The 277,733-nt window shown below is 45.9% G+C and overlaps 6 protein-coding genes and 2 long non-coding RNA genes across 13 annotated transcripts; 3 read left to right on the top strand and 5 right to left on the bottom strand.

Annotated features, from left to right (window-relative positions):
• Positions 1-14,662: 14,662 nt before the first annotated feature.
• H3-3A (H3.3 histone A) lies at positions 14,663-21,842 on the top strand. Its single transcript, XM_068940149.1, has 4 exons — positions 14,663-14,858; positions 16,295-16,452; positions 17,844-17,997; positions 21,206-21,842. The coding sequence occupies exons 2-4, from the start codon at positions 16,325-16,327 to the stop codon at positions 21,332-21,334; spliced, it is 411 nt and encodes a 136-aa protein (XP_068796250.1). The 5' UTR covers positions 14,663-14,858; positions 16,295-16,324; the 3' UTR covers positions 21,335-21,842.
• A 20,844-nt stretch (positions 21,843-42,686) lies between these two features.
• ACBD3 (acyl-CoA binding domain containing 3) lies at positions 42,687-61,294 on the bottom strand. Its single transcript, XM_068940148.1, has 8 exons — positions 61,005-61,294; positions 53,538-53,679; positions 52,485-52,625; positions 51,556-51,714; positions 49,399-49,573; positions 46,784-46,976; positions 45,666-45,950; positions 42,687-44,776 (listed from the first exon to the last, which is right to left on the bottom strand). The coding sequence occupies exons 1-8, from the start codon at positions 61,261-61,263 to the stop codon at positions 44,565-44,567; spliced, it is 1,566 nt and encodes a 521-aa protein (XP_068796249.1). The 5' UTR covers positions 61,264-61,294; the 3' UTR covers positions 42,687-44,564.
• Positions 61,295-79,266: 17,972 nt separating this feature from the next.
• On the bottom strand, positions 79,267-89,057 carry LOC104151533 (uncharacterized). 2 transcript variants are annotated; one of them, XR_011140491.1, is made up of 5 exons: positions 88,991-89,057; positions 87,103-87,210; positions 86,804-86,890; positions 84,158-86,048; positions 79,267-82,442 (listed from the first exon to the last, which is right to left on the bottom strand). It is a non-coding gene; the product is annotated as an uncharacterized lncRNA (long non-coding RNA). The 2 variants fall into 2 exon arrangements; XR_011140490.1 differs by lacking the exon at positions 88,991-89,057 and having other exon boundaries at positions 87,103-87,404.
• MIXL1 (Mix paired-like homeobox) lies at positions 87,800-88,710 on the top strand. The gene is given in 3 exon segments (XM_068936365.1): positions 87,800-87,880; positions 87,972-88,178; positions 88,267-88,710. Coding segments are annotated over 3 exon segments (612 nt in total). The 3' UTR covers positions 88,591-88,710.
• Positions 89,058-91,400: 2,343 nt separating the features above from the next.
• On the bottom strand, positions 91,401-130,712 carry LIN9 (lin-9 DREAM MuvB core complex component). 3 transcript variants are annotated; one of them, XM_068940145.1, is made up of 15 exons: positions 130,619-130,712; positions 119,226-119,258; positions 118,094-118,188; positions 114,289-114,393; positions 112,186-112,319; positions 108,975-109,100; positions 104,607-104,764; positions 103,402-103,535; positions 102,098-102,217; positions 101,816-101,917; positions 97,916-97,996; positions 94,847-94,972; positions 94,311-94,493; positions 94,100-94,197; positions 91,401-92,781 (listed from the first exon to the last, which is right to left on the bottom strand). In XM_068940145.1, exons 1-15 carry the CDS (start codon positions 130,695-130,697, stop codon positions 92,676-92,678), a joined length of 1,680 nt encoding a protein of 559 aa, XP_068796246.1. In that variant the 5' UTR covers positions 130,698-130,712; the 3' UTR covers positions 91,401-92,675. The 3 variants fall into 3 exon arrangements, with proteins under 3 accessions (XP_068796246.1, XP_068796247.1, XP_068796248.1); XM_068940146.1 differs by lacking the exon at positions 114,289-114,393; XM_068940147.1 differs by lacking the exons at positions 114,289-114,393; positions 118,094-118,188; positions 119,226-119,258 and having other exon boundaries at positions 130,619-130,680.
• Positions 130,713-137,220: 6,508 nt separating this feature from the next.
• PARP1 (poly(ADP-ribose) polymerase 1) lies at positions 137,221-171,136 on the bottom strand. Its single transcript, XM_068940143.1, has 23 exons — positions 170,822-171,136; positions 168,414-168,576; positions 167,408-167,526; positions 166,010-166,224; positions 160,397-160,493; positions 158,654-158,770; positions 157,668-157,844; positions 157,102-157,243; positions 155,204-155,344; positions 154,231-154,473; positions 153,136-153,204; positions 152,215-152,347; positions 150,735-150,930; positions 149,059-149,187; positions 145,911-145,994; positions 144,841-144,963; positions 143,380-143,508; positions 142,544-142,642; positions 141,843-141,995; positions 141,423-141,550; positions 140,958-141,019; positions 139,458-139,572; positions 137,221-137,772 (listed from the first exon to the last, which is right to left on the bottom strand). The coding sequence occupies exons 1-23, from the start codon at positions 170,939-170,941 to the stop codon at positions 137,691-137,693; spliced, it is 3,036 nt and encodes a 1,011-aa protein (XP_068796244.1). The 5' UTR covers positions 170,942-171,136; the 3' UTR covers positions 137,221-137,690.
• A 1,217-nt stretch (positions 171,137-172,353) lies between these two features.
• On the bottom strand, positions 172,354-254,476 carry LOC138066874 (uncharacterized). Its single transcript, XR_011140489.1, has 3 exons — positions 254,317-254,476; positions 188,284-188,519; positions 172,354-177,682 (listed from the first exon to the last, which is right to left on the bottom strand). It is a non-coding gene; the product is annotated as an uncharacterized lncRNA (long non-coding RNA).
• On the top strand, positions 227,473-273,527 carry STUM (stum, mechanosensory transduction mediator homolog). 3 transcript variants are annotated; one of them, XR_011140487.1, is made up of 4 exons: positions 227,484-227,785; positions 260,082-260,261; positions 268,514-269,351; positions 272,176-273,527. XR_011140487.1 is itself a non-coding variant. In XM_068940141.1 (3 exons), the coding sequence occupies exons 1-3, from the start codon at positions 227,584-227,586 to the stop codon at positions 265,754-265,756; spliced, it is 465 nt and encodes a 154-aa protein (XP_068796242.1). In that variant the 5' UTR covers positions 227,473-227,583; the 3' UTR covers positions 265,757-266,043. The 3 variants fall into 3 exon arrangements, 2 of the variants coding, with proteins under 2 accessions (XP_068796242.1, XP_068796243.1); XM_068940141.1 differs by lacking the exons at positions 268,514-269,351; positions 272,176-273,527 and adding an exon at positions 265,674-266,043 and having other exon boundaries at positions 227,473-227,785; XM_068940142.1 differs by lacking the exons at positions 268,514-269,351; positions 272,176-273,527 and adding an exon at positions 268,316-268,481.
• Positions 273,528-277,733: the final 4,206 nt, after the last annotated feature.

Genomic DNA, 277,733 nt, shown 5'->3' with positions numbered 1-277,733 from the left:
TAGATCTGAGGGATTTCAGTTACATTCCAAGGGCATGATTCATTTCCTTCTCTGAAACTCCAGCTATTGGCATTGAGGGTGTGGAGCTTGCCAGTACAGGCTGAGGAATAGGCGGAGTTGTCCAGGAAGGAGCTGGGCCACAGGACTGTCCAGTAGATGTGCTGAATCAGTGTAACTGATCATTTGATCCACTTCTCTTCTGACTGTTTCAAACTACTCATATCTATCTGGACTGACGAATTCAAGGCCCTGGTGTGCTCCGACTGAATTATAATTCCCCGCAAAGACTGCCTTAGCTAACACAGCTGCCATCACAGGCAGAAGAGGACCAAAAAAGGGGACCCGCTGCACCCAGCGAGGAGGTCTGGTCAATGAACCCTGCCTGCAGCTGTCATTCAGGGCTCTTGGACCTCTCAGTTCTGCCTAGAGGTAAATGCTGTAAGTCTGATACACCAGCGAGCATTAGAACCGACAATAATAGAGTCACACTGATACAAACTTTCAAACTCTTGGAAGGAAGATCAGGCCCTGTATAGATCATAGGTTGTCACTATACAAATAATTTTGGTCTATTAGTGCCATGCAGTCTCTCCAGTTCTGGGTGGCTATAGCTAGGCAACGTGTGCCGAGCCTTGCGCATAGTCAGGGTACGAGCAAGTGATGTCTAATCGGCAGAGGAGTGGTAGTTCTCTGTCCACTTGGTCGTACAGCAGTGCTGGATAGATGGTCCACATTCTCATGATTTATGCAATGCCATTTAGCTAGTGCCCCATTGAAGCCAGTGGGAGAGCTGAGCAAGTGTTTCCCTATCTCATGTTCTTGATCATACTTCTGTTCCTAGAACTCATCAAAAACCTATTGCTTCTCCCCCACCCCCCGAAAAGGTCTAAATAAGTCACAAAAGCTGTTACTGTAATATCCATTTTGAAATGTATTGTATTAGAAATGTTATTCTCTTGATGAAACAATGATCACTCTCTGATTCTACGGTGATGTTTTAGACTTAATTAATAAATCATGCTTACCACTTTTCATTTAGAAAGGATTTTACAGACATAATTAATTAAACCTGACAGTATCCTTATGGGATAAGTAAGTATTCCAACTTTTTAAATAGTGAACTCAGACAAATTGGTTATCTTACTTTCTCAAGCCAGTGGAAAGACTTTTAAATTAGAATTTCAAACTTCCTTCTATGTTGACGTGTACTTAAGAGATGAGACTATCCATCCTTGTCTTATTTCATTTTGATACCCATACCTGTGATGCCCAAATTATTGGGTGTGGTTCTGTGGCCTATAATATACAGCGTGCTAGAGTAGGCTCTTTTTTTTACTTAAAATGTATTACTCCATTTAACATGAAATGGAGTTTTTTTCAATATCTGTCTGGAGCCATCAGCTATGTAATCCTCATGCCATTCATTCCTTCATTCACCCTTACTATTTCCTCTAGTATTTTCCATTTTAGTAGTAGCAATAGTACTTCATAATGCTTGGTAAGGACCTCAGTCAAGACTAGGGTCACGTTATGCAAGGCTCTTGTCCAGAAGGAAGGTGCAAGACACTCATTGGCCTTTGACTTGTAATTCACACGCGGAAGATGTCTGCGGGAGGGAAGAACACAAAGATGTTGTTTGCAAGGTACCCAAATGGATGAAGGATGGGTCAGAAGATGTTCTAATAAGAATTCAGTTTGTTTCTCGCTTCCAAAAGTGTTCCTGGACGTAATAAGGAGAAAGGATACCATTTAAAAAAACGAAACTGATGTACATTCTTTTTACAATATTCTAAATGTGCAGAGACCTTAACAAAGGTAAATTTTGCGCACTGAAGTAATTTCAAGAATTTGAAAACATATCTTTTAAGAATGAGTTTTCTATTTGCTAAACAACTGGTCAAGTACTACAGTATATATGGCTCAGCTGAATATCCCGATATATTTTCTTCTACATGTTAATGGTATCCCAAAGATACCATTGCAGATGGTATATTTGCAAGCTTTAAATCTGTTACACACTTTCATATTACTTTTGCGTGGAGGATCAGGATAGCATGAAAAGAAACCTTTGCGTGTGCGCTCTCAGGACAATAACTAAGGTGCTGTATGATGTGAGGGAACAGTTTTCACTCCAGATACTACGACATCATGCCATTTGACAAAAATGTAATAACTGTAATGAATCTAAGTTGATATCTGCAAAGGCAGCTTCCTGCCAAATGTCAGTAGTCATCTGCTGCAGTTTCTATGTCATCGGCACAATGGGGAGAGACAATGTGTTATAATACCTGATACTGGGTTGGGAACAGTTGGTGGGGAGACGCAAATATTACATACCTTTGTTTTAATGCAATAACTACTGTTAAATCTACTCAGCACCTCACAGTGAGTGCCTAGATATCAATCTTTTAACAAAACTGTGGTGAATAACTATATTTTATTGTTCTTGTACACCGTGGTAAGTAGTAATGCAGATATTTTGACATAATCTAGATTTTAAAATAACTGTAAAACGTTTTGCCCTCATATTACCTTTTCATGTGTAATATCTTTGTCTCCATCCTCTCAAAGGATGCGTAAACCTTAAGCTCTTTCAGGGAAGGAACATCTACTGCTCTCTGCATATACTGAATATGAGGAACTAAGGTCCCTTTGTTTTCAACATAGATATTATCACCATCAGCATTGCTCGTATTGTTAATAACAGTGACATCTGGCAACAATATTTTGAAGTGAACTGCTTAATTAGACACCTAAGTAATACCCAGAAGTTAATACTTCTCTGCTAGTCAGGTTCTAGGATTTCCTTAACTTTGGGTTTCCTCTTATATGCTAGTCTTCTTAGTGCTTAGGTTTGGCTCTTCTGATTAATTTAAACTGACTATGGCTGGAGAGCAGCGAATGGGTTAGTTGTAGCATAGAGTAAATTTTATAGAGAAGCAGTATAAAACCAAGTCTCTGCCTCTTTACTTCTCCTCTCCCTATAATGAAGCTCACTGCTTTTAATTATAGCCTGCAGAGACACTGTGCTGAATTACTTAATCTCTGTATAAGGACAGGATTTTAGTTTCTTAATTGGCATCTGAACGTTTGGCAACACTGCAAAAATCCAAGGCTAAGAGTGAACATATGGTATGAGATGTATACCATGTACAATGTATTTCTGTTATCTCTCAGATCCCTATGCCTTAAAAGTTTTTGAGAAATAGGAGAGAGTGAGCGTCGCATGCCCTTGCAATGTGAGATTTTCATCCAATCGTGACACAGTTTGCAATAACATGAAGCTCCCACACCAAAACAAGTTGTACTGTTCTTGAAGTGATCAGCCAAAGGAAAGAAAAAAGACCAGGTATCGTCATTGTTTTTCAACTGAGATGAAACTTGATTTGGAAATGTTCCTAACTAAAACTGAAGTTGCTTTTCCGGTAGTTGGGAGGAGCTCCCAAATTACAGTACCCCACCCATATCTGCTTGCTTTTGGTTTACCTGGGGAGAGACTACAAGGAAGCTAAAGCAGAAAAGGAGGACAGCAAGAAAAGGAAAGGAGAGCACAGAGGGCAGGCCTAAAACGACAAAAGTTTAAAGCAGACTTCCTCCAGCAGGTACAGCCTCGTTTTGAGTTATGTTCAGCAGAGGTCACAGTTAGCAGTCAGTGTTACTGGTCACGGCACATTGCGGGTGTTCGTAAATCCTGTTTAAAGCAGACCATACCACTGATTGGTTCATCCCGTGATAAAATGTTATGAGTCAGATCCTCAGCTGGTGTAAATGGTCAAAGCTCTATTGACTTAAAGAAGAAAAGTCTAAGTTAAGGATCCAGTCTATAGTGTAGAGAGAACTCATTCTTTGGATGCGGAATTTAGCATGGCTTCCCTTCAACTGGATCATCATAAGCCCCATTTATATTTAGACAACATTCTTGAAACAGTAACATTTATTTCCTTGCTTAGACAATATTCTTCTAGCTTAAGGGGGACCTGCAAATGAATAGCAATGGGCACAGGTTTTTTGTTTGTTGATTTCTTAAAGAAACAAAAATATTTTTGGAGGAAAATGCTTGTTTTTCCTTCCTTGCTTGTTTTTACATGATAAATTGAAATCTGGAGAATACCGACCTTATGACATTATAGGCATCGTTTGCCATTTTGTTTATAAAAACATCTTTTTGCGCTCTGCATTTGAAATTAAATTGTTAGTATGGTGTTTAAGGAATGTCACTGGTGTATTGTGGGCTCCCTTCTAGTGTTTCTTCTAATCCTTTCCAAAAGGGAGGTAATTATGTGTCATCTATGAGGAATTTGTAATATAGCATCATGCCGCTTGAGGGTCTTTCTTAAGTCATATGTATATGAGGCCTGGAAAAATCACGTCCTCACATGGTTCTATTAGAGTATTAGCAACACGACAGTAATACAGCTGTGCATCTGCTCCTTCGTGTTCCTGTCTGACTTGGGCTGTGGCCTAGGAGTGATGTTGATATCAGAATATGTCAGAACTGCTAGATTCACAAAGCAAGGCTATGAAGAAGTCTTGCCAGTGTGTAAAAGTTACTACTGAAAAAGCTTGTTGATGCAGGTCATTTTTTTCCCCGTTGTCCTTTTCGAGGAGGAAGTTGCAGGAACAGTTTTTCAGGAGAAGCCCTTCATGCCCCTAGACCCATGTCTCAGGTCTACAGAAGTGGGCATGGCACAGAAGTGTGTTCACTGTACAACAGTACAGATGCCCCTTTATCTGTAAAGACTCTACAAGTGATCTTGTTGGTCTCGTAGCCAAGAATCCTGAATATTGCGGATGAGGAGTGGCTAACCTTCCTGGCCGTCTGAGCCCCATACCAAAATCTAGCGCTGCCAGGCAGCTAGCTAATACTTCGGTGAACTGCGGGAGACGGGAGCTGTGTGGTGCTTGCAGTGGGAAGTGACAGCGGCTCCCAGGAATGCTAGCCGTCCGTTGTGGGTCAGGGGTAGGCAGAAGGGTGTAACTTCAAGGTACAACGAAGTGTGTAACGTCAACTTCAGTAGCATCTGCTGAATTACTCCCTCTCACAGGGAGGTTTTATCACATGTAAGCACAGCCCCGCTGTTGGATGTGGGACACAGTCCCAGGATGGGAACTGTGCTTGAGAACCATGTAGCCCAAAGGAGATAAGTTGGCAACCTCTCCTTGCTGGAGAGGAGTCCTTTGTTACTAAGGTTTCAAATGGTGCTTCTTCTCTGGCTCTGTCTTGAGACCTGCGCTCTGTGCTCAGCAGTCACAGTCCATGGTAAACCCAGTTGATGGACTCCACTCTAGTTGCCTAGATTGTGGCATGCATTTTAACAAATCACTTCAACGCGTTAGGTAGTATTGCCAGGACTTAATGTACCAAAATTGGAGCCAGTCCCCACAGAACATAAGATTTGCTGAAATCATGCAATGTCAACATATGATAAATTTTGCAGTTCTCGTTTACCTGCTGTTCCGTGTTTGCATGTTTCGATGGATTTTGAACTGTTAGGGGATCAGATTTGTCCCTGCAAGCACAACTGCCTGACGTTTTCTTTAGAATTCAAAAACAAAAGAGGAAATGTTGATGTTATCATCTGTCTGCAGGAATCTGGGGCTTTTACTAAAACTCCCAAAACCTGCTGTAAAACTTAAAAGGGAATATTGTCGGCAATGGGCTAAGATACACCAAGTCAGGTAGGAGGTCTGGTGTTGTCTGACAGATTCTTCTCGTGCACGAAAGAACGTTGGACTCTTTCAAGTAGCTCTGCAGTGCCCTCAAAGAGAACAAGGCTTAGCAGGCACAGTTTGATCAAGAGGAACTGCGTATTGCTACATCATTCCTTTGCATCCCTACTTCCGGCTCACGTGTCTGTGAGAAGAGATGTGTGGTCAGAGCCTGTCTAGGAGCCAGGACCTTCTAATTCTGCCTCTAACACTGACTTCTTCCTGATGTGACCTGGCTGGGCTAACTAGTCAGTCTAACACTGACTTCTTCTGACCTGATGTGAAAGCAGGTATATGGGCATTTTTAAAGCATTTTTTTAAAGCAGTCTCTCTTTTGGGGTACCCAAATTCAGGTATACTAGGCCTGATTTTCAGAATACCTGCAAATCCTTTTATTCTCAGCTGCAATTGAGGATACTCAGCAGTGTGTGATCAGGGCAAGTTAGTTATTCTTTGGAAGGCTTGAACTTGAATAATATCAGATCTAAGTCTCTAAGCATTAACAAACTCTGTAGCGTGTGTGTACGTATGCCCATGTAGGAGAGCGTGAGCAGCGCTAGTATGAAGCACTAATCTTAAAAGCAATTGCAGTTTTCACACTGCGATGCCTCATGAGATATGTATTTGAGGAGGAGAAATGAAGAAAAATGAACTAAAAATGTGGCACAGTAGTGTACAATCTACAAGCATGTGATTTACAAAGAATGTGAGGAAAAAGGAAGCTTTCATTTCTATAAAAAAACACCCAAACTCTGTAGCCTCATCAGACTGAAAAGAACTTAATTAAGCGTTCTTTGCTGTCATTTTAAAATACACTGTCTGCCACTCCATCTTCTCTTTCCCTTTTCTGCTGTCTCTCAGGAGACTGGTTTTCCTGAAAGTGGATTTAGAGATTTGGGAGTACTTTTTAGGAGAGAGGGGATGTGGCAGAACACCTCACAACTGTATTAGGGTCAGACCTCAGAATAATGTAATTTCGTTTCTGAGAACCTGCCTCAGCTGACTTTCCGAAATTAGGCTTGTGAAGCATCAATGCTATTTCAAGACAATCTCACTCTTCAATGAAGAAGCAAACCGATTTTGAAAATAGCAAATCTACAGAATATTGCTGTTCCAAATAAGTTACGATGTTTGAGATCATACTTGATTGTTTTGGCCTGCTGTTTGTTGTTTGAGCGTAAGCATTGTGATCTCTGCTGTTTGCATTGTGCTACAGTACGGCTGAGTTTCACTCTGCCTGCTATCCCCAGGGCCTTCATGAAGAAAAGATTCATATCTCCTGAGATTACCCCACTGAGCAAAGAAATGAAATAAATAATACGACTGTTTTAGTTCTCTCAAATACAGTAGCTCTCAGAAAGAGCCTTTCAAGGCGGTGTCAGCATGGGCTAGGTACAGCATCAGTGCAAAAGAAGACATCCTTTACAAGAACAGCACTGCAAAATGAGGCCAATGTGAGCCTAACGGGTGGAAAACAGTAAGCCCTTTTTTCTTCTTCCCTAATGCAAGCCTTCGGGGGTTTATTTGCCAGTGCGTGTGAATCTTGGGGCAAATCAGCCTGCTGCAATTCTGCTAGAACTGGAGCTCAAAATAAATCATTGTAGTAGTAGGGATCTTGTTTGGCAACCAATTAGAGTTTGTCCTGGTTGTTTCTGCTTGGCAGCTTTAATGAATCTATCAACACAGAAGTACTAGGAAATAAAAGAATTTACAGTAGTCTCTATTAGGATGAAGCCCGTGGGCTACCCAGTTCCTTCCAGTGTTTCAAAAAGATGGAAAAGGTTGTTACGATAACTTAGTCATGTGTGAAGGACCAGGAGAGCTAAAATGAGTTTAATAATTTTGTGGTGCTGTAACTTGAGGAAGTAATGTTTTCCAGAATAATTGCTCTTCCTTATATGGCAGAAAACCTTGCAAAAGCCCACGTTAAATGTGTTTAGCAGTACAAACTAACTCAACCAGGTATGGTAAATTTCAAAATCTTACAGAGGGTAACCCCCTTTTTCTGTTTACTTGTCCATCAGTCCTTTCACACAGGGTCCTAGATGTATTTCTATAATTCACGTTAACAGCATATCTCTGAAATATGTTATGGCAAGTAAAATGAGTAGAAGATTAAGTGGCCATTTGGGGCAGTGGAAGACAGCCTTACCTTGTTTCCTACGTATTTGATCGTACTCTTTGCCATATCACATAATTTCTAATCTTTGGCCAGGCTGTACAGTAACCTCACAATTATCTGTTGTACGCTATTCTGTATCTCTTCCTAGGACTCCATTTCTATTTCAGTTAAGCCCCTAATGCATTGTGAAGTGATATTGTCTGTTTAAGAAAAATAGCATGCGCTATGCTGAGAGAAGGAAGAAGAAAAGATGTAAGCTCAGAGAAGTCAGTAAGAAATGGAAATTCTTTCGACAAGGGTAGGTCCATGGCTGTGTAAATATGTAGTGCTATTTTTATTTGTATCACTGTCCTTTATCATCCCATACATTGAAACAAGTGAGAATACAATTATGTACGAGTAAGCCTGCGAGCCATACAAAACTAAAACATAATATAAAACAAAGTACAGCTGTTTAAAAAGTGACTCAGGTTTCTATTTAGGATTTTTAGGAATACTGCTGCTTTGGTTTAATTATATTCCAAGTCTTGTTTCCACCTTAAGATAATGAACTGTTGTGTACAAGCCTTTCAAAGCTGGTAAGTAAAAATGGAGACAACGGTTGGAGTTACAATTCATCTTACATACCTGGAACTCTGTTGTTAGCTATACATCAGGCAGTTAAAGACTTAACCTCTAGTTAAACCTGTAGTTAAACCTGTAGTTTAACCGCTAGTTAAACCTCAGTTTAACCTCTAGTCTTTAAAAGGGAATGGACTTGATTTTTAAGGGTTTTATGATATTAAGGGTATGTAAAAGGATATTACATACCCATACATAAAATAGGCAAACAAGGTAGGAGTAGGAATGTAATATAGGGATGTTATTATTGGGTGGTCTTACAGTTTTTCTGTGTGATGCTTTTTCCTCCAGAGGAAACTCACTAGACCATAGAAAAGAAAGAACTAGCGCTGTTTTGTGTAATGTTATACTCTTTCATGTTCTGCAGGACCTCATTAGAAGGATGGGAGCTGATTTCCAGCAGCGCATGTATGTTAATAATAGGCAATACAAATTAGATTATAAGAAGAGAATCCTGGATGATACACAGGATATTAGAGGCAGGAAACTGTATATATAAGTAGGCCTATACTCAGTGAAACAATGCACTTGGTAAGTCTTTGCAGGAGAGGGACCGCAAAGGTGGAGGCTGAGTCATGCTCGTGGAACCTCCTAAAAATTAGTGATAATTCAAAAAGGGAAACAAAATCCAGGAGTCCTGAATCTGTGCTATCTCAGCTCTCTTGGGACTTTGTCCTTGAAATTCCTTTTGGAAGAAACTTTTTATTCTTGGTCTCAGTGAAATAAGATAAATCCAAAAAAAGTTGAAAAAAAAATCAGATTTACTGTTTTTGGGTTGTGAGATATTAGAAAAATTCAGCTCGTCTCCACGGGAAACCTCTGCACGTTTCACTCTGCTCAGTGAGTGGAAAGAAATCGTAAGACTGAAAATTCTGCATTTTAAAGTAGCTGTCTCTTTTAAGCTTTCCTAAAGAAGCCAGGAAGTCCAAGGAAATCTTAATGTGGTCCATGTATTCATTCTTTATTATTTGTAGAGCAGGACCTTCCTCAGTGTTCAGTCTTCAGGAAGACACTTGAGCATGGGTGTAAATTTAAGTGCATTTATCTTCCCTTGAAGTCAATGGGGCTTAAGGAGGTACTTAAAAGTATGTGTGTGTTTAAATGCTTTCTTTAAATAGCAGGGCTGAATTGTCTAATATATGGGAAGTATTTTAGAGAACAGTGAAAGGCAAAATCCATGATTCAAAGACCCAATGAAAACAGAAGAAAATGAGAGAACAAGCAGTACATTCTGCTGTTATGCAGCTTCTTATCTGTATTTCCAGTAGGTGCAAATTAGATACACCTGCTTTACACCTGCTAGTTTTGCCCTGTGTATTTTTTGCGTCTGTATTGAAGAGAGTATAAATAGTGCAAATTATAGATACGTGCACTGTCTGGTATAGTAGATGATTCAACGTACCAAAGAACTTTGCACTATTGCCATTATTACCATGCTGTATGGTCTGTAGTTTACAAGTTCATGACATAGAACATTTCAAAGCATAATAAAATTGTTTACACAGAGACAAAATTATTGTTACTCATTTTGAAATTTTAAATTTGTACTTTCCTTCATAAGTGCCAATGATTTCTCCACTGAGTAACTTCCTGGTAAAAACACTGGCAACAGTGTGTTTATATCTCTTATCTAGATGATTATTTAGGAAAACAAATTAACCCCCTATCAAAATGTACTGTTAATATAAAGTTAGGTTTACAGAAGTGTTCATTGTGCCAAAATATATAGTAAGAGGAAGATACGTTCAAAAACTTTCTAGGGTTTTGTACTTATATTTTACTTAAATTTCTAGGACAACTCAGAAGTGTACAGCTGCTGCAACCACAGAAACCGGATGGGAGGCGAGCCGGGACTGGAGCTGGGACGAAGGAACACGGGACTGGAATTTAAGGATGAGGATTGGAATTGGCCAGGAAAGGCTGTCAAGTTTGGGAGCTGCGGAAGGAAACAGGAAACACAGCAAGTATGGGGAAAGACTGGGACTGGACGAAAAGCTAAGCAAAGAGGGGAATGGTTTGGCATGAAAATCAATAGGATGGAAGGACGGGATAGGGACAAGGTGAGAAAAAAAGTGAAGCGGCAAATGCATTACATTAAGGAGGATGTGTAGGGAATATGAAATCATAAGATGGTCAACAAGCTTAGAGCTGAGACAAGGAATAGGAGTGAGGACGCAAAAGGTGAGTAGAAAAGGTGCTTGGAGGTTTGAGGAGCAAGAGGAAAGAGACAGATCTGAAGGAGAACGGGAAGGGAGAATTGGGTGTGGGAGGAGATGTGTGGAAATCTGAGTCGAGCTGAGTGTGTTGTAGATAAATAAAGCTAGTCTTTTATACTTCTGCCCTCACTGATATCTGAGTGTCTTTTGCATAACATTAATAGCAACCCTAACTTCTCCTGGGTAATAGGAGGGGAGTTTTCTCTCTTTATTAAAAGAGTTGGAACTACTGAGTGGTTTGGATTTTTGGTTTGTGCTATTGGGAAGGGGGGGACAGGGAAGAAAAACTTATTTAATCACGGAAGAAATTGCCTGGCAATATAGCAAATTGTGAATGCCTCTTGTAGTGGAAAATCTTTTTCACGTGTTTTTGAAAGATATCTGCAGTGTTACTTAGTAATGATCATACTCTGGATTCGCTTGTTCTCCTTTGGCCAGATAACCTCAAAAAGGCACACTTCATCTTCTGCTCTGCCGTATTTTGTTTTGGGGCTTGTAATCTGTGCCGTTGCAAAGGAAAAGCAGCTGCTGCAGCTGTTTGTGGAAACTCGCACTGTCTTTAATGTTCCTGGGGTTGATCTGTAAGCTGCTTTGCCAGTTAGGGCCAAAACCTTATACTGGCATTTGAAGCTGACTTGGAGCTATTGGAAGGACTTGAGCTTGAAGCTTTTGCTGGAAGTATTACTAGGGATAGTGTGGCCTTCAGATACAGTTCTGAAAGAGTATTTTCAGCTTGATACAACGAGTTACAATTCATCCAGCCTGTTGTGACAAATACGTGTCTTACTGTGTCCAGGGGCTCCTCGGCAAGATGAGAAAGTTTCCCAATAAGGTAAAGGTGAAGGATGGTATTCTGGAAAATTTGTGCTACTTGGACAGCCAAAATTAACATGTGCTCTGAAAGCGTGACTTTCTTTGCTGGACGGGGGCTGTGCATTTCTTGTGAACGGTGCAAAAACGTTTCAGACAACTCTCCATTTGACTGTTTCTCTTTTCTGTCCAGTGTCACTTCAGCCGTCTTTGGCTCCAATCTGGACCAGCTGTTTTCCCTCCTAATTTAATTTTCTGAAGCAATTTGGACACGTTAGTAGTGGCAGTGGTTACCTTAGTTGAGGATGAAATACTGTAGTAGTCTGTGGCATGTTATTGTCAGTTCAACCCGTGGAATCTTATTAGGTTAGACATCTTCGTGGTCTCTTAACAGACATTGGGGTGTAGTATCTATGATAAAGGCCTTCAGAAAGGAGGAGCAAACGCCTGACACTGGTCTCTGCAAGTGAAGAGTGTTTGGAGTCATTGTAATATTGGCTCATCTGTTTCTGCACTGGCACATTGGAACAAAAATAGTACTTTGTCGTCTAACGTGATAAAGTTTAAAGGGCTGCCCAAGTGTTAGAGGGAGTGTTCCTATGTCCATATCCTGGAGAACCTGCTTTTTAATGGCATTAACCAGAAAAGACGAAATGAGAAGGCAGAAGTTGATGAAAAGTTTAGAACAGTTTTTCCTTGTGAATACTTACGTGGGATTTTCATTGGCTTCAGCGGATGTGATTAACCATTAGAACACCTTAGTCCTGGCAGCATTATTTTTTTAAAGTTTTAACTCAATAGGCGCTATTAGCAGCAGAGCAGAGAGCAGCTGTTGAGTCCTTGGGGAAAGATAAAGACTTGTTTGATCTCCTCTTTTTCCCTTTCTCCGCGTTGGGCTTGCAAGAGATACTTCCGTCCGCTGTCTCGGTAACTGTTTTGGACGCGGGAGAGGGGAAGGGAGCGGTGCGGCGCGGTGCAGCGCGGTGGGCTGCGCCGCCCCAGCCCGCAGCAGCGGCCGGGGCCAGCACCGGGAGCAGCCCGCGCCGGGGCGGCCGCTTCTCCCCCCCCCCCCCCCCCCCCCCCGTGACGCCATGGGATTCCAGGGCACGGCGGCCAATGGCGGAGCTCGGAGTGGGGCCGGCAGCCGCGGGCGTCGCGCCAGGAAATGGCGCGCTCGCTCGAGGTACGCGGGCCTTGGGGTTGCTAGCCCATACTCATGTCGCACTTAATGGCCTGTTGGGAGCGGAGGGCGGCTTTTCCGCTGTCCCCTACGCAGTCATGCGCGGGCTCAGTCTTGCCAGGAGGCGCCTCAGTGAATTGGTGAGGATGGGCGGGTCATCTCCTAACTAGAAAGGGACTCACGGAGTAATCAGAACTACGTAGCTGCGACAGCGTAGTTGCTTCCTTGTCACATCTGAGCATTTTTAGAATTAAAGCTAAAAGTAGTAATGTCTAAATTGGGTAGTTTCTTGCAGGTGGTGACTAGTGCTACCGGCTTTTAGCTTTTCCCGCTGCTCTTTAACGTGTGTGTGTGTTAAGCTGGGAAGTAATGTTAATTTTGGTGCCTGGCTTTGAGAGTTTGCAAGATATTTGCAAATATTCTATTGTATGATATTAAACAGCTTTGAGTTCTCTCTCTGGCCGTCCGCTGAACAGCTGCTCTCTCATAGAATAGTACCAATAGATCAATTAATCCGCTAATCCTTCTGTAAGTATAACTAAAGTGCTTTGTAGCTTTTTTCCTGCCTGCCACCTCTTCAAACTCACCCTAAGGTCAGAGGGTATGTCTACACCAGTCTGTGCAGCACAGCCCCTTGCGTATAGTTGAGTACCAAAGCAGTATAACTATTTTAGTAGGGTGCTCTGCCCAGGATAATACTCTCTTTTCCTCGGCAGGTTTGATTAGGCTCAAGTGACTTCCTTGGCTCGCATGGCTAAACTGCTTCTGATACTTAAGTTAGCTTGGATGTCTCTGCTCAGAACTGCATTGCATCATCACTGATAATAAAGATTTTGCCAATCAAATACAGCTCCTCCTCAGGCCTAAACAACCTTGATGGTAGCACCAGTCGGTGTGAGTACAGAATTGGACCCTGTAGTTGAAATGCAGTTAACAGAATTGCAAGCGACTATTCAGTCAAAGTAGAGTACAGGTTAGTTTCCCATAGGGCATTTAGCTTCTGACATGAACAGAAAATAAAGTAAGAGTGAATTTTCTCATGAAACAACATGGCAGCTGATATAACTGAATGGGATCTGCTGAAGATGAGAGTGCTAAACTTACAGTCACTTTTCTAATAACTGCGTTTCAAACTGGAAACAGTTTGAAAGTACCAGTATGGTGAACGAGAGGCCTCTTCCTTGCCAGAGCTCAGGTTTTCCATATTACCCCCTAGGCGTGGAGTTGGTTTCCAAGTTAGACGTGACCCCAGCGGTCCCCTCCTGCTGCTGTGCGCTCAGCTCTGATTTTGCTGAACGGAGATGCCGTTTTCAAGGCAGATCCTTGCTAGGTTAGCTCCGAGTGGCCTGTTCACCCTGAGAAAATTGTGTGTTGCATCTGTTTAAAAACACGGGCAGGATGGGCTGCAGAGAACTGAATGCCTCGTGAACGCGTGGATGAACGAGACCTGGCTCGCTTTGCGGCGCTGGCCCACCTCCGAACTGGACGGCGGAACGCCCCTCGCCCCCGCTTACCCGCCGCCCGCCCGGCGCTGTGCTGCCGCTTGGTTTTTAGGGTTCCCCCCCGGGGCAGCTGCGACGCGGGGCGAGGCCAGCGGCGGCGGCCGCTGGCACCGCGTGCCCCTCTCAGGCGGCGAGGCGGGTCGCCGCACCCTCCCGCCGGGCGCGAGGGCAGCCCCGACGCGCGGGGCTGTCTGTCACCTGCGGGGGTCCCTGCCCACCCCCTCGCTGACCTCGCCTCGGGCGCCAGGCCAGCGGCCGGCTGCGGCGGCCGTCGTTGACCGTTGGCCGCGGCGGTGCTCGCGCGCGGCCGTTGGCCTCGCGCGCCCCGCGGGCCGGGGGAGGGGAGGGGGGAATCCCCCCGGCGAGCGCGCGCGCGCGCGCGCGGCGTGTCTTTTGTGTTTGTACACACTGAGGCGGGGGGGGGGGGAGTGGAGAGGCCGGGCCGGGCCGGGCGGGGGCGGGGCCGCGCCTTCCCTCCATTGTGCGCCATTGGCCGGCGGGCGGGCGGCGGGGCGGGGAGTGGGCGGGGCGGAGCGAGGGGCCGGCCCTCCCGAGTCAGCCATCTTTCAATTGTGCTCCGAGCCGCCGCCAGCAGCAGCCGCCGCCGCAGCTCCGGCTCCTCCTCGCGTCCGCCCTCCCTCCCTCCTTCTTTCCCTCCCTCCTCCCGCACGGCAGCCGCGCTCGCCCAGGCGGACGGGGTAAGTCTCGCGTCGCGACCCCCCCCCCTCCCCGCCGCCGCCGCCGCCCCCCCCCCACCCTCCCCACAAACTTTTGGGGGCTCGGCCGGCGGCGGCAACCCGCCTGCCCGGCCCCGCTCCGCCCGAGCGGCGCCCTCCGCCGCCGGCCCCCCCCCCGGCCCCGCTTCGCGCGGCCGTTGCCCCCCTCGGCCCCCTTCGCCCCCGCTCCCAACCCCCACCAGCGCCCTCCCCAACCCCTTAGCTGCCTCCTCAGCCCCAACAGCCCCCGGATCGGGCCAGGGGAGCAGCCGCGAAGCGGAGCCGCTTGCCAGCCCAGCGTAACTCTCCTGCCTTCCTTCCCTCGCTCCCCACAGTTGTTGCTCAGCTTCACCATCTTGTCTCTTTTCTCTGGTCACCGACCATATTTTTTTTTTTCCCCTCCTATTGCACTAAAAAAAACAATAAAAAGGGAAAGAAATTCGCCGAAGGAACGACCCAAACCCAACGCAATTTTTCGGTTTTTCGAGTGCAAACTTTTCGCCGCCTCCCCCCTCGTCTGCACCCACATGGTTTGGAGTTTCTTGTGCTTTTTCTGCGCTATTTTTTTCGCAATTTATTTTTTTCCTCCTTTGCTGAAGGACTAGGGCTGCATTTCGTGATTGTTTCCATTTTGTTCTGGGTCTGGGAGATGAGTTTGCCTGTGAGAGGCGCTTGGGAGCGAGGCAGCTTTTGGGAAGCAGTTACACGGAAAGACAGCACCCAAAACAGCTTTCCCACTCCCCCCTCCACCCCCCTCAAAAAAAAAAAAAAAAGTTTGTTGCCTTCTCGCACTGAAGTCGAGCTCTTCCCTTTTCGCACGGTAAACGCCGACTCGCATGTATTCCCTCTCTCATGCGCAAGGTGACGGCCAGGGGCAGCCCGCCCTGCCGGCAGCCCGCCGCGGCCGCCCGCCTGCTTTCACCCGCGCCGCTGCTGGGGGCGTTTGGGGGGGGGGCTCGGTGGAAACGGCGGAATCCGACGCGAGCCCCCCCCCCCCCCCGATGTTGGTTGTTGTGTTTTTTTTTTTGGACGATATTTGCAGCACTCCTCGGGCGGGCGGCCGGAGGAGGAGGCGATGACCGGTCTCCCCCCTGCGCGTTGTTCGAGACGACTTCCTTGGGTTTGGTTGCCGCCACCTCGCTATTGAATTGGCGGACAAAGCTGTTATTATTATGATTTAAAAAAAACCAATATATATATATATATTTTATACATATATATATTCGGAGATCTGCAGGCGCTTAATTTCCCTTCCCGTTCAGCGCGCCGGGGGCTCAGGGGCCGGCGGCCGAGGCGGGAGGCCGCCTTTGCGCGGCAGGCGGCTACCTGCCCCCGCTGCGGGGCCGTCGGGGGGACGGGGGGGGAGTCTGGGGTTGGGGGCGGCGAGTGAGGCGCGGCGGTCTGTCCTCCGGCGGCAGGTGTAAGGCAGCAGCGAAGTTGGCAGGAGCATGGCCCGCACCAAGCAGACGGCCCGCAAGTCCACCGGCGGCAAGGCGCCCCGCAAGCAGCTCGCCACCAAAGCGGCGCGCAAGAGCGCGCCCTCTACTGGCGGGGTGAAGAAGCCGCACCGCTACAGGTAACACCCCCCCCCCTTATCCGTTACGGACACTAATCCCATGTCTTCCCTTTTTTCTTTCCTTTATTTTATTTTTTATTTTTTTAATATAACCTAATTGAGCTTTTCGCTTGCATGTCAGCACATAAAATCTCTTTCTCCCCCCCCCCCCCCAAAAAAAAAAAAAAACCACATCAGCGCGGGCTTGGGAGTCGGTTTCCCCTGATGTAAATATTACCGGCGGATTGTGCCGCCCCCAACTTTGTCGTGACCGGCGTATCGTAAAGGGCTTAAACCGGTGCGATTTTCATCCGTCCGCGTTGCTCTTTTCGCCGATCGTATGCTGGTTGTGCAGTGGAGGTGAGCTACCACGAGAGGGAGCGAAACGCCTACCTATAAACGCAGCCTCCCGCGAGGAGTTTTACACTCGGCTATCCCAAAATAGGCACTCGTGCATGGGAGGAAATAGGTTAGAGTGAGAGCTAGGTCTTTTCGGCGATCCTCTAGTAATGTGGTTCTCCACCTGGGGAAGTCCCTTCTCAATCCAGAAGGGGAACAGTCATCCTTGTCCGCGATCGTCCTGCAAGTCAAAGGTGTTACGTTTTACTTGGGGAAAAAGTCTGTGGGGAGTAGAAGCAGGTTTGAAATAACAAACATGAACTTAAAGTCCACTGATGTAGATGTGAGACCAGAACTAATAATCCGGGAGAAAGGAAGTGAAGCTAGAATTAGAAAATACAAAGCTTTCCACCGGAAGAAATGTGATATTAATTTCGTGAATGAACTTGGTGACTTCCAAAGTATATGCTGTAAGTCAGAATTTTTAGTTCTGATGTAGAAACTGGCACGAGGAAATAACCTAGGTAGAGGCTTCGTATTGATATGGTTATGCAGAATATAAATTCTATTCGTTTCTCACTCTGAGCAATTTGACTGCGTCCTTCTGAGATTTATGTCAGTAGGGAAAAAGAGCAGTATCTCCCTAGATTGTGTTGTCTGGTCAGTGTAAACCCTAGGAGGGAGCCTATGGTATAGTTTAACCAGCTAACTCACGGCAGTGCCGCAGTTTGCCCTGTCTGCACTAAGACTCCTAATGCGTGTTAGCGTAAGTGAGCTAACACGTGTTACGCCTCTTCTCGTAGTGAACTCATGGCCTTGAGGGCCTGTTCTTGTCACTGACCTGAGCGCGAGATGCCTTTTGAAGCCAGTGGAAGTTCTGTAGAGATCCATGGTGAGAAAATAGTGGCTGTTTGTCAGGGAAGCTGGTTTTGTTTTGTAAATACTGGGATGCTTCTAGTGGAAACAGCATGTGCGGAGTTTTTAGTTTAGATTATGGACCTGTGTTTTTAAGGTGATGTTGAATATGTTTTAAACACTTAACTTTTTTTTTCTTCTTAATTTAACTTTAAAAGGCCGGGTACTGTGGCTCTCCGTGAAATCAGGCGCTATCAAAAGTCTACCGAACTTTTGATCCGCAAGCTTCCCTTCCAGCGTCTGGTGCGTGAAATTGCTCAGGACTTCAAAACAGATCTGCGCTTCCAGAGCGCTGCTATCGGTGCTTTGCAGGTAAGCCTTACTGACGGGGGCAGCTTGCTCCGAGGCGTAGCTCAGAGTCATCTTCTATCGGTGGCAGTTTGCGCGGGTTCTGGTGGCAGGTTAAGGCAGCTGTCTGTTCTCAGAAAGTTGCAAGATCTTCCTTTATGCTCATTAGTGCTTAAGTTTTTGAGTTTTACCTGAGTAATAGGTGCTTTCTCTAGCAACTGCGTAAGAGCGTTCGCTGTGCCTTATTAAGGAAGCGGCCCTGACGGCAGCCCGTGTCCTGGGTGCCAGGCTGGAGCCTGTGTGGGCATTAGAAGAGGTGTCCAGAGAGCCGGAACTGTACTGGTACAACCACTGTTACCACAAACGTTGTGAGAGAGTACCAATATCCCCCTGAAAATGAGAGAGAACCAGGGATTTTTTGGGTAAATAGGGGAGGTGGCCTGGGAGGGGTGAGAGGCTCCGCCCACTGCTGCCATTGGGTGGCCTGTTTCTATGGTTAGCCTGAGCGCCACCTGATTGGTGGGCTGCCAAGGGGGGGCGTGGCCCTGCTGTGGGGTGGGGGCGTGAGAGCATGTGCCCCCCCCCCCCCCAGCCGCCTCTTGCTCAGAGTTGGCCTGGGGGTGCCCCCTCTCTCTTATCGCAGGCTAAAATAATGCAACAGCAGGTCAGCAGCTCCTTTCAGAGGCTAAAAATATGTTTTAAAGTTGGAAATAGCTTCCCCCCTGCTGCCCCAAGTTGTTGCATTCTACAGAGCAGTGCGTTTAATAAGACACTACGATAAATCTATTTTCGCAGTCCTCAAGCTTTGTTACAGGCTTCGCCTTTGAAAGCAAAGTAGTCTGAGAGTGAAGTGTTGTCATGTAGAGCTTGTTCTAGTCTGTCCAAATTAAGATCTTGATATACTCAAAAGCTCTTTAAAGAAACAGTCTGATAGGCCACGTGGAAGCACGGTTAGGAAATTAAGTGTTTTTTTCCATAATGTAGTTAACACAAATTTTTGTTTAAAGCATATTATTTAAATGTCTTATGTAGAATATGTTAGGGTGAAGTATTGATTGTTCTTTCTGACCCAAATTCCTCACGGTGTAACTTACAATCTAATATAACCTGCTTAGAACTAGATATACATATTGAAGTGATCTTGCACTGTTCTGAAGACCAATCTCTAATTGCGTAGCTGCTGTTTCCAAATAAAATTCCTGCAAACTTGAGGCTGTGATTTGCATCTAAGCTAGGTCTCTTCCAAGGCTGCATTCCTAGCATGGGAATTACATGCTTCATTCACCTCTCAGGATAGAAATATGCTCCTGGTTAAAAATAGGTCTTTGCTGCCCTTTTACCTCTTGAAAGATTGCTATAGTACCTGTCTGTAGTTGGAGAATATTTGATATCCAGACTAAACTTGTAATAAACTTGTGTCTATGTATTGTTATGGCAACAACATCGCCATATTGCTCTTTTCTGATTATTTCTACTTGGTGAGGGCGAAAACGTGTGTCGTGTGATCCTGCAAAAACTTGAACAGGTGCTTAGCTTCAGAAGGTGACTGTGTGCATCTAGAAAATCACTGCCTTTGCTTTTAATTGTTGTTTTAACCTCATTGCAGTGAGTGAGTGGTGTAGCTCTTAAATCCTGAGGCTTGCCTATGTGTGTTTCATCAAGAATTGTTTGTAAACTTAGTCAATGGCTAACGCATCTTCAGAATGCTACTTTGAATGTTCCTGTTTCGCGTAAAGCTATTGTTTGTATGAGACTTCTTAATATACTGTTACTAGTGCCTTCCTACTTGCATCCTGTAAAATAACCTTTTCACCCATCTAGTTCCATGTTGTTTGTGCCAACATGTCTCCTTTAGTAAAAGTATCTTAACAGTTCATGTAGTGAATTAGCAAAGCTGTGTTGGGATAACTGGGCTTTTTTAAATTAATACTATAGTTCTGATCTGCTGCAGTAAATCTTTTTTCTTTCTTCAAATTAAATGTTTTATGTTTTCAAATGGGAGCTTTGAATAGCCTATTAGGTTGATATTGCAGTTCCTGGCAATGGAAAAGGTTCATGCAAGCTCATATTCTGTATGTATTCTAAAAGGGTGGACCTCAACCTTCTTTCTATAACTGAGCCTCACCGCTACTGCCTCCTTGCCCCAACCGTGTTGTGCCTCCTGGCCGTGTCCTGGGCTGCTTGCCTCCCTGCGCTTCACATCCAGTGTTGGTGTGCCTAGATGCTTCCTAGGAGATGGTTAGGCATTGGGATTCTGAATTTAACTCTACAATGTGTAAACGGTTACAAGTTCTGTGTTGAGCTAAGCAGTGGCTAACTTCCATGAGCCAGAGGAATAATTAGGTCCAACTGAGCATCCGTCTAAGCGAGAATCCTGCCTCCAGTAGTTTAGTAACAGGGAAAACACTGTAATCAGGAATGTAGTTTTCCCAGGCTAGGGCTTTTCCTTTGCACTCCCAGGTGCTGATCCTGTGATTCTCACATCTGTGAAAATGTTCTGGGTTTTACAACCGTAGTGGAAGGGCTGGGCTGTCTGTGCCCCAAACAGACAGCAGATGCTTGGAGTGGTGGGGGGAGTACAGCCAACAGGACAAGCGTATAATGGCAATCCTTGAGATCGCTTTCCAGCTTTGGGTAATTTGTAGCTTAAGGAGTTCCTGAGTTAAGGGTGATGCCTTCTATCTAATAATCCTTGATTTGAGTGTGGTTTTTTTTTTTTTTTTTTTTTGGTAATTACATAACCTCTTCAGAATCCACAGTGTCCTATGGCAGGAGGCTCTATGGCTTAGCTATGTGTTATGAAGGAATACCTGCTCTTGTTTCTCTTGGCACCTGCCAATTTCACCTGATGCTCAATAGCTCTTACACTGGAAGAGGCAACAGATAAGTCACTCAAATGGTGTAACCCAGCCTTTAGAAAGAGAAGTTCTTCATCAAACTAACCTTTTGATAAGAGAACCCCTTACCTTGTGAGAGTCCTGTCAGAGTATCTTTTTCTGTTGTGTTCCAGAGGATGTCTTCACCAAAAGACAGTAGCGTGCAACTTTGGTATAGAATATTGCTTGGTGGTTTGCAAGAAAGCAGAGACTTTATTTTTTGAGAATCCAAAACTCCTGACATGTATTAATAAAAGAGAGAAGCCTAAACTTAATGCCATGTCATGCTGTACTTTGAATTTTTTTCCTAGTGCTCAGAGAGTGAAAGTGCTCTTAACTCTTTTCTTCCACACTAGGAGGCAAGTGAAGCCTACTTGGTTGGCCTGTTTGAAGATACCAACCTGTGTGCTATCCATGCCAAACGTGTCACAATCATGCCAAAAGATATCCAGCTAGCACGCCGCATACGTGGAGAGCGTGCCTAAACTTCACTCTGATGGGTTTGTCATTCTCGAAGCAAAATCTTCTTCCTGTTATTGGTAGTAATGAACGTTAGATATTTTTTCCATGGGGTTAAAAGGTACCTAAGTATATGGTTGCAAATGGAAAAATAGGGGACAGAATTGGGTATTGGCAAGTTTTTTTTTCCATTTTCATTTGTGTGTGGATTTTTAATATAAATGAGGGGACATAAAGCATTAATGCGGTCAAAAAATGTTTCGGTGAACAAGTTTAAACAATTCAACTTTATAAAAATTATAAATAAACCTGTCAAATTTTTCTGGACAATGCCAGCATTTGGATTTTTTTAAACAAGTAAATTTCTTATCAATGGCAACTAAATGGTGTTTGTAGCATTTTTATCATACAGTAGATTCCATCCATTCACTATACTTTTCTAACTGAGTTGTCCTACATGCAAGTACATGTTTTTAATGTTGTCTGTCTTCTGTGCTGTTCCTGTAAGTTTGCTATTAAAATACATTAAATGATGCTTGCTTTTAGTCTTGATTTTTAAATATTTCATGTGGGTTATATTTGAGTTCAAACATAATCAACCTCTATACAGGTTGTTAGATAAACCTTCTTTCCCCTTCCCTTTTCCTCTTCAGTATGAGGCCTAAATACTTACAGCGATTTATGAAACAAACACTGAGGGTACTGCCTTGGCTGAAGTAGCATGTATGAGCGTCTTTTGCAAACATAAAATGTCTCTCCTCTCCAATGAAAGCAAATTTGATAAGCTTATATAAACAGATAAGAAGTCAGGAGGTGCACTGAGCTCTCTTACATTGCTATACTTCTTAGCAAAAGCAGTTTTGTGGCAGTGTATTGTTCTCTTACTCAAGTTAATGCTGAATTTGGAAGCGTTGCTAATTTTCATGATTCATTAGACTGTGCTATATAAGGTTGGTTTTTTTTTTTTTTCTAACTCTTTACTACCCTCCTACTTTGTTAGTAGGTGTTTACTCTTGACTGACTACCTTTCTGTTTCAGTAATATCCTCTAGTGTAGTACTTGAGAGCTTAGTCCAAGTACACCCCAATCAAAAAGACACTTTTGTAACCATTTTTCTGTTAGCTACCTACTTCATGGAAGCAGTACTTACAGAGCAACACAGGTTTGGAACTTTTTTTAAATGTCCTCTTTGCTGATTGAAAGGTCCCATACAGAAATGTACTGCTGAAATTATTCTGCAAAAACTTGGGTTTAACTTTTCACTTGGAACTTGGTTAAGGATTCTGATGGACAATCCAGAAGTTGTGGTGTATTTCTCAATTGCTCCTCTAGATGAGTTACAGAGAAGAAATTACCCAGGCAACGTACAGATTTCACCTTTATGCCAAGACTTCCACGAAGCTTATTTGCTGCTGACCTCTTTCAAGAGGTTCTGAGCAAGCTCTAAACACAAGTGTGAATTTGAAGATAGTCAAAGAGAATTAACAGAGCTATATTATCTGCTTTGGTCTCTTGAATAGAGAGCCAAAACTTACAGAATAAATCACGTTATTCGTAACTTGCTCAGCTCTAGTAGAGAGTGCTGTCTTCCGGGTTTGTGCCAAGTAAAGTCTATTTTAATGGAGCGGCTTGTCACAGGGAAAACTAACGCTAGGCAAAATGTGATCATGCTCTGTTGATGCCAAGCAGCTCATAGCTATGAACTAAATATCAAGGAAAACTTCTCGTAGAGCATCTAGAACAATAGAAACGTAAAAGGCGAGCAACCGAGAATTAACTGACTTGAGGTGTCGTTGCTGTTAACTTGACAACTGACCTATTAAACTTCATGTAAATGTATTTCAATATCGCATGTCTTCAGATATTAACTACTTATGTCCTGTACTTCAGAATTGTTTCATGCATCTATCAACAACACTGCAGCCACCTACAGACAAAGGTAATTAGGCTGATTATTTTTTAATAACATGGAATTGAGGAAGGAAAAGAAAATTGATCAAGGAGGAATTTAAATTCTTCTTTCTTATTCATATTAGAAAAACAAATCTAAATTCTGGTAGTCACATGAAATACTAATAAATTCTTTCTCTTAAAAGAGAATTGCGGTCAGGGATACATGGACAGTGCAATTAAACTATTCCAAGCAGAAGAATTCATAATGGAAGACCGAAGGTTTAGGAGTTGTGTGGAGTTTACAGTCAGCGTTTAAATGTGCAGTGCTACATCTACAATTTAGGGATAAACTCCACCTCTTTGAGAGTGTTGATTATGACTATTACACTAGAGATGCTATGTGAATCCTGTTACTGATTAGCTGTCCATGCCTGTATTGATATCAGGCGTCAGTTGCTGTGTTTTTCTTCCTATGGAATTTTAGCATCCCACCTCTCTGCTCCTAGTTTGTGACTTTGATACTGTTTAGATCACGTTATTGGAGGGTGGGAAGTACGAAAGGTGACACCTCAAAAAAATTTTTTTATTTGAAATGCTGAGAGTTTAGTTATTTGGGATTGCATTTTTTTTTTTTTTTTTTTTTGTATAACTTCCTGAGAGTCGTGGTGACAGTTCCCTTGCCAGGCTTGGGATTCTCTCGAAGGCAGGCTCTGCAACACAAAGCAAGACAAAAAGATAAGAGTTGATGTTAAATACAAAAGCTGCGGGGGGAGACGGAACAAAACCTTCTACAGTTCCTGTTTAATGAACTTTTTTGTTGTATAGTAGCATTCCTACAAAAAGGCTTTTGGAACGTGGTGGAGAAACGAGGACTACGTAGTGCTCAAGATCCGCAGGTAGGGCATACGTGGATCGCTAGAGAAGGTATGATACAGCATGTTATTTAGAGCTCAGTTTTAAGCTGCTGATGTTAAGAAAGCACCAGCATCATCACACTTCAGTCACTCTAGGATTACGGGCTTCTGCTTGCTGGGAGAAGAGGAGGGGCTGACAGAGTAGTTCTAAGCCAGTTACAAGCAGTGGTACGTTTTAAAAATGACTGAAGAATTGTGCTTTGATCAGTGCAGTTCCCCCTTTTCACACAGCCGCATGGGCAGCATGCAGTTTGGACCGAGCAGTTTGACAGTGGCCCTGTTAGCTGTCTGTATCTGCAGCTTTGGATATCACTTATAAAGAAAATCAGACTGCAGTCAAAAGGCTGCATGCATTTATCAAACAGGTATTACAGCTTGTCTTTTTACACTCTGTTACCTGGGCTGCTTCCTCTGTAGCCGACAAGTGAGGAAATGAGTCACTTGGAATTAGCTAACCTAAACTTTCTTTTCATAAAATAAGTGATGGTCCTGTTGGGACTGTAAAAGCCTCCTTGTTGGGTGAGATTACCAAAAGTAAGCCAAAGAAAGTTAATGACAAAGAAATACCCATTTATTTAAAATAACTTCATTTCTTTGGAGAAGTAAGGTTTTTTTTTTGTTTGTTTGTTTTTTTTTTAATCTACAGATACGGGACTTAAACTTGGAGATGTTGCTTTGGCCAGTTTAGCCAGCACTATTTAGAATCTTACAAAAATCCTGAATATCTACACTTATCTTTTATCTGCAGCATATTGAGGAATCTGTAATATTTAAAACCACAAATTTTTACCCAACTTCTGGTATTTGGAGGTAAGGGGAAAGCAAATACCGTCATTCTTAAATATTGCCTAATTTAACAGTGTCAAAAAAGAAATCTGAAGTCGCCTGCACTGCGCTATCTGTCGAAAGAAGTTATGGCTTAAGCGCAGTAAAAGCGAGAGAGACGTAATACTGATTAAAGCATTCTCATGCCTGAGGAAGAAATGACTTCATGTTCCTCTTTCACTTCTGAGAAAAACAGACTGAATTTTACTTTCCAAAAGTTTGCCTTTTTTTTCCCCCATAGTAATTCCATTATTTCTTGAACAGTTCGATTACTGCTGAAATCCTGAATACTAGAAACGACTTGTCGTGTGGACATATTCGCGGGAGGAGTTTAACTCTACTGCTTGGAGGGACAGAAGTGACGTGGCTGGCTACTTGTTTGTGACAAACGTATTCAAAGATTGAACAGTTGTTTAAGGGATATCATTGCATGTATGTCTACATGAAATTTTCTAAATTATTTTATAAAATGCTTTATAACTTGTGCGTGTGAAAAGCTATCTTCTAGGTCTTTATGTTAACAGCTGTATTTAGTTGCCACTTTTTTCAAGAGTAAACACAAAATCTTGTTTTTTTTTCTTAAGTTGGACACTTTGTCTTGAACAAGACCCTTTTTTGTGTTGCTACCAGAAACAAAATTAGATGTACAATAACTGCAGACAAGAGTTGGTCTCCCTTGTGTGGCTGTATCAAATTTAACTGATAGTTCTTGAAAGCATGACTAAAATAGAGTTTAAAGGCAACATTTCACATTTTATTTAGAAAAATAACTTTTTTGAATATAAATTAATATTAGTGTACATATGTTTATTTTCTTAAGTGATTTATAGCTGAGTTAGATCATGGATCCATCCAGCCCTTTATCCTGTCTGACAGTATCCATTAGGTGATGCTTTGGGAAGGACATGAGCAACATGGTATGTACAGAATGGTTCTCTGCATATTCCTGCTTCCAGCAGTCTTTTTGAACTGGAAGCTGCCACCCAGTTGATGCCTTCAAAGTGAAGGCTTTCTCTCTCACTGGCCGTCAGAACCTTAACTCGCAGCATCAGCTAGTGCAGCGTTGGCTAGTGCAAGAGAAATGCCAAGCTGTTTGGCAAAATTCACTAAGCAAATAAAGTACAAAAAGTAAGCCAAAACGAGAAACAGTGGAGAAGTTAACTCGGTGTAATAGGCTGTACCGCAGTTTTGTAGAGCGGCAAGGAGTAAGGACTGTAAATCTGAAGGCAGTTACTACCTTGGTTCAGCTGCTAAAATTCTGGAAGGATGGTAACTGGTCGTTTGGTGTGCAGGAGAGCATTAGTGTGCACTCTCTTTCTCCCCCCCCCCCCCCCCCCGGCCTTTTTAATAGCTATTTAGTGAGTATCGCTGTGAATAGCTGATCTGACACAACTATTAACAACAGTTATTCACTCCCCTGGTCAAAAATACATCCTAGATTATGAATGCAGTATGGGGTGGCGATAACGGTTTAGCAGTTCAACCTGTTACACGTTATTGCTAATTATATGTTCAAGGGTGGCAGTGGTTTGTGCGATGTATTCAGTAGCCAACTGAACATGAGGCAGTGGTGTTTCTGGAAGATGTGGGAGCCTAGTCCTATTGGATATGAAAAGCAAGACTGAGTGTGTACGTATGGAATTCTGGGAGCAAAACAGATCTGAAAATACAGCCCAATCAGGTGAATTTTTGGGGGGGAAAACTTTCTGACAACACTGTCTGGTAGGGCCGGTATGAAGAGCTAACTGCTTAATGCACGTCTTAGCTGATGTAGCTGTCAATTCAGACGTAAATATTCTTCCGGAGATGCATGCTATCTGCAAATATGTGGTCACTGGCGTTTGGTACACAAGCACCTGCAGAGAATACTAACCATTGCATGGTAGGAGAATCTAGGGGGAAAGTCGGGCAGATGGAGAAAACTGGAAAGGATTCACAAGGGTGTTAAGAATACTGTTGTAGTACTAAGGATTCTCAAGGGATGTCAAAATGAAGTGAAAGATTAGAATGTGGCTATTTTATTTGGAAATACATTGAGGTGTTCAGTCTAACTTCAGTGTAAGTATTTTCTGTCTATTGGATGTGTTCTGCTGGGGAGGATGTTACTGTTAGTCTGAAAATACTCAGTGCCTTCCTAAAAGCAGAGGAAGCAAGTCTGTGTGAGGTGAGGCCAGGCAAACAAATGACTTCCCTTGCCCTTCTCCCCCCCCCTGCCCAAAGACCCAAAACCTGCAGTGGGATTTGGAATTTAAGTACTGAAGGGTTTGCTGCATAGGGCCAGATTTATTAATGGATGTCCTAGGACTGGTTGTAGCACCTATTTTAAATTAGCAGTGTCATCTTGTTCAGGAAGGAGAGTAAGTGCAACTATTCCTGTTTTCTTGTTTACAGTATCTGCCCACAAATATAGTCTCTTACACTGGTGAAATTTTGGGATGCATTTTTTTTCCAGGATGTGGTTTGTAATTTGGAGTTACTAACCCAAGTTGTGTATTCTTGTCCTCCAGCTTGCATGGGGTTTTGTGACCACTCAGTGATTTGAATCCATTTTTTTGATCTGACTGAAAGTATTATTGTGCACATACCACCTGCCTTACTGTTTTTCGGTCTAGTTTAGCCAAAGAATTTGACACAGCATAGCTGCTTCATCTGAAACAAGGAAGAAGGCAGACAGGGGGGCAGGACTATGTTTCATTAGCAATTTATAGCTAGGGTGCAGTTTCACAGTACACTCCATTCAGATTTATACCTTTGCTACCATTCTCACATTAGCTTTTCCTGCCACACTTGTCTCTAGCGAGACTGAGTGAGTTATTTCAGTTTGTCTTTGGGACCTTGATTTTAACCTCAAGTTTTAATGAAGTACAGGTAGTGTTCAGATCCGAGATGCTGATTGCACTGTTTACTGCAATTACTTTTCTTGCTATAGTGAGCAGATGGATGCAGCTTTTCAGTCATCCTAATGAATAAGGGATTAAAAACGTTTTTCATAAAATTTTTAACTTCAAAGGCTTGAGTTCAGAGGAGGAGTTCTAGTATTGGGAAAGTATTTCCCTAATCTGAATCACCTTGTTGATATTGATGAGTTGTCTGGTCAGCCTTTACTTGTATATTATTGCAATCACCATGTATAATGAATCATCCTCAGTGATGAGGTTTTTTTTGCACTAAGTGAATGTTGAAGATGTGTTTATGGCAGGTTTGCCCACAAACAAGCAAGTGTTTTGTTTAACAAAGCGCAACTCTCTTTATATTTTTATTATCTGGGGAGGCTTTGTTATCTTCTGACCTGGATAACATGATATGAAAAAGTAGGTCAGTTTGCGAAAAACAGTACATCTGTTGATTGTAGAATTAAAAAGGAGCCATTATGACTGCACAGGCCGACCTGCTTAATGTAAGCTATTGAATTTCAACAGGTGATAGCTAATCCAGTTCATAATGTTTGAATTAAAAACGTATGGTGCTTAGCTCATCTACCGGAGTCTAAAGCTCATCTAGCAAACTCTAAAGACTTTCTATAAAAGGTAGCATGTGCACCAAAATCATCTGCAGGGAATGCAAAAGGCTTGGTATCTCTTCCATAGAGGTACTATCGCCTAGTTGATTAGGGCAAAAATGTGTCTATCTTCCCTCACCCCCCAAAATTCTGAAGAGAAAACTGTAAAAATCCATTGTTTGTTACATATGTTTAGAAAAGGTGCTTCAGCATAGCACAAGTGCTCTTTAGAGGGTTGTTTGAAGCAGTAGTTCCCTGGTTGGGGGAGCAGACCCCCTTTATTGCCATTTCTCATAACATTGGATACATATTACTCAGAATGCGTCTCCCATCCCACTGTGAGAACAAAATAAGCTGAGAAGTTCTTCTGATGTTCTGCCAGATGTTGACTCCATGTTGAGAGGAACTGGTGTCATTGCAGAGGCTATGAATGGAGAAGTAGGATTGAGGAGAGAGACAGGAAGGACATGTCTTTCTCCTGTTGCCCTTGTTGCTAGCTTTACCTCACTTACTGTCCAGAAGCTGGGACCTATTTCAGAAGGATGTTCTGCACAGGGATGAGGTGTTGCCCCAGAAGCAGCTGTTATGTCTGTTTTTAAAGGCATACCACCCATTCCTGCCTCCCTGGCCCGTGCTTGGGGGTGGGAGGGGAGAAGAAGAAAAAGGGGGGGGGGGAAGTGTTGGGGGGCGCAGCACTTACATCCTTGCAGGAGGTAGGTACTGCTTTTTCCTTTATTCAAGAACTGTCTCCCTGGCAGTGCAGTTAATCTCATGTTGTAAGATAGGTGTATGATTTGGAGGTTTGGTCTTGCTGAGCTGTGTAGTGGGGGAAAGGCTGCAAATGGACTACGCTGGGATCTATAGGTGATGGTGTTTCCTCCTAGATGACCCCGACAGAAGTGATGCATAAGATCTTCGGGGCCCAGAACAGAGAAGGGAGCCCCTTGCCTTTAGTTAAAAACTAAGTGCAGCTTGGTTCCATGTTGTCTGTGTTTAAAGCTGGCCCTGACTCTAGGTAATAGCATACTTCTGAGTATATGGGAAGGGTGGTGTGAATTGTTGCTGCAAGTTTGGGGCTGTTTTGCAGCGCTTCCTGTCTGTCATCCCAGGAGATGCTACCTGTTACATGCTCACAACTAAATAAATAGACAGTAAACAATTATTTCAAATGAAGAACGTCATATAATCATGAGGAAATGGCTGCAACATTCTGAGGCTTAGCAATTCTCTCTGTTGCAACCTGCCTAGACAGAAGCTTTATATATATATAAATTTTTTTTTTTCTTGATGCTGATGCTCTCTGTCCCTTTGCAGCTGTAATGCTGGAAATCCAGACACTTGGGTAAAATTCCACAGAAAACTGAGTCTGGGATCAAAACCAGGTGTAGCGTGTGTGCTCCAAGTCAGCATCACATTCATTCTTGAGTGGCAAATAAGCCTATGCTTCTGTCCACCTCTCTTGGTAATGCATTTGTAGGCTGATACATAGCTGGCGGTTTGAAACGTGTGCGCATGCTCTCTTCTGTATTGTCCCTTGCCAACAGCATCTCCCTCACCTCCTGGTGTAAGCAGGCCATTACACACAGCATGATCTCTAGCACAGCAGGAGTGTTTTGTGTTACTAGAAGCTCTTGTGAAGTCAGAGGGTTTAAAAAAAAAAAAAAAAAACACCACCCTGATGGAATGAAAAGAAAAAGCATATCCCTACAGATCAGAAAACCATTTGTGTCTACTACCAGTGTTATGAGTGTGGATTCTCTTCTCCCTCCGTAGACAAGAGTATATCTTCACTTTCTCGGAGAATAATGTTTGCATTTGCATCTCTGCTGTTTCATGAAAGTGTTCCAAGTGAAAACCAAGAGGAAAATGTCTTCTGTGTGAACACCCTGCAGCAACTGCAAGCTAATGCCACTTCCGTCAGTAATAAATGTAATGGAGGTTTTGCCCCTCCACCTTTTGCTCATGAATAATTCGCATACTAGGTTTGCTAGAGATTGTGCAAGTTCAAGTATCTTTGAATTTTCCTTAGCATCTGTTGAAGCTGATGGGCAGACTAAATAACACATTTAATGATTGCTCTTTACTGTGTGGACTGTTGCAAGAAGAGAGGACAGACTGAGAGTACATAGCAGCAGTCATCAGGTAAGAGATGCTCCAGTCTTTTGCCTGTACTGGAGGAGGAAGGCAGGAGAAATGCTATTTAGGGTCCCGTTCAGGTCTCCTATCTCAGTGCATCATTGCCTGGCAGCTGAGACCTTGTCAAACAGCTTGTGAGTGGGGACGTTGCCAGATGAACACATGGGCACAGACGCAGGCAGCTACCCTGCTGCCTCGTGGTGTGCGTGAGCACACGTTCTGGATGGCGGCATGGGAGCCCCAGCTGGGTGCATCCCCGGGACTGCTTATGGCAAAGGAGCTGTTGTGTCAGTTCATCGAGAGGCTGGAGCAACTTCAGACAATTTCCATGCCTGCTAATTCAGGGCACGGGAGAGTTGCCAGGCTGAGGCACGCGCAGCCTTAAAGACTTCAGGCTTCTGCTTAGCCACGAAGCAGGTACAGAGTTGGCAGCAGCAAGCAAGCGCGAGCTTTCTTGTGCTGACTTGCCAACGCGGTTTCCCCAGAGGGGCTGTCTCCAAGGGCGAGCAGGCGATGGGTTGTTCTTTGTGCCTCGTTTCATCAGGACTCTGCTGAGCATGGGTGAGCGTAGGTGCACCGAGGAGGGGAGCAGTGCTGGCCTGGGGGTGTGGGCAGGCATATGGAGCACAGGGATGCCAGACGCCTGCCCTGCTCTCCCAGAAGGGCAAGGGGGAAGCTGGGACTTTGCCAGCCACATATGAATGAATGACGGGGGAAAGTCCAGGGTGTTAGCTTTCAACGATGCTGCCATGGATGCGCGTCCTGTCTTGCAGGCAATAACTGGTGAAGGTGGGCTCTGGTCGGCAGGGCTTTGCAGCTTTCCCAGAGCCTGAGCCGAGCCGCAGGTCAGCAGCGCAGTCGTAGTCGTAACTGAATTGACACCAGGTTCTGCCTTATTGCTGACCTGAGTTCAGATTGAACTAGATAGGGGGTTCATGTGTTTCACGTGATGTGTAGCAACAACCAAGGGGAGGTTTTGAATGATGTGTACGCTTGCAAGACTTGTTTTCTGCTCCCTCCTGCCACCCCCTCCGCTCACTACACACTTCAGATCTACGTACGCAGTAATGCAGTAGTGCTAGAAGTGAGCAGTGGGATTTTTCTTCTCCAGGGCTGGGGAGGAAGGGGGAGCTCATTTTCTTCTAGTGAGTTTGGAATAGGTTTTTGGTGGTGCCGCTCCCTTCCTGGTGACAAAGGAGTCCTTCCTGCTCTCCCATTCCTTGATATGTGAAATGCTTTAAATTGATAGGTCCTTCCACTCGTTTTGATGATCTTGGACTTGCACTTTGATATAACAGCCAGCTACACTGCGCAGCTCAGACTTAGTGAAGTTGTCAGCTAAGAGATGTTTTCTCTGTCTAGTGTCAGCCTGAAGCCTAACGGGCACCGAATCCCGCTAGAGGAGGGCACATCTGTTCAGGAATCCGATCTCATTTCTGTCTTACCGGTTCTCCAACTAAATGAACCGTTTGCTTTCATGAGCATAATTGCTTTGAATGCTGTGGAGGAAGAAGCCAAAGCCTCAGACGGTATCTAACCTCGCTAGTGTTTATTCGATGAATTAATAAAATGAATGCTACCCTGTTTGTGCCTAAGTTTGCAATAGTGAAATAATCTATTTTTAAGCCGCCTTGGCTGTAGCTAGCACAGAACATCACACAGCAGTCACAATTTTTTAATGTAGAAAATGTGGCTACTCATGCAGATATCAGTTATACCGCACCCATGAGCGTAACGGAGCCCAGGCGTAACAGCTCCATAGAAACACATCTGCTCCTCCGCGCTGACGAGAAGCAGGTCTGGTCCCGCTGGCTGCTTGTGGTGCTGCGTTTGACTGTCCCCCTGGTCTCCGTTACCTGAACGGCAGGACATCCTTTAAAATGTCTCTAACAGGAGAGAGTCGTTGACCTTGCCCCCCTGCTTCCCAAAGCTGCTGCGCCCTTCCTGCCCAGCTGCTGTGCTGGGGAGGAACGCCGTCTCTGGATAGAAAGCAGCAAGCTTGTCGTCCCCCAATCCAGGGAAGCTTGGGTCAGGCAAACTGTCCTGTCGCCGTGACTTGTGCGCTCTCTCTTGCCCCAAATAAGCAAGCTAGGTGCAATTACCTTCTTGCTAGAAGGCTTCTTCCCTCCCCTGCTACTCACCCGTGCAGTCACCCTGCCTCCCTCTTTGCCACATCTTTAGCCTTTCTGCCCCGTTTCCACCGTAAAGCAGAAATACGGCTGCGTGCCCTATCTGAAATGAGCAGCTGTTCATCTTTCCTCGTGCGCAGGCTTCCTTGTCTCCCTCTCCTGCTGCCGGCAAATCCAGCTAGTCCTTGGCCTTTCATGTGGCAGGCGAGATACGCCTTACTTCAGCGGGTTACCACCACCACCACCACTCCTGCTGCAGCAACTTCTGTGGCCAAGGCCGTTTCCTCTGCAGCTAGCAACATCACTTTGCCGTAGTACTTGATTTCCACCCCCGCCGCGGGATTCCAGTGTGAGGTTGGACAGATGCTTTTATATACATATAACTCCCCCACCACCCCCCCCCCCAATCTGGAGGGCAGGTGAGGGTAGGTTGCCTTAGATTTACTTGTTATTATTGCCTCTTCCCTTTACTTTTTCTGCCCTTAAAAAAGGCCTTTTTTTTTTTTTTTAACATAAGTATAGCTGTGAAAAACAACAGCGCTAACAAGGCTTTCAAGCTTATTGTTATTGCCTAGGCTACAACCACCAAGGGCTAACCCAGGCCCTTTTTTTAACAGGTGTGACACGCTGCGGAGCGGGGAATTATGATTTCTCTGCCTCTTGAGCGTGTGCACGCTCTTACTTTCTGTTCTGCCCTTTTTCTGGCCCCTCCTCACCTGCTTGAGAGAGCTGGGTTTGCAGTTCTGGGGCAGGCACAACACGGTCCCTGTGATGACCTCTTTCTCAGGTATCTTTCATCAGATACTAAAGAGCTCGTTTAGTTTCTCTAATAGCCCACCAGGCTACTGTCATATTGAGATTTGAGCATATATTTTACCACCACCTCAGAGTCAAGATATGTGCCTCAGGTGCCAGTTTACAAAGACTGTGCAGAAATGAGGCGAGGGATGGGGTACAGCGAAGCCAGGGACAGAGCAAACGTCCCATTTCAGGAGCCTTCTGTGTTTTTCTTTTTGACAGAAAAAAACTCTTGTGCAAAGAGGCAGTAACTCCTAGTTCCAGCAGAGATTTTCTTGAGTGTTTTTTTTTTTACTACCAGACGAATGAAGATGGATCCAGCCTGGGACTAGGAGAACTACTTGTGCTCTCTTCCTCCAGCTTGAGGAATACGGATGTCCACCCCTAGGCTGGAATTTGTTCAGGTAGATGTCATTTCTCCCTCTGAATCTACGTCGGTGCCCAAGACACGTGAGAGGAAGCTGGTGCAGAGAAAGAAAGAAAAGAAAGTTAGCCCTGTTAGCCCTGTTGCATGAAAAATGATTATATGTTTGGGGTTTCCAGAAAAGCGTAACACAAGATTAAAATGACCTTCCCAATACTTGACCAGCAGAAGAACCTGGTCCACAGTCACCCTGGCTGATAGGTGCTAAGCTGGTACCAGTGAAACCTGTAAATTGCCCTTGATGCTTGTAGTTGTGGGGAATTGCAGTTGAAGGTCTTCCTGCACCACCTTTGCTGCCTTGCTGGCTGCTTGTCGCTGTTGCGTTTTGCTCCACGACTAAGCGGTCGTGGCAAGAGGTACGGCTAATCCTCCTGTGCGGATTTGCGGAGCGCCGCTTCGGTGAGCAGGACGCAGCAAGCCCATGGGGGCTGACAAGGCAGGACACCTCCAAAGTTCACCCGTGGCGCGAATGTGGCAGGAGCGTGACTGGCAGTAAGCGTGTGTGCGCCGAAGCCCAGCACCCTCCTGGAGCAGCTTTGTAACTGTCCCTCTGGCCAGCGGGTGGAGGCAGCGGCCTGGCGGGCACCTCACCCGTGCAACGACCGCAAGCCTGCTCTCAGCTTGTGCTGCGTCAAAATGCCACTGACGAACGTGACAGGACAGAGGTACCGGGACATCGCTGTGGGATGGACGGTGCAGGCTGCGTTTGTGATTCCTGAGCCCTGAAATCCTGTTTTGCATCAGCATTTCATCACTAACTTTCCTTATGCTTCTCTCCCTGCCGCATCCATGCTGCTTGCCCTTCTTCCTGAGAGCAGCTTATGCTGGCTCTGCCAGACAGCAGGGAGGTTGGACAAAGTCTGGAGCTTGCTTTTAGGAAGGAAAACAGCGAGCAGGCAAGGTACGCAGTAAGCTGTTTGGCATCGTGTGGAACTGCCTTTATTTAGCACCGTGGTACTCCTGTCATCCTCAGGATGTAGCCTGGCACTGAACACTTCTCCAGTTGGTTTAATTATGATATGTTGCTTCTGAGATGCTGCTGCTTTGATATCAGTATTGTGAAAGACTCGTATGGCACCCATCACTAGATCCCATGGGTGCTGAAGCTGCTGGACCAAGGTGCCAAATCTCAGCTCCGGAGTAAAGCTTAGTAAGATGCTGAGCTGCTTCTCCGGGGGTAAAGGCAGGAAGAAAAAAAAAAAAAAGTTTAGCTATTAGTACTCACACAATGCCACAATTGTTTGGTGCTCCGCAGATTGATAAGGAACCTTTTGGAAAGGTTTTTGTATCAAGTACAAACGGAACCAAATATAACGAACCACAGGGTGGAGCAAGTGTGGCAAAACGGCAGAAAAGCACAGCGTGAAAACGGTGTGGGAGAGCTGTTTTGACGTGTGGTCAGCCCAGGGTAGAGACACCTGAACTTGCCCCGTGAGTCCAGGAGCAGGGCTCCCCTTCCTTATCTTGCCCTTGACAATGACTTTCTCGGTAGACTTGGGCAAGTTGCATCCCTTCTGCGCTTCCCTTTTCTCATCTAAAAATGAGGCTGATGCTTCTCCTTTGCAGTGGTGCTGAGAAGATTGCTACTGCCCGTTGGTGAAGCACACCAAAGAACCACCAGCTGATACACGAAACTTATCCTGCCCTTTATTAGATGTCCTGTAAAAGCTGGAACAGATGTGCCGCTGTTTGCAAAGCAGGAGTTTTGGTAGGAATGAGCGGGAGGTCTCGCTTGGACATCTGAGGCAGGAGCGTGGCCTTCGCATACCCGCTCTGAATCCAGCGCCTGAAATCAGCGCTGCTCTCTGGCTGCCCAGTTAGTTTTGCTTCGCCACGTTACTTGCCTTTATCACAAAGGTTGAGGGAGCCAGAAGAAACTGTGGTTCCTAAGACGGTCTTAGTGCAATGTGAAGTACGACCTACTGACGGAAATCTGCTTTAAGCAACATCACTGAATTCCCTGCTGCTTTAAATATTAGGGTAGCTTTTAATAACATCATTACTTACCTTTCTGAATGGATTCGAACAGCAGGAAACACCTTATTTAAAGGCAGCTAAATAGCATATTTTTATTTACCAAAATACCATAGTGCTCCTTTGGCTCTTAGACCTGTCCTTGGGGTCAACAGCAGGGTCCTGTGTCCCTGGTGGGCAAGTGGCTGCGGATTGCTGATGTCAGCAGATGAAATGGATTTTTAAATGAGAAGCAGCGATATCTTCGGCTGAGGGTTTTGGCTCCGCTTTGGGACTCTGCAATCAGCCAGCGCTCATTCAAGATTATTGCATTAAAAATATATTTTTTTAACTACAGCTAATTGATCCTCCTGGGAAATTAGCATGCAATGAACCCCGTACCGTCTATTTATCATCGCACGTTGCTAAATGAAAGCAGCGCTCTTAGGCCGCGTGTTACCGCCTCTTCGCGGCGATCTGTGAACCTCCTCTCACCGCCGCGGTGTCGGGCGGCGCGTTTGGAAGGCAGGATCTAAACTCCCCGTCTCCTGCCGTGGGGCGGCTCCAGCTCCAGTTCGGTGTCGTTCCACCAGTGGGGCAGCCGGCCCCCTGCCTCCGGGGACGCGACCGGAGGACAAACGCTGCAGAAGGCTTTCGGTTATTTTGGGGCCGCCGAGTAATGCCCTGCTTCTCCATATTCCTTACTGCTGCTCCCCCCTTGCCTGCCGCTCAGCCGGTGAAGCCAGAGCCACGTGCAGCCCTCTGGGGCGTGTATCAAAAGGAGACTTTCCTTGACGGTGGCTCTGGGCTGGCTCTGCTCTGGACAACAAGAGGCGCGTGCCCCTGCTTGACTGATGAGTTAAGCAGCTGTTTAGGGCCTAGCTCCCGTTTCTGGCCGGCAGGAAAAGAGGGGGAAGGCAAAGGAAGAGGATGATTTTTCTCTCCTCCTTAACAGCCGCTAACGCCTGTGCGGGCCGCCCGGCTCTGCAACAGCAGCCTGCCGAGTTAGCCTCCGCAGCTGCTCTTGAGACGCTGGCTGCGCGGCAGGAAGGACACCTGCCCGGCAGGAAGGACGCCTGCCCGGACGGCTGAGCGTGCGCGAGGAAAGGGGCTGCAAGGCTGCGTTCGAGCCAGCAAAGAAACGCCAGCGCAGGAATATGCTGGACGCTTGGGGGGTCATCTGGCTCTGTCCCACCTCGGCTGACCGGTTGGACCCTCCTCAGCGCCGTTCTGCTTTCTGTTTATTTCTCACAGGAGGAGCTTGGTTTTCTTCCTAGCTGCCCTGGGTGATGGGCTTGTTGTTAGCTGTCGTCACCATCGCGCGCCAAGGCTACGCGCCATCTCTGCGACAGGGCTACAACCGCAGGAACGAGCTGAGCAAGCTCGGCTCGTGGGTGCCTTTCGCGCTCATGGCGGCAGCTTTGCCCTCGCGCACCGACGGCGGCGGGGGGAAGGCGTGCCGTGGGCAGAGGGATTTAATAAGCTCCGTGGATGTAACAGGGATTCCTAGGCACAAAGGCAGAGCCAGCCCGTGTGTAAGCGCCCTCTAGTTAAGGGGAACAGCCTTCAGGTGGCCTTCAGCTGGGAGGCTTTTGGGTAAATGCTTCAGCCTCCCGCCCTAACCGAAAAGGTTTCTCTTCTCCAGGGTGTTTAGCAGATACTGGAGGGCGAGACGTGGCACGCTCGACGGGGGTCTTGCCGCCGGCGTGACTGTACGTACGGGCACGTAGCGTCGCTGCGCGTAGGGCGCTGAATTCAGACCCCGGCGAGGAGGGTAGCGGCCCTCGCAAAGTCGGGCTGTTCCTGGATCTCTGCTTTGGGGAAAGAATAAACATCTTTAGGGGTTGAGAAAGAAAAGAAAAGGAAAAAAAAAAAAAGTGCCTCTTTGTCAACTACTCTGCTAACTAAACCTGCTCGTACGGATGATGCAGTCCGTCCGGGAGCAGTGTGCTTGAGGGAGGCGGTTAGGTCGGCGGCGTTGCGGGCACGGGGGCCGTGTTGGCGGTCCTCTGCTCTTCTGGCAATAAGACAAAAAGGAATTGGGGGGGGGGGGAGGACTCAAGTGGGAGGAAATCTGCCCAGGGCGGGGACGCAGCTGAGAGAGACAACGGGGCCCTTGTGCACCGAACGAAGTGATTTCGTAGCGCGCAGCCGCGTTTCCCGGCCGACTGCCGAAACCCGAGAGCTGGGGGGCGGTTTTCGGACGAGCTCGTCCTTCTGGCCAGCCCGGTGGAGGGCTGCCTCCGGTAAGGGGACCGCGAGGCCCAGCACCTCGTGGGTGAGACCATGACGGCAGCTTGATCACGGCGTAGGTTCGGTTGCTCACCTGGAGAAACCGGCAGCTGGGGCCGAAGAGGAGGAGATGAAGGCCCAGGACAGGTGATTTCGGGTAGGGTGGCAGAAGCTGCAGGTGTCGGCTCGGCGGGGACGACTTGCCAAAGCTGCCCAGCGCGGTGAAACCTGGATCCCTTCCTCCTCCTGAGCCTGTCTCAGAAATGACAGCAGAAAGGTCCGAGGCGGAGGTTTCTGCTTGGTGTGTCCGAAACAAATCCAAGGAAACGCTAGTTGGCTGGTCCGAGTCTTTCATGTGGGATCGGGGCCGAGGTGAAGACGCTTTGCCACCTCTCTCCTTCCCCACCCCTCATGTAGCAGCGCTTGAGTATCTACAAGGGCCGTGTTTTGGGGGTGAGCAAGTGACCTTTCGTTTGCCTCCACCCGTGTCTGCTCGCCCGGGGCTCGGCCTGACTTGCGAAGGTAGCGGGTTGCGGCAGCGCCTGTCATCTCCCCAGCCCCGTAATCTCCTTCCTTTGCCATTTGGCTTCCCCTGGGCCTTTCCCGATCCCGCACACTGCGAACCCCCCCTCCTGTTTGGAGCGCTTGCGCTGACGCGAAGGCTGACGTGGGAAGGTGTTGGCCAGGCAAGGGCGATGCCGTTGGTTTGTGAAAAGCACTCGGAGCAGAGCGCTGAGCTGGGCAGCTGCTCTGCTGCCCAGGACCTGGTGGGACGCAGCCGGGTCCCGTGATGCAGCCGGGTCCCCGCGCCGTGGGGTGCAGCCGGGTCCCCGCGCTGCCAGCTTTGATGCAGAAATGCACACAGGGCTGAGGAAAGCATCTCTCCGTGGACGAGCGCGCAGCGGAGCAGCTACAGCTCCGGCGTGAGCTGAGCCCAGCAGAAAGAAGCATTACAGTGGCTAGTTTAGGGTGGGTTTTTTTTGTTTTGTTTTGTTTTTTTTTGTGCTGTTGCTCCACCAGACACATCCCTGCGGTTTCGTCACAGTTGGGTCACGGGCCTGACAAATCAATGCCTGGGGGGGGGGGGTGAATAAAAAGAAGAAGAAGAGGGGAAAGAAGGGGAAAAAATAAAAAATAGGTTTAAAGTAGCTTTTGGCCCCCCCCCCGGCCCCCCCCAGGGCCCAGGCGCAACACAGCGGGGCCGTAGCCACAAACAGGCGGCTGTGGCTGACGTTTTCTGATCACGACCAGCCTGGGGCTGCAGGCACCGCGTGCGAGGAAATGGGCAGAAGGAAACCACACCAAACCAGAAAGAAAAAAAAAAAAGAAAACCACCAACAAAAAACAATAACAAAAAAACCCCAACTTTTTCCCTGCCAGGGGACAGCAGGGCGCTGCTGTATAAAGTGAAACGCGGCCTTTGTGCTACAGCTGCAGCTCTTCCGGTTTCCTTGGCCCATTGCAAAAAACAAAAAAAACAAAAAAACAAAAAAAGGCCTTAACAATAATATTTTAGGGTTGCGTTTTTTTTTTTTTTTTTTCCTTCCTTTTTCTTTCTTTTTTTTTTTTTTTTTTCTTTCCCTTTAGCAGGATGTTTCGATGCGCTGCATCAAGAGCTACCACCGTCAAGGGCAGGAGCCGTCCCCGACTGCTTCTTAGCGCTGTGCTGACGTTGTTTCGGAGCTCCTGCAGCAGGTTCCCCCCCCCCCCCGGCCCCGGGCTGAGGAGCAGCAGCCCCTCCAGGAGCAGTTGCTTCGCGCTGCTGGAGGCGAAGGAGGGACGCGACCGGCTCTGGGCTTTGCGCTGGCGGCCGGCGGGGGCCGGGGCCGCTGCCGTGCGCGCGCCCTGTGCCCCACGTCGCCCTGAAGCGTGTGGGTCACAAATCCCAACCCTGCACCCGCGGCCCCAGCTGGGGCGGCTGGGGGGGGTGTCTGCAAATGGGGGGGGGGGGTCCGCTGCTGCACATGAACCCGCTTCCTTGCTGGCTTATTAATGTATTATTATCATTTTTTTCAGAACTGCATTTCCACCTATCATCTGCTGGCCGCGCCAAGTGAAAGCCTCCTGCAGGGAGCCTTTGCACAGGACAAATGTCTCAGCAAGGCTCTAGAGCCAAAAAAAAAAAAAAAAAAAGAGGGGGTGTTCGTCGCTCCAGCTGAGGGGGAAAAAATAGTTGAGCTGGGCGCCCTAAAAACAAACAAACGAAATAGCCCACAACACCCTTTTCCCCTGCGCCGGCGGGCAGCGCTGGGTCACACCCCACATGCAGAGGGTGCCCCCCCCCCCCGGCCAACCTCATTCCTTCTGCTTTGCTTTATTTATTTATTTATTTTTTTAAGAAAGCAAACCAGCACTTTTGCAGGTGCAATACCACTCGCCTAAATGGTCTACCATACCGTCTCCAACCAACTCGCCGCTCGCGGTGACCCACGCTCGCCTTCGACAGGCTTTCCACGGGCGGCCGGCCGCAAACAAACAAACAGCAGGAGCTGCGTGCGTTAATTAGACTTTATTTCTATTTATTTATTTATTTATTTATTTTAAAGCAGAAATAGCTGAGAAGCAGCAGGTTGCAGGCGGGACCGATACAGTTTTCATCCTGCCAGGAGGGCCGTGCCTTTTAGCCCAACGCCGGCCCCAGCGGGTCGCTTGGAGCCGCGCGGTGCCCGCGAGCTTGAGGAAGCGCCGGCGCTGCGGGGCTCCTACCCGGCGGCCGGGGGCGTCCTTCCAGGAGGCGCTGCGGGGGCTCCTCCCCGCGCCCCTTGCAGTCGGGGCAGGACGGGGATGGCAGGGCCCCCTGCGCGGAGGAGCTCGGCCTCGGGCTCTCGGAGAGCAGCTGGCACCTCGCTATTTTCAGAGCAATAAGGCCAACAACTGCAGCGAGCGGTTTGCCGAGTTTAGGGACGCGCGTGGTGGAGGGCTACTTTGCGCTTCAACAGACCCACACGGCCCACTCATAAGTAACGCCCAGAGCCACTGCATAAGCAGGACGGGGTTAAAGGGCTACACCGGCCCTTGGACCACCCTTGCCAGCAGGCAGCTGCTGGCCCTCGGCGCCACAGCTGCCTCCAGGGCTCCGCGCGACGGCGCTAAATCACACCTTCAAGGGCTGATGTACAAAGCACGGTGTGAGGCAGAAAGGGGTGGGGGAGGACAGGCAAATCGGGCAAGGAGAATATCACCCCGCAGCCCCAAAGCTGTTTCGGTGACACAGCTGCTCCTCGTCCGGCAGCAGAATCAGGAAAAGCTCACTGCAGCTGTCCCGCGTGCAACGGGGTCGAGCAGGAGCAGGCAGCACGGGCAGTGCCCACCCGGCCGCCCCAGCGGCGCTCGCGCGCACGCTTGCCCTCTCTAGCGCCTGGCTTTGCGTGCCCAGTTTGTCCCTCAGCTTAGCTACTTTTCCTCGAAGGAGCGGCAGAGCTGGGAGCCACGAGGTTTCTGTCGCGTCGTCTAGCGTCACTTCAGAAAGGGTTGGAGAAAACTCTAGCGGAAGAGCGCTGCCTGAAGCGAGCTGCGAGGAGCACAGCACTTCGCTTTTAACCGCAGAAAGGGGAAGGGATACGTGCACGAGAGAGGTAAAAGTAGGTCTCCTGAGGTGGGCTTGCCGCTGCCATTACTCTCGCTGCGCACGGAAGGCGCCAGCGCCTCGGAAAGCAGATGGCAGCACACCTAGACTACGCGGTAAGTTGAACTCACCTGCCAGCATCTCCCTTCAACACGCTTGGCTTTGCCTGAGGGAAGAGGCTGCTGCTGCTGCTGCCGCCCAGGTGGGATCCTGAACCTCATAGTCCTGGGGGTAGAGGGGGCCAGCGAGACCCCGCACACCAACTGAACTATGCAAAATCCACCCCAGCTTCTGGGCAAGTGATTTATTAGTACAAGATAGGCAACAGAGGGTGATTTCGGCCAAGTACAGGCAGAGACCCTTTGCATAACTTGACTTGTTGCCTCTAGGTTTTCCTTTCTGGTCTAAAACATGCACGTTCCTGCTTGTCTCTTGCCCCTTCGGGCCCAGGGCTGCCCCGGGGGCCTGGACCATGAGCTGCCACAATTCCCATGGCTAAAGTACCCGTTACCTGAACGGGTAAGTCCTGTATCAGTCAATGACTGATTAGCAGGTCCCATTTAAAAAGTATACACAGACAAAACTGTACGAAATGAGCCCGATATACAGCTGCTGCCAGCAGGACTCGGCTGAGCAGCCTAGAGCCTCCTCACGGCCACTCAGGGTCGGGCTCCCCGGACACCGCTGCTGCTCGGGGCCGAGGCAGGCCCCTTTCTCCGAGGCCGAAAAGGCGCACGGCTCTCGGCTGCCCACCTTCCTCCCTTTCCGCTATGGGAGATCACTTTATAAGCAAAAGGATTATGCTGTTCAAGCTGGACTCTAGGCGTTGATAGACGGCCTCTTACCGTGAGCTCAGGACGGAGGCTTTGGTGCAAACGACTACGCTGTTAAAACTGCAAAGCTAGCTCAGTACTCGATTTTTGAAAGTGAACGGGAAGATGACAAATGGACAGTTGAAGAGCCACACACAGCAATGCCAAGGTTTCCAAGTTAATAAAAAGCCAACAGCATTACAGATAAATGTATTTTAATTAGGATTAAATACTATCTCAAGGTATTCTGAAATCGCACTTGTACTGTACTAATCAACAGCCAGAGGCAATAAAAAAAGTCTGGAAACGCAAAAGTTCTAACATCCAACACATGACAGTAAGTGCTGCCATTTAAAGCGACAAACACCACTCCCAAGAACAGTTATTTTTAGAGGAAAAAGTCGTAACATTTTTGTGTGGACAAAAATCTAAACTGAAGACTGGAAGAAATATATTAGTGCCTGCCTTTTTAAAAGTTTTTTTTTTTTTTTTTACATTAAATACAGTTTTCTTTAAAAGCAAGGTACTTTCTAAATTCATGGTTTATATACTGTATGTACACAAGAGCAGAACATTGTACAGTGTTTTTGGATAAAGCAGCACTAACTAGCTATAAGCTGGTATGGTGTTGCTGAACCAAATGCAAGATGACAAGTTAAGCACTCTAGGAGAAATATCTCCACGGTTGGTATGAGAAAAGTAAAGTATAATGTATGTACAAACGGATTATTCAAACAAGTCCCCCAAACGCAACATCATTTGCTGTGGAACTGCACATGCTGCAGCTAATCAATGGAAATCTTACTGCAAGAACCCACCAGACAGACCCAAAGCAACCAGTTTATTTCAGTAACAAAGTGTGCTACCCATGCAGACAGCACTTACACAAGTCATCATTTGCAATCATCACCCCTTGGGCGCAGGGCTCCAAGGACAGTGGACTATTACTGCATCTATGAGCCAAGTAACCCTCTGCATTTTTCCACTACACAAAATATAGGAAAATGCCCCATCCATATGAAATTGAGAATTAAAGCTACATTATTAAATACCTGCATGTGCATTCTGGCTTTCTGCCTCAAGTTACAAATTAAAGCAGAAAGTTTGCACTGAAGAACCACCAGCTGAGACTAAAATGGACTGGCAGTGATTTCCATAATTAGTGCAACATTAATTCCTACACTTTACCAAAGTGATTTACTATTCTTCAGATGCACAATGTGTTCACTCAGGTTTACAAAAAACAGACACACCAGGAAGTTGTGCAGAAAACTAATTTCAGTTTTAAAGTCTACCCCATTAAAAAAAAATTCTGTGCCCTGGTTCAAAGTCAACTCCTTCCAAAAAAGGATTTTTTTTTCTTTTTTAAATTCTAGGGTTAGCAGCAGGGCAGAGTGATCAAGGTTCTACTTGTTACATACACTTTTAGCTGTTGTTCAGTTCAAGTCTTCAGAAGTAAGAGGTTATTTACTGTACTTTCAGGATACTGTTCATCCTCATCTTAGTCACTACATGGTTCAAGGAACTGAATGTTTCTTCTTCAGTGAAGACAGAAGCGAGACAACTTGTTTCTAAATCACATCAACTTAAAGTTTCAAGTTTTAATGGTGTAAAAATCTGACATTCAATTACAGTTAAGAGAAACTTGCTACACAGCAAACTGCATCCAAATCTACCAGTTATTGATGGGACCTTTAAATTAACTGTTAACAAGTTATTCAAAGCATCCAGACCTGGAAACATCAGATCACCCAGCTAGTGAACCAGCAATACCCTCCCCCATTTACACGGAGGCTTTACAGATGCAACTGGTGTGACTTTAGCACTGGAGCCAATGACTTCCATTGGCTAACTCCAGCACCCAAACAGCCTAGGGAGATCCTGTGTTAAGCCCAATGCAATATGCATTAGTGTCATGGAGCAGGAAGATCCCAGTGTCTACTTGTTAAAGTTCACACAAACCATACAGATACAGACAGGATAAAACACAGACTCAAAAGGATCCATTATGCTTGAAGAAAATTCCAAATAAAATGACATCTTCTGCACTGCCCAGCATCAGAAACAGCCACACCTTTATCTGGTATAATAAACTCTGTAGTAAACTGTTTTTGACCTCCATAGAGAGTAGGAGTTGTCAAATTTAAGGAGATAAACTCCCCTCCCTGGGTACTGGTGGCTGCCAGCATACACTTCTTCATGACAGTCTCGTCTGTACACAGGCACTATTTCATCTAGCTGAGGCTTGTTGGCATTCTTTTTGGCTTTTTCTTCACTGCTAGCATTTTCTGCAAGGGGAAAAAAAAAGTCAGTTAAGAGGTGCATACTTCACAAGTGAAAGTCAGATCTTAGTTTTTGGAGGCCTAACCTGTAGTGGACAGGGCAATCTACCTCATTAGTCTAGGAGTCAGATTTTGGGGAGGGAAAGGGAGATGACGGGGGAGGAAGAGTTCCTATCAAGGCAGCAGGCAAAGCATTCAAAAAAAAAAAATCAGGAGCAACAGTAAGCACACATTTCTGAGTTTTACTCCACCACTATACTCAGAAGGGTAGCAGTTGCACTTTCTTTTTAAGGGAGCAACCTATCCACCTTCCCTTGCAAAACTGCATTCAATGAAAGGCAAGTTTGCCTTTGGTTCAACGTGGACACTGCTTTATCATGAATTTTGGCTTAGTATTAAAACAAACGATCTGCCCTCTCCACCACAGCTGGGCCATTTTTCAGAGATGCCAAGCACCCAGTTTTCATTAAGCTGTTCCACAGGTTGACTGATTGCGACTCATCTTCTGATGTACTTACTACTGCTAACTACTTAGCCAGAAGGCCGCCGCTTCCTATACCAGAGCGGCTCTGCAAGTACAGCGTTGGAATCAGTCTAGCCTATGGAAGAGTCGGATTGGACAAAGCACAGGAAGGCATGCTAAGGAGTAAGCGAAATACAGGAAAAGGATTTTTTCCTCCCTTTGCCTGCTTTAACCTATCAGTGATCAAATGAAAGAACGTCTGAAGTTACTTTCAGAATTTTAATTTCAATTTGAAACTGAAGAGATTCCAGCTAGACGGAAGCCACACACTGCAGAGTTGGGGAACCAGGAGATTACACAAGACAGAATCAACTGTTTTTTCCACACGGCAAGTTTTGAGAGACTGGAAGTTCATATAAATCAGCATCTTACCTTCTTCTTCATCCTCATCATCACTGGATTCACTGACATGCACACTGACTGCAGTGTTAGGGGAGTCTGTCCATTCAAAATACACCCCAAAACCAATGTCATAATTGTCTGTAGCAAACTCCCAAAAGAGATAAGACCCCTCTTCGTGAGTTGGTACTCTAACTGTAACCACTTCTCCGCGGCCCACTGTGATCACAGAGTCTGCATCCTGCCGAATCTTTTCCTTGAAGTCTTTTATCTGGGGTCGCGTCCACATCGATGGAGCAGCTATCACTGGAAGAGAATCTAGAGGAGGGTGGGAAATAGCCCAGTTAAGTATTTGTCTCGGAGTTATTTATGTTGCATGCTGAAGTGTGTTTTAGGGGCATTTAGGGCCCACAAGCAGACCTGCTTCTAAGCAGTTATCTTTTCTTACTGAAGAAATGCATCTTTTAACAGGGCTCAAACTCGTATGAAATGCAGTGCAAGCTTGCATAACACTGCACACCTAAAACCCACCCGCTTACCCATTCACCACGTTTACACTGACAGTGCTTATGCAAAAATGACGCGCAAGACAGAGGCACCGCTAATGGCACTGAGGCTACATTACACCGAACCTTTCTTTGCAAGGATGCATAAGTGCGATAGAACGAGAGGTTAACAGCTTGTCCAGAAACTGTCAAATACTGACCAAAATATAACTGTATCCCTCACTAGACAGGGATCATGTTAGTGGTGGTTCCTTACTAGGATCCAAGCAAGTCTTCCGAGGGCTGCTGATTCTGGATCAAACTAAGGAGATACACCCAGCGATAAGAGGGATGGGAGAGCTGCTCGGAGACTGCTCTTCCCGCTCCCACTTTCACAGCTCAGCCAAGAGTGAAAGGAAGTTCTGGATCTCATCTACATCTTTGCTTGAAATACTTTCACTGCTTCATTTTCCCTCCCTCAAAAAGCTGGGTTTTATCTGCGCAATATAGTCTGCCTTGAGAGAAACCGGACTGAGAAATCAAATCTAGCTCTTGCACAGCCCAGCGAAGCCGAGCAAAGAGCCACAGTGATCACACCCAAGACAGATCTGCGTCCTAACGAAGGCTTTCGCAGTTTATTAACTAAAGGAATCTAGTTCATCCTACCTTTTGGTCCATTCTCTAATGCTTCTTCCAAAGCCTCTGGATCCAGCTCTTTTTCAGAGCTGTCTGCATGTGCACTGGCCTGCCCGTTAATAGATGGGATGTCCCCCGGGGCAGGTGCGTTCACCATTGATGCGGTAGTCAGAGGCGTCCCTGCTGCTGCCACTACTGCCTCCTGCTGTTTTTGTAAGGCTGCCTAAAACGAGAGAAGTTAAGTCAAGTAAACACAGTGGTCTTGAGACATCTCCCTCTTCTAGCAAAAGGTATGATGGCAATTTAATAAGTCTCCCTTCCACCCCGCGAGGAAGGTGGATGAGAAAGCCAGAGCAGCACATGTTACACAGCAGAGTTACATGTGCTCAGTATCACAGAAGTCTAGTCACTCTGTTCCAGCCTGCTGGATACAACGTGAACCGCAGGGCTCGACTTGAAAGGTAACTACAGCATGCACAGTAAGCTGTAAAAACCTAACTATGAAAGCTGGGCATCTCAGTAACTCCTATAACATTTTTTTTTTAAAAACAAAAGCAATTATTTGTTTGCTGTTTTTTACTTGGGAGCTGAGAGCATTATGGCCTGGGATCATTCAGCTTAATAGCACCCCCTCCCCCCCCCCTTTTTTTTTTTTTTTTAAAAAAAAGAAGTACTTTGGCAATTGGTAGGTTACCTTACTCAAAAGAGCTCTCTATCAAATCTATGGAGCCTGAGAAAGGCAGTTATTTAATTTGAAAGCAGGCAACATAAGAGCCAAAAGGACTGCAAGTAAGCTGGGAAAAGGGTTATTAAAGCAGAGGTGCTCTATTAGAAGATGACTTACGCACATGGAAACGCTTTAGATAGAATTTATCATGCTGTCCCTTTGCAAAGGATTAAACATACCTAAGACAAGATTATACCAGGTAACACCCATTCTTTTGGATTTTGGCAGGATGCCTTACCCTTTTAGCTTCAAGGCTTATTTTTCCGCAGTTACCAGTAAGAAACTACATTTGCTTTCTTGTTGGGATAGGGCAGAAGGTATAACTGACAGTACTGTTCTTTAAAGAAGAGCCTAACAAGCATATGATTTTGGTGAATGAATACAATGTAGACATTCTGAAAGAGTAAGACAACAATATAGTCAGGGACGTTTCAAGCTTGACCAGTTGTACAGATGCTGCCCAGATCCACCTTCGTTACAGAAGGTTCCAGGCAGTGGTTCAGGGCAAAGTGGTGAGAACTCCTCCAGAAAACTATCCCATACAGCCTTTCCAAAATTAATCATATCAAAACCTGATCTAGAAGCAACCTTGACAGAACAGCACTGGATCCTAACAGATCCTGAAGGTGACCTGAAGGTTCCAGTAGCATTAGGGAGGCTACCTGTGCCTCAAGGAACGTATCAAAAGTAGAGTTAGATAATCTCAGCGCTGTTACAAGCAGATAGCCATGAGTGAAATGAGCAGCATTGCTAGCATTGAAGAAAACGGGCAGGGTCTTTGACACCTCAGTCTCAAGGGAGTAGTATCAATTACAGAAGGCTTTGAGCGTAAGGCTGATGAGGCTGTAGCTTTCGCTTACCACTATGATGCCAAAGCACTGGTACCAAGATGGTGTTAAGCTTCAGCAGTAACAGGGCAGGAAGCGTCTAGCTTTCCTATACCTCTGTTCCTTCCTTGGACAAGCTCTTTGCTGAGGACATCAGTCGCTTCAAACTATGAATGACTTCACAGAAAATTAGTTAGTGAATGTTAAGCCTTTAACTCAAGAAAGGTAGACCTCAAACTGGCAGATACAGGCCACTTAAGAATCAGGTCCTCCATACAGAGCTCAGATGTTAGCAACACAAAGTCTGCTTTACCATCCGTTTAAGACGCCTACAAAGATATCTTTGAACTTTAAAATAGTTTGAGATGTGAATAAAGCATGTTTGCCAGAGACGCAAGACTCCCTTAAGCAGAGAAGTAGTAAACTTTCAAGTCCAGGCACAAAATCCTTGTGCAGAAGTCAAGTACTACTGCCACCTGTTGCTACTGAAAATACAAATGTCTGTCCTCCCACCCAGGCCCTTAGCAGTCTACTGCAGGCAAGCAAACAACTGTATTAATCACTAATGTCAGATAAGAGACATAAGAGGGGAGAGAAATCGGTACTGTGAGAAGCGGACTGGAAGGCACGACCTCAAACCCAAGAGTGGCGAGGCAGTGCTGCATGCACGTTCAGCCGGAAACACACAGCCAAAGGTTCCTGCTCTCCACAGACTCTTGAGTGGGACGCATATAGGGACAATTACTTGAATAGGCTTATGTCTCCGCTCAGATGCACGTGTAATGTACCCGTTACTCGCACACAGATGCCACAGCAGAGAGCTTAGCATTTGGCCTTCAAGAAACGTAAGAGAGTGATTAGTAAAGGCTGTTTAGAATATTCTCGGTTAACAGATGCTTCAGAAACCTACTGGAAGAGATTAAGAAAGGGGCTTCAGTATTTGAATCTGAAGCAACATTAGTCATGCTCTTTTTACCTCTCCTCGCAACAATTATCTTTTAAAGGGCATAAGGGTAGACAAGTTAACATCTTCCAAAGACAGCCTGGAACACCAAACACAGAATCTAAGTTTCTCAGGTGGTCTGTCATACCTGTTGTTGCGCAAGCTGGACTTGATACAACTGCTGCATGTATTGTTGATAATGCTGTTCTTGGAGCTGTCGAATTAGGATCTGCTGCTGTTCATAGTTGCCTGGATACTGCTGGGCTGCATATTGCTGGAACTGAATGGCCGTCTGGGAGTTCAGTGCTGCCATTATCTGTTGCCTAGATTGGCGAGAGGAAGGTATGAAGATTACAAGCAGCTGAGGGTGTTGGCGAAATCCCTGTATTTAAGTGGCCTCAAAGGCAGCTAATTCAATTCTTGCACAAACCAGTTAAAACAAATCTACATAATGGAACAGAGCCCAGAGATTATGCAAATGGAACTTTCATCTAAAACTATGCTGAAAATGTAAACAAAGTGGCAACAATTTCCACCTAATGTTTGAAGATTCCAGTGTTGCTCTTGCATAAGTCTTGGTCCGTACTTTGATAAAGTTAAAAAGGAAACACCAGAAAAAACACGCTACCAAACTTCTCAGACAGAAGCAAGGTGGAGAACCCACACACTCGGGTGCTCAGGAAAACATGCAGAAACTATCCTAGTAGTCCTACAAACAGTGGTACTGCATGTCAGTGCTTTCTGGTAAAACTAAGGAGAGCACATTACGTTACTACATTAGTTTCCCAGGACAATATGCAACCAGATATGCAAAGCAGGATTGACTCTGGCCCAATTCAAGAACAGGAAAAGACGCTGCAAAATAGGATGGCTGTACCTTCAGACTGCACTGCTGATGATTCAGGAGGAACACACGGGTTAACTATGCAGGGACTCAATTTTCCTCCTTCCTCCAAAGGGCTAACGAATTATATTCAAAACTACTTAGACCCAGAGCCCATTTTGTTCTACATTTTATGTCCATCAGTGAGCAGCTACTGATGCTTCAGAGGAAGAAAAAAGAGTATCATACAAATAGAAGAGCAATTCTTTCTCACCCTTCTTCCCTCCCCAAAACTCAATCCTCTAGCAAGCTCCATTATTACACTCATTTGTGTCCTAAAGGGAAAGGCCAACTACCCTTCAGCAAACTAACCACCCTGAATACGCTTGGCCTGTATATGCATATCCAAATCCCTTTTCTGTCTAAATTCTTTACCTCTGTAACTTCCTACAACCACTTATTATGCAACTGCTTGTCACGTTAAAAAGCTTCTTCATCTCAAGGCATATCACACCTCCTGTTCCTTAACTGTACACAACTTTGATTGTATTGCCTGTTCATTTATGTTTGTATTCTGCACTCCTCCGGCCCTCACCACGTTAAACAAACAATAAAGCAGCAAGACTTGTGGATTAATTATTTGCTCCCTCTTCAAAATCATTACATAGCAAACATGAGAGGCACCCCCTGCAACGAGATTATTACGGGAAAATGTTACTTGTAGGTAAGGAGCAGCTTTGGTGATCTATTATTCTCTTAAATATTAATGTGCAATGTGGGATCCCTGTTATCAGCTTCTGGATATTTATGAGAACAACAGAATATAACTAGAGCTCTATATTCTAAATAACTAGATTAACAGGCGCCATAGACAGAGCTTAAGCACGCTTGAAAGTGAATTCTGAACTCCTTCTATAAAGGTGTAAGATCCAATGACTGCCAATGTACAAATGAGATCTGCAGACACTTCATATTTTCTAGAAAGGGAGCACCTTGAAGGAGGCAGTGTTAAGGCTCCCAAGATAGATGATTTCAGTCCATCTATGGAAAAAACGAGAGCTACAGCTACCCTTTAATAAGGTCTTGTATTCTGCAAAGGGACAGAAACTTTCAAGTCACAGTTCAAATAACATTTCCAGTCGGATGCTTGCACTCTGCTCAGTTGAATGCAATACTAATCATCTAAGAAGCAGAGCCAGAAGTTTTCAGGAAGCGCAGCCCACGGGCCTATAGATCCCCAAATAGAGCTTCACTTCAGACATAGCTTCTCCGGCAGCTTAGCACCCGGTAACGTGCCAAGACAGTTACTCTTTGCAAACTGCATCCCTCCTAGCTTAGGACTGCAAAAGTCACTGCCAGACTCGAGCGCTCTGAACGTCAGCTATTCAATTCTAGAATAACTGCTCAAACAGAGTTAGAGACAATCGTCTCCAATGCAAGACAGTTAGTTTCTTTGAAGTCTTGTTTATTGCAGCTACTCACTTCTGTTGTTCCATCCGAAGCCGCTCCTCCTCTATTCTCCTCCTTTCCTCTTCTTCCCGTCTCAGTCTTTCTTCCTCCTCTCGCCTACGTTTTTCTTCTTCCTTTTGTAAACGCTCACGCTCCTCTTCTTCACGACGCCTTCGTTCTTCTTCTTCTCTTCTGCAACATCCACCCAATAAGCTATTTCAGCATTCCTACAGTCCTAGGATGAGTTATTTTAAACATGCTGCAACTTGCCTTTCACCTGCCCAATAAGGCTTTCTGTTGGGCATCATCTCCTTCTACTTCAATTTGACTAGAGAAGTGCCTTCGCTGCGCTCAGGAAGAAAACCTATTACTGTTTGATTTTACTGCACTGTGCAATATGACAAGTCTAAATTCTGTATTGTAATTTAATGTTCCTTCTAACCTATTACCATACCACCTGTAGCAGACAACAGTAGGGAAAATATAAAGTCTTGAAATTTTAAGCTTTAACATCTCTTCCAGGTTTCAATATGTAGCCACTAATTACAGGTGCTACTTGATATCACATAATTGGTAAAACATAGTACAAGATAGCTTTGTCAAGTGCCTAACCCAAACAAGACGAGTTTTAAACACCTGATGATTTCATGTTCTGTAGCTGTTCAGGCAATTGACTGAACAGCTGAGCACTGAGTGAAGTGTATGTTTCTTAAAAACAGACTACCGTTATCAGCAGAACTTAAAAAGTTCCTTTAAGATAGCCTAGGTACGTCTTCGCTGCAGAATCATTAGTTACTGACAAAGAAAGAAGTCTTAAATAAGCAAACGGTACCATAGCCACCTGAACTTGAAGCATCTCTTTTCCCAAAAAAGGCTTCAACTGAAGTCGGCTGTTGCACTGCCTACAGGTCAAGATTTATACGCTCAACATACTCCCCCACATCAAGAAATTCAAATATTACCTCTTCTTTTCTTGTTCTTCTTTCTCTATCTTATGCGACGTGACATATGTTGAGAACAAGTGGCAGCACCTATTCAGGAGTTTAACAAATTCTGTCATAGCTTCTTGCTTTGACATGTTTCCCAGGGCAGCCCATTCCTTCCTGAGAGGGAGAGAAATCATCAGCTGAGAAAACAGAAGACTCAGTTCTTTAAGTCAGTAGTGAACCCCTAGTCCAGCACAGGAAAAAAAAAAAAAGTTAAGAGACCAGGGACCAAACTGCATCATATGTTGTTTCAGAGAACCAACAGCTTTTTCCCATTTCAAGCAAGACCTTAAAACTGTAGATCTCATTACTCTCCCAGAACAAGTTTCAGACAGACATAAGTTGAGTGCTTAAAGAAAATCTAATACATCTAAACAGTTTGGTTCTTCCTCTACAGAAAGGTTAGCTCCACTTGGGAAAAAAAAAAAAGCAGTGCACAGAGTCCAGCCGAGATGCCTATGCTGTGCTGCACATCGCCTTTACAAGCAGAAATAGCATCAAAAAACAAGAAAAAAATGCAGCCTGAACTGCCAGGAGTACAGGAGACATGCCTGAGACTGCCCTCATCTCACCAAAATTTACTCGGGGTCTGATTCCAAGAGGTATCTGATTTCAGAAGCTACCCCCGATATCAACAGAAAGGCTGTGGCAAATATTTCTACAACAGGCCAAGCCTTTCGCCAGCAGTAACTCCAGTGCAAGGCAGAGTTAGAAGCAGGAAACACGGGCTTGCCCTTCAACGAAGATCTAATTACGTGTTCAACTGCTATCAGAAACTAGACAGTCAGCACAGCAGCTTTTGCCAAGGTGCTTCAGCTAAGTTAAAAACCAAATGTTCTTCTGTTACTTCTTTTACCATACCGTAGCTCAGATTAAGATATATCAGAACAGGCCCCTCTCACTTTCCACCACCATACATACCTACTGAGGCAAACCACATACTTGTTTTACTACTGCTGAACTCTGGAGGACGTTTGCTTCAGACACAAAAAGCAGAGTAAACATCAACAAGAGCAACAGTCTTTTTACCTTCTATCATTCCCCAGCACATCAAAGAATCCAACTTCAGGGCAAGTGTCAGGATTGTAAGGTCCCAACAGAACCTGCTTGTGCAGTGCGACAAGTTTGAGTTTTTCTTCGTACGTTGGATGAAAGGCTTTGCCATCTTTTTCTGTAGAGGAGAAAAAGAAAATTTCACTATTATAATTAAGGGATTAAGCATAAAACAGTGAGTGCGCTCTGTACAGCTGTTACTATGACTTCCTCTATTTTTCCTGATGAATTTTTACAGAGTCACAAAAGGCTAGCCAAGTTCAGTCAGTTTCATTCAAACAGAGATTTGCCTGGAAGAAACACATTAACTTTAGATGGTATGAACAAAACACTTTAAGCTTCAGCAGCTAGAGCGAATTGTAGCGAGCAAGAGACTGCATAAATATTTATGTTAATTAGATGAACACCATACCATACGGATCTATACCTATGAAATATTTAAAAAGCTTCTGAACTTGAACTCAGACGTGTCTGCCAAGTCTATTGTTAAGGTGAGTGGGAAGGATTTCCCATGAAAAAAGGCATGATAACTTTTAGATTGCTTTTCTCACGTGCTCTCCACATCGTGCAAGGGCATAAAGAGCAAGTTAAAGGCAAGGAAAATTGCAGAAAGAGAAAAGCTGAAATTAAGGTGAAGACTTCCTTGAGGGAATTTGAGTACTGCATTTTGCAAAGGCAGCTGGAATAATCCTCCATGATAAAAAGGTTTTGAGGTGACTCAGCCAGTGCCAATGCTTTGCTGCTTCTTTTGCAAAGACAGCTTTGGCCATGAGACAGGCAGCATAAAAACCAAAGGCATATCAAAATCCCAACGGCTCCGTACCACAGCTTCCTAAGGCAGTCCTGGTTAGATCGCATCGTGGATTTATTGCTAAGGAAAGACTTTCCAACATCATCTTAAATGCATTAGTTAATGCGTTAGTCAACCAGGACTTACCTCAGCACGTTTAACAAACCATCAAAACCAATCAAAGAAGAGGTGCCACTCTGTGCCACTCTAATTACACTGCTCGATAAAAGAGACCTTTTCCTTGAAGAGGAAACCAAATAAGCATCATCTGGAAGGACTGAAATGAGGAAGCTCTTATTGGAGGTAAACAACAGGCAGTTCATGTGACTGTACTTCATAATACTCTGCACGGAGTCATGAATCACAGGCAGAGCTGCCACTCGTTTCCAGCTCTCCTTTTACCATAAAGGTCACTTGAGAGTAAGTTGTTTAGGGACCCAAACTGAACCGTTCAATTCATATTCACACTTTAGGGTGGACACCTGGCAGATTACAACATTTTTCAGCTGAAGTTTGTTAGAGTTATTAACGGGAAAAGAAACAACACTCAGAGAAAGAAGGAGGGAAACACTTGTACTATGGCTTACTGAGAAACCCAGACGGGACATTTCCAAAACCTGAGAATCGGACAGAAGCCCAGTGGGAAAGTGTTTGCAGGTCACAGCAAGAAGCTATGTTTTTGACAGATTAAATCTAGCACGTTATTGAACTTAATCAGTTAAATCACCACAAGGAACCACTCACTACGTGCATGCCATTAGTTGTGAAGCCAGAATCAAAGAACTGGGAGGGTAAACATTTATTCATCTGTTAGCCGTTCCTAAAGGTCCACTTCACTCTTTTTTGGAGGTCCAAGTATTTACTCTTCTCCCAATGTCGTGGGCACTTACAGCAAACACCTACTCCCGCTTCAAAAAAAAAAAGAGACAGACCTTTGTCCACAATAACATCCATTCCTAAAAATATCTGATAGGGTAGAAGGGGGGACGTAAAGGATCACCATGCCCTGCAACTTCACCTCTGAGGATACAGCACTTTCTGCAATGAAGCCAATTGAAGCTCTGTGCCTGTGTCTCAGGGCTCCTGCACCTGTTCCCCCCCCAAAAAAAAAAAAACATTCCATTGGCTTTTTTTGCATTTCTTCACACTCGCATTTAACTCAGAACTTGCTTACTGGAAGTGCTTGGTACCCAGTAAGTAACATACACTTTGAAAACACACTTAGCATGCTGGGGTACGTGCTCAAAAATTGTGTCAGTTGACAAGGGTACTACACTGATATTTTGCAAGGCTCTTGCGTGAAGAAGTATCCTTCTCAAGAGGGTCGCTATGGCATAGTTTACCCTGCATAACCTGTACACCTACAGCTGTCTGCCAAGAAATATAGCTGTTTGCTGTACTAGATCACTGCCTAAGCTAGCTAACAACCAGGTATTTGAACCCATTTCTGAACAGGATTTAGGGGGGAGGGGGGGAAAAAAAAAAGGTTTTCCTCAGCAGCTAGGAGCAGCAGGTCTGCATTTTCCATAGAATAGAGAAGTCCAACCTCAAGCCCTAAACACCAAAGGAAGCCAAAAATCTGCATTTACAAAGAATGGTGGCCCGAGGAAAGAAAAAGCAAAATAAGAAAACGGAGACAGATAAGAGGGAGAAAAATGAGAGCTAGACATTCAGTGACTTGTACGTAATGCAGATTAGAAGAAAGCTCTCAGCAAAGCATTTGGAGCCAGTCAAGGGAAAAGTCGTATACTAGCTATTTTTCAGCTGAATTCTTCAGCATGAACTGTGCTTATAATTACCCCAAAGATTTGGGAATGTTGCTCTTAAACTGACCTACAGCAGCTGAAGCCAACTGCAGTTAACTACACCAAGAGCGAGCATTAGTGAATCCAGGCAAGTAGAAGTGCCAAGTTTATCAAGTATCCATGAACACACCATTCAAGTAGGTATTACCTACCCACCAAAATGGATAGCTTATTTGATTTTTAAAATGCAGTTGACAGGAAGCTGAAGAACTCGAAACAGCTCTAAGGAACACACGTGAGCCATCTTCAGGATGCACAAAGCAACGGTCCAGCAACTCTCCAAGGCTCCCAACACCATCGGTATTCCTGACTGGGCAGGCATCCCTCCAAGGCCACAGGAACGGCTAGCTTCCTTACAGATTCTTAGATTTCTTTTCTGACACCCCTTCAAACCATCACTCACTGCCGATGGCAATTTCTCAAATCTCAAGCTCTACACTTAAACAGCAGCCATTAACAGACCAGACAAACTCAACTAGCAATTAAGGGTACGGTTATATGAAGGCAGGCTACGGACCTATGTTGCTTCAGGCATTCTGCAGTAACTGCCCATATGTATGTACTTCACTGAGGACATGAACAGTTTACCCAAGATGCAGAGAAACAGGCTGCCCCCCACTTACTGCATGCTCAGACCTCGTGGACATGCGCTGTGAAACTACTGTGTTGTCACACCTGAAGTGAAAGTCTCTGCACACCTAGTATTACCGGTCTGAACTACAGCTCTCCTTGACAGTTGCTGCTTTGTTTGGACACTAACAAGAGATCCACCGGGAGTGATTCAATTGAGTACTTCACAAGACAGCACTTAAGACACAAACAACCTTACTTGCAGTATAGATAATTAACAGTGAGCTTCAAGCATACTGTTAAAGTTGCATACAAATACAACCAAGATAAGGCTATTCCAATAGCCTAGTACTGGAAAGCAGATAGCAATGTAACTCTCCATTACATGGCACCGTACTATGAACTGGTATGAAATCACAAATTCAGACTCAAGGGAGTTTAACAAACATGCTGAAGATGACTGTGCCATGCAAGATATCATCACTTCTTTGTAACTTCAGAAATTTTTCCATCTGTAAGAAATGCGGCACAATTTGTTGCAACATCCACTCCAACTTCACCTACTGCACCCTCTCTATATGGGTAATTCCCATAGGATTGCGCTCAGTCCAAGAGGTCTAGAAAAAACAGGAAAGTTTGCAGTGTTATTCTTCATCTATTGCTTTTGAACGCTGAAGTCGCACACGTTAATGCTATTCATTTGCAAGGTTTTAAAGTGTGAAAACTGAATCACTGCCTGCAGTTCCCAGTACACATCACCTTACGCTCCTTCTTCTAAAGATTTTCTGTATCAGCAAAAGTTATCCCCCGTCCTTCCACTTAAATATGATTGAAGCTTAACATCATATCAAGTCTAGATTGTAACACAGGGTTTTCCAGATTCTTGAAAACAAAAGTCTACTTAACTAGTGAATTACAATCACGCTATCAAATTAGCACATCCTAAAAAAGATGAAGTTAAACAACAAACTTGGAATGATCTATTGCTAAGCTCCATGATACCTCCTTGCTGGGTTAAGAGGAAATAACTTGGAGCAGTGAAACAAAATTAGAGTATTCAGGGTACCAGAAGAGCTTTTAGATAACAAGATGATATGGTTTGTATACTGTGATACGGTTTGTATACTGTCTACCCAGACGTGCTGCACTGCAAATCACTGTAGACAGTGCACGAACATCTCGGGGACTGTCGTATATCAAAGGCTGGGTAGAAAGATATTCCAAGCACACAATATGGAAAACCGTAAAGCCAAGTTGATACTAGCAGAGATTTGCTGGTACAGCTATGCAAACCACCCCCTTCTACCGCAGGACACAGCTTAAACTTAAGCAAATTACCTTCACTGACACAGCTTGTATCAGTTCAGCAAGCACAATAAGCTGCCAGCCAGGACACTTCTACCCTGGGGCACATACAATTACAGACAGCCCCTACCCACTTCAGTAACATTACTATATAGGCAGTGTTTTCTCCTGTAAGCCTGATTCAACACAATTTTTTTTTTATTATTGGCCAGAACGCTAGTCATTTTGAACTAGGCTAGACAGAGCAGTAGGAAGAAAGTGAGTATTATAAGGAAGGCTCTTATTTCAGATAGAAAAAAAAACATGGACTAGAACATTACTAACCATCTCTCATTTCTATGCTTCTATTACTCTGAAAAGCAGTCTTCATAAACCATTACAGATGCTAGAAAACCTAGCATGCTTTCTGCACAGCCTCAGGCCTGAGGGTTGAGGTGACCTAGAGTCAAGCCTTTTAGATTTGCTTCCGCCTTTACCAGAGACGGAATGGAACAGCTTTTGAGTCTCTTCAATCTCCTAGCGTACGTTCAGTCTCATCACTTTGTGTTTACACACACTCCCACCCTGTCTTTACTTTGAAAAATTTATGTTGTTACATGCAATATGCCATCACAGACAAGCATTAGCTGTCTCATTGTGATAAGCAAGTCTAAAGCATTTTGATAGAAATAAAGTATTCTAGGAAGAAGCTACAACTAGACAACTCAAGTCTACACACAGAGGCAAAAAAGTGACTTCACTAGTTATCACTACCCACCCTTTGACACCCTCCAGTGACTTCCTCAGTATCGCCCCCTAAGCTCTCTCCGTTCCAATAGCCACAGTTAATCCTGATACCATCTTTCTCCCAAACAAGCGCTGCCCTTAGTCACTTGCTTGTTTCATGCTAGTCATGTGGGCAGTTAACATGTGTTAAAGCACTGATATCAAATAGGTTTAAGAAAGACGAAGTTTTTCAAAGACTCCCCCACTTCCAAAGTGGGACAGATTTCAGAGAAATGATCAGGAGCAAGCATTTGTTTCAGCATTTACCTGTTAACATATCTGCTGCTCCCTGAAGTAAAGGATCTGTATTTGTTCCTTGGCATCTACCAGACTGCTAAAGAAGCATGCCCACTCCCACAGTTGTTTGGACAGTGGATATCTCAAAACCATTTGAAAACAAGAGCAACTCTTTTCACAGCCATCCAGATATAGAACAAGCTAACAGAATCAGTAATCTGAGTATTACAAGCTGCAGTAACTCACCATCACATCTATAAATAAGAACCTTCATGTTATAACACACTCGGCAAAAAATTGCAGGTGAAAATGAACAACGACTTCATGAGCTCTTTACTCTATCTAGCCATAGGGACAGAGGAACCAGGTCTTCATTTGGAAAGCCTGACACTGTATAAACTGGAAAGTTCCTCATGAGCAAACAATGCATTACAAGAAATTGCTGATAACTCAAGCGAACTCAAGTAATAAATTGAAACCTCTTGAAATTGAGCTTTTAATAAAAAGAAAGACCATGAAGAAAGAAAGTTGAGACAACACAACACAATAAACTGGAATCTAGGGACAAATAATACTTCATTGACTTTTCACCATCCAAAAGGAGAGAAATACAGAGCATAAAGTTCATTAATAGATGAGACATAAAAGACAGAGGTTTGCAACAACACATAAGCTCATTTATAATCTATAATTTTACACTGCCAATACCTACTTCAACAGCATACTAAATCGAAGTCAAAAATGAGGCCACGGTTGACTGAGACAGAGTTTGCTATTGCAGAGACATCTCCTTCTACACTGAGTTTTAAAACAAGTGCTCATTAAGCCACACTACAGCTCTTTCATGCTTGCTTTTCAGAAAGGGGAAAAAAAGAGACAAATTATAACGCTTCCAAAACTGGCACCTGGTTGCAGCAGCTTCTGAAACAGATAAAGGCTCCTATGATTCAGAGATTCTTGCAGCCAAGTGGTATTTTATAAAACTGAATATGTATCTCAATACGTGTTATAGTTCTTACAGAATATAGACGTTTTGTGAAAACGTATCAACACAGGGTCAGAGAACCTGGGCTCAGAACAACTGCTCCAGTCTTATACACTCCTAACAAGCATCAGGGTGCTAAGTCAACCAAGGTGACGAAAACAGACAACAGTTTTGGTCTTCTAGCATAGCAGAGTTTTCCACCTGCCGATACTTACCCTTGGACAAGGCAGCTTTCCTGGGGGTCAGCTAGCAGTCGACCACCACAACACTGACTGAAGTACAGCATTACGCCCTCTCTGTTGCACGCACATGGCTAGACTCCCTACTCCCTGCCCTTTGCTAAGCAGCAGCAGCCTGAAAGTCAGCGCAGTGGCCCGTTGCTGCGAGGTGCTCAGCTGGCGTAGCGCAACGTAACGCAACAGCGAACCCGGTTCTTCCGAGAAGCGCGCGCTCGATTTCCCCTTGTTAAAGCAGGAGCGTGGCAAGACGCCTTCTGCTTCCTGCGGGGGCGAACCTGGCTACAGGGGGTCCCAACACAGACACCCAACGCTCTGCACCCACGCGGACGTTTCACGGCACGCGTGCACAGCTGCCAGCTGGAGTCACGACGGCACAGGACGCAGCCAAGCCCGGCTCGAAGTTAGCGTCCTCGGGAGACGGCAACTCCTCTCGCGCAAACCAGCGGCACCCTCGACGACACTTCAAGAGCGCCCGTCACCTACACATCCCACCCCGCGACACGCTGCGAGCAAGGATGCTTTGCTCCCTTTTCAGGCGGGGCGGTGCAAACCCCCCACGGCGCTCCCCCGACCCCACGCGCGGAGCCGCACCCCCCCCACGGGGGCCACGGAAACCCCGCCGCTGCCTCCGACCCACGGCCCAGCCCCCGCGGCGAGGCGGCGGCGGCGGCTCCCGCTGCACCAGGCCCGGGAAGGGGGACGGCGCTGGGGTTGGGGGGGGGGGTTGCCCAGGCCCCGCGGCCTCACCTTTGAAGAAGCGCAGCGCCAGGCCGTAGAGCTCCTCCAGCGCGAAGCCCCAGCGCCGCTCCGGGCTCAGCGCCGCCGCCGCCTCCCCGCCGGCCTCCGCCTCGCCCGCCGAGCCGGGGGCCGCTCGGCTCCGCCCCGCCGCCGCCGCGGGGTCCCCCGGGCCCGGCCGCGCCTCGCACGGCGGCTCCTCGGCGTTGGGGCTCAGCGTCAGCCCGTCCACGGACACCTCGAGCCGGTCCGAGCTCAGCGCCGCCGCCATCGTCCTCCGCCGCCGCCGCCGCCGCCTCCCTCCCGCTCCGCTGCGGCGGCCACGTCCCGACTTCCTGTTCCCTCCGACCCGGAACTTCCGGCCACGCCCAGCCGCCGCTCCGCGCCTTGCGGCTCCACCCCTCCGCCCAGGCCACGCCCCCTCCGCGCCTACACCACGCCCCCTCGCCGACGGCCGCCCCCTGAGGCCCCGCCCCCTCGCCAACGGTTCCCCCCCCGAGGCCCCGCCCCCTCGCCAACGGCTACCGCCTCCCCGCCCGCAAAGGGAGTTAGTTAGTTATCCGTAGGCTCCCTGAGGCCCGTCGTCAGGGCTGGGCTGCGGGGGGGGGGGGGGGCGGCAGCTCCCAAAAAGGAGCCCCTGCCTCTGCCAGAAAGAGGCAGTCTGCCCCAAGCCGCAGGCCCGCCTCCAGGGCAGCCCCCGAAACCCAGGACACTGCAGTTCAGGAGGGCGCCCGGAGATGCTGCTGCTGGAAACTGGCTGGGTGCTCTTTGGTTGCTCTAGCAAAGGAAATGGTGATTTTTTTTTCTTCCCCCCCAACAGCTTAATGTCAGACATTAAAAGCCCTCTGCTCCAGCTCTGAGGTAGCGTGAGGTCTGCGCCTGACCTCTCTTCCTCATCTTTCAGAAAACAGGCTTCAGACCTCGCAGAAGGGAGGCAGGAAAGGCAAGGGATGAGCTAGGGAAAGAAAAAGAGTACAAGGCAATTATTCCTCCCAGAGTTATATCTGCAATTAGCTTGTTCCCTTGTGACCATGAAGCGCTCTCCACGATAACACGATTCTCATACGCTATTCAAGGGGAGAGAGCGAGAACGTGATTTTACAGTCCTGTGCACAGCCAAGCGAGTCTATTCCCAGGGTAAGCCATCCTTGTCACGGAAAGAATAGGCGTCAAGTGCTTTTGGTCACATCTCTCACCAAAAGCAAGAGGCAGAACGCACACCTTGGGAGCTCAGCGTTCCTCTCGGGTGGTTAATGAAGCCAATACAAAGAAACCGCAGCCTACAACTCTGTACTTCCTCCGGAAACGCCGGAGTACGTTGAGGAGTCCCCAGTTCTTTACTTGCTCCTTCCACTGATTTCCCGGGTTGTCCTGTGAAGCCACTCACTCTGTCTAGGAGTTTATCTGCCACGCAAGGTGGTATATGTCCATGTGCTGCTCTCTAAGGATAGCTGAGGAGATGTTATTAAGCCATATTTACAAAGTACGTTGAAGTCTTTGGATGAAAGGGAGAAGAACTGTAAAAGCTTTAAATTTAAAGCACTTCCTTTCCAGTTCGTATTTCTTGAAAGAGCGAATGCCGCATGGGACACTGTTTACTATAAACGTGGACAGACAGGGGCAGAATTTGATTCAGGTGATGATTCATCTAAGCTGTAAAAAAGTTTTACAACTGCTTGGAAATCCTCTGTAGCGTCTTCACTGCCGCTGTTTGTTTTCAACTGCGGATCGAATGTAATACTCTAAACTTTGCTTTTTCCTGACTCAGATTGCAAAACGAAGGTGCGTCACCCTCTCCTGACAGGTCCCGCTTTCAAGGGTGTGCTGTTCACAGTACTGACTATTTGGTGCTATCTCTTGTACCACATCAACAGCAGAACAGATAATTGTATCTCCTTCTACACGCCTGCACTCTGCTTTACAAGTCTGACGTTTTAGCATCAGATCCGGCTTCACTTAAAGAATTGTTAGTTCATCTATAAAATTACTTCTATTAAAACCTGTGTTTTTCAGAGTTTTCATCTGACACATTTCACACTTGGTTTACAGAGTTCGTGCTTCATAAATATTTCATTATAGCATTAATTCCATTCCACTGTTTAAACCATAGCAAGATTAAGCTTAGTGTCTACTTTAAGAAACTCTGAATTGCGTATTTGAGAATCCTCATAGGAAAAGAAACGGAAGTTCTGACTGATCCCTATTAGGGTTTTCTATGCTTCATGTTAGTGGAAAGAAATACTTATTTCATTTTATATCCTAGGAAAAACAGAGGCATTTCTGTTACATGTTAGGAGATTATCCCTGAACCAGACAGCCGTAAATTTGCCTCAGTGCTGGGAGGTCAAAGTAAATCCAAGACGCTCCACAGTCTTTGCCTTTATGGGCTAATTTTTAGTAGAATTACGGAAAACTGATTTCCCTCATAGTAGGATGTCACCGGTAGCTAATGTTTGGTGCGCTTAGCAAATGTGAGACTATTCCTCTCTTCTTGTGCCAGCTTTGCTATTCCACGGCAGAGCACGTGAGCTGGCGCCAGCTGAGCAGGTTTCTCCACAGAGTGCAACGTGGTATCTTGGAGAGGTACCAGCTGGAGGCTTGAAAGCGGGATGTCTCTGTTAGTGCTACACCTAGCCAAGGTGTAGCTGAGGCCCAGCCCTGCACTGGCACAGCTCTGCAGCGTGGTTTCCGTTAGTCTGGGGTCTCTGCGCTGAGAGCCACTGGCAAGTGCAGATTTGCTTTTAGTGGCTCTGCTTGCATCCCCTGTAGCAGGAGAATGTGAAGAATGGACCGGTCACGGTTCTCCACGTCTCTGTGGAGAACGGACCTGTCGTGTTGTACTGACTCCTTTGTTTCACACTGCTTCCAAACTGTAGTTCTAAACACAGTAAGAAACCGTTAGTGCTACACTATTGCATCAGTGAATGCTGGAGGAGTGATATGCAAGCCGGGGACAATCTGAGTGCCTGATCAGGTATAGGAAGAGGAGTATCTGTGAGACAATATATTAGAAAACGGAGGTTCCCATTATGAGAGAGGACTCAGGAAAACCTGGTCTAGGGAAGAAGTTTATTGGCAATAGCAAAAGACAAAATATTTTTCCAGAAGCAAACTTGGAATTGGTAGAGATGGCTATTTGAACTAGAGAGTGGAATCCAAGACGTAGTCATCAAGTAAAAAATATAAATCTACCTGGAGCTACCTGTCCAGGCAACCACAGGGCCCTGAGCGCATCCTTGCCCTCCTGGCGGTTTGGCTGCAGGGGTTCAGGGCCTGCTCAGTGATGGTGCAGCCGAGGGCGGCTCCCTTCCCATGGCGACCGTGGGCAGCGCTCCCGGGCAGCGTGGCAGGGAGGTCAACGCCAGCGCCCAGCCCCAGCCCGCGGGAGCTGCTTTCCGCCGAGGCTCCCGCCCTCGGCCCCTGCCTGCGCTATGGCCCCCGCTGCGTTGCAGCCAGGCCTGTGCTGGGCCCTCAGATCCGCACCTGCAGCCCGACCCGTGGGCTTGCACCCTTGAAGCCGCGTTGGCCCTCTCGGCTCCCAGCTCCCCGTTCCTGCAGGGAACAGCTGGCCCTCACAGGCAGCCAGTATGACTTACATCTCATATTTCTAACACTTTAAATAATTGCTCACAAATTCTATAAATCAAGCAGTATTTTCCAAATGATTATGACAAAGAGTTCCCAATAGTTTATGCGTTTGAGAAAAACACTAGCTTAATTCACAGATAGGATGAAGATGCTAAGTTCAGCTATTAAATTATTCATTTATTTCTTGTAACAACTGATTCTGCATAGCAAAGAAAACACAGAAGAGATTCAAGTCCCAAAGAGGCAGCCTCGACCCAGCAACAATGGTCTTCACTAGGCAATGTAGTCCTAGAAACTTTTTGTATGACAAATCAATTATTTAAATCAAGCTAGTGAATGTTTAACGGCATAAAGCACCAACCCACTCATTGCTATTGTACAGTAAACCATTAAAATGTTCATAGAAGGTTAATTAGTCCCACTTAAGCAAATAAGCTATTTTACTCTCCTGGCATTCGTAGGTAAAAGACTGTAGGTCCTTCCTCCCTAGGTACTGCTGAGTGAAACACGGGAGCTTCCTCCAGCCTGTACTGTCTTTGGAAAGAGTTTCCATTTACCTAGTAGCTGCCAGCAGAGGAAGGAGCCCTGCTTTATAAGATGTGGCCTAATGTATTGTTTGCTAGAGCCAGGTTGCTAAATATTTTATTATCTCAGATGAACATATCTGAACAGCTAGGCCTGGCACTGTATTGTGGGCTCAGAAATGTAAGTCATTCACTATGGAAATATCGTTATCGGCTTCCCAGGAATGGCTACGTTCAATAAAACAGGCGTGAGCAACCTTCCTGACCCTCACGGGAGCGTACCAGCCCACAGGTCCCCCGGCTGAGGAACTGCGCTTCTCAGGCTTTTCACTGGGAGAGGGGAAAGTGCAATGACTGAAAGGAAAGGCTACGTGTATCTTTGGGAAGGTCATCAGAGTAATGCAAGGCTTAAGTTCCCCAAGGTCTGGCAGTTAAACTGCATTTGTGAGTAGTAACTGGATTTATCTTTTCCAGAACATGACAGTTCGATTCCTTCCTTTGCTGTCTTCATTTTACATTCATGAGAGTTTACTGGATGGAGCAGCCTAGGATCAGAAGTAAGACAGCAGTCAAGTGCTTTTACTTTAAATTACAGGCTCGCTCTTTGTCTCTCTAGATTTACGCTGCCTTTCCTTAAAGAGTGGATACAAGCAGTTTCGTTAGGAGGGGATTCTGTGCTGTGAAACCAGCTGCAGAGGCACTGTTACATCATGGTGGACTCCCAGCACTGCTGATAACACAAAGGAAAAAAAAAATGTGTTTTGTGCCTATGTCTCTACATTGCTCTGGCTGATATAGGCTGGAGTAAAGAGTATATAAAAATGTATTTTTTTCTCCCCTCTTAGTTCTGTTGATCCCTGTCTTTTTAAAGAAATTGAAATTTTTTCATTTTGGAAGACTGGGTTGGAAAACATCTCTGTCACAAGGAGCACAGTATACTTGCCAGCGCTTTGCCAATGATCCACCACCAAGTTGCTTCACGTGGTGGCCTATTGGTCTTCTTGAAATCTTGCAGCTCAGAGTGACCCTACTGCACGTGACAAAGAGCAGATCTTCTCAGTAGCTCTTCAGATGTTCAGAGCGCATCAGCCTCAAAGATCATGCACCAACCCCTTGTGCATGTGCAAGAAATTGTTTTTGGACCTGCTGATACTGGCAGCTCTGGGATAACAAATTGTATAATGTCACCACAGGACTCATTGAGAGCAATTTCTATTAAGTCATTTAAATCTACCTTTTTTTATTGGTAGATGTTAACTCACATGTCCTACAAATCCTGGGGAGAGGAATAAGCCCAAACAAGATTTTATGCTTCTACTTTTCAGTTCAGGCAGAGAGCACTTTGAATTCACTTCTGTAAGACCTCTACCACAGGCTCCCCCAGATTTAATAGCTTCAGTTTTTCTACTAAGTAACAAAAGCAAAAAAATGGAGGAAAAAAAGAAAGAGAAAGGTAACCTCTCAGGTAGCAACTAGTATGCAATTTGGGTAGGTACCTGAAAATAGCCGCAATCCAAACTTATTTTTCCTCCAAGGTCTCCTTTAAAACTTGGTCTAATCTTGCCTTGCACACAGGAACAAACAGTGCTGTGTTTCACATCCTGTTGGACAGCTCTGAAAGACTGCAGTTGCAGTCCTGAGAATGTGTCTCAGTCCCTCCTGGGACCTCTCTCCAGCAGGGTGGATAATTTCAACTAGTTGTCATTGCTTTGCAGGTAGCCCTGTTCACAATGGTGATGCCTTGCAATTTATGTAGTAATTTATGGTGACATTTACACTGACTCCTCTAAATTAGTACAAGAGCTGCAGGCTGACAGTTAATCGGCTGTAGGGTCTGGAAATACCTTTTCAGCAGTGTCAGTAAACACAGCCGAAACCAGGTTTACTGACAGAGTGCTAGAGCGAGTCCTGAGGACTAATACACATGTCCACAATACACGAGTCCATATTCACTTAATATTCCCATTCTGAGAGACAGCAAACGTCCCTTAGCACAGATACAGTTAGACCAGATACGAGTGATCATAAAAGAACAGTTCGGTTCAGTATAATAAAACAAGCTATAACACTTTCATATATCTTACGCTGATACGATTGCATCTGTAGCCGTATAACTCTGTAAACAACCACGCCTTTTACAGGCACGTGAGCTGAAAGAAGCAGTACAGCACTGCCAGCAAGAAGTCTTTGCTAAGTAAGATACGGCCGGGAATTTGAGCACTTCCTGAATTTAACCAGCTCCTCTAATACGCTGATTTTACAGAAGAGAGGACATGGAAATTGATGCAATTAGCAATTGCATCTTTGGCTATCTGCCCAGAAAAAACCTGTGAACCAACAGCCAGAGCGATGATTTCTGCCCGCGAGGTGCTGAGCAGCCAGCGCCGCTGTTCAAACACCCCTCGCGCGCAGAGGTGCGGTGCCTCGGCAGGGGTCGGCCCCCGCTTGCACACGCGTCCCCCCGAGAGCCCCGCGGAGCAGCGGGCCTGAGCACCCTTATGCCGCCGGGCTTGGCGTCCCCTGTGCTTTGCTATACACCAGCTTCTTCCTCCTGCCTCGTTTCCTCTCGGGTTTATTTTAAAATGAACTGTATCTGCCCGTGTGCCTTCCAGGGGCCCAGTAAATAATGGGCTGAGAGGTGATTTCATTGCAAAGCTGTTTACTTACCACCCCCCTGCAGTCTCTTGGGAAGAGCAGGGCTGTGTGTGCAAGACGTGGTGCTATTCATGTCCCCCCTTCTGCTCAGCCAACAGGATAACCTACCTTTCAGAAGTAGGCATGAAACCTGCCTTTCTTCATCCAAATATCAGATGCATGCTTTTCAGTGGAGAAAGCCCAGCTGGTTCCCAGCTGCTCAGCTGTGGCTCTCTTAGTGATGGTGGTGGTTGTTTTTTTTTCTAGCTTTGGGTTAAATCGAGAGTGAGGTTTCATGAACTGGCCGCTGTTGGAAGGAGCCGCCCCATCTCCTCCTGGCCACACCACTCCCCGCGCAGTCCCACCTACACCTCTGGGCCAGCTCCGGTGCTTGCCCGGCCTCTCAGCCGTCCCTTTCCTTGTGTTAAACAGGCAGAAAGTTATTCACTGCCAGCTTTCTGCCGGCTTCGAGAGCAGGCCTGGTTCAGCGAGGGGCCAGGCAAGCGCTGGTGGCAGCAGGGACGGAGGACGGGGCAGGTTGGCCTTTGGGGGGCAGCTTGCCGTTGGGGCTGCGAGCTGAGGCCAAAGAGGCATGCTTGCACTCCCCCTCTCCGCGCCCAGCTGCGCTCTCTGCCCTTTTCCGTGTGCCGAATCTGGTGATGGAGTGGCTTCAGGGTGAGCCGATTCAGCTGGCTGACCTGGCAGAAAACTATTCGTTTTTACGGCACGGTTAGTTTTCCGCCTTATCAGCCAGATGAACAGATTGGCCCTGCGGCCACACAGCCACGAGACGCAATGTAAGGAAAGCAGTGTGAATGGGAGGCAAGGACAGCAACTGGCTGTGGATCAGCGCAGCCGTAATACCAAACTGCACCCTAGAAGCAGCTACGCCAATCCGGCTGCCCTGCTCTTACTGGGACAGGGAGATCCCTAGATAGTTTGCTTTCCTCCTCCTTATCTGCTCCAATGAACGTATCTTCTGTGCAGGAAGTGTATTTTTATCTCCCTTATTCTGTGCTAGAAGTGAACTTTAGAAATGCACTACAGCAGGCAATTTCAACCTCCTCGGATCTGTGGGTGGCTAGAGGAGAGGCAGATCCCGCACGGAGGGAGGGACGACATCCATTCCCTTCCATTCCCTTAGGGCTTTTCTGGGCCTCGGTAGTTGTTCACCGAGGCAACAACCACAGATTGAAATCAAGTGCACAGAAGAACTGCTGGGAATCACACGAATCCCATCAACTGGCAATAGCGTCTGACATAATTTTCTCCTCTTGTTTTTTTTTCTCTCTCATCAAGACAATATAATCAGAGTAGATTGTGGGCAGCAAGGCTGGTGAACAGAGATGGAAGCTTTTGAGTTAAAGCTTCCGCACTCCAGTTTCTTAATGGTCAGCCCTGGACAAATTCCTGAGACAGGACTTCCCATTCCCTCTATCTGTGAGTAGGATATCCTCAAGGGAGATGAGCAATAACATCTTTTCTGACAAAAGCCGCGCCAGGTCTTTTGTTGCGAGGCAGCGTTACAAATCTAGGGTTGCGTACAGGCTGCGTTAGTTACTGTGCTTTTTCTTGCCTTGCCGATGTCCCTCTGAGAGGCTGTGGCTCCTCTTCCCAAAATACAGAAGGCTGTATTTTGATAAGATGGGGTTTCAGTGGCCATACTGGCTTTTAGTGAGAATACAGCCTCCCTCCTTTTTCCCACTCTTTTCTTTCTTTCTTTCTTTTTTTTTTTTTTGACTGGCTCTATTCCCAGATCCGGTTCACAGCCCAGCCCCATAAACAACGGAGACAGTGCAACTGCCAGGGTGAAGGGCTGCACAGAGGGGAGTGTGAATGAGTGAAATGGCAAAGGAAGTGGCAGACAGCCTCTCCGGAAAATGCCAAACTCTCATTTTTCACCAAGCCAGAGCCTGAGACTAGCACATCTAGTACAGTTGTAATCTGAACCAGCACCTCTGGCTCAAAATTTATTTTCATACCTTCTGGTCCATGTCTTGCTCATGCTTGAGAGGAGTCACTGCTGAACAGTTCATCTATATTTCCTCTTAAATATAGAGAGACGTTAATCCTCTTTTCCTGTCATATACTTTTCCGCAGGATAATGAAATCTTTGAAGGAGGAGGGGAAGGACATACTAACGTATAATTTCATGTAGTCATGGAGCCGTCCACTGGGGATCTCATCATGGAGCGCAAGTAAAACCAGGGGCTGGGCTTGCTGGCGTATGAGGGAGTTTCATCAGGGAAAAATGGCAAGAAGTAGATGAGAAGTTCTCAAAGGAGAAGCTTAACCAAGGTGATTACATCTCACTACCCAGATATCTGCCCTGTATTCCCAGAAGAGAAGTAGCTGAAAGCCTCACTCAGTGGTGACACACAGCTACATAACAGTCCTAAAATAGCAGAGGTTAACAATAATCAAAATGTCAGCATTAGGCCACGGAGATAAAACACTGTCATGATGAAAGGAGCAATTCTCTCGTTTCCTTCTGTCTGCAGCATCTGTATTAGCTGGCCTACACTTAAAGAGCCTTATTAGTGTAATTATGTCAGTTAAGAGCTGGACGTTTTGCTGACAAGGTTATGCTGATAAAAGCCCTCGTGTAGATGCAGTTGTACTGACACAGGCAGGAAGATTGCATCTCTTTAACCTCACTGAGATACCCCAAGCAAGAAATTCTTCCTGTTACAGACAAGCCCTTATGCTCAACAACAAGCAAATGTCAAATCTCCTTTTGTGTGTTGCTTTTACTGCAAGATTAGTAGAGTGCCCGTCATTGTAATAGCTGAGTAGCCTTTATATAACAGCAAAACAATGTTATTTTTCAGTGAAAGAACATGCTCTGAGACTGGCAACAGGACTGGAAATTTCTTCCCAGAACAAACCCGGATGAGGAAAGCCTTTGCCAGATGGAGTCCAAAACATTAGTCTGCGCTCAGCACCTCCAAGTAACCTGCTAGCCAGGACAGACAGACAGACAGATGGCTCTTGCCAATCCTCTCTATTCAAAAAGAGGGCAGTAGCATTCTTTGCTGGTTGAACCTTATCACTGTGGTGTGAAATGCCCCGTTGAGGTCAGGTCGGTGGGTATTCCCTCCTCATGACAATTTGCATGTGAAATGTAATTATCTCACTGCTCATCATTATAACAGAATAACCCGGTGCCCAGGCTTTACTGATCACATCAGCAAGGTTCTGGGCCTGATTAGGACTCCCAAGTCCCACAGGAATAAATAAGAGTATCCACTATGATGGATTTGATGAAAAGAATATCATACGCTTAGAGGCAAGTAATTAACGCACAACTAAATATGTAATCATTTTGATCTTTCAGCAGTCATCTAGGAGTCGAGAGAAAAAAAAAATGAGGAGGACTGAAAAGTCTTGACGGTCCAGAGAAGAAATTTTCTCTAGCGCCAATGGAGAGAAAGAAGATGTCAGCTTCAGCAATACATTATTTGCAAAAAGAGCCAAGTTTTCAAAGAATTTTCCTTTTTTTAAAAGAAAAGCTTGTTTTCCTAAACTGGTAAAGCATATTAATGGAAAAGCATCTGCTTTGGAAAAAAAACATTTTTTTTTCCCAGTGGCACATTGCAAGAACTTGCCTTCTAAGGCCTTGAGGGAGTTGGTCTGACACCTTAAAGCTCCAGGACCCTACACAGCAGCAGTGACAGATTAAATAAATTACTTGGTCACTGTGGAAAACCATAGCCATGGAATCGGAATACCAGGAGCCTAAGGTTTCTAGGTCTGTTGTGTGAGACAGCTTCATCTTGTCACTAGTGTAGAATTGCAGAATCACTTTCTTTTCTTCTCTGAACAAATGGGCTCGTAGCCAATGGTTTACTGCTCTGACTTCTAGAAGTGTAGAAGCCACTTATTTGTCACGAAGGCTCAGACAGAGGTAGACAAAAGCTTTGCAAAAACAGCTTCAGCCATCCCTATTTAGAAAGGAGACTAAAGAACTTAGTTATCACAGCATAAAGTAAACTCCTAAATAATCTGTAGATGATTCGAGGATGAATAGAGGTGCTGGCTGGGAAGTTATTAAATGGTCAGGGATTGCCAGCATCCTGTCTCCTAGGTGCTATTAAAAAACCCACAACCTTAAATTCCACAGCAACTCAGCTCCCGCTGTGATACCATTATATATACATGGCTGGACACAAGAAATGTGCCAGTTCTTATCTGACAGCACGTTGTTACAGTCTGTTGACACAACTCACTCTTCTTGAGCATGAGTTTGTTTAAATAACTGTATAGTGTGTTTGCATGTGTATTTGTACATACAAGAAACTAGTTCCCTCAGTTGGCCCCTGATTCTGCTCATCTTACACTGAGCAGCTGCTCCAGGCGCAGTTTGTTTCCACGCCGAGACCCAGGGGGCTGACTCCCACGAGGTTCACTAGCATGTGTCGTGCCTTCAGGTTGGGTCTTGTTGGTCTCTAGGAATTTATCTGCGATCTGAGCCTGGGATGAGTTTGCAACACGGACAGCTGATTTAAAAAAAAAAAACCCCAAAAACAAAAACCCAACCTATTGCTGCCTCTCTACTTGTAGGAGAAGCATGTCTGATTTTGGTGCACTGGGAGAAAGGGATAGTCACTTTTTTGGCTGAGCAGTTTCCAGAGCAAAGCAACTGAAGGATCATGGCATCTCACAGTGCTACCTGCCTGCTCACACAAGTGAGGTACAAGGCACCACTCATACTTGTGGACTAGTGACAAGCATGCCTGTATGCGAGGAACCCAAGATTTTTTTAACAGAGCTGGGCAGGAAGGACGGGCCTGTGCCCCAGCACCGTGCCTGCCAGCGCAGGCGAGGTGCCCCCACGTCAGCGCACGGCCACGCTGGCAGGCACAGCTCAACAAGCCCGGCCAAAGCACCGAGATGCAAACTAGTCTGTCCTGCCGCGTGCTTGTTTCCATCCCAGCGGCTTTGTCTCACGCAAAATCATCCCTCGCGTTGCCTAACTGCCCTGGCACCTTCGGTAACAGCGGCGGTTGGCAGTCGACCGTTTCCTATGTGACTGGCGCACTCCCGCCACTTAAACCCCTGTCAAAAAAGTTTACATGTCACTTAGAAACAGGCAGGTCCTCACCCACACTACAAAGGCCCCATCTGCACTACAAAACACACAGAACCAGCCTAGACACAGCAGTGTTGTCCCTTTGCGCGGCTTCGTCTTGCCAGATCGCCCCAGGATGCAGGAGGGCCCTGGAGGTCGCACCAACCCCCCCCCGGGGAAGGTGAGGTAGGAGACCGCTTCCCATCAGCCTGAGCAGCAGCATCTTACTGGCCGCGTTAATGAAAACGCAGCCTGGCACGGCTCACCGAACCGGGAGGAAATTCCCTTCTTCTCGTGCTGCTGGAGCGTGAATCCCATTTATAAAGGAGAGACCTGATGAATGCCTGTCTGAGAGAGAAACTGAGAGCACACAGAGTTGGAAAGGCGCTTCAACCCCCCACGCGGTACGGCTGGAGGGCAGAGCACCTCTGCGTGTATCTTGAGATGTGAGCCAGTCTGCTGGGGCCCACATTAGACACAGTGCAGCAGCTCTGACTTCCCAGCTCCAAGGTTATCTCCTGGAGGTGCTTAGCCTCTTCAAAACACACACAGCAAAGCTCAGGGAAGGAGGGAGACAAGACAGCGAGCAAAGCATTTGCCTGTTTCATGCTGCTGATAAATCTCTGCTCCTGCCTCCAGGAACCACTTCTGGGACCTGCACTGGTGCCCCGCGGCCACGTGACAGACCCTGCTGAGTCCGTGCTCAGCCCAGCAGGACTTTGAGCCGCTGCCACAGCAAACTGGGCACTTCCTGATAGGGAAATTCAAAGCAGGTCATCAGCTCTCATGCAACTTTTCAAACCCTTTTCCTCGTCCTGTTGCTTGCTGAACACACATTGTTTCAGCTCTCTTTTGATTACAACCAGTTTAACCGCATGGCCTGCTAGTGACCTGGCAACGTCAGCTCACCAGGCAGCGGGCCCAGGGAGTACTGGGAAGGGAAGAGCGAAAGGAGAGCCAGGACAGCCAGGCTCTGGTTCTTCCTCTGCCGCTCGCTGACTTGTGCCTAACTGTGGGCAGGTCACTTAACCTTCCTGCATTTCAGTAAAGCAGAGACGCTCACCCTGGGAAAAGGTATCAAGGTCCTCAACAAAAGCAAGCCCACAAGGTGAAAGGCAAGCATTAATACTAAATGTGTATTGTTCAGCTTCAATAAAAGCGTCGACTTTACTATAGCATCTGCCTAGAGATGCTCTGCTTAATCAGAGACCTGGCCAAGACCACGTCTCCAGCTACCGCTGTGGAACGTGTTTACCAGCACAGTTCCACATTCATTAACCTTGGCTGTTCACTGTAGCTTAACAGATCCTGTTTTCTGAATCAATTCCTCCGCTTTTAGGGGAAGTCTGGGCCCGGTTAGTGTGCCTTCAAACATACGTGGCCATGTCCAGTTAAGGACAAAAATATGTTTTACATATGAGGTAATATATTGTTGGACTTCTCCCGTGCAGTACAGCCAAGAGCTCAGTTTATAACTGTGTGTTAATAACATCTAGCAAAACTGTCCAAAGGAAACATTTGTTGGTCTGTCACCATTATGTAGGAATTGCTAATACCATGCAGTCAGGTGGCAGGTAACAATCAGGCTATATCGTACATCTGGATAAAATTACCTTTTTGGTTAACAAACTGTGTAAAATTACCCAGTTTGGTTAACCTTGAATTCCTCCTAGTCTCTGGAGAGTTTATGTCCCCAATTCCTTGAACTATATAAGAAGATGATTGCTATAGTATTTTATTTTGGTTGTGCGCACATGAAACAGGGCGAACTGGTAATACACCAGAGACTGTGCAGAGCAGCAGCTGTTACACTTTCAGAGAGCGTTACTGAGCTTTTTATAGTTGGCTGCAGTTGACATCATGGCTAAATAGAGTCTCGCTTTAAAACACATTCCACCCAGACTATGCAGCCCTGAAGTCATGCATTGCTGGGAGGAAGGAGGCTCACAGGAAACCACGCAACGCCAGAGCGGCAGTAAAAGCACGGGAACGTGTCCCTTGCCCCGCATCCATTCTGAGGAGCGCTGCTGAAAGGCTTCTTCAGGAAGACCAACAGCCTCGGGAGAATAACGACAGGAGTGAAACTATTCATCTCTGGACCCAGCCTTCAAACCTGGTTCAGGTCAGCAGTGAGTGACGGCTGGTGTGGCCTAGCAAGCGGGCAGCTTCGCTAGCTCCTCACGGATGAGTGTCCAGACCACATGAGGCTAAAAACCACAGTTGCTGCCTTCCACTGTTACCGCTGCTGCAGCTGTGACGCTGCTCGAAGCCGGGGACAAGCGCAACGCCTGCCTGTTCCTCGCCACCTCCACAACCTCTGTAGCTAACAGAGGAGCTTTGGGGACAGAGGAATGAATTTGGGCCAGCATAGCCCAAACTGCAACGGTCCACAGACTCACTCAGGTTACTATAGCATGTAAAAAGCTACATAATTCATCAGCCTGCTACAGCGAGATAATTTGCTTCTTCCCTATGCCTGCTTGGCATCTCCGTCCAGCTAGCAATAACGCCAGCCTGTGGCGCTGAAGTATTGCATCCTAATTGAGTATCTTTCCTCCAAGTAGCCAAATTCCTTCCAGATTCCCTCTTCTCTTTCCATCATCACATCTGTTGGCTGACAACAGATGTGATGAAATAAGAATAGGACCAACCGCTGTGACTACTTTATGTAACTGAATCTCTTCCATGTGGCTTATTTCAAGGACATTTTTCGTTCAGTTTCGTTCAAGGATGTTGCTCATGGGACTTCCTGTGTGAAACAAGATACGCAAATTAGGGTATGACAGAATAGCATTGGCCCAAACACTGCTGAAGAAAGGTTTAGTGCAGCAATTTCACCAATGCTGTCTGGAAGAGGTCTAGCCCTAAAACCTCCTAAATCCATCCTGTGCCTGCATGTCTCTGAATGACTGTATTAATACATTGCTGGACAAACTCTGTGCGAATGGCCTGGATTTCCTGAGGCACCTTCCACAGTTTAACATGCATTGCACCTCCCGTTTGACTCTGACTGAAGACAGTTGGGCTTTTGGCTATGTTTCTTCTGAGATCCTAACACACCTCTCTCTTCCCCTGCTCTGTTTCGTATTGCAGGGACCCACGGTCTTGACAAGACTTGCAGTCAAAAGGCTGGCGAACGTTAGCCCGTGTTCGCCATGAAAGCCTGCGGAGGCCGAGGAGACGGTGCATCACCGCAGTCTGAGAGCCTTCCTTGCGCGTGGGTTACACGGTGTGCCAAAAACGGCATGGGCAAGAGTTCCTGGTACAGTCCCAGCCCTCTTTACAATCCGTCACTGTTTACTGGTCTCAAAGGGTGTTAAGATTTGACCGTCAGAGAAAACTGCAGGAAGCATAAGCCTCATCTTTGCTAGAAAATGCACCGTAGCCAAGCGAGTCGGCCCCGGGCCAGCAAGGCAGGCAGGAGCGGTCGGCGCTGCGTTGCCCCCTCCCACGTCCAAGGAGTTGCTGCCTCAACGCGTGACACGGAGAAACGCCGACGTGCACTGCGGCCTCTCCCCGGTGCCGGTGCTGCCCTCCTGATGTGGTGCTCCGGCCTGGGGGCCTATAGCCCCGCTCTTATAGCGTCAGCTATAAGGGACCTGGGATCCTGTTGCAGGCGCCTATAGGCCTGCTCTTACAGCACCAGCGTGGGCTGCTGCTGCAAGGGCTTCCCCCTCCACCCTGCGCTGGGGGCCTAGGACCAAATCTTCACTAGGATCTTCTGTCAGCCCAGCAGGGCAGTACAGCAGCAACGTCTCTAGTTTCACAAGCATAGCTCATATCCACACTAGGATTTGGACGTTGCTAACGTAGCGCACCGCTAAACAGGCCTAACGGAGGCACAATTTCACAGAAAAGAAAGGTGCCAGCCAAAGCACCCTTTGGCATGTCCCTTGTTTATTCCTGCTGAGCGTACGGGAGACGCTGCTGGCAAAGGCGTTTTCCAGTGAGCCTCCCCTTGCGATTCATGCCACGCTGAGGCGTCAATTCCAAAAGGGCCCCAAGACGTCACTGAGCAAGAAGAGTTGCAAATATCTGAAGTACGGTTGTTCTGCGAGCGCTCCACAGAGCAGACAGCGACTCCTTTTTGCGCGACTCCTAATTTTTATGTGCCAGCATGAAGGAGCAACGGCAACTTGGATCCACCGAAAAAGAGAGACATTTACAGAAGTTTCTCTCCCTTTTTGTGCAGAAAAAGTGAATAATTTTTTCCACCGGTGTGTTTCAGTCCATGGCTTCTTCTGCACCTGCGGGAAAATGCTGGCAAGAGTTTGCGTGGATCCTGGGAAACGCAGCCAGGGAAAAGAGAGCTCAGGCAGACCTGCAGCGCCCTTGTCTTCGGCAGCAATTCGTGCGTAGCCATATTACATGATCCTAAATCAAATTCACAGCAGAAGTCAGCCTTCCCCCCAAGCCCCGGGGCTAACCGAAGGAAGCTGGGAAAGCGGCAGCGCCTCCACCCTTCCTCACGAGGCTGGGGCAAGCGGGAGCAGGCACCGATCCTGCTCGGGGACACAGGGTGCCTGCTCCGACCCCCAGCGCCTCTGCCAGCGCTCCCCGCGCCGTCCCGTCAGCAACCGGCACGCAGGCATTCACGGGGGCACGTGGCGATCGCTGTTAAGGACAAACTTCTGCTGTGGAGAGCTTGAACACAAACACCTTTTTTGCAACGCATGTGGCCAGTGCTCACAGACGTGCCGGACCCTTGGTGAGGGGGAGAAAAGAGCGCAGCCTGCCCTGTGGGTGGCTCGCGCGGGTGCCTCGCATCTCGCGGCTAGCGTTTGCCCCGGTCTCTCGGGCAGGAGCCGGCGCCGTGCAGCCACCATTAGCCTGAAAAGCTGCAAAGACGAGCTCTTTAGGCAGGAAGGCTCAAGCTTCAGGAAATGAGGATTTTCACAGCCAGCAGGTTTCTCCTGCACTGCGCTGTACCTGCCACGATTCCTGCTGCCATATCCGATAAGGAACACACCACATGAAGGAAGGACAGCTCGACAAAGAGAGAGTCATCTAAGGACGTTCCTTATGTTCTCACTTCTGCCTTTTGAAGACCTCGAGTATTTCCATCTTGGCAAGGTTTGTGAGAAACACAGCCTTTCTGAAATGCTATAAAAGCAGTACCGTGAACACTGCCCTGTTGGCTCTGAGCAAGACACGCATGATGCCAAAGAGCCAGGTGCTGCTGCGATTCAGGATGTTCAGGGAGAGGATATCCAGTCCAGGTTTGCGGGTTCCAGCCACTGCAGCCGCTTCAAAACTTTCCATCGAGGCTTTGTCTACGCTCACAGTTTAGGCACAGGCGGCCGAGCCCCAGGCTGGTTGCAGCAGCTGGCAGAAAGGGTGGGAGCGCAAGGAGAAACACAGGTGCTGCAACGCTGCTTTTTTTGAACAGCCAGCCTTGCAGCGAACTCTTCCCACTGCCTTGCACTTTCTCTTACCTCAAAGACCTTACAGCAGCCTCCCAGATATGAAGATATGACAGTAAAAGAGAAAAATAGGGTCTCCTGAGGACATGGGTCATGGCTAAGATGGCAGTAGAGAGCTACTGTGATCACTGCTGTCTGGAGTCGCTCTTGATCTGGGATTGCAGTTGTCTCATTTAGAATAATACACGTATTTGCTCTTTGGCACGTGTCTGGTGGCACAGAAACACTTCCGGGGGTGGACAGGAAGAGCTGTCAAGGAGGAAAGTCTCAAATTCCCTCTTTGACAAGCTTGGTCAAATGCAGAAGAGACAGGAAAGAATCTAGGGGACTAAAAGATAAAGAGACCCAACTACTAAGAAAAGGGAAGAGAGGAACACCTTTAGACAACAACGGGGCGGATTAGAAGGAAGAGGTGACGTGGATGCGCCCTTGACGAAGGGGGCCAAAGCCAAACAGGAAAATACCTCCTTCCCCAGAAATAAAATCAGAGAAGCTGGGCTTGAATAATGGCAAAGAAAAACAGCTGGCATTTAAGTTGGGGAAAGGGGAACAAGAGGCACACCTCGAAGGTCAGGGAATGCCTGAGCCGGGCAGCCTGGCAGGGGCATGGGGCAGGGACCTGCCGCAGGAGAGAGGCCGCGTGTGGGAAGGTCACGGACTGCTTGTCTGGGCTGCGGGAGGCAGGACGGTGGGGGAGGAGGACGGAGATACTCTTCTATGCAAATGTATGGAGCTTTGGGGTGAGTCGGACACTGGCAAGTTGTGCTGCGGGCTTACAAAAATCAGGATAACCCACCAAAATAATGCCTACTGGTTTCTTTGCATGGCATTTTCTTTCTTTCTTTCTTTCTTTTTTTTCTTTTCTTCAGCATGATTTTAAATAGCAAAGGAGTATGAGTCAGTTCATGCATGGAAGAGAATTACTGCATGAAATGGCATAGTAACTGCTGCACTCCCCAGCTCTGATCACCAGAAACTACTGATTTAATGATCAGCCGCAAATCTTCAAGTCAGACAAAACTTCCCTCCTTCCTTCTAAATGTTACAGCTGAAAATCTTCCAAGCTGTATAGAGGTCTGACCATCTTTGAAATGAAAAACCCCAGAAAAAAATTCCAGAGCAAAACAAAATGATTTTGTTGCAAGATTCATGAGAGACGAACAGTCCCTCGTCTCCGAAACTAGCTAGGAAAGAAGACAGGAAACGTTTAGCATGAATGGCAAGAATGAAGCCAGAGCATCAGCCTAGGCACGTGGAAGGCACTGAGCAGCAACAGGAGGGAAATGCAGGGAAACAACTGCAAAAATCTCCAGTCAATACCACTCAGAGAAGGAAAACTTGTGAGGTTTAACAGCACAAGACACCCCGGGGACGGAGAAAGGCAGTGGATCCGTGTTCTCATCCTAACAGGCACCTGGCATTACCAGGAAAGTTCGGATTCTTTGTATTGCCTTGTGGGGTTGAAACATCACAGCAAAATTTGCTTCATACTTGGATTATTTTCTCAACAACCGTGAGACATTAGCTTTAACAGAAAGAAGGAAAAAAGTGAGATTCTTATAAAATCGATTAATTTCTGCAGCTCAGGCGCTAAGACAGATATCAAACACTGCAGGACAGGAACCAAACACCCAGTGATTCTCATTAGTGAAGCAAGGGTAGAAGGACGACTGGAACATGCAGCAGAGGACGGGGCTTTAGGAGCTTACTGCATGCAGTCAGGCTGGGCAGGAGAGCAGGACAGGGCACTACCAGGAGAAACTACTGCATCTGCTGCTCCACGAAGGAGCCTCAGCAGATGCTTGAGCAGTACTGTTTTTGCAGCACATTACTATATGACCACAAAACCCCAGTCTACCAAGAAATGGCAGAAAACAATTTCTTAACACTGCTTCCTAAGGCCACAGAGTCTTAAAAAGCAGAGAGAGGACTGTTTGGAGCTTTTCTTTCAATTACACAGTGCTATTTAAACAGGACGTGGCTTCTCTGGTACATGCCATACCATCTTGCCCTTCTCGACCAGGCCCAAAATGCAAGCTGCATCCTGGAGGGCTGGCTCCATGCAAGTAGGTGCTGTATAAAAAGGAGGTAAAGAGGGCCTTTTCTCTTTCCTTAGCTTTTCCGTTCTTATCTTCCTTTCTTCTTATTTTTTATTTTTATTCATCTGCAAAGACAGAAGTGCTTCCTTTGCCCATGCAAAGGATTAATGAAACTACTGGGAGTTCACACAGTCCACTAATTTTAGATACACAACCACCCGGATCAATGACTATTATAAAATCCTCCTTTGATGAAAATATCTCTAAGAATGGGGTATGACTGTTCTACAGACTTCATTCAGAGCATATGATTAAGCAAAGCAACATGATGAACTCATCAAATAGATGCTTTAAGTTTTCTCATAGTATCATGAGATCGGAGAGGTGGGCGCAGAGAAAATAAATTGCAGCAACGAATTGTTTAAGCCTAAGGCTTGCTGCCACAGAAGTCATTGTAAGACTATCCACTCCTTTCAGGAGCAAAAGTGACCGTCAGTTACACATATCCTGCTATGCCCAGTGTATCTCAAAGGCAGGCTAAGGTGTAATAGCATCTAAATTCAACTCTAAATATCCCGTCCGCTTTAGACCAACCAACCCCTCCTCTCTCCAGATAGCTTCCTACCTCCTGCCCCTTCCTGACCCCACCTCCACCGTTTGCTCTTATCTCCTTCCACTCCCAGCTCCTTGATCTTCCTCTCTCTGAAGGTAGGGAGCCAGCAATCAAGACATATTCTGCTCTTGCCCCTGTGCTATGTCTGGGTCCCCTCTGAACCCGGGCATCTCAGCCCAAATCTGCTCCTGTTGAGACCTAGCAAATGCAGCCCTTTGATCTTGTCATAAGCATTTGCTAGATTCTTATGCATCCCCCACCGCTACTTTCTTCCAGGCTTTCTGTGCGTCTGAAGCTCTTATCAACTCTTTGGAGCAGAATACACGAACGGTACCAGGAGATCCTGAAGTCACGTCTCGCACCTCTCAGGAAGTGCCTTACTCTACCAAGGCACATCCCCCTCCTGAGCACAAAGTTCAAGTCACAAGATACTATTTGTTTCTTGTTGCTAAAATCAGAGAATGAGAAACAGCAGTTCAATTTTCAAAGAAAAAACATATTACACATATACAGAAGTAATCAAATCCTAGGCAAGCAAGACTGAGTCTTCTTTCAGAAAGGACACAAACACTTGCCATACGTATGTGAACCCCACAGCAGATCTGTGCACAGGGCTGTTTGGCAAGAGCGGGAGCTATACCTTGTGACCTGAAATAACTAGCGGCCCTGTAGCTGTACGAGGCGATACAAGGAGCGTCCTGCACGGGTAGCTGGTGTCACCAGCCTCTGACGGCATTGCTCCAGCTCTCAGATGTGACAGCATCCATCGCGTACTTTTTACTGCTGGCACCAAAGCCCTGGAAGGGGTTTGGCCCAATCCCTTGGGCACAGGTGGCCGGGCAGGACAGGAGGTCACGCTGGCAGCCCCTCAAAAGGGATGGTGCCCAGGCACCTACTGTCAACTGGGACAGCCTCGCTATCGCCCGAGCAAGGCTCAGAGTTGGCCTTCGGACCTCCTGGTAACATGGGACCCCTCTCCCTGTCCCACAGGGGATGAGGGCCTGACGGTCAGGGACAGACACAAATATCAACGTTGCAGTAGTTTCACAGATGGTGACGCTGAGGCACAGAAGTTGTCATCTTGTCTAGGCGCAACAAAACATTGTGTCCCCAATCCTCACACGGTGGTACTTTTCATACAGATAAGTCCCTTTACTGATCCCCCCCCCGACACACGCATGTGCGGTGGGAACAGCCAAGCCCAAAGCCCACCCCGCCGAGAGACAGAAGGAGCCGTCCACCCCCAAGCCATTTCCCCGGCCCACCAGGAAAGCTTAACTCCTCTTTTCTTTACACTGCTGGCCCCTGTCTGCAGGGAGGCCGGGATCTGCTCTGGGACTCCCCCCGGAGTGGAGGATTACGCGCGGGGTCCTTTGAAGAGCCTTGGTGGTGCAGTGAGGAGCTGGCGAGGAGCTCCCGAGGACATAGCTCAAAAGCTAAGATGGTCGGGTGGCTCAGACTGCTCAGGAACATACCTCAGGACATCTGCACACTGCATCAAAGTGAGGACAACATGCAGGTCACCTTCTCAAGCTCTTCCTTGCTGTAGCTATGAGAGCTAGAAACATAAATATTATTAAAGAACAACTTTAAATTGTAAGCATAACATCACTGAGAGATCTCAGGAGACAGGACTCTACCTAGGAGCCTGGATGTGCCTCAATGTATAGATCTGTGTTTATGTGCATTGGGAAGACCTGATAAACCTCTAAAAGCATTTGGAGGTTATAAAGAGCATTGTTAGAGGAGTTATTCAGTAACTAGAAGCAATTAGATGGAAATTAAGCATTCATTCCAAAGATTTCCTCTTAGGCTGAAAGAAAAACGCCCTCAAAACCAAAGGCTAGTGTGCATTAATGATTTTTGCTATTAGGGCCCCATTATAGAAGATGGAAATTATAAGGCATTTTCATGCCAGCAAAAGCTCCAGAGCAAATGTAGTATTGCGACCATAAAAATGTCTCTGGTCCACAATCAATTTTATTTGTGAGAACCAACATTAATTATACAGGCATCATTTCTTCAATAGAGCTTAGACTTAGGCTAGGTCTTAATAGCAAAAATGTATTTTTGTTTGGCTTTTTTTAAACCTTCTCTTAAGGAAAATGAAACCAGGCTTGTGTGACTGCTGTTCCTTTGTCTGGCGGTATCCTAATGTGAGCTTTTGAACCTGTTGGCCAATTTCAGTTAAAACTGATATACAAATTGAGATCTCCAAGATAACAAGCCTTGGCAAGCTCAGTGAAACTAGTCAGGTAGAGGAGAGAGACCTAACTTTGCACTACAAAAAAGTTCAGTAATATTTTCAGGCACCAGAGTATTCACATTAAAGAGAGCACACACAAAAACTACTTTGTAATTTTTGCTGGAACAAGTTAAGCACCGTGCGAGAGCTCCCTCCCTGCAGAAGGCTCGGAGACACAAAGTGAGGCGATAAACGAGAGGAGCGCAACCAGGGGAAGGGGTATACCAGGGGTTACCTCACCACTGCATGGCAAAATCTATGGCATCTCACCCCCTCTCAGAGTTCACAGCAAAACTGCTCGTGTGTGTGAGTTATCCAAGGGGCTGGGTCTGTTTTGCAGTGAAGGTATGACTGAACGTCACACTGCTGCCAAGCTCCAGCTCCTAAAGTAAGGCAGGGTCTCCAGCTGCGTTCTTTAAAAGGTGACTCTGTGGCCCTCAACAGCTGTAGAGAACCTCAACCGCTCGATACACAAAAGCTCAAGGACAGCAGGCCAGTACATGGAGCGCTCCTCTCCAAAGCCCCTTCCTCTCCAAAATCTCCATGTTTCAGAGCTTGTCTTCTCATTGCCGAACGCTTGCAGTTGTCAACAGTGACGTGACAGCACGTTCTCCACCTGAAGCTTAAAACTGTGTTTTCATTGCAGACACCAGTGCACATTTCCTAATGCCACAGCTCCCTCAGCACAGATATCTCCGCGCAGCGGCCCAGCACTGACAAAAGCATAGGAAGTTTCCCCCTTGACAGACAGAGCGAAAAGCAGTGTCATCAGCTTCCAAGATGGACAGCAGTCGTTGTCACCTACACAAGGTAGTAAAAGCCACTTGTGCTTTTCCCTTAGGGACAACTATCTCAATTTTAGCCATCTTCATTTCAAAAACAAGCCCCTTTTGGACTTGTGTCATAGCTTCTGCATCTCAAGAAGTAAAATCCCCCTTCCTGCCTCATAGGACAAAAATAAAAGCAAATACAGAGAACTGGAGGGGACAAAAGTCTGAATGACTTCCTGAAATACTTCCAGCCTTTACCTAGAACAATTCCACCTCCGTGCTGGCACCTACACGGCATTGGAAACACCCTCGTCAGATTAAGGGGGCACAGCTGGATGCAAAACTCCTTGTCGGGGAGAGGAAACGCTGCCGAATCCAGACACATCGCTTTCTCTCCCTGCAGGAGGCATGCTGCAATCCCTCGCAGGCATCACTTCTAGCACATTGGTGGGATGCAACTCTGCGGGAGCTGTGGTGAGGTGTGCCAACATTAGGAGGGGAGAAACCTGGCAGAAGAAACAAAGAGCTGTCTTTCATGCCATCCCGCTCGCCTCGGAGGCGGCAGCGAAAGACGCGTACTCTGATCTCATGCAACAGCACAATCTGTTACAATTAGAGCGCTAAGTCCCTCTTAAGTTTCTCAGACTGAGGTCCCTTTCAAGGCAAGCCAATACCTAAGAGCAGCCACCAGATTCCTACAGAGCAGAAGAGTTCGTATTTAACGCTCCGAGCACCAGGACCGGGAAACAGGATTCCTGGCTTCTGCTCTTGCCTCAAAGTCGCTTGTGCTTTTGGGTCCAGCACATACTGTTGGCACGCCTAAGAGGATTTTTCACCGAGATATGTCAAAATGCTGGTATTGGTCAGACAGAGCAGGAAAGGAAACCGGGACGTGGAGAGTGGAAGCAAACAGTGGTCAGCATCAAAGGTGTGCAACCACTCAGTGCAGACAAAAGCCTACCTGCAGCTGGGTCAGCCCCTCACGATTAACTGTGTGAACGGCTACTAGACAGCTCAATCATCTGTAAATGGATAATTCAGTGGCTGAGCACGAACCGCGTACCCTGGCGTCTCTATTTGTAATACTGGGCCGTATTAAGGACAGGGGCAGTTTTGCCCATTGCCCTGATTCAGTCATAACGCACCCGTATCCTATTTTATAAAGCTGCACAACCCAGACTTTCTATCAACTGTTACAGAACTAGCAGTCAAACACCATTCGTCTTACAAGTTCTATTACAAACAAAATTTAGTATGTACAAGTTATTTTTTTCTACTGTAATAAAGCTGACTTTCCTTCTTTTTAAAGTCTACAAATATCTTATCTCTGTCTCCTAATGAAGGCCTTAAGGCCTGGGAAATGTCTCTAGTCGTTTTTCCCATCGGGGAAGCACATTAGTTGCTGTTACGAGACAGTTATTGGAACACCTCTGACACTGTAAAGCGCCAGGGAACGGAGAAGTCTTTCGGCCCTAAGGATATCACAGCAGTGACCGCCTACAAAAGCAGTGCTCAGAGATCAAAGAGCGAGCCCATTTCCAGATTTATGAGTTGGGAATAGGTCTATTAGCTCGCAGGACTTGCTCTTTCCTGAGGACCTCTTCAATATACATTGATAACATAGTTGTCTTAATGGGAAGTCTGACGCTGGAAGCCACCATGCTCCTGGTCAGCACTGCCCCAGTTTTACCCTCCTCTACTTCAGCGCCAGGCTCAGGTGTTGGCAGTCCTAGAAGCAGCCCCAGAAGGGATCCCCTCATTTCTCTCCTCAACACAATGCTCTGTTCTCACGTCTGACGGCACAGCCGAGGCCGGTCCCCGCCTGGGGGTTAGTGAGAGTAGTGACAACACGTTTTTCCATCACCCTCTTTGGGCAAGAGAGTCCCCAAAACACCTCCCCTCCCACACCCCCTTCCTGGAAGGGTGGCTGCCCCGTGCCCGAAGAATTTGGCCCTGAGGAAGAGCTGAATTTGAAAGGCCGGATCAGTCGGGAGCGAAGCCTTACGCGGCAGTCCTCAGGCCACACGCGCATCCTTTGGTGCTCATCTCGGTTGAAGCGTCTCCAGTTGTCCCCTTGGCCGCACCCTCGCACCGACGCAGCCGTCCCTGGGTGAACGGGGCTCAGGGAATCGAGCTGCATGAAAAATACCTGCCGTGCCCATACAGTTATTTTAACCTCAGATCAGTTCCTCGATCACTGCGTGGACCCACATGCGACTAGGCAGCCCCCTCGCCTGAGGGGTAACACAAGGACGGGAGTGAAGAGCGAGGGGTGCCTGGGGTGGCGGACACTACTTGAGCCTGTGCTGCTGCTGCTGCTGAAGCAAATACGTGTGCTTGCACCCAGGCCCTTTTCCTGAAATCAGCTTTTTCTTCTTCTGGTTTACTTAATCCACCACCAAAGTCAAGCCTGAGGCAGATCCTATCAAACTGAAATCGATGTCCCTATAAGGGCGTTATTCAAAGCAAGATTCAATTTGTCAAAAAGCTAAAGAACGTCAATCTTTATTCTGCATTACATGCTGAAGGAGCCTCTACTTAGGTTTTTCAGCAAGTGTTATTTTCTGTAAGTTACAGGTAAGATGTTCAGCACATAAATGTAATACGGAATAATTCCCTTTCGGTGCCACTGGTGACACCTTCCAAACCTGCAGACTCATCCACCCTTGCCCCAGCCCGGGAGAGGCAATCCACTGCCGAACGATCTAAAACAGCGACCTCCGCGCTCGCCGGGTCCCTGCTCACCTTTCTCACCGCTGCCCTTGCCCTACGCTGCTGACTGAAAACAAGACTTTTGTTTCTGACCACCACCTGCAGACCGCAAGTCACAACAACGCGGCCGGGAGATGTTGCTAACCAAAGCGCCCGGACCGCTGCAGGTGTAAAAGCCCACAAGGTACACACGCGTTATGAACAAGCTTCTTCCGAACCGCCTTTTGGGGATCAAAACACCGTTCTTCCACGCCGAGTAACTCTTCACAGCAGGCAGTCCTGGAAAGCAAAACGAGGGCAAACCCTTCTTAAAGCGCCTCGACGAAGGTCACGCGTTCGCTGCTGGAGCGATCAGGCGGCGCGGGAGCGCTCGCCCCGCTCCAGCTGGGAAGGGCCTCGCGCGGGGGGCATCGGCCCGCGCCTGGAGGGGGCCGCGGCACCGGCCTCGGCGGCCACTCGGCACAAACGCCTCGGCTAGGCTTAACTCGCACCTTCGAGCGAGAGGGATGTTCTCGTTCTCGCAGCGGCGGCAGCAGGCCCAGCGGGCAGCCGCGGGCTCCGCTGCCGTGAGCCCGCCGTCCGTGAGACCCCGAAGCGGGCTGGAAAACACACGCCTGCACGTGAGGAACCGAGAGAGAGAGAGCAAACTCCCTGCTAACATCACCCCGGGGTGCTCCGGGCCACGGGGGTGCAGCCACAGCGCTCGGCCCCGCGGGCAGCGCTGACCGGCGAGCGGCGGGGAGGCCGCCCCTGCCTGGCTGCAGCGATGCCAGACCAGACCCCCCGCCCAAGACTCGACCCCCTCCCGGACCAGACCCCCCCCCGGACCGGACCCCCCGCCCAAGACTCGACCCCCTCCCGGACCAGACCCCCCCCCCCCTCCCGGACCCCCCGCCCAAGACTCAACCCCCTCCCGGACCAGACCCCCCCCCCCACCCCGGACCGGACCTCCTCCCCAGACCCCCCCCCGGACCAGACACCCCCCCCACCCCGGACCGGACCTCCTCCCCGGAACCCCCCCCGGACCAGACACCCCCCCCCCGGAGCGGACCTCCTCCCCAGGCCGCCGCCGGACCGGACCCCTCCCGGACGGGACCCCCCACCCCAGGGCCGCCGCCCCTCGCGCCCCCGCCCCCAGCCCGGCTATAAGGGGCAGCGGAGCGGCCCAGAGCCTGCTCGCCCCCGGCCATGGCCGCGCTGCGCTTCGGGGGGCCGCCGCCCGCCTTCCCCGCAGGTAGGTAGGTGGGAGGGCGGGCGGGCGGGGGTCCGGTCCGGTCCGGTCCGGTCCGGGCGGCGCCTCACGGCCGCTCTCCCTTCCCTCCCTCCCTCCCTGGGTCCGTCCCGTCGGCGCGGCGCAGAGCGGGGCTGCCCGCCGGCCGCCCTGTCGGCGGAGCCGGCCGAGGCGGCGGGGGCCGCGGCCGGCGCCTCGCAGCGGCGGAAGCGCACCAGCTTCACGGCGGCGCAGCTGGAGACGCTGGAGCTGGTCTTCCAGGACACCATGTACCCCGACATCCACCTGCGCGAGCGCCTGGCCGACGCCACCCGCATCCCCGAGTCCCGCATCCAGGTGAGGGGCCGGGGGAGGGAGCGGGGTGCCGGAGCGGGGGTGGGGGCCGCCTCCCGCCCCGCTCCCGCCGCCTCCGCTCTGCCCCCAGGTCTGGTTCCAGAACCGCCGCGCCAAGTCCCGCCGCCAGCGCGGCCCGGCCCGCGCCGCCCCCCCCCCGCCGCCGCCGCCGCCGCCGCCTCCCGCCGCGGAGCAGCGCCGCTGCCCGCCGCCCGCCGCGCGCTCCGGCCCCTACGAGTGGCCCCGCCCGCCGCCGCCGCCGCCCCCCGCCGCCCCCTTCGCCGGGGGGCGCCCGCCGCCGCGCGCCTTCTGCGGGCAGTACTCGCCCGTGTCGGACGCCGAGGACACCAGCGGCTACTCCGAGTCGGGCTCCGAGTGGGAGGAAAACGCGCTCGGCGCCTTCCGCGCCCTGTGAGGGGGCCCCGGACCGGCCCCCCTCGCCCCCCACTTTGGGGGCTTGAAAGGGCACCCGCCCCGGGTCCAGGCGAGGCGGGAGCAGGCGGCCCCGAGCGCCCGCGCTGCCTCAGCCCTCCTGCAACTACTGCACTTTAGCCTGTAGCGGCTGATTTCACCTATTTATTTAAGATACGATACGGGTCAGCTTCATGGCATATTTTTTACCGTGTATTTAAAGCTTTCCAGGAGCACGTTTTGTATTGCTATTTAACCTAACTCGCTGCCCTGTTTTTGGGGACGGGCTGGTCTGTTGGGTTTTTTTTCGAGAGAGGAAAAAGAAATAAAAGTTTGCATCCTTGCTCTGCTCTGCCCTCGCCTGAGCCGGGAGTTGTGCGTGGGCCTGGGGAAGGGCTTATTACCTTGGGCGACGTGGGGTAGGGAGGAAGAAGAGAAGCGCCGGCCCCTGGGAGCTGGAGCAGTCTCTGCTGTTCTCCGTCCGGGAGAGCTGGAGCTCCCGAGAGAGCAGGGGCCCTACGGGGCTGGAAGGGCCGGTTACAAATACAGGGTGCAAACACTGCCACTGGTGAGGTCAGAGCTTCAGTTCTTAACAACGGCTCTTTTTTTCCCCCCTCCCCAGAGGGAAAAGGCAAACTTCGCAGCCTCAGCAACAAAAAAGAAAACCCCTCTGACCAGCTGGCTCAGTTGGACAAAAACCTCAGCTGTGCCACTTGAGCCAATGTAAACATTAAACTAGATTAAATTATTAGCATTTCAAGAACACTGTAAAGGCGCTGTAGCCCCTACAGTTCAGCTGCTTGAAAGCTATGCTGGAGCTGTTTGTGTGATCAGTAGTAGGCTAAATGGTTTTGGATTAAACAGAACTCTGAACATGAAACTTTGTAGTAGCAGAAGCCCAAGCCCCTGCTATAATTCATCACTTTATGAAGAAATGATATACTAGTATATGCCAGTTTTGAAGGTGAGGCCAATTTTTTCTGCCTACAAGACTGCAGAGCTTTGTAGAGCAATCTGTAGCACTGCACTCAGGAAAGAGCAGCTGAACATCATGAGGCTCTGCTGTTTTGGATGCATTGAAAGAACAGTGAGCAGTGTGGAGCTGGTTGAAGAAACCTAGAAAGGGAATCAAACCTGACGGAACGAGGTTACCAGTTCAAAAATCTTTCAGTATCACCCATCACATACCTGTGCTTGCAAGATCTGAGGCAGCCGAACCACGCTTGAACTGCAAGCCTAAAAGGCTAAGCAGCAGTGTAGGATGGCTGATTAAGACGCACTCTCCAAAGATGGGGCTGTTTCCAAAAAAAAAAAAAACAAAAAACCCAACACCCCAAACATCCCCCCCAACCAGAAAACCTCCATTGGTCTCCAGTGGGTGCCTAAGGAGCTGTTGCCTTAGGGGTCAGGAAGGCCACCCCAGAAAGTACTTACAGGAGGACACAGAAGATGAGGCGCTTGGTTTCTTGGGGGTGAGGGGTAAATTCAAGTTTACTGACTGTAAGAAACTGAACTAACCTGTTCCACTCCTGCCAACTGAAGTTACAGTAATAGTCGTGAGTTCTTGAGATTCCTACCACCACAATTAGACCACAATCTGCAGAAACAGTAATGTTGCTGTATTTCATCAGAACTCAACAACATTAACTCTGACCCAACATATCAGTAATCACAGAGAAATGTATAGCCTCTTAAAAAAAGCATGTATCTACTCACATTACCTACATGCATTGGCCAAATGCCACATGAAAGTACATGAATACTTTGATCACAAATAGTGCGCCTTCTTATATATTACATTATCCTGCAATGATTAAAAACACTCAACGCAAAAAATACTGGAAAGAGCATATTTAAGTATCAGCATGTAGAAACCATTGCACCTAAGGAATCAGAGTTAAGATTGCAGTGTTGTGATTATTGTAATGTATTCTGTGTTCGTAAGAGTCATGTTTATCATGAAAAACAGGTTCGCAAATTTGCTAAACACCAGCTGACACCATTATTGGTAGTGGTATCTAGGACTGTCTCCCTCCTGCAGTTTGGGATCCCTGCTATCAATAGGGCAAAGTCAGGAAGTCCTGCTCCGGAAAAGCATTCACGTGCACACTTAACTTCCGAGTATGCAAGCAGAGTTTTGACAAAGCCATAAGGGAGTAGAAAGGTCCCTTCAGCAGGCCAGCTAGCTGCTGCTGCAAAAGGTAATCCTTGCTATTTCCTTTGGGCTGGCACTGGAGCCCACCTCACCCGGCAGCGAGCGAGTTCAGTAAGGTACGCAGGCAGCGGACTAGATGCAGAAAGAGGACTGTTTTTTCAGCAGTGCAGCTCCCCAAACTGGGACACTAGTCCCAGTCTTATGAGCACCAGATCACAAGGGCAGGGGTGCAAGCAAACAGCAAGAGGGCTGTTTCTTTTTCCAGAGTTAGCTGCAGATGACCTTAGTTACGTTGTGACACCAAAGTGCTTTGGCACTTCTCTCTGCTTAAATGAGAAATGCAGCGGGAGGAGATGTTTGTCTTCTTTACCAAACAGACGGTAACATCACAAAATAACGGGCAACTATTGCAAGAGGAATTGCAGGGACCACTAAAATATTCTATTAAGTTCCAACAGGTAAATTTCCATGGCTAACTCAGCAAAATTAGTGTTTAATATTATTTCATAATATCCCTTTAAATTTTCCAAATGCCTTTTAAAACCGCTACTCACCTTGTCCTCCAGGCCATAACGCTTCATTTTCTGCAATTAAATTAACTTGTCTTAAAAAATGACCTGAAACCATCTGCAAAAAAGTTTGCATTTTTGTGAAATATATCAACTCTCATAGGTCAATTTATTCAGAGTTACAAATTTCATTGAGAATAAAAGATTTATGCATTTCTTAATTAACAGAACAAGTTTAGCTAAATATAAACTCTGCACTAAAGTTTTGCAGTGGCACAATACCAACACAGAATACAGAAGCATCTTTAAACTATACAAAATTTTAAAATTGAAAATAATCCTGTTTACATATTCTTTATACATTAACATATAAAAGACCTCATTTAATGAGGCATCTAAAGGAATCAAAAACATCTCTACAGCTATCTCTGAAAATTCTGGAAACAATTCATTACACAGAAGCTTTACAAGACTATTTAAACAAACCAATACACACTTTTTACAAGATTAACATTCCAAAATGTACTCAGAGGCAGGTTTCCACTTTTCATTTCTGCAGTTTACCTCACCGGTTATCTTTAATTATAAAAATCTTCATATTTATATATGTTGGGTATTGTTGGATAATCAGCTATCTAATTTAAAAGTTGTGCAAAACAAACACAAATTTGGAAAAACAATATGTTTAACCAGTCATTTATATAAATGTCAACTAAAGCGTTTTTGCCCTGCGTGAAGGGAAAAAGCCATGACCAATCTGTTCCTGGAAAGTCACCAGTGACATTTCTATATTCCTTCATTAGACTCCTTATATAAGTTATGATAAATTAGAAGTTCCAACAAGATATTGACTGATCGACAGACCTGCCCAGCAGCCTCAAGTTTGCAACATCCCTTTGCTGCTGTCCATAGCCCGCTGCTGCTGCTGCTGCTTTAGTCAGGAAGGCTCAGCCTGCGTTGTCACCACCCTACCTGCAGGCTGAAATGGCGACTCACCCATACCTACAGGAGTGTAGCTTTAAAGAACAAAGGACTGCCATATGGCTACTGATTTGAGCCATTTCCTCTTCATCGTTTCTAGCGTGCCAGGAGAGCCAACAACAAGTGGGCAGAATTAATCTGAACTTTTAAAGGTTAAGTTCAAATGATATGAAAGCATGTTCTCAAGTTTATTATAATAAATGCAGTTACTAAGAGATTATCAGTTAGCGAAACTACTGTATGTGAATAACAAATGGAAAAAATCTAATGTAATGCTGGCCAGTAATGCTGGTTTTCTTAAGAAGAAGATATAACATATTTAAAAGGGTCCTTTCCGAGAGGTCTTCTTTTCCCTTATCTTCTGGCAGTTAGGATATTTGGTGAAGCCTATGTAAAGGAAGAGGATTTTCCAGAACTACTTGCTGTTCACTTGAAATAAAGTTTTCAGTCTCTGTTGGTGTTATTAGCTGCAAAGGCGTGTAGATTCCCCATCTGGCTCAGACCACTCTGAATATGTGCAACATGGATCTCAACATTATTCTGAAAACAACTACAGGGAGAGGAAAAGAAAAGAAAAGAAAAGAAAAAGAAGTTAAACCCCCACATCTAAGAGTTACATCTGAATACTTCTACAGTGAAAGTCAGCTGTTTTTAAGTCAAAGTATGAACATAATCAACGTGAAAATTTAGAAGGATTGTCAGAGGGCAGCACAGACTGATACAACTTGATAAAGACACATATGAAAATAGTACTTGCCCAAATAGCTGTACCAAGTCATTGACTCCTGTGCTTTAAAGCAGACTTTCACATGATCAGAGTTAATGAAATAAATATATTGTGAAGAGACGCTAAAATATTCAAAATAAGCACAGTGAAATAGTTTCTCACCCTTTTAGCAGAGTTTATATAGTTAGTTCAACTACACTGGATTTAGTCGAATCCAGTCCAGCACGCTTTTTGTAAAGTTGATTATACAGACCTTTCACTGCTGTTCGTGTTTTATTTTTGTTTTTACCAAAATGGAAAAGTGCTACACAACGGCATTTCTCAACCTTTTCTGAAATCCAGAGGCCACCCTACTATCTTCGGAAAGAAAATCCATGTCTGTAACCTCCCATTAATTAGGTAGCAGGAAGAGCACGGAGGATACAAATAAAGTACTTAGCATTTAGATGAGATTTTTAAATTATGTCATTTTAGCAGCTATATAATAATAAAAAATTCCTATTCACAGATTGTTGGAAGCTGCAGTATACGCAAAGAAAGTATCACTACAGTTCTGTTATTTTTTTAATGCTTCCCTAAGCCTCTGATTTTGACTACTGTCAAAGAAAGGATTCTAGACTAGATGGGCTTTTGATCTGGCACAAATGTGGCTGTTTAAAATATTGATAAAGCACACTGGTCAAAAGCTGTAATTGTCTCATATACTAACTTGCTTACAGATGAGATTGAATAACACTGCTAAAAAGAATACGGAGATTGTATACTGTTCTGTGGTTTAAAGAGCTTATAATACCTTTACCAGCACAAAAAATTATAGCTCTCTTTCAGATGTTCAAATCTGAAAATATTCTAAAAATAACTTATTAGGTGTCCAAATGTAAGGTGAACTAGTTGCTGCTCTGTTAATTTAGTGTGTTTTTTTTTTTTTTTTTAAATATCAGGTTACTTTGCTGATAGGATGAAACAGAAAACTCCCTTTCAAACTCCCTTTAAGAAGCTCCCTTTTACATGGGACTGTTCCTATAAATAAAAGTTATGAGATTAAAACTTGTAATTATAATCAATGTACTCTGAAGTACAGTAAGAATTGCTTGCTGGCATGAACTACGTAATTAAGAATTAATTATTCAAAAAGCAATACCTGATATTTGAGGAATCTATTGAATTCTTAATGTCATTTAATGAATCTGTTAGTGATTTAAATTCAAAGGAATTCAGGTCACCTCCTTCTGCTAGACACTGTAGGAGAAGAAAACACAAATAATATTCTGACAATTCAGCACAAAGAAGCTGACAGAGCTTCAATAACATGTATTTTATGTGATAAACTGTATTTTTTGCAAACTTTTTACCTTAATCTGCAGTAATATTGCTGTAAGTCTAGAGATAAGATCAGTTAAGTTTTCATTTTCAACACAAAGCTGTCCTGTTGTCGAGGAATTTGCTTGCCTGACAATCTCCTGAGCCTCCTCTTCACACCTACGTCTCAGATCTGTCGGTTGGTCTGCAGGCTGGAGGCCTTGGTCTGGAGCAAGCTGCATAGAAATAATAAAGGGAAACAAAGATTAAAGCTCTCCTTTGCAATTGATGCATGTATGAAATGACAAATGGTTTCAAAAGAGGGTTCACATGTATATAGTGTGCAGTATCTTTTATTCATTTATGTACGTGCACATCTATTCCAAAACTGGCCACTGGCATCAGCAAAAGTTTCCGCATTCTGAGAGAGAAACCGAGAGAGAGAGAAAAGGAATCTGATACAGCTGCTGCTGAAAGTTTCATTTCCAAGCACCCTTCCTACCCCCAGGAAATTTTGATTTATTTGTAATTAAGCAGGAACACCTTACAGGGTGTTAAAACATTAAGCAGGGTTCTAGCAAAATCTTACCTCATAACAATACTGTTGAACCTTATGCAAAACTTTGTTTAAGTCTTTGTTTAGTTGTTCTAGATCTAGAACAATAGTTGCATATCTCCTCTGGAACTCAATGCTGATTGGCATAGAATAGGATTTCTGTGGAAAAGATACAGCACGTTAAAGTTAACGCAACACTGTACATACGTATCTTTTGAACTCAGCAAGAAAGAATTTTCATTTGCAAATAGTTGTGAGATATTTGAAATCTCAATGTTGAATGGAAATATTTTAACATACAAAATATTAAAACCTGGTATCACTATTTAAAAGTCCAACTGACAACTGGATAGTAACTACCACGCTTTCATTCTCTTTCACAAAGCATCATGATGACCTGCAGTGGTAAATCCTACAAAAGCCTGTGGTCAGACCTGCTAATTTCTCCAGTAGTTGGGTTTTTAGAAGAGCTCAGAGCAGCCCTCACTGACTGGTCTCTGCTCTGTGTACAGAATTACCCTGTCAGTAGGGGAACAGTATGGGACAACATGGCGACAACTACTTTGGCTGCAGAACGGCATGCAGAGCTGTTTAGCAGGCTGGACGGTCACCTGAGGACAACCGCTGTGCTGCATACTCTCTGTTACAACTAAGAGTTTAGCAAAAAAGATAGTTACCAGGTTTTCTGTTTGGTAACATAAATATGGGGAGGCACAACTTTCCACAACAAATAAACATCCAAATTCACTTTTTTTTTTTTTTCTCCTTACATTGCTTTCAGAATGTGTTTCTACATTGGCTAGGTGATATATAGTAAAAGGAAACAAAATATACAAAATAGGCTATTTTTTCCCCCCACAAACGGTCTCTTGCAAGATAAGCTAGATGTGTTTCTACTGCCCTTTAGACAAAAGTCTGAGATACAGGTACCTCATACAATCAGTCCTGTGGCCAAGATTTTATACCAAGAGACGAAACGTTTCACAGTCAAGAGCCATCATCAGGAAGACCCAGGTTAAAAAACCCAAAATCAAGATTTCAGTTATGCTGTTAGATTACGTTCCCCTTTACACTTAACCACGGGAAATGGTGTCTAGGGCTTTAAGTGTCTGAATACCAAATTAATAGGGCTTTAAGCTAACATGATAACTTAAACATTCACCTAAAAGCAAACTGGAAACCAGCATAAATTTTGAACATACTTCCTGTAACTCTGTAAGGTAAGTGACTGATTGTAACTTTCAGATGTTCTTCAGTGACCAGCCCCTCTAGAGCATACTGCAATAATCCAGCTCAGACGTGAAAGCCACAGACAATTGTGAATTCCACATCAGGCAGAGGTGTTTGAGGGCATTCTGCATTAATGAAGATGAAAGAAGGACTTCTGAGCATCAGCTCTATTTATGATCCAGGAGTTATCGAAGATCTGGAAACATGGACAAACAGCAGAACTCGCAGATAAAAGATGGCTGGCTCTTTCAGTAAACGGCAGCAGATAGCACCTCTGCCACTGAGCATTTACAATGCTGCTCTTGAATGATCAGCGTCACCTCTAAATCACCTTTATCACAGGTGAAGTGAAAAAGTGAGCTATGCATCCTTTTTATTTAGGATTGCTTTTTCAAAAGGCTATCAGAAAACTGTTTACTATTTTATGTACACAGTGACTTGTTTACAGCCTGCGACCAAGACTAGCATACTCATGTCACGATGCTTAACAAGCAACAGCTGGTAAGTGTCCTTTTAGAAAAAGGAAAAAGAAAACGTGCAATTTTATGTATTAAAAGTTACTTTGAAGGTATCCTCTATCTCATATAATTTTGAATTTACTATAATTGCCAGATAACAATGGACTAAATTCAGTAACACCTCCGATTTTGGTCAGTTCCTTTTATTTCTGCATTAGATCAGTCATTAAAAACATCGCCATAAAAGGATTTCTTTAAACCAAACAATAGGATTTCTCTAACAATCACCAAATCAGAATTTGATGGATGATTATCAAAGCCTCATATTTGAAATACACATGCATGAACTCAAAGGATTCTGTTGTTTTACTTATGCTCAAGTATAATCAGTGCCAGGAAAAAGACTGTTGTTTAAAGAAAATACATTTTAAAGGAGAAACAACATCTACTCAATGGCACAAATGTAGATGGAATTACCAAAGGGACAAAAAAGAAGGTTAGAAGATAGGGAGACAAGATATCTTTCTAGTGGGCCATATTCTTAGCCCATCTCATCAGGGCAGCCTAGAGGAGTAATGACAGTTGCTTTTAATGGCTCCTTTACAAAGCAACCAAGCGAGGGAAGACTTTCAAAGGCATCTCAAAGTCCTTATCTAGGCTACAACTGAGCTGAAACATATCAAATTTAACATTTATTCCTGGATCCTCTTCTTCTCTATGGCTTCTTTGCTCTCTCAACTTTGTTATTCTTGATATTCTTATTCCACAATAAAGTTAGTTAAAGTCAGTAGCTGAGTGCCATGTTAATACCTGGATTCTTGTCAGAAGGCGGCTTCTGAAAACATCCGCCTTTCTTATGATTTGCTTTTGTCTATGCAAAAGTACTAACAGCTTAGTGAAAATAACGTTTTTTAGTTTAAGAAGAGGTGGTAATTTTTCAGTATCAAGAGTTACAGGCTGCAGTAGTGTGTTTTAATCTCGCTTCTCTTTGCGGTAGGAAGCAGAGTGACAGAATGTACATGGGCACACAGTGACTGAAGGGAAAGAGGGAAATCTTACCACAATAAATCATTTGACATTCAAATAGTTCCCTGAACAGTTCAGCATTTTTCACTTCGAGAAGTAAAGAGGATGCCTTTTCCTCTCCACAAACCTTTACTCTTCCTTCTGTACACTGTAGAGACAACTGCCTCAATGGTTGCTGGCAGCAGGCTGAAAGCTTTCTGCTTTCAGTTGATTGATAGCCATGGGTAGTAGAAGGGGCATTATCATTTTGATTTACTGACTGATAATTAGATAAAGCCTAGCAAAAAAACACTACAATTTTTTTCCCCGATATCATCCATTACATCTATTTGCAATAAGACTGTTAAAGCATATGCTGTCTTAAGAACTGAAGAGAGAAGATTCTCACCAGCTTTTCTGCTTCTGTATTCATCTCTCTCAATTGTTTGATGTGTTCTTTCTTGATCATGAGGATTTTCGATAACCTGGTCTAAAACAAAGGAGCTATTTTTAGGATGAATAGGTCCTTAGGCAGTTTTGAAATGCCATAGAAATGCAAGATAATAAAGTGCCTGTTTTTTCTTTTCCCCCTCCAGTATTTTAAAATACATTTCTCAGTTGTTCAGCAAATTAAGATGCAGAAATAAGAATTAAGTGAAAATAAATTACGAATTTTTAAAGAGTTTTTTAAAGCATTTTCAAGTGTGCTAGACTGGAGAAAGCTAAAACCGATCGATCAGCTGAAATACCCAACAGGAAAACTAATATAATCTATGGATAATTAGAGGCTGAAGAAATAACGAATCTTCTTTTTTCCAGCCTAAAGAAAAGCTAAGGATATTATCATCACATCCTACAATTAATACCACTTGTCATACCATACCTTTCACACACAGTTCTAAGCCTGTTCACAGCTGTGTCCTAGATGGAGCACCAGCCCTTTTTGTACGCTCTTGTAATAAAAGCTGCTACAGAGACTGGATCTGTTTTATAAGGACGAACTCTGGGCTTTCCATTTCCCATTTTCTTTTGTAACGAGAGTACCCTGTTTCTGCTGCTTTTGGGACCTAGCAGACTGAAGAAGAAATCACTGGAAATACTCTCTCAACAGGTACATAACTCTTAAAACTGTTCATACTCTCTAGGGCCCCTGGGAGAAATTCTAGCTCCACTACAGCCAGCAACAGTTCTATTACCGATTTAAACAGGACCCAGATTTCAGGTTTTCTGTATTCCAAAGGGGTTAGCCGCATCCTAGAAATGGGACTCAAAACTGGGAGAAACAGGAACTCCTAGTTCAGCACACAACCGCTTATAGGTAATTCCCTTTGTCAATTTTTCAAGCTCAATCTTAAAAGCAGCCACGTTTCTTGCCCTCACGAATCCTAATGGAGAGGTGTTCCAGGACCTCATTCAGCTAACTATGAATCTCACTCTAATTTCCAGGTTAAATGCATTCTTGTTCACTTCACAGCAATTTGTTCTCCTGCCAAAGCTGTCCTTCAGCTTAAAAACAGGTTCTTCTCTCCTTGCGTATTTTCCTGTTCCTTCACAGACAGTAAAAGTATCTCTTCTTGGCCATTCTTTCACTAGACTCATCAACCCAAGCCCTCCAAGTCTCCTCTCCCATAAAAGTCTCTTGATTTCCTAAACTTCTGTAGCTCGTTCTGCACCTTTTTCAGTTCACTGTCATCTTTCTTGAATGGGACAGGAAGCCCACACTTGCACTTGAGATGGCATTTTTACCAGAACTGTAAAACCTTTTCGATACTTCCCTCTTTCTACGAGAAATACTTTGCCAGATCCATCTTCTGAACTGAAGCTAAGCTATGGTCAGACACAGAGCGGCAGCACCGCAGGGGTTATCACCCTTCCTAATCTACATGCTCATTTCTGTCCTTGTGTTGTCCCCCAACGCCCATATGTTTAGCCAGCACGTGCGTCTTTGCAGCTACATGTAGAATCCAAACAGGGGACTGATCATGATGAACAAATCCAGAAAAGGAAGAAGAAAATGTTTAAAAATGGTTACTTTTGAGCTGGATCATCTCCCTGATCTAATTTACTACTCTACAGCCACACAAATGCTTGTGTTGGCAAAAAACAGCTGGCAGGAAGGAAAACACTGTACGCCCTCCGACACCGCTGCCAAAAAGTTATTTGTTGGGCTATATCCTCCTCACCAGCTGACAAATATACCCAAGTCCTTCTCCTTGATGAAGCTGGCGAGCCCCCAACTTAATGCACAAGTGTCTTATTTCTCCCCAAAACTTGCAAGGTATTTGGTACTTAACTTCTACTTAGATGTCCATACATCTTTCATGATACGGGCTCTAGTTTTCAAGTTCATGACCTTGCACTTTATATTATATGTATTTATAGTATATCATATACTCCAGCGAAAAGATAATCTGATTCTTTCTACATGAAACTCAGACCTTCCACTGTACCTATGGACGCCCACCACTTTCCTTTCATTGGTACATCCTATTAAATACTATTAAAAAGACTTCCATTTTTTCCACCAGTATCTTTAGTGGATGCTTTAAATCAGATCACTTCCAATTTCTTTGAGAAATTCTGGCCTAGCAGCTCTATTTTCAGCACAGCTCACCCTCTTTACTGTCATTAGTTCCTGCAGTTTATACTTCTTGTTAAACTGGAAAAGAGGTTTTAGTACAACACTCTTCCACACGTAAAAATTCCCCAAAAAGGTGAAAATGAAGGAACAGCCCAACCGGTATGTTTAAATTTGTACTTTATATTTCATTCTTGAGTCCAGAGAGTATTTACAAGAAAAAAGCATTTCAAAATAAAGTGCGCAGCAACTTTTTAATATGGACTATTTTCCAAACTTTTCACAAGCAGAGAACAGACAGAAATCCAGCATCCATTTTTAGATTTTTCTTCCGGCGTTTAAGATGATTTTCCCTTTTCCACAGCAATCAGGAAGACTAATTCACTTTTCTGAATGTGCTGCATTAACATACTCCCTCTACTGGGCATGCAGCAACACTGTAAGAAATCATTTTTGTCTTGGATTGTTTCTTTTGCCATCTAAATTTAAACTTTTCCAAAACAAACAAAAAGGCTGTGGCTAAGCAGCCTTTGGAGAAGAAACATCCTCCAAATTTTAATCCTGCCTAGAAGCAGAAACCTCTCTGAAAAGAATGTGATCTATCCATTTTCACCTGCAGTGTGCGGCCTATGAAATATTTAATGATACATACTGTATGTAAGGATGAAAGATTGCTCTTTGTGTTAGTTTATTGCATTTATTACTTGTTTCTTGTTGATTTTATTCCAGGTTCTAATACAGAAGACAATGCCAACTTAATACCGTATGGTTCATTTTGAGCCGTTCTTTTAAGGACGGTAGTTTCTGACACCCAATCAAAGACATCTATAAGTTTATATAAGGATTTAGAAAAACTAGTCTGAGACTGTAATTAAAATAGTTCGTGCAAGCGCTAACGTTTGCTTCCGACTGCAAGTTATACACAAACAGAATATCCTTGACATTTACTTATCCGTACCAAAGGATTCTGGCTACACTTCCTTTTGTTCCCAATTAAGTTCAGAACCTGTAAAAGAAAACTAAGAGGCTGGGTAGAAACCTTATTCAAAGGTTTTTTTCTGGGTTTTTTTGTGTTTTGTCCAAAACAAATCTTTTCCCATGAAACTGTTTATTCATGATATAAATAATTGCCTAACTTACCAGAAAGTCTTCTTTGAAACAAACAGTTTCTGATCATTTACTTCCTGAATCGTTATTAAATCAAAATGATGGCTATGACTTTGTTACTAGGCCAATGTATAAAAAAGGCTAGAACATCTTTAACTGTCGCCTTTAGCACAAAACTACCCCTGGATTAGCGAAAGCACTGCAACCCATAAGTAGCATCACCAATCTCAGGTATTTCATAACCACAGCTCGGTACTAAAATAAAAATGTTGATGCTTTAGGATTAAAAATAATGCACAGACCTTCAATAACTGTTGTTTTAAACTTCTTAATTCCTTTATCAGAAACCTGGATAAAGTATTAAGATGAGACACAATTTTGCAGACATAACCTCTTCCTGAGGTCTGAAATAAGAGCGGCAGTTTTCAAAGCTAAGGACAAGCGAGAAAAATAAGCATAAAAAAAAATTCTCAAAACATATTACTAGCATCTTATGAAAAGCTCATTTTTGATATCACCAAACCTCTCATAAATCAACAGAAGGTCATTTAACTACAGAAGACTGACAGAATAAACACAAAAGAAGAATACGCAACAAAATTAAGAGTTGTAGTTGACACTTACCACTTGAATGAGGAATTCTACTGGAAAGCCTCCTAGCGTTTCACTATCTGTGCCTGAAATTTTGTTTTTCCACGAAGACTGTCCTAATAAAGGATCACTGTCCTATACAAGAAAGGAAGTTTCATTTAATAGCATATTTCTGAAGGGTTTTGCTATAATTTTTATCTCACTGAATAAATGAGGAAAATTAATCTCAAAACTGTGTAAGGTCACAGCTTCAATAGGCATCAGAAAATGTTTCACTGATTAATATTACAAAATTAGACAAAATAAATAACTTACTGTAATTGGAGACTGGAGTGACGGTGTATAATGCAATCGGGGAGGGGTCATAAAGAACCTAGAAGGTCGTTGTTTCTGTCCAAAGGCAGCAATTGGCATGGTTTCATGGGGCTCGTTGCTCTTTTAGACAGGAAAAGGAAAAACATACTGCAGATGTCAGCCTAATTAAAAGTTGTAAGCACCTTCGGAATACATATATTTATTTCTAGACTTAACCTTCCCCCTCCATGCCTCCAAACCCAAACAACATTAGAAGAGTAATGGCTTAGAGCAATGCAGAACTTTCTGAAAGACTACATTTAAGACTTCCCTTCCCGTTTTGTTTTGCTTTGGGGCCAGCATGGGCTTCAAAAATCATATTCCGTTGCTGCAGTTTGCAAAGTGTTACGGCACAACATCCAAAAAACTGCAAGAATGCTTCCAAAACTTTTCCTGGAATGTTGTAGAAAAGTCATCACTGAACAGGAGTTTGGCAGAGGCTCCAAACTCAGATCAAAACAGAGGTTAGTTCTTCGACATGTTACGAGCCCTTGGTAGATTCAACACTACACAGGACACAAAAGAACAACATGCCCCTCTAAAAAGCTTGCAATCTAAGGCAAACCGTTCATCAGGAACAATTCCGGGAGATCATAAATTGGTGCACAAGCATATCAGATAGGAAATATAATCAAATTATTATTTGATCAAGCAAATTTCCTTGCAGGTAGTTTCACTACCATAAAAAAATTCAAAATGAGACTCAATCAACTCATAATACTTACTTCCAGCTACCACAGGCTTTTCCAGACTTTGGCAAATTACAAAGGGACAGGTTTTATTGAACGTTTTCCACAAATCCTGCCAGGATCCAACTGCGGAATTTCTTTTGGGATCTTACACTAGTCTTTATACCTCTTCATGTTAAACTCAAGCTATTACAATAACCTATAATAGTAGCTCTAGTAAACTATCCCAGCCTGAGCGATTGTATTATTATCAAAGAAGGTTATCCTGTTATGTAAAACCAAAAACAGTGGATGCTCATTCCCCTGGGAAACTACAATTTGAAAGTGGGGGGCTAAAACTAGAAAATCAAATGCAGCCCTCAGATGCACCTCCTTGAAGCGTTACATAGATCTTCATAAATGTATGCACTAATTTACAAAGGTCATTTGCCATGTATCTGTTATTCTTTCTTTTACTTTATGACAACACACCGGGACTTTATTCTGAATCTTCTCTTTGATTAAAGCATACAACTGCAGATTTTTTTTTTTGTTTTGCATTCCAGCTATTTTAAGAAATGGGTTATTAATACTTACAAGAACTTCGTAATCTGGGACTGTGTGTGTTCCAAGACCTGCTCTGTCAAAAGTCACTCTGTACGTAGCATTTAAAGTATCTACAGCGTCTATCTGTCCAGTGAATAGTCCATCATGGACACCCCGCAACCGTGCTAAAAAAGAAAAAAAATCCCCAAATATCACAATGTTTTGTTGCCATTGAGAAAAAAAGATTTCTATTCCAAGTAAGCCTGGCACCATCCAATAGAAGAAAATACATCTTAAATGAAAACATTGCAAACCCAGAAAAAGAACCGTATGCAACAGGAATACCATCCGATTTTTGACAATTTTGCAGGTTAAGTATTTCCCAAACCTAATCCTTTGCACTACGTTTATGTCTAAACAAAATACTATTTAAAATCCAGTAGCTTCTGACAGTCAGATTTTGTGGACAAAAATCAATTTATGGATGTTTTTGAGCACCAGTTCTCTTTGATACTTCCACAGATGACAGCACATTCAATGAAAGACAATGAAGAAAGCAGCTCAGAGATACTGCTGTAGGAGTGTGAGGAGGTGATGTAAATGTGTGAGATTGCATGCTTGCTTTCAGACAGTGACACTGAAGAACTCGAAAAGCAATCAACAGTAATGGCTTGAGTGGGAGATACTGTGCGTAAGTGATGAACACCTTGATCACAAGCAGACAGGATCAGGGGAATTAAAGATTAAAAACAAATTAAATAAAACTCGTGGAATGTTTTTAACAATATTCCTTCCTCAGTTATGTTCAAGTTTTTGAATAAGATAAGGTTACGTTTAATATATACGTCCAAATATTCTGCCATATCAATTCTACATCGGCTTCAAAAGAGGCATTTTTATATTTATGGAAAACTAAAGCTTAAGTTTTATGACAGTCCACATTTTAAACTTTCAGACAGCACTCAGCTGCCTGCATTCAAGAATCTCGCTCTCCAAACTCTTTTTGATATATCAGACTTTTTAAAGAATAAATCTACGACTGGAACAACAGCAATAACAAACACATTAAATTTGTATCTCTAAACTCTGTCACTATTTAAAAAATGTTAGCTACCCCATGCAAGCACTTCCTCAATAAGCTAACAATAAAAACATACTGCTTTTAATGTTTAAAATTTATTTTAACCTATGTGCAGTAAACATATTATCGTTTACTAAAATATTTGCAAAACACACGTTTTTTTTTAAGAAATTACCTGTAACTTTTGTTCCTATTACAAGTGGTAATGGAATTTCTTCTGGAAGATCTTTGAACTGTGAAATATCTGCAACCTTCCGCTGCTGCAAAAGTCTTATTTTCTGCCGTTTCTGTTTTAATGCTGACCTCTCTTCCTCAAAGAACGCAGAGGAACATCTGTAACACAATTAAATAAAATGATACTTAAATTCAACACTGAAAACACACCTATACGAAGACATCAAATAAATAGGCACAGTCTAAAACAGAATGAAAGAAAAATAAAATAAAAAAGCTTGGGGTGAGGTGTTCAGGAGAGAAGCATTTCAGTGAGCAGATTCAGACAGTCCTACTCCCCAAAATTACCACTCCTAAAATAAGTTTTATTTAAAAATAATACTCAGGAATGCTAGCTGTTTGCATGAGTATATTAGAAGAGTATTTTTACATGAGTATACTTTTTTTTTTTTTTTTAAAAGGACTTTTGAGGCGTATAGGAATCCAGCACCGCTAAAGCAGGTCCCACACCCAGCCTATTCCGAATGCCAGCTCAGTGCATGTGATCAGGGCTTCCTATATGAGGTCCCCGGCTGCCACCACTTACTGATACATAGTAGATCCCTTTTAAATAGGCCGATTAGCACAACTAACCCAACCGGTATAAACAGGCACCAGACTCGGAACATAAAAGGGCACTTTTACGTCTCTTCTACGTCCATCTGTGCAGAGCACAACTTGGCTGCCTCTTTATTATGCAGATGAATTTTTCTCACAGATTGATCATGGTAAAAGTGTAAATTTACTAGAACCTGGGTGCACGACATCAGACACTCTCTAGAGATTTTCTCCCCCCATACACTTAAAAAAAAAAAAAAAAAAAAGTCTTATACCTAATCTAAGACAGCAGACTTGCTCCTGAGGCCCTTACTCAGTTTTATTCATTTTCACCTTTACTCTACTGAATAGGTTTGACGCATGAGGAAGATACTGAAAGCAAAGAAAGCCATCAGGACTCTATCCTATCTGTTGTTCCTTATTAGGAAAAAAAAAAAAAAAAGTTGTTACATCATTCTTGTGTCAATGAAAGAAGTTCTGTAAAAGAGGAATACAGATGCTACTGTAGGTCTCCAATTGCAAAAGTAGTTATTTATCAAATAATTTACTATTTTTGTTAATTGCTTTACTGCAGTTAGGTGCAATTTGAACGTTTTCCTGTAGAACTCAATACAGTTATATATTGATTACTGATCAAGTAAAGCTGCTATTTTATGAGGCTATTTTAGAAGACAGGCACTGATAACTCCTCTACTAGTTCCCCCTTCTGTACTGCAGCAAACTATTTATTTCTGTTTTAAAACCCTTTAAGATCTCGCTCACTTATTTATCTCTCATTCGGTATTGAGTCGTCAACTCCTACTTCCAAGTCTACTTCTACTACTCTCTCTATTATACGCTGAAAAAAGCGCTCCTATGTTTTCTTCTGTATACTCCGCACTTGGAAAGAGTTCCACAAAGCCATTTCAACATTCTTCTCCGAGTCTTCTCTTTGCTGTGAAGGATATAAGACGTTGATAACAACTAAGCAGCCAGGATGATGAGATCCTTTTATGCTGACCAGCAGTTTCATGCTCCTTTGTCTATCCATAAGGACCAATTGTTTTCTGTCTTATACATGGTTTATAAGTTATATGGGGCATGGACCATCTTTTTGCTCAGTGTGGAAAGTATGAAACAGAATGAGGTCTTAGTCCTAGACAATACATTAAAAAAAAAAAAAACCCAAAACCAAAAAAACCCCAAAGTACGACAGGAATAAAGTGAAGCTGTGATGTGTTTCTGTCAGATCTGAGAAGTGCACTGAAGGTTCCTTTACTAGGCTTTCAAATCAATATCACTGCAGAAGTTACAACTACTCTTTGTGTCATGTACAAACTGTACCGTAGATACAGCAATTGCACGTGCGTGTCCCACTCACCAGTTCACCACTTACTGAAGAGCAGAATGTATTTACCTGGAGTTGTACATTGCTTAAATGATCCTCACTAGGAGTTCAAAATATCTGGAAAGGGATATGGTAGAGAGGTAGAGAGTGGTTGGGAGATTTATGCAAAACTTCTTTAGAAATTCTTATTTAGATATGTTTTTTGTGTCACGTTTACTGCTGGGAGGAAACAAGCGTGAAATAAGGCTTGTCACGGGCTGTGAATATGAAATAGCAAAACGTAGGTCAGGACTCTTCAATGCCACTGGGGTAAACAACAGGGTAACTATTCACGGTAAGACAAAAAAATAGACTAAGAAAAGACGGTAATATCAGTCCTTCTGAACATGTCCAAGGTCTTGCATCAGGACCATCAGACACTGTCTGATGTTCTTTGACTCATGGTCTTAAAAATACAAGTTCAAAGGCTAATTACCAAACTCGGAGGTCCCTACAACAGCAACAGTAAGAACATTTCACTAAAAAGACTCTGTGTTCAGAGTACAGTGGGTCCTGGAGGGCGAAAGTATTTGCAATGTGTTTCTAGCTTCTGTTACAGGAAAACTCTAACCCCTCTCCGCCCAAATGAATTTAATATACGCTTTCCAATCTTTGTGCCGTTCCTGTGAAAAGGGAAGGGTGAAAACAGCACTGGATAGATGACATTGCTCAAGCTCTTAAAAAGCCTCTAAAGAAATCAGGTTGCAGACTGCTTGGTTTCTACCTGGATCACGAAAATTTGAACTAACATATGTGAATCATCATCATCATGTCATGGCAGGACAAGCATATCCGAGTTTAATTCATATCCATGGCTATTTCACAACCCCAGTGAAGGTTATATAATAGAGTACACAAGACTAACTGTTACCTCTTCCTTTTCTTGCAGTCTTATCTTTCCCTCAGAGTCTACTGGAATCTTACAAGCTTTGCAGGCTCCCAGGAAGAATACTGTTGTGACAATCAACCACACTGTTGATGGTGTGATAGGACATTTAATTTAGAGTAGCAGCAGACATAAGAAAAATATTACAATATAGTTAAAGCAACATGAAAAAGAAAGACAACCATGTTCACAGCTATCACATAGAGACATTATTATCCTCTGCCATCAACACTGTGGATGCAAAATGTCTTATTTTTTCTCCTCCTTCATGGGGAAGATATTGGTATTGCTATGGTATTTATCTTACTTGCATATAATGAGGACAGAGAAAAGATGCTTCTAACAGAATAGTTCTAGAGGTAGATGAAGAGAGTCTTGAAAAGCATTCAAATGACTTAGAATCACTCCAAATCTGTTCGAACTGAGCCCAAAGGGCACTGAAAATGTTACTTTTAAAAAATACACTTAAAGAAATAAAAAGCAAACAGGAATGTCTATTTTAAGTTGGAAAAAAAACCCAAGACCTCATAATCTTTTGATTAACAGACAAAACCAAAGAATCAATATCCAGTCAAAAGACTGTACTTTAGAATTCAGATAAAAGAAGCTTTGTTACAGTGAAGTTCAAATGATATGAACACCTTACCAGAAGGAACTATTTTAAGGGGGCTCTGCTGCCTTGCCTGGACTGGCAATTTTTCTTTGGGAAAATCTGTTTACAGGTACAGAAGATACAATAGCCTACATCAGATGAAATCTAATCTGACTCAATACAGTAATCTATGAAATGTATTCAGTGCTTTAGTTTTCATATTTAGTATTTATATTCTAAAAATGAACCAGTCTTATTTCTGCAATGCTCCTCACACATTTTTCTCCTGGATCTTACAGAATTGTACTGGTTCTGTAAAAAGACTGAACCGAATCGGTTATTTTAGAAGTTAAGAATTCTAAATTGAAGGAAAAACTATGCCCTTGATTCAATTCTGGATTCTTGTCTACAACGTCTAATATTCTATGGATGACTTTCGCCTCTCTCCTTTTTGGCAGCCAAGCCAGGAAAAGTTGAGAATCTATAAAATGGTTTAGAATAAATAAATAAATGAGACCGTCGAGTGCATATGTTTTCCCGTACCAAGGGGAAGTTAAATCCAGAAAAAACTTCACTGGAAAGCTGGCCTGTCTTCCACGACAGGCAGTACTGGAGCATGGGAGATACTCCTATAATTTCAACGTATCCTAGCTTGAAGGATCAGTTATCAAGAGTGGGAAGAGAACATTTCAAGTAAAGGCTCGTGAGAACCATATGGACGGGACATACCCAAACAAGAAATAGTGAGGTGGAAGGGGAGTAAGCGGAGAGAACGTTTCAAAAACAACAACAAAAATATTGTACTACTCTCAGCTATTATTTTGCTTTACTACCTGCATACAAAGTGATTTTAGTAAGAACAATCCACAAAGTCATAAAACTGTATATGCAATTATTGGTTTTAAAGAAGAAAAAAAAAAAACATTACCTTCGTGGTTTTCCCATTAGTCGTCTGATTTTTCCCCACTCCACTCTTGTCAATTTTCTGGTTTTCAGATTTGGGAAAGATTCTTTCAGGCATACACAGAAATCATTATCTCCTTCAAATAGCGGTCTGTCAAAACATAATTGGTCCTCTGTTAAATATACTTAGTAAACTTTTGTCACAAGGTTCTAAAAAGCGTTCATCATTGCATAAGAAATGCATTGAAAAGGAAAACTATAAATAAGTCATATAAACAAGATATTCACACTCAAGGGGCAAATTTAACCTGAAATCAGTTCCATTAAAAAATAAAGACAGAAAGTTTCCAGGACTACTGTTGTATTTGAGCCTTACCATCAATCTTTGTGATTTTACAGTCTATCCTGTTTAAGAATTTTCATCTCTCCTGTTAATGCAAGGAAACATTCATCCTGCTTTGTAATGCATGCAAAGGCACTGTCATAACCAAATGAAACCGCGGTAAAACCAGTGAAGTGCCATGAAGATACTGCAGTTCACTGAAGGAAACCATTAGGATGCAGTGAGGTACTGAGAGCAAAAGAAGGGACAATAATTGTGTGCAGTGTGCTAGCAAGAAACAGAAAAATAGTACCTTTTCCCACCAATTCATTCCATCATAACCTGGATTCTCAACAAAAGGTTCCAAAAATGCAGCAGAATGAACAAACTTATCATCCTCTATAGCTATACAGGATAAACTTTTATCATTCCATGACTCCACGAGAAAGCGTGAGATGAGCGTTACAGCAGTGACATTCAGAGAACCTACCTACTCAAGTTATGAATTTCTGTTTGATGCTATGACCTGTCTGCATCCTTATGTTTTATGACTGCCCTTTACTTTGTAGTACCACATTCTTCTTGTGCTGAGGAGACAAGGGAGCAGCAATGGATATGCCTGCCCAATAGCAGGCTAATCATTAAAGACTAATGCAACTGAAACAGATCTCACCTGGTGAGAACAGAAGAATAACTGCATCCTAGATAAAGCCACTTTCTTCTCTAAACTTTGCAGGGTGCTAAGTTTTATAGGCAAAACTCCCTAAGCACACAACAAAGAGGATCTTGGAGTACCTCTCTCTCCCTCTCTGAGAGCATGGGGAGAAAGGGAAAATTCATGGAGATAAGGAAACTTAGGCTAGAATAGAATAAAACAGAATATTTTTGCAGTGGAAGGATCTGCGACTATGGGATGAACTAAAAGGAAACTGCAGGGGAGGAAAGCAGAGGTTAGGATGCGGTTCAGGAGTCGCTGAGGTCCCTGACCAAACATGCAAAGGATGATCAATGGTGGTCCGAAAACAAGAGAAAAGGAAGTGCATAAAAGAGGTCTATTTTATCCAAGATAACCATAGATACCTTATGCTAGCTACAGTAAAAAAACAGCTGTTTTTTGGAGAAAGCAAACTGGTATGTGATTGCTTTTCCTATCACTAAATGGGCAAACTGTAGACCTACAGCACCTACAAGACTGGAAGCTCTGGGAAACAGCGTAAGCAAGTTACAGCTGCAACTGGGTAAGCAGATATCTAGAACGACTGAAGTGTGTCAGATGTCAGAGCAGACTGCACCACAACCTACTCTGGAAAAAGGGGACTTTACAGAAAACAGTCCCATATACAGCAGTCTAGTAAGACTCTAACTGAAACAGCTTCAATAATAGTCTAATAATCACAGATGATAGCTGCAGAGAAAAATATTTTTAAAACTTATAGTAGAACTATAGCATTAAAATTGATTATGTCAATTCAGGATAAAACAATTTGATTCAAATATTCTGAGACTCGTAAAGTGAGATTTTTTTCACCTGATGGAGTTAGCTCTATTATTTAAACTTTTTTATGATTCAGGTTGTCTAGATCATATCATTCAAAACAACATAAATCAAAATTTGTCTTCCCAAGTTCTGTAATTTCTTAGTAAGCTATTTTATGATAATATCCTAACATGATCATTATCTTACGAGTATTACGAACATACACTGATAACTATATCAAAGAAATTTTCAGAATCATCTACTAAAATCAAAGTCTAGTTTAGTGATGGATCAAAAGCTATACAGACAATTACTTGAGAATAAACCCAACATTTTTGGACAGTTGTAAAAATGGTAATTACGGTTACACATGTCGCATATTAAAGGTATTACCATGAATAAGTAGTTGTTTTCAATAAGACCTGAAAAGCATGCAAAGACTTCTTCTTTCAGAAGAACTAAATTCTACAGACAAGGAAGTCCAAACAAACTAAAATGAACAGGCAATTCTTCTGCTTGTGATGGGCATATCCCAAAACGTGTTTTTTGTTGCTAGAACTGCCTGCTCAGTTTAAGGAAAACAGCCCTGATCAAAAAAGAAAAAAAGCCAGTAATTATTTTGTTATGAATAAATACTAGAAAAGAGTAGCTGTCAACTGTTAAGCCGTCCTTTAGAATACTGAATTCCAAAATGTTACATGCATTAGCCAATCAGTGTAGCTTTAAGATTACATGTATTAATAATGATTTTTACATTTTAGAAGTTTTAGTTCTTCATGATTATGAACTTGGTTAAAAATGGTTCTTTTAAACAATTCATCCCGCCTTTCTAGTGGTACTAACAGAACAAGAGCCAGAGATCACGAAGCACAGATTCCAGAAACAGTCTGGAAGGTAGATTAGGTGATAGAGGAAGGATGCTAATAGGCAGGGAAGAGGTGAATGGTTGTACGCCCCAGATCTGCTAGCGATCACAATAAAAACAGGGTGATGGGGAAGAAATATCAGAAATCAACATTTACGCTTTTTAGATAAGTAACATCTTATGTAGTAAAGAGTCTCCTTCCCATGTCCAGTGCGTAACATCAACCCGAAGGTTCAAAAAAGTCCATACGTTCTGATAATTTCGTGCTTAACAAGCTAAAAACATATGAATAAAATCTTGTATCTGGTAGAGGCAGAAGTCACGAAAAAGAAAACTATTTCCATGAAGGAAAGCATTCCACAGACGACGAAAGGAGATACCCAAGTAGGCTGCGCCTCATGCGGAAGAAAAAAACAACAAGAAAAATAAACCCCAATAAAATAATTTTGAATCTCTAAAAGCTTAAGAATAAACTTAAGAGTGTTTAACAAATACATGGAAATTTGCAGCTTGATTTCAGAAAACGCTTGTTTCTACGCTAGTAAGTGATGATTATATGAAAAAATACATACTTATCTATATTTGAATAGAACCACTCATATATGCACCACTTGTGAGCTTTGGGAAGTTTGAGCAGGTTACGAAGCCGTAAACCAATCTTCTGCGATGCTTTCTTGTCTGGTGTTGGCATTGTTGCAGTGAACTTCTAGAGAGTAAAATAAAGGAAATCATTAAACATAGCCCTCTAAGGTTCTTCAACGTTCAAACAATTAAACTTCATTTTCTTGATAAAAGCTGTACGTTAATAATTACTACATTTCAACCACATATATTGTTTCATGAGAATTTTTTTTTTGCAGATGTATAATAAATCTTACCACATTATATTGACAATGCAATCAAACATAGCAGATGGCAAACTTTAGTGGGATCAGCGCCACCAGTCATCTCTATTCAAGGCTCTTCTAACAGAAGCATTTTCCAACAGTGCAACTAAATTATCGGTAACAACAGTACTGGCTCTGAAGTATACATAGACCTTAAAAATTTGAGGCACCACTGAACTTTATCCCAAGCTGGCATACATGACGTGGAGGCTCAAACCCCAGCAACACCATCTCACTTGCACTAGTGCTGCTACTCTTGCTAACTCTTCTTAAACTTAGGATGAAATTAGCACAACAATGTACTATAGTCAAAGCCTTGAGCAAAGCGTTTGCTTTTTAACAAACTGCAGGAGTACCTAGCATGGACATAAGCAATCGTGTTTTACCTAAGTTTGAAAACTATTTTATAAGCTGCAGAAAAGACACTTTCTTAGATCGCATGCACAATACATAGAACTGTGTTTAAACAAGACTGAAGAAGGATAATTCCATAATTTTGTTCCAGGGATGGCTGTCTTAACCGACAAAGAGAAAGCTACTTACAAGAGATTTCAGCTTTGTGAAAACATTAGTTCAGCTGGGTCCCCAAGCCATAACTGGCTGCTATCTTCCCCAAATGCGCAACAGAATTTTGACCTTTAGTAGCAGCAATAATCAGATAAAGAGTAGGGCAGGCACCCTGGTGGCTCCTGCTGTGCTCAACCACTATCCTCTAGATAGAGGTCCCCTTTCTTCCACTGGAACTCCACGAAACAAGGCCTTGCAGGACAGCAAGGTCTGTGAGCAACAGCGTCTGGAGTCCCTCACAAATGTTCACCCAGTAATCACAGAATCTCCTGAACCAGATATGCAAGTACAAACCAGTGGAGTCCAGAACGTTATTTGGGCCTTTCTACTGTTGAGATATCATGGTAATGAATAGCGAGAGATGTCATGGCCCTCATCTCTGACAGAATGGATCCAGGAAAAAATGGAAACTGCCAAGTCTTCCCCTTCTACACTGCACAGTACAGTTGAGAAAGCAAATAAGAGCAGTATTCAAATATGTCTACTTCTTCAGTATGGCAAATTCAAAAGCAGTAACACAAATGCAGCTCACGGGCTCCAACAGTGTCATTCAGAGAAGTGATCTGGATGACAAAGGGAATAGAGAGCCAATTATCTGAGACTAAGATATGCTGTCCTGTCTAGCATAGCAAATAAACGCTGAGAGAAATTATTGCTGCTATTTCGTGATATAACAAGGAGTAGATACGCAAGGGCAGGAGTAGAAAAAGAAGTCATTTGAATTAGAGAGGAGTATCATTACAGGAATAAGTAGGTAGAGTTGGCCATGAATACATTTAGGCTGGAAAACAAGAGCAAGTTCCTAGCTGCTGGAATACAGTGAAGTTCTATAAGTCTTCTAAATTAGGTAGTCAGTGCAAGAAACCTAGTTAGTTTTTAACTGAAACTAAATAAATTTATGCAGATGAGAGGACACGAGAGGACCGTCTGCAGTAGCAAGATAGTCCATTACTCTGGAATCCTTCCTAGTTCTGCATGCTTATGTCCAAGATCAAAATGAACAGGTACTCTCACAAATAAGCTGAGGAACCCAGTTGTGAGGAAGAAAACATAAATCTATTTTGAATTGTGGCTTTTACCTAGCAACAGCTTTCCTCAAAAAAAAAAAAAAAATTCCTAAATTGATAACGCAACTTGAAAAGCAAACGGATCCTAACTTTCAGCTAACATTGATAGGCTCGTTCCCCTTTCTGGTAAAAATATCTGCATACATGTAGGTACCTGTGGAACCATCGCAACCTTCTGATTTCTTTTGGGTGACCTTGTGTTTATTTGTCTGTCGTCTTCTTCACAGAAGAGTCGACTCCGTTTTGAATTTCTGAAGGGCTGCACGTATCAAAATTAACAATGAATTACAAAAAACCCTGATTTCTCTGTTCATGCACAGAATTGACAGTAAGAGAAATGGAATGCCTTCTCCCTGGCCACCTATTGGTTTAAGGCACATGGTACACAATAAATAGAGCCTCCTAGCAGTTACAAACCTAAGGCCTGAGAGAAGAGAGGAAGGAGTTTAAGATTGCAGGCTTTCCGATGCTAACTATAATGCATTGCTGTACTGCTGGCCCAGATCCACAGAAGTATTTAGAACTTAACTCCCACTTCTTTCCAGGGGAGTTAGGTGTCTAAACACTTGTGTATCTAAAGCTTAATATAGTTTTTATGTTGGTTATAAGCACATCTGTTAAACAGTTTGTCCTGGATTTTGGGTTAAAAAAAAAAAAGTTGATTCACACTGTGCTTATTTCGATATGTTCTCAGTAAAAAAAAATTAGCTGGACAAAAAAATTTCTTGCAAAGATCTTTTATGAATCTAAAGTGTTATTTTTTTAAAAATTTGTCTATATGGCAAAACGCTAAGAAGCTAAAGTCTGAAGGAACTAAAACTCCAACAAGTTATGTAAAAATATCAGATAAGAGAAGAGTTTAGAATTTATGCTGATTAAAATTTATTTGTATGCTAAGATGTCATAGCTCAAAGAGAATTAGAAAGCTGACCAAAAATGAAAAATCATATTGCAAACACATGGCATGAAAAAAAAAAAAAAACCCTTTCAAATACTTCTGCTTAGTTATATCTCAACGTTTTAGCCTATGACTAAAACCTTGCACAAAGCCCGAAGACAAAACAGCAACCTATGACTGGCTACTAGTGCTGACAGCAAGCTCTTCCTTCCATAAGCACTACGGCCCCGCACAGGAGCCAGCCACAACTGAAATCTCTCCTTTGCAGAGCCCCAAGACTGCACCCTGAGCATTCCTTGTAAATCAAACTATTTACAAAGGTGATGAATAAAGGCAGAAGTGAAATCTGCATTTGTTCTGCCATTACAGATGGTGAAAAAGCTACTAATTGGCATGACCATGGAATCTACGACACCTACAAAGTGAGGAATAGCAATGACAAAGAGAAGTCCTTAACAGCAGTCAGAAACAAAATAAATCAAAGTGAAATAAAACTTTGTTAATAAGGATTAACATTTAAGAAAGATATTTAATAAGTCTGTGGCTGATCAAAACGTCTAATATGTTTGAAAAAAGCTAGTCCCTATAGAATTAATTAGTGGTAGAAAAAATCTCTATCCCATGTCATGAGACCAGCTGGAGCTTTTCTAGGGAAGTGTGCCTTTCTTACTCAAAACTACCTATCTCTATAACCGTAACTACACAACGTAACTACTAACCCTATATAAGCTGGAAACCCAAGTACGTTCAACATACACAAGAAGAAAACGTGGGTTCTTTGAAGAGGTTACAAACCAGAAAAAAGAGACACATTGAATAGAGGAACTGTATATTAGAAGGGTAACCAAATGGTGCCCGTATCATATTAATATGATAAACTAGTTACTATGTTAATTGTTCTGGGTGTTTTTCTCTCTTCAGCTAAATACAGAGTTCTTTTCTTCCTATCTTCTAATTCACTACACCGCCTCAAGAGCAAACTTAAATTTCAATTATAGTGTCTTTATGCTCTTTTATAACCTCTTTGATGTCCTGTATAAACCATCACTTTTAAAAGAAACAGTCAGAACGTTTCTAACACTTTGAGCAAGAAAGCAGATCAGTATTCCTGCCTCAACAATAAAAAAGACTCTTATATCGCTAAATTCCCCAAACTTGTTTTTATCGCAGCATTCTGCCCACAGGGAAAACAGTCAGGTTCCTACTGAATTTTCACAATTATATCCTAAACTTGATATTTGAGGTGCTGGCTCCAGAATAACTTTTTTCTCCCAAATGTCTACATAGGTTTGCTTGGTTTTCCGACACTGTACCTGATGAAGAGCACATGCCAATACAGGAACACAAATGCTCAGACAAACGAGACAAAACTTGAAGAATTCCTTCAACCTTATGCTGAGGCAACATTACAGGCTAAGACCACCGATGTATTATCTGGCTTCAACAGAAGCGGCCAAAACCTATTCCAAGGAACTATCCAAAATGGTAAACTGCTTCATCAGTCTGGACTGCCTACGCCTTGCACCAGAATAAGGTAAGAAGTGCTGCAAAGAGGTATCATCCAACTTCATTAAAAAGGTCAGACTTTTTTGGAAAAATCTTTCAATCAGCAATACAACATATATTTAAAACTTCCTGTGTTTAGCAAACCCAAATTAGTATAGAAGACCACATCACTCATCAGCACTTGTAACGTGTAACGTAATTACTCTGGCACATGTAATCTTCTAAATTACTGTTAGGGCCTGCATTTGTAAGACGGTAAACTTCTCTAATGAGCAGCTGGAAACCGTCACTTGAACTCCCACAGTAACTAAGGGCCATCACAAAGATCACTACTGTCCAGAACTGCGTTTTGTAGACCTCGTCTTCTCTAGCATAAGCACTGGCAACACGTGTACCTATATCTGCGTGAATCCTACCCAAATAAGGCCCTTTTCTGTACAAAGAAATCTCTGCAAGGAGAAGATCACAGAAAAATTACACATGACACATGTGGTGTGCAATGTTAGTCACGTTCCTTAAAGCACTACTGGATGCTGCTCAGGTATTTTAGTTATGTGCAGAGCAGGCAAGTGCAAGAGTTTTTAAACATAACACTTCCCCGAAAATAAACAAGCAACTTAATACAAATAAACAAATAATGATTTGAATATACAAAGCAGGTGACTAGCTAGGAAGTTGGTTGCAATTACTGTGAAAGAAGGCGGCACCAGAAGAGTGTGGGAGAGAAGGTCTGCATAGCAATGCAGAGAGTATGCCACCTACCAAGGAGTAACAGCAAAGAACACACAGTATTACAGATGTGAACAAACAAGGCATTGGGTGCGATTCAGCCGGTGGCATAAACAAAACAAAAATAGTTAGGGACAGGCAGAGGAGGTTGAGAATAATCAAGAAAAGCTAGAATATGATAGGGAAGAAAAGGACAATGGGATGTTTCAAAGTGAGAGAGAAAAGGTCAAGAACAGAAACATGAATTTGGAGGCTGCGGGGTCACTACTTTTCAGCCCCTGCCCCAAGGCAGTTCTTTAACTTAAGCTCTCCTACGAGGACTCTCAGAATACTGCAGGACACTTCATTGCCATTCCTTCCTTTTTAATAAAATCTTCCCCTCTCAGAAGGCACAAGGATGGAAGTATATTATCACGTTTTTCCTTCCTTTTCCTTATGCGTCAATTCTCAGCCAAAATTAGAAATGGTTTATCTCATGAAATATCTCAAACAGTTGATAAGAAATGATGATTCCTATACTCACGGTGGTAGATACAGTACAAATACTCCACACAGCACTCACTTTACAAATAAGAGAGAAAATGACTAAGAGCTATCTTGAGCAAAGTCAGCAATTTAATTAGTTTGTTTATTCATTTATAAAACATGCCCTCATTTCACACTGGAACCGCGTAGAGTACTTGAAGGATACAGTTCAACACTCTGAAAATGTGCAACTATAAATCTCAGGCAAATTATTCGATACTTAAATTTGGTTCACTTTATGGTATTTTACCCGTCCTAAAATTGTCTTTTCTTTTCTTCTTGAAACATATTTGCTTCTTACCATTTCCACAGCAGAACCAGCATTCTTGCTTTTCCAAATAGGTGTTTTTTGCAGAGAATTGTACTTTTCATTCCATGTACTGGATAAACTTCCCTCTGTCGTGAAGAATTCATGTTATTAATATATTTTTTTGTTACTATAACTACTCTTCACAAGTTAGCATAACACTATCAAATACTAATATATTTTTGTTACTTGCAACGTTTGATTTTGAGTCAACTATGAATGGATTTTAGATACCAATATTTTTATTAAATTGTTCTGAACATTCATAAAAAAAAAAAAAAAAACCCTGAAAGACACTTTCAGAACAAGGGGAACCAAGAACAAAGCTTTTTCTGTTGACGCAAAGCTTACATTTCACGAAGCCCTTCTTTGCTGGGATCTTACTTCCATTGCCAAGGTGACGCACACCTAGACAGCTGTATCACGGCTGTGACTCAATCTTGAAGAAGGTAAAGCTCTAGAAGCCCTGGCCTCATTCTGGCTCTAAAAAAATGTTTTCAGGGGACGCACTCCAACAAATAAATCAAATCCAACTGAACTAAACCCACAATGGTTAAAACACATTCAGCAGACTGTTTCTTCTTCGTTGTTTAATGCGATTTATGAAGAAACTTTTACTGTTTGGCAGAGATAAAGCATTCAAAACTTTGAAATTATTTTCATGAATATTACATAAAAGAAAGGATATAGAAAATAGATTTTTTAGTTTTCCCACTACTTGCTAATAGAAAAAACAATGAGATTATGAATTTCCTTCCTATTGTAAATAGTCACATGTACAGGTTGCGCGAAGAATCCTTCTCCTATCACACCCTCAAGAGAGAAAAGATTACCTCAATTTTCTCACCAAACCTGATGCCTAAGCAACACTTGAAAAGAAAAAATACATTTCAGAAATGCCACCCAAAAGAACAGTGTCTAAATATACCACAACATATGTAGTTTCAACCACTGAGCATCAGTCAACTGAAATAACAGATATCCACAATTAAAAAAAAAATTTAACAAAAAACCCTCTTTAATAAATGTTACTTTGTTGAAGCTTTCGAGGCCAGGCTCAGTACATCTGAAATTCAGATTATTCATTTCATTCATACAGCAGTAAATTAAGACATTAATTTCTTACCTTTCAAGCTCACAAGTGCTTTTGCTGAAGAACCTGTAATATATCAGAAAGTCCACATAAACCATAAGATATTTCAAAGTCCACAACCTACGCAGAGTCTATGTATTCTTAATTAATTCTTAGGCAGAAAGGGCAATTTAATATCAAATCTTTCACAGCAGAATAAATGAACCCAGTATGCTCTCCGTGGCCCTAGGCATAGCATTATATGGCTATGACCCAACAAACCCTGAAAGTGTATTCACTTTCTTTTTTCTGCCTTTAGTTTCCCATTCACAAAACAGTTTCACACCCTGAGCACTTTTGTTTCATGCAGTCAGTTGTGAACGAGCTTTATTTCTGAACTGCGTACCTCCCCACAGTTGCTTGTTTGATGCAGCTGCAAATATATTATACAACTTACTAGGAAACTGTAACGAGCTCTCTTTGGCGACTGAAACCAATTCAAAGTTCTACAATATCACAAATTTCCATGAAAGCAACAGATTTCTGGTTTTCTAAGCTTGGATCACAAAGAGCGACATGGATAATTCATTGCCCCTGATCGAACCTCCTTCTTTAGCAAGGCAGCAGACTCAGATACTATAAAACCAGAACGGACCCTGAGCTTGTACAATCTGATCAGCTCGCGTAACGTATCCATCAACGTTTCACTGCTCCTCTTGCACTGCATCTGTAGGAACTCTGCAATGTCCGGGTCAGGAAGGACAAAGCTAAGCCTGACTACTGTCCTCGGACTCTTTCTAAGAACAAACTGCTTGAAGCAATTACATTAGTGCAACACCAAGGGAGAGAGATTTCTGAAAGACACCGCTTCCACAGACTCATGATTTTCTCTCCAATGATCTTTACCTTCCCACTTACGGTCTAGAGTTGCTCTCTTCTCCTTGCATTGCATCCTCTTCTTTTTCCTCATTCTTCCCTACTCCCTCGTTCAGCATTTCTTTGGAATGGCTCTTCAGTGAGAATTTCTGACTCCAAAGGTCTGGAAATTCCTTCTCCTGTAGCTGCCCTGTAGCTAGGTCTCAACTCCACTAACTTCATAGTGTCAAAGGCTCACGCCTCTAAAACGATATATTTCAGGGAATACTGTAGAGCCAAAAAAAGAATTCTTGTCCCCTTCTAGGGGAACAGAATATTCTGCTTTGGGGTGGGCTGTTGAAGCAAACACGGGTGCAGCAATGACAGAAACTACATCCTTTTTTTTTTTTTTCCCCCCATGTTATTTTGTTCGTTGCCATCTTGCCCGCCTGGACGCAATCCTGTGCAATGCGCTCTAGAGGACCCTGCTTGAGCAAGGGGGGTTGGACTAGATGATCTCCAGAGGTCCCTTCCAACCTTGGCCATGCTATGATCCTGTGATCTTATTAGGCCTCTTAAAAAAAAATAAAATAAAATAAAAAAGGAAATAAAATTTCTATCACTGTCAATTAAAAATTGCTGCCAAATAAAAACGTTGCTACCAAAGTGTTTGAGATAGGAAATGGAGGAAGTTATGACTCCCTGATGGTTCAGCTGACCCCCATCCCCAGTATCTCCCAAGCTGTTCAAATCGACAACAACTAACGTCTATGGGATTTCCTGTCAGCAATAAGGTGACAGACCTATGTCATACTCTTGCCCTTCCTGCACATTTCTTTTCTAACATTTCACCTTTGACAAGGTGGAGACCTAAAAGTGACTGGTATAGGAATCTGCTTCTGTGATGAGCTCATTCACAGTGAACCCAGCTCTTGTAACTGAACAATAATAAGAGTACTGAATTATACTTTAAAGGTAATACAGAATTAAAGTTTTTTTTCTATTATTATTTCATACCAGTATAAGATACTGTATACCGTGCTTGCATAAACACATGGGGTCCCTGCTATCCACCAAGAGCGCAGTCCCGAAAAGCGAAGGAGTCACGTGATGGCCAGTGAAGCAATATTTCCCCCACAAAGATTAACGTAAGGGATAGCAAGACATATGCCAAGATTAGTAAGTACACACAGTTTAAAAACATGAGGAAAATATGCAGGTCACTGAGGATGGACAGGCAGAAGCAGTATCACGAGGCCGGTCAAACAGAGAAAACGCTGGCTTCTCAGAACGGATCACTATTCTGAAAGATCTCAGGCAGTCCCTCTATAAGACTGAACATTGCCCTCTTTCTCTGTCCGTCTTCCTCGGATGAATCAAGTTCAGTGAACTCGGTCAAGGGCGAGTTTGACAACAACAAAAACGTAATGATTCCGCAAGAGGCTGCAGAGCGTTATACTGGAGGTTTGGTCTCATAGGTGAAGTGCCTGAGATGCTTTACTAACCATCGAATTCGGATGCTTTATCGGTGAGACTGATGATGGGGCAGCAGAGCGGCCTATTAAATGACTGGCAACAGAAACAACAGTTAGAGAGAAGCGATGGATAGCAGTGTCACTGTGCTACCTGCTAGTTTTATAAGATTAACGCTCCAAAACAGCATTAGCTGCCATCATGTTGTCTGCATGGGACAGTTATGAATCAATACGTTCCCCGAAAACCGCAGTCCTCAACAGATGCATGCCAGAATAAGAGTGCTCATTTGTCTTTCACTTAACCTGCAACTAAGGTAACATAACCAGAAAAGGGCATCTTTATTCAGGAATACAAGTGTTCAGAAAAGAAACTCCTGTTCAAGGCCTGTCCATAGTGAAACTAAACTATTTTAATGTAATAAGTTGCAGGAGATTACCAGAACTTACATTTCTGTAGGCTAAAACATTAGAACACATGTAGGATATTAAATGACAATGGAGACGTATACAAACTTAATTTTACCTTAAAGGCAACAATATCATGGTTTTCTTGTCAAGTTCAACTACACTGATCATAGGTGCTACTTGCCTAGAACAGCAAACCTTAAGGAAAACGGTACATTTCACTTTTTCCTGTTCAATTTGGCACTACTTTATGTACAAACAGTCATATAAATGGAGGACAGAATAATCTTTTGAGAAATAATTGGTTAATCTAAACTCCCCCAAGTTTTAATACAGACAAAAGCATTTGGAAAATTATTTTTAAAAATTGCAAAGGAATTCAGGATAGATTAAGTCTATTGCAACTATCCTAATTTTTAATTAAATTAATTTTTGGTTTACTAGTATCCCAGCCTCATATTAAATACCAGGAGCTTTGTATACAACTTTCATTTCTGATTAATAAATATATAATCATAGACAGCCTTTTTAACCAGCATTTTAATTATAAACACAGAGATTAAAGCAAGATATATATACCTGCTTGAATATAAATACCTCTTATGACAATGGCACAATTTCATTGCGACAAACATCAAACACATTAAAAGGGTGGAAAGGAAAAAATACATGGTTTGTGTATCATTTAGGTTACAACCAAAATCTGATTCAAGATTCAGAGGGTCATCGAGATGACTTCCTTAATCCTGAGAGTAAAAAGTTCAACTTAGGGAAGAAGTACAGCCTACTCACTACAGCAGTGGCTCAAGGCCTACTTTCAATAGCCTGCTCCGTCACAGTATTCCCATGTGAACTGTGCAAGTGTCTCAGTCTTGTTTTAGTATCCTGTTGGGTTATGCTTTTTATATGCTGTTAGTAAATAAATTACTTCAACACAATGTTCACACTTGACCAAGAGTTTGAAAAACTAGGAGAAAGTTCAGAACACAGCTAGGAGACAGATGTGAAGATCTAAAAACATGCCTTATTGCGAGAAAGTCAAGACACTCCAATCTTGCTCTTCCCAAAGAAGGTCAAGATCTGCATTGATCACAAGTATCTATAAAGGAAGATAATTCAGAAGGTAAATAGCTCTGTAACCCTCTTTTACAAGGAAAGGTCAAACACGATTTAACCGTTTGAGGATGACACTGGATAGGCTGAGGTTAGCAAGGAACGCAGGAGTTTAACGGTATTTTTTTAATATTAATCCTACTAAGAAAGGGCATAACAAGCTCCCTATTATTCAAAGTCAAATTGAGCTCGCATATGCTCAGAGAGAGCATATACGAGAAAAAAGAGAGAAAAGTACAGCTGAAACAGGAAACATGGAATTGATGTAAAGAAATTCCACAAATACAAGTACTGTTGCATGCTTAAAGCAAAACGTCAGGTAAGAGGATTATAATGGCCTTTTCTAGCCTTAAAAGCTGTAAAATACGTGCAACACAAGTGCAATAAAAATAACTGTGTTAGAGATTGTGAGGCGTTTAATAGCATGATAAGAGGAAGCCTGTTAGCACCTATGGGACAGGAATAAGTGTAATTATATGTTTTGTAACGTTAACAAGGAGTGATTTTCAGGGAGCGCGTGTAAAACTAAATTTAAAAAATTCCACATTAACGTACTGTTCAGTGGGCCAAGTCAAGCGCAGTAAGGACTATGACTTTCTCAGGCTAGACCAGACAGAAATCTGCTCTGCTGCAGCCACCGCTGGATGCACTGCTGGATGCAGTGGTGGCTGGACAGCTCCGCTAGTCCTGAACTCCCGTCCCGGCAGCACCGGCGCAGCCTCCAGGACCGCGGCCTCTCCAGCCCCAGCCCCTTCTTCTCCTAGCGCAGGAGAGCGCTTATAGAGCCTTACCAGGAAGATAAGCTACAACAATTGCTTTGTGAGCAACATGAAGAGACTAGAAAAAACGCTGCTATTTCTCCCTCTAAAAAAGTATTTCTTATATAGGATAGAGGCTTTGAGGTGCAGGAAAAATAATTCAAGATCTTTTCTTCTATTCAAAAAAATTAAAGTCACGTTTAAGTTCAGAAATAAGCATCCACTCCCTCCCCCTCATCTGAAAATACCATAACTGAACAAAAGAGAGAGAGAGAGTATTACTGCAATTCAGTATGGGCAGTTATGGATGCCCTGATGTATATTTTCAGTGCTAACATGAATACCAACACACACAACATAATTGTGAAAGATTTTTCAGACCTTTTTTATGAAAAATGTTTAATGGGTTGATCACAATTTTGAAAATTAAGGGTACAAATACCTAAAGGGAAGTTCCATAGATACTGACATCACTAACAAGTGAGCATAAAGAGGTGTTGTAAGAGTGTATCAAAATCAATACAGGAAATTGTATAATTCAGATGAGCAATAATAAAACCTTCCTTCTCCAGATCATTACACTATTTTGTCTAAATTCTGCACAGGTCAGCAGTTACTTTAACACTGGTTGCACTATACCTCAAAAACATACGTAATTAACTACACGGAGGGCTCTAAAATGGTGTGACAGAGCAAACTTGCGGAGAAGGAAAGGAGAAGTATAAGCCTTTATTACATACTGAGTCATTAACTCTGCTAGAGATCATTTATCTACACAAGCTTGGCACAAGTCGCTTAGCAGAGAGGAAGTATCTCAAATGATTGGCCATTAAAAGGATAGCTAATTAAGGGGAACTTAGAGAAAAGCACATGTCATAGGAAAAACTGAGTGGCAGCTTTTAAGCTCCCCCAAAACTTTTGGGCTTACTGAAGAGTTAAAAAAAGAAAGAGAGAGAGAACAATAACTTTTAACCTCAAGCATGGATCAGCATTTCCCTCACGTTACAAATCTACTAATGGACTGCTATTCGTGTAAATCGAAATCCTAACGTAACTACCGGATAGAAGTTGATTTTTTTCAGCTTTGTGATCTCTGCTACATGACTTGTGCAGATGATAAACAAAATAATGAAACACTTTTTCCAGCGCTACATTCTCATCAGGGAATACATCGATACCATAGTAACACTTAAATTCTAAAGGTATGCAGTAGAAATGATGCCGAAAGTACTCATTGCGGGTACTCTTTAGCACCCACGAAACTAATACTGAGCACTGTCTTGTGCGCTGTAATCTCACGTGGTTCTGCCAACCCTTTTGCCTCAAACATCCAGAGTAGGGCAGTGCTACGGCAACGGTCCCTTTGTGCTCGCAATGGAAAAGCAAAGCAGCCAGAGGTGAGCCACATCCCTCCTCCATCTATGGAGGGAAGCGTCAGAGCAGAGCAACTGTTTTGCAGGGGGAGGGTCCTGTGAACCACAGCAGGGGACTGTGCTAGGGGTAAGGAAGATTTCTGCCTGAAGTGCCTTCCTTATGCCGCTGCCTCCATCCACAGGATGAAAGCCCACGCAGAAAGTTCCTCCTCTCCTTTCCCTTCTTCTACCTGTCCCAAAACACAACAAACCCCTAGAAAGAGCATTAGCAAGATCTACCAATATACAGTACTAAAAAGAGCAGTATATTGCTGATTATCTGTATTGCAAAAAGTTAACACTTTGCCACCTATCACTACTACATTCCGGCTTCTTTCCCCGATTCACCTGTCACTTGTCGATACATAAGATAGATGTATATATACAACATGGAAATGCTGTGCTCACTAGCCGCTCAGCGCTTTGCTCCTGCTGATGGCCACAGGCTGCTGATCTTTTAACTAGCTAAGCATGCTTTCACTTTGATCAAAGGTGGGATTGCGCTCGGTTTTCTAGGTAATTGACTCGGCTGGTCCTCCTCGCTCAGAGTTACTTGTGCAAAAGAACACACTAATACGCAGATTTAGCTTTGCCCATGTCTGCAGCGACAGTCTTCTACTTTAATTTGCATGCCATCTGTTTTATCAAAGTCTCACCTCAGCTTTACTCCATGTACTTTCCAATCGACTAATCCACAAATAAGATTGCTATTGCTAGTAGGAAGCAACAAGACAGCATTATGTACACTTCAACACAATCAACTATATTTTTCCCTTCTGAGACAGGGGAAAATAGCCATCTGGTTTACAGCAGTAAAACGGCCCACCATTCACCTCCACTGCAGAATTACCAGTAGATAAGGGGGTAGGCGGGGAACGCATCAACTAAAATTAGTCACGCACTGGGCGTGAAGTCTGGGTAAACAATTTTGTCTCCAAAACAGAAACCCAATGATTAGTGTTTAAAGAACTTCTGCAACTGGGACCTTTAATACTCTGTAATTTTGGGGTTACAGATTCGCCATGGAATCGCTCTCTCTTCACAAAGCTTTCCTCCATACAAGGTGACGACATCCCTCTTCCCTTCCAACGCTAGTGGGAGAAGGCCCTAACTACAGGAAACACATATAAACCTAGACACTACCACCTCTTTGATATTTCAAGTTGTCATTGTGAACTCCCTTATCCATTTCAATAAGATGGTACACCAACTTTACAGAAGAATGTAACAATAATATATTTAGCAGATACAACTGTCCCACATAGTATATGCTTACTGTGTGCCTTACGTTCATCTCCCAGATCGAGGAATATTCACTGCCCAGCTACATTGCTGAAATTGCCAGAGGGCAAGCAGGTACTGTCAAAATACTCTAAAACAAATTCTATTTACTCAAATTTCAAATTTGAAAGTGAAACTACTGCATAGTTTCTATCTTGCCACTGAATACAGTATGTTTAATTACACATAACAACTGAGTTATGGTCTACTAATTTACTATATGCTATGTTAGAGAACATCCACAGAGATTATGTATAAGTCTGAAAGTCTGGTAACCACGAGCTAGTCCAGCTTTTTTATGTACTTACTCTTACACCACTATAGAAGATTCCAACCATAATGCTGTAATGCTTACTGACACTCCCCCTTATAAATTAAGTTGCAGACAGAAAACCATACGAAGTCAGTGCCAATCAGGTCTAAGTTTAGATCTTTTTTCATTTCCAATCCTATACTTACAATGAAATACATACAGTGATAGTTACAGTGTAATTAGAACCTATCCTGCACACCAAAACTGGAAAGAATAGGAATGGGTGCACAAGACAAACTTCTTGAAACTTTCACATTTCCAGCAGTTCACCAACACTACATAAAACTTGTAAGTCCCTATTTGATAAAAAAGCAAAACTTGCTTTTTTGCACCCCTACTTGCACCAAAATTAAAAAAAAAAAAAAAATACAAACCTTAGGGGCCACGTCAGCACAGCAGAAGCATGTTACCTTCATAAATACCTGCAATGTGGGTCTGCTTCATGAGTCAAGCAGATACTGTAACAAGGACATTACTAGCAAGAGTTTGCGTTACAGCACAAGGCTGAGTAAAATGCAGTAACATATTGTGTTCCAGCATTTGTTACAGGAGAAGCAACAGACCTGTCAAATCTTACTTACATCCTTGTAGGCAGTATGAAGGCGGGGAAGAGTAGAAAACATTTTATTTTTCATACTTAAAGGTAACTTCTGAAGCACAGGTGCCTTCTCTGGTAAGGCAAAAGTAGGAACAGTAACTTACACACTGTCCATTCTTAGGAACGTGGAACACAGACCCAGTAAGCAATAAAAGGCTTCTAATTAATAATTAGGGTTCTCTCAGTTGGCCCATGACTTGTTTTAATCAGTGTCTAACATAGTAGAGTGGACATGACTGAGCTGTACCAAATTGAGAGTGCCAGTTCCATCTTTAATTTAGGATCCTTCATAAATATCTTCGGTTAAAACAATGCTGCTGGATATAGAGGGACATTAGCCAGTTTTTCTCCTGACAACTATCAGAGTTGTAATAAAGATCCACACAGAGTAGTCAGAAGAAAGATTTGAATTCAAAGTCACCTCTTTCTGATAATCTGCCATTGTAGAAGTAGTTGTACGTTCACGAACTTGCATAGCAATGCACAAAATAGTGCTAAACAGTGTCACTAAAAGCAAAAATCTACCCTTTTGTATGTAGGTTAACTGAGGCTACTAAACGTACTAGTTTCAGCTTGGCCCTTGTTTGCAGTTTCCTCTGAAGTTCTACAGTGCTTCACTTCAGCACAGCTCTGCTACAGCTGGTATACAAAATAAAAAACAGATATTGACAGACTCAGAAAGAAATTTTAAAGCTCTTGGAAGTCCAGAAAGGGATTTTTAGGAAAACCAACAATTAGGCTATCTCTTACAAAGAAATGATTATTAGTCTATATTTTTCTTAGATCACTGTGGATAATTTCATGATTATTTAGAGGACTGCCTTCTATAAAGACTTAAGACGATTAAACTGAAAACGATTATAAAAATTTTACTATGTTGAGATAATTTTCAAATGTAATCTACAAGATTACAGGGTCAAGCCATTGAGGACAGCCTCCTTGCTCAATAAAATCCTTTTATATCCTAGTTAAGTGAATGACGATAGAGTCTACGCACAAATCAATGAAGTGAAATCTTCATGCAAAAAACAATAAAATGTATTTTTCCCCTCTCAGAAGAACAGCTCCAAACAGTTAATAGAGGGGCATTTTTCTACCAGCTCTTACCCTACTCCATAAGTCACTTCCGACAAGAGGTATAGCTCTTCAGAGAACTCTTGTGAACAGGTATGTATCCACACACTGCCTTTTTCTTACTGAACTAGCTGACCAAATAACCACAGTGAATTCATACAACCAGTAAGGCTCAAGATGACTGCCGTTTGGTATTAACAGGAGCTATTTGACGTAACATTTATTTTGCCGTATTAAATGATTTATTTGCAATGTGTACTTGTTCAGTGTTAACAGAATACATATAGGGCTGTGCTCCATGTGAATAAGTGACTGCAGATGTACAATATGTTGTAAAATGCACCCACTGCATGGTGACTAACTGGTACATGAATCTTCCTCTAGATACTGTTAGGAATATCACATGTAAGCCTGCGAAGATATTACACGAGTATCTCGTAAGTGAGCCTGCAAGTGAATGCTACACAGATGCACATATTTTGGAGCAGATGAAGGTGCTACACAGAAACCTGTAACAGTAATGCCAGATCTTGTAAACATACCAAAATATCGGCTAAATATTTGTGTAAACAATTAATACAAGTAACTTGTACAAGTATCCACATGCATGACACATATCAGTGTGCATCTGAGCACCTATGTCCTAAGTGATGCCTTCACGCTTGCTTAATTCTTTCCACTTCATTATTTGCATCTTGTGTGCCATTTTAAGATAAGCAGTCTCAGCCTTCCAAAAGGCCTCCCTCAAAAACATGCAAATCCTTTTCTCTGTCATTCTCCGAATCTCCGTTACTTACAGCCCATCTTCAGCTTTGATTGCCAGAACTTAAAATACAGCAATGATTATGAGAGCACATAAGAAATACTGATCATTGATTTCATGCTTTCTCTGTCCTGAGGTTCCTCAGACTGAGGATCACAACTCCTGCTTATAGTATTGCTAGAAGCAAAAGGGTTCCAAAACACCTGTAATAGGGTGGAGGAAAGACTGCAGTACAGAAAGGGATGAGATTTTTTTTTCCCCTTCCCTTCTCCTTTTAACTCAGCTTAGGACTTTAGTCAGCCACTGCTGGGTATCAAGGAATTCTCACTTTTCTCTTTCAGCAAGTGGCTTAGGTGTTATGTAGCATATGGCTACAGTTAATGTGGAAGTCACAGCACACAGAAACTACCCCACTGATTACTTCCAATGCCACTGAAAAGCGGCACAAAGAGTGTCCGCCTGACCATGATCATTCTCCTTTAGATCTCCCTGTATGCCCTCCTGCTTTCTCTTTAACATACTTGCATCTTCATCAATTTAACGGTGAAACTTCTAATGTCTTCTTAAGTTCAGTCCTATCTGTTACACGCTACATTGGCATGTCTTCTTACAGCTATATTTTACATTGAATCGTTTCCTCCTTTACAATACCCAAGTACGTTGTGTATGAATCCACATACGCAACACTGCACATTTTTGTCTCAACTGTACATGAGCGCTCACCTAACCTGCGCGTGCCCCCAAAACCACACTCCCACAAAACCTGCAGGGATACGTAGGGCTGTACGTACGCAAGCGTGTTATTTTCACACCCTCTTCCTGTACAACCCCCTGACACATAGCACAGGGTCTCCGAGCTGTCCCCTCTGCATTTGTCAGCACCCCCCCCCCCCCAGGTACAGCGAGCACCCCTTGATCCCCAGCTCTTCCGAGACGACTGCGCTGCCCAGAGGGCGGCCCGGGAGCGCACTCCTTCCCGGGGCCGGGCAGGACGCGGCGCCCGGCCCGGCAGTCAGGTTCGCCCCGCGCCCCCGCCGCAGGGCTCCCGCCGCCCGCGCCGCCGCCGCCCCGCACCCGCCCGCCTGGCAGGTGCCGCCCGGGCCAGCCTCGCCCAGGCCCGGGCGGCGGCACCCCGCGGCGGGCACCTCCCGCCGCCGCCGCCGCCCCCCGCGCCGCCGGCTGGGCCGGAGCCTCGCCCGGGAGGGGCGGCGGTGGCGGTGGCGGCGGCGGCGGGCGGCCGGGCGGCGGCGGGGGGCCGGGCCAACCCGGTTGGCAGGGAGGCGGCTGGGGCTGCGGCCCCGCACAGCGGGCAGGGGGCGGCGGCGGCGAAGGGGAGGAGGAGAGGGGGAGGGCGGGGGCGGCGGGGGGCGGCAGCGGCGGCGGCGCGGGTCGCTACTCACTCTCGTCAGGCAGCTGATCCAGCTCCGCCATCTTGAACGAGCCGCGCCGCTTTTTCAAAGGCTGCCTGGCGCGGTGCATTGTGGGGGAGGAGACGGGGCCTTGCGCGAGGCGGCGCTGCCGCGCGGGGGCCGGCGCCGGCGCGCGGGCGAGGCGCGCGCCAGGGCCGGCGGCGCGTGCGCAGGGGCGCGCGGGGCGGGGCGGGGCGGGGCCGCGAGGAACGGCCGGTAACGGCCGCCCCTTCCCCCCCCCCCACCCGCACCTTCCGCCGTCGCAGTTCGTTGAGGCAGCGTGAAGAGAGCGGCGTTAACCATGGCACCCTGCCAACCTGGGCTCAGGGCTCTGATGTTCAGGCCGCAGCGGGTTAAAATACTTTTCTTCTCTTCCCCCTTTCTAGGAGCACCTAGGACCAGCACGGCTAGCTGCCCTCCCCCCACCCCCTCACTTAGGCCAAAGGATTGCGAAGGTGAGATTTGTTATTGGCTCTCTAACAAGACCCAAAAAAGAAAAAAAAAAAAAAAAGAAAAAAAGAGGGCTCCTCAAAAAGGGCTCCTCATCGTCGACGGCACTTTTCCTGAGAGGTCAAATGAAACGCTCACAGCCTCTGCTACACAAAGGTCAAGGTCTCACCTACTCTCACCCTGACAGCTGAGCTATGGGGAGAGCTGAACTGAAAGGGGGGAAGCTGGTTACTGGAGTCCATCCCTAGGTCTGCCCTCCAACGAAGTCCCTGCAGGCAGCGGAGGGGGTTTTCCCTTGTGCAGTCTCTCCTTTGGTCTCTGCACCAGGGTGGATTTTTACAGCTGTTTGCATCCAGAAAGGGTCTAAGCACGCAGATCACTTCATAAGCCACCAGTTCCTTAACGGTGACGGACCACCATATTTGCATGTGCTAGAGATAGGCTTTGACAATAGTAACTTGCAAAAACACTACATATACCAACCAAAACTCATTTTTTAAATTTCAAACAGGAAAATGCCCATTGAAGTTCAAGGCAAATTAACAGCGTATCTTTGACTTTGTCTAGACTATGTGCGATGCAAAATGGACTGCTTTGCCTACCTGTTTGCATTTCTTTAAAAGCACTTTGGGAAAGTCATCTAGCTGAAACCAGGAATTCTGCAGCACCACCAGCAGCGTGCATGTTGGGAAACAGAACAGAGTTTTTAATGTGTGTTCCTAAGTTGCTAATAAAGGAACTCAGCAGACTGGGGCACTCTGGCAGGTTGAGAGGAGCTGGATATAGGTTATGTTATTAAGAATTTCAAAATCAGTGTTGCCCTTGTGCTTAAGAAAAAAGTGAGTTTCTAAGAGAAAAAACAAACCAAGTAACATCCTTTGCAAATTCCCTCAGGGCTTTCTATGTACAACATAAAAAAAACAAACAAAAAACACCCTCTGTTATAACATTTCTAAAGGCACAGCCTAGGAGGCATTTCCACCCCATTTTCCAGGTCATTTTGAAAGACTGTTAAGAGTCTGCCTTCCCCTTAACCTCTAAAGGGCCTAAGAGACTTCAGTGAGAGCTTTTCGCACTGCATAGTGCAAAAGCAAGCAACTACAGTAGAGGGATGCAAAGGAGTATAGCATAACACTAAACAAACTAATAACAAAAGGCAACAAAAGTCATCTTGGCCATATCAGTGACAAACTAAACTACACACCATTAAACCTTGCGCATTTCCCCCTTTATTAAAAGCATCACTACCACCTAAAAGGCGGCCTGACATCAACCAGACCTTGCAGGCTTGGATGAACAATGACATGTTAATGATACTAACACTTTTTCTGTACTTCAGCTAAGTCCCCTTGTTCCAAGGGTTAGATATTAATGCTCAGCTAAGAGTGCCGACAATGAACCTGCCAGTTGACACGAGACACTGATCACTACTGGGATTTTTACAGCTGTGCTTTGTAAACCTTGACATCAGGTCTTACTGTGCTGAGAGCAGCAGTTGCCCAGCACTCCCTGATGCTAGAGCTCTCACCAAGGGAAGGAATTTCCTGGGGGAACGAGTAGGAGGAAAGAAAAGTTTTCTACAGTACAATCACAATTTGCAGCACTACTTAGAGCCTGAATTTCTAGAAGAAAAAGCAAACATAAATCTTTGAGACAAAAAAAAAGAAAAAAAAAGCCTTTCAGGGCTTCTTTGTACATTGTTATAACACTAAAAAGAAAACCTAACTCACCCCCCCCCCCCCCCAGGAGACATTCCCCCTTCCCCAACACCTCCTGCCCATCATCTTAAAAGTTACTAGGTCAGAAGGCAGAATTAAGCTTCCAACAATATTATACTGGATATTCCTGCATTTCACTCCAACAACTGCATTTGGAAAATATTCAGCAGAAACTATTACCAATTCATTGTGTTGAAAGGGTAACAATCAGCACTGTATAATTAGGATTCCTGCTATAAGAGATCTTTTATGTTTCGGCCTTGCATGAATGTTACCGTATCTCTGTATTGTGGGTTTTTAAATTTGTCTTGTACATGCTATTTTCAAATACATACACACACAAATACTTTTGACAAAGCTGCATCCAGTGCCATTTGACAATACATTGACAAATACACAACGTTTTAAGTGCATCCTTTTCCCATGCCAGCAAACTTGCAGTTTACACTTGCGTGATGTGGAAATGGCACAATTAGACTGACACGATGACCCAGAACATCTGGGCACATTGTTAACAACCTGTCATTAGGTGCTGCTGACTCACCTACGTCACACAGATGGAAGACGACTCTTTAAACCGGCTTTACTCATTCTATTAGCTTTCCCCAGAGGGTCATGTTAGGCAACTATTCTAATGGCGTGTGCCAAAATGCTGCAAAACATGCTTCGACACTCTCATTTCCCCTCAGTTACTATGGATGACATTAAGACAGGGGTTACAACACCTACTAATCAATGCATTCAGAATCTTGTTAACACAATGCCAACAATGCTACAGCCCAGGGACAGGAGACAACTAGTTGTTAATTTTCTCACCTGCCCCTAGGCAAGCACCTGACAGTAGAAAGAAAAGCACAGAGAACTGCCAGAAACCACAAGTGTGCTCTCCGGGCAACGGAGCATGTCCTCAAGAAGTCTCTGAGTCCTGCTGTATTCATCACTTGTATCATGCAGTTAGAACTTGTAACCCTAGGGGCAGGAGAGGAAGCAGCAGGTTCCTTTCACTATTTGGGAAGCTAAATTCCTTTTGCTTGGAGCAGCTTCTCACCTTCAGACTGTACTCATACCTCACATGTTCTGTGCAAGCAAGCCAAAAATGTCTAACAGCTTGCATGCCATCTCCACACCAGAAAGAAAGAAAAACAGCAAGCCATCTTCAGCGGGACCTACCCTAGACTGACACCAGCGTGCGAGGCTTTCACCTGTACAGTCGGGAGCAAGCCGTGGGCAAGAGCATTCCTGAGTGCCTTGCCCAACATCCAGTTCTCAGTGTGAACGCTAAGGAGAGCCGCCCGCGGACGCTGGCAACACACGGCATTGTTGGAAGAGACCAGCGTGCACTATCTGCTCCCAGATTCAACCACAGCAGACCGTTTCTTATGCTGCCCCTGTTTTCATGCATCTCTTCTGCTTCAACAAAAGGAATTATAAAATGGCTCATACTATTCCCCAAGCCTAAGCTGCTCTTTTGAGTGAAAGCACAACTGAAGGCATGTACTGCGGAGTCTAGCGCAATTCATTAAACAGAGCTGTCAAAAATTGAAATGAGATGTATTAACAAAGTAAAGCTTGAGACAGCTTCAAAGGATAGTGCCTGAATATAAACAAGTTTTGAGATAAAAAAAGAAAAGCCATGGTCCTTGTATCTGGAACTTATTTTTGTATAAGGATTTTTTTTTTTTTTTTAAACAAAAACAGAGGTAGTGAAGACAATATCCCATTTCCCTTATCTTATTTGCAAGTCAGGAGATGTGAAGACCTCGGTGCCTAGAGGATTAAATATGACCATTCGCTCCATACCAAAGACGCACAAATCTTTGCTTCCCTTAGATTCTCTCTGCAACTTTGAAAGACTGCCTTGCTAACATTATTACAGCTATGCTATGTATTTCTTACTATGTATGTGCCATTTATCTACAGATCGAAAATTTCTGGAGAAGTAGCCTGGTATTTATTTGAAAATAAAAGGCCACACAAGCTTTTGCTCAGATGCACGTACTCCACAAGTATGGAAACTTTATTTTATTTTATTTTTTTTACAGGCATAACAGAAGGAATGAGAACATAATAGACTAAGTGAGGTGCCTCACCACATATGTAAAAACTATTGAGGCAAATGTCTAATATTTTCTTAAAACTAAGTGGGATATAAACTGGCTGCAAAAACACTTAATCAGAAAATTCCCAAAAACTCAAGGAGGGAGGTCTGGAACAGTCTTCAACAGGAAAACTGAAGCAAAGACTTCAATAGTTCCAGATGCCACATTTAAGAATGGGAGTGTGACTCTTTTCAGTACCAGGAAGGTTTCATGTACCAAAAGGTCTTTTTCACATCTAAACCAACTTCTTCCTTTCCTCTGATTGGGGGGGGGGGGGGGGAACGGGTAGGGTGGGAAAGGGGGAATCACGAAAGGCTGTACAAACTGATTTAAAGACAGTTTTGTGGTTAAAGTAGTGGGTTGGGTGACCTGTGCTATATTTCTTCTCAGCCACTTTTTTCAAGTATGAGCTTGGGCAAGTCACAGACTATTTACATTGATTTCCAATTAGTAAACCTAGGCTGGCTTCCTTCAGTTTACCTAATTCAGATTATAAGCATATTGACTATCTTCATCTTAATATTTGCCAACCATCATACAACAGAGCCCCCAGCCACACTAAATAAAGATAACGGGTTGAATATTCATACACTGCTGTTTCTCAAGTTTTTTTTTTTTTTTTCCTAAGTGAGTTTAGATCAGAAGTCATTCCTCAACATCCCTCCTCCAGAAACTCAGAGTAAGTCATGGGACCGGATGCCCTGAACAACTCATTCTTTTGAAGTAGCTTTGACAGAAATGGGAATATCTTGTCAACCAGCTCTGCTCTGGGCATATTTTCCGAAGACAGTGCCTTCAGTCGTTTTTACTGTGCTGCTCTTCTCAGCCTAGCCCTGGGGAGAGGCTGTTTGTACGCCCGTTCACAGTAGCAGTGTCTGCTTTCACTAGGAGCCGGAGTGGCAGTCAGACAAGCTGGCAGGAGGTGCAGCACCCTGAATTTACATTAAGCTGCCTGGCACAGGGAACAAGCACCAGGCTTCACAGTGGGACAGGCATACCGGGGCTTTCCTACAGTCCCCAAAGGGCACCGACTGCCTCTTCAGAAAGTCCTATCCCAGTGTATCTTTTACTGCTGCATTTGCTGGAAAAGAATCTACCTTTAATTCCTGGTCCCAAATTGAACTGCAACCTGTTTTTTGAGGGGTAAAGAGAAATGCTATTTCACAATTAAACCGAACCAGGTCTCCTGTTCTTTTCCAGAGACTGACAAAATTACATTCAATTCTTAAATGCTTGAACAAGACAACTTTCTGTTGGAAGTGAAGTAATGATTAGTCACTGGTTAAACTCTACTGAAGAGCCACCAGAAAAAAGGCCACTCTTTTCACTTTCTCTCATATCCACAAGCATCAGCCTCATTTGATTCTCTTACGTTCAACTGTCCTAAAGTCATACAACCTACCTGGTCCTTCCAGGTTTCCTTCTCTCCCAGACAGCAACTTTGTTTTCCATCCGCCACTCCTCATCTTCCTCTCCTTCAGGGGTCCTGGAAACAGCTGCACCGTAAGCAACAGCTTTGGTTTGGAACTCCTCTTTCAAAAGGCACTGGGTCATCACAACATTTTAGAAAACAGATCGGCTCTTTGCACACAGGTTAGCAAAGACTGAGGCTGCAGTAGTCAGTATGAGCTCAAATAGTCCCCTTCTTAGGATGAGAGCTTTCATAGTAGAGCCGAGACTGAATGCACTGCCCGCACAGAACTGTCCCTGGGGATTAGTCAATTTGTCCTCCGCAACTAGAGGAAGGGGAGTGTGGTTCAGGGAAATAATTTTGGAAAGAGAGAAGTTAGGTCACTCTATAGTCAAGTCTTCCCATATTGCTCGACGGCTTATCGCAAGTGAGTTAGTTCAAGAGGAAAAATAACACACGTCAGGACACTTTTAAATTAGTCTCCATTGCCATTTCAAGAGAGTGTTCAAGACCACCCTACAGAGTGGCAACACACCTCACGTCAAGTCAGTAAGCAAGCAAAGCTTGTCCTGTTCTGCCAAAACTCGACTTACGGCTCTGTTAAGACTTTGATCTACAACAACCAACTTACATCACATTGAAAGTAGCTATTTAAAGGAGGTTTATTGGGGCTAACACTAAATTCGAACAGCCACAAGTTCATTTTCCAGGTTTACCACACCAGCTGTTGACAGATGAAGTCTCAGTGGAAAGTCCAAGTTCTCATTTCACCATGACTTGCTGAAATGTGACTACTGATTGTAACGTTTGGCGTTTAGTCTTCAGAAAGAGATGGCATGTTTAAAAACATTTCTCCAAATACATTTAAATCATGACTTAAAACCAAAACAATTTGCAAGTTTTGAAACATAAAGCTGTTAGTATGAAATTAGCTTTTATTTTTACCTCAAAATAAATGCACATTTAACATTTATTCAAAATGAAAACTGAAAAAGGGTATTTTAAACAAGAGGGAACCATAACAGAGCAAGCATCTGTGAACATCCTCAAGTTCCTTCTACTACTGCCCACCTCTGTTTGGCTAAAAACACAAGCTCGGAGTTTTTTGGTCAGTTTGGTCAATTAAAAGAAACACTTGATAGCCCCAAAACTAGAAGTGGTATAAAACAAAACCAGGTACTCATTCGCATCAGAATTCAGTTCCATGTGTTGCCACACATTTATATAAAACTTTTACTAAGTGTTGTACTAAACAGGATTTAGTAACCTCTTCTGCAGTTTAGCTCTTTTGATATCTTGATAAGAGAAGTCAATGCTTAAGCATGTCAGAAGTCAACGCTATAGTGTAACTACAGTATAACTCTAACAGGGCTTCTAAATATTGTTCACCAGAGTGATGTCTTATAGTTGAATTTCAGTTTCAGCAGGTACTTCAGATTTACCTGAGCAACATCATACACGATATATCTGGGAAGAATGCTAAGGAACAAAATACAGTTGTTGATATTAATAACACAAGTTGTACCAAAAACAAACCAACACCTTTAAACACAGTCTAACTTCACTTCTGAACTTAAGTTAACGTATAAATGCCTGTGTGATTAAGTGGGTCTAACAGCTCAACCCAGAAATCTGTAAATTTGACTTTCTTTGAACGTGAAAGTGTTTTAATACAATAGCCAGGAACAGACATAGGAGAATTAATGATGGTGCAGCAGGAAACCTGAGTGACAGGCAAGTGGACTGACTTCAACATGGGCTGTACTTTTGTCGGCCAGAGACATAACGCACAATGTCTTCCTTGCTATCTGAACAGTGGAGCAAAGCAGCCTCCAGACCTGGAATCCTCAACAATAGCTCTGTTGCTATTTTCCAGCACAAAGTCATTAAGCTCCTCTTAATTTCCCCATCTAAAAACCCAAACTGGAATCACAAAGAGGAGCTCTACAATGGCTGGCAGCGCTGCAGTGTTTTATGACTGCAGCGTACTGTTCACATTTCTTCGGAAGACAGCTCCAGCTTGCCTACCTGTTTCTCAACCATTTGGGCCACAAACTTACCTCCAACTCACACGTTAGAGGAAAAGCATCTCCACTAAGCACAATGTAAAACAAAGTGGATGCACATCAGATTATCTGAACTAGATATAGTTAACCGAATTACTTCTTATCATCGGCCCAAGACCGACACTATACAAAGAAAATCCAAGACTAAAGCCACTACTGCCATTAAGTTGTGTTGCCAAGACTTATCAAGAAAACAGTCAGTTTCTAAACCACTAAGAGATTGTATTACTGGATTATTTGCTTCACTGGCAGTGAAATGATTGATTTAGGGTCCTAGGCATCATTTATTCGCATGACCTTCTATGAACATGGAGTAAATCTATTCATTTGGGGGCACTTCAGTCTGCCTAGAAAGAAGCTTAAAGGCTACACACCTCCAATGGCCATTCGGAGGTTTACCTTAATATTTGCAAAGGGTTTGGGGAACACAGGAGAAGCTGCATGACTCCGTTCAGCCCCGGAGCCTTCTCTTCCATCTCCTCCTGGCCAAACCAGGCAGCCACAGAGCCAGAGAAAGAAACCAGGCTGGAGAGACAGGGAACTGCAGGGTGCGGTCCTCCTCCCTTGGCCTTGCACATTTCTGGGCAAGACGCCACCAGGCAGCATCCCCCAGCTACTCCCATCTTCGGGGTAAGTCTCACTGAGGCCCAGGGAGCGGTGAGGTGGTTAGCTCTACTCCATGGCCCAGGCTGCTCTGTTCCCTTTTACTTTCTCAACTCTTTGATCCTCATCCTCTCTATTTTTTTTTTCCCCATTTGTAGTTTTCTGTCATCATTTGGTCCGACTTCCTGTCCCCACCCCTTTTCTTTGTGAGTAGAGGGCATTTGGTTTTGTTAGGGGCTAGAAAACAACACAAATAACTACTTGCTACATGCATTATTTCCTCTTTTGCAGCATGACAAAGGGTGACAGTTTTCAAGTCATCTTCCCTGGAAGGACGACTCTGAATTGTCCAAGTACTCCACAGTAGACTTAAAAGAACCAAAACACACTCTGCCAAAATTTCTGACTGACCCTGGAATTAGGTCCTGCTAAACTTAGTGACGCCGAGACACACAGCGCAGCCAGCACGGTAGCAAAGGATACTCGTTATACAGAAGACAGGTATCATTAATTCCAGTGGAAATCCCGTTCCCTAAGGGAACGTCTACACCATCAAGGGTGGTAGTGGCTGTAGGATCAGGTGCAGTTTTGCCCAAGCCTAAAAAGGGAAAAAGCATTAGTTACAAGTCTAGAAGGCAAATGCAGACTTTGTGCATGAAGTAAATGACAGGACAAGAGGCAACGGGCAGAAACCAAACCACAGGAAGTTCCATCTGAACCTGAGGAAAAACTTCTTGACAGCGAGGGTGACAGAGCACTGGCACAGGTTGCCCAGAGAGGTTGTGGAGTCTCCTTCCCTGGAGATATTCAAAACCCGCCTGGATGTGGCGGGTGATCCTGGGAAATATGCTCTAGAGGATCCTGCTGGAGCAGGGCGGTTGGACTAGATGATCTCCAGAGGTCCCTTCCAACCTCAACCATTCTGTGATTCTGTGACTTGGCCAGCCAAGTATTACTTTGCTGGTATTGTCAAATGCTGACCAAGAGCAAAAGTATCTTAAAGAGAGTGCAAAGGATATAGAATATTTATGCAATGCAACATAACCATGTCTGTGGTAGTAGTAACTTCGCTACATTAAAAGTGAGAATTTAGACTTTGTTTGCTTTGATCATACAGGTTAAACAATCAAAAGAGACGATCAGACTATCCTTACAGTCCTCACATCCTAGCTCCATTAATGGATACATTAATGGAGTGCACACTGTAACATTTTCAGGGAAGTATAATAAACTCATTCTTATCCTCTTTAAACTCCTTAACACAAATCTGATTTGACAGTCATAGTGTGTGTCGTATGTATTGAACAAGATGCTAGGTCATATTTTATTCTATTTTAGGCAGCTGATTTTGCAAGGCTATCAAAATGAATAGTCTTTTGAGAAAAGACACCCATTACTGAATGTTACTGTTCTCCCATCTCCGCACTGAAGATGGTTATGATTACCATTTTTTCCCTTGAATTAAAGAACTAGAGAGAAGTATTCTCTCTCATCTTCTTTTTCAGTGCAATATACTGACACTTTTTGCTGATAGAAACATGAGAACAGCTGTTCCATCTGAACTTTTACTTTTAGCCCTTCCGTTCTCTCTGAGCTTCTAAGGCACTTTTGAAAGCTAAACAATTATTCTTCTGATCTATCAAACCTCTCATCTTTCTTCTAAAATACGCTATATTGTCACTTTGAAAGTGAGCAAAAAGTTGGAGAACAGGCCTTTCTTATTCTCTTGCGTAATATCAAATACCAGTCTCCTCCTGAACTTCAGGCAACTTGATAGCTTCATTCTTACGCTTTCAGGTGCACTAACTTCTCTCCAAAAAAAGCACATTATATACATACATACAAATGCAACTATAAGGCAGCATTATGCAAACTCTTAAAGAACAAGCAGTTATGAAATGACTACAGTTCTCTCGGCACAGCACCACAAGGTAGAAGTTTGCTGTGAAAACCGGATTACCAATGACAACAACTAATGCTTACCTTTCACACTGTGTTTTCCCTTCGGCAACTTCGTTATGTGAGAAGCATTCTTTAGCTCGTACCTGGACAGCACAAAGAACAGATAACAGCATTTTACGTTTCTCTTACACCATCTTGGTGAAAAAGCACATTTTTTCAGGCTTCAGTTTATAGTGAGTTAATAATAAAGTTAATGTAAATTCTACTCTTTTGGAACACAGCATTATTAGAGCTGTAGTATTCCTTCTTTGTCTCAGTTACTCATTTTAATGATATTGGCATTTAATGTAACATCCTACACCAGCAACACTGAGCTTCCCCAAATAATTTTCATTTAAAAAAAACCCAAAAAACCAAATCCTCCCTTGTTTTTAAGGAAAATCGAAGTGCTCTTTTTTGCTCCAAAGAAAAAGCTTGCTATTTCAGCATCACCTTCTACAGTAATAAGTTACTATGTTTGGCAAATGCTCTTCTCAAGTTACTTACATATTTCCAAGGGCAACTTCTCCCAGTAGTATTAGGCCTATGGGATCAGCTTGAGATGTGTGACAGTAATTGGCACTCTTGGATACCATGTCTGCAAAATAGATGCCCTTTCCAAACATGTAGCCGGTCTGCAAGCAGCAAAGAAAGGAGAGGGAAGGGGGGGGGTGAGGAGAAAAAAGGACTGGAACAATAACACAAAGGTAGCATTGAATCCACCTGCCTGACCTCCCAGGAGAGCAGAACTGTGACACAAGCTCTTGCAGACACTGGTCAGCAACCACTCTCGACACTCAACAATATTTGCACATTCACAGATAACATCAGGTCCTCCTCACCCAAAAATTCTCTTATTTAGGACTCTGACTGTGGCCATCTTTGGCGACACAGATGGAAGCCAGAGAAGGGATCTGCTTCACGTACCACAGGAGCTTCAGGGGGAGCTATCCGGAGACCCTGCGAGAGGATACCAGCAAAGTTGGTAGTTCGGGAACCGTGCCACAGCAGTTGGCGATTATGAAGCTGCTTAAATGGCTTGTACCGCTGACTCTCTCCTTCACGCTCAATCCTGAAGATCTTCAATTCCCAACGGGATAGGAGAAGAAAGAGAAAACAACCAGACAAATAAACCATTACCTTCATGCAACTAAGCAGATGAAAATCACTCAATCATGAACAGAAATTAGTCTGCTAGAAAAACTGATCTGAAAGGTATTTAGTATTTGCAATCTGCTACATCACGCTAGCTTTGATTACACCGTACTTGTTCTTGATTGCTCCTCCACCTTCCCTACAAGATTCTCATGAGATGATAGTTTTCTGAAAAAAATCATTTTAGGAACTAAGCTTCAGCTCTGGAAGACAATCCCCTTCCTCACCCTTTTTTTGAGGCCAGTTAAAATAAAAGACACCTCAAAAGCAAGACACCTCGGTGAGCTTAGACTCATCTGTTTGCCTAGGCTTTTGCTATTCTTAGTAGTCTACCAAACCATTCCTTCAACAAGGGAAACTTGAGAAGCTACTCAAAAATAATAATAATAAAACCACCACCACCACCAAGTAACTTATATAAGCCAATTTTTACGTAATTAAAGCCCACTCCTCCCCGTTCTTCCAAAACTTACATCCACAACTTTGAGGTCATATGCATTGTGAGTAGCAGCATGAGTATTTTTCACATATTGTTTTATAATCTTGGCTTCTTCTGAATCTTTGTCAACAACCTGCAGAGAGGAGAATAAGAAAAATTCCTTAAAAACAAAAGCTACCAGGTCTGGTATAACATTTGAGGATATCCACCCTAAGCTTGCAATTCCCCAGTATAGGCCTCCTCTGTATTATATCATTAGGTAGACATTTATATCAAGCTGGAGAAGTTATGCGAGTATACAGAGAGCGCTCAATCAAAGAAGAGTTGAGGCTGGAAGGCATCTCTGGAGTTCGTTTAGACCAACCCCCTGCTCAGAGCAGGGTCGATTAGAGCAGGTTGCCCAAGGCCACGTCCAGTCGGGTTTTCAGTTTCTCCAAGGGTGCAGACTCCACAGTCTCTCCAGGCAACCTCCTTCAGCATTTGACCACTCTCACAGCAAAAAAAAAAAAAAAAAAAAAAAAAGTTTCTTCTTAAGTTTAAAATAGAATTTCCTGTATTTCAATTTGTGCCCCTTGCCTCTTGTTCTGTCACGAGGCACCACTAAGGAGTCTGGCTCCATCTTCTCTACTCCTCCCCTTCAAGTATTTATACACCTTGATAAGATTCCCTCGGAGCTTTCTCCTCTCCCAGGTGAACGGTCCCAGTTCTCTCAGCCTCTCCTCATTCGTCAGAGGCTCCAATCCCTTAATCATGTCTTTTGCTGGACTTGCTCCAGCATGTTCACTTGTGGTTTAGTTGAACTGTTATACTCCAGACTAACAGGACATCAGCTGGTACTCATGGTTACTCCTCTCCTTTTATTTCCTTTACCTTAATATCAGTTCGGAGCTTTTCGTAGTTGATGTCAATTGGGTCTTTATCTCCATCTTCATTTCCACCTCTGAGAAGGCTGTAGGCAACCTCAATATCAAGCAGGTTGTCCAGCATCTGCACTTTAGCCTGAATAATTTAAAGAAGTTATTTCATTTGTGCCTTTGACATGTTCAAAAGAATTCCAGAATACCCCAAGTTATAAAAGCATATGCAAATCACTGGCAAAGAACTGCCACCTAACAACACTGCAAGTCTCCCAGTTATCCTGCCAGAGAAACAAGAGGGCTTGGTTAATACAAGGAGCTCCAACAGAGGACAGCTGGTATTTATTCGGAAGGTGCTAACAAATGCAAAGGAGGAGGGCAACTAGAAATCTTTTCCCAAAAGACACTCTGCAGGTAATGCAGGTAAGTAAGTTTGCAGATACTGTTTCCAGGTATTACCAAAGCAGTGGTCATTGGTCATGGCATCCACACATTACCATTAGAGGAGTCTGAAAAAGGTGGTAACACAGAACACAAGCCTGGAAGTCTAAATTCACTGTGTACAGACTTGCCCCGCCAATCACAATCTTCTGCAGGGTTTGTCAAGAAAAAAAGAAAAGAAAAGGTAGTTGGTTTTGTTTCTCTAGTGCATCCTATCGTAAAGGAAAATCCTTAAACTAACAGTTGCCAGTGTGAGAACTCCTACCACATGTACCGCCAGGCTGGTGGAAAGATCCCACATCAGCATTAGCCTTAGCGGTGGACAGGGTTTCCTTCCGGCATCATCTAGCTTTTACAGCACCATTCCTTCCTTCCCTCCCTCCCTCCAAACTCCATATCATACTATCAGTTTCCCACTCCTTCATTTGGTTTTATTTAACTAGACCACTTGGCAAAGATGTGCAATAACAGCATGGGAGCCCTCAGTACTCAGGACAGAATTTCCAAGTTTGCAGTACTTAGTTTCCTCCACTGCCACCCCTAAATCTAAACAGGAAGCCTATTTAGGTTTGCCAATGACTTCAACGTGGGTTGTGGCATCTCAGCATTTCTAGTAGAAAGAGAAAAATGAATAAATGAATGCACAACAAGAGATTCAGCTTTGAAACCAAGACTCTGCCGCAGAGGGGCACCCAAGGGGTTCCACCCAATACATGCTAAAGGTGAGTTTAGCCCAGAGCCCCTCTGTAGATTGCAAGAGAGGCTTCTTTTCAAAAGGTGACTAAACATCCTCTGTGCCAATTTTAGTGGCATGAGAAACCTGCTTATTTACTGACCCTCTGGTAAAATCAGGAGTTATATTTTACACATATCTTATAGATATTCTTATATATATGTAAAGTATATTCTATATATAAAATATTCTGAAGAAAGACAAGTTTATCCACCCCTTTCAAATATTAGGAATTCTTTGCGTTAAATGTCTGACATCAGACCTTCTGCCTGCAATCAACATACTGTTTCCAGTCAATACCTGAATGTATTCTAAATTATTTAGGAGAGGTGGTTTCTTCATCCCAAAGTCATGAGGAATCAGTGTATAGAAGCGGTTGGAGAGGTCCAAGATCTGGGATTCAGAACCACTGTCAGAAACTGCCTAGACAAAACAACAAGCAGCAAAGGAAAACACTGAGCACTGCAGAACAAGTCTCCATAGCAATAGATGCACACAAGATACTTGAGGACTAATAATAATAGGAAGAAATGCAAATAGTTTTAATGCTGAAATTCATATAAGACTAGAAGGGGCAATACCATGAAATTGTTTTTCATATATTAATTCATAATACTTGCACAGAAATACAGTTTCTGGTATAAGACAATCTCATGAGGATTATATCTTCTGGAAGGCAGAAGAAGTGCCTCTGGATATGAACGGGTGCATACGTCAGGCAGGTTCCAGTCTATTTTAACAATTAAAAAAAAAGAACTTCCTGTACCTATGCCTTGCCACGGATCCCAAGCGTATGCTGGAATACTTTTGCAAGTTGTTTAGGCAATATCTAGTGCTTCTTAGAACAGGTCAGGTCATGATGTTTAACATACAGTAATGTCATCAAGCCAGGTCCTTCCCTGTTTCAGCTTAACCTGTACTCTCATCCTCAGACAGACTTCTCTGGGGTGGCACCACCAACTTCCTACTAGACCAAGACGGTGGCTTCCTTTTGCTCAACTCCCACTTATGCCAGTAGCAAGTTTGGCTCAGCCTCAAGCTTGTGCTAGAAAGTATAAAAGATACAAATGCTGCCCAAACTATTACAACAATGAAGAGAACTAACTAGTTTACACATTGAGACCACGTCCTCTTCCTTCTCCAAATATTCTAATTAACAGCACAGGTTTTTTTTATCCAAACCAGTAATTATTTAACTTTCAGTAAAAAGGCTTTTTTTAAATGTGTGCACTCTCTCTCTGTTATCTTTTAAGTTAAGCAAAAGAAATGCAACCTCTAATGCCGCCCCCCCCTGCCACCAGCAATCACCCCTTTAAGTCCAGAACAAATTCTGAATCCCCTGCTTGCTCTAACAACTGCTTCATGCTCACCTGCTGAACCTCATTAAGGATGGAGTACGCGCTCTGAATCTGTCGCTTGCTCAGTTTCCCCAGCGGCATCTTTTGGAGGTCAATCTGATGAAGATTAAAACAATTAAAACCAGGATTTCACTACAACAAAACCATTGCAACATGCCTTGGTCTGGTTTCTAGGAAAGAGAAATCTCTCTCTCCTGGCAGGATTCACCATAAAAAGAATGGAAACATTTGAGAGTTGGTATTAATCTCGGTGGATCAAGGAATGATGTCAGAAGGACACCGAGAAGTCTTCCTATAAACAGGCAAAGGAATACTGTAATAGGAAACTAAACAAGCCTGCTAAAGCAACACAAAAAACAGGGAAGAAAGCATCTGACTAGAAGTTTAACATTAGCCTGGTGTGAGAGGCATTCCTGAATCACTTCAGTAACCACACATTTTGGGCTGACCACTAAAGAGGCAATCTTAATGAAATAGTTCTTCTTCATAAAATAGAACAAGCTGCTCTAAAGATTTCCTTTAGATACAATCCAGACACTCTCTTCCGGGCTTCAACTTTACCCTAACATTACCAAGGGCCAAATGCAAAGAGGTTGCGAGATGCTTCCTATCCAAAGGTGTAAAGAATAACGCTACTAAGCTAAAAATGATGTCTTTGTTGCCTGCATTTTATCTACTGATTTATTTTTAAAAGTTGCTGTTGCTCTGCTAAGCCACTGGCAATGTAACATTGCTCCCTAAGTGAGCAAGTAAATGGTTCCCCCAATCTTAACGCACAGATTTATTTCTCACTCAGTTCCCAAGTTCAGCTGGAGTTGCTTTTGCATTGCTGGAGCTTGGGACACTTTCAGATTTGCATTCTGTCTTCTTGCACAATCCTTCTGAATCCAAAAAGCACGCAAAAAGCTCTACTCCCACTGAACGTTTTACAGAAACCATACATACACACTCTGGACTCTAATAATATTCAGCATAAACCCTGCAGGTCAAAGGACTGTTTACTTAAACTGATGGGCTTAAGGTCCAGCTCAAGGACAGGAGAGCCTAGGAAACTGCATATATCACCTACTATTTATTTGGGTAAATTCCGTATTACTTGTTCACTGTGAAGCTAAGAAACCCAGCTGTAGGCAAGTCTTTAACACAAGCTGAATGCAGAGAGCTACAGAGACTTGCTGTGAAAGCCCTGAAGTAACTTTGCACGAACATTTCCACCCTGTACTGGGTGTAGGAGAACTTTCACCTTTATCTGCAGCTAAGCATAAATATAGCCAGTACTAAGAAGAGCCCAGACAGAATGCAATAGAGAAGACAGGCTTCAAAACTGACAGCGTCTTGGGGATGCTTTTGGAGAGGCATGAAACGAAAGGTTAATAACCTGATGTAAAACAATCTGTAATAGATTTGTAGTTCTCCAACGTTTTGGGCCAGCAAGCGCTGCCAACTGTCAGCCTCTCTTGTTAAGCACCATCCATTCATGTTATTTAATTATTAGCTAAAAAGCATAAAAGATTTGTAAATGATGTGCCATTTAATATGGATGCACAGAATAGGTGTAGATACCTACACTGAACCGATATACCCCCCCAAAACAAGACCTAGTAGACCAGTATCAGCCTCCCGCAGAGTCTAAAAACCAGCCAGAAGACTGAAGTTTGTTCCCTTCCCTGTGAACCATAAGGGACAAACAGTCCTGCAGAGCTGACCTCCCATACGAAGTTACACTGCATCCAAAGCTGTACCATCAGACACGTCAAAAGAGCACAGCAGCCAAGGGGCTGGGCCTGAAACAACGGTACTGCAATTGCTGCCAGATGTACCGACTGTAGCATTAAGTTACCTCCACAGCACAGTTGTGTGCACCAAGATCGTCGTGAGGGGCAACTCGGGAGATGTATTCCCTCAACCCAGGCAAGAGAGGACACCACACTAGAACAGCATAGACTCAGCCCTCTAACCAGCTGTTTCATGCAAGGCAATGCCATGGAGAACTGCATTAAGACTCTGTCCACTTGGTGGAGGGAAAACTCTTACAAGCTAAATTCAAAACAGGAAGAAAAGCCTACCAGTGAAGCCTACTGGCATGTAATGGAAAGACCAAGAACCTGCTACAGTTCTGGCAGAGAGGCTGTGCCTGGATAGAGCGAAATACACGAGATCAGGCTGACTAAAGGAACCAAGCACCCCTTTTGGGAGGATGCACAGAAACTTTTAACGAGGAGAAATATTATTTCCTCTAAAGGAAAACAGCTGTTCAGCAGCAGCAGTATAGGAAGACAAATCTAATAGGAAGACAATCCCATCTGGATGCCCAGGCCTCCTACAGATCTGCAGCTGGCGTAAATTAACATAGCTTCAACAGAGTTCTACAAAGCCAGATGCCATCAGATGATCAGTCCAGTCTCTGGCCAACTCCAGTTATGAAGAATTAATGTTTTAAAAGACTTTGACCTAAACTACTGAAGATGCAGGAGAACACAATTAACCCAAGGTACTATGAAACATCAGCAAGACATCTGAAAGCCTTCAGGTAAGCTGTATAGAATAGCGTGAAACTCATTCTGAAAAGGAAATATGCAAAATACTGATGCAGAGAGCAAATATCACCTATTCAAACATGAAGCTTTAGAGCAGGATAACTAATCTGGTTAAGGAAACTGAAATTGTTATTTTAGAATTAAATCAGTTTGAATGGCTGCATTGAATGAAAACCTACGAGATCTTTGAACAACAGGAAAACTGTTTCTATGCAAGGAAAGCTAGGCAGATGATGCTACCAGACAATTCTTTGAAAGCTTGTTCTAAGCATGGACCGTGAATTACGGAGGAAAGAAAGAGGAAAAGAGGTTATCATTAGAACAAATCAGAAGCGTTAGAAAAAATATCTCGAATTCTACCTAGTTCAGAAGAGGAAACGGACTTTTCGAAAACACATCATTAGTGCCTGTATCAGCTGGCAACATATCTCAAGTCCCAGCTACCTGCTCATTTGCAAGCTAAAGTAGTGGCAGTGCAGCCCCTCTGATTTTAAGGCTATTCTAAAACTTGTGGTGATTTCTGGCAAATATGTTGTACCCTGATTGCAAAGAACTTGCTGCTGGTTGTGGTGTAAAGAAAGAAAGGAGGGGTAGAAGCAGAAAGCATGAACGTGTGTGGTCACCTCAAATTCCACCATCGCTTTCTTCATGCTCTCCACATCAAAGATCATCTTAATAAGCTCCTGGATCGGCTTAGCAAGTTTGGATTTAGTCCCAGCACCCACTGTCAGTTTCCTCACAGCTTCTTCATCCTGGGAGGAAAAAATAGTATCAGAACTACCAAAATTACAAAAGGATAAAGGTAACAAGCTGGCTGCCATGGTAACCACTCAAAACCAGTCTACTGTATGCATACTATTACTAGCCTGAAGTTCATGGGGAGCGTGGGACATTGCTTTGACATTTTGTGGTGACGAAGGTTTAAAAATCCACTTATTCAGTAACTTGGCACACATGTTTCAAGAGGTGCTACAGTGAAATGCAACTGAAATGAATGGAATGTGAACTTTGTGTGCATTTCTACTTCACCTCAAGCAACAGTATTAATTATTCCCCCCTCCCCCCCCCAAAGCATTCTGCTGTATAGAGAGACCTTGGTACGAGAAAAAAAATAGCGTGATTTTACTTCATAGCTTTTAGGATAAAATAGAGGCATAATAACTAGCTTCACCAAGTTATTTTTTAAATAAAATCTGTCATAGATGAGTACAGGAATCATCAGCTGGCCACAATATTATCTAGCTGCTTTCATGGTTAGTGTTTCACCAATGCAAGATCTGCCAGATGCTTCAAAGCATCACTGTACTTTGCAGTTTAACAGACACTCTGTTGATGCAACATTCTACAATATTCGAATTACCAGAAATAATGCTAAAATATCGAGTGCTTCACATAGAAAGATGATACCCAGTCATTTAGCCACAGAAAAATGCAGTGGCTAGAAAATACATTCTCCATTATCCTCATAGCTATTAACAGCACTCAATTATTTCATCTAAAGATAGTTTAGGCGAAGGGTAGGTCTTTAAATAAACACAAACACCCACTGGGCAGAAGGAAGAAAATTCTTATTTAGCTTATTTAAATAGCCAGATCTCACTGGCAATGAATAACTTCTCTTTTTCTGTCTGCTCAATATGGGCACTGAGCAGAATGATGCATAGGATTTGCCTCACCGTTTGGGCGCATTTTTGACGCGGAAGACAGATAAAAAGTACCTATTTTAAATAGGAAAAAAAATTGTGGTTTCAGACAGGGAAGCATGTGAAATTACTGTTGAATTAATTTCAAATTAAAACTACAACCTTAAAACTACACAGAGTAAACAGAACAGAGTCCTAAAGCGGCTTTAGACTTGACACGGTAAAACCATGGTAAAAAATAGTTTAGTCTTCCAACACAGCTTTTTTCCCCACCTCTTTACATGCTTGACTACTTGCATCTACTCTGCAGCTCTCTTTCTGTAGCACATAGACTATGCAACAGTTACTTTCCTAATAAAGTAACTGCACCAGCAGGAAGAACCTCAATATTTTGGTTGGAATCACCTGCCTCCCCTGACTGGACAGTTTCTTCTACAATGCTATGAATTCTTACACACACAGAATAGGACATACAATGACATACTTCTCCTTCCAGGGGTCTCCTTGCTGGGCTTACATTAATAACCTGTGTAACAAACACCTGCACTTCATTCCACAGGTTTATTAAAGTATAAAAGATTCAACAGTGCAGGATATAACAGAGAGCAAAGTAGCTGAGCAATGCTCCACCTGCCACATGGACATTTTGGAGTTACCTGTCCATAATCAATTTCCAGTGGGTAAAATTTTTTTGGATATTTAGTGAAGTTCTTTGAATGCCAAGAATTGCCAGTTTTCTCTTCGTACAAATTCAGAAAGTGCTCAACAGCGTCCTCTTTTGATGGCATCTGCTCCAGCTTGTTACTCCCGATCACAGTGCCCACGCGACCCCAAGATCTGAACACCCAGTATCTAGAGAAGTGAAACGTGAGAGAAGAACAGGCGTAAGATCTCTGGCTCTAGATCTCGGTCCAGATGAAACTGATCCTGCACCAACCATGTGGTTGAGTGCAAATCACCTGTTTGCATACCATTAATACAGTAGCTGATTTATCACAGAGTAGCATACACACACATAATGGAAGATGTTCTCGACTGCAGGAGAGCAATAAAAGAAAATAGTCACCACAGAGTCTTCAGTCTTAGCGTTCAGACTATTCGGGTCATTTCTTCAAAAAAACCAAACAAAACCCAACAACAACAACCACCCAAAACCACCCATACACAACACTATGCATCTTTAAGCCTGCAACTCAAAATCCTAGAGTTCAGACTCAGACAAACCTACTAAAACCTATTAAAATAGAAGTAAATCAAGTCTTTTTCTGTATTTTTGACACCACCTCGGGTAAGGGTCCTTATTATTGTAGGGATAAAAAAAATAACCTTTCCAGTCTATCAGGTACAACATGCTGACTCGGTCCTGAATCACAGATCAGATTCAGATTCCAAACAGAGGAGCCAGCAAAAGCTGATTATGGACAAAGTACAGCACAACTAAATCCAGAGCTGAAACAGGGTCATTACTGATAGCCATTAGCTCTCCTGAATTACTGCATATCCCTTACTTGCTTGGGGGACCAGTACCATTAAGAAAGAACCCTCCACATTTCTTTATCTGTTTTTGGTAATGCAACCACCAGCCAGCTCTGCCATACATCAGATGGGACTGGAAAACTAAAGACATCATTGTTCTCTGATTGATTTCAGTGCATTTTTTTAAGCCTCACGATACCAATTCGGGACTACCTAACAGTGGAACTGCCCGAATCTGGTTTTGTTTCGCAAGATTACAGCTCTGCAATTAGAGGACAAAAGTAAACGGAGAACATGGGAGAGACCTTCAACGTGGCAGATTTCAATGGCCCCCCTATCAGCCAGCTAACCTAATCATACCCACTACATGTCACTTGCTCATCCCAGGATACAGGAATGAATCCCTCCAGATGTGATGCAGCAAACTTACTCACCTCCCAACTTTGGTTTTGTCCATACCACAAAGAAAAGTCCCCATACAGAGCAGGGATCTCCCCAGAAGATGGTTTTTTTTTTTTTTTTTTTAAAAGAAAACACATGCATCTATCTGTATCGCCTCACAAAGACATTTTTACTCATATTTTGCTTTTATAAAAAGCACAATCTGATATTTATTGGAAAAAAACAAACAAAAATATTTCTAGGGAGAACTAAACTCACCTGCTCTCCCTGTCATCCTCTAGCAGTTGAAGTTTATAATAGGAATTTGTTCCTTTCACAATATCTACTAGCCCAAGGGTTGCACTGAAAATCTTTCCACCTTTTTCAAAGACATGAGCAGAATCCTCCAAACCTACAGAGGAAATAAATTAGAACACAGAGGAGGTTAGAATCTTAAGTCTCCTTTCTGAACATGTGCTCACCCAGATGTTTCATATAGTTGTGCAAATCTTAACAAAAATACTGGAAAAACAATGATCATAGGCTGATTCAACACTACTTGAGCCATTTTTTCTTTTTAATAAACTGCAAGCACTTTTGAGAGATACTCGAGTAAATCTCAACTCCAGCTTGGAGAGGAAAAAAAAAAAAAATCAGAACTTTTGGCAAAGGACAATCTAAAACCTAGTATTTAACACTGCATGACTAACTAGAGAAATTCTTGACAGAGGGCTTTGCAGGTGTTCTTTAGGAAAATGGACTGAAAAGCCTAGGGCTAGCCACAGACGTAGCATGAATTCTCAGAAGACCTGCCGTGCACTGTAGGTTTTGGAGAGTAGCACCAAGTACCCCCCAAAAGAGGCTGGACCCAGCTGCAGCCTTTCACGCCAGACCTGCAGCCTCTGGGGCCTGGGCCTTCATTCCCTCTACTGAAGGGCACCCATGAAGCTGAACTAGGTGCACTCCCTAGTTTCAGATATCCTGAGAACCGCACTAGAAAATGCTGGAACATTCAGATTTGGGCGCTAATCAATATCCTCACTTTGACAGCAAGAAAAAACAAACAGTTAAAAAAAAATCTACTTTCCACTTTTATGATTAGGAATTCAAAACCCTCGTCCTTTTACAGAAAAATCCATTTTGCAAGTGACCATGGATCCTAGAGACTACAGCGCAGGCACAGCCATTTCTGTCACTCACCAGAATCAGGATCTACTGCCGCTCCGCCTTTAACCGTTAGCTTCATTTTCTTTTCAGACTTGCTGGGACCTGCAGGGAAAGGGAGTTAAACTTTTTTTCCAGGCACACAATGTAAAATTTGAACTGAATCAACATTTACATTCTCAATTTGTGTAGTTATCACCCTAAAAGACTTCAAATCAGATTCTGAGTATAAGAAAGGTAGTACTTCAGTGGCTTTTCACCTGGCTTTAGCAGCCAATTCACACCCCTCCCCATCCCACATTGTAATTTAAATGAAAGATAAGATCTCCCAATGTTACCTATTTTCTCCCTTTTGGCCTAAAAAGGTGGACTGTATTGCTTTTTTCATCTGCATGGAAGAGGAAACATTGTATCTGTAGTTCTGTTTAAGTGGGACTTAAAAAATCTTGCAGGCTATGTGGGACATACACGTCCCTTGGAGATCCTACTGCTGTGAGATAGTCTGGTAATAACACACCCAACTGCAAGACAGAAACCAAAGTTTCAAGGACACGAAGCAGCATGGTTGCTGAAGACAGGTGAGCAGACCAGATATTTTGTTCACTTTCCATCATTAATAGTGCAAACTTGCTATAGCTTAGGTGAAGAATGCCACTGGTGTTGGATTTTTTTCCCCTCTGTTTAAAAGAAAAAAAAAAAAAAGTTATGTTCTACATGCAGTAGAACAAAGATTCATTGCTCCGGACCCCGGCATTTTCTCTCTTAGGGGCCCTCCTGCAGGGTCACAGTAGTGTCGGTCACGTCTTGGCACACCAAAACCTCCACGGAACTGCAATGCTGACGGAGACTGGCAGAGGAACTGAGGTGTTAGGAGGAAGAGCCTGGGCTGATGCCAAGAAACCCAAAGCACATACAGAACTGAAAAATCTCTGAAGCAAAAAAGAACTACAGGAAGTAACAGCCACTTCAGGACAACTTCATGATCACTTGCCTTGGGGTTTCATTGTTTAAATTAATCACGGGGAAAAGGGCAGAGAACTCAGGAAAGAGTGAGGCTGGACTATATCCAGGTGTGCTTTGTATATGCAGCACTGAACAAGCCTGCGGAGAAGTGACCACTTTGCTATTCACCTTGTTCTTCTTTGACTTTCCCAGCACTCTTTGTATTTGAGGGTTTGCTGCACCTCCCATCTACAGAGACCTCCTGGTGCTCCATTTTCACCTCTGCACCCCAGGGCGAAAGCGCATGGAGAGAGAGAAGCTCCTGAAAGCCCTTGCTGGAAGATTTCACATCCTGAAGAAACTCCTCTGAGACCACGCGGACTTTGGCTTCCTTCACTTCTTCCATCTTCTTGTTCATTTTCTCTATATCTTCTGCAAAGGCAGGATGGGAGAGAAAAAGCATCAGGTTTCAGACTTCAGCCCCCACCTCTGGCCATCATTCATGGCCATGCAACGCTCTGAGGAAATGCAGTTCCACCACATTTCGGATTCACCAGGTTCTTTGGAAAGCCCCAGCAACCCACCGTGTTTTACCTTGCTGGTCTAGCAAGGTAGACCAGCTCCAGCTCCTGTGGCTGGAGCTGCACAGCCCCTCCTGGGCTGCCCGGCAGGTGGGAGCTCTCCTATCTCAGTGCTCAGTACAGGACTTCAAGTCCAACAGGACACAAGAGCAGGCCCATAGCTGCTGGCAGAGGAAACCCAGTTCAGACACACAGCCCTGTTGAGCTCAGGGGCTGCTGCCTTCAAGCACCTACGGCTGGCTCTGGGGCTTCTCTAAAGCAAGCGCGGGCAGAACCCACAGTGCCTTTTGTCTCACCGAGGGTGGCCGGCACATTGCCAAGGTCTGCATGCAGAGACCTGAGCTCCAGCCACCGCAGACCTGACAGAGCCTTATTGCACAACCCACAGGATTAAAGCCCTAGCTAAGCAAAATTCAAACAACACACATCTGTCTTTACCTTTCCAAGCACACTATGACCATGTGTGCACACAAACACATGCCCTACCCCAAACACTATTCAACTGAAAGATGACAGTCTGTCCTCTCTAACTCACTCAGCTCTGATACCAAGTTACCAATAAACAAAGCAAGGCTGCTCACTTGGTGTGCTGATGCACAGGGTGGCCTTGTTAGCGCTTCCCGTCATCTTTCCTCCCAGGTCCTCCACAATGCTCTTCACCTCCTCCTTGTTTTTGGACAGCTTTCCGAGAACCAAGATCTTCATGTTGGTCAGTGGTTTATCTAGGGGGTTGGAAACAACGCAGTATGTTAGCAACAGGCACAGAGCTCCCCCAGACAAATAACAACCACAGTGGGACAGAACGCCGCAGGCTCAGGAAGACTGGCCCAACAGGAGGAGACAAGGGTCTAAGCAGATCTGACCTGTGCTAGGCAAGTGGGAGAACAGCTCCCTTTCCCCTAGAAAAGGGCCACAAAGCCCAGCATCTGCCAACACGCAAAAGGGTTCCTCGGGAAGGGATGGAAAACAAGGAAGAGGGATATGTAGCTGCATTATTCGCCTGCAACTTTTTCTATCGGTCTACTTCAGCATAGCACTACTAGAGACCCTGCACCACTTCTCAACGCCTGGACAGCATGGGAGAAACTCACTGTAACATGAAAGCTCCTGCTTCTTCAAAAGCAAATTTGTTTTTGAGGAGCTGGAGAAGGAGGATCGCCTCTCACACATCACAGTGCTCCCACATGTTACACGATACCTTCTGGTCTTGATCTTACAGACAGCACAAGGTTTTAAGTCAACTGAATCGTGCAAACCCCATAACAAGTCAGGAGGCAACCAACTAGGGCGCCATCACATTATAGTGCAAACTCTGATGCAATGAGCTTTGCAACACAGGTAGCCCAAGGACACTGCAAGTGTCTAAGAGCACATCTGCACTGCTAAAGACAAATGGTATTGACTTTGTTTTTTTTCTAAACATACAAATTAGTTAGGCTGCTAGCAACCAAGTAACTCAAGTTTAATCCTGGTCAACAGCTTGAGTTTACCTTTAGGGTGTAGTACTGGGGTTGGAATCAACTTGCTAATCAGAACCAAGACCTAGGCTACTTTGTCTTCATTGCTACAGTAACATGATTTGGCTAAAACTAATGGGACAGAATTCCTCCCATCCTTTTCACCACAAAACAATAACCTCTTGCTTCCCAAAAGCATGGCCAGGACTCAAGTCAAGTTCTTAGCTGACAGGTCACATCATTAAAGCAGGTAACTCGTTCCAACAGCCTACATGGCATTGCTGGAGCCTAACCTTTTGCCACTTTGCAGGATGGAGACAGCATATCTATTTTGCATAAGGGAAGTCAGTGTTTGGTAAAGCCAAATCCAGAGAGAGGATTTTAACTTCTTTTCCATAAATCTTAACACTGGATGTGGAGTATTTGGGACTGTGGATGTTCCCAAAAGAACCTAAGCAAGAAAGTATTTCACAGCAGGTCTCATGCAGGACACACTGCAGAACATGGGCCTCGAAGTTTTTGATTCATTGCAGGCACATCATTACCTCACCACCATCAACACCTCAAAATGAATTTTAAGACAACTACCAGGATCCTGAGCGCCCATCCCCAGAAAAAACACCATAACAGGGTCTACCTACGCCAGAAAGACGAAGCACAAGAAACTCCACTATGGTGCGCCAGGAGAGCTCAGCCTGTCTGAAGGCAGGGGGAGAACAGCAGACAGCACAGGATGGCTTATACATCTGGCCAGAAGTTGCTTTACACACTGTCCTCATCTCCTGGAAGGAATAAATCACTGGAGCCAGAGGAAGATGTTTCCTCAAACTTGCTGGACGCAGAGGCGAAGTTTCTAAGAAACGCACTCTCTTCTGCTCGAACTCCTATTACAAGACCTGATATTTGCCCTTCTTCTCCCTGTTTCCATAGCTGGGCAGCAACAACTCCAAAAATTCTCCAGAAACGTTTCCCTTTCCAGCAGGTCTCGTTTTATTCTGACCCATGCCCAGCTAGTGGCTTACCTCTGGGTGTGGACACGGTTTCTGTCAAAGGAGCAGACGCAGATGGAGGAGGCACAGAGTTCATAGTTGCAGCCTCTGGAGGGAATACCCTGTCCTGCTTTTTACACTTAAATTTCTTGAGATAGGGGATTTCCCGGAACTCCTGTGCGATGGAAGCACAAGTAGAATTTAAAAACAACAAATGCTGTTACAAGACTTAAAGACTAAATCTAGCATTGGCCAGATCTTGGCATTTACTGCAGGTCTCAGAAAGGATTTCTGAGACATTCAGACTAAAGTAGGCAAATACCCATCTTCCTGACTAAGGAAACAAAGCTAAAAGAAGGAAAATGACTAGCTTCGAATGAAATCCGCAACATCTCTTTCAATTCACGGTTACTGGAAAACATTTTGTTATCCATCGGCTGCTTACCACTGCATTTCCCCACTGTCACAGCTGTTTAGAATTGCAGCAAGTTCTGCTCTCTAGCATCCTACTCCTCCTGCTGCATATTCAACCTCTTTACAAGAAAGAGCATCAGTTAAGAGATGTGCTTCAGATTGTCAAATTTGCAGTAAACACTCACCTTTGGGATTATCCAGTCTTTCCTGTTGGGTGTCTGTGTTTTAGCAACACACTTAGTCCAGGCAGTAATATCCCCTGAACAGTAATATGCATCACTCTTGAAGACAAACTGCCCCTTACACTCCTCGCAGGGAAGCAGAGCTCCAAATGCCATCCCATCTGCTACTCGGTCCAAAATCTAAAGCAACAAAGAATGCAAAACAGGTCATGGCAGAAAGAGGCTGGAAGCCTGCATGCTACAATAGACTGGGTTGGACAAGGGAGAAAATTGTATGGCTGCTGGCCCACATACGTAGACATTTCCAGCACTTCCTGTCACGTGCACATTGCACATCAACCAAGGCTCTCAAACCTATTTGATTCACAAGGCTTTAAAGACACGACACTAAGTTTCCCCAATCACATTGGACCTGCTCGCACCTGTGACTTGCAACCTCTCCTATCTGGACTCTGCATTCAAGACAGCATGCCTACTACACTGCACCTGACCAGGCAACAGTGCAGAAACAGCAAAGGAAGAGACAAGACATTGCACCTGAGTACTTAGGTGGGAGGGCTGGTTCAGGCAATCCCAATTTTCCTACCCAGAGAGTGCTTCTCGACTACTCTGCGTCTGGACACTTATCACATCCCATCCCAAACTCCGTATACAGAGTCTTCATAAATACATGCCACAACCAACTTGCTCTTAAAAAGCCAGCAGCAACAAGACACGGACCAGTTTGTGCACAGCAGAATAAGGACACATCACTGAGATCAAGGAATTGAATTGGGCAGACACCACCACACAGCTCCTTCCTAAGTGCATAACAGCAATATCATCAGAGTCCAGGGACAAAAGGACTGGGTTTGGCACTCAATTTCTGTCTGCCGTGTTATGCTAGGAAAGCGCTTCAGACTCGTGGACCTTGCAGGAATATCAGTTTGGGTCAGCTTCACCGATTCAAGGATCCAGTACACACGCAAAGCAACTATGCCTCAACTCACAGCATTCTCCCCAGACGGCACTTCCTGCTTGTTGGCTATCAGCAGCTCTTTCAGGTCGTTAGTGGAGCAGACCTTCCTCAGCTCATCCTTGATGCCCCAGATCAGCTCCGTCTGCTCCTGTAGACAAAAGCTGGCAGTTTAGGCACTTGCAGTCAATAACTTTCTATGAACAACACTCCTGAAACTGCAGTACGTGGACAAGGTTTCAACAAACCCATGGTTTTAAAACAGCCTGTGAGAAATGGAAAGTCACATGTTTTACTACAAACACCTGAAACAGTTCTTTACAGTCACACGCTTCAGAGTTCAGTATGAATATAAGAACACACCATGGCTGCAACGCATCTTGTCTCTTCTCAAGATCGCACATGGGAAGGACAACCTTGTGGGATTCTGTACATACCAGTGCCTCTCCGTCATGTACGCAGGCAAAAAATGCCATGGAGTAACATTTACAGCACTATCCCACAGAAAAAGAAAAAAATCATATTAACAAGGCAGCTAATTTTCAGGTAGAGTGGAATCCGTGGTTCTATCACGCTTTACCTTTGGTGAGTTCTCAAAAGCCTTTGTAAATATCACTAAACTAGTTCACACTGCAAAAAGCAGAGATATCGATGTACCCAAGCCATGCAATAAAACACAAGTCCCAAATGCTGATAGGTGGTGTCCTTGTTTTAAGCCACAAGAGCGTAAGAGGAATTTCTACAGATCAGCCTCTTCAAGCATCGCAGATGAGACTGGACATTCTTTTGGCCTTTCCACCAAAGGTAACAGGGTTAGGCAGCAAAGAAATGTTCTAAAAACATCTCAGGTAGTGTCTGAATGTGTTTTTTCATCAGCTGTCCTCACAGACGACGTCTACTCTGTGACAACTGGTTAGCAGTGTGTTAAACTTCTTCCCCTCCCCCCAGTGTCAATGGTCATGCTTGATGAAATACTGCTAAAAACCCCCATTAAGTGAACATGGGCCCAAAGCTAATCCCGATCCCCAAAATAACTTGATGTGTCCTGAATGTCTGCGTTTCAGCATTGAAACCTGGATAATGTCTCACCTGTGCTTCACTAGAGATTAAGCTACCACCACACACACACACAAAAAAGGAAACTTCAACTCAAAGGCAGATGCACCATTTTTCTACAGCAACACCGAGACTTTAACAGCAGCTTTTGCTGAAATTGATTTTTTTTTAGAGAGTACTTAGGCCAGACTTCCAATGACTACAAAATTCCTGAAGCTCCCTCAGGAATTCTTCCCACAATATTCTAGAAAACAAAAGGCAGAAAGCTGTGATTTATCATACTTTCTACTGAAGAACTGAACACAGCTCCCCGGAGGGTGAAGAAGGTATGACTTTCATTAATCTAGATAACTCTCTTGTTTAATTTTTACAATAAGCTTTTTATTGAGTTCCTAGCTCTTCTGCAACGGTATTCAGTCTCCGAGTTTCAGCTGCTACAACCAGACAATACAGGAAAGACCACAGAACCAACTTCCCTGAGAGAAAAGGCATTTAACCTAATCTACTCGAATCCAATAAACACAAGTCCTAGGGTTTTCCTCCCTCATCTTTCAGGACACAGCCGCAGGGTGAACTACCTTCAGCAAAGCCTTAATGAAAGGGGATCCTGTGTGCCAAGACATGAGAACCGGCTGCCTGCTGTGCTGCAGCCCTGCTTTAATTAGTGCCTGACGCTATGCTCTAAGAGGCAGTTTTACAGACCTGATTAGCTAAAACTCACCTTCAGCAGTTTCTCCTGCTTTGATTCTTTCTCTTTTTCTTTTTTCTGTTTCTTTTTCGCAGTTGCATTTCCATCTACCTCTTCTCCTTTTCTCTTTCTAAGACAGAAAGGAACATGAAAGGAAGTTATTCAAGTGACTGTCCAGCAATTACCAGAGCTCACTTTGCTGACTGCTGATATCTGCAGAGGCTTGAATATGCTGAATTTTGGCAGGCAAGCCCATTTTTCAAATTCCTCAGTGCTAGATTGTAGACACGTACTTGGCTCTGCAAAGGAAAAGCCTTGATCAGGTCAGGTGCACATAGAGCTATTCCACAGGATAACTGCTTGATCTGGCAGAACATATAAAATACTGCAACGCTTCGACTTTCAGGTATATTCATCTACACCTGTATTAGTTACTCCAAAAACATATTTAAGAATCATTGAGTATATCTAAATATACCTCTCCAAATAAGCTGAGGAACTATAGCAAGGCAAGTTAAAAAGACTATTGTGTCTTTCAGCTGCATCAGTAGCTTGATTTTTCAGCTCAGGCAGTACATACTTTTGAGACAAACGACAGCCCACATAGTAACTTTACTAAGCCAGCACACTGGGAAACTAGGTATTTCCCAGCTAATTTCTCTTTAGAGAAGAGTTAAGTCAGGTCTCCGAAATCAGATAGGAGGAACTCTCTGCTTTAAGTTACTTCCAGGCTGATACCGGTTTCACCAATCCGCTACCGTGCAGTTTCGTGCGAGGAATTTTGTTGTTATTAGCTGGGACCTTAGAGCAGAGCAGGGAGAATTTGAGAAAGCTTTGCTCAAGAATGACTGGCAAGAAGAGGAGGCCAAATGAAAGCCAGGAGCATTGCGGCAGATTTCAGAATGACGGAAGACCTCAGTGGAAGATCGCTTCCAGAGACAGGTGTCATCCTCTCGGTCTGCCTGGTTTCAAGATACATTGACAGCAGTAAATGAAATCAGCGCGTGTTTTCGCTACGAGGAAATTTCACCCCACTCGAAGCAGGAGAGACCCAAAACTTGAGGCAGAACATGCACACTGCTTCGATCTCATGCTCGATTTTGAGAGAGCTGCCATCACTGAGGAACATCAGCCAGCCTTCTTTTTAACAAAGAATCTGTAGCTTAACTTTATAAGCTGTGACTGATGGTTAAGACAAAGTAAACGTTCTTTGTAACTCATACTCACAATTTTAGACATTTGACCTTCTAGCTTTGCTACCTTTAAGACTGACCTAGTACTAAAGCTTATAAGCTATAAAGCTGCAGGATGATGTTAAGAGCACTCTCCCCGAAGACTTAGACGTTAGCGACCTGTAAGTTCTAGTAAAACCGTCCTAGGCCCAAGACTGGGCCGAATTCTGAGTTTATTTGCAATGGCTACCAGCAGCCCTTCATTAACACCAAAGACCAAAGCATAGCTCATACCACTTTGCATATCCTGAAGGTGCTAATTTTGTAGCAGATTCCTTCTTTCAGGTGTCCCCCTGCAAGGTCCCATCAGCCTGAGGTGGGGTTGCACGGCAAGTTACCCTGCCCTAGAGGACACACGAAAGAAGCCTCACTTTGCTACCAGCAAATGCTTGTATTTCACAAGGGAAGTTCCATATTGTTTCCTCAGGCGTGCAAGCCTCACCCAGGGCAGCATGGCTGGCTACCGCTCAAACGCGGCAGTGCCTTCAAATCCCTTCAGGACAAACAAATTGCACTCTCCTCTCCTTGCCCCTTGCGGGCACCGGAGCAGGGCAAGCCCAGAGTGTCTGCCGAGCCCACAAAGTACAGCATGCCATCCCACAGGGATCACAACTTTGGGAAGTTTTAAATCAGTCACAGCTACCCAGCATTACCTGGGAAAAACATACCAGCTCAACCGCAGAGCGCTCTGCTAAGCCTTCCCAAGCCAGAGGGCTTAGCGATGTAAGCGTTTACGTTGGGTGCTCAAGCACTGGGTTGAATGGGGACCCCAGTTTTTGAAGCACCTCTCTCCAGGCAGCCTCAGAAGCAGGTTGGCTCCAGCAAGCCAAGATTCACTCCTAGGCAGCAACTGGTCTCCTCTCCGAAAGGAGAGGAGCCAGCAGGCAAGCTGCCGGAAGCCAACCGCACCGCTGAGAGGCCCCAGGACCAAGGGAAAGCATCCAAATCCCATCAGTGACTCACGTTTTTGGTGGCTTCTCCTCAGACTCGAGGGGGCAGTGGGCTGCCCTCCCCTGACAGAGCAATTACTGTACCTGTTCCAGCCACTTGAGCAAACTGCACAGCAGGAGCAATCATCTGGATTGCAGGCAGAGGCATAAAGCTGTCAAGCACCATCTTCTGCCAGCAGCCTGGCTATGCCAGAGACTTAGCAAGCACCAGTGATCGTTTTATACAGTCCAGGGAAGGGAAGGGCAAAGCTGAATTCACCTCGCACGTGTATCTACAAGCTACAAATGGGAAGTTTTAGAACAATTGATGAAATGAACGCTCGCTGACACATGCATTCATTTCATCTCCTGTGCCCAGGACCAGACACACTGCACGTTGTGAGCAGCAGCCAGGAGAAAGGGCGCATGCGGTAGCACCTACTGGGGAAGGGCCAGTCTTTACGCATTCAACAGGTACAGTTCAACAACAGCTTGTTTAAAAAGACCAGTACTTACCAGCCAACACAAATCACTTCTTCTCACCTTCACGGGGGATATAGAACTACAAATTTTATCCCAACTTTGAAGAAGCTGAAGAGGTGGCGAACTGGCCCACTCCAGCCTGGCCCCTTCTTACCATCTACTCTATTTTTCATGTTCCCCTCTCTAAAATGAGAGCAAAGGGGAAAGGAGTCATGGCAATCCTGAATAAAGCCAGCAAAAGGCACAAGGAAGAACAGGAACTCCCCTTCTCCTCCTCCTCTCTCTAAAGGACTGAGGGATTGCTCCTGACAGGAGTACTCGCTTTGCGTCTCACGCAACTACTGCATTTAATCCTGCGCTGCATGACGATGTCTCTAGAACGACACTTTGCTTCTGTCCTTAGCGAACGTAATGCAAGACAGCAACTCTACCCAGGCAAGCAAGGCAGAAAAATACAGGAGAGCATTACAGCCTGGAGCAGAAGGGCTAAACATACGCTACCAAAGAAGCGCAGTCCAAGGGTGCTGGCAAGCTGCTCTTGCAGTTCCTACATGAGTAGGGGAGCACTCCTTCCTGCCCAGGAGCCCCCAGCAAGGACACAAGACCTCCTTCCCTGGCACTGCAAAGTGCTGGCCCTCAGGCACGACAGCCCTGAGCCTGGGCGAGGGTCAGGATGTCTCACCCAGAGCTGACTACAGAAAGGAGCCAGGACCCTTGTAGGAAACCTTCCTGTTTTTGTCCTTCAGGGGGAAGGAGCATTCTAACCTGTTCTAGACGGCTCGGCTCCGTGCCTCTCGTACACAAGCGGATAACGCTACTACCCTTACAGAAAGGGCTGACAGGGTAGTCCAAAAGTCTGCTGAGCTCCTCCGTGGCGTATGGGCTAGGCACACAGAAGCAGCACGCAAGTTTGGACGTGCCGTATCCGAGTTGCAGAGACAACATTTGAGTCAAGATATAACTTGAATCCAGTACAAGCATAGACATCTTTAAAGATCATTTTCGGAATCTCACCTACAGCAGATGCTGTAATGTCATTTCTGTAAGATGCTGTAAATTGTCATTAATTTCTGTTATTTGACTGAACTCACAAGACGAATCATCAGAGGTATCGGCATCTTTTTCAAGCTTTTTTTCCCCCGCCGCCTCCTCCTCCTTCAGAATTTCTGTGCTTTCTTGACAAACAGTCACCCTCCTCCCTCACTTATGCAGTTTATTTGACAGATAACTACTTTTCCAATTGACCCTTAATACCCTTGGCTCAAGCACCCAGTCTAAACAGCAAAAGAAGGGTAGTGGAGCATAAGAGCCAGCCAATACCTTCATGGTTGAAGGGCTCGCTCATGCAGTGCTTGGAAAGCAGGAAAGATGAGAGATCCTGCTGCTTTTCTGGCATAACGCCCCAGTTTACATTACTCTACTTCACCAATCTAAGCTTTGTTCCACTGCAGTTCTAGACTCTTATTTACACAGTGACTTGGCAAACTATGTTGTGGCCTATCTTTGCAAAGCCTTCATAATTTGAATAGCATCCCAGAAGCGGCCCAGGAAAGGAGAGGCAGGGCAGGCAAGAGAAACACTTGCACAACTTCTAGGGCTCTGCCAAAGACCTGGGAGAAAACTAAAAATATCCTCCTTAAACACATGCACTGCCCTAGGACAAAGCTGAGCACTCACCTCTGCATACAAAGCAGAGCACTACTTGAAAAGTTGCAAGTAAATTAAACCATGGAACTTCTACTTACATCCTGCAACACGCACAGCGGCAGAGTGGCCTGTGTAAAAAGATGGCAGGTCGCCTGGAAGTGACAGATAGTTCTTCACGCTCAGAAAGACCTCAGCCTGCAGTCGTTCAGCTGAGTTAGCTGAGAAGCAAGGCACCTGACAGGGTTCCCTGAGGAGCACTCGCTCGTGCAGCGCTGCAGGACCCTCCTTGCAGCACCTCCACCACGGCTGAATGTTTCTGGAGCAACTGTTTCCAAGCTGAGCATAAAGTGCGGAAGCTGAATGGCAGCATCGCAACGACACATAGGTCACATCCATCACTCAGATGGATGCGAGGTTCTGAACAGCACTCCGTGCCCATCAGACATACATCTGGAGAACCAACGCTGAAAAAGACTGCACAGATTTGACCCAGCTAGGTTTTCCCTCAGACCCCAACGTTGGCCTCACTGGGCAGTTTCACACTGAATCCTGGCAAAAGTAGAGCTGAATTCAGTCTATGAGGCACCTGGAGAAGCCTGAAGTCTTACAACTTCTTTTCTGTTTGTAGACCTCAGCAACACCTCACGTTCTCTCCTTCATGGGGACTACGCAACAGTGGCTTGCATTATGAACCGTAACTCTAATCTAAGTTACTTCAAAAACAAGTATCAAAAGCCTTCATTAACAGAGAAAGATTGACCGATGTTAAGAAGCAACCTGAAAGCACTTTTCCTGTCACTACAAGTTCTGTCAAGGGCCTCTAGCTAGAAATTTCAATATAAGGCAATGAACCTTCAGTCTTATCATAAAAGACTTGGCAAACAAAAGCATCCAAGCATCAGCACTACTCAGCCAATACACAATATTACCAGAATCAGTGCCTGTCACAAATCAGCCGTTCATAGATAAGACACGTCAAATCAATTCTCTTACAAGTGATTAGAACAGGGAAACCATCACTGATAACAGCATCACACAGGAGACGCAGAGCCCAGCATTCATTTGTATAAAGCACGCATTACTTTATGGCTGAAAGCCCTACATCAGTTTTCCAAGTCACAGCTGCTGGTCTCTGTGCTTTCTCTATGCAATCACAGGGAGCACTTGGACTGCCAACTCCTAGCGATGGGCAACTTGCCTGTTGTCACTGCTTATTATCACGGGAACGACCAGCACCTCCTACAACTGCTATTCGTTTTCAGAGAGACAATAACACTAAAAAACAGTCATCATAGACGCATCTGAAGACAAGTAATAGTACCTTTAGGTAACGCTCTCTCATACTCCCTACGTACCCTTCGCTCTTGGTAGCTGGAAGCTGCTTCTTCAGAGTTTCTTTATCTTCAGCTTTCAAGATCCCGAAGCCCAAGAGCTGAGCGGCCCCGTACGTCGGGAGGAAGCCCAACTCTGCTCGGCGGCTCACGAAACAGTCCGGGTGGTACCAGTTATCTATCATTCCCAGCTGCGGCTTTTCAGGATGCACCATCTTCTTGGAAATTCGGATCTGGCCCTGAGGCAGGTTAAAGTGACACAAGAGCAATCGTTAGGTTGCCCTAGGAAGAACAAGATGTTAATAAGCTCATCACAAATAAAGTAATTCCTGAACAGCTGCAGAACAGCAATGTTTCCTCTATCTACAGCTGTAACTTTTATTAAAGCCCCGTCACTTAAGCTCCTCTGCTTTCTTGAATATTTCTTCTGGATTGAATTTTTCCATATATACTTCAATTTGAAAGAGATTCTCAACTTTGGTAAAGTTGAGAATCCAGCCTTTTAAGTAGTTTTCTGCTCAATAAACCCCTCCAACAGGTAAACTCCTTGCAGTCTTCACTCACTCAACTCCCTGACTCCCAGTAAAGTTGAACAAGCAAAGCTCACGTGACCAAACTCTAAGCAGGGAACTCCAAAAGCTAGCTTTACGTCCCTAACGCTGAGCATCAGCACTACCAAGATCCAAAGAGCTGTGAACTTCCCGTCTCATCTTACTGCAAAGTACTTTTCAGATTCCGATAACTACTTGTTTTAGGTGTTTTTAGACTCCAGTCCTTCACGCTCCAGTACAGGTATGTCTATTCAGCAGTTGCAATGTTTCTGCGGACAGGAACACACCAGAACCGGTGTTTAGACCTGCACAGGTGAGGGCCGTTCACATCCATCAGTACAGAGAGGCTCAGAATCTCATTTTGCCAATGTTGTTTAAAAGCAGAGCGCTGAGACATGCTCAGCTATAGGGCAGGACACGGTGTTAATGAGCTGCATCACTAGTTTTGTATGCCTGCACCGAGGTAATACAGAAACACTGCACACGAACAGAACTCGTCTTGAGGAGGAGGAGGAAGAGGCTGACACCTTTGACATGCTCCAACAAGCAAAAGGTAGTTTGTGGTGGTCTTCTTGCCACAGAAACGCTGGTGAGCAGCGCTGCAGTCTGGTCCCAGGCCCAAGCAAAACAAAAAACCCAAACAAACAAACAAAACACCCCCATATCAGCAGGTCCAAAACCCAGGCTCCAGCCTGAGGGATGCCTTTATTGCCAGCTGTCCAGGACACAGCTGCTCTTTACACACAGAAGTGCAACTCTGCAAGTGCCTTCCATAGGCAAGGCAGGCAGGAAGCAATTATAAAAGTCACTGTTTGAACTGGGAGCAGCGGGAGAAAAGACAAAAGTCGGAGAACGAGGAAAAGCTCCTCACCTTTTCTATTTTCTGTTCGCAGCCTTTGCAAGTACTTCTGTTAGACTTGGCATATTCTGCAGCAAAGTCATTTAGGCTTTTCTCAGCCTTGCCACCTACTTCCTGGTCCCCTCCTTTTCCTAGAGGGCAAAGGCAAATACAGAGTTTGGCTTTAAAAGGCCTTTTTGTAAAGTTATTATTATTCTCTGTCCCAGATTGTTAGCAGTCTGGATTAATAAATCCCTGTGTTCCAGCAAACCACCTGTCAAGAATGTGAATACAGAGTAAAATAATCAGTCCATGCTCAAAAGCACTTTTAAAGCATGAAGAGTTTAAGCAAGTAGCAATTGCTGAGGGCTGCTCAAAGGATTTTTGAGGACTTTCCAAGGTACCCAGAGCTGACCTCTTTTCTAAGTAGTATGAAATGAGATCTTACTGAAGAATTGACTGTAACAGCAGTCACAAATAGCCATGCTTCAAAACAGAACTCCTCTTACCAAGTGCCAGTTTCCTTTTACTTTAGTATTACTACATTTCAACAGGCAGACATCAATCTAAAACTGCCCAGTATGCTCAGTTTATATAAAGATTGGGTGGATTTAGTCCGCTCTGTACCCAGCTCCTTCCCACTCGCTTCCCTGATTCATTAGTTCGCCGGGCAACAATACGGAAGAGCCACGATAGCCATGTGCTACAGTGAAGGTATCGTTAAAACGACACACTACAAAAGCATTTGTTAACGTTAAGGAACTGAAACCAAAATACACCAGGCATGAAAACAAGAATATCTGTCAATGCATCTGCCAACTGCCTTGTTTTTCCCTTGCTGGTTTCAGAGGCTAGACCATATTGCCAGCTTCCTAGTCTGCGGTGCGCCGTCACCATGGCAATTCTGCCCACCTCACTTCCTGAAGGGACAGGGTAATCACCTAACTGTAATCTGTCAATAGCTTGACAACAGAAAGCACGCTTCCTGTTGAACCTCTGAACACCTGCTTGGCCTCATCACAACACCACCTCTGCTTACCTCCTCCAGGTCCTCCAGTTTCAATGGCTTTCTTGATTTTCTCCTGATCTTCCCATCGGAGCTCAGGGAAGCCATCGATGTCCGTATGGGACACAATTCGAGCCCGCTTCCAGAAGCAGCTGTAGTGATGCCAGTGAGGGACTTTGCCATCAAACATGGGCGACTAGGAAGAAAGTAAAATTAGGCCAAGATGAAGCCAGTCAGACAGCATCATGGGGAGGGTGAGGGGGGGGGAAGGGAGATAAAAATTGAAATATCTGGGTAAACACAAGTAATTTTTTTTTTCCAATTAAAAAGATATCTGCAATTTAGGACAAAGCCTAGGAAGAAAATCCAACGTGACAGACGAGGTGCCTGGGGAGAGGACTCAAAGGGGATACATGCAGAAAGAGAGTCTACCCAGCTTAAGCAGTTTGTCACCCTATTGTTTAGCCCTTCCACATTACTCGAAAAAAAAAAAGGTTGTAGCCTCAGCAGGGCTATACCAACCCTGAGCAGACAAGGAGAGGTTTCTTCTCAATGAGAATCAGGCCATCGGCAGGGATGAGCAATCGAAACAAAGACAGTGGATAAGCCAAGCGCTGTTTTCCGGGGGATTTATCCACTACAGCCTCCTGCCTAGGGAGCTGCAGGAGGCAGAGGCAAAACTTCAGAGCAACATTACAGTCCAAAGAAGTTCTGCATCAGGACAGAACCACAACCTAACTCCTTCCCCAAAGAGCAAATCCAGAGCACCCTGCCTTGTACCAGCCTCGCCGGGGAAGCGCGCTGCTCGGTCATGACTCAGACACATCAAGTACCAACCCGACATCGTTCCGGTTACCAATCAGACAAAATAACGGCTTAGCGGTTTGGCTCCGAGGGATGTACACAAACAATGGCTGTATTAATAACACACAGTGCTGTACTATTATTTTTATTACTAAAGATACAGAATTAATGAACTAGGAAAGCCTTCTGCGTACCACTTACGGACAGGAGAACCAAACGCAACAGCAAAGCTTTGCCCACGAGCAGGACGGAGGAGGAAAGGGCTTCTGAGGATCACAGCATGGCACTAGGAGAGCCAGGAGCCCTGGATGACCACCTAACCTCCCGCCAAAACCGTGAAAGGGCATTCACGTTTCCAGCTGCCGGGCTCCTCCCGTGAGCAGGGATTTGGACGGCACAGTAACCTCAGGGCACAGCAGCCCCGTGGGAGTTGCTCTCGGTGTGCTGGGCAGCCTCACGCACCCCCCGTGACACCACAGCTTGGCCATCCCTTAGCTGCAGAAAAGGCACCCAGCATTTTTGTGGTAGACCCCTCGTGGCACCAGAGTCAAGCCACAGCCTTTTCCCCCCATGAAGGCTTTGGGGGGGGGAGGGGGGGGGTAAGGCACAGGGGTGCACAGGAGGGGGTAGAGCTTACAGACCCTTGGGGACAACCTCGCGAGCGGTGGGGAGCCCTCCCCTACCGCCGAGCGCCTGGAGCACAACTGCACTCCGCCTGGGAAACAAAACCTCCAGGCGAGCCCGACCTTGTTTACTCAGCTTCTCCCAGCGCACCTATCTCCAGACCACAGTTTCCTAAACAAGCTTCGGGGAAAAAAGGGGAGCCAGGAGTGCTTTCTCGTCACACGTGCAGATAACACAAATTGCTAAGTGCCAGCTGGAAGCAGAAGCTGGACAAGAGCTGAGGCTGCGGCACCGGGTGCCAGCAACCCCGCCAAGCGCCGGGCCCCCCGGCGTGGCTCAGGGCTCCCTGGGGGGGAAAGCCCCCAAAGGCGAGGACGGCTGCAGCAGGAGGGGGCCGCGGCGGGAGCTGCCGCCTGCCTCGGGTTTCTTCCGCGGCAGCAGGAGCGCAAGGCGCTGACGGAGGGGCCGAGAGGGGCTTCCCGGGGGGCGGGAAGAGGGGCAGCACGGTCCGAGGAGCGCTGCTGGCCCAGAGCAGGCAGAGGGAGCCGCGGCAGAAGGGACCACATGAAACCAGCAGTTTTGGGTTTTTTTTTTTTTTGGGGGGGGGGGGGACAACGACTTGCAAGCAGGCGGTTAGGACGGGTGGTTTCGGGTGGGGAGGGGGGTGGGCGCCACGGCTGCTGACGCTGCTCTTTCCCCTTTTCTCCCTGTTTTTCTTCCTCCGGCCCGCCGCGCACGCCCCCGGCGCTGGGGGGGGGGGGGGAAGCTGGGCGCGCCGCCGCCTGCCCCCAAAAGGGGGGCGGGGAAAGGGTGGGGGGTTTTTGGTTTATTTTTTGTGTGTTTATTTTTATCTCCTTCCGCAGGCGCGGTGCGCAGCGCGGGCAGCCCCCGCGAGCCGCGCAAGTCGCCGCACTCATCCTCCCTCCCTCCCTCCCTCCCTCCCCCCGATAAATCCGGGGCGGAGAGAGGCTCAGCCGCCGCCGCCCCGCGGCCCCGGCCCCGCCACGCGGTACCTGCACCATGAGGGCGAGGCGCAGCGAGTCCTTGGCGATGCTCTCGCCGCACTTCTTGCAGGAGGCGCGGCCGCTCTTGGCGTACTCCGCCCGGTACAGCTTCTCCGCCGGCTCCGCCATCGCCCCCGCCGACACGACCCGCGCCCGTCCGCCCGTCCCTCCGTCCGTCCGCCCGTCCCTCCGCCCGCCGGGTGCGCTAGCCGAGCGCCGAGCGCCCCTCCCCGCCTCCGCCGCCTAGTCGGATCCACCGCTCGGGCGTCGACTCGGCGCGCCTGGTGGCGCCTCGAACGTTCCGCTTTGCTACATTGTATCAATGGGGGCGGGGCGGGGGGGCGGCGGGTCACGTGGCGGCGGCGGGGAAGGGGGAGGGGGCGAGTGGGAGTGGGCGGGTGCGTGTGGGGGGGGTGTGTGTGACTGTGCATGGGGGTGTGCATGTGGGGGGGGTGTGTGCATGTGTAGGGGGTGTGCATGTGGGGGGGTGTGCGTGTGTGTGTGACAGTGCATGGGGGTGCGTGTGGGGGTGTGCGTGCATGTGGGACTGTGCATGGGGGTGCGTGCGTGTGGGGGAGGTGTGTGCATGTGTGGGGGTGTGCGTGCGTGGGGAGTGTGTGTGTGGCGGGGTGCATGTGTGTGCGGAGTGTGCATGAGTGAGTGTGCGTAGGGGTGTGCACGCGTGTGGGGGGGTTGCCTGCATGCAGGGAGTGTGCACGCGTGAGTGTTGCGCGTGTTGTTTGCGCGTGCGAGCGTGTGCATGTGTGGGGGGGGTGCGCCTGTGTCTGTGTGAGCGGGCATGTGTCGTGTGTGCGAGTTGGGTGTGCTGTGTGCGCGTGTGTAGGGGGCGTGCATGTGCGAGCGTGTTGTGTGTGCATGCGTGTGTGTGGGGGGGTGTGCACGTGTCAGCGTGTGTGCGAGTGTGTGGTGTGCTTGCCTGTGTGTGTGGGGGGGGGTGCGGGTGAGCCCCCCGCCCGGGAGCGCTTTTGGGGCTGCACCCATGGGACCGGGGGCGGTGGGGGGGCCCGGGCTGCCCCTGCGCTGGCCTGGGGAGCGGTGGTGCCTGAGCGGCCGAGGACGAGCTGCACCTCGCGGCTGCACCTCGCGGCGGGCCAACAGGATTTAGCTGCTTCTGTGACCTCTCCTCTGGAAAGAGCCCCCCCCCCCCCAACCGGGCTTGCCCCAAACTTGGGGCAACGCGCTGGTTGCCCCCCTGGCAGTTCATGCTCTAGGCGACGAGGCGGGAAACGCCTCGAGGCTGAACCCATGGGTCCGGCCGATGGTCCTGTGCCTGGAGGATGAGTCACCACGACGCTTCACGGGGGGGGGGTGGGGGACGGGAGCACCCCGGGGGGACAGGAGCACCCCGGGGGGACGGGAGCACCTGGGGGGATGGGAGCACCCCGGGGGTACAGGAGCACCTGGGGGGGACGGGAGCACCTGGGGGGACGGGAGCACCCCAGGGGTACAGGAGCACCTGGGGGGGACGGGAGCACCCGGGGGGGGACGGGAGCACCCCGGGGGGACAGGGGCACCCAGGGGGACAGGAGCACCCAGAGGGACAGGAGCACCTGGGGGGAACGGGAGCACCCCGGGGGTACAGGAGCACCTGGGGGGGGACAGGAGCACCCAGAGGGACAGGAGCACCCCGGGGGGACAGGAGCACCCCGGGTGCTGCAGCCCAGCACAGGGCGCCGGTGGGACTCACCGGGGGGGCCGAGCGCGAGGAGGGAGAGGCAGAGCACCGGCCGAGGGGCTGCCGAACCGTCTGGTGGCCCTCTGCCGTTCTCCTCGTGAGCCCTCCGGTTGCGCCCGGACGCCCGGCGGAGCTGGTGCCTCTCACCGGCGGCCGCGCGGTCCTGCAAGAGACGTCCCGGCCGGGGACCGCCTGCTTTCCTCCCTGGTAACCGAAGGCAGGACGATAAGCGATAGACTTGTAGCTGGTGAGTCGAACTCAAACATGGTGCACGGTCCTTCCTCGAAGAAGACACGATATCATAACGCGTTAGGGTTTAAGGTCGAAACAAAACCGCCTGGCGCGGTCCCTACGGTTCGCAGAAGATGCTGATGAGGTGGCTTCGAGGCCTCCGCGTAAAAGCAAAAGTCCCCCTCAGGTATGCGCCCCCCAGCCCCCAGTGACGACCCCGACAGTGGCAGACCCTGGCCCGGGCTGGCCTGTCCGTAACCCTCACCCGCCCCTCGCCGCCGCCCCGCCATCCCGAATAACCAAGGTGAGGAGGTGTCCGCCGGCCGCTCTGCAGACAGCGAATCTGAGAAGAGGGGGGTCACAGCGAGGACTCGCGCCCCCCGTTAAACCCTCCTGTCGCCGGGACGGGCCGTCCCCCCCGCGCAGGCGAGAGGAGCGGCGCGCGGCCCCCGCTCTGCCCCTCCGGCAGGCTGGCGGCCCCCTGGCAGCAGCAGCACCAGGGCTGACGGGTTGAACGGCAGCGCTGCGGTGCCGGGCCCTGACCACGTGCCGGTCGCGGCGGGCGGCTCTGCGCCCCTCGGGGACAGGGCAGAGCGGGCAAGGCCTAGCCGAGGGCGGCGAGGACGTGCGGCGGCGCGGCGGGCGCCCGTACGGGGCTCGGCAGCCCGAGGAGGAGGCAGCGGGACTCGCCGGCGGCGAGGAGAGGGCCGGCAGAGCGGTCGCTGGCTGCTGCAAGCGCCGCGAGCTCCCCGGCGGTCGCAGGTGGCGGGTTGAGACGAGCGACGCGTACGCGTGGGGCGCGCTACCGTGGGACGTGGTGGAGGCTAACGTCTGGCGCGGGCTGGGGAAGGCGGCATTAGGCATACCCGCAGCAGCAAGGACCTCCGCTGAAGGACAGCGCCTGTGGCTCAGGAAGATCTTGAGTTACCAATCTTGGCATCCTGAGAAAATCTCCCAAGGGGGTATCGCTCCGTATCTGCTTCAACTCTTCTCTAGGCGCCTGCTGGCGGCCACCGGTGGAAAGAGGCTGCTGAGCCGGATGGGTTATTGCTCCGACCTGACAGGACCGTTGCGTCCTTGCGACCGGGCTGCGCGGGCCGGCAATCATGGAGGGGCTGATCCCCACCCGCCTCGCCTTGTGCAGGGAGCTTTCTGGCCATGCGGGCAGCTCTGGAGGTTGTCAATTGGCCGCGTGGCCGCTTCCCTCCCCCCGGCTGCAAAAACCCCTTCCTTCTGGTGAAAGAGCCGCTCCGTCCAGATCGGACCCTGCCGTGAAAAGGGGCTTCATAGGTGGTGGGAGAGCTTGTGTTTAGCAGGTATCCGGGAGCCAAATACTGGCCAGGTGATTTCAGTCCCAGACAGGAGCTTGCCCAGGTCCCTGGGGATAACGGTACAGATCCTGAAGAAGGCTCCAAAGGGCGCTTTGGTTTAGCTAAGCGTTGCCTTTCCATCTCTTCTGGCAACATCCCGGGAGGCAATATCCTCTCATGTCGGCAGAGGGCATTGGTACTGTATCTCCAGCGGACAGAGGGAGAGGAGAGCGCTGAAGTTATTGCAAACCCGCGACAAGTATTTTTCATGAGTTTTACAGCGATTCTTGAATGCGGGTTCAAGGAAAGCAGTATGTTTAGTCCCACGTGGGCTTCAGACAGCTCACAGGTGTGAGTCGCAGCCGGACCTCCGCAAGCCTGTACGGTCAGATTTTAATGTGCCCTCCTCATTGCGTACGCTCCCTCTCCAAGGATTTCGTACGCTTGCTGTGAACATAGGCAGCGTTTGCCTTCCCAGTCAGCCCTCCGCCAAGGCACGGGCTCGCGCCGTGCTGGGCATGGCAGTTGTGGTACAGATGTGCGCTGAGCACACACGCTGCCCCGCTTCCAGGGAAGGAGGAAAACCAAAATCTCTGTAATACAGTAGATGGTGCTGCACGCACACAGTCAGGCTCACACGCTTACCACACTAGAAGCTTAAACATTTCAAATTACTTTTTGCAGAGGTTCTTGAACCACATGCAAACGTTCAACATTCGGCAAACGTACTGCTGCCCAGCTCTGTCAGGCTTTTCCGAGAGAAATGCCCATTACCCACAAAGGAGGGTTCACCGGCAAGAGCCATCCCAAGACAAGCCCTCGGGCCATTCAGCTCTTGCAGGGGCCGCCTGCCCGGAGCAGATGTAGGAACAGGCAAGCGAGCGGTGCAAACGCCCCCAGATATTCCCCAGCCTCCCGAGAGCTGCGGCCCAGGGATTTCCTGAGCTGGAGCTGGAGTTCCCGCATACCATCGTCCAGAGGGGAATTTTTCTTCCATGAATTTGTCCAGTTCCCCTCAAAATACCCTTCAGTTTATACGGTATTTATTTACGGGGTTCCAGCAAAAGAGAAATAACTACCTGGTGGTGTTGCCTGCTGCAGCGGCCGTTTTCACTTCTTGGGAAAGACAGCAGTGTCTGACAGCCAAAGCGCTGTTCCGCAACCTGCGCTCTAGAGGCCAGCGGGGGTCCATAACATATCATAAAATGGTCTGGAAAAACAGCCCCAGCCATTTGCAGGCACGCAAGCATGAAAACATGCAATGGAAACGACTGTAACAAATGTCTGTTCAAAGTTTAGCCTGATTTTTATTTGGTCGTGAATGAAAGCCACTAAATTAATGCTATAAGAAAAGGGGTTTATTGCTTTTTTTGTTGTTGTGTTTCAAAAAGGGTAGGTGCTTCTTCTGCATAAATGAGCTCAAACACACTGCTTGGAAAGATTGAGCTCAACAACTCTGCAGGCCTTAGCTTTTCACCCTTGTTTTGCGAGTCTGTGTACAGGAGGTTGCATAGTTATAAGCAGTTATAACTCTCGCTCTGAAACAAGAATATCTACACCAGGAACTACACTGTTTCGCTTCTAACTTTTTATTGCAGTGCAATTTCCTCCGTAGACAAACGGTCATCCTGACATCCGTTTGTGGCGGTAGAGCAGCCAAGCTTCGTTAATCCCTATCATAAATCTATTGATCACGCCGGACGCGCATCGCTCTGCGTCTCTGTTTCCCCGGCGTGACCTGTGGATCGTAACACGTCCCTTCCTCTCGCCCGGGGCAGCGGCGCCTCGGGAGCCAGCGCTCCCGCGGGGCTCTCGGCAGCACAAGCAGCGCGGCCGAGGCTCAGGTTTGCTAGAAAGCAGAGCAAGCTCCGGCGGCAGCCGTGAGAAGTGGCGTCTGCAAGGCTGCTTTCCTCGTGGACCATCCATTTAGTCAAATCCGGCATTTCGGGAGCTCTAGTCTTGGCAGCATTTGGGTGCCAGGCTTGACAAGGCGCTGCAGCAGGAGCAGGGGGAGTCGAAGCAGCTGTGATTTGCAGGATCCCATGCAGGCCATCTAAATCCCTTTCTAATAATACTCCCAGTCCCAGGAGCCTGCTGACTTCTGGGATCCTGCTGGATGACAAGTGCCGCATGGACCTGTGTGACCAAAGGTTTGTTTTTCCTCCCTGAGCAGGAATTGGGGGCTACAGCACTGAAATCCTTAGAGACAACCACTGGTTACCTCCAGCTGCCACAAATGCAAATACTGATGGGGGGCTGCCGCAGGCGACGGCTGGTGCCTCCGAAGGGGCACGTGCCCGGGAGCGCAGCCTCGCACGCTGCAGGCTCGAGTAGAGGGGAGGGAAGGGATTCAGTGCTGGTCAATGGGGCTGGCTCGCCGGCTTCATCAGAAATGTTGGCATGTTTGGGATTTCTCTTAGAGCCCCAGGTTCCAGCGCCTTGTGACTCTGCAGGCATCTCACTTACCTTTCGGACACCCCCAGCAACTTCTGACCTCCAAAGGCAAAACCCCAAAACAGCAAAGAAGAGCAACCCAACAAATTCCAGCTCTGATAGTGTTGAATATCTCATGGTTTGAAACCAAGTCCCAAGCTTCCAAGTGCCTGGCTCATTCCTTCGGCACTTCAGGAAACTGTCTTCAGCTTTCTGGGCAGCTTTAGCAGTGGGTTCCTCCAAAAGCTGGAGGAGCTGTGGGGAAAGGGGTGAAGCTCCCCTCCTGCGCTCTGCAAGCGCAGGCATCAGGAAGCCATCACGAAGCCTTTCAATGTCACGGCACCAAACGCTTCCACTTACATTGTACTGGCAGTGTCTTTGGTGTTAAATCTTCCAGACACTGTTGCTTTGGGCTCCATTTCTGACATGCGTAGGAATGCCTTTCTTCAGGATTTCCGCCCTGCTGAGCAACTTGTAAAGGGTGAGAAAATGTTGGACATACATAGAGAACACTGCTGCTTATTGCCTGGAGGGGAGTCAGAACTGTTCTTGCTCGCACCTCGATTTGTCACTTTTATAACCTGGCCTGTGGTATTGGACAGCGTGAGAATTTTGCGACAAAAACCCGTTCAGTACTAGGCCGTCCTCTCTATGTTGAAGAGCCATTTACTTCTTGCCGCTGCACATCATCAGTACGACGGGTATGACCCCTGTCTGCATTCAGGCGATGGGCTGCAGGCAACAGCCGGCTGCGGCTCAGCTGTGCCTTCCTTGCTCGTGCAAGCGTGCATCCCACTCACCTCCGTGGGATACCTCCAGTGGGAAAGGGGTCGGGACTGGGCAGGCACTGCACATGTAACTGAGCTCTGGATTTTCTTTTCTTCACGTAGAATAAGTCAGAGGGCTTATCCTGCTGCCCGGCAGTTGTAAAAAATGTATTTCATAATGACCTAATAGTCTCCCACAGCTCGTCTCTCCTGGGTGGTAATTAACATATACAACCTCTTAAGCTGATTTTAGAGGGTTCCCACGGGGCAGAGGTGAGGTTTTGGTGCCCAGAGCTGCCTTTCTCCTCAGCCCTCCTCGGCAGTTTTGCATTACAGACCAGCGCAGAGCTCTTCAGGAAGCAGCTCTGATGGTTCCTCCATTCTTCAGAAAGCTTCTTTAAATAAACCTGTTTTTTTTTAGCTTTCCAGATGCCTGGGAAAAAGAAGTGGGAAGAGGCAAGGAAGGAGGGGGTGATAAAGGCGAAGCTGCATCTCAGACTGACTGGGAGCTTAACTGAGCACTCTTCCCTCAGTAAATTTAGTGGTAACAAAACAGTGGTGTGACTTACACATCCTGGGTCTGGGAAAGATCAAGCTCGGAAGCCAGTGGCAGACCGAGCTGGAGTTCACCCACAGCACTTGCAGAGTTAGTGTCTGAGTGCCGGCCAGGCTCCGGGGTTATTCGCTCTGACATTACCCCCGTACAGGAGGACTGTGCGGTTATCCCCGTTTTACAGTCCCCACACGGCACGGACACTCAAAGGACTGTTTGATGAAATTAGAGAGTAGGAAATCAAAAAAGGGTAAAAAGGAAACTCACTCTCAGGGAAGGTTAATTAAACCAGAGAGTCTACAGCCAGAGGAAGACGTTGTGGCACAGCGCAGAAAGGAAAATTACTCAGCTCTCCTAACGGCATATGTTAAAAGGGACATAAAGCTTTGTGCTTTGGAGATTAAGCCCATACCTAACTACGGATGGTCCTGAGCGGAAGAGATGACCTAACATGTGGAAGAGAGGATCCCAGGACTTACTGGAGTGCTTTCCTTTGAAACATTCAGTACGGCCCCCTGGAGACAAATGAGCACTTGATGAATGGGCCGCTGAGGTCTGTTCTGCGTCCTGCTACTTGCCAAGGCGAGTAAGATACTTCCAAGCAGGAAGCAGAACGCAGGTCTCCCAAATCCTGGGCTAATCCCACAGCTATTTGGACAGCCTTCAGGCAGCATTCCTAAAAAATTATGGCAAACACCCTCCAGGGCTACCTTGCATTTTTGTGTGGGTGATGCCCAGAAGCTTGTGCCCCTACCTGAACCCCCAAGCGCTGGCCTTCATCCACGTGCTGCTCCGTGACCTCTGGCTGCCCTGTTTGCACGGATGCTGCTCATAAAAATCCTTACTTCCACAGGAATGAGGCAAAAGCAGGGGAAAGATTCAAAAGCATGAACCAAGGGAGAGAGCAGGGACATGCCTTCTTTGAGCTCCATATGCAGCAGACGCACGCTGTAGTATTACGGGGAAAGGAGTTTAGTTAAGACTGGTAGTTACCCCAACTCCAGCCTCAAATTCACCTTCTCTCGGCATAGGATTGAAACCAAACGGTGAGTCCTGCTTGGAGCCCCATGCTGCTTTGGCCCCGTGGCAAGTGACCCTACCATGCGGTATGGGATACCTGCCTTATCTGTGCCACCAGTCTGGGCATCCTCTGGCCCAGCACTACTGCCAAAATACAGACGATTGTGCAGCACAAGATAACAGCTAGAGCGTCTAGATATGGCTTCCAGTTTTGGTCCTCGAAAACGAATGAAGAAAGTAAGGAAGAAGAGCCAGAGTGCTAAAAGGGGCAGAACAGCTCATGACACTGCAAGCAGCAATGTGTTAATGGGCTGCAGAAGAAAGTAGCATTTCCACTGCCTTGGCCTTACTTAGATTCAGGCTGCATAGATTTATAGACGCCTTCTACGGACATCACCCGTCTCTGAAACAAATCCATCCTTGCAATGACAGTTCCTTGCAGCATCGTGTGGAATTTAAACGGACTGACTTATTGACCCAGCGAGTCCCCATAATTTAGCCTAAATCTAAATCCTGTCTGATGTTAATGGACACGAGCAGTTGGGACCTTGCTTTGCCAGCTCAGCAAAGATGGACTTTTCTTTGCTGTATCTGGCTCTTCTTGTCAGGAGGCGGCCACGCATGTATTTCTTCAACGATGCTCTGCAGCTCTGCCCAGGTGAATAGCAAGATGATCTTTCAGGTCTTTGACCACCCATTATGTGACTAATTCCTGCAAGTCATTAAGTGCAACCAACGAGCGCGGACAAGGTGAGGATACACTACTGCGCAACTCACACTGCCGGCTTCCTGAAGAGGAGCTCTCCCGCCACGGCAGCCAGCCCGGCACCCACCACCCTCCTGATGGGCTCTTTTGCTCTCGGTTGTCTTCAGACACGACCCAGGCTGGGCCCAGAAACGTAGGAGCTCGCTTTTTTCTCAATTGTCAAAATTCTGCAAGAGGCTCTTGCTGGTGGGACCCAGGGTTTAGCTAAGTGCTCAACTTTACTTACAGTGTTTGGAAGAGCTAAATATTCCTGCCTGGGTCATAGCCTGGAAAAAGCCCATCTGGCTCTGCGGGAATCAGCTGGCTTCAGAAAGCCAAGAGCTGCGTGTATTAAATCCCACAACAGGGAGCAGTGACCATTTATCTGATGCAGCTTGCGTTCTGAAGTCTTTCTCAGCTCTAACTATTACAGTGACACAAGTTCATGTCAATAAATATTTCCAAGTGTGGATTTTATCTTGACAGTCTTTTTTTAAACTACATATTCCTGGTAAGAAATCCTAGTCTTTCATTGTGACTAATAACTGTTGGAGGGTTGCTTAAACGCTAATTGGATTCCTTGTCCTAAATTCAAACACAAGTAAAACTTTTCTAAGGGCATCGGAGAGACTCACAAATCTGAAAAAAATCCAGCCACTAATTTCAGTGTCTGGTATTTATTTAGGGGCCTAATTCTAAAGGCCTTGTTTAAACAATTTGCTCTGTAACGACCAGGGAGGGAGGGCAGGGTGGAAGGAGAAGCCGGGAGCCCCGACCGCTGCTCTCCCCAGCTCGAAGAGCGAGGCTGACGCAGGCACGCACTTCAGCGCTGCTGTGATCAAAGCAAAGCGGGTACAATCCGATTAACCGTGCACCGTATTTTCAGACAAACCGCCCATACAGCGCACCAGAGCGTTCACTCCCGCAGGACAGCGATCGCATACGGCACGAACTAGACAAAGCAACGACGAGAAATACCTCGCTCCGGCCACGGGACGGGCAGCACGTTTCGGAGCAATACGTCAGTTTTAAGCAAAGCTGCATCTCTCTGTCTGCTAAGCCAACCTTGCGGTGGATTAGCAGCCCCGGCAACTGCAGTCCTGTTTACCCAGAGAAGAGCCGCACGAGGGCAGCTCTCCCGGCAGCCACCTCTCGGCAGGGCGGCGGGGAGCCAACCACCTCCTCGCCCCGGCCGGCCGGGCGCGCGGCGCTGCGGCGCTGCGGCGGCGGGGACCCGGCGCTGGCATCGCCACGTGGCCATGGCTTTTTGACACAGACAGCTTTCGATGACGCGTGGGGAGATGAGGCGGCCGGGATGAGGCGCCCGTGGCCTCCTCTGCAGCGTCACTTTGCAGGAACCAGCGAGCTGCAGGGAGCGGTGGAGGGGCTCTAACGCTCCGTTTCGTTAACAGGCTGAGAAATCAAAGACCCCCGGGAGAGACTCGGGCCTCCTATGGCTTTCCGCTTTCCCGTGCTGCATATGCAGCTGCTAATTTGTTGTCATGTGCGTGCTTATCTCAGTAGCTGCTCATTAAGTGGGACCCATCAGCGTTCCTGCTGATGGGAAGAAATGCTCCTGCCAAAAATCGCAAGCCTGTAGGAGGAAATGGGATGGGAGAACTTTCATTACCTCCTTCGCTAACGTCAAGAATTCAGTGACCAAAACCAGCAGGGAACATGTAGCAAGGAACTTGCATTTCCTAGCTGAGGGAAAGCATATGGAAATCTGTTATCTAGGGCACAAAATGCTTGTGGTTCTCCTGAAGGAAAATACTGTTTAATTTAATGGTTCTGCAACTAGTCTTAATTAGTTATCATGAGTCATATTTCTATTCACATCCCTGGGAATCAAAATAGGCCAATATACGAACAGCGCACACTTCTCAGGACAAAAAAATAAAACCTGCATAGCAGCACTTTGGTGTATAGCAGCTGTCACATGGAGTAGCTTTGATCCTGCATGTCCGTTTTGGCCACTGACACCTCGGCGGGGAGAGCATCCCCACCACGGAGGACACCGGTGCGAAGCAGCCCCTGCACAGCAGCTCTCCCCTGCGCAACCAGGAGAAGCAAGTCCAGCCCCGAGCCGCTCCGAGGGAGGTTAGGGTGGGTTCAGCTGCTGTAAAGGAAACAGAGCGCAACATATCCTGAACATATCCTCTAGTTTTCAAATGCCATTGATTTAAAAAAAAGAGAGGTTGGCACGGCTTTCTTCCCTTTCTAGCCCTGATTCTGCCAGGTTTATAAACTCAAGTCACGTGCATGGGTTTTATACACATGCCAAGAGTTGAATATACACTTAATGCATCTTGCTGGATTCTGAAGCCTGAAGCCCAACACGTTCCTTTATCCATATCTTTGTATTACACAGTAATCTGCCCAGGATACTGGCACCTCGAAAGTCCGAGCTCCGAACAAGGGAACAGCCTTAATATAACTGTACACGTACTTGAGAGCACTGTTCCCAAGAGACTTCTCACACGTCTTTAAAGTTCCCTATTTCCCACATTATCCCTTTGATCGCACATTGCTGTCATTACCATCAGCTGACCGGTATTTTGAGCCAAATTCAGAGCTGGCATTAACAGCTGAACACTCCGACAGAATCGCAACCTTTTCCTCTGTCTTTGGTTTTGACCCATTACTCCAACCATTTTTAAGGGAATCAGCATTCCTGAGGGGATCAGCACTTAAGCCACATGTCATATCTACCTGGAAGGACAAGTGGTTATCTTAGAAGTGGTGACCTTAAAGTGTTGGGGCGATCACACAATGCTTTTTTAAAAAAGAAAATGGAACAGTTTCTTTGGGAACCTGTTTGGAGAGGAGTTTCCCTCTGTTTCTTCTTAGTGACAGATCTGGTCTGAATTCATCTGCCCCGAATTCCCTCATTTCTGCAAGACCGAGGGATGTCTGTATCTCAGATCAAACGATTTCTGTACGTGAGGCTCCTCACTTCAAATGGATCTGAACCAGTAGCTCAATCTAATTTCCCTATAGCTCTGTAATATTTGAAGTCTCAGTCTGGATATGACCTCTGGAGCTCAGGCCCATCTTTTTTTTTAGGTGTTTTTAGGTGTCCCTAATTCTACTGATTTCTTGCTGCGCTGGGAAGGTGCAGAGACAAGGGAACCAGACCCTTCACAGAGGTGCCCAGGGGAAGCGGGAAAGGCAGTGGACACAACTTGAAACTTGAGAAGTTTAGACTTCATATTGGGAAGTAAATGATATGCTGAGGGTAGTAAAGCACTGAAACAGGTTGCCAAAGAGGTTGAGGGATCTCCATCCCTGGAGATATTCAAAACTCAACCGGAGGAGGTCCTGAGCAACATGCTCTGCTTGGACTCGACTCGAGTAGAGGCCTGCAGCAGGTCCTTTCCACCTATACCATGCGCCCTCGGCACACAGAGATCTGCCCCCTCTGCCCCAGCACTCAGGGCACTGGCAGAGGGCTGAGCACCCAAGACACGCTGTGAGGCTCTCCAGCTGGTCATCCCCGGGCCCTGCACAAGCCCAGCAGGTGCCTCTCCAAGGAAGGACTCTGGCAGGTCATTTCTCTCTCTGGTTCCTCACGCCTGACCTGCATGTTCACGTAAACACGCATGTTTCTACTGGATGGGGATTAATGGCTTTGTGTTGCTTTCACCTCCTGGGTCGGTTTGTAGGAGGCTGCATCTTTGCTGGTGTTCACGCCCACCAAAAGTTTGGCTTCACCAATACCCAACCTAAAGTCAGCCTCATAAAACCACCGTGGCTAGTGCACAGCTTCGAGATTTTGCCCTTTCTGCATTTCAGCATACCTCGACTGAACATCTGCTTCCTCCCTGTGCCACTTTTTACATATGCAAAGTGCAGAAGATCCGAGACCAGGATAAACACACGAGTTTCATGTCAAGCCACAGCTCTGGGAGAGGCTCCTGTTATCTCTGCACCACTGGACCATATGCTTTTTAGAGATGTTTTTTGCTGGGTGGCATCAGAGGTCAGACGAGAAAAAAAGAGTGACAACACCTTGCCTGACTCAAGAAAAGGTGTCTGCCAGGCTTGAAGGAGCTAAGGATGGTGGCGATTAACTTCCCTCTCCTGCCCCCATGTCTCAGTGCTCACTGCCTACTGAGATAAGAGGGCAGCTGGTGTCTTAGCTTTCCCCCAGCCAACAGGGCACTGTGTCGCACTACAATGTTTCTGTTTACCCACAGGGACTACGGGTGCAGCCGCCTTGTGAATCTGGCCCTGTGATGCACTTCCTATGGATGCTGCGGTCTGGACTTTCTCTATTTGCACATAACCACAGCATCGCCGCTGGCACGTAACAACAGATTCTAGTTCTCCACCTGGCTAATCTTGTCCAGGAAAACTCAGGTCTGACACACCATTCCCCCTGCGTTAGCTGCAACACTTTTTGGATTAAGAGACTGCCACCTCAGACCTTTAGAAATAGACATTTGGTATTGGCAGTATGACATAGTGGAAGAATATGAAGCTACAGAGAGAAATAGGAAGAGATCAGTAGGAGAACTAGGAAGATAAAAAACAAACAGAGGAGGAACAAAGAGGAAAGAGAAAGGTGGACAGAGGACAATCCAAGTTCCAGAGCTGGGATGCAGAGTAGCACTTTCTCCATGACTTAGAAACAAAACTGAATCTGGGGCTCTGGCTCTGGGACCTCCTCAAGCTCTGAGATCCACCATTGTGGCTGGTGACTAGTTTTATAGTAGGCCAATCCAAACTCTACATCTGAATGTGGCCCAGCAGTTGGGAAATGTGTCGGTGAGCCCAGACAGAAAGTTGTGGCCTGGAGACAACTCCTGTCATTTGTTGCAAGAGGTTCATTCCGGGATGAAGCTGAATTCCTTTGCCTCTTGGCAAAGATCAAATGGATTTGCGCTGAACAGACGGGAGAGGCATTACATAAGGGCCAGCTCCTCTGCTCTTTGATTACTGCCTATTAGCCTTTATCTCAGACTCTTGGAAACACCGGCTTATCCATCAAAAGGAAATGTCACTGCTTTGGCTAATAGACTTTTTCTTCTCCCTTGCAAGAGGCTCTAATTGACTTTTTTCAGTTGAATACAGCTTTAAAAAGGAACATTTAACGCCAGACATTAAAGTTTTCACATTGGCTTGCCGAGGAAATCTTGACTCGCAGAAACACTTGTCGAGAGAAGGAAAAGACAGACCATGCCTCCCTTCCCCCCCAAACTCAGAAAGGATTTGTCTTGGTGTAGCCCTGCTGTCTACTTGCCAAGGTGATTTTGCACCTGAAGGGAGCTTTTCCCTCCCAGGCCGGCCGGAAGAGGCCAGAACAAGCTGAGGGCTTGGCACCCACACGCTCCGTTCGAGGGACCGCGGAAGCTGGCACGCCTGTGGCTCGCTCCTGGGCAGGAATCAGAAAAGATGCCGATTGCACGCAATCGATGGCTTGCGTTTTCCCCAGGTGAATAATTCCCCGGCCTTACAGATCAAGCGAGAGATATTTTTAAATTGCTTTGTGGTACTGAACGCCAGACCCTGCGAAGCAAACGGAGGACTTATTTCAACAAATCTGTTGAACACTCGGTTCGATTTTATGTCTGCGCTTAAATCCCTTGATTGAAGTGCAGGCTTAAAGCTTTAGCATATGCTTTGCGCAACAGCGATTCAAATATTTGCAGAATCAGGGCCGTCTGAGGCACTGTTCATATTACACTGCGGTCTATGTGCTAGCTAGCTCACAGCCACCTCCTGCCATCCCATGGCAGTCTCATGGCTAACGCCAGCCTTGCTTAAGAAATCAGTGTTAATTTTGGTGAAGCGGGGTGTGTTGTACGACACACTGAGTTCTGCGAAGCGGCAGCGCCGGCCGCCCCTGCCCTGTTCTCTGACACCACCCTCGCGGCAGCGGAGGCTCTCCCAGCCCTCCAGCGCGCTCACGCAGGAGCCCGCGGCACAGCCTGCGCGGGCATTCGCTGCTGCAGCTGTACAGGCAGGTTTGCCGTCTGCACAAGCCAAGAAATAAGCTGACCTGCAAAAAGCCCGATAACTACTGTCAAACCTTTCCTCTGCCTTTCGCCTACGTGAACAGGGGAAAGCATCAGATACTTGCAAGTGAAACACAGGCTCCGGCTGCCGCTGCTTTCCTCAGGCTGCAGCACCAAACCTTATGTCAAAGTCTGTTGCGTTAATCTGAGACTGGAGCCAGTAGTGCAGCCCCGAGCCTCCCTGGGAACTCCTCTCAAGTGTATCTCTACGCATCCCAGGAATGTGAATTGTTTATTATTAATGACGCTGGGCAGTATATTGTAAGGCACAGAACACCACATGCCGCGAAGCTCTAGTGGCTTTTACGGAGGGCTACGTTTGCCTGAAAGGGCTTCCCAGATGGGAAGAGATCACAGCACCCTCTCTGCCTGTGTCATGTTTTAGGGGAAGGTTTGAGATTCCGAGCTGGAAGGAGCTATAGTAATGCAAAGTGCTATTACGAACTAGGCAAGACAAATGAAGCCTCAAGCTCTCTTTGTGAGGGGAGTAACAAAGGTTAATAGGATGCCCCAAGATTAGATTCCCTCTTGACCCCAAGTAGGGATCAGCTTCTACTCTGGAGCGTGAAGATTTCTATTTGGGTTAGAAATGGTAAATGCTGCTCTTATCCAGAGAAATATCTGATCCTTTCTGGAAATCTGCTAAGCCATTTGCTGTCTGTGCAAGTCATGAAAGGAACATTTGAATATAGCTAATTGCTAAAAATAGCCCCTTTTCCAGCAGCAGAAGAGCTGGCAGTTCTCTCAAGTCATGTTAAAAATACTGTGTAAGTATGACTTCAGCAGAGAGCTGCCACCTGTGCCCGCTGTCAGCGTGAGTGGGACTGCCGGATCCCTGGCCGGGATTTCCTCCAGCATGTGACCTTACTTGGGGGTCCCGCAGCTCAGGGAAAAGCAAGGAAGTTACCGGGTCTAAAAAATGTGACTACAGTGACAACTGAGAGTCTTTTGTCTGCAGTTTCTTCTTTGTAGCTTGGCATTTTTTTGAGCTAAATTTATGGACATATCTCGGAATATTAGGCCCAAGGGAACAGAGAGTTACTTCTCATTAGGTAGGAATCTTCTGGCTCCTTTTGTATGCAAGTTTGGTGGTCTGAAGGTGCAAAGAAAAGCATGCTGGTTGCTGTTGACATCTGCTGATGAAGGAGAAGTGCAGGTCTCATCGGCCAGAGAGGTCCAGATGGCCTGCAACTCCCCCGGGCACAGGACTCCAATGGTAAGGACAATGACTGAGTGTGACGTACTGCCCTCTCCATTTTAGTGTGCGGCAGCTTGGGACATTTTAGTTATGATACAGTTTAATAAATATGGAGGGCTTTACATTTTGGAAGGTAGCCTGCTATAATTTGAAATTTCTAAATAGATTTTCACAAAATTTTCTCCGTTTCCAATGCAAAATCAAAAGATGACCATTTGTTGCGTGCAGATGTTTGAAACATCAGGAGAACATGATTTTCACTCAACATTAGCAGAAAGCTTGTGAGAACAGCTGGATTTTGCTGTTCAGGATGAAATCAGGCAATTCGTGTGAGTGCTGTACTTCCAGCTCCAAACCCATGATGTAGCTGCGTCTCAGTACTAAATCCTGGTTTTGAAGTCACTCTGAACTTCAACGTGACGTGTTAGCACAGCTCTATTTTGAACGTGTGGATCTTGAAAATGAAGAAAGAATGCTTAGCTATTGAATATACTCACCGGCTTTTTAAGACAGCTGAGCTGGAATAGGATTGGGGATGCAAGAGATGTGAATATAGCCACACTACATACCCATTGCACGAGCATATAGGCACGTTTATAATGCTAACGGAGCAATATTGCAACCATTTCGTGTGCGAGGGTCAAATAACCTTTTGCTAACCTACAACTATGTTTCAATATTTTTGGATTTCTCTTTGAATCAGAAAATGCAGGGATGGAAACACGAGCTTCTGCTGTGCTCTGAGGATCAACAAACCGGTCTCCAGAGGCCCAGCACAGCAGACAGATGCCAGTGCCAGCGCTCTCCCTGGAGAGCCAGGCCCAGCCTGCAGGCGCTGGGAGCCTGACCCGTTAATCTTGGCTGCTCAGATACATCAGCCAAAGAGACCCCACTAATCAAAACGTACCAGACTCAAAGGCTATATTCTGTCCTGTTTAATTAGATCTAATCCTGTTTTACTGCCTTTCTGTTTTGCTTACAGGATAGTGGCCAGCAAGGCAGCTATGCATATCCAACTCTGAATTCGCCTTCTGAAGCCAGGGTTGGAAGTTGGTTCCTCCGGCTTGTGCTAGCAACCAAAGGTACTGTGGGAAGTACCTTGTGGGACCTAGCAAAGAACTAAGTCTCGGGGAGACTGATGTAGCTCAATGGCTCTTACTTATCTCCTAATCTGAAGTTGGGTTGCCTCCTCTGCTTGTGACATGTGTACCTGTAAATTGGATACCATTGCAATTCATTATCTGACTAGAGAGTAAAGCTTTAGGCAAAAGAAAGAAATAGCCTCTAAAAAGTGTATACTTCATGGACCATGTTTTTATCCAGTGCAAGTTCCTACTGAGCGCTCGTATGCATTATGTGACAAAAAATGCAATTTGAAGAGAGCCTGCGGCTAAAGACCACATCCAAGGTTCTGTAGGGGACAGAGGGAAAGGAAGAAAAAAGGGTGGTGTTTACGAACCTAAGACCAGAAATAAACCAGACCCACTAAAGCACATACCAGACAAGATGACGTGACACTCCAGCCACGCAGCCACTCGCTGTAGTCCTGGGATGCAGCTTTTGGAGGCAAGTGTGCCCGCACGGTCGGCGCGGAGCTGCCCCCGTGCCCTCCCAGAGGTCCCGACGGGGCGCTGATGCGCAGCACCCACCTCGCGTGCAGCGACCGGGGAACGGGCGGCTCTGACGAAGCAGGGAGCTGGTCTGGAGGGCGGCTGCTGATAAAACAGGCTGAACCTGTAGAGAAGTGGTATTTTTGGCTTCAAAGGGTTTAGGGCAGACGAACAGCACATCTTTCAGAGTAAGAAACTGATGATTCAAGAAAGGAGTTAGAAAGCCAAGAAGCGAGTTTGCTGAACAATTGCAGAAGGGGGTGAGAGCCAAGGACCACTGACTCCTGTCTGGCTCTGCGCTAGGGCCTTGCATATACACATTTCCCTCCTGTGCCGCCAGGATAAGCCTGGCCTATGAGTCTCATCAGTTTATTTTAAGGATTCTTGAAATATTTCCATTCCTGGTGTCGCCCCCAGCAAATCCAATACGCTCTTCCCTGGTAAACTCTCATGCTACTTGAAATGACATACTGATCACCAGATAAACTTAATGATACTTGTTCCTGCTAGGCAAATAAAACAGAGCTACGCCACCTGAATGCTGCAGGAACACAAACAATCCCCGCTCCCACCTCAGGAACTGATTCTCCAGATTTAATATATGAGACTATAAAGAGCTAAATACTAAAGCTCAGAGGGTTAATTCAGTGGTGCTACATTGAAGCCATACAGCAGGCAAGAATTAATTCTCTCTTCCAGTTCTGACTTGTTGTGCAGTAACTCCGTGAACGCTCACTCCCTGCCCCACAGCCCCTTGTGTGCTCCGGTAGGACACCAGCGACGCTTTAGCCGGTCATATGCCGGGCATGTGGCATTGCTTCCAGTAATTTAGCACTCTCATTGCCTCCACATGCATGCAAAACTTTTCCTAAACCTCTCTGGGCTGCAAAAACACCTCAGCTTGAGCCAGGACTACAGGAAAATTTATGACGTTTGGGGGCTGAATAAAACTTTTTGCCAATATTGCCTAATTTCTTCTTCCTAAAATTACCCACCCTTTACAAGCCCACCCCACAGGCGGCAGAGCTACCTGCTCCCAGCGCGGCCTGGTGACACGCGCAGATGGGGCAGCTCTGCGTCCTGCCAGCTCTCAGCACTGCGGCACTGCCTCTCTCCTTGCTCCTAGGAGAGCTGCTGGAGTGACTGCGCTTTCATTTTGCTTGCAAAACAGCATGCTGCAGCCTTGCATGGGAGTTGCATTAGTTAATTGAAAAAAGATTCCATTAATTAATTAATATGTTCCAGCAGAGCTCTTCTGAAGCGTCATTTCACACCCAGTCAGCGGGCAAGGCAAAGTCAGGGGCATCTGCTTTGCAGCCAAGGGCCCACAGCGTGCCCGTGGCAGAGGTCAGCGCCCCCAACTCTCGGTCCCTTGCTCCAACTTCTGGCTGAGTTCCCTTCTGGTGACAGATCAGTTGCATATGCGCTATATGAGATGACAAAGTTATATAAGTACGATGTAGTAGGATTATGGGTGTGGGGGAGACAGATCTCCTGGGGAGAGGGGACATTTTGCATCAATCACTCCCTCCCCCACACCCACCCACTGACTGCAGGGATTTTTCAAAGTACTAAGGATGATACAGTTTGGTACGTTTGAATCAGTTTCTTACCCCATAGACTGGTGGTAGAAACGCTGCTCAAAAAAAGTTGACCCCCGTGCAATTAGGGGCTCTGTAAGCTGCCACGGTGCTACATGGATGTGACAGCCAGCGTGTTTCAGCCACCATGGCCGAGACCGCAGCCGGTGACTGGTGCCTCATTTCATCCCACTGGACAGCAACTATGTCAAGTACTAGAACTGCAATTAAAAAGCGACGGCAACAAGAGTGCAAAGTAGAGCTGAGAAGCCTGTAAAAGGGCTGAGGGAGTGGAAGACGAGATGCTGAGATGTACCTTTTGCAGGGGGAAGTGAGAGAAATCAAATTCTGCTCAAGAAGGAAGAAAGTTTGATGGAAGAGGACTAGAGGAATGATGCTCTGATCCTAGTTCGGCGCTCTAAAAATATTCCTGCCGCTAGAAGTCAAGTTTGTGCCAGAGCCTGTGAAGATACGCTGCCGCGTGGGGTAGACCAGGGCCAGATGGAAAGGGCGGCTCAGTGGCAGGGCTGCACCCACACTGCATGGCGCAGGGACCTGCTCCGTCCATCGCTGACCGGAGGGGCAGAGAGGACCCGCGAATTCAGCTGAGAGCTATATCTAGTATACAAGGAAAGATTGTTTAGATCTGCCCTTCTCAACCTTTTGAACTCCCCTAATCCACAAATGGCCAAATAAATCAGTGCAGAGTCACAGTAACCCTGCCACACGGTTGGAAGAGGGTATCCTGGTGCTTGTGCAGAACCCAAGGTGCAAGACAGTCCTAGAAGGAACAACAAAGATCTCTGCCCCCATATCAAACCTTGAAATGTTTCTTGTCCTGGCCCACAACCGTGGGAGAGAAGGGAAGGTGCCAAGGCAGCTCTCTGGCCCAGAGAGTGGAGCTCAGGCAGGAGCAACATCAGGAGGAAGGGAACAACATCCCGGGACGGCTGTTGTCAGCTTAGTCTGCCACAAAGCAATAGCCTTTGGGAGGGGGTACTATTACTGTTTGTCTCTGCTTATGCACCTGAAGGCTTCATCCCTAGAGAGGAGAGCATCATAAGGACAGAAAAAGCAAACAAAGGCAGAAAAGAGAGAAGGCAGGTCTTCAGACTGTGCTGTGTGCCATACTAACCTTCTGGGCCTCAAATCTGTCATTTCTAATTTTAACAGACTGTCTGAGACTGACAGTCATGAAATCTAATATCATCTGGTCTAGCTGTTGAACCACAGACATGTGTTTTATTTCTCTTGGTCACTGAATAAACAGAAAAACATCAGAAATAGCCTACCGGGTCAACGGCTGGGTCCATCCAGCCCATCCATCCTGTCTCAGAGCACATGAGCCTGGCCAGTTGCTGTGGCCCACTTGCTGCTTAGTCCCTCAGTACCCACAACTGTTGTTTTAGGGACGCTAGAGGTTATATCCCTGCCTACTCCTTTAGTCCTATCTACGGACTAGCTGCCCATCAGTTTGTCCTACCCCTTTTTGAAGCTGCTGATGCCATTGCAATCATAACATCCTCTGGAAGCCAGGCACAGAAGCTCATGCCCCGCTGCGTAGAGAGGTACTCCTTTTACCTATCCCTACTAGCTTCATCAAGTGTCCTCTAGCTCTAGCACTGCGAGATTTGGTGAATATCAGCTCTGCGTTCACCTTAACCTCTGCCTCCATGCTGATCTACAAGAAATACCTGTAAGGTGTCCAGAGAGCGCTTGAGGAAGCCGGGGATGTGCTCTCCTAAGCAGCAGCAGAGCCAATGCTGCAGGGCTGGGTAAGTGGCACTAACAGGCCGGGCTGCGGGCAGCATGAGTCAAATGCTCGCAGAGCAGTTTAGGGACCAGCTGTGGAAAGGATTGGGCAATTCAGATTGGAGAAAGAGGCTTTGGAGGAAGTGTGCCTGCTACAGGGTCTTCAGGTGTGGATTCATCCCATCTAACTCAGACCTTCAACTAAGCTATCTGCACTGGAGAATGAAATCCCTTGGCTCCTCATCTAGTCAATGGAGAGGCATGGCCTACCCTTGGGAGCAATTTAGACCATTTGAGATCTCCTCAGGGTGCTTCGTAATTCTGCTCTCCCAGCTGAGCTGCTGTTGCATGGTTGTTTTATGCCTACATCCTCTGTGGGCTGCAGTGGAGGTCAGGAAGGAGGGATCTCTCCCTAACAAGCAAGGCAGAAAGTTTCTCTCGTGGGAGCTGATCTTGGATACCCGTGTATTTCTTCTGCTTTATGAATTTTAAAGGGATTTTTAATGTATTTTCTGCAGGGGAAATGATTGTTTCTGTGAAAATCATTATCTGCCATACTAGCTCTGTGCTGTGCTCCAGGAGACAGTGCTATGCAGTTATAAGAAGCAAACACAACAGCAAGGGCAGGCATATCCCTTGCTGAATGTGAAAGGGAGAGAGTGAAAGCACAGGCTGAAAGAGGATTTACTTCCGTTCCTCCTGGGACATTGGCTGGTGCCTCCTCGCCTCTCTACAGGCGGGCACTGAGGTGGAAGGTGGCCTTCCTGACCTGCCGAGGGAGAACACACATCAAGGAAGGAGGGTCCGGAGCAGCATCCGGAGCATATGCACGCTGGGGGTCGCAAGAGGACCAGAGGTCCCAAAGCCCCTTTTATCTCGTGGGAGAAAAATGAATGTAAAAATGCTGAAGATGAGCCTCAGCCCACGCTAAGCCAAGGTGAGGAAGCTGGGGAGCAAGGCGGCAGGAAGGAGACAGTGTCAGGGCATGGCCATCAGCTTGGTGCTGCTGCCTGTGCCCCCTCTCTGCTGCCTCTTCCTCCACCCCGCATGTGACTGAACTACTATTAACGGCCCTTGAAAACCTGCCAAGAAAATCTCCTGGCCTAGTCTTTGCCTGCCCTTTTGCTGAGCAGCTTCGAAAAGCTTTCTAAGAAACCCGCACCTGGTGGAACGTCCCTCTTGCACAGCAAGGCAAAAATCTGGCTTTTTTGAGTGATTGCTTGCTTTTAGGACCAGGAGGAGCATTCTGGGAAACGCCTGACTACTAGGCACACCGTTCCTCACCAGACCGGCTAACTCTGTATGCAAAGGCGGTTTGATAAGGCAGTTCATAACACTGAATTAGCAGGAACTTGCAGTCTCAGTAGAGCTGTCAGCAAATAGGCAAGAGCAAGTCTACTTTATCTGTCTATTGGAGACAGCATGAAGGGAAAAGTGGCCATCAGTACGAGATAGAGAAGGCTGCAAGCAAGATACATCTAAAAAGACTTATGTCCAGGTCGCAAACGTTTTTGTGTTTGGGTTGGCAGAGTATTGCCCAAAGCAATATGTAACTTGGAAAACAGGACTTAAAGGTTGAGCAAAAATAAAGGAATACCAGGAGCAGCCTAAAAAAAAAAAAAATTGGTTTGCACCATAAATCAGATTCTGATGAAAAGCGGCTGAAAGTTGACACATGAGGCCTAAAGCGTGGGGGGCCCTTAGACATCCATGGCTCACCATGACTCCTTCAGTCATCAATCTTTTCTTGGTAAGAGGCCAAGGATAGGCCATGAGGCGTTACCTCTCCTGTTCCAAACTATCCCCTGGTAGGGAAGTAAGCCCTGCAGTACTTTTAATTGCATTGCCTGCCATCTGTGCTCATTTCTATCAGCAGGCCTAGCTGTGCTGCCTAGTCTGCACTTGGGTTTTATTTTCTTTCCCCTCCCAAGCTGTAGCAGTGCTCGGTGCTCAGGCACAAACAAGCCTCCAGGGCCACAGAGCTTTTAATATTGAGCTGTTCTGCCCCTGGCAAAAATCATCAGCATGGAAAGCAATTGTAGGACGCTCTGCTTTTAGACTATATTGATTAAGCTACAATATCAGCAGGAGGGGGAAGAGGTTTGTTCTAGGAATATGCCTGTATTTACATCCAAATCTCTCCTAGCAGGCTCCGAGGGGGGTAGGGTTCAAGTACCCCGGGGGAAAACTTGAGCAGTGCTGTCTTTGGCCCCTTCCCTCCCTCACATCCCTCCTGAAAAACCTGTTCTCACGGTACATGAGGAGCATAACATTTAATTTCTGCCCAAAGGGATGGGGTGAACAAGAGGAAAATGGGGCCAGAATTGGCTTGGCTGGAGTCCGGAGCTCAAAGGCAACATGACTTGGAAAGTTTGAGAACCGCTCCTTGAAGGGTTTCTAGACGCAGGGACCTTACACGTTACCTTTCCTAACGCTGTAATCAAGGTTAGCGTATCGTAGTCCATCAGAAGGGAAAGGAAAAACCCCTCTCGAAAGGCTTGGACTTATCTCCCCTCCACCCTTGCGCTCCCAGGAGGAATCGCTAGTTAGGGTTTGCCGTAGCTCCTCATCCCTGCCCTGCAGCGGGCCTGGCAGGCGCGCCCGGCTCTGCCCGCGTGGAGACGGACATGGGCTCCGAGGGAAGAAAGAGCTGTTCTCTCGGACAGAGGAGTCCCTGGGAAAGAGGAGGAAGGGCACTCCTCCCCAACGGTCAGGGCAGCCTTCGCAGTACCCGCTGGCTTCCCCGTGCCCAGCTCAGCCACGCAGCTCTGCTCCCTGCACGCAAACGGCTGAGCAAAGAAAACAATTGCACGCGGTTGGTCCCCAGAGACTGACAAACCTGCACCTTCGTGCCATCAGGCGGCAGGAGGCAGCTGGCAGTTGTAAACGTGTAGGTGCTTTCTGCCCATGAGCAGGAGAGAATGGGAAACGCCAGCCTGCTCCTGGAGTGATTAATCCTGCACCTTAACCAGCATTGGCTTCATCCTGAACAGGAATGAGTTTCCCTTAATTAAACATTGATTTCCGTTAAGCTGCTGGCTCAGATTAAATCCGAGCGAGCTCCTCCTTGGCTCCCCGCGCCTCCGTAGCGGGGCCCCGGCGCCCCTTACGTGCCGCCCCAGGAGCCGAGGGGGCGCCGGGCTCCGCACAGGGGCAACGCGCCCTCCGCCGAGGCCGGTCCGCCGGCTGGGGCAGCGCCAGCGCTTCCCGGCCCGAATTGGAGGGGTTTAGCTGTCCTGAATCTGTCTGCAACCTTGGCAACGACTGCTTAAATCTTGCCAGGCAGCTGCGATTCGGGAAGCACAGAGCCGCCAGACCTTTCAGCCTGCTCGGTGTTTCTAACGCCCTCCCGCGCCACCCAGGCAGGTAGGCCAAAACACAGCTGTGCCGGGTGAAGGGCTGCCCCTCATGCGCTGCAGGGGCAATTTCACCCCCGCTTCTTCGGCCCCACATCCCATAAGCACTGGCGGATCTTAGGGGTTCTACTGGGAGCGGCCATAAGACAGAGAAATGAATGAGAAATGACTAGAGATGCAGAGAAATCAAGAGGATGCAAGGGTACACGAAACAACGGTAAGCGAAAATGCAGTCGGTAAAAGCAAGACCCGCATTCAGTTTGGATCACACTACTAGTGAAACAAATGGGAATGAATTTGGGCCATAGCGTAGCCCAAAACCTTATAAAAAAAGAACGAAATTTAGATTGGAGGAAAAACAACAACAACACAGCAGCTAAAACAGCATTTGGACACAGACCCTTGACGGAAACGTTTCCTTTTGAATTATCGCACAGAAAGAGCACGCTGCAGCAAGGAATATCATGAAATGAAGGCAAACTGGAGAAGATCAACCCAATGTGATGGAGAGAGGAAGCACTGAAAGCCGGCCAAGTCAAACGGCAACAGAACGAGTATCCCAGGTAACGTTCATAGAGCTTATCCAAATGCTTTGAGGGGAAGACTTTTCAGTGCAGAGTATACTGTTTTGTTAGAAATAGGGGCTTTACAAACTCTAAAAGTTGTGCGCTTAAAAACCTTCTTTTAAGCGTAACAGAAAAACTGTGACAGTACATGTGGAAGTGGAACCATTGGTGACACATGCAGGAGAAGAATCACAACAAAGAATAGGATGCACTACGCACACAGCGTCTTATAGCTAAGGAAGAGACCACCACTCATAATATAGGGTCTTGGCTATTTCTCCTTTATAAGACTATATTTCCTGTGGCATACAACTTGGAAAAAAATTGTCTAGAGAGCAGATGGAAGATTTCCATGTCAAATGCCTTCCTCCAGGTCAGCTTACAGTTCAGAGAATGAAACAAGGAGGTAGCTGAATAAAGCAGATGGATTGGTTGTAGCATGAATTTGCTAAGTGAAACGCATAGGAAGTAACTGAGCACGCCAAGAGGAGCTTCAGGAAGAGGCAGCCGACCAAATGGGACTTCCCTTGGCTCCAGCCTTTCTTGGGGGGTGAAAGGAGAGAGAGCATCACTTTGAATACAGCCTTGACATTAATTGCTGCTGGTGAAAGAAGAAATTGCCCTGCAGCACAGAGCTCCTCAGACATACCTAGCACGTTTTCAAGGGAGATTAGGAGTGGGGTATGAAGCAGGAAGCTTTGTGGCAACAGAGCAGAGGCTGGGAAGCAGGCTGAATGGGCAGAGGTTGCCTGTTTCAGTCCGAAATGGGGTCTAGCATTTGAATTCTTTGTTTGGCCTTTCTGTTCTTTGGGGATTGGTACAGCTGTGCTGTGGCAGGACCGCCAGGAACCGGGCGCACACGCTGTGATACCGCTGCGTCTCTCTCATCTGCCTCTTGGTTTTAGCCACCTCACCAGCCTCGTGTCTCAGACGACCAGCTCTCTGCAGCATGTCGGGGCAGTGCCTCAGGTAAGGGGACTTGACCCGCTTGGCTGCTGAGCGCTACCACAAAATAAACGTTTAAAACCAGTGGCAGCCAATACGCTGCAGGCTTTTCTTTGGCTGACCCCCAAACAGAGAGAGGCTGACTTGTGGTTGTGCCATGCATGTGTTTGCGCATCTTTACTTCCATAAGGCTGTAGTTCACCTTTTCGTTAGGGGGTAATTAGTCACTTCCCACTTTTCCTAACATCCCAGTTGGAGTTTTACATGTCTCATCTTCATGGAGGGCAGGAGGCAGAAACCCCTGTTACACAGTGGCAAGCTCCATCTTTGCTTTGGCGCGTGCACCAGCGTCATAGTTCATGAGGACGAATGTCTTTAGAGCAGCAAATTAACTTGCAATCCTTCTGGCCTTCTGTTTAGTCGAAGTGTACCTAAAACCTCCTACCTGAGTGGAGAGGCATTGAATTCAATGCAGAAGAAAGCCAGCAGCCATAAAAATGTGAGAAAGCCTTTGTTTTTCTTGCAGAATAATGGAAATGCAGACAGGAAAAAGAAAAACTAAGCAAAAAAACCAAAAAAAAATTCTTACTTTCAGCAGTCTACTGCTGTGGCAGCTTTTCTGTCACTTTATATTGATAAACAGCATAGGTTATGTTCTAGTGTAATGTAAAGAATAAAGGTCTTTCAAATGCTTTGTATAATTAGATGATGACAAGAGAAAGGGAAGCCACATTTTGCTATCTGTCTCAGGTAACCGTCTGCCACCTATTAACTCAGTCTCTGCGCATCTTATGACCCCTTAGTTCCTTTGCCCTCGCAGCCTCTCCGCCAGGGCAGGCAGCATTGCTGTCCCCATTTGACGGGCTGGGGGAACCATGGCGCAGGGAAACGATGAGCTCTGCACCGCAGCGACGGAGCTGCCTGCCCCGTCCCTCCGCAGGGAGCTCCCATCCCCAGGAAGGGGTCAGTGCAAGCGCCCGCGTTCGGCCGGGTGGCCCCAGCACACCCTGGTGGGATCAGGGCTCTGCTGCAGGAGGCCGAAGGCAGGGCGGGGGGGGGGGGGGGGCCCGGGGTCCTTTCTGCCAAGCCGGCGCTTGTGGAAGTGAGGTGGGAGAAGCAGGTTTTGCAAAGTGCTGGCTTGAAAAGCTGCAGCTCCATTGGCCTGGGCTGGGCTTTCGCGCCCCAGCACCCATCAGTATCTCACCTTCGCGGACGTTAGCGGGCTCTGCCCATCGCTCCTGGGGCTGTAGGAGAAATCAGCCCGAGGGACTTGCTCGGGGTGACCCAGCGAGCCAGTGGCAGAGCAGGAACTCAAACACTGGTCTCCCAAGTGCCAGGCAAAAGCTTGTGTGAATGCCGGATGAGCAAAATGCAAAGAGAAGGCTCAGGCAATCCCCCAGGGTAAAGCCACAGCAAAGTAGTACTTGAAACTACGAGAACGTTTGGTCATCAATAAGAAAAACAAACCAAAAGCACAACCCCGCTTCTCCCCTCCCCGGAAGATCTGTTTCTGCATTTCTCTGTAATAGCTCAGTGCTCAAATCTGCTCCTCTTCAAGAGAGTGTGAGCTGATGGATTCACACTGGCTTGCTTAAACTAGAGAAAGGTGCAAGGTCAGGGTCAGACCTGAATCAAAATACAAAGTGTCAGGGCTATTTCAATCCACTGGACTGGCTGACCCATTTCAGTGTTACAGAATGAGTTTGGTCCTCTTGGTGCTGGTACGAGAAGAAATAGCTTGGAAACGTTTCCTCTCCTTGTGTAAATAACTTGTTGCTGCAGCAGCTGGTGGAAGCAGCATGACTGCAACTCTCCTATTTCAGGACACCTAATACATGCCCCAGCTGGTTATTCACAGAGCACCCAGAGCGCTGCGTGCACTTTGCAGGCTAAGGGGAGAATTTATGACTATTAGTCCCTATGAGTATGCTTGTTTTAGCAAATGACTTAGCAGTAAACTATGTAACCTGAGCATTTACTTGAATAAAAACCCTAATTAATTTGCTTCATTTGTTTTCCATTCATCCATCAGTATTATAGAAAAGAAAACTCCTGGCAAGTATTTGCATGGACCCAATACATCAAGTTAAATCATACAAGTGAATCCAGACCCAGGACAAATACTTAAGTTCTGTGATCATCCACAACAGAACAGAAATACCCTTGGATGCCCATGTCCCATCAAAGCACCTCTGAAGTTCAGAGCGCTGACAAACCATCTGGAGGCCAAGAACCATACTGAAGAGCCAGCGACAAAAACCAGTCTCCATGATTTTCCTCAAGAATGTTTGTTGTTCTGTTTGTGAAAAAGAAGGTGAAAATTGCCAGATAAACCAGCCATTTTAGACTGAGCACTCACAGCTTACAAATGGCGCAGTCCTGGTATGAATTATTTTCCTCACAGTTGGCAAGATGAAAACGGTTAACCTAAATAAGAGACCAACTATGTAACTGCACCAAACTGCCTACCATAATCTTTCCCAACTTGTACAGGTTTCTTTTAGGCCAGAAGCTAAAAACCCTTCCCAGAAAGGTATGACTTACAACTGTATGTAAGTGCAGTTTGCATCTTTCTTTTATGCTAGTTACATATATAATAAAAATTGACCGAGCGGCAAGCACGCCGCAAGAGCAGAAGGATGCCTATTTGCAGATCGCGCTGAGTTCTGCTGCTCTCGATTTCCCAGCACAAGTTACTCACTTCGGTTACGGTCTCCGGCAAAAGTCACAGCTACGGGGTGACTGGCTCATTCACTCGGTGGGTAAAGTGAATCAAGGAAGTAAGCGACTACCTCTCATTTCCCTATCCCATAGGGCACCTGCGAGGTGGCCAAACGTTTCCACGCTTAAACGCTGGGAGAGCTCCTTTTTCTTTTCCTAGCTTGTCGCTGGGCTGCTCCAAGGGGCTCACGCTCACTTTGCCAAAGCCACCCCATGGATCTCAGGGGATAAGGAGCAGCAGCGACTACTGCCTCAACTTGGCAGTCTATCAGAGAAATAACTCAAGTCCCAGTCCCAGGCATGCACGATAGTCAGTCAAATAAGCCCCCCCTTCCCCTGACAACAAGCAAACTCATTCAGAGCAGGCCATTTTGCTTGTAATAACCACGCACAAATAACCTCAGATTCCGCAGCATTATTTCCCCCCCACCCCCCCCCACCCCAGAGGAAAAGGTCACAGAATCACAGAATCACAGAATCGTTTAGGTTGGAAGGGACCTCTGGAGATCATCTAGTCCAACCTCCCTGCTCAAGCAGGGTCCTCTAGAGCATATTGCCCAGGATCGCATCCAGACGGGTTTTGAATATCTCCAGCGAAGGAGACTCCACCCCCTCTCTGGGCAATCTGGGCTCAGTCACCCTCACAGTGAAGAAGTTTTTTCTCAGGTTTAGGTAGAACTTCCTGTGGTTCAGTTTCTGCCCGTTGCCTCTTGTCCTGTTGCTGGGCACCACGGAGAAGAGATTGGCCCCATCCTCTTGACACTCCCCCTTCAGATACTTGTACACGTTGATGAGATCGCCTCTCAATCTTCTCTTCTCCAGGCTGAACAGGCCCAGCTCTTGCAGCCTTTCTTCAGAGGAGAGATGCTCCAGTCCCCTCATCATCTTTGTAGCCCTCCGCTGGACTCTCTCCAGGAGTGCCATGTCTCTCTTGTCCTGGGGAGCCCAGAACTGGACACAGTACTCCAGGTGAGGCCTCACCAGGGCTGAGGAGAGGGGCAGGATCACTTCCCTCCACCTGCTGGCAACACTCTGCCTAATGCACCCCAGGATCCCATTGGCCTTCTTGGCCACAAGGGCACACTGCTGGCTCATGTTTAACTTGTTGTCCACCAGCACTCCCAGGTCCTTCTCTGCAGAGCTACTTTCCAGCAGGTCAGCCCCCAGCCTGTACTGCTGCATGGGATTATTTCTCCCTAGGGGCAGGACCCTGCCCTTGCCTTTGTGGAACTTCAGGAGGTTCCTCTCGGCCCAACTCTCCAGCCTGTCCAGGTCCCTCTGAAGGGCAGCACAGCCTTCTGGTGTGTCAGCCACTCCCCCCAGTTTAGTATCATCAGCAAACTTGCTGAGGGTGCACTCTGTCCCTTCCTCCAGGTCATTGATGAATACATTGAACAAGACTGGACCCAGGACTGACCCCTGGGGGACACCACTAGCCACAGGCCTCCAACTTGACTCTGCGCCATTCACCACAACCCTTTGAGCTCGGCCATCCAGCCAGTTCTCAATCCACCTCACTCTCCACTCTTCCTGCCCACACTTCCTGAGCTTACCTAGGAGGATGTGATGGGAGACAGTGTCCAAAGCCTTGCTGAAGTCCAGGGAGACAACATCCACTGCTCTCCCCTCATCTACCCAGCCAGTCATCCCGTCATAGAAGGCATTCAGATTGGTCAAGCATGTTTTCCCTTTGGTGAATCCATGCTGACTACTCCTGATCCCCTTCTTGTCCTCCAGATGCTTAGTGAGGACCTCCAGGACGAGCTGTTCCATCACCTTTCCCGGGATGGAGGGGAGGCTGACAGGTCTGTAGTTTCCTGGCTCCTCCTTCTTGCCCTTTTGGAAGACTGGCGTGACATTGGCTTTCTTCCAGTCCTCAGGCACCTCTCCTGATCTCCAGGACCTTTCCAAGATGATGGAGAGTGGCCTAGCGATAACATCCGCCAGCTCCCTCAGCCCTCGTGGGTGCATCCCGTCAGGGCCCATGGACTTGTGGATGTCAAGTTTGGACAAAAGATCTCTAACCTGATCCTCCTCCACCAAGGGAGAGTCTTCCTTTCTCCAGACTTCCTCTCTTGTCCCCAGGGTCTGGAATTCCTCAGGACTGGCCTTAGCAGTGAAGACTGAAGCAAAGAAGGCATTCAATAACTCCGCCTTCTCTATATCCTTTGTTACCAGGGCACCCGCCCCATTCAGCAGCGGGCTCACGTTTTCCCTAGTCTTCCTTTTGCTATTGATGTATTTGCAGAAGCCCTTCTTGTTGTCCTGGACATCCCTTGCCAGATTTAATTCCAACTGGGCCTTAGCCTTCCTTGTCGCATCCCTGCACACTCTGACAACGTCCCTGTATTCCTCCCTTCCTGTCCCCTTTTCCACATTCTGTAGACTTCCTTTTTCTGTTGGAGTTTTGTCAGGAGTTCCTTGCTCATCCATGTAGGTCTCCTGCCCGCTTTGCTGGACTTCTTACTCAGAGGGATGCACTACTCTTGAGCCTGGAGGAGGTGATGCTTGAATATTAACCAGCTTTCTTGGACCCCTCTTCCTTCTAGGGCCCTACCCCAGGAGATTCCCCTAAGTAGGTCCCTGAAGAGGCCAAAGTCAGCTCTCCTCAAGTCCAGCGTTGCAATCCTACTCATTGCTCTGCTCCCTCCTCGTAGGATCCTGAACTCCACCATCTCATGGTCACTGCAGCCAAGGCTGCCCCCAACCTTCACCTCTCCAACTAGACCCTCTCTGTTCGTTAGTACAAGGTCTAGCATTGCACCTCTCCTCGTTGGCGTCTCCACCACCTGAGTCAAGAAATTATCATCAATCCTCTGCAGGAACCTCTTTGACTGTTTGTGCCTAGCTGTGCTGTCTTCCCAGCAGATGTCAGGGTGGTTGAAGTCTCCCATGAGAACCAGGGCCTGTGATCGTGAGGCTACTTCCAGCTGTCGGTAGAAGGCCTCGTCGATGACTTCCTCCTGGTCAGGTGGCCTGTAGTAAACCCCCACAACGGTGTCGCCCATGTTAGCCTGCCCTTTAATCCTTACCCATAGGCTCTCAATTTGCTCTTCATCCACTCCGAGGCAGAGCTCCATACATTCTAGTTGCTCCCTCACATAAAGGACAACTCCACCACCTCGCCTTCCTGGCCTGTCTTTCCTAAAAAGCACATAGCTATCCATGACAGCATCCCAGTCATGTGAACTATCCCACCATGTCTCTGTCACTGCAATGAGATCATGGCCCTGCGACCGCACCGTCAGACAGGTAGGAAGTCAAACAGGAAGACTATTCACAGCCTGCACCAGCCACTGGCTCACTGAGCTCCCTAGCTCATGCTAACTGGGCTGCTCCTGGGATAAATACTTCTTCGGAGATGTCACTGCAACAGCGTTATATACTTAGGGCATAGCTTGCTGCAGAGATGATTTGTTCTTTCAGAATCACCTTTCTGTTACTGTAATTAAGTTGTTCCTACCCTACTAACACAAAAGTAGTTGAAGACTTTCTGCGGGTGTTTCTGCAGGCACGCTCAGTGCAACAAAGGTACAGTCCTTTCAGAGCTGTATGTTTCCATTAGATATTTTCATCTCCTGAAAACAATTTTCCACAGCATATATCTCACATAGCTCTCTTTAACAAAATAGTTGCTTGGGGAAGTACTCTTTGCAAGTAAGGCATTTCAAGGTAATCATTCACAGGGCTGGACAACTGCTGCTGTTGCAGCAAAATGCAACAGTTTGAGTCAAATAAAACAGATGCAACTGGAGGAAGAAATAGAGGGGAAAAAAAAAATCTAGATGTAAAATAAGTTAAGAAGAGTCCCAAGGGGCCTGAGGCAGTGATTTCAAGCACCAGCTGTGCTGATTACAGGGCTAGCCACAACTCAGCGAGCCAGGCCTGCTCCCCCCGCCCCGTTCCCCAACTCTGCTCTAGCACTTGCCTGACACTGCCACAAACCAGTTCCCACAGCCAAGCCGGTAGATATTGGCTCCTCCTCACCCAGGGAGCTGGGATCCCTGGCAGCTCTGCTACCCAGAATCCCCTTTCTCCTGGACCATAAGTACTGGAGCTGGCATAAGGAAAGCAGGGGGAGCCCACAGGGCTTGGGGGAGGAAGGACAACCCCCTTCCCAAGCCAGCAGCTGTTGAAGCAAAATCACTACGAAAGGAAGCTGCACCCAAAGTGCTGCTCCCAATATGTCCCTGCACTCAGTGAGGGGCCCTGCCCAAATCCTGCAGGAGGAATTGGCCCTAGCTGCCTCCAAGCACCTTCCCAGCTGAAAAAAACAGCTGCTTGGCCAGGCCCTTAAAGATGCTCTCTTACACCCATCTCCCCATCAAGTGTCTTATTTGCACAGCCCTAATCATGGAATTATCCCTCACTAGCTGATGACAACCTATTTTTTTCATGAGATTAGGAGGCTGCCTGTGCACGGACAACCCCTCGTACCATGAAGACAGCCAGACTCCACCGTCTGAAAGAAATCACGCAGCGGCTCCACAACCAGCTGTTTGCCAGGAACACCCAACCTACCCCAGCCACCTGCCAAACTCCTCATTCAGCCCAGAGCCACCAGAGACCCATTACCTACCCCAGGAACGTGGCCGGGGCAGGGAACGGCCGCAGCCTGCCAGGGCTGCATGGCAGGGTGGCACCGGGGTGGGCACGCGGCCGGCCTCCACAGCAATTTGGAAATAGCAGCCCTAGCATCCTCTGCTAGGGACTTTCGCAGCTGTTTTCCCCACTTGTGGAATAAGAGTAACGATATACTTCTGGCTTCTTCTAGATGTGCAGAGGTAATTGAGGCGCCAGGGTCACAGCCTCTCCTCCGCTGCTCTCTAACTGTGCAACCTGTCGCTGCAAGTGTGGCGTGGCTCTGTAAAACAGAGACAATAGGTGCTTATACCTCCATATCATAGGAATGCTTGTTGTGAGGTTTAACTAATGTTTATGAGGTGCTTGGAGACAATGTGCGATATAGCTGTAAATCTGAATATTTTAATAGACTTTTATGTAGTACTAAAATTGCTGTTTACTAACATTGTTTTTCCCTGGGCTGTTTCCAGCAGCATTTTCAATATGTAACCTGGATTTATTCTTCCTTTGACTATTTAAATTGCACCCACTGAAAAGGCTGAGAGCTCGATAAGAAATCTGAATATTAGCAGTGTATTTTATCTGAGGTGGCAGATTTGGCACCTGTGAATTAGTGCAGTGCTTTGTATTACAGTCTAGCAGCGAGGGCTGTGATCTTGTCAGATCTCATAAACTAAACAAGGTTGGTCCTTGGATGGAAACCTTAGAAGAACACCCACGTGCTATGCAAAGTAATATTTCACCTTCTGAATCATCCCTCTTACCCCTGAGTCATTTCTATAGTAGGAGCTCAGCTGGGTGTTTGGGATACTTTGTTGATAGTTGTTATAGTTATTATAGCTATTATCATTCAAAATATGTTCAGAGGAGGCCTTTACCATCTGCGGTCATTAGAGAGCTCAGAATTCTTCTCCCTCAAGAACAGAAGTATTTATACAGGAATTTTGCACAGGTAACAGGCTGTACTTTATCTCATGAAATTCTGCCAGCAATATCATTTGGCTTCAGTATTTCTGTCCTCTCGCCTGCCTGGAACGATGACAGACTGCTAAGGGCTTTATTTCTCTCGGAGACTTGTGAAGAATCGCTGTTAGGACAAAGTCAAGTGCTGGCCATCCAGTGGGCTCCCGCAGCTTCTTCAGAATGTGAGCAGATCTGCCGGTGCTCAGCATACCTCTAACTCTGGCCCCAAAGGATTTTTAGTTTTGGACACAGCTGAGCGCCTCTCAGGCAATACTCCGAGCACCGTCTCCTCCCTACGAGGGTAGTGAGAGTAGGAGGATGCACTTGCAAAAATACACATTTGCACACCTAACGAGGCATCTGATACATCCAATGCTTGGACAGGCAGCCTTTACTCTCTGTACATGCTCCTGGCATTTCCTGTGTTCGAAGGTCTGGAAAGAAAAAAAGCATAAACACAAGCATTTTGAGAGTGGGCTAAGTCCTTGGGCCCTGTTATTATCACAGAGACGGCCTTGAGATGCAAAATTTCAGCACGTGCAATTTTACATCTGGATCTCAAAATCCTCCATCCAACACCCATTTGGACCTGGAGTCCAGATTTTAAGGATCATCTTCATTTTTCTGCACTACTAGTTTAAAAAGCCCTAGTTGCCTTTCTTGCCTGGCAAAGAGAAATGCACAATATGGCTCCCTGATATTGCTTTAGCAAGACAAATGGTAGCCTTCTCTTGTTAAGTGTCTATATAAGCCATAGGAGACATGTTCTCCTCAGTTCATTCAATGATTTGATGGGAAGAATTACATTTTTCCTCTACAGAGCCATTTATAATTTATTTTTAATTTGTATGTATGGTACAGTTTTGTCTGGGGAGCCTGCTCCTGCAGCTCTTGTAATTTAATATTTCAGGAAGATTAAGATAAAAAATGGTTTGGAGAAACTCTTTGACAGCTTCATTACTTAATTCTCTTTCTAACTATGAAAGTTAACCCAGGATTCTGGTTTCCTCCATAGATACGACAGCTTTTTTTGTTTCTGACTCTGTGAGGGATCTCCCTCAGTGACTTGTATTTATATAGCCATTTGACCTATTTCAGGTGTAACAGTTTGTTAGCGTGGATATAGAATGTGAGATATTTCTGGAAAAAAAACTGGTGATCAAACATACGCTTGCGATAGTGACTGCTTATTTTCATACTTTCTCTAAAGAGCCTCAAAGTGTTATCAGCGGAAAGCCTGAAAAGCAATGTTTTCAAAAACTTGTGAGACTGGGAAAACAGAATTTCATTATGTAAGAATGCTTTGTTGCAGCTTCTGTTATCTTACTGTCTAACAGAGACGATGCTTGTGGTTTTGGCTTCTCAGCTCTGCTTTGGCATTAGAAATTGTTCACCAAGATTCTGTATTGCTTTTTGTACTCCTCTGACATGAAGGATATCATCAGATGAATGCCTGAAATCATACTAAAGCAGCTTAAAAAGTCACCATGCCTGAACTGGAGAAGATCCCCATTGCTCTGCCAAGTTGGCAATCAGCTGCATGTACACACATGACGTAAAATAGGTGCACGGGAAGCACCCTCAGCTGGTCCCTGGGACTTCACCCTGCAGAGGCCAGGAGCGCACAATGAACGGTTGCGGCTAGAAGGGTCTGAGAGCACGGACAGTAATTTCCCGCGCATTAGGTCATTCCCAAATGATATCCCTTCCAGCAAGAAGGGGTGTTGGGATGGGCGCAAAGGAATTCAGGGTCTTTTATACGTCACTCATTGGTTTACCTCAAACTCAGGCCCCTATTTACTTAAGCTGTTCAGGACAAGGGTTTCCGATTAGTCTCTATGTCTTATTAGTCTTTTATATCTCATGAGTCTCTGTGTATATGCTTAGCCCAATCTTAGTGGGTCCCAGGAGATCAACAGAGCAATAATAATGTGACTTTGAAGGATCTGTTGGTCCCAAGCTGAGAAAAAGAAATTGCCAGCTCGCAGTCCCTCTCCAAGAGATTGGAATATGAAATAACAACGATGACGGCTCACCATCTGTTCTGCAATTGATATGACAAGGTTGGAGGATCTCAGTCCAGTCCTTAGCAGGTGTGTATCCATAGCATCTGTATCTGTCGTGGCTGTGCTCACTCGTGTGCACAGTCAGCTGTGTAGACAAGGTGAGATTCAACACCCGTGCACATGGCCTTGGCGCGCACCTGGGTGCTCTCTCTTCCAGCAGCAACCTCGTTTTTGAACTGCCTAGAGGTTCTCGTCTTGCTGACACAAGGCAGAGCATTGCGGTAATTTGGATTAAATGCGAGCTACAGAGCAGAATGTTCTAGGGCCCCCACTGATATGTTTTACACCCCTTTAATTGTTCCCTTGACAAGGCACTGCCAGGAAAAGCTTTGTAATAAATTATCCCCATCCTAACAACCTATTAACACCACAGCTGGGACTCTTTCTGCTGGATGCACTCTCCTGCTCCAGTTACACGTTTCTGTGCTCTATCTGTGAACTGCACCAACTTTCCAATTCCACTTTAAAAAGTCAAACAATATTGCACCTGCAAGTCTTAGTTCATTTCGGAGTCCACACTCAGAGCTTCACCAGTCTGTCGACTGTATAGCAAATTGTTGTTAATGCTCCTCAGTGTTTCTATGGAAACACTAAAATGGCTGTTAATTTTAAAACACACAACAGGATATGCCTTCCAGATGAGTTATTTCATATTTGATTGCGCGCCTGCTTTTCTCACCTGCACTAGACGGTTTTGATTGCCTTTAATCTTGCTGGATCACTCCTGTGGCGAACTGGAGCAAGCTGGCTCAGACCTCCTGCCTAGACTTGGCTTGCCTTATGCAGGCAAGGCCTTTACTGGAAAACTGTGCACTGGGAGGTCTGCCTATAACCACGCAGACAAATCTCCCCGGCCTAATTTCACAGGCAGTTGAGATTCACAGCTTTGGTCTTCCAGCTCGGGAGAGCTGAGGCCTGAACTGGAGCAGCGCTGGGCAGGGGCTCCTGAGGGCCCCCTCTTGTTCTTGCGGGCCTTGGCTCTCCACCTGCCCCTTATGGCCAGCCTGGAGGTGTCCATCCGTGTCTCACAAGGGAATAAGAAACAGAGGAGAGCCAAGGGGTGGCGAGGGAAGACCGGGAGAAAACTGGTAAGGTATCCTGTATCTGAACAGAGGAGCAGCTCCCATTTGACCGGGAAGATACTCATGAACACAGGGAAGTGACTGGACAGAAAACGGCCAGGAACTACCGCTGTCCTTGAATTATACAGACTAGCTGGGGAACCTGAACAGCCTTTTTCCTTTGAGCGCTCCATGGGCATCACTAACGACAGACATTTCAGGATCTGCAAAGCCACCCATGCCAAACACCCTTTTCTTCCCCTAGAATACCAAATAGGACTCTCTTAATCTTAGGAGATGCAGTGAGATGGCAAGACAGGAAGCTCCTGAGTCACAGATAACTGCAGGCTGGAGAAGTACTATTGATTTTCCTTGTTCTTGTACTCATCATGAGGCATGCTTTCTTGGCCACTACCCAGGGATGGGACGCTGAGCTAGAAGGACCTTTGCTCTGAGGGGGAATGGCCTTTCTGATGTTCCTGTGTAAAGTATGACAAACTGGCAGTGGCAAAAAACAGCAGAATGTTTTCATCTACAACTGACAAAAATATGTCAGTTCAATCTCCGTTATACTCATCGTTAAAATTCCTGGTACATACATCTGCTTTTGTAATGAAAACAACGGTACTAGTGAAAAGCAAAAATACTCAGAAGAGTGTTTTTTAATAGTTGCTTGATCAGCTGCTGCTTCTAAAGCTGGATTAATTTTCCAGAGTAAAACCACCAGAAAAGGTATAACTGTGGTATTGCAATGAAGAGTCACAGGAGGTGCAATTCCTACCAGAACTTCCTGCAAGGAGTTCGGAGAGCAGTCTGGACCTGCGGCTCTCCTTGGATTATACAGGCTTTTGGAGGATGCGGAGAGCTCATCTTCTTCTGAGCATGACAGCAGCAAACCACAGACATGCTTGTTTACCACTGTGGCTATACAAACTGCCCGGTAGGGAAATAGGCTCTTTGGCCGCTGTCTACTCTCTCTGGGTCAAGACTGGTGTTCCTTTAATAAATGGGATGTTTTCAATATAATTCCTGTGCAGTTTCAAGAGAACTCACCATTTCTTTACTCTCTGTCCTAAAGCATTATATAGTATTGCCGTAATCAATTAAACAGATGCCCAGAGCGAAACGATCTCTGTGTGCTGCTCACTGACTTCATCAGGGTGCTTTTAGTTTTAATTAATTAATATTCCTAGAGTACCTTGTGATCTCTGAGTGAAAAGCCTTATGGCACCCAGATGGAAAGGTGTCTGTAACGTTAACCTTTCTGACAGCAGTGTGAAATGGGAATACTGATTTGCAAGGACAGCTGAGAGTAAATTGTCTCAAGGAGGGGGCCAAGCAGAGAGATAATGCTGCTAGGCACAAAAAGGCAGTGCAGTGATTCTGACTGAATGGTGAATTTGGCCTACTCTCTGGCGTCAACAGGATTTTGTTGCCATTATTAAGGAAATAAAGGTTGATTTTCATGGTCTATGGTTGCTGAAGCCCTTATTACACAATTTATTAAGCGTTAATGGTCTGAACTTTTTTCTGAAATAATTCTGTATAATCAAAAGCTGCCAATTGACGATTGTTAGTTTCAACCTCGTAAAATCTCTTCAAAAAGATTTGTGGCTTTGGTAAGGTACTTGGTGGGGGGGGGGGTAGAAATGTCAAAATTACATCCTCATTATTCTTTCTTATTCAATCACAGGTACTTGAGAGGGACAACTACCCAAGTCAGAAAAGACTAAAAGTCACCTACTTGAAAGTGTGATGTTTTGCAGCACAGAGCAATACAAGTTCAACAGTAGGCTATCCACCTTGAGGAATAGTTAAATTATGCCCTCCCTCCCATCTCAGGGTTCATTAATTTCAGTAGCAGGTGAGATAACATCATTATAAACTAAGTACTAGGAAGCAACACACTCAGTATAAGTGAACACACAGGCTGTTACGCTGTGAATCGTGGCTGTGTGTCAGCGCGAATGGCTGGATCGTGCTGTGTTTGCCATGAGGATCTGCAGCGAAGGAAGTTTGATTTGGAACTTACAGCGGTGAGTGAGTGTCAGGATCTTGGGGCTGGGGCTGAACTCCACAAAAGCACCAATTTCTCCATCCTTTCAGCTGAAAGTGCACACTGAATCACATTTCTTTCAGTAAACGATTCAATAGCTGCTGGCCCCCTGGCCTAAGACCAGCTGGCTGAGAGGAACATGCCTGAGCTTACTGAGTAAGCTGCTGGAGCTGTGTGCAGGGGTTGCTCCACGAGATAAATGCAATTTGTACGTATTTGGGTATACAGATGCTTTAGGTAGAGATGGTAGCATGGCCTGCAATTAAGGTCTCTCTTATTTTTCTGTCTTATGACTTCAGCGCACTTCAGTGATGTGGGCTGATCTTTTGTATGTGGGCTGGTTGGCTGAGGTTGAATTATTTTCGAAGATTCATCTAAAATAGAAAGAGATTAGAGAAAAATACATTGTTTTCTCCAGATTAAGAGATCTTTCTCTTGCTTCTGAAAAACTGTTGCACATCCCTGTCACAGCACCACATCACCTCTCATAAAGAATATAGCTGAAATCCTGGATTCACTGCAGTCCAAGCAAAAATCATCATCAACTTCAAAGGGCATGGCATTTCATTTTATAAGTAAAATGTATAATGCTGTAGTATTTTAGTTTGTTTTGATTGACAAAGAAAGGAACACTAAATTACTTGAAGTCAGCCCTGCTCTTTTCATCTAAACATAGACAGTCCTCAAGGCTTTTCTTCAGGACTGCTCAAAAGAGTTCATTGCTTTCTAGGTAATAAAAAACCCTAAAGCTTTAGATAGGGGTTTTTTTTGCTTTTGTAAAGATAGTTTTGATAACAACTTTATTTTCTGCTCCAGAATTAAAAATTCCAAAGCTCAAAATGGCTGTTTTTTTAATGAAAACCCAGCTAATAATGGTGAAAATGGACCATTGTCTCACAAATATTTTCGTAATAATTTTGGATAACTTGAAAATGTTACGAAACTGCTTTAATTTTGAAGCCATTCAAGCTCTTTTTTGGCTTTGAAGACGTTGGCCATCTTTTTACTTGTCTTATGCCTAAGGTCCGCCATGGAGAGCTTCATCATTTCCCAGGTCTGCCCAAGTGAAGTTATGAGCAGAGCTTCCCTTTCATGAGAAGGGTAAACCTGATTCTGTAGAAGCCAACACAATTCTTTCCCCATTACTATTAACAGCACTTTAAACTATGTGTAGAAATGCGTGCTCCTAGTGAGGCAGTTGTATCAGGAAGTTTGTGGTCATGCCAAGTACTGCTAGAGAATTAAAGAACAGTTTAGCTTTTCTTATAAAATCTCCTAACAGAGAATCACAAACCACTTTTTTATTACTCCGGGTTTTGGGGACTGAGCCAAATAATGCTTAAAAAGCAGATGGGTCTCGGCTTGGTCCTTTTAATGTAAGTTGGATGTACTGTGTCGAGCAAATGCCTAATAATTCTGTGGGTGTTTGCTTAGAAATAGCATTTAGATTAAACACTGCTGCAGTGTCTGTACTTTAAAGGGTCAAACGTTGCTGTTGAATTTGAAAGAGAATGAAATTCAAATGCTTGTGTTGGTCATTTGGAAAAAGCAAAATTTTAAAGATCTCCTTTTAGAGAAGTGTAAGACCACAGCAGATAAAACTCGGGAGTGTGGCAGTGACAACATAGCTTGTGCACTGATGTATATACTAGGAGATAATCCCAACGCGCAAAGGACTGCTCACATTGTTGAGTTATGTTAGGTGAGATCTGTTGGTTCCCGAGATGTTTCTGGGCTGGATGTGCGGCCAAAGATGAAGAATGCTTGCTCTGCTGTTGGAGAAACATATCTGTACCCTTGAACTTTTATATTGTGAAGCTCACTTTGTGATATTAGGTTAATTCAGCTGCCCTAGAGCTGGTCTCTGGGTGGAAAGTTCATACTGGATCCAGCTTTCAGGCATGAATAGCTGCAACCAAGAATTCTGACTCAATCTCAGGCCTAATTTAGCATGACATAGGGCAAAACCTTGGATTGTTTCAGAGCACGTGGACGTGAAAATCGACATTTTGGCAATGGTGCAGCTCTGCTGAGAGTCAGCAGCAGCTCAATACGCAGAAGTCTGTGACAAGGAAATCTTTGTGTCCCATACAGTGAATCTCCTTTTCGCACTCCAGACCAGGACTGGACATTATACCTGTTGACTTTAAATAAAAGGTTACTTTTCATCTGGATACTAGTATCAGCTGTGAGTCAGTTTCCGTAGTCCCTTAGAACAACCTTGCCAAGAGGGTCAGTTATGACACGGGAATTCCTCTGTGTTCATGGCAATATTCTGGAAATCACTGTCCTTACCTTCTCAGTGCTGCCTGAGCAACACAATAACCACAAGACGTTTTGACAGCATCGCCTCTGTATTCTTGGGAAACAGAGTTTGCTGGGAATAGCTCAAAAAGCAAGTCAGAAATCTGAGTTTATAAAAGGGATTCATATTCAACTTATCCGTTCTTCATGTTTTTGTACATTTTATCTTTACTAATGAAACAGTAAGCACGGAGGAATGAGCTGGATTCTGTCGTGTCTCTGGCACCTCCAGCAGAACTGTCAACGAAGCTTTACTTGTAGATTTTCTTACTTGGACGATGTGAGAGACAGAACATGTTTCTCAATTTGGGGATGAGTTTGTGGGTCAGATACTCTGCTGTAAGACAGACTCAATGATTTCAAAGTGAGCATTATGGCACAGTCGTGCTCAAAAAGGCACTCTCCCTTACTACTTCTATCCAACATTTTTCAGTTTAAGCCCTCAAATTTTCAAGCTTCAAAGACAATTGTCAGGGCCATGGGGCCAAATTCTTTGTTAATAGAGTTTGATGCGGCACCAGTTTATAAAAAATTACAGGGCATGAATCTCTTCTTAAGAGACCTGCTGATTTTTCCCTAAGTTATCATGTCCTATTAGGCTTCTCACAGAGTTACTTTTAGTTAGCATTTCAACCAATTTTCATGCACGTACATCTTTCTCTTCTTTCTTTTCAGTACATTCACTTCCTTAATTTCTGCTATTATTGCCCAATGGGCCAGTGGCCCCAGCTCCACGCTTACAGGCTCTCATTCTCTGATTTGCAGCACAGTCAGACATAGGAGGAGCTGAGTAAGAGATAATTTAAATCCTATATTGAAAGGGGTATTAGAGTGGCTTACTCTTCCAAGGGGAAATGCAGAAGACTTATCATCTGCACCTGTTAAACAGGCCAGTATCTGTAGGAATATATCACAAAGTTAACAGCTCATTTGCTAGGGACAATCTAAATTAGAGGAACTAATAATTAGGTCTCTTCCCATTTCAGTTTACCCTCAGTTATATCTAGAAGCAACGGTAGCTGCAGATAGGCGGTACCTATGGAGCGCTCTCTCCCCAGAGAAATCAGATACAGGAGACCATCAGTCTATCACGTCGTGCTGTCAGCCTTGCTGCAAGCTGTGAAGAATTTTCCCTTATAATATAATACCAACTGTCTTAAAAGTGTCTATTTCAAGCATATTTTTGAAGTTGAGTGGAGGGCAGATATACCTTCTGCAGTTCTATGTAAATGTTAACATGCTGAATAGAAAATGTGGTGGCCTGAGATACGTCAAAGTGCTCAGAACGGGATCTCAATTAGATTGGAAGAGAATTCAGGGTCTCTGTTCGCAGAAAAGCTGAAGTCTGAACCTATGAGCCAGGACTGAGAGAGCCGGTCTAGAGCTCCATCTTTGACTTCAAGCTCTAGTTTTGACATACCAAATACTTTGCATGTCATTATTCCCAATGGGATTACCAGTCACTAAGACAAGGGACGTTTTAAATGAAAATGGAAATCCTTTCTTCTCATCTCTGTTTTATGTGCTAATGTGGCATTAGAAGAAAAGGAAAGTTATGAAAGTAAGGAGAGAAATAACACTTCAATTTTGAAGGCATTCTAATTCAGTATCAACCTGGCGGCTATGAAAAAGAGGCTCTTTAGAAGCTACAGTTATGCTACTTCCATGCCATCACCATCTATAATGTTTCATAATGTCTTTAACACAATGCCTCTCGAGGTATAAAGATGTAAATGGCACAGTTACAGGTAAAAGAACACACTGACATTTTTCCAGTAGGAGCAATGAGGTTAAGTAGAGCATTTTAACTCATAATCCATCTTCCTCTCCTCTCCTCTTCTCTTTGAAATTATGATGGAGACTAATGTGTTTTATATACAAAGAAGCTACTTTTGGCGAAGGAAAAACACCTTCTACCTGTTAGGCAATAAACACAACCATGTTGCAGTCTTTTAGAAAACATGTGGGAAATGACTTAACAGATGTGATGCAGTCGATGTTCTGGCACAAATATTGGCATCACTAAGTCACCACTACAGTGCATGGACTTAGCACTGAGGATTACATACTTGGGTGCCACACACAGCTCCTAGGTACTCTGTCACCCACTAAATTCCCCAGGACCCCTGACGCTTCCCCAGGAAGAGACCCATGGGAAGAGACCCTTAGAAACCAATTGCACAAGAGGTTGAAGTGCAGAGGAAAGACCTGGGATTTAGGCATCCAAGTGACTGACACAGCAAAACTCAGCATCTGCCTCTACTCTTGCAGGAATTGTCTTCCACTCAGCACTCCCAGAGACGAAAATGTTCCTGGGATGAAGCACCTTATCCCTATCTTAAGAAAACCCTCAAACAAAAGAACATTCAAAACAAAGGACAAGTATTACCCGCCTGCAGCACCTGTGCTTCAGTGGCTGAGATGCCTGCAGGTGTCTTCCATTTTATCACCTGGAAGATACTGTTTCGGTGAGGCCGAAAGGGTGGACTTAGCTGCTTATGGGAACAGAGCAGTACGAATGGGCTCTTACAGACCTACTCCAGGTAGAAACAGGTGTGGAGGTGAAATAATGTGATCCAGATAACATAACACCTGCTAAGAAAGTCAGATCAAGGCTAATTTCACTGAGAACACGCTGCCAGAATGAAGCAAACAATCCAAGCCGGGACAGCCCATGGGGTAAAACTCATCTCATCGGTAGACTCAATTTCTCTCGTTCAGTGCTATGATACAGCCATAGGACAGCGCGAAAAGGAGGTCTCAGTCAGGGCTTGCACAGCTGTCCTATAGACAAAACACAGGTGAGCCAAGCAAGGTTTCTGGGGTAAGATAAAGACAGCAGGTGAGCTTCCTGGCTCAGATATTAATTAATGATATTTATCTGCGAGGAAAGCCCCAATGGGGATCATTAACAGGGAAGGACTGAGACGAATCCCACAGCGGCACACAAGTATTCCCATCCGAAAGCCCGTGACACCTTTTTCTCACCTGCATCCCATTGCTACTAAAACAATAACCCATTCATTGATAGTCGTGTATCAGGCAAACCACCTTTTGCCATTTCTTTCAGGCTGTCTCCCTCTCCCAGTGTGTTAAGGTTCATGTTCTTATCGACTCTTCCTCCCCCCCTTTCCCCTTCTCTTCTGCACTAAACCTCTTCTGTTCTTCTTCATCTGACAATGGGGACAGTACATAACCAGCAGTGCCATACCCGTTGGGCCTGCTGTTGCTAAGAGACTAAATGAAGAGAGAGAGAGAGACCCTGCCCACACAATTTCCACTACGGTTGCCAGTATTTCTCAATTCTCACAGTTGGTGCAGCCTTGGTATCATCAAATCCATAGGGTTTTTATGGGATATCTCCTCCCCTGACCAGTGCTAATAAGAAAGTTCTGAAAAACAAAAAGTAGCACAATAGAAGGCTAGTCATTAGGAACTTACCACCGATAACAGGTATGTACTACTCTTTTGTGAGGAACCACTAGGGCCAGAATAGGTAGCAGATCTTGGCACAGACAAGAAGGCACACGTAGACACAAGTGTGAGGTTCATAAAAATATCCTTGGAAAGCCAAAGCAAAAGAGGGCCATTAGAAGTCCCAACAACTAGTATAGTGCTGGATTAGACGGAGTCCTGCTCTACTGCCGGAAGTCCCTCCAAATCCAGACAATTATGATTTTATTTCAGGCAGTCCTTTAAAAGGAATTGCGGTATTCAGATCATATATCCTTCCTTTTTAGAAAGCAGGGGAGTTGACTTTGACGCTATTCTGGTAAAAGTCTTTGCCCATAGAAAAGATAGCAAGGTTCAAATGGTTACAGAACTACTGACATGGGGAAATTTGGGGGAAATCTAAAAACTCCCCTGGAGTATTGTTATGTTACTAGACCGACAGGAACCAAATCACTTCTGTCCCTGGTAGCGGTAACAGACTCTTGCAGAAACATAATAGCTTGTGATTGTCAAGTCTGTGTGCTGCCTTTATCTTTCAGGCACACAGCCTACAATTTACTAGATTTTTAGTTCTCCATAAAATTGGCATCAGTGATGACTATGAGTAGAGAGAATTCAGCCATCCTACCAGAAGTAGGACCAGAAATAGCTAGATTGGAAAGCTTTCCTGTTGAACAGAAGTGATACACACAATAGATTGTGGAAACAGAGAGAAGACTGGTAAGATCTCAGAAAAGAGTAACGGTCAGGAACTGGCCTGTGAAAATGTCCAGACCTATGAATTCATTTTGGAGGGTAAACGGAGCTTGGAGTACAGTGGCGAACAGCTTCAGAAGTACTCTTGAGAATTTTGCTAATTAATGAAAGGAGGCAAGAACCACTTTGGGACCTGCCAGTTGGAACCTGGACTTTCTGTGCCTTCTTGGTAAGACCCAGACAGGCATCTTATAGGTCGCCCTGAGAAACTGCACCTTATTTGGGCTTCTTTTGTCTAGCTTCACTAGCCATCCAGCTGTGTCTTTGTCAACAAGGCTGAAAAGCCTTCCCGACTCTCAGATCACTTCTCTCTGCATAAGTATCCATATACACTAATCAAATAAATCATCTCTTGACCTTCTCCTTGATAAGCAGAATAAACGAAGGCTTGTGTTCTATCTCCTGGATCATCTGAAAGTGACTTCAAGCATTTTTAGGATTAGATCTATCTGTCTTGGAAGTATTAAGAACTAAGTCCATTGTGCCTCAGTTGGACCATTACACGGTATCTGTAGCAATTGCAAAGCTTGTCATCACAAGTATTCTCCTTTCATGTGCTAGCAGGCAATTTGGGATTAAAGTCCTGGGCAGACTCCCTGAGGTCAGCTGAAACCTATAATGAGAGACAAAGAAACCAAAGGTGTATGGAGGGCAGATGAGCAAAGCAGTAAGTGGAGACTGACAGAACTATTGCACAAATGCTTCCGCCAATGAAAAAAAAATTATAGATAGCCAAAGAACATGACATGTTTGAGGAGACAGTTCCTCAGAAGGGCAGAAGGCTAAATTATATACAGAAGAAGCAGGCGCTGATAAAACAAATTTTCTGCGCAGTGTTTATACGGAATGGGGAACATGGAGAAGTTGCCAAGAACAGCCATACATTTTCTAGGGAAAAAAGCAGAAATACTGTCAAAAGTTGAGATCATGCCAAAAATAGTTATAAAATTTTTTAGAATGTCACAAGGCTGACAAAACATCAGGGCCAGATGGGATCTGTCTCAGAAAATCAAGCAATTAACTAAAAAAAAATACAGCAGCGTATGAATCAAAGGAGTGAGGTCCATCATGCTTCACCCTGCCAATTTCCCATGGGCAACTGAGCGAAATAAGCCCCGTCTGGCCTCAGTAAGAGGCCGTGATGAACATGCTACAGGAAGGTAAAATTCAGGAGGATCCAGGTTCTCATGGGAAAAACTTTGCACAATTGCAGCCAGTTTAATCCTGTGCATGTGAGGTGGCCATCTTCAGACGCAGAACCTGTCTTTGGGGAACACCTCTGGCCGCAGCAGAGGGACCAAGAGCATTAAAAACCACCCCGAGGGGCCACAGGAGAAGAGGAACTGGTGGGCTGGAAAGGTGCTAGTGCATTTGAGGTTTATGAGAGATCCAAGAACCAGGAAGAAACCCACAGCTTGACTTCCACAGTGAGGGGGAGGATACGGAACGGAGGTACTAATTAAGGACACACAAGAATCACTCAGGAAGTTATGACTTCATTAATGATAATGACTAGACAGAGAATCATACTTAACAAATCTGTTGGGCATGGATTTTCCAGCTTAATTGGACATTAGAAATGCTCTTTTAAATGCAGTAAAATCCAATATAGAAGTCTGTTCAACAAGTAAGCACATAGGGGCAAAAGTTCTCAAGTAACTAGAGAAAGGGTTTAATATAAGAACAGAGGAACCTTGGATGTGAACTGGTCTTGCAGATAAACTACTCAGATGCTTAGGGTGAGATCATGGGATTGAATCTTTCACCCTCTGGTGAAATGATTCAGCAAGGCAGGTCTTTACAACCACATCATTAATAAGTATTCCAGCTGGCTCAGACAGCATTCCTACAGAGCCCTGGAGAATTGCAGGCTGGAGTGAAATTTTGTCAGCTATTTGTGACACAGACCTCAATGCATATTTCCTCAGCACAAACCAGTTCCCTAGGCCTCTTTCAGTGCACAAAAGCGCTTTGGGTTGCAGAGGGTCATCACCAGCTACCCTCTCACCATAAAGGAAGTTCTGAAGCCCATCTTCAGCCACAGCAAAAAGCTGAATCAACACTAAAAAGGCAAAGAGAAAGCAGGCATTTTTATCCAAGGGTGGAAAACTGCAGACTGTCCTCTCTCCTTGTGCCTTTCAAAACCGAAAGCAGCTGTGCATTTTTTTTTTCCTTGAGCTCACCAGCATCCTCTATCCAGAATCCATCTAGCTGTTACCCCTCTTTGTCTGGGAAATTAGAAATGTAATAATCCCCACTGTGAGCACCTCTTTCAGGGCTTAGAGGATATTCCCTGCCAAAGTTCCCATTGTGCTTGACTCAGGTCCTCTAAATCAATGTACCAGGAACACCTTTCCCTTGGATGAGAATAAATCACAAGGAGATGAACAGATGCAATATTAATCCTGTTCTAGATTAAAAGGGATTCAAGCAGGTGCGTTTTTTTATGTCAAGGAATAATTTAAAATAATCTTCCAAATCCAGTAGGAGTGGAAAGAAGTGGATAGATATCAGGAAGAATATAAATATACCTTAGGGAGCAGTGGCTTAGATCGATAGTGCATCGACAGTATGAGAACTCTTTCATAGTTAGATGAATTGTTAAGACAAATGAGGAACCAGGGGTCACTGGCCTCCTTCCCTACATGGCTTTCCCTGAGTCCTCTTACAACAGGGCACTCAGTCCCTCTGCATCACTGCCTGAAAAGGAGTTTCTGTCATTTTTGCCTTCTTGGTTGCAATAACCTTCATTTTTACATTCCCAGCTCTTGTCAACATTCATTAGGTGCACTGCGCTTCAGATGAAGCTTTGCAATTTCCTCTTTTGCCTGAACAAGCTTAAAAACTAGCATTTTTCTTCTGTCTCAAGAAGAAAATAGCCATGGAACATTGCTCTGATCTGGGAGCTCTCTGTTACTTGTTAGTGTAGTATTTGCAAAGTGATTGAGTACGGTCTCAGAAAATTAAGTCCTCTGCTCGTCATATCAGAGATAAGGACGTGGCAGTATCAGAGAAAATTCCTGCTGCAATCAGTACTTGACAGTGCGTAGGTGAAACTTCTCTGAAACGTAGCCATAGACCTGCTGAAGCATATGTGGCCACACCAGTCTCTAGTGACTGGAAGCAGAGGACATAGGTTTTACATAGTTTCTTGTTACACCTACGAGAGATTGTGCTCACAAGTTGACTGGCTGTTGAGTCCTATCCTCACCACTGGATTATATCATTAAAATGTTTCACGGCCCATCAATAATCTAGAGAAAGCATTTCTCAGGCAAAAACCTTCATGTGCCCTCAGCATATCTCACTGAAACACTTATACGCCTGTGTGGATATCTGTGCCTTTGAACAGACCAGACATCTATTACTCTTCTGCTAATCACTGCACAAAAGCCATCAGTGTGGACCAAGAGCCCAGGCAGCCATGTGTAAGACAATATAAAACTTCTTTATGCTCTATGGTATAAAACTCGCCATCCCACTGGAAATCCCTGAACTGTCCAGCAGTGCTTGCCACATAGACTTCAGTATATCCTTTGCGGTAGAACATACTTTTGAAGAATCTACATGAAGGCTTGTGTATGCACCACAAAACACGCGCACCTTTACATATGGCTACTTGTCACTATGGACTACAACAGCAGAGCTCAAACAGCAAGTGTTTAGCACTTTTGCCTTTGGGGAATAAGCTGTAACACACAGGTGTTTGTCCATTTCTTTTTAAATTAGAAAGACATTCCCAAAAAACATTGCTCTTTACTAAAGAAACTGGATGTTTGGAGAATTGGTACTGGGTTACAAACACTTCTCTCTAAATAGTTCATACGTATATCAGGTTTTTTATGACCAAAAGTCTGACAGTCTGATATCTGTTCAGATGTGCGCTATAACACATTAGCTGCTGATTTCAGTCCAATCGACATTACAAATGCTACGGGCAACAGAAGGACAAGAACTGAATAGCTCATGCTTTTTGGACTTCTAACTCATTCTTAAAATCCCTCCAGATCAGGCATAGAACAGTATGAGAAAAGTATGCATTTCAGCTGTTCTTGTGTTAGTAAATAAAGGATTTCACTCCTCACAGCTGCCAGAGAGATGGGTACCTTTTTCCAGGATCAAAATTTATATCTGCTGGCAAATCAGCCTCTGTCAGCATCATGATTCAAATGAATCGCTAAGAAAGGGGAGCAGCATATGTTTTTCTATTTCACAGCTTTCTGGAAAGGCTGTCTTACAATACATAACATTTAATCCTGTCTGAATCAGTTTTTATTGAGCATAAAAAAGTATTAGATAAGTGGCAAGAAATTTGATCTGAGGAGTAATTTTGTTTAAGGCAGAGCATGATGGCTCTGCAGTAGTTCACCCGATAGACTCTCATGTTGCTCTCAAGTCACAGATCATAATTTGCTTCCTTCAGACACAATCTGAGAGAAATGGTTTGTACACGAAAGGTTCCTGTCTCATCTCACAGTCGTATTAGCAAGCATCTGCAAAAATAATGACCTTGAGGGGTCAATCCAAGTCTACAAAACAGGGTTAAGAAGGAATGGAATCCCACCTGCCCGAATGCAGCTTACGCTGGAACTCAGACCCCCTAAATCCACTGCAACCCACATGGTAATCCATTCCTCCTCCTTACCTTTCAGGATTGCTTAATCTTTTAGGCATTGATATTAAGAGGTGCCTCCCCACATAGCCTGGATATTTCCTGATTACTTAATTTTCGTTGCCCGCTGCTGCTCGTTGGTGCCTCCTCTATGGAGACTGGTGTATCTTTCCCTACTACACTTGGGCAGAGTTCAGAAGCCCAAAATAAACCACAGTACAAGTCCCTCAGAGAAGCCAGGATCAGATCATGACAAATTTCATCTTCTGTGGTGGTAACAGTATTCAGCTTTTTAACAACAGTCTAGGGCAGAATACACTCACGCAGAAAATGGAAGACATAGAAACTTGGTTCTACTTTGCTTGAAGGGTACTGATCTGTGAAACGTTTGCCCTCTGAAAAGTGGGAAGCAGAGAGGATGCTAACTGGATGAAGATATATGACATTTCCTGTTGGCTTCTCCCATTCTTAACTGAAGAAACAGACGCTGAACTCAATCAGACTTGCTAACTCCTGGCTTATCTCAGGTGCTGCCCCTCCACTGACTAACAGGAAACTCACACGCTGTGTTAGAGAAATGGGATTGTTGTGTGTGAAGTGCCTTAAATTTTGGCAAGGTAGTGCCTTAAATGCAATGCATGGGACTTGTGATAGTTCTGGACTGCTACGGATGGATCAGAATCTGGCACAAGAGGTGACAAAATTGTGTCTGTCTGTTCTGTGTCTTTCTTCTGCAAACTATTATACTGAGAGGGGGGGAAAGTTTATAAATCAAATGGAGGAGCAAGCTCTGGTCTTGGATGGAAAGAATGTGTTAGTGTTTGAACAAGGCCGGGCCTGGAAGCTGTGAAGCAAGGCAGAAGAGGAAAATGTATCATCAGATGGAGATACTGGGAGTGGCTAGGCAAGAAGATTGTGACCAGTGGGAAAAAGACCAGGGTAAAAAAGGAGACTGCATTTGTGAGGTGTAGGATTGAGCCTGGAAAACACAAACAGTTTAAAACAGCAAATCTTGGGCATTTCCAAGCACAATAACTACTTTTCCTGAAGCAACCTATCTACTATCATGGTATAAGAGGAATGAGTGATCCAGGATACTAAAAGTCACAACAGCTAACTCCTAGAAACCACCTCCTGGTCACAGTCAGAAAAATCAAATGCCCAGGAACATCATATAATGCCTGTGATCAATAATTATCTCAGGTTGGAGAGGAGAAGCCTGCTTAAATCAAAGAGCATGAAGGAAGAGCATAGGAACATTAGCAGAATAACAAAGAGATCTGTGAAGTGTTGTAAGGTAAAATGTTCCACAGAATAAAGGGACTGTAAAAGGGGGGAGAAAATAAGGTTAGGCTTAGAGAAAGGAGTAAAAGGAACTTTTCAACAGAGTTAAAAAGAACCTCTATAAGCCGAAATAGGGATAAGGATGTTCAAGGCTGTTAAAAATTAAGCAGTGGCAAAACAAATGGACTAGGCCTTAACATTACCAAGTGGTCATTTGCACAGACAAGATCATTGCATGTGGCACTGGTAGCTGCTGATGTAATATCCTTTAGCCTTCCGGTGTTTTCCCTGAGTGCCTTTTGTTTTCATGATAGAAGAGGAATGAGGAAAATATGGATAATTTGAAATGAATCGAACAAGCATCTAACCAAGTCATTCCCTTTTTTCCCTACAGATTTTTGAGAAGTCTGGAAGGAGATTAAAATCTGCCTCTAAATTTTGTCACTCAAGTCCTTCCCCACCGAAAAAGTTCTTGAAAGGGAAGAAAAAAAGAAAAAGGAAGAAAAAAAATTATTTCAGTGGCAGAGAACTATCAATAGGACATGGCTCAGAGTGAAAGAGTCCCATTTGAAAAGCAGTTGGTGTTAGTGGACAGGCAAGGTAAAAATTGATTGTAGTTAGGTTGTTTTCTTTATTCCATGTGGTGCAACTCTCTGACACTACTGAGGGCTAGCTAACATCTTTGTTAACCTGTAGCTGTGACAGGTAAGTTCTAGAGTGAATGTCTCTGAACACTTAGAGGTCACGGTAAAGATGCTGCCAAATGGGTCATTTAGACAGATGCAGGCTGACAACAAACCTAAGCCACGCTAGCCTATGCCAGCAAGAAGCAACTGAACTGGTGACAGACCTAAAGCCAGGATGCAACCATCGAGGGACTGAACTCCAGATCTCCATTCCTGTCTCACAAAAGGACTGTTGTAAAACCCTGAGTGTAGGCAGACTGAGGCTGGAGAATTTAAAGCACAAACCCTGAGCCAGCTGCTCTAGCTTAAGGTCATCTCTCTTCTCAGACTCCAAGACTACTGACGTTTGACTGTCACTACTGGAAGGTACTTTCCATAACAGGGACCACTAGAAGGGTCTGGCATGTTTATGTGGGAAAAGCCTTCCTGGCTGGCACTGGACTTGAAAAGCAAAACATAGCAGAGAAGAACCAGGGGCCTTTCAGTATCATTACGTGTTTATTGGATGCTGTGTTGTTTGGGCTCCTTACATAGGGAGTAAAAGCCATTGCAATCGGAGCATCTGTTGTTCTTTCAGGATAAGTTGGATGACTCTTAACGGCTAAAAAAGGTTTGTGCTTGGAGAACTGCTTACGGGTGGTAGTTCTGGGCTACCCTAGTGTCCATACAGTGTTTCTCCAGTGCCTGTCCTCTTTTCCCATCTGTTCTGTCCTTGTCACGATAGGAATAGATTCCCCCGAGTGTCTGCTCCCACTTTCTATGGTCAGAAGGTTTACTGTGGATTTTCTGTCTCTGGGCTGTATAGCAGGGCTAGAAACATGGACTAGGAGAGGCTAAAGACCCTGGCACAGACACGTGGGGTTGATGTATAACAATCTCAATCTCCTTGGTGGAAGAAAGACTGCATGGATACTATGAGCTAGGAAGAAGGAAAAACAGCTATATGCATTAAATCAAGAGAACTGGCAGTGATGAGATCCTAGGACTTCCTAGAAAGTTATTCTGTGATAGTAGGGTAAACTTACGCACCCAGCTGATCTTTAACTTGCCTTTGGCCTAGTAGCATTTCCCCTCCCCTAGTCTAGGGTCTAAATAAAAAGGTCCATACCTGTAAAATGTTTGAAATGAAAATGTTTGAAATACCTGAAAATGTTTCCACTGTGGAAACCTCCAAAGGAAGGAAAAGCTCCCATGATAAAATCTCACGTCATTGCTCCTTGAAAATCAACTAGTGGCTGTAACAATGAATGCCTTCTCCTGCTCTCACTAGGAGATCTCCCGCTCTGAGTGGGAATTTGGTGTCCATGAACCATATATCTTCCAAGTCTGACTCACATAAAATTCTTGCAACGCTGACCAAAGCTCCACGACATACTTCCCACAGCAACCTCCCCAAGCAGTATATCTAACCTCAAGGATGTCAAAAAAAGACCACCAGCTTCTGTCTACTAGAAGGTCCAGCTTAAATCTTGATAGCACTAAGACAAGGCTATTTTAGAAACACTTTCTCTGTTCATGCTCTTGGTATCTGCTCTGCTTAACAAGGACACGGCAACCACATGTACTCTTTTTAAGACTAAAAGGAGTCAGGGACCAGCCTTCTTTGGTGTTAGGAGCTAGAAGAGTATGGAAAGCCTACCCATCTACATAAGATCTGCAGTCTTCTTGCCCTCTCGGCCAACTGCAGTGCCCACTCTTTCATCAGACATCCAGGGGTAAGGTATCTCAACTTCCTAGACTACTAAACGTATCTCCTTAGGCACAGCTACAACGCTGATCTTTATTTTTACGGTGTTTGCCTGCTGCAGCACTACTGTGCGGAGCAGTCTGGAGAAGGCTTGGTGACTGTGCGTCTCTAGTTCTGTGCGTCAATACACTGGCGCTACAAGGACGTGCCAGGAAAATTCTGCAGTCCGAACTACAGTTTGAATACAGATTCGTCTTTACGTGTTTTGTTTCAGTTGAAGGCTAATAATGTTATGTGTAAGTAAATTCGTTTGTTGTGCTGTTTTCGTGCTGAGAAGTGAAACAAGTATTAAAGATCGAATTTGAAGAAATCTTAGTATTCCCAAATCTTACTACTTTTTATAAGTGTTAACCTCATTTTTCTCGTAACAGTTCGGCACTGGGTCACATTTTTTTTACCTAGATCCCAATCTAGTTTTTCACTGATGACTGTCTTTCCTCACTTAAGCTCTCTCGCACATAGGACTTTGCCTCCTAAGTAATGACAAGCACGTAGCACATGGGTGCTCAATATGAGATGTTTTGCATGGTTATCATGCATTACTTGAGGAGCATGGGACAATTGCAACACAGTAATTTTGCTACCCAATTTGCTTGTGTAGAGAAGATTGGAAATGCCACCACTTGTTACTTGATGGTATCTTTAATATACAGCGAGAGAGTCGTAACTTTTGGCTTAGGTGCCTGAAAAGTTCCACGAATGCTGGCAGTGCAGAATTAACAATGCAGTTCAGTCTAGAAGTGGCTGCATTCAAATAATGGGTAGAGTAAGCCTTATATATTGCTGACTTATCTTAAAGAGGTAAGTGAATTAACTTACATTTGTCAAACAGTTTGAGATATTCCAAGAAAATGTTCCATAAAAGCACAAACTGTTATTAAGCATTTCTGACAAAATAATGTTTTAATTAATCTTAGTCTCTCATTTTGTATGTGGGCTACTTTCACAATGGCTTTTTGCCGACTTTTAATGTAGGTAATGTGGGCTCACCCACACACCATTCCTAGAACCTATATCAGTTTATCATCTGGTCAAGGGTATAGAATTATATCACTGCAAACTTCTGATAGCGTTCCAGCTGCGGATTCGGCTTTGTACAGCCTCTAGTTAGTCGACAGTCGTGCCATAAAATTTGTAACCTGACTATAGTTTCATCAACCAGCAGAGAAAGGGAGAATTCCTAACAGTTCCACTAGATCTTTTTAAAGGAAAGGTGCAGCCCTCCAATAACTTTGTGTCTAGGGAACATAATAGGCCATAACTTTGTGTCTAGGGAACATAGTAGGTTGTCAGGAACTATTTCGATAGAAATAAATGATGTCACCACAAGAATTTTAACTAGCCAAGCCAGGTTGGCTAAAATTCTCCAGTAACATGTCTAGACTGTGTGTTTAATCCAAAGGAAGTTAAAAAAAAATTGGATGAAAGACGCTCAGAAAACAAACCAACCAACCCCATAGTTAAGAGGGATTTACACCAACTGTCTATGCTTTTAGGGTTCAAAACTCAGGTAGTGGAAAAATTAAATATATACTCTTGCAACTACATTCTGTGCCCGTGTCATTAAGCTACTTTACCTAACTATTTCTGTTGTACTAGTTTCAGTGAAATTGGTCAAATTGTTGAATCACGCAGGTGCGGTTCCAGCGGCGCGCACAAAACCCTTCAGGATTTGCTGGTGGGATTTAAAGTCCTCGCAGGAATTCCTTAACGCTTTCAAACGTACAAGACGACACAGGCTATCCGCCATCGCTGATGCGTGTATGTCACGCTCACGTTTTGTACCAGGATTGCTGCCTTTGCTCTTTCTCCCCGTTTCTTGGCTGAACCCTACCCACAACGACTCGCCTCATCACCGCGTCTAAGAACGGACACGTCCAAGTGCCCTTACCGTTTCATCCATTACACTGCCTGCTGAGCAACAGCCACCCGCCCGAGCGGGATATCGCACCTGGTGGCGGCACCGCTGGGAATACTTCCACGCCGCTCCAAACCGCCGGTAACTTTCCAGGGCTATATTTTCCTTCCCTTTCCTTTTTCTTCTCATTTCCGCGGCTCCCTTCCCTTTTCCACCTCTTCCCCCTCGACAGCAGTGTTTCCTCAGGCAATAACGGAGCAAGCGCGTGGGTTTAATTCACACTTTCTTTACACCTGCAAAGAGCAGCTATTATTTTAAAGTGCGGGAAGGGCATCCTCGGCGCGCTCTTCTCGTGCCGAAACGGATTTTCCCCCCCTCCCCGGCGATTAGATTACGTAGCCCCTGGTCCTGTCACGTTTCAGAAAAAAAAAAAACAAAAAACCCCAAAAGCAAAAACAAAAAACCACCTACAGAAAAAAAAAATCCCCCAAACAACCCTCCCCCAAACGCGCTAGTTTCACGCGGCGCCCAGGTGCTGTTTTTAACCGACGCCGTCGCGCACGCGGCAGCCGAGGCGGGCGGCCGTTACGCTGTGGTGGCCGGCGCGGGGGGGGGGGGGGGGGGGAACGGCCGTGAGGGGCGGCGCGCGGCGGCGGGGGGGGAGGCGGCACGAGGCGCCCGCGCGCGCGTGTGCAGGCGGGGTCGCGCGGCGGCCGGGAGCGCGCGCCGCCCCGCCAGCCGCCCCGCGCGTGGCGGCAGCGGCAGCTCGGAGCCCGCCGGGACACCGCCGCCGCCGCCACCACCACCGCGGGCTCAGCCGAGCCGAGCCGAGCCGGCCATGGATCCTTTTCCCAAAGACGGGGAGAGTGCGGCGGCAGCGGCGGCGGCCGGGGGGGAGCCCAGCCGGGGCGCTGCCCCCTCCAGCGGGGTGGTGGTGCAGGTCCGGGAGAAGAAGGGCCCCCTGCGCGCCGCCATCCCCTACATGCCGTTCCCCGTGGCTGTCATCTGCCTCTTCCTCAACACCTTCGTGCCCGGGCTGGGTAAGGAGCTCCGCCGCCCGCCCGCCCGCCCGCGAGGGCGAGGGCTGCGCGTTGCGCTCGGGGGTTTTGGGGGCCGAGGCTACGGGCAGCGAGCGGGGCGCGCTGAGCGGCCGCGGGGAGCTCCGCCAGCGGCGCCGGCCACAACTTTGCGCGGCGGGGAGCCGCCTCGGCGGGAAAGTTTGCCCGCGGAGGGAGGCGACGCCCCCGGCCCGCCCGGCGGGGTCCGCGCGCCCCGCCGCCGCCGCCGCCGCCGCCGCCGCGCGAGCAGCCGTTGGAGCAACGGTCGCCGCGGGGCGGGGCGGGGCGGCGGCGGCGGGTCCCCGCCGCGGCTGGTGCGGGCTGCGGCGCGGCTCCCTCGCGTCCTCGTCGAAGCAGTGAGGGAAAAGCCACGGGCGCGGGGTGCGTTTCGGTCTTTCCTCGCCCCGCCGTGCCGCCCCGGGGCGGGAGAAGGCACCGAGTGATCACGTTTCCCCCTCCCCAAAGCCGGTATTCCTAATCTTAAGTTTTCCTAGAGCAACCTGTGAAAGGTTTTGGTCCCCTACCGCTTTCCTAAGGAACGGGGGTCTGGGGAAGCTGTGGGGATTCGCTCTTTCTCCGTATGACAGGCCAAGTAACACAGGTTACTCAGTTGTGGCTGTTGTAGTCCCTTCTGTACTTCCCCTCCTTCCTTTTCCGATAGCAAATCCTTGCTTACTGCGGTGCGAGGCCGGCCGGAGCCTAGAGTTTGAGCACTGCAAAGACACTTGGAACACAAGGCTAAATACAAGTCCCTTAGCATCAAACAAAATAGGTTAAAAACAATAAAAATCAGCCCATGCCTCAGAAGTCCCCTAGTAAGTTCCAGGCCACCCTATCTGCTAGCGTGGCCACTGCTGAACCCTTTCCTGGGCAAACCGCTGTTTGGAGGCATAGGAGCCTTTCCCAGCTTGCCCTGCACTTCAAGAGCCCTGTCCTTACCTGCTTCATATATTTCAGATGGCTTAATTCTGTAAGGTAGCTACAGTTCTTAAAGTTCTTCCAATTACAGTGTTGCCTGGGCGGTATACTGTATGCAACATGTACAAGCCATTTTTATTGCAGCGTGTGTGTTCTTCAAAGTGACACACAGATGTATTTCAGGGGAAAGCTTTTTAAATACCTCAGAATTTTCCTTTGAAAGAATGGCATTGGCATATATGCCTCCACATGCACCCTCAGGTGTGTTCTGTTCACAGCCCTTGTACTCAGACCCCTGAAGAACGTGGATTAATGAAGCAAATAGAAACTCTCCGGTTGAGTGCTTTTGTGTGTTTTTAAGTTACTATAATTTAGCATTTAATTTCCCACAATCACCAGAGAGGGATTTTCAAAACCAGAGCTTTCTAAATGAATGTAGTTTTCAGCTGCATTGAAGACAGTGACTTTTTATGTCTTCACTGTAGAAATAAAAGAAAAAAAAAAAAAGATTTACCATGCCCTTTTCCTACCTCGTTTGGATAATCTTATATTTCATACATGCTTTCCAAAAGCACACTAGAAAACCCTCAGTGCTCTTCCTTTACCCTAGGAGGGCAAATCCCCATAAGCTGTCCTCATGTCAGAATTGGCATGTGGTGTGGTTGTCTGCTCAGAGCTCTTCTTCCTGATGGCATCTGCGGACCTGCTGGAGGTAGTCAGTGTTGTGCCCTCCCTCACACAGAAGGGGTCAGTAAAGAATGAGAGTAGGTACCGCTTCCTTTCTGAAGGTGGACCACGTTGGGTTTATAGGGATCCCAGTCCCTGCTGGCTTGGATTTGGATTTTGCAGCCACACTGGTTTTGTCATCACCAGCTGGCCAGACCAGCCCAAAGTGATTTTAATTTTTTTTGGTTCTGTTTTTTTTTTTAAAGACTTGAGTTTTTTTTTTTGTTTTTTTTTTTTGTAAACTCATTTTCCCTTTGGATGTGCTGATTTCAGCAGTGCTTGCTGGTTGGCCATACCACTTTTCATCCTGATTTTCTGTTGCAAAAGTACAAAACAAATAAATTACGAATTAAAAGAAGCCCATCCTTGCGGCATTCTCACTGATTGGCCAAAAATGCCCTTCTGAAGATGCATCATAAACACTATCTGTAAAGCATAGCACTCAGCCTGTACGTAAGTGAAACGTTTTTTTAATCAAGCTGCTAATATCCTATACATTTTCATAGAAAATTTATCCTGAGATAATATAGCCAAGTAGAATATAGCTATTTACAGTCTCAGCCAAATCCCGTCGTATATCACGTAGCCCACACACAAGGAGAAGCAGAAGGAACACAAATCTACTGGGAGGAATAATCAGGATAAGAGAGATCCTACGATCTCATGGCCGTGTCACACTTTAACCGTCTCTATGAACTGAGCAACACTTGTAAGATAAATACTGTTTAAAGAGGTGTGAAGTATTCGTGTATAGCATCTGAGCCTGTTCCTAGTGAAGTAAATAGCAAAACTCCCATCAATTTCTATAATACAGATTTATAACCCTTTAAATGATGCTTCACAGGATTGCTGTGTATTTTGTCTGGTTAGGTGGAGAGTGTGAATTTGTTCAGGTGATAATGGAAGTTCTCTATTTTCTGATCCCCGAATTCCATTCTTCATCTGTTTCCTAGGCAGTTCTCGTGCATGTATAGACTCCACAGTGCAACTGCAGGAAGGGGTGAGAAGCTACCAGAGTAGACAAGAAAATGGGGAACGCTAAATAAACCAAGTAGTCTACTGCTTGGAAGCCAGTGATGTTGATGCGTTTGTTAGTGCCCGGTAACAGCCAAACAGAATTTGTGCTGTGATGCAGGCTATCAAACGCAGGACAGGTCTCTCAACATCTGAATGCCTTGCCTTTTTTAGTTAAATTCTCTCTCCTGTGTTATGGGTGTCATCTGTGAGGCTGAAATCTGAGAATTTTAAACATCCAGTTTATTTTTCCCTTATGCTATTTATGTTTTGCAGTACTCCATTTGGACAAGAGAAGTAACACTTGCTCTTAGCTTAAAGTCAGTTTATTTTTTTCAGGTGGTTAATTTTTCAGAGATTTATGTCCCTGAAAAATCCAGAACTGAAGGTTTTAGGATGCATCGTAAACTGGTTTTCAATTACTCTTTTTTTGTATGAATGTTACAAAAAATGCATGGGAAATTTTTCTTACCGAGGGGATATGTTAACTTTGGCTTTGCCAAAACTTAAAATTCAGACCAGATACGATCTAAGGAGGCTTGTTTAGCCCATCTACTTGTAATCTGTTTTATAGGACAGGCCTAAAATTGCACAGTGCTTCCATTCGTTGTGATAGACACAACCACTTGGAGATGTTCTGGACCAGAATTTTCTGTGGCCCCCTGAAGTCTGCCTCATCTGCATCTGCCACAGCTCTGCAAGGCTAAGCGGTAATGAAGATGTCCCTAGTTCAGGGTCATAAAAGGAGCAGACAGTACGAAAGGGAAAAGAGGAATCTGGAGTCCTCATTAAGTGCTGTGGCGAAAGCACAGTGCTGGCAGCCACAAGCGTTCCAGCTTTGCCACAGGCACTCTGTGCCACAGAGAGTGACTGTCACCTGTATTTTGGCATAGTGCTTCTGAAGTTGGCTCTTCAGCCTCAGGGCCAAATCATGCCCTGACTAGCTCTGGAGAGCAGAAGACAAAGGCACCAGCAGAGACACTTGGCGGTCCAGCCTCTCCTTCTCAATTACTGCTGGATTGAGCCATGTGTGCCTTCAGCCAGTATGTGCTGCAGATGGCAACTGTGAGAAGCGGCTGGCCATGCCCTTTAGCTGGCAGACGGTGTTCTCTTGGAGCTGCCGTGTGCCAGTCAGCGTGGGAGCAGATCTGGCTCTCTGTCATTCCCTGAGCTGATACATGGGAATCTTGCCCTCCTTCCTACCTGTTTTTCCTTCCCTCACTGTGTGGGAGGGGGGGAAGCGAAGGGGGAGAACTTGAGGGAAATGTGAGAAGTAAGTGGAATTATCTGCAAGTATGAGATATTCTCCAAGATGAATTCCTCCTGTCAGGAAGGGGGTGGACTTTCAGATCACAGCCTGAATTATACATGCATACTATTTTTATGCAGGGAGTAACTGAAATATAGAGCATAAAATTATGTTAGTGCAAGATAGGAGAGCAGCCACCTATGAGCCCCGAAATTCCCAGTAGAGGACATCATGAGTGACAGCATCTCACAGACAACTGGAGAAAGATGGGATGATTCCCAGCCCACTGAACATTTTTCTTCAGTGCTGTACAGTGCTTGTGTTCCTGGCTGTGCCAGCTCCAAGTCACAACTCTTCTGCCATCTGTTTGTTCTGCTTCAGTCTTGTTAGAGTTCAAGGACCAGACCTTCAGCTATGTAAACTGGGGTGGCACCACTGGCTTTAATGCTCCATTCATACAAGCCAAGCATCTGCAAAAGGCTCTGATTAGAAGCCAGGGCACTCCTGCAGAATGAACTCCCCAAAGAGCTGAATGGAAGTAGGGAACACACAACTCACAAAAGTTGCAGGAATACGATCTGCATAAAAATACCTTTATAATAATTTCCATTTTATTTTTGCTGTTGTAATAGTAAATGTATACCTGAAGCGAACATCCATCGCCTTCGTTATTATTGCAATAAACGATTTCAAGGAAAAAAAACCCACATTTTCTCATCTAGAGTAGGACAAATGCTGCAAAAAAGAAATTGGGGCTTTCAGGCATCAGTGCCTTACAATCTCAAGCTTGCTTTGGCATTTATGATCCTTTTTATTTTATTTTTTTCCATGGATATGCAAATGGATGAATCTGGGTGGTTTACAAGCTCATTTGTGGAATCCAAAGGTTTTGTAAGCGTTTGTCTGAATGTATGTTTGTGAAGTTTTACTGCTGGAATTTTCTAGCCTTTCCGCCTGTGAGGTATAGCTTGCTGGGGATCTACAGAGAGAAGCCGCTTCTAATGGGTCCATAAGAACATAATTAAACAAAGGAAACCTGTTGTCAGTGGAGTTCATTTACACTGGGTTTTGTGCTTCCACTGAAAGCGAGTGATCCATACACTGAAAAGACCCAAAAGTTCTCCTTTCTGTCATTTGTTTGCATGACACAGGAGACCTGTGATACAATGTGTACACCCAGGTTACTGCTCCATTGCCGCTAGCAGTGGTATCAGTTGTGCTGTAGGTATGCCTCCTGGTTCAAGTTGTGCCTAAGAACAATTGAAAATACAGGTTCTTACTCCTGCAGGTCCTATTCTTGCCAGTGTGGAGAAAGCTGTTAATCTCCTACTTTTTTTTACAGAGGTTTAAGTGAGAAATGGGAAAGTCTTATATAACTTATTGGCTGATCATATTGAACAGTCACTCAAAGATCTTGCCAGCACAGGGTAGTCTGGAATACTTTTATGGTATGAATTGTCTGGACCATCTAGGATGACAAACAAGCTTGCAAAATTCAAAACTGCTGTACAGATAATTTGTGATCAGAAGAAAGGCTGATTATTTCAAGTCTGCAGCCACTGAGTCAGACAACTCTGGCCTCTGTATTGGATCAGCAAAAAACAATGGGCTTTCATCTCTGCGGAGGACTCTGATGTGGCCCCTCATTTTTGATCCAATCTCCAAAGGTAGACCCTTTGAAGTAAAGATGCCTTCTTCTTTGCAGTTGTATTTTATTAGACCCTAGTTACCTCAATACTTACTCTCTTCCTTTTCTCCGTCCCGTTTTCTTATTTTGCACTCGATCCCTTCCTTTAGTTTATCTGTTTCGTTTTAATGATCACATATGTAGATGCCTTCTTACTCGTCATCCTCCCATGGCCCCTCCTTTACAAATGCAGTTACAGGCATACTCGGCAAGAGCACAGCAACACCTTGTTCCTGACTACAGTCTCTGCCACAGTCTGAATATTTAGTATTATGTTCTTTGGACAGTTTTTGCTCAGCATTGTTAGTAAAAGCCAGTTAATTAGCTCTACTTCTGTTTATAATGACTTTTTGGTTCATTTCACTGTCAACTTGTGCATTAACCTACTGCTGCTGCTTTTGAATTGCGGTCAGTGCCAGACCGACTTAAATGCAAACAAGTTTGTTTCCCCTCCCTCACACCTTTTTCCACCAAAATGCCAAACAAAAGAAATAGCCAGAAATCTTTTTGTTCGCTGCTGATGTTTAAGCAGCTCTGTGGAGATGTTTAAGCAGCTCTGTGGATGTACTCATTACTTAATAAACACATAAGGAGAAAGCGCTTGCTGAGCCTCTTGCAGTCTAGTTTGTCATTTAATGCAATTTGGACAGATGTATTTGAAGATTAAGAATGAGGGGGGGAGCAGACAGCAGAGAAGAGCTATTAAATGGCCAAGTGAACCAACTGAATTTTAAGGAGTCTGGAAAGCTGTTCCAGACATAGGGTGTGATGTGGAGGTAAATAGAGAATCAAGCCCAGAAGGAGAAAAGGACAGTCTGGGAGAGTACATTGGGAGAGATTCGGTGACAAGGCCAAAGAACTGGAACTTCATGCAGCGAGAGAGAAAAGCCACGAAAGGATTTGAAGATGGAAGTAACTTGGATGAGGAGAGGATGCATCTAACTGGTGAATTTGGCTAGTCTAGATCGCCGGATGAAGGTAAACGGTTTTGGTATTCTGAATCAGTGGGTTTCAGAGGGATCTACAAACAGTGATGAAGCACCAGTGTGTGAAACGGGTCATGGCCGTAATCTCCGTTTTCTCTTGAAAAGTTCCCTATTGAACTATTCAGAATAGCCAAGGGAGAAATAGAGGCAGAAGCCAAGGTTCCTCAGATTCTTTCTCTCCCATGAAATCAGATGTCCTGCCCTAACCACAAACACACCCATAGGGGGCAGCAGCTGGCATAAAGAAAGATGAATTTTAGAACCCATAATACAAGGCAACAGGATTGAATTTTGTGGGAAGAACAGTGATGGGGTGATAAAGGGATTCTAAAATAATCCCTGATTTTATAGAAGGGAGTAGAATTTGCAGTAAGTCTATGAAAACTTTCATTCAAAGGTAGCCTGGAAAGGAGAAAGGAAGAGAACAGTCGTCTTCTATGAGATATAAAGCCAATGCAACGTTTAACATTTTTCTTCATAAGTCTTTGGACTTATCTATGTTCAAGAGTACTACCACTTTAAAGTTATACTAGTACAGTTGCAGCACTATAGTTGAGGTATATGGACTCAGTTATAGCCGTTTGTAAAAATGCTGGTCTACAAAGATACTTGTATAACTATTTCTGGAAGAAGGTAAACCAGTTTAAGATCATTAATAGCAGTGTATCTATGTCTAGTACTTGGGATTTTGCTAGTGTGCAGGTACCGACAGACACCTCCTGGTGCACCTTACTGGCAATTAAGACCATTACCTGCCTCATATCTCTGCTGGAAGTTACTGCTGCAGCAGCAATGGAAGCAGAAGGGAACGCCAGCCTCTGTTGCAGCTACTCCAGTTCACAACCCGACGTCTTATTTGATGCTGCAGTGAAAGCTGGTTTGCCTGCAGCCAAGATGTAATGCATATCTAACAAGGCTGGTGTGGGAGCAGTATTCCTTGGCAGAGAGCTGAAGCCAGCACCACGCAGAAATCTTAAACCTCATTGAACAGGAGTCAGACCCAAGACATTGTTATATCAGCGTGGGCCCAGCCTTACCTCAGAAGAAAAGGTATATGTTGACTGAGCTTGCTTTAGAAATTCCAAGAACACCAAAGTTGGTTTCTCTTGTTTTGCTGAAGATTGTGAGATTTTTCATTAACTGAAGGAGGTCACAGTGTCAAATCTACAGCAGAGATATCCCCTCTTCCTTCTCCGGTTCCTACTCTCCCCAGGATTTTTTGAGCGTTTTTGTTAAATAGAATCCAGAAAACCAAAGTACTGTAAGAGCTGAAGGAAAAAAATCACATGCCTTTCCACGTAATTATATTTCATTGTTGATTACTGATGTTATAAACTTACTAGGTTTTATAGGGTATAGAACCAAGGAAAAGCAAACTACCTGAGACTTGAATTTTTGAATATTATAAAGATAGTTTAAGACTCAATTTTTTTCTTTAAAAAAGACTTACACACCAAACAGTTTCCCTCAAACTGTTTGACATCCCCTCAAATGGCCTAACAGTGCAGTCATGACTTTCATAATATTTGATGTTTCCTTAGAACCCTGTCCCTTGGGACTCTCGATTAGATGAGAGTCTCTGCTTTCAAGAAAAGAAAAAAAATTAACTCTTATGTCTTTGGAAAAGGGTTTGAAGATATGACTCTAAGCCTCAAAAAAAAAAAAAAAGAAAAAAGAAAAATGAATTATAAAGAATGAGTTATGTTTTATATATCTCATAATTTTGGAGAACCCACTTCATGATTTTTCAGTGCTGGGAGATGGCAGTATTATAGTGAGCTTTCAAAATGAAGAAGGCATATATATTGCCAACTGATTCACAACTCTGCCAGACTGCACAAAACCACAGACAATCATGTCTGAGTATATGGTCATGAAGTATCCCGACAGTAATTATAAATGAGATAGCTGATGAAAGCTAACTGGTAGTACACGAACTCAAATTAAAAGTTCCAGGAAAAGCATACCCAGAATACATCTCCAGAATGGATCATGGTCGGTCTTGCAGAGGAAAGAGTGAATGTGACGTGACCAGTAGAGGGGCTCTTGAAAACCTAATTACATTCACTGAAGGATTTTGACCAGTAGCACATTTCTAACTTCAGTAATAGTTCTAATACAAGGAACAGCGTAGGGGGTGAAGGCTGCCATTTCTAGGATTGTAAATTTAAACATGTCACAGATAATTATCCAGCATCTTACCACGTTGTCATTTATCTAGGCTGAGCTCTCAGCAAGCCAAACATTGCTGAATATCCACACACAACTTTGAGATGCCTCTTTATCAGCCTGAGTTTGTGGAAAATCATTTCGTTTCAGCTATAACATGGACAAGTTTCTAAAAAAGGCAAAATGTAAATAGTCAAATTCATTTTGAGACTGTGTTGGAAAAAAATTCAGTCTAACCAAACAAGAGTGTTTTTACAAAAAGTCTGTAAATTTTGAGATTCCTACTATAAGACCCTGAAGAACTGATATTTTAATGGAGATTAATAAACTAAGTCATAATGAATGATTGTTACAAGTTTACTGTGTTAAAAAGTTGAGTCATCTTATGAAGTATGAATCATAATATTTATATGAAAATATTTTACCTGAAATAAAATATGCCCAATGATCACATTAGCGTAGAAGTATCTACGCTAATGAAACAGCATTTTGTCTTTTTGAGTTTAAAATATTTATATATCTATTACATATGCCGGCATGAAGTGAAATCTCTGGTTTAAATGATTTCTTCATCATGTAGGTAGAAAACTAGTTGTTGTTTCTGTATTTTAAGGGCATTCATAAAAGAATGGATCTTAGACTTCATAAATGGGTTTTGTTAATTTGCTATTTTTAAAATACTTGTGAGACCTTCTCTGTTGCCATGACGATTTAATTTCCATAAACATGATTTTGTGTGTGGGGGGTGTGTGTGTGTGTGTATCCAACCTTTGATACACAGTGTTGAGGAAAGGAGATGGCAACTTGATACCATAGAAATTGCTATGCCAATGGCCCATATAGTCAGGCCTCTGTCGCCGACAGTGGTCAGGACTAGGTTTTTACATTAAGATGAAAAGTTCTGGGGTGGATTTATTATATTTATTTATTCATATTACCCGTAAATGAAAGTTTTTTTTTTTCTTCCTTGTACTTGCACACGCTTTGTTGTGAAGTCAGGAAGCTTAACTTTCCATACACTGATTTACCATCGGCAATCTTTTTATAAAAATTCATATTATTCCTTTATCTGAACACTCCTTTTAAAATCATGCCTATTTCAAACAAAGCTGAAAACTAGTTCCAAGAATCTAAAGCCCAAATTCTGTCTAGAAGTACAGACAGACCCTGCTCTGGGTCCACATATGCAAAGCAGCTGTAAGGACTGAGCTCCAGGGCCATGAACTCCCACTGCCCTGTAACCCGCGCTGGAGTTTGTCCCAGTGGGAGCAGTTAAAAAAAGGATTTAGGACTGTGAGAAAGGACTGGTCACAAATTCAGACGTTTGTGAGGAGTAGCCAGAAGAAAGTCTCTTTCTAGCTGTGGGATTGGCTTGGTTCACCATACCTTCCTCGGTCCTTCTTTGTGACATTATTGTCACAGATCAGACCTGTTTCCAAACCTATTTGCACCAGACTGGTTCTTGAGTAATCCCTTGAAAGAGTAGGTACGTTGTCTTGAACGTAGTTAGATAACTCAGCTAGGGAGGATTCTCCAAATTGCGCCATTTAATTATATTTCCTGATCCATGTAAATGTGAAAGTATTGCCAAGTGTTCCCCTCTGTACTGGAAAGATGTTCATGTTTTCTGCTGTATATCTCTGGTATAAAGAGAATGAAGGTGTTCTTGAGCTCTGCATATGACAGTCTGATTAACGTCAGAGAAGACTTAGTAGGGGTTTTAGAAAACACGCTTTTTGGAAAAAACCTGGACTCAGGAGCTTTTTTCCTCCTACTAGCATTTCATTGTGGCTATGGCGTCCTGGTGAGATGGTTACTTGTCTCGTGTAAAAGAGAACAGAGCACAGGGTCTACAATCATTGGCAACTGTGAATACCAAAATACTCCCTTGTTTTCTCTTTTAAAAGCCAGAACGTTGCTTTGTACATTGACTTGCACCTGTGTGCTTATTTCATTCAGTCCTCAGCTCCTCCCACACGCCCCACAAAACCAACAGTAGAATGGACTCTCTTGGCACTCCTGTGAAGCAGACTCCCTGAGGTGGAAGAACTTTCATTTTATTTATATTGGTCAGCTGCAGTTTGCAACCTAGTTTACGCGTCTTGAGAGCTATCCCCCTTACTTGGGATATTGCTGTAGAAGGCTAGCATTTGACACTCCCTCTGTGGAGGTGTATGTAACTGCACGAGTACAAGGCAAAGCTTGAACAAAGCCACGAATATGGATAGAAGAAAGGGAGGAGTCTGTCACCAGCCAGTTATACGAATAACTCCTTACACACAAGGCTGCCAACATACAAATTCTCAATTTCCATCAGAGTTAAGCCTCAGTATTTCCACTTTGGCTGACAGATTAAAGGTAAAGTAGTTAAAAGTAGGCTGTGTCTCCTTATGTTGTGTGCAGTTGATACCTCATAAAGGAAATCTGCAGAGGAACCAGGAATAGATGCCCTTGCTCTGCAGGTACACCGTGAACCCTTCTTTATACTGAAGCTGGGATGAATAAAACAGTACCAGTCCATCCTTGGTGTTATTGACACGAGGAAGAGTTTTCTTCTTCCTTGTAGTAGCTAAAACATGGTATGCCTGGCTCAGCTAAAAATCTGGCCCACGTGCACGTACGTTCTGCTCTCACATTCAGTGCTTTCAATCTACTAAACATCCTTTCACTGCTTATTTAATCTGCACGTGCCAAGGCAGAGCTGGGCAGAGAGGATGTCCTTCTAATTGCTCTAGGGACTCCAGGCCACATTGCTTGGAGCAGCACACAATCTTTTGAACCAGTGCAAAAGAGGTATGAAACGTTCCCATTCCAGACTAGACCCACTTGTCAGCACCGAGAACCCGTAACATGCAGAACAATGTGCTGTTGAGTCCCTAGAACCTGTTCACCCAACTTTACTCACTGTTTTTGCTTCTTACTCTGAGATTTATGAGAAAAGTCCATGGTGGCATGATACATTAAGAGTGCAAGGACAGAACTATGTTCAAAGGGAAGGCCTAATATCAGTAGGCCCCTTGAAGTTGCCCCATGAGTAAATACTACTTTGTGAGGAAGAGTTGCAGAACTGGGCTCTTACATTGCACTTAAACAGAGAGGACTCTTGCTGATTTGCACTACTTAGTTGGAAACCCACAACATTTTAGCAACAAATTTAGGGACTTTATCTTTCCTGAGAAGTCCACTACCTACTGATGCATAAAGTGCAGAGTAGGTAACTGAGCAAGGCTTTTCTGCATTATTATGACTTCTTTGCAGTAGTACCGTGAAGTGCAGACTACACTCAAGTCCTGTTATGATATTTAAATATGAAAGAAGAGTTATGCCATGTGCCCAGACTGTTTGCCGTCTGAGTGGAGAAGTCAGAGAAAACCTGTCAAAAATCACCCAAGAAGTCGGTGGCAGACCTGGAAAGAGAATCCAGATTGGATTCAGTGCCTAAAGTCACCCACCCATCCTTTGTTTCCAGTAATTTTTCCTAGGCAACTATGGTTATTAAATTACCTCCCATCACTCTTAGGCTTTGTATTCACCAGAAAGCAAGGTGTTTTCTGTGCTGTACATTAGCAACAATGTGATAAATAGACAGGATGGACAAGGCAGTTAGTAGTTCTTGTGTGCTCCCCTCTCACGTGATCCTGTGGTTTATGCCTATGAAAGCTACATACTATTTTGTTCATCTGAGGACTTTAGCATGTTTTAGTACAGTTAAAAAAAGCCAAACTATTTTGTAGGACAGGTGCCCCCTAGAGTTGTCATTTAAAAGAACGCTGGTTTGTACTGTGCATTGCAGTTTAGTACTACCAGACATTTGCAATAAAAAGGCTCCATTGTATTCCTTCTTGTTTACTCCACAATTGTGTGCAAAATAGGATCTTACTGTGACCTTTAAGTGTACTATGTTAAAATTACCACCTCTACTGCTGTGTAGGTGACTGTGGCATTATATAGACAATGGGAAGAGAACGGGTCCTATCCCAGATGGTTGTGCTAGAAGTGTTCCCAAGAGTCTGCTCAGAGTTAACAGAAAACTTAATAAAAAACCACAATGCAGTGTAATGAAAAGAAAAAATATTTCCTTGAGTTGTATGTTTAAAGGCAGAGTTTTAAAGGCACAGTTGGGACTTGTTTCTTAGCAACAGTGCTCATCTAAGGCATGCAAACACTGTCATGTTGGAAAAAGATACCCTCAAGAACAAAAGCAGTATGAAAGAGCTAAAAGCAGCAAATTTAAAGGGATGTCTTCCTGCAATTGCTGGAGCATTTCATAAGCTCTGCAAAGCCTTCAGGCAGTGACCAAGGTGATTCTGGTACACAGTACTGATCAGAACAAAGAACTTGCCTTTACTCATCTTTCACAACAGGGAAGAATACGTGCATTGACATTACAGGCATATCATGAAACCACAGTTTAGGTCCTCCCTTCTGTATCCGCGAAAATGTAACAGCATTTTACATTGAGGACACAGAAATCCTGTTGAACAAACTCCTTACTCTGTTGCAGCTTGTGTTGTATTCAGTACTATATTTCAGCAGAAGCTCTGTAATGAGCAGAGTTCAATGCAATTACCTGTCCGTAGCAAAAGCTCCTTCTAAAGGAGTTGATTAGAGCCTAGTTGACACACCAAAACAGGAGATAATATTTATCAGTATTATTCATTCAGAATAGCTTAGTGGCAAATGTTCTTTCTATTGGGCATATTAGATGGGATTCATGTACCTGTACATCCGAGTTATAGTCTGCAGCTATAGTCTGTGGGGAGGAATTAGACACTACCAGCATGTGACTCATCTTGTCTCTAAAATAGGTTAAGTGAATCACACCCTCTGGGGGCCTCTGCCTTTTTTTTTTTTTTGACTGCAAAGAAGGCTAGGGGTGACAAGCTCAGATGGAGACACCTACCTTGCACATAGTTAGGTCAGATGATTGCTACCCATTAAATGTTTTGTAAAAGAAGGTATTTGCCATGATCAGTTCAAAATGCATCATGCGTTGCTCATGCATCTTACTGGAGCTCCTCTTGTCTTTATGAGGACTCATAAAATGAGACCTCCAAGCTGTTTCCTGATGTATGTACATCTACTATGTCTCACGTCATTTGTATATTTTTGAAACTTAGACCTCCTTTCTCATCAATCTGCACATAAAAACCTCTCATTTCTGTAATTAGTGTTACTGCCCTTCATTGTAACTCGTTGTTAGCTCTTTCCCAAGGAGCGTATCACTGATTTCTGTAATGCCGTTATAACCTCTTCCATAGCTTTTCTCCTCTAGTACAGTCCAAAATCTTGTCAGCATTGCTGCCTGGGGAACACCTTGGGTGTATGTTCTCACTGCGCTGCTCACACTGACATTTAGATCCCTTCCATAAACGGTTACAGGGATTTCAGAAGTCATTGTTGTGTGCATCCTGTTCACGTTGTTCTTAACATAACGCATTATGTTTGGTATAGAAGGTACGAGAGGTGCTTACACACTGTTAAAGTATCACTGAGAGCTGCTATATTTACCAACAGGGCTGACAGGTGAGCTCATATGAATCTCTGGAATTGGTTACTGCCACTCCTCATCTTGTCTAAGCTTGCTGCACCCAAGCCAACCAGGAGCAAAGGCCCAGCTGCAATCTGTGGTTGTAGAAAGGTTTCCCCTCTCGCTCTTCTTCTGACTTCTTTACTAACTCCATCAGAAATTTAACTGTTGCAGGTTAAGAAGTTACTGCCTCTAAGTGACTATTCCATGCCCTAGCTGGGGATTACATCACCTCACAGCAGAGATGGCAGGGGGAAACATCTGCTAGCAGTTGCAACTTCACTACAAAACCATAGTTAAACTAAGCTAAGCATAAGCTGCTAAGACTTTGCACTGAATCTGCTGTGGCGCAGATGCATGTTCCCTTGTATTGACTCTGCTAAGGGTTTGTCATCTCTGCTAAAGAGATTCATTGTCTGGCAGCTGGTCCTCTTCAGCCCGCAAGTCCTTGTACAGTTGCACAGCATGAGCACTTGATAGTATGCTATAGGACCAGCTCCGCTCTTCTCAGTCATAGGGTGCCCAGCACGCACAATTAATACTGTTTAAACAGGAAGAAATACTAACTATGACAGCAGAGGAAAGAGGCTTTTCAGACAAACATGGCTTTCTTTAATACCCTGTGGTATCTTCTGGTACATCCTTCATAAGGAAGAAACTAATCCCAATCTGTATGTTTTGCTTTCATTATAGCAAAAAGCCTCAGAGGGTAGTAAGGCTAGACTAGGAAAGCCAGAATTTTATCCTTTAGCTGACAGCTGTTTCACTGTGGCCTCAGGCATGATTTATGCTGGAATCCCTTGATTTCAGTGGGAATGAAGTGCTCAAATATCTTTTAAAGTCTGTTTTTAACTTCTCTGCCTTCCTTCTGTTGTTCTTCAACAAAAGGAGGATACTAGCCTACACGTTTACACAAACGTGGTGAGGTATCATTGGTATTTATTAAATCCTGAAGATGAAAACTAGAAGTGCTGCTGCTGGTCAGTATGCAAGTTAGGAGAGAAGTGACATTATATTCAAAACCAAATGAGTGGAAAAATATCTGCAGGGTTATTTGCATATGTTAAAAAAATACTGAAGCATTATAAATAGTTTGGAGCCAGACGTTTGAGAAGGATAAGAACTACGTTCGTGTTCTCTCTCCTGCTGAGTAGTTTGGCTCAGCTGTTAATTTTCACTAACTGGAAAAATAAAAAGACTTTTGCAATAGACTTATATTGCCTTAGTCCCAGGTCTAGAGATGAAACGTTACACATGGATCGCGTGGATAGTGCAGGCTGTCTGTCCTGTATGATTTGTCATTCAGATAGCAAAGAGACCAAACTTTCCCACAGCACTGGACAGACTCTGGTTTGTACAGCCAGCAGATGTGCCAGCACCTTCTCCCGTTATTCCTTTCTTCCTTATGACATTCTGTGATTTAGGGACTTCCTAATGCACAAGTTGTAATTGCATCCTTGTATTTTAATAGCCATTGTTTGACCTTCCTCCTGCGTGTGTTTTGATCAGTATTAGTTCAGTTAGTAGCAAAGAGAGTTGATCACACTGCCTTACTCTGTCCAGTCCTCTTCCCACTCTCAACCACTCCCCAAATCTGGTCTCTCTTTGTCAGATGGGCAAAAAGAGTTGATTCCGTGTGACCCAAAGCTGCTAGCACACGCACCGCCTTTGGATGTCCTGCTGCCACACGTGCTCTCTTTTGGATAAAGCATGCAAGGTCTGGTGGGCTTTGTGGAAAGCACTTTGCCATGGCCCTCATGTTGTTCCAGTTTCCACGCATTCAGCCAAAAGATCAAATAGAAGCCTGATGGCAGCTCACACCTGCCTACAGGCCCCCAAGGGCAAAGACAAAGCTACATCCACTGGGGAGCGTGAACAGCTCCATCTCTGCAGGAACAGACTGGTTTGAGGCCAGAGCACTTAGTGTTGGACCCAAAACACTTAGGCCTTCCGCAGGAGTTGAGAAGAATATAGAGCAAATTCCAGAGGGAAACATGAAGCTTCCTAGAGAGTCCTGGGCTATCTCCGGTTTCTTGTAGGGGAACAGAGTAGGAACCGCCATGGGAGTTCCGCAGCTTAAAGCTCACTCTGTGCTTAGTGATTCTTCATGAGTCACGCACTTAGGCTGCTTCGCTCCACCTACACTGTATAAAAGAACCACAGGCCAGCCCATTATTCTGATTTTGGGCAGCTCCCAGACAAAAGCACCTACTGCCTTTACTGTGTGGAGAAGTTCCTTTTCAAGGCACATAATTTTTGAATGAGAAGTAAGATGACATGCATGATCCTCAGGAACTTCTTTCTAAGAGGAGGGGTTTGATCTATGATTCCTAACCCTAAATTTCCCTTCTGCCTGCTGTCCTGTGTGCCAGCTTTCAACTGCCTTTATTTTGGGAACACATGATGTAGAGGCTTGAGGTCCTACAGCAGAGCCTTCCCTTTAAATTAGTACACTCTTAATCACACCCTAGTATCCGAGATACAGTCATGTCATTTATTATGGATGGCTCTGATATCTCAAGGTGTTGTCCAATCTAATCTATCTCTAAGGAAAGTTTAGTAAGATGCAGCTACTTTGGGATGTGGTCCTAACTGCATTGACATCTCTGCATTTTGCATGGAACAGGCACATTGCTCTAGAAAATACTAATTGTAAAATTTCAGGTAGCTTTTCATGACTGCATCTGGTTAAACAAACGTTCCTTTGAATGACAACAACAGGCTTCTGCTACACAGAACAGTCTGAGAGCAGTCAGCTAAAAATACTTGCTTATTTCTTCATTGCAGGCAAAAAAAGATGGTAGAATAGCTCTAGTGTGTTGCTTTTGTATGATACTGTACTATGAATTTTTTTTGTAAAATACGATGAACAAGAAATGGTACATTATCATCATCCAAAGAAAAGGGATTAATTTTAGCTAGAAATGTGAGTTAATGCTATAATGATGGTAGAATTTAGACGCTTGTAGAAATTAGTATAAAAGGAATTCTGTGTAGGAGAATATCGTGATGTGTAGCAACATTCAGTGGTCCAATTTCAGACAGCACACAATACCTGATGCTTTAAGCATGAAAGTTACCTTCCTGCCACTACTCACTAACTTTTGACAGGAGAAGGTATAGCCTTGTCATTTTATCTCTGGTATTAGAAGTGCAGATAGCTACATGAATAAGAAAGCTATCTGACCCATTTGTTAGTCTCAAAAGTCACATGACAGTGATTGGAGTGGTTTAGCCTTTATAAGTTCTTGACACAGCAGCTGTCACTGATTAAGCTCAATGAGATCTGGGGATGGAGGCATAGGTTAACTACAGAAACCAATTGTAGCAAGTTACATCATGTCACATAGGCACTACAACAAAGCCCTAATTCAGGGATCAGGGTTTTATGTTCAAGGATATATAAGTGATAACAGCAACAGATGTTCATCAGCTCCAAAACTGGCAGGCATTGATATGGTGTGTGAAGGAGAACTGTGGCTGAGGAGTAGGCTATTGTGATTAAGGTGAATGTAATGAAAGGTAAAGATTGAGCTTGTTGATGCAAGAGAGAAAAAAGGAACAGTATTTGGGGTGACCTGAATGCGTGGGAAAAGGAGAAGTTAAATATGTAGTTCTCATCCTCCTCGTCTACCCCTCATTTGTGAACTTGACTGATCGGAAGGTTGGTGATGGTGTAATCTGTGAGAAACATTCACCACAAATGGAGTTTCTTTGCTGTCTTCCGTTTGGGACAGGAGGATGTTCAAGCAGAGATACCAGAAACACTGGGTAAGACATGGCAGAAGTGTCCTTCAGAGCTGCAGGAGTTGGAGTCACTGGCAAAGAGATGGAGATAGCATTTAAAGGCTTGCAAATGGATGAAGTCTACTGAAGGCACAGTACAGAGGGAGCAAAGTGAAGGGAGGGGAATTGCAGAGGGTCAGTCTGTGCCTATGTGCAATAGGAAAATAAAGATGATAACAGACAGAGATTCCAATGACACAGGTAGGAGAGAGAAGAAAGGCAGATGGCAAGATATCAAAGAACAGAGCCCTTAATAGACTCCAGAGCACCTATAAGGCAAAAATAGCATAGGCGGTGCAGGGGTCACGGCACTCACCCCCAACTCCTTACAGACCTTAGCAAGAATGGCTTCAGTAGAGAGCACAGAAGCCTCGTCTGTAGAGGAGGAGAACATGGAGGCAATGTTGCTCCATTTACAGGAGGAGAGCAGGGAGGAACGTGTTTGGGGTAGCTGGAGAGACAAGTGGAGCTGCAGGACCCCTTACCTGCAACTCTGTCGAGGTAAGAGTTACAATGGGTCTTTTCCAGCAGCTGGGATAAAGTGTAGTTCTCACCTTAGTTTCAGTTATGCAGTACCACAGACTGAATGCAAATACAATGAATCCATGCCAGAAGTGAGCCTCAAACATCCGCTATTAGAAATTGCCGTGTTACAGGAGCTGGATAATTAGTCTCCCAACTGTACAACTTCTAGGCACAAAGCGAGCCTAGAGAACCTGCCAGGTTCATTGGGCACTGGGGTCCTGCTCAGCTGTGGGGCAAGGAGAGCGATACTGGCCGCCACAGTGAACAGAGTCTGTCCCTGGTACAGCACCACAGACTTTTTAAACAAGTTAGAAAGGGGATGAATTTGGTTGTTGGTACATGTATTATATGTATACATATCACAACAGTTTTCTGTAAGTTCTATCTGATTCTGCCTAAATCACATGGCTGCATGCCCCTGTTCCAGTTCATGCCTGGACTGGATTCATCAGCCTCACAGAGAGCAGCAGGCATATAATCTATTTGCCATAGCCTGTTACTGTTATTTAAAGGCACTATCTTTCTGGTGTTTGCACTTCTGAATTGCTGCCAAGATCAGGTTTGACCTGATGAGCTAAATTAATCCCCAGTGTAACTCTGTGGCAGTGTCAGAGATGAGTCTGGGGCCAATATAGATATAATTTTTTGACAATAGGAAAAGAGCAACAGTAGAGGAATGAATAAAAGCTAGATGGAAAGCCCCTGAGCTGAGCCTTCCCTGTCAAGAAGTACATTCCCTGTGCGCCCAGCCTGCCTTTGCAACGAGATGCCTTCTTCTGCCTTCCATCCTGCCTCCTCCAGGGCCCTCAGCTGAGGGGAGCACGCAAGGTGCAACTGGCAGTCCTCAGGGGGCTGGATGATACCGAGCTTTCCAAGCTGCTCAGAGCCTGACAGGCACTTGAAAGACATGGTGCAGAACCTGTCCGTGAGAAGACAGGAGCAGTTTTTTGAATATTCAAGAACTGCAGCACGAGCTCTTTGGGACAGAGAAGATCTTTGGGGTTCATATATTGCCTAACACAAGGGGGCACTGGTAGTCCTGGCTGGTGCACAAGTACTAACTGTTAATTCCCCTTCCTTGGGGGAACAAGTACTCCCTGAAAAACCACCCTGTTGTAGAAACCACAGTGGGAACCTGTGTGACAGAAGACTGTAGTTAATTCTGTTTTGTCAAATGGAAGGAAGTACAGAAGCAGACAACCAACATCTTTGTTTAGGTTGCGATTCCTGTGTTGCAGTGTGAGCGCTGGCTTTCTGGGTTGGTCCCCTGCCCCAGTCTGATGTGTTCTCAGTAAAACAGGAAAGATCAAAAACACTGAACCTCACCTCAGCTGCACCCTTTAACATTTAGGTGAGTGCTTCTAGCAGTCTTGCACAGGAGAGCTGAACCATTTCACCATGGTCCCTAACCTTACTATAACCTATTCAACATGAGAAGCGTAGAAAGGAACCACAGACACCTTGAAACTAAGCTAATTTCCAATTTATGATTATATAACAATTTTTCCCCAGTACATCTCACCCCATATAAGTATTCTATATCCTCTGCAGAATGGTTTCTTTGAATTACTGTATAATAGAGGTATTACTTTTCATATTTTGCTCAGAGTAATTATTTGCTGGATTGTCATGTTGGGAATTCAGTTCTTTGTCACATCTACAAACAAATGTATACGCATTTTTATATAATGCCTACCTGTAGCTGAATGGTTGATCCTGGAAAATATTTTGTAAAGTGAAAATCTCTTCTATGATGAAAATAAGGAGAAATCAGCTACAACTTCATGCAAATTGGAAATGCAAGAATTCCTAGAGACAGTGGTATGCTGGGGGCATTCAGATGAATTCTTCTATTTGATGGCCATCTTTAGAAAAGAAAACATGTAAGATCCCACAAGCATGCTTACACAGCTCTGCCAAGACCCAGGCCTTTCTGGATGTGTTTTGGCTGGCCAAGAGAAGCATTAACTATTTGTGGATAATCTGGCTCCTGAACACAGCAGAGTTTCCATCTATTTTTGACCTGCTCAAATAAGGTATGTTGTTTCCTTTAGCTTTGCTTTCAGACAAAAGATACAGGCCAGCCACTGCAGAAATGGAAGGACAGATACAATTTTTCCCCCAAGATAAGTCTGTGATTCTTCTGCTTTTAAAGCAACTCCCGTAAGAAATTGGCTGGAGGTTTTGAAATGACCTTGCATACACTTGGGGGGAGGGGGTAGGAGGAGGCAGCATTGGAGGATGATGTCCGTTTACCTGAAATTCACATATCATGGTATGATCAGCAACTCATAAGCATGCTTTTTTGCTCAGGTGCACCAATTCCTATGAGTGCAACTACCTCATAGGTAGTCTAGGAGCCAGAACAGCTCTTCAGAAATAAATTCAAAAGCATAGTGCCCTGTGTTTGAGAACTGTCAGCGGGGTAGTGGCAAGAGGACGTGACTTTGGGAGAAGAAACTGAGAAGGTGTGAGATGGCTAAGTCAGGAAAAGGGAATCACTCATTGGTCGCTAAATGCAGAAATGAGATGAGGAGGCCAGAAAGATTAAACAGACATGTCTTAATCAAGTGTATGATTTTAAGTATGTAAAACAAAGCCTCAAAAGGTCTGAGAGTTTCTCTTAGGGGTTCCATTATTCAACCTCTGATAATCAGCTAAGCCTAGCATAGACTAGTTAAAGTTACTGAAATACACAATAGCTGAGATTGGAAGGGACCTCTGGAGGTCATCCAGTCTCACTCCCTTCCTCAAACTGGGTTAAGCTAGAGCAGGTTGCTCAGGACCAGAGCATCACAGGGTGCCGATGAAAAACCTGCTAAGGCAGATACATTGCATTAGCCTCCATAGTCTCCACATTTTCAACCTTAACAGCAAATCTCCTTTTGAGAAAACTGCCCTAGCTGGGTTTACACTGGGCTGAATTCACTTGTCTCGGTTGGTATTGATATTCACAGAGCCTGTGAAGTCGTGGATCACTGCAGCCTGCTCTATTCCTGAAGTTTCCATTGGGTAGCATCAGGTATGAGGCACCACAGTTGTTTTGTCTGGCTGCTGACGAGATTGGATTTTCGTTGGTCTGCTTGGGGCTGCCTATGGGGCCTCACTACGGGGAGCCAAAAGGGAACGCACACCAGATCCTCTCACTGCCTTTCCTTTAGGAGCCAAACTGTAGGCAGTAGGTCGTGCATATAGGCTCACTTGGGCTGCGCACCTCACCTTTACAGTTACATGCTAGCCCCTCACACCAGGGAGAGTAGGGAGTGGTTGCAGCCCAGCTTTGTAGGGATCCTTGTCGTCCTCATCCCACCCTGCTATTTTACAGAATTGTGTTTGAATATTGTTCAAGGATGTTAGTATGGGAAATTTTCTAGACATCTTTGGTTAAAATGTCTAGAAGTTAAGCATTAGAAAGTTTTCCCTGTTTTTTTTCTTTTTCTTTTTTTGAATAAGGCAAGAAAAGTTTGTATTCTTTAGCAAGTAAAGAATCCTGATACGAGATTTGTGTGTTACCTGTATGAATCACCTGAAGGTATCAAGGCCAAACTTAGAGTATAAAGCATCATTTCCTGAATACTTCAGACATGGTGTATATGATGAAAACAGAATTACTTATCAAGCCTGCAGCAAAGCCAGGACTGAGTTCTGGTCTCCCAGATGGTATTCCACACCACACCTCTACGCTACAGGCTGCAATCCTAGCACATCCCCGCTAAGTCCCTGTTTGAGAGACTCCAGTCTCACACAGTGCTTACACTGACAATTCTGTATACAAGCGTCTTTTTGTTTGCCTCCTGTACACTGATCACTTCAGGTCTCTGAACATTATGTCACAGTTTTGTTTTACATTACTACTTAAAAGGTAGTTTTTGTTTTGCAGTAATTTTGGAGGGGTGGTGCACTTACTTTATTACAGTTCCGTTTAGCTGTCTTGGTCTGTAGCAAAAGTCTAATTGCTCCATGTCCCCATCTAACTTCCTAATGAGATTAATTTTTTCTTATGTCTAGGTAGTCCCTAATTAACATAGTTTTTCTTCACAGTTAAGGGGTACTCCAGGGTATCACAACAAGCTCAGATGCGCTGCTCAGTGATTCTTGGAAGTAGTTAGTCTGTTCCTCCACAAGCAGAACAAAAATTGGTTAGGTAGCAGCTGCAAAGGGCTAAATTGCAAGACAGTGATCAGAAAGACAGAAGAGGAGACAACATGGCTATAGACCTCGTCTTGCACTGTGTCTGTGTGGCTGAATGCAAACCAGGAGAGAGCAGGACAGACAGCCCTTCACACTGCTCTTAGCCTGCTGCTTTCCTTCTGCCAAATCAGAGCAGCATCTACCAGGGACTACCGATACTTTTTTAACCTGTGTGAAGGGAGAGATGGAGGAAGACACACAAGCATTTGCTCTGGCTTCACACAGCCAAACACAGTTCCGTTTTGAACTCTTGCACTGGTAAGGAAGTTGAGATTGGGCTGCCACACAAGTCTGCCTTCTGCTCTGTGTCCAGCAAGAAAGCTTTCCCTAGTACAGATTATTTCGAATTAACCTAAGTCCATCACTGCATAATTGGCCAGAGCCTTTGTGAAAGCTTTGGAGAATTCATTGCCTTTTTCTTATTATTTTCCACAGTTATGCAGCTCTTATTTCCAGGGCTCTGTTGGAACTTGAGGTACCAGAATACCCAAAAGCTTTCCTTCCCCCTCCAGCTTTCATGGCCACCCTGAAGCAAGGAGAGGCTCTATTGAGGTACTCTGCTCTTGAAACTTCCAGATTTGTAAAGTCTGAATGAAAAGCCACATCCAAATTATTTCAATATCAATAGCATAAAATGGAATGTCTCCAAGCTTGTTTCTGGATATACAGAAAGAAAACAGGAGGCAAAAACTGATTTCTAGAGGTGCTTATGAATTAAGATTGTAGGTAGGGAGGTAAGATTGTAGCAAGGGAAGGGTGAAAGTCCCCTCAGACTAGGGCAGCAGTGACAAGCACATGGATTGGTGGGGGGACGAGCAGGACAGTGGAACAAAAGGATAAGCACAAAGTTTAGTAGTGGACTGCAAGAAAAACAGTCTGCATGGAGAGAAACCAGCAAGTAAAGTTGCTACCATGAAGTAGAGCTGTTAAATTGCTGATAAAAATACAGAGCAGCAGGAGCGTTTCCACCTAGGGCAGGCAAGAGCTTATAGTAAAGTGCCCTAGCTGTAAATGATGAGGATTACATAATTTTTCTCAGTGCTGGCATACTTAATAAAGATACAAGTTTATTGTCATTTCATTAGCAAAAAAACCCCTCAAGCAGAAGCACGACTATGCTATTTCAGGTTCCTTCCCTAGCTGTACCACTTGGTAGTGAGGGGACAATGGCCACATCATGTCACGTCACCTCCCTGTCTTTCTTCCCTGTCTGCAATATGCAGACAGCCTGTTGCCTGCTTCATGGCAAACATCCCCCTTAACAACTGCAGAGCTCCATCAGGGAACTGGTGTTAATTTTAACCGAGCCAGTTCAGTTGTGGACAAGAAACAAGCCAGATAAGTCCATGCAGAGCTCAAGCTGCTGCTCCTAGACCGCTCCCTGTACCTGAATTATGACTTGCTTACATCCAGCAGAGCACCTCTGTCTCACCAAAACCAGCAGCAGAGATGTGCCGAATAGCTACAGCGAGACTTGGACTGCAGGGGATCCCCAGATGATCCCAATCAGAAGCAGTACACATTAGGAAAGGAAGATCACTATGTGAGGTACTAACATTATCTCAGAGAGAAGTTGGGAATAGGTGGTAGTTTGCTGTCATGTTCAGAGACTTGACCTGAGTGTCAGCTCAGGAATGGTAAAAATTTCTCCTTGTGGCATGCATTGTAAAGATGGCAAAGGGTGATGCTTCTGGTTTAGAAGGGCTTATCTTCAGCGATAAATTTTTGTGACTGCAGGTGGTAGGTATTGTTTGCTATACCCTTCCCATTTCCTACTTCTAAGCCTCTATGTAATAAAATTTCTTTTTCTTTCCTTTTGGAAAGTTATATGTTCTCCCAGTGGTTCAAACTATTGGCAAGTGTGATACAAGATACCAGTAACAGTTCTGGGACCACATCTTTATTTAAAAAGATGGGGAAAAAAAATCAGTTTGGGTATCAGGCAGGTACAACCGCAGAAAGTCTCAGCGGCAGCATTCTGGAAGAAGTCAACAGGTCTGCTCTGCCACCATGGATACTATCACACAGCTAGGGCTGTGCATCACAGTGCAGCAAGAGTACTTCAAGCTGAAGTACTTCAAGGACATGCTTAATTTTAAGCATCAAGTCAACAGAATTAAACTGTAGGCGAACATACAGGAGTGGACTGGAAAGCCTCACAAAATGATTATGGAACACCTGGCAGTAAAACAAATTGTACTGTGGTCTAACTATTTATGGGCAGTTGCTTTTAAACATTGAAAGCACTGCAGAGCTGCAGCATAAAAGTCATGCAGATGGTTCTGTTTATGATTAAAGCTGTAGTAAGTCACTTCATCTTCATGTAGCGCCCCCTCCCCCCCATAATTAAAGATTTTGTTGCATATTTTTAGTCTTGAAGTTTGTGACAGTTTGTTGCATTCTGCATTTTGAAGTTTGTGGTAAAACATTACATTTTCAGAACAATTTAACTTTTTCCAAAATATTAAATATGAGAAAAACCTAATTTTCCATGCAAAGGCAGTGCCATTATATGTACACGTGGCTCCTCTTGAGGAGCATTAGCTTCCACAGGAGCAGACCCTCCAGCCTGGCACACCTGCACTTTTGCTACTAACTAGAGTGTGATTCACTGCATGCACCTTTTGCCTGCAATCACAGCTCTCGCAGGAAGCCACAGCGGAAGAAGGGGGCAGGGGGAAGGAGTTGAGGCATGGTAGAGATGTTTAGCAGTCCTGGCATGAGCCCTGCGCTTGCAAACGGCAAAAGCCACAATAGTTCGCACAAGAAAAGGTATGTCAAATGCTTTTCTGGACTAGCATTTTCTGTTCGGAGAGCTGCAATAAGCTTAGAATAAGAGCATTTTTATCTAAGAGGGTTTAGGTAATACACCAGCACTGGCAAATTTTCTTTGCTGCAAACTAATTCCTAATGAGTTCTAGCAGGGTGGAAACTGGAGACACTGGTGGAGACTTGTGTTGGCCAGAAGGCTGCCATCAGGTTTTACTTTTGCGTCTGTTTGCGCAAGCAAGGAAACGGACAATTGTCTGCTTTTGGAAACTTCTTCAGGTAGTCTGCCTGCGCCTTAATGGTTTAGCAATTTCATTTTATTCTGTTGTTAATAGTGTCTTCTCTGCAGCACAGCTCTACCTGAGTAAGCAGAGGGGAAAAGTTCAGGCATAAGAAGACACTGCTGTAGCCCTTTTTTGAGCACGTTTTAGTAGTTCTTTTTCCCCTCATCATAATCCAAAGGACTAAAATTTAGCATTTCAATTGATAGCAAGGACTAGAAGAGGCCTTCACAACTGAGCCCTTTATTAGCTCATATTAGAGTTTAATAAAGAGTTCAGGTCACATAGGACTCACAGATAACTCAACCAGTAGATAATACATATACTGCACTGCCAAGGAAACAAGTGCAGTCCTTGTTACCCCCTTTCCCCACAGTTTTTGTTGGTCTCACAGTTCTACCAGCACATCTCATGAATTTTCAACACATCCACGTTATCTGCCTCACATACCTGCCAACACTGTTTAACAGCAGTTAATATTCCTTTTACTTTAAAAAGTCAAAGGCACACAAGATGTCCCCACACAAAGCACTCCCCTAACGCAAAAAAGCCACAAAAGTACTTCTCATTCCCACAAAACACTGTTAACTGCATCTCTCAGCACCAGTCCTACAGCCTTCCATGGCCCCAGAGACACCCAAAGTTCCCTTCCCCTCTCCCTCCCACCTTTGCCTGCACTTACCTACAGTTTTGTGCCTTCTGCAGCTCTGCCCCAGCTCCTAGGTGATGACATGGTTCCCCTTTTCCCCCTCTGAAAGCAGAAAGAAGGCTGCTATCCCACTCTCTTATTTACTCCCAGGAACTGTAGGGGACATCTTCAAATGACTTTATGGCTTGTGGAAACAGGAAGAGGCGTTTCCCAGCCTTTTACTGGCTCCCTCTTCATGCTTGTGTAGGCATGACTGTTGGCAGCTGTGCATGCGGTCCCTCGTTATGCTAATTTTGGTTTCTGCCATTCCTCCACCTGCAATGGGGCAGCTTGTCAGACACAATTTCCTTGCAGCACAGAAGCTTTCCATTGTGAAGTTTCGGAAATGTGGTAGTCGGTGGGAAACCCACTAGGTTGCCTGGTGTGCTCAAATTGCTTATACTTACCCTGCGGCCATTGGCATCTCATGCTCCAGTTTGCACCCTAACTGGGCTCCCACATGCTCTTTCTGGGAAGACTTGCCAAATTCCACATTCAACTTCAGTTCCTGCAGCAGTGCCCAGGATAGATTTTCTTGTCAAAACAAGAGATAAATGCTTCTCACGCACAGCTTAAGATATCCCATAATGTGATTGCAGCGCTCAAATAACACATAGGAGATGGTGCTCAGGACAGGCCATGGACTTGATCTCACATCTTCTTCCATCCCCAATGAATGACCCCAACAGTGGTAAGCCAGAAGAGCTCTCTCTGAAGTGTTTTTCCTCTAGGAGGAGAAACCCCCCCCCCCAAAACCCTATTCCTCCATCATGCTATTTCAGGGTCTCTGCAAAGCCAGGAACCAGCAGGTTATATTCTTGGGAAGACCATATCTGTGCAGATACCAGCATATAGGAGACACAGCATATTGGAGAGAGGACTTTACCCTGTGTAAAAAGTGGGAGAAAAGAACAGAGAGGAGAGGAAGGGCAAGAAAACTGATTTGTATCTCCCTTCACTGTGTTGTCCTCAGGATAACACAGCCCCTTCATGTTCAGCAGCCGAAAACAAAGCCTTTCCATATTTACTTGTATAATCTAAGAATATCCTGATTCTGTTGACAGCAAGAGCCAACACAGCCTCCCAAGGGCTTTCTTTCCTTGCCTGTTGCTGCTCGTGGTGCCGCTGGCTTGCTGACACTGCCCGAGGTGAGAAGGGCCAAGGCAGCAGCCTCGGCTTCCCGTTTCCCCCAGCCTCGCTGCATGTGGTGCCTTCATAGTCTGCCCCACAGCTGCTCCAGGGAGGCAAAAGCTCGGCTCCCCACTGGTCTCTCAGAGGCGCCCCAGCCTAGACGACTTGCTAGGCACCGGATGGCTTGTATGGCTCAGCCGGGTGTTTGCAGTGGGCCCTGGGGCCCGCCAAGCTGAACTGACAGGCCGGTTATGTGACATGTGGGAGCTGCTCTCTGTCACTTCCCCCTCTATCCCCACAGAGGCTGCGTCAAGTCACCATTCATTCAGTACCCCACAGAAGACCCAGAAACCCGGCAATCCCAGGGTCTACCATGTTCTCCTGCTGTTGTGGATATCCACAGTGCACGCTGTTGAAATTTCTCCTGGTACAGTGAGGCTCTTAACTGGTCAGTTGCCTGTTTTTAACCTTGGGTCTTACTCTGTAACCCTTGCCCACCACCTCCATTTCTGAGTAACCCTGGAGTTATCCACCTGTGGAATAAAGTCAGCTACGACTACCAGTGGAATAAGCTCCTACTCAAACCGGGACAGAGAATTAGAATTAAGCACTGCGTAGTCATGGTTTAGAATAACCTCGGATTCTACTGGGTTTTAGGTATTTGCATTGGGAGGATATAAGAAATGCTTTGTATACTTTGAGAGTGTTTATCTCATGTCATGTTGGCAGGGCTGTAAGGACTTTCAGTTTACATTTGCTTCCAATGTTAGCAGTTTATGTTTCCTGGTTACATTCACTGCCTGAGATCTTTCTGGACAGCTGATATGACTGAACAACATAATCCCAGTTGCAATTTGCTTACCAAATTTGTAATTTATACGCTACAGGTATTCAAATATCTGAATACTGATCACAAAGCTAAGTGGTTTGATGCCCTAACTGTGAGGTAGTCACAAGGTATCAACAGATCCAGCAACAGATCCATCAACAGATCCTTCTTCCTCCTCTTCAGGTATGTGCTTCCAGATGCAAACTCTTTCATATTTGGAAACACATAGCTAAGCTATAAGGGGAAATCATCTACCTTGACTATTATATTTACGACTCTGCACATTTTAAAGTGCAGTTTGGGTTGGAGAAGGGCATTTTCTCTCGTTTTGGTGTGATGTAGACAAAATAGTTCTAATCTAAAAGAAAGTTATCTTGACTAGAGGAAAAATGTTTCAATTTTTCATCTTCTGACATGTCTCAATTCTTGTTTTTAGAAATGCCAACAACCTCCCAAATATTAGTTAATCATAACTAATAAAGAGAATACATTGGCTTCCATAAGCAGGAAAGTGGCCTGAACATGGAATCGGAAGCCAGGGATCCCAAATTGTAATCCTCGTTACGGTTATCAATTCTCCATCCAGGCATGAACCCCTAACTTCTTTATTTGCTTTATTACCTTTTGAATGTATTACTAGGTATTAGTTCAGTCGCTGTGGTGATTAGAGGATTAATTAGCTAATTCCGCCCCTCACTCCAATGATGTAAAACACTTGAAAGCTTCACTGGAAGGATTTGAAGTTGTATCTTAAGAATTATTGCTCAGTACAACCTTTTTGTATCCTGAGGAATAAAGGTAAAGCAAGAGGGGAAGATTTTCATTTTCATACTAAATACGGACATTGATTTCCATTTGGCAAGATTTAGCATCCTGACAGAAAAACATAAACGCCCGGTTTCGGATCCTTCCTCGATCCATATTTAATCTCAGAGAGTGCTGCCCTGTCATTCTGTAGAGAAGAGTTTCGGGGAGCTTTGGGGAATATTCTGGTCTGCCCTCTTTCTCGAAGGCGCTGCAAAGGAGAAAGAGGTAGGTAAAGCGGGGGAGACATTTCGGGTTATTCCACACGGAAGACAGCAAAGGCACAGCGCAAAAGACAGCCCCTCTCTTTGCGCGCGGCGGCGAGGCTGACGTGGCGTCCGGCGGCGTTCGGGTCGTCCCCCCTTGCCCTCTTCCCACCTCGCGGGGCACCCGGTGAAGCTCCCTGTAGCGAAGCAGAAGCTGCCTCAGGCCGTGCCCCCGAGGGCACACGGCGGGGTTGTGGCGCAGCGGTGTTGTCACCACCTCTCTCTGCCCCAGGGTCTGGTCCTCGCTGCAAACTTTGCCGTTTTCCACCGGGAAAAGAAAAGGTTTTCTGAGAGGCAGCGGTACCGTCACGGCCTCGCAGCGGCTTTCCGAAAGGCCGCAGCGGGGAAGCCGTGCTCGTTGGCCCGCTCTCTAGGCAACGGGCGGCCTGTAGAGACGTGACGTGACAGCCAGCTCTGTACCGACCCCGGGCGGCGACGGCCGCGGGCTGAACCCCATTGCGCGCTTAACCCAAGGGGTGGCGTTGCGCGCGCCGTTCGTCCTGGTGGCTTCGCGGCAGCACGTGGGCTTGGAGGCCTCCTTCGCCGGCCCGTGCCGCCCCGCCGAGGCTCCGGCAGCGCTCGCCCACGCCGCCACGCCGCGCTGCCGCTCCGCGCCCCGCTGCCGCCCGCTGCGAAGAGCTGGTGGGAGGCTGAAAGCGGCTCCAGCCAGCGGCAGGAGGAGAAGTGGTGTTTTAGGAGCTTGTGGAGCGTTAGAAAGATGCTGGATTTGAAGCCTGCAAGAAGATGGTGAGATTAAAAATAGGCTGTAGCTCAGCCCTCCCCGGCATTTCAGCTTCTTAACTGCCTGTTCTCCGTGCGAACAGCGATGAGAGAGGCAGCGATGGGAGGCAGCGATGGAGAACGCTTTCTGTCGCATGTCCCCAACAGCCCCGGACAGGGTGGTATTTCCCTCTTTCCACTCTTCCTCGCGCCCTCTGTCCGTGGTGAAGCCATCTGCAAGCATGGTGATTCGAACGTCCCCTCTCCACCTTCAGCCAAACTGAGGGACTCAACAAGGCTTTTGTGTCTGTCAAAAACGAGCTCGTTCCTTCGCACATGACAAGCTGTTTGTGTGCGCCAGTAGCTTGTTAGGGAAAGGGGCCCGTTTCTGCAGTCATCGCTGGACATCATTATACAGATTTTTTAATTTGAAACGTTCCTTCAAGGCACCCATTTCACAGAACTAGGTTACCCAGTAGACTCCTGTATTACACTTTTGCACCTCCCCTGGCAGTGTTGTATTTAGATTTAAAAATATCCACCCAAAGACGGTTCATAATGTTAGGGTGCTGAAAGGCATACTTAGATAAGGTAATTGAATCGCCTCACCAACAGCTCGCATGTTATAGGGGACAGAAGCAGTTTCTTCTGCTCTTCACCAGTGCTATGTATCCCAGCAGGCGGGTTTTGGGGAAGGCTGGGGTCCCCTGAGCTGCTGCTTTCAGCTAGCAGTGAAAGCGGGATGTCACCCGCGAGAAGTGATCGGTCTTGTCCAACGTGGTAAATTCAGGCACAATCTTTGTAAGCTCTAGTGTGGGGCTTTTTTCCCCCAGCTTTGACTTTCATACGTCAGCGAGATCCTTCATCTGAATTGTTTCAGGATGTTTTAGGAGCGTTTGCAAGTTTCCGAAGTTTGGCTCCGCTGGAGCCAAGAGCTGGAGCAGCCGGTCAACAACAGCAGGTTTAGCCCTGTTTATGCTCTCAGATAACAGTTTGCAATTGGGGAAAGCGTTACGTGAAGTTGCAGTGCCTCATGAGCACCCCTCTTTTTATGTATGCTCTTTCTAGAGTGATATTTGTGAATAGTAACAGACTGTTCTCATAGAAATGTGTCGGAGACATGCCGCTGTGTGGGGCCACTAGTGCTCTTACTAATTCTCACTAGAATTGTCTCTTTTAATTCTTCTGTGAAGTAAAAATTCTCCCCATTTTGGAGAGGGAGCCAGGAGGCAGCAGAAAGGCAGCCTGGTGTTCCCGCAGACTCACAGCCGTCCTGTGCAAGCTGTCTACGGTGGATAAACCCTTACTGTTGCATGGGGGGGGACAGGGAAAAGGGGCAGAAATCTGAAGAGGCTTTTTCTCTCCTGGTTTTCAAGCACACATATCGGTGTAATTGCAGTAGTTGGTAGTGTGATTGAGTTGGATGTGGCTGTGCCTCCATTTGCCCATCTCTCGCTTGCAAAAGGGGAATGCCGGGGTTAAGTTGCCTTCTAGGAAGATGAGATTGACCCCATGGCCAGTGAGGTCTCTCTCCGCAAGGCAACCAGAGTAGTCCGTAACAGCAAATGTATTTCTCTCTCGTGGGAATGTAATGCAGAGTTGCTAAATGTGCTTGGGCCTTTCCTCGGGCTTCGTTCCTGTTGAATTAGGACTTAACTTTCATTCCCGTATATGCTGGGTTACTACAGTCATTTTCATCCAAGAGTGCATGATTTCTTCATGCTCCTAGGACTAAGCAAGGCAGGAGGCTTGGCATGGAGCTGTGCCCTTGCAGAGCACGTCATACAGCAGCAGGAGCTGAGCAGTCTTGAGACTCCAGCTTCAGTGTTGGGTGTCCACAAAAGCCTTGGCATATCCTGCGCTCTGTGCATGCCTTTTGTAAAGTGTTTCCAGGTTTTCAGCGTTGCAGTGGGAGCTCTAGAAGTTGCTATGAAAAGTGGATCTAAAAGAAGGAATCTGGCACAAAGCCATGGCTTTCACTGCGTGTTTTATTGCTGTTCTCTCCATAGGGACGTTCGTATCAGCTTTCACTGTGCTGTGCGGCGCCCGGACCGACCTCCCCGACAGGCACATGTGTTGTGTCTTCTGGCTGAACATCGCTGCTGCTCTCATTCAGATCCTTACAGCAATCGTGATGGTTGGCTGGATTATGAGTATATTTTGGGGGATGGACATGGTCATTCTTGCAAGTAAGTACAGTGCACTTCCCCTCTCCCTCCCTCCCTCTCCTGACTTCTCCCGCCTTGGCCATGCTGCTGGGACTCAGCTAATACCCCTACAAGCTGTCGCACTGCTCCTGGAGGCAATGTGAGCCAGAGGGTGGGCACTGCAAGTCACTGAGAAATGCAGAGGAGTTGCAGGCAGAGGAGTTGCTGGAAGGTGGCGAGGGCTGTATGTACCAGGCTGCCCTGTGACACATTGTGGAGAATCTCCCATCCCACCGCTCAGGTGAGGAACCTCATTTCCCCTTTTGTAAATGAGAAGATCAGGAAGGGGTGAGGCTCCCCAGTGGTGGTGGCCAGGATGGTGAGCGCTGTTGTCCACAGCCCCCTTCCTCCCTGGTTGCGTGGGTGTGGGTCTGAGCAGCACCCTGTCGCCCCTGCGGCTCCTGCGGCACCTTTGCAGCCGGCAAGCTCCAGCCAGGCCCTCCCGAGAGGGTGCTGCTCTGCCCAGGTGAATCCCAGCTACCTGCCTGCGGGGAAGCCCCGGGATGCTCCTGCATCCTTGTTTCTGCCCAGGATCCAGTCATCCACAAGCTTTTCTTCATGTTTCATGAAATTCTTAGACTAAGCAGGACAGTTCCGTTTGTCTGAAAGTGCTCCCTAGAGGGAGATTTCCTGCCCCCTTTGAAGAGACTGAAACACTAGTCTGGGAGAAGAGAGGAATCCTTCTTTAAACATACACAATTTAGGTCACCCAGTCTGTATTATCTCTGTATTGCCAATCTGAAAGTCAAGGCTAGTAACTTTATCGGCTAAAGACTTTTACTGGTGCAAAATGAAGCTTTGAGAAAAGTTGAAGCAGCTCTGCTGAAGTCAGTTGATCTGCAAAAAGCATCTTTTCAATTAGTTAAAACTTAATTCTGCTTCCCCAAGTTTCCTCCCAAGGTTTCAGCTAAAGATAAAAAAATTATTGTAGTTCATGGTTTACTCAGAGAGGCAGCAAAGTGATGTTCATGTTTTGTTTGGTTCAGTTAATTACAACGACAGACAAAGTTCTTGGCATGTGAGCCTTGATTTCAATGAGCTTCCAAAGTGCCCGAATTACTATGGATCCAGCAGCTTCTTTCCCCTGCATCATGCAGCAGAGGGTAAAGGCGATGGGCTCCCTTCACTTCCCAGGCCAGAAGCAGCCAGTCGAGGTGCTGAGCACACATCAGAGATGCCCCCAGCAAAAGCTGCGAGAGGCAGGTGGGCTTTGCCCCAGAGTGAGCAGGTCTGAGACCTTCCAGACCAACGGGAGAAGCAGGTCCGAAAGTGAGGGCTTCTCCTGGGGTAACGTCTTACTGGTAGCATCTGCCCTTTTGTTTGAAGGGGCTCCACTTAGTCATGTCTGCTGATGATATCCGTGGCTGCATGACAAAGGAGGAGCGAGGCGCTCAGGAAATTGCCAGAGATTGAGGAAATCCAAAAAAACCTGCAGGAAAGCAGTGCACATTTTCAGCTGCCGAACCCGCTGGTTAAAGGCACTCACCAAACTACCTGCTCCGTTCTGAGGCAGCCTCAGTGCCCAGGCTGAGCGGAGGGCAATCCCCAGGCACAGCAAACGAGGGAGGTCAAAAACCTGCCTATGAGCCAGACAAAAGGCTCTCGTCAGGACGCAGGCAGCACTGCACTTCCTTTTGTTGTAAGAACCAGTTGGCATGTTTTGTGTCAGAGGTACCCACTCTTCAGAGGCAGCCCGAGTTATTTCTGAGTATAAATTGTAAATCGTTGTGTATTTGTGACGTGTCTTTGAGAGCCTACCCAGTTTGTCTGTAGTCCGTAACTACGTGTTCATGCCTGCACACGTGCTCGCTGCTCCTCTGCCGGACGCATACGTCATCTGGCTAAAAGGGCCGGTTTTCAGCAGAATCTTTCTAATTTCCCAGTTTGGCTGCTTGGGAACAAGGTGCAGCTGGGCGGCATCTGTCAGAAGCTGTTCCCGTCGCCTGGCTCCATCCCACCGGTGGGTTTGGTTTGGGTGGGTTACACTCAGGCCATGAGGCCCCAGGCTATAGCAACAGCATTTCACCCAGGCCCCTCTGCTAGGACTAGAGAGGAGTGGGGCCAGCATAACACGCGTTGCGCTAACCAGTTATATAGTGACAAGTTGCAGCCTTTGGTAGTTTCTTGCTGCCTCGTTGAAGCCATGCAAATAGCTGGTTTTTAAGTTTACTTACAGTACAGAAAAAATAATGGATAAAAAAGCCAGCTCTTGGTTGATGGAGAACAAAAGGAAAACTTGTTTTTCAAACAAAAGAAACCCCAGAAGTCATCAGTTGCTCCTGGCTGGATCAAACACGCTGCCAGACCTGAAATGAAACGTTTTGTTTTCAAGTTTTGTTTTCATGTTCAAAAAGAATAACTGAGTCATTTAAAAATGAAACAATGTTTCAAATACCAGAAACGAGACATTTCATTCAAAAGCAGTGTCGTGAGCTGGCTTGCTTCAGTTTGGGTTTGTTTGCATACAAACAGAGACAATTTGGTCTCTGCGCAGCAGACAGAAAACCTCAGCCAACTCGAACCTGCGTTTGGGAGGGGAGGCGATAGATTACAAAATACCAAACCACTGCCCATCCACCCCTGTGATGTGCCATGCATGCGGAGGGCATGGTTTTGATGGGTGAGAGGCAACGCAGGGGGCTTGATGTCTAACGACAGCAGCGGCTAGCAATGAGGAGCAAGCCAGGAAGCCAGCAAGCACCAGCAGCCAGGGCTGGGCTGCTTCTCCTTGGGATGTTTGCGGCTGGGGCGAGGGGCTAGTGCCAGTTTCAGTGGCTCCAGGTAGAGCGGTTTGCTGAAGAATGGGCCCGCATATTAGTCCGTAGAGAGCTGGGTAGGAGTTAGGGAGGCTTGTTGCCATTTTTCACTTCCTAACTAGTTCTCAGCCACTAGAAGGGGAGCTCTGCAGGAGCTTGTTTCACCAAGAGAGCTTGGAGGATGATGTCACGCTGCCTATCTTTAATGAGGGGAAAAATGAGCAGAATTGTAGGCCAATCAGCCAAACTTAAATTCCTGGAACAAGTAATCAAACAAATGACTTGCATGCATTTAGAAAATACAAAAAAACCGAGGTAACAGTCAGCCTGAATTTGTCAAAAGCAAGCTCTGTCAGACTGGTCTAATTCCCTTCTATAATACAGAAATTAATTTTGTGAATAGAGGAGATGCATTAGACATGCGTCTCGACTTTCAGACTCTGACACTGTCTTACAGAGTTTTCCTGTAAGCTAGCCAGGGAGACGTGGTCTGGGGGAAAACTCTTTTGGACCTGCTCTCTGAATACATTTTCTGTAATTCATTCTCAAATGTAAAATATATAAAGAGAGGTGTTTTGAAAGGTCCCTCCGGCATCCAGTTCTGTTCAGTGTCTTCATTCATGGCTTGAATGACGGACGAGAGAACAACCTTAGCAAACCTGCAGACACCAGACAGCTGGAAGGATGCAGGTACAGCGAGAGCAGGACTGGAATTCAAACAGGATCCTGACAGATCGAAGAAATGGTCTGAAAAAAAAAAAAAAGGATGCTATTCAGTCAGGACAAGTCCAAGATATTAAGGAAGGATTCATCAACTGCATAGGCTAGGGAACAACTTGTTTTTCAGAGAAGGCTCTCGAGGCTACAGTGAATCACAAGCTGAACATGAGTGTAGAAGAGCATGTCATTGTGGAAACACCGTACAGGGCAGCATAAGCAGGAACAGAGCCTCTAGATTATGAACGGATCCTTTCACCCTACTCAGCACTTGTAAGGCTGCAGCTAGACTTCTGTGTCCAGTTTTGGAGTCTGTATTTCATGTGGACAACTTGGAGAGAGTCCAAGCAGACCGTGAGACAGCAGGCGATGGGAAGGTTCTGTGGGCGAGTGAACGTGGCAGAGGGTAGCAGGTCAGCCTCAGAAAGACAGACTTAAATTGCAGCAAGAAAGATCTATGTAGAAGTTAGGACATGTTTTCTGCCCATAAGGTCAAAGTGCTGAAGAGCTCGCTTGGTGGGATGTGGCCTCTCCGTCACTCGAGGACCTTACGGACAGGCAGACCAGCATCTGTCAGGAGCCACGTGGGACGAGGGGACCGCCAGGCTGACCTGGGGGGGTCCCTTCCAGCCCTGTTTTCCTGAAAGGTGTCCTTTAGCAGGAGGTATCCCAGAAGGCAGACAGCTGAATGCAGTTTTACTGTCACACTTAATTACTTTTGGCAGTTCAATTGCACGGGACGTTTTCACAGTGTCTCTGCTAATTTAAATGAATGGCCAGCTGGCCCCATCGGACCCCAAGCAGATATCTTCTTTAACCAGCCATGTGGCTTTTGAAACAGTCCTTTGTTTTACCTGTAGTCTAACAGCAAAGGTAGATTAAAAGGAAGCACTGTATTCTTTTGCAAGGAGGAGTCTGGACTCTCTCCTTCTGCCCTACGTCCCTCGGTCCCACTGCTGGCTGTGAAATACCCAGCGGCTTTGCTGGCTGCTGCCCCACAGACCCTGTGAATCGCTTAGTACACTGGTGAGGAAGCGACAGGGAGCTGAGGTGAAGCAGAGCTAATGAATTGGGTGCGCTGGTAGCTCGCCAGAGCAGACTGGAAAATGAGGCTGCAGGGCTTTCTGAGCAAGTTTCCCTCTGCTAACGGCACACCTATTCCCCAACCCACTGAGCGCACGTCTTTGCTAGCTAAAATGAGCCCTGTGCAGAATGAGTGCAGAGAAACTGGCCTTTCCTGAAGCTCCCTACCTGTCCAGAGCCTTGTCGTAAGAGGTTTTATGCTATTTCTTGACAGAAGCAAGCCAATAATCAATATAGTAATGTCACACAGAGGTGGCATAGACAACGGAAGTCAGGGACTATTTGCTCAGGAGTTGTTTCGCCTCTGATGAACACGGCCAAAAAATCAAGTAAGGTTTTTGGAAGGCAGCCCCAGCTCATGCTCTGGCCCCTGTGTGTGTGGCTGCGGCTGTTGCTGAGCGAAGGGGCTCGCACTGGTGCTCCCCCGGAGCCGGGACTCGCGCAACAAGTTGCAGCCATGTCCCTGCAGGGTAGACTTGAGAGATTCAGGAAAGACCTGGGACTCTTTTTTTTTTTTTAATCCGGATAGAGCTATCCTCTTAACTATGCCAAAGGAAAGTAGGTGAAATAACTTTTTCTGCAGTCTCCTACCAAATGCTGCAGTGGGACAGGAGTCTTCAAACATTTTCCCGTTGTTAATTATAGGCAGGGTTTGCAGCACACAGCCAGCCTGAGGCACGTAGCCGTTGTGCACTATCTTGGGGACGTAAGCAAACTTGGCAGCCAAAAAAAGCAAAAAGCGGTCCGATGTTTAGTTTTCCTAGCTCTTGGTCTGTCGTGGTGTACCACAAATCATCTCATACGCCATAATGTCTTGTTTGCTCCCTTCCTTTGGCAGTGCCCCTTAAATCAAACCCATGCAATAGCCCCGTCACCGAGGGAAGCGTTTGTCAGAGCATCTCTTGGGCTCCGAGGTGTTAGTCCAGGCTGCTTGGCTCAGGTCCAGTCACCTGAAGAGCGGAGGAGGATTCCCCCATCCTCTCTAAACAAGAGCCCCGAATGAAACCATCCACTTGAAACGAAAGGATTTTAAATAAATAAAGCATTGTCAATGTTTAGCTCTGGTGTGAATGTTTAATTGTAGAGCAGATGTTCTCTGTTTACTCTGCAGCCTCGATTTACTCATTCTTTTCTGGTTCTTTATGTGTTTCGGATATATCGTCTACAGTTACGTTTCTCCCTCTCTCTTTCTTTCATGTTCCTTTGCCTCCTTTTGTTCACCATCAAAGTTTCACAAGGTAAGTTCGTTTCTGTTTCTCCTAACCCTCCTGCTAGCATCCAGTGGCTAGATCCTGACTGGCGCAGGCAGGCCAATTCCCACGGAAACCCCGAGCGCTGCTCGGGGGCGAGGAGTGGAGGGTTCGGTTTGGCAGGCGTCACCCCGCTCAGTCCGAGTCCGGCTGTGTACGTATTCGTGTGCGTGTCTGCGTGTGTCTGCATCCGTACCGTGGCCGCCCCGGCGGGCCCGGGGGAGAGCGAAGGGCCCTGCCGTGTTACGAGTGCGGACCCCGGATCCGGCAGCGGGAGAGCCTTGGCCGGGGTCGCTTGCCTTTCGCCTAAGGCTTCCCCTAAATGCAAATCTGTAACGGTTTACCTAAGAAGGGCAGTTTTAACCCAGCTTACTTGAGTTGCCGACTTTGTGCACAGATACTCCGACTGATTTAATCTCGACTCTAGAGCAGTCTGCTTTTACAAAACTGAACAGAACTTTACTTTGCCCTATTGCTGCGCAGGCATACTGATAGAGGCGTGCTCCATGCCTAAGTTGCTGTTCCTATACGGGAAAAGCAGTAACTATTTTCGTATATAATCTATTTAATAAAATAAATGTCCTAAGTATTTTAACAAGTTTAGTGTAGAGCAGGTCATCTTTTGGCTTACTTTGGTCAGGCAGAGAGATACAGGCGCAACTGCTGTAATTGGCTTCTAGCCAGCTGCAGCACCAATACGCACGGCTGTGAAAGGCTCTCTCTTACATTTTAATTAAAGGTATGGCTACACAAGCAAGTTGCTGTAAGCATGGCCTAGGCTGCTGACCTTAGCTGAGAATTTACAGCATGCCCCCACCTCCCAGGGCCAGGTTTATTTTTGCACCATTCTCTTTCTCTGAGCAAGTTAAACTGATGCAGTACTGCTAGATGAGCCCGTAACCACTAGGCTCTTCCGACTAGCAAATCTTGTCTTCGGAACTGACTCATAGCTGGAAAATAAATGCATAACAAATCATCATATTTTTCACCTAGAAAATGCAGTTTGAAAGAGATGAGAGTCTTTCTGTTCAGCTGCACAGTATGAAAAGCAACGTAGTGCAGAGTAACGCGTGCCGATAAGCGTCGTTACTCCCGTCCTCTGTTCCTTGTGCTCATCAAACCGCAGCAGCAGATCCAAGCTGCTGAGGTTGCACGCGTGTGTGGATTTTTCCTGAGTACAGCGAAGTTCATTTGCCAGGGCCAGGTCTTAGTTTAGCAAAAAGTCCCTCAAAGAGAGAGGTGGTGGCACTTGCCGGTATTGTGTGTTCAGCTTTCGTAAGAGGTTTTAAAAAGTCTTACGTAAGAGTTGGAAAGAAGCTTAAAAACACCAGTGGAAAGGGGTTTGAAGATTTAAGTATTCTTCTGAGATGCGGACACTTCAGTAGTATTTGAAATCCAAAGTATAAAGCTGACAGTCCACCTATCTTATTCAAATTGGAGGGGAAAAAAAAAAAAAAAGCCTGGACTTTTTAAACATTTCCAGCTGAAAGAGCGTCACTATGACAGGCGGTGCAGGTAAGGACAGGTTTGGGGCTTTTTTTTTTTAAAAAAAGAGATCTTTTGTGTTGGTATTATTGTAATAATGATCCCAGCTTGCCTTACAAAGAAAGCAGGTAAAACTTCTGGTGAGGTCATTGTGGCCAAAAAAACCCACTTCCTCGCTCTGCTGGTGCAGGAAGCCGGGTAGTCTCCCAGGGTGGTCGATGCCCCCTGCTAAAGAGCTCCGCGCTACCCCGTCCCGCCGGAGCTGCTGCGTGCCCTGACCGCAGCACACGTAATCCTGCCTCCGCGCTGCAGCAAAGCGAAGGGAGCCCCGGGGCGGCCAGGGGAAGGCGGCCACCTCCAGCCGGCAGGGCTTCTGGCAGCGCGGCGTCCAAGCGCGGAGCTGCGTGCAGGAACGTGAGCGGCCGGGGTGGCCGGTCAAAGCCGCCTTTAGGGACGGCCGTTTCTGCAGCGCCCGTGAAGGCACGACACCCCCCCCCCCCCGCCCCGAGACTTCTCGGCGGAGAAACCTGCTCTGATGCAGACTAACCCGGGCAGAAAATGTCGGATTTCCATGAAGGTCTCAGGGCGCTGGGATGCACCGCAGCATGCGGCGGCAGGTACCTCCAGCCCTCTATGACCCGGCTGGCGGCGACGCGGGGGCGGAGGCGCGCTGCTCGCCCGAGCCCGGCCCGGCTCGGCGTTGGGCGCCAGCACTAACCGTGTTCCCTTGCCCTCCTCCTCGCAGGCTACAAGGAGCAGGGGATCCCTCAGCAGCTGTAGTGGCTGGGACAAGTATGGTCAGAGACACGCGGCGAGAGATTTCCTTTGGCAGCTGCGGGCCACGGACCTTTTCATTATCATTTTTCTTCTTCCTTCCCTTTTTTTTTTTTTTTTGTGTCCTTACCCCCCCCCCCCCCCGAACCCGGTTCCCCTGCCCGTCCAGCGGAGCGGAGGTGCAGAGCAGCCGACGGAGACTTGCACTGAGCCGATTTGGAGCCGGCGATGAGGCGGGCGCGCGCCGCGGGCTAGGACTGGCCGAGGCCGGCGGGCGGCCGAGGCGGAGAAGGGTGCCGGCGAAGGAAAGGCCTCCGCCGAGGAGGGCGCCGGGGCGGGCAGCTGCCCCGGGAGACCTGCTGGTGGGAGACGCCGCTTTTCTCCATCCTCCCAGCGGGAAGCGGCTGAAGACGTTTCGCCTCCTTTTAAGCTCGCCTTTACAGGAAACCAGCTGCGAACATCACATGCCAAGGAGCTGTTGATAGATATATGTACAGTATGTAAAAGCAAACGAGTGGTACTTCTCCCCCCCACCGCCGCCCCGAGCCCGTCCTTGGCTGCTTGGCGGTAGCAGAGGGGCTCAGCTCAGCCTCTCGGGCCGCCCGTGCATTTATGACGCTCCAGGAAGCTCTGTCGTCCTGCAGAAATTTGCTTGCTGTAAATCGCACTTCAGCGCTCACGCGACTCGGGCTGCCCCCTGCTTCGATGCGCCGGACCCAGCAGCAGACCGGACCCACTGCCGGCCCCTGAGGAACCCCTGCGAGCAAAAGAGCGGTCCTCCACCGTGCGTTGCCCACGCTGTGCCTAGGGCGGCGGGTGACCCTGGGTGCTGCCGAGAGCTCCTCGTGTAAAAAGAGACTAGGGGGAATTAAAAAAAGACGACTTCCCCCCCCGCCTTCCCCGGCCAGAGACTCGCTGGCAGCGCCGCCGCGCCGCGGAGACGGAGCCCGTGGCGGCCGCGTCTGCTGGCCGCGTCTGCGCGAGCGGCCCCGCTCCCCGGCCCCGCGGTAAGCGCCCGCGGTGCAGGGCCCGGTGGAGCGGGGCGCGGGAGCGAGCCGGGGTTTTGCACGGCTCGAGGCGCTGAGGCCGGAGCCGGCGCCGGGGCGGCAGCAGCACGCTGCTCCGGCGGGGGCCGTTCGGACTCGGACCCGCTGCACCCGCTGGCGGGACCCAGGTGCTTTTCCGGTCGGCGAAGGTGGTGAGAAGGGGAGAGGGCAGGACGGCGCCGCCGCTGCTCTCGCCCGAGGCGGCTCCTCCCGGCCAAAGGCTCTTCGCACCGAGCCTTGGCCTTAGCTGGGAGCCGTCTGAGCCTGACGGACATGAGACGCTTTTACAACCCGTCGTTTCTTTAGTGAGGCAGGCCGCGGGGCAGCGATCGCCGCCGAGGACAAGGCGGGTAGGACGGTGGCTTTAGCGGTTACCCCGCTAGGAAACGTGCCTTTGCCTCGCTCTAACCCCAAGGGCTCTCCTGACAGCTGGAGACCAGCCGGTTTTAATGCAGGACCTTTCCTTCTGGGAGGTGTCCTACCTCCCCAACCCCTCCGCTTACCTATGAATTCACAACCTCCTAGGAGCGTTTCACTAAATTCACATAGTTTTCATTCCTCTGGACTTAGAAATCGACCAAAACAGCCCCGTTTGCAGCAGAAAATAGACACCGAGGTCTCACTACACATCTCTCAGCTCACCAAGTACTCCTTCGGGGCTAATGGTAAAGCATAGCTCACAGTCCTAATTCTGCCCCCGAGAACTTGCGGTGGGACAGGACCTGTCAAAACATGTGAGTTTACCCAACACAGACATCAGAGTTGATGAAAAATGTTTTTTTTCCCTCCAACTTTCGAAGACCAGGTGCAATGAAGAGGTTCGGGCGACCTGAACGGGATGAGGGGGCAGGGCATTGAAAGCCTTCGCCGGCAGCCTGCGGGCTGCTAGCTCAAGCGCTTCATCTCATCTGCAGCCTTAGTAAGAACAGCGAAAGGGACCACAGAGAAGGACACAAACTTGTAATGCAGACAACTCACTGTATGTATTTATAAGTTTGTTGAGCCCCGACTTCAGCCAGGCCAGTATATTTTGCACGCATTCCCCCGACCCCTGCAGCCGCTACCCGACGTGTCAGCGTTGCATGTCTGACGCGACGTGCTCAACCAAGCGCACGCAGAAACGCATAAGCTCCGCTGACCTTGCGTCCTCTGGTGCCTACGGAGCAAGGTCCGTAACACGGCGCAGACAGGAAAGTCTTGTGTTGTTAATTTTAGAGGAAGATTGATGGAAAAAAACACCAGGTTTTAGAGAGACATAAACCAGACGACACAGGCAGCAGTAAAGTGGGTTTCTTTGAAAGACAGCCGCCAGTTGGTGCTTCTTGCTAAGACTGTGCCAGAAGTGCTTAATAGGGAAGCCAGGCGTACTGTCCCGGCAAGAGGCGAAGCAGGACAGAGACGTGGTTACCTCGCTTTGCCAAAGAGAGGCTAGCGGCACAGGCGCACTTTAAAAATCACCCCCCAGTTAATCAGCGGTGAGCTACGCTAGGAACGATGATACCCGAGAGCCCTCTGACGCCTGCGTTAAAGCCAAGGGATGAGCCCGTCAGGATTGCTGTTGCCACCGTAATTCCCCAGAGGAATTCGGATCCGGATGTGGTTTAACACATTCAGATCTTTTTGATCATTTCCACGCAGCAGAGCAGTTAACTGGGTGCCTGCTCCATGACCAGGTTGTAACACCTACAGCAACCAGCCCTGCGGCATTACGGGACTGTGCAGATATTGGGGAATTAAGCTCTGGCAGGTACTGTGAGATAGAGAAGCTCTGCTCTCTCATTTTCCACCTGGGAAAATAAGGGATAAATAGGATCCTAACCAGGTTACGGCAAACCAGTAACAGAGGTGGAGCAGACCCCCATGGCCTGCTACCGTGGTCAGCGGCTGCTCTCTTTTCTGAGGGCTGTAACTAGCTGTTCAGCCACTTAAACAAGTCTCTAACCCAGCTGCGGCGCGGGTGATGAGCAGGGCCACGGTCAGCGCTCCCACCTGCCCAGCGGGATGGCAGAGGCTGGTGCAGCCCCCAAACGCCGCCTCCGCACCGCGCTAGGTGTGCCCTAGGACACGGCTCAGGACGGAGGGGAGGGAGCCTTTGCAGACAGGGCTGGCAGGTTTTTGCGGGCAGGTTTTACTAGGCCGGCTGATAGAAATCAGACAAAGGCTTCAGGTGCGAAAGCCCTTCTGGAGGTCCAAGAGGCGAGCAGCAAACATCTAGCCAGGTGCAGTTGTAAGAGTGACTGCTTGTTCTGGAGACTGCAAAGATGACTTTTAGACGCTTAGCAGACAGGCAGGGCAGGAAGTCTCAGGTTTGGAGGGGCTGGGTAGGCTGATGCTGTCACAGGACGTTAAACTGCCAAAATTCATGTCTCCAGTGGCGTCAGGTGTCAGACGCTGGGTCTCTCCAGCAGATGCCCCGGCCCAGCTGGGGAGCTTTTCTGACAGGACAGAGCCGCAAAGGCCTTGAAAAGTCTCCTGGGAACAGACAGCGACAGAGGCTTTAGCACCTCCTTGGCATCACTAAGTTTTTGCTGGCTTCCTTTTGGCTGACCTTTGGTGCTGTCTGTCCGTGCGCTCTAGTGAGGACAGGAAAATTGCATTAGTCAGGGGAGAGTTCCTATGGAAATGTTGGGCTCTTAAGGGCGGCCTTGGATACCCCGGGACCACAGTGTTAATTATGACTGTGTTGGCTGCATCTATTGCATTAGCGAGTTTGGCACAAGCAACAGCATGGGCCGTGCAGAAGAGGGGCAGGACGTGTAACGTGCTTTCATGTTCTGTTCTGCAGAAACGTGCTTCGTTTTTCACCGTGCTGTCAAATTGGTGAGGCAGAAAAAGCAGCCAACTCGCCGCCCTGGAGGTGCTGAAATCTTTCAAACGGACACCCAGAACAAAAGGCCGGATTTCTGCCTGCCACTGGGATTTGCTTAACTGGTTTTAATTAGCAACAGCTAGCTTCCCACTCGGTGCTTTAGGGCAGGAGCAACTTTAGAGATGGGCCGTCCTCCTGGCACGAGCAGAGAATTGCACTTTCCTCAAAGCTGCCCCGCTGCAGTAATAACGATTGAAAAAAACTCTGCTTTTTCCAGTTGCCCTGATTAAAACCAGCGGGCGCGTGGTCCTGGGCAGGCGGTGTGCACTGGGGGAAGGAGCCGAGGGCTGGCAGTCGGGAGAGCCCAGGCTCCGGCACCTACTGGTTGCCTGTGCTGGCGGCAAACCCGTTCACAGGCTCGCCGGGCCGCTTGGCTGCGGAGCTGCCTCCCCGGCTGGCGGGAGCCGGGGGCCGAGCCGCGGGAGCCCAAGGGGGGAGCGGGATTTCAGGCGTTGGTGGTCGGGGGGGGGGGGGGGGCTCTGTTCACTCCTGGCTTTACCATGCACCCCCCCCACACCCCCAAATCGCTCTTGGCCGAGCTGATTCCCGTAAGCGTTGGGTATGGACGTGTCTGACCCAAATGAGCCCCAGAAAGGAGGGGAGGCGTTTACTGGGTTTACGGGGAGCCAGCGCCAGGCCACAGTCAAAGCTGCACCTCGCGCCTGCGATCTGCGCGCTGAGGAGAAGAACCAGGCAGCAAAAACACATGCAGAAGTGCTACTTTGGAGCTCTCCCCTATGAGCAATGCTTTTTTTTTTTTTTCTTTTTTTCCCCTTAGGGCCAAATTAATCCCCCAGCGCTTTTATGCCTCTTTCTGAAGTGCAGCAGAGGGAGGCCACCTCCTCCAGGATGCCGGCAACCAGCACGGGCTTCATAACTCGCCTGCTATTTGTGGGAGGAGATCTGCTTCGTCCCGTTAACTCCTACCGCGCTGCGTTACGCAGGCTCTGCAAAATGTCCGGTCCCTCACCAGCTGCTCTTAAGAGCGCAGTTAGCTAATGCTTTCAGTGCTTCCACCAAAATCCCCTCCCTCGCTAAGTATTTCCTCCGGCCACATTTTCAGTACAGCAAATACCAAAAGACTGTAACTGTGTGCTTTGTTGATCCCTGCATAAATCCAGCTCTTAATCTGGTCTAACGTGCATGGCACCGGGCTATTTCAATATCATTTTTTTGCTGTATAAATATAGATGTTTTAGACGCAAGTTTTACAGCTAAGGAGTGATAGTAGGCAATGAAGAATAAATGCAATTGCTTCACGACCATCAGCCAGCAACAAGGTATTTTCTGTTGCTCTCTCCTCATTGTGAAAACTATGTTTCTCAAAAAGGGCTTAAATGAAATAGTTCCTTGTTACTTGAACCGAGCCAGGGTGAAAAGCTGATTTACCATTTGTTGGAGAATAATTCCAGATAGGAGCAAAACCAAATGCATTTTTGAAATTTGTGGCAAACCGAAAATAGTTTCGTTCTGGGTCAGTCGAACCATTTCAGTGTAAGCGCTTGCTAAAATTTTTCTGAATCTGTTGGGGGTTGCCAAACCTGTACTTGTCATGGAAAAGGTGCTATGGAAAAAAGTCCCTGCCCTCCCGGTCCTTTACCCGTCTGACAGCCCTTGCTGCGGCGCTTGAGCACGCGTGGAGATTTCCGGGCTCGCCAGCCCTGGCTCTGGACGCGCTGCCGTGCCTCGGAGGGGCTGGGGCGGCCCGGCCGGCCACAACGCTTTTTGCCTGCAACGCTTCTGGCTCGCAGACGCGTAAGGGCAAGCGTTAGACGTGCAGGATACCTCCATCCGTGCTGCAGCCTGCACTTGCTCAGAAACAAAAGCCTCATGTTCTTGCGTAGGTGCATCGACTGTCGCAAATTTGATTAAAGACCTTCCGGTTCAACCGGAAGCTGCCCCTCGTCATGGTCTCTCCACGATGCACGAGGCGCTGGGCAGCTCTGCAGGGACTGAAGCGTCACAATCTAATTATTTGTCAGTGGCTGTTTTCTTCCATCCTGCTGTTGGCTCCTAGATGTTTGGGGGTGATGTATATACGCATATGGGTTCATATATACGCATACGTTCGAGCCATCAGGTGACGCTCACACCGTGCCACTGTAGCTCCACAGAGCACCGCAGCAGCAGAGGGACAAGGCACAGGGTTTTGTCCCACAGCTACATGGCTTTTTTACTATTTGACCCAAATTGCGTCCTCTACGAAACAACACCAAGAGCTATAAACTCAACTAGATTTGATGTTCCTGCCAGTCAAAAGCGGTGGCTTCGCCAGTTCGCTCCCTGCCCGATAACATACCCTTGTTTTTCTCCAGCTGAGTTTTCTCCGCGTGCACGCACACCATGCGCTTTCAGGTAGTCCCGCGACTCATTTTGCGAACTGGAACTCGGCGTTTCCATCCCTCCATTTCCTCCTCCCTCCGCACGCGCTACGCAGGCGCGCGGCTGCACGAGCCGGCAGCGGGTCAAAGTCCCGGCCGCCAGCTGGAGTCCGGTTTTCTTTCCAGTTTGGTCGTGCTTGGTTGTATCGGTTTTTCCACCCTAAAAAAGGAGCGGGGGGCTCAGCGCCCGCGTGCGCTGCGTCCTCCCCGCAAGGAAACCAAGCCGCTTGCGCTGCGACGGTTCGCCTTCGTTTGGTTTTCATGCCAGAGTCCAAACGGAGCGCACGGGGTGCCACGCTGTTACAGAGGAATATTTGCGTGCCTATTTATATCGCGGAGTATTTGACTGTGACTTGCTGTGTTTTGATACTGTGGATTTTTTTTTTTTTTAAGTTAAATATATTCTATTGCTGTACATCTGGCATGAAATGAAGAGTCTCTTTCCATAGCCTGGAGAAACCCTCCGGTTTCTCTGGGTTGCAACAAGCGTTCCTCTTCCTACCCACCCGCTGGGTGACGAGAGCATCCAGTAAACGCCATCCCACCCTCGCATCGCCTGCGGGAAGGAGGCCGGGGACGGGGCACCGTTTTCTGAAGGAGTTAAAGAGCTTCAGCCTTATGGGGGAGCGGAGGATCGGCTGAGGAGTTTCCCTTCGGTGCAACCTCATCCGCACCTGCGAAACAGCGATCGGGGCGGGTGAAAGGCTGCCCTTGCCGGCCCCCTGCGCGTGGACAAGCCGAGCTTTCTTCCTCCTGAGCAATCTTTGAGGTTTTAACACCCGAAGGCTACTCCAGGCCTGTCGCTCCTGCTCTCTTTGGGAGAGCGGCCCACACACTAACGCATTCACCTCGTCTGCAGCAGCAGGTCCGCCAGCCCAGGCAGCGGCTTAGCAAACGCCACCAGACAGCGGCAATTTGGGCAGGGGGAGAAGGGGCTGGGGGGGTAACGGTGACGGTGGTCCAGCCCCAGCAAAACGCCGTGCGCACGCTGCGTTGGAGCAGGGGGCAGCGCTCAGGGGATCCCAAGGAGGCGCGCACAGGCGGTGTCGTGGCTGCCAAGCCCGCCGACTCCGTTTGGGTGTCTCGTCTTTGTGGAAGGTTTACCCAAGCAGCTCGTGCACCACTCGGAGCAAGAGAGACCCCTCTCTCCCTCTCCAGCGTCCCTCCATAAGGGCAGGGGTGGTAGCGGGCACCCCATTTCTACCCGCGCGACGCTTACGGAAGACTGGTCTCGGCTGCCCCGTGCAGGTGCCTGCAGCCTGCTGAGAAGCAGCGAGTCTCTCATGCAATTAAAAAATCCAAATATTCGGAGAGGTGTGACACTGCCAGGAGCGGATTCCTGGCTGCAAGGGCAAAAACTGGAGTATCCTTCTCTGTACTATGTTGCAGGTGCTGAGGCTGTGAAGCCCCTTGCACGCCCTGCCGCCCACGGGCATCGCTCCGGACTGCTGCTCCCCGGGGTCTCCTCCCGGCAGCGCCCGTCTCCGCTCCCTGCTGGGCACGGGGCTCGGTGGGACCCGCTTCCCACAAGGAGCGGCGCTGGCAACACGGGACCCGATTTCAGTCAGGGACAGCCAGAAACTGAAATACCACATCCTGGGCTGCACAAAGAGCTAGTCTAATAAATTTTTTTCTTTAACGAAAAGAATGGAGAAGAGGGAAAGGGGCAGACTTCAGGGCTATTTGCAGTTCCTGGCAAGGCAATCAATTGCAGCGAGAAAAATCAGAGTCACATAGCTCATCTGGGATCAAACTCATTAATAGAGAAACATAAAATAGCCCTGCAGAGCCACAAGGCAAGGCAAATCTCACATTAGATCCAAGCCGGAGGGCACAAACTGCACTTGAGTGAAACTCGGAGGGCCGAGCTTAGATTAAGCGTAAGCAGATGCAAGAAGAGCGAAGAGGCTCTTTGGGTGCCCTGTGGCTTTGGGGCAGCCTGTGGGCGAGGCAGAAAGCTCTGATTCACTTGCCACATTTCTGTTTAGGCTTTGTACCTCAGCATGTGAACTGCTTTGGGATGAAAACTGGTGTATAATATTGTGAAACTATTAATACACCTACGCAAATGCACCATCATATAGTGGAATTCACTAGAGAGACCTAATAATTATCTCGAAAAAGAATTTTTTTAGAGACCTCCTAATGCAACAATTTCAGAAGGGGAGGGAAAAAAAACCAAACACCTGCCATCAGACACAAATGGGAAGACAGACAAGAACTAGAACTTAATGAAAGTGGATAAGCCACTAGAAAAGACCCTATGCCCTATTTTCATCCAGGTACTTCACTCAACCAGAGGGGCAAGTGCCTCCAGCTGTATGACGTTTTTTGAGCCTTGCAGACCATCAGTACCTGACTCTTAGGGAGCATGCTGGCATGAAGAGGCAGAAACCTGTGAGGTTTTCAGTGGAGAAAAAGACTGTCAGAGAGGCAAGAGGTGAGGAACACAGCCTGCAGCTGCTGCATCTCCTCCAAGGGGGAGAAACATCAACCAAGAACCCCCTTTCTGAAAGCACTTTGAAGCCAGAGAGAGCCAGGACCCAGAAATTCAGGAAGTTAGATGACCAGTGAGTTCCCCTGCTGTTTGCCCTGGTACGCTGGGCCTCTCCAGGCGACCACACGCAGCAAACCTCCATCCATTGAGGAGGTGCAGATGCCCTGTGCATCCCCACGCAGCTCTCCTCGAGCAGCCCCCCGGCAGGCAGAAACCATGTATGTATGATGTCAAAATCTTAAAATCGTGCAGTCCAAATACACATTCAGTTTTGAAGGAAGTTGTGAGAGGCGAGCAACTGATCCTAGTATTACAGTTACAGGCTACTTTGGAGCTTGTTTGTCAAGGAAAATTGCAGCGCTATAGAAGAGGATGTGAACTTTAAGTCCAGTAGGAATGTTTTTGTGCCCAACAGCACAAAATGCTTCTTGCTTTTAGTGCCCAATAAGTGTGTCCATGGAGGAAATTAAAATGAAGTAGCCAGAGTGCTGTACATTCATACACTAACCAATGCCTTAAGTAGCTTTGGACTGAGACGTGGATCGGTATACTTAAGTCTGCTGTCATTTACACTTCAGTTCTGCATGCTGAGGCGG

The sequence above is a fragment of the Struthio camelus genome, chromosome 3 (assembly GCF_040807025.1).
Source record: "Struthio camelus isolate bStrCam1 chromosome 3, bStrCam1.hap1, whole genome shotgun sequence".
NCBI classification, from domain to species: Eukaryota; Metazoa; Chordata; class Aves; order Struthioniformes; family Struthionidae; genus Struthio; species Struthio camelus.
This window is presented reverse-complemented; position numbering and strand designations above follow the sequence as displayed.

Coding starts and splice junctions, on each gene's coding strand:
- H3-3A (XM_068940149.1), top strand. CDS start 16,325: ATGGCCCGCACCAAGCAGACGGCCCGCAAGTCCACCGGCGGCAAGGCG. Junction 16,453..17,843: donor AAGAAGCCGCACCGCTACAG/GTAACACCCCCC, acceptor TAACTTTAAAAG/GCCGGGTACTGTGGCTCTCC. Junction 17,998..21,205: donor CTGCTATCGGTGCTTTGCAG/GTAAGCCTTACT, acceptor CTTCCACACTAG/GAGGCAAGTGAAGCCTACTT.
- ACBD3 (XM_068940148.1), bottom strand. CDS start 61,263: ATGGCGGCGGCGCTGAGCTCGGACCGGCTCGAGGTGTCCGTGGACGGG. Junction 49,574..51,555: donor CTTCGGATGGAACAACAGAA/GTGAGTAGCTGC, acceptor TCGCCAATCTAG/GCAACAGATAATGGCAGCAC. Junction 44,777..45,665: donor TGATGAGGATGAAGAAGAAG/GTAAGATGCTGA, acceptor TTCCCCTTGCAG/AAAATGCTAGCAGTGAAGAA.
- LIN9 (XM_068940145.1), bottom strand. CDS start 130,697: ATGCACCGCGCCAGGCAGCCTTTGAAAAAGCGGCGCGGCTCGTTCAAG. Junction 103,536..104,606: donor AATAGGAACAAAAGTTACAG/GTAATTTCTTAA, acceptor TTTCTTTTTTAG/CACGGTTGCGGGGTGTCCAT. Junction 97,997..101,815: donor TAGAATTCCTCATTCAAGTG/GTAAGTGTCAAC, acceptor CCTTTGTTTTAG/ACCAGGTTATCGAAAATCCT.
- PARP1 (XM_068940143.1), bottom strand. CDS start 170,941: ATGGCGGAGCCGGCGGAGAAGCTGTACCGGGCGGAGTACGCCAAGAGC. Junction 158,771..160,396: donor AGCAGGAGAAACTGCTGAAG/GTGAGTTTTAGC, acceptor TTTTGTCTACAG/GAGCAGACGGAGCTGATCTG. Junction 149,188..150,734: donor TGGAAATTGATTATGGACAG/GTAACTCCAAAA, acceptor TTTTCCTCCCAG/GATGAAGAAGCTGTGAGGAA.
- STUM (XM_068940141.1), top strand. CDS start 227,584: ATGGATCCTTTTCCCAAAGACGGGGAGAGTGCGGCGGCAGCGGCGGCG. Junction 227,786..260,081: donor CACCTTCGTGCCCGGGCTGG/GTAAGGAGCTCC, acceptor TTCTCTCCATAG/GGACGTTCGTATCAGCTTTC. Junction 260,262..265,673: donor GGACATGGTCATTCTTGCAA/GTAAGTACAGTG, acceptor TTCCTTTGGCAG/TGCCCCTTAAATCAAACCCA.